Below are 288,358 nucleotides of genomic sequence, written 5' to 3'. Positions count from 1 at the left end.
TTCACTTGTATGCAGAATTTTAGAAACAAAACAGATGAACATAGAGGAAGGGAAGCAAAAATAAGATAAAAACAGAGAGGGAGACAAACAATAAGAGACTCTAAATACAGAGAACTGAGGGTTCTTGGCGGAGTGTTGGGTGGGGGCATAGGCTAAATGGGTGATGGGCATTAAGGAAGGCATTTGTTGGGATGAGCACTGGGTGTTATATGTAAGTGACGAATCACTGACTTCTATTCCTGAAATCATTATTACACTATATGGTAAATAACTTGGATTTAAATTTAAAAGAAAGAAAGAAAGAAAGAAAGAAAGAAAGAAAGAAAGAAAGAAAGAAAGAAAGAAAGAAAGAAATGATCTAGCCATTCAATGAATACCCATTAATTAACTCAATTTAATATCAATACTAAAGTTCTTGAAAATGAATCTTCCAGGGGTGCCTGGGTGGCGCAGTCGGTTAAGCGTCCGACTTCAGCCAGGTCACGATCTCGCAGTCCATGAGTTCGAGCCCCGCGTCAGGCTCTGGGCAGAGCCTGGAGCCTGTTTCCAATTCTGTGTCTCCCTCTCTCTCTGCCCCTCCCCCGTTCATGCTCTGTCTCTCTCTGTCCCAAAAAAAATAAATAAACGTTGAAAAAAAAAATTTTTTTTAAAAGAAAATGAATCTTCCAGCTGATGTATTACAAAATATAATCTCTGTTGAAATTAAATTTTCAGAATAAATCAACACAAATTTTTATTTTTCATAACTATAAGCATTAGTAGAAATAATGCGTTTATTTGATTAGTACAGTAAACCCTGTATAAATTTAAGAACATACCCAAGTAGAATAAAATCATAAACTCCTATTATGTTTACCATGGTAAATCAGGGAAGACAATTATTTGTATTAAGCCAAAAATAATAAACTCATTTCATTTCCAAAAGCTGACTTAATATATTTTAACTTGGCCTCTTAAACCACTTTTGAGTTAAATTTCCATAAGACTACTCTGTTTAACATTTTGAAAGTTATCAGTTCGATTTCCTTAATTTCTGGGATTTTTTTTAATATTCCATTGATACAGCGCTTATTTGATGTAAAGCAATCAGAAGAACTCATTTAATCTTTAGAGAAATTTCTGTTCAGCGGATCCTTCTGAGCCCCTCATCAGTCAGTCATCTCATCTGTTACATATTTTCTCTGTTTTCTTACCAGAGACATGGCAATTCTTTTCCCAGAGTTGTTTCTGTTTACAATATCTATAACTATCTTTATCAAGAGACTCCTTCCATTGGAGCTGAATGACTGAGATGGGAGCATCTAGATATTTTATCTGTAAGGCTATAAATTTATTCCAGTTTCTACTTTGTTTTCGTTCTAAACTATTTTCAAAGTCCTCCACAAGTGTTGGAGTTCTGGCAGTAGGGTTATTTCCTATTCTAGTCCATGCTTATGTATTTGCTACTCAATTTCTGGCTTAATACCAATTTATAAAAAATGAGGAAGGAGCGGGGGATCACATCTGCTTCTAGATTTTCTGCTGAATGCTGCCTAAAGGTGGAACAGACCTATCCCTGGGTTCTCCACAATCCTCATCCTTTCTCTACTTGAGACTAGATTAGCATCTGATCCACTTTCATAGGGAAGATTTGTGGGATAGACTCCAAAAGACCTTATCCAGCACGTAGAGTTTTTCTGAACCTCTCTGATTTCCTATGAAATTCAGGGTCCTTTAAATCATTATTGAGAGCTTCCAATCCTGCTTTCTCCATCCATTTCTCAGCATCTGAGACTCCCACTAACACTCATTGATATAGATAGACCAGTGAGTCCTGCATGACATATTCATAAACTTATTCTAAGTTCTTGTGCAAATTTCTCCCATCCTGGCTGGGCTCTCAGCTCAGACTTGAGATCAGGGCTTGAAATCAACAGAAAGGGATTTTGCCTGTTTTGGGGGAGGTTTAACTTCAAGAGACCATTGAAGTTTAAGAAGTTGTGGTAGGCCAGTGGGGAAGAGGAGCAAATCAGAGGGAGGCCAGAAGCTGAGAGAGATGTCAGAGTATAGAACTGGGGAAGGTTCACACTGTGATTCAAGAGGATCTGAAAGAGAGACAGCTTTCCGTTTTTCTTTTGCTTTGACCAAAAGAAAGGAAGGAAGAGATTTTGGAATCTGAATGTCTTGGAATGCTTCTTGATGCCAGTTGAGAAATGGGGGCAGTTGGAAGTTTGCTCCTCATTTGAACTAAACTTCTCAGTCCCCAGGACCAGCTTGAGGAAAGAGCTTAACTTCAGGGCCTGCACCCATCCTCTTCCTGATGGGTTTCCTCTTACTGATGCACAACAAAAATGACAAGAACAGAGAGACAGACAGATTTCCACCAAAAAAAATATATGTGCTTTTTCAAATGTTGGCACCTAAGGAGGGTTTATTAATCCTAGGAGAAGAAATAAACTCAGCATCTCAGAGTTGAATGAAAGAGATAAAAGTTTCTCACCAATGCGAGGTCTATTTGCCTACCCCGTCATCACAGTCAGAAAGTCTCCAAACAGAAGGCTCAAAGGACCTCAGAGGGACATTCTGTTTCCCATTCCAGGGCACTGGCCATGACGGTGAGATCTTGGTCCCAACTGGATCTCAGTGAGACCTCCAAATCTGTTGAAAGCTGTCTCCCCAAATATCACCAACACAACTTCTTGATATGTCAAAGTTGAGCTTGCAATTACTGCATTAAGAGGGACTGCCATGTCACAAAGTTTAGCAGTGTTGTGGAGAAGAAAATGTGATGTCAGAATTTATTGAGATTTGAAAGTTTGATTTAAGACAGATCTTTCAAAGTGTTGGTTAGGACTGAGTAAGGATCATGAAACAACAGTCCAGGATTGGTAGAAGCAGCAAGATGAGAATTTAAATGCAAGGAATTCAAAGACTCTTAGGATGGTTTTTTAAGGAAGTTCGTGCAATGAATCAAACCATTTGCTTGGGCAACAGACTCCTGGGGGAATAGATCATGCTAATGAAGGCAGGAAAATAACACAAAGTCATGTTAATGCAGACAGTGACCTGTGGCTTTGGTTTTCAGTGTCCAGTGTAATTATAAGGGTAGAAGGTCTCAGTTCTCCCATTGCTTCTGTCACTCTTATTAATTTGTGAGTTAAATAAAATCTTTTTCATGCATTATTTCATATCTACATGAGAGTCATGATTTTACCTTCTTTGAAAATCATCTTTAACAGTAGATACTCACCGATGGCAGTTGGAATTCTCATTATTTATATAAAACTCAAAGGAATGAGTGGACACAAATCACTGTGTACATTGCAGGGACAGGTCTAATCAGTGCTCCCATCATGTGATGTGTTCTTATCCTTTATCAACCTCTCAAATTGGCTGGGTATTAAAAACTTCGTTTTGTTCCACATTCCACATCTCTTTTGGCTTCCAAGTAAAATATTACATCCTCAGTCTGTCATATCTCTATAGCAAGGGTTCTTAACTGTTTTTGTGCCATGGATTCCTTCAACAACTGGTAAGGTCTATGGGTCTCTTCTCAAAATCCTGTCTTTAAATGTTTGGAAAAAAATAATAACTTTGGATAATTTCTTTAAAACAATTATATTGAAACGTCTTCATAAAGATTGTATTTAAAATTTTGCAATGGAGTAATGTAAGTGCATCTTTAGTAACCCATTAAATAACCCATTAGATAAACCATTAGATCTACTACAATCCAGTAGTATATCTGGTAATTATTTTAATATAAAGCATATAGGATATTCTGAGATATCTGCAAAACTGTGATGTGATATAAAAATACCTGAGGTTCTTGAAAATATAACTATGCTTTGTTGTCTATATTCCTAATTAAAAGATGCACTAAATTTCAATGAGAGGTGAGTGATAATCAAGATGCATTTTTTCTTCCCAGTCATGTTGACAGACCTCGTGAATTCTATCCACAGACTTTCATAAGTCCCAAACTCCAGCTGGGAACACTTGTTCAATAGTCATAGACACCCAGGGGAAATTTCGACAGAATTTTTAAAAATCAGTTTAATGTTAGTCAAATAGAAAGCAGTTGCAAAGTAGTAAATACAATGTAACATCACTGCTGTAAAAAACAAAAATACAATGTGCCATGTGTTTGCACCAGGAAGGGAAAGATGTGAGAAATACATACCAACTGGTCACCTGGCTGGTTGTGCAAAAATGAGAGAAGACAGTTGACATTTTCTTGTTATGGTTCAACATTGTTCAATGGTTTACAATATGTGTATATCCTTTTGTACTTATTGTGGACTAAAAACTGTGTCCCCCCAAATTCATATGTTGAACCCCTAAACCCCAGTGTGACTCTATTTGGAGATAGGGCCTTTAGGGAGATAACTAAGGTGAAATTAGGTTATAAATGTGAGCACCTAATCCAACAGGACTGCTGTCCTTAAAAGAAGAGGAAGAAGCCCCATAGATATCTCGCTCTCGCTCTCTCCCTTTTTCTCTCTCTCTCTGCCCAAAGAAGGAGCCATGTTAGGACACAACAAGAAAATGGTCCATCAAGCCAGGGAAATAGGTCTCACCAGACACCAACCCTGTTGGCTCTTCCATCTTGGACTTCCAGCCTCCAGAACGGTAAGAAACGAAATTTCTGTTGTTTAAGCCACCAGCCTATGGTATTTTGTTATAGCAGCCTGAGAAAACCTATACAGTAGTTTTGGGGAAGGGGGGCCTAATTTTTTAAATAGCTTATTTGAAATCCAAATCCAGAGTACTGATTTGCAATGAAAACAGTCGTGCCCTGGGGTGCCTGGGTGGCTTGGTCACTTACGCATCTGGCTCACGGTTTTCAGCTCAGGTCATGATCTCACCGTTCGTGAGTTCAAGCCTCACATTGGGCTCTGTGCTGACAGCTCAGAGCCTGCTTGGGGTTCTCTCTCTCTCACTCTCTCTCTGCCCCTCCCCTACTCACATTCTCTCCCATCTCTTTCTCTCTCAAAATAAGTAAACAAACATTAAAAACAAAACAAAGCAAAAAAAAAAAAAAAACAGTTATGCCCCGTGGTCAGGAGAGCTCCGGGATCATAAGAGGAAGCTCTCAAAAGCTAGTTTTAGGGGCGCCTGGGTGGCGCAGTCGGTTAAGCGTCTGACTTCAGCCAGGTCACGATCTCGCGGTCCGTGAGTTCGAGCCCCGCGTCGGGCTCTGGGCTGATGGCTCAGAGCCTGGAGCCTGTTTCCGATTCTGTGTCTCCCTCTCTCTGCCCCTCCCCCGTTCATGCTCTGTCTCTCTCTGTCCCAAAAATAAATAAACGTTGAAAAAAAAAATTTAAAAAAAAAAAAAAAAAAGCTAGTCTTAGAAGAGCCATTGCCGCCTAACACCCCAACCCCATACCTCATGTCAAAATCAGAATCTTACAAAGCTGTGTGACACCCCCCAACAACTGAGGTTCCCAGCAGGCTTCTGATGTATTTTCCAGCTCATTTTCCCATCAAGAGCTCGTGAGCCTTACTGACGGCATCCTAGTCATTTCAAAAACAGTAGCTTATTTTTCCCACCAAAGAGAAAAGTGCAAAAACTATTCCCAGCAAAGGGAAGAGTTGGGGGGGGGGGAGTGGGGGGAGAGAGATTTGCCAAAGAATTTCAAAAAGCCAAGAATCTATTGTGTGGTATCATCTAATCTTTTTGGGTGGTCTCCCCCTCCCCACCAAACTCCTGGCTTTCTGGTCCTAAATACTCCTGGCTTAAGATATCTTGAAGATCACCAGAAACAGAGCCCTGTAGATCATGCATGAAGCCTTATCTTTGCTGGTTATGCTTTTATTTCAGAGGTCACCCATCCACAGCACTCTAAGAGGCTCCTGGCATTAATGAATCCCTTGCTGAATTTACAGTAGCAGCTCTCAGCCCACACATTAGTGCCACTTAGACAGAGATCAGATTTCCTTTTTAAGCAAAAGCTTCAACAGCTCACAGATCAGCCAGCTGAACTCGCTCTCTTTCTCTCTCTCTCTCTTACAATATGAACAGTGGGGGGGGGGTGGTCCTTATGGGGCAAAAAATAAAAGCCAAATTCCACCACAACACTTTTTGCATTTTAAATCTTCCCTAAGCTCATCTGCAAAATCATTTCTGTTTGCTTTATGAAGAAATGGAAAGTCATTGCTCTAGGTTAAACAGAAAATGCTTCTTGGGATAGTTGCAAAAGTGTTCGATCAGTTATTTGCCATTAAATTGTCACTTTACTAGCGAAGAGATCTGAAGAGTCCGTTCCTCTGAACATCAGTTTTTCATCTATAAAAAGAGAATGAAAGTACATGGTCTGGCCACCTCCCAGGATTGTTATAAGGATCAAATGAGATCATAATCTATGTGAAAGTACTGTTGGTGCCGGTGATGTTATTTAACACTCAGCTGGACTATTTTGTTGGTAAGTGCAGTAACAGTTTTAATACATTGGGGTAATTTGGAGAATTATGTCAAGTTAGTAATGGTTGAATATGAACTCAAAACACCTAACTGCATTTCTAATAAGACTAGAATTGGGATTCTTTGAAAACCAGATCTTTGTGGTGGTGAATGGACACAATCATGTAGCTGGAGAAATGAACCCAGTCAGACTTTCTTTCCATAAAGAGAGGATTGGAAAATAGCCCCTAAGAAGATAAGTGGGCCCAAAGTTTCCTGGATCTTTGTGCAATTCAGGGACAGGCATATTTCATATTCCCAGCAAGCTGGAGGGGGCCTGATTCGAAAGCAAGTTGAGGGAGGTGGACAGGAATGCCATCTTGAGAGAGATGTTTTGCAATCATGTGTGTTTTGACTATACTATTGTTGAGAATCCACATTGGTCCTTGGGAAGGGTGTGTGCGCGCGCGCGCGCGCGCGCGCGTGTGTGTGTGTGTGTGTGTGTGTGTGTTTGGATCTGTATATAGTGTTTGGAGGCAGAAGGAGGTCCCAACAATTAGTAGCTGGCCAGTCAGCGGGAGGAAAGACTCAAGGCTACAACTCACTTCCAACAATACTTCCCTTCAGGTGCCCAGGGTTCATCAAGGACTTCACCATGAAGCTTAGCGTGTTCAGACTCAGCCAACCTTACAACCCCACTCTTACCCAGACTGTACCAAAAACACAATAGCAAAGGACAACTGTGGATTGACCACAGCAGCAACACTTCAGGACAATTTATCTCAAGAAGTCAGACTTAGGAAATGACTCAGTTGGAGAGGACAGATCAATTCCATGGGTAGAAAGAGGTTTTCTGAAAGTCGAACAGAGAGCACACAGCAGAGGAAGAAGGTACTCACAGAGAGGCCCTGACCTGGGACAAAGGATTGATGTTAGGAAATAGGGATGCCCACAAGAGATCAGCAGCATGTAAAGAGTTTGAACTCCCTGGGGGACTTTTCCTTAGGACAGGAACATTAAAATCAGCACATAATTTCAAGAATTTTCTTCTTAGTTTCCCCTCAGTCCTGCACTGCAGTCTGATGCTCAGATAGAGCTGTGAATGGTCAGGCTTCTATAAAATAAAGCAGAAGACAGGGATAGGATACATGGCCTGCCCACTTTCACCCTCCAGCTGCCATTGCAAGAACACAGCAGCATCCTCGCTAGGGCTCTGGACCCTCTGCTGGAATCAGCAGAAGAATACAGTTACTAGTAGACAATTCCAGAGCAGATAAGGGACAGCCTAGCCCAATTTCACCCTCTCTTCTTTCCCCAAAACCTTAACGGAGATGATCCTTCCAGGCAGAGAGAAAACTAAAACTTGGTTTTCCAGTTATGTGGAAAATATTTAAGAAGTTTAACGCGTTTGGTGTTAAATTCTTCAGTTTCTTCATGAAAGGTTATCTACACAGTCATAGGGTAAAAGGACTGTGTGAACTGCAACTCAGTTAGACTCCAAGCCTGAGTCCTGAGACAGGTGCATCTCTCCCTTGCTAATGCACATGCATGCATGCACACATACATCTCACACACACATGTACACACAAACACACACCAGACAGCAGATCCAGGATCTATATTTTCTGTCTTTAGCTTTATGCCTGGAGAGCTCAACTGAGGGACTCATTGCAAGGATCCTCACCTTTTGCGAGGTCAAATGCTCAGTTGATCAGGCTGTGTGATTTAATAACTAAACTCCCTGAAATGGGTTTGCTGGAAGCAGTTGGTATTTAGCTTGGGATCTGGGTTAGGGTTACACCTATGTATTGGGTAAGTGGTATTGGTAGGTAAGTTGCTAGCATCCATATCCATGACAGGCATACAATTATATTTGTTGACAATGTTGTTAATGCTGGAGACCTTGATCACAATAGTTCTGATCTTTGAGTTTAACCCCAAGATATATACATAGGATAAGCCAAAAGCCCACCAGCATCACCAGGCAGCCAGAATATGGGTCTGGGGAAGCCTCCATGCACCAATTCTTAGGACTACACAGACAAACTAATTTGAAATTTGGCTTTAATATTTGGAAACTGAATACTTTCAAAATAATTTATTGCTTAACTAAATTAAGCCAAATGGTTTTAAACCACTCTGTGCATAGAGGCACAGCATTTTATCCCCACTTAGAGGACGATGATAATTTGGTAATTTCTAACTTGAGCCAAGGAATTCACCAGGTAAACATAGATCATAATGTTGATAAAGCCAATGGTCACAAAATGGTGGCACCGAATGGGTATTTTTACAATGGATGAACAAATTTCTGAGACTCCCAGTAGCAAAAGGAAACAAATGCCTTTGCTGGGCCAGAAGGAAATGATTTTGTAATTTCCTGTAATTATTGCCCTAGTGTAGACTTGAGTAGGCCTCTTTCTTCCCATCCAAGTGGACTCTTCTTTCAGCCCTTACATTCTCCAGCCCTCATCACCAGATTCAATTTTATTCCATTTTTTACTGAGGTTATGCTAAGTATGGTATTCATACCTGAGGCTACAAGGATAATGATGATACTAATAAACGTCATCTTATCATATTCATTTTACAGATGAGGAGGCTGAAATTCAGGGAGGCGACCTCAGCTGCAGCAAAGAAATAAACGGCAGAAGTGGGATTTACAGAAGGGCCGTGTGACGCTCAGAGTCCATGGTCATGCCAGCGCTGCGACACAGGCCTAGCCCTGGAGGACGAGCAGTCCTCTTCTCGATCTACACAAGACATTACTACAGCGTCTTCATGCACCCCAAGCCATGAACACCACCACCCCCAAAGTTAGGTCTGTCCTGTGCCATAACTTTGCCCTGCCTCCTCTTCTTTGCCTTATTCTCTTGGACAGCAGGAGGGCTGGCCCCAACCCCAATCTGAGCTTGCTTGATCCTGGCCGGCTTCCTGCCAAGAGCTCAGCCCCCTGCTCCCCCAGAGCTCGGGTCTCTCCTGCCTGACTTGGAGGCAGCATGGAGCAGTACAGAAGGGCTTATACACAGGCTCTCTTCTATGTGGCCCAGTTTCCTTATCTATGAAATGGAGGTAATACTATCTCCTCCTAAGGTTGAATGAAATCATCTATGTCAAGTGCTCAGCACAGGGCATGTCTCCTGAGGTGGGGGAGGGGGAAGCTCCCATCTGCCTGTATCCCTCAAGACTGCACTTAGACCACCCTCCCTGCAGAGCCTTGGAGAGTCACTTGGATTTGTAAGCTCCTTGGATGCTGTACACTGCCAGGTCCAGGGCCACGTCTGAAACCAAGCCAGTTTCTTCAGTCCACATCCTATCAGCCAAGGGGGCAGGGTTCTACTTTCCCTCCTGACAACCTTGGCTGAGATCCCAGCATGCCCACTCCTGTTGCCACACTTCAGAGCAGGACCACTCAACAGAATTTTCTGGGGTGATGGAACTGTTCTAGATCTGTGCCGCCCAAAATGGAAGCCAGTGGCCACGAGTGGCTATTGAGAAGTTGAAATGTGGTAAGTATGACTAAGGAATAGAAATTTATAACCATTTTTTCATTGTTTCTTTCTTTATTTTGACAGAGAGAGAGCATGAGCAGGGGTAGGGCAGAGAGAGAAGGAGAGAGAAAATCCCAAGCAGGCTCCCTGCCATCAGTGCAGAGCTCAACGCAGGGCTAGAACCCATGAACCATGAGATCATGACCTGAGCTGAAACCAAGAGTTGGACGCTTAACTGACTGAGCCACCCAGGCGCCCATAACTATTTTTAATTAGTTTTAATTTAAATCGCCACATGTGGCTGTGGCTAATGACTATCATATTGGACGGTGCAGGTGTAATGCACGTACAACCAGGCGCTCTCCCTGTGTCTCTGCTGCCAGACAGCACTTCACCTCATGTAGCGTTGCTTAGCCACTCACGGTCAAGTCCAGCCCCACAAGTAACTCACCACACACCCACTGGTTCCTATAGATGAGCCTGTATTTGCGTCTAGTGCATCTGCCTCTGCCTGGAGAAACCCACCTCCCAGGTACAACCCTTTCAGGGGTCACTGGAAGGTGAAGAGGAAACAGACAAGCAATCCAGCAGTGGGACTGCAGCAGCCAGAGCTGGGAAGGGGTGTATATAATTACATAGCCCAGAGCTGGAGAGGATTAGAAGTGCTACAGAAGTGAATGTCAGGCAACATGATATTCCACAGGTGTGAAAGTAGCATTTCTATAGGGTTGGCCAACACTCTCTAAATCAAAAATATCTGCTGCTGAAGGAAAAAAAATAATAAAGGTGAAGTGAATCATAAACTAGAATAAAATGGGATAGGAAAGATCATATAGGGTAGTCAAGCCAGTAGACCATGCCTACAAACCTGACTGCCCATACACTGCCCTAAAAGTTAGATCCATTATCAAAGAAACATGTGATTTAAGTCAAAAAGACACTGGAAAAAAGCAAAGTAGATTTTACAGATGAGGAAACTGAGGCTTCAAAAGTTTATTTACTCAAGTGCAGGCAGTTTGTAAGACTTTAAACCAAATAATGATACCAGGCAGTTGTGTATCACTTCATCTTCAGTGACCCGGGATTCACAAGAGGGGTGAGCAAGCACATAGCAGAAGAGGTTGTTTTAATGACCCGACATCAAGCAAACACAGAAAGGAACAAAAATCAAAGCAGTTTCAGTACCTACCTAATGCACGTATGGGATCCAAGAGCAGAAATGGGAATGGGGATCTGATTTAAGAATCAAGAAGATGGGTTGAGTTTTGATGTGTTAACTGTATGCTGCAGTGAGATAACCAAGTGAAAATGATCAAAAGTCAACTGGAGGGAGGCCTGGGTGGCTCAGTCACTTAAGGATCCCAATCTTGATTTGATCTCACCGTTTATGAGTTCAAGCCCCACATCAGGCTCTGTGCTGATGATACCCAGCTCGCTTGGGATCGTCTCTCTCTTTCTCTCTCTCTCAGCCCCTCCCCTGCTCATACGTGTGTGCTCTCTCTCTCTCAAAGTAAATAAATAAATTTTTATAAAAAGTCAACTAGAGATACAGGATTAAAACTGTGGAGAGTTTAAGGCTGGGGATAAAAATATAAATTGGGGGATTGTTGCAAAGTGAACAAAATCTCAAAAGAATAGAACATTAAGAGAAAGCAGCAATACCCAAAGTATCACCAGACAGAAGACATGGACAGAATACAGACATTAATTGTACAGCAGGTGTCCCTTTGCCAGGAGTTGCGCCAGTCATCATTACACCTCACCACCCACACAACAAACTTGTTGGAGAAGAGATATGAGCGCAAACCTTTGTCGTTTGCCTCCCAACATCTATTTTCTCTTTCTCTAACAACACCCAACAGCTCCACTATGGGGTGTGCTCCTCCCACGTTCAGTCGAAGGCATCCAGGGCAGCTCCGTTTCCGCAAGTGTGGATCATGTGATCTAGCCTAAGCCAATCAGCGCCTCTCACTCCCTTACGGTTAGTGATTGGTTCAGGCACAGGCGCAAGACCCAATCAGCTTCAGGGAGACCCAGTGAGGCTGCGGGGAATGCTGGGACAGAGGCGGACAGGCTTTCCTTGGGAGGACAAACCGGAGATGTGTAAGGTATGGACCACCTACAGGCAGCTCGCTACCACCTGAAGTCTGAGGATGGAGTCAAAACTGGAGAATCAAAAGGGGGCAAAAGAAATCGGGTCCTGGGATGGCCTTTTAGTCACTAATAGAAATATGCCTAAAAGGGGAATCTGCAGCCTTTCCACTTACTGTGGGCCACTAAATTCTGTTTGGGATGAATTCCCTCACCTTTGCAACAGGATTCCGACCTGATGCAGAAATGATCCCTATTTTCTAGCTGAGGTAAACAAGGCTCCAAAAGATCAGCTAAGTTGTACAAGTTTACAGGTTTATTAATAACCAACCCAAGATCTGAAGTCACTTCTTCACTTCAGCTTGCTAAAAGGAGCTGCTGGGGGAACACAAACTGGGTTTGTAACTGACTACAACGTGACAAACGTGAAAAGACAAAGACACACCAGAAAGACAGGCATGAAGCAAAAGAGTGGAGAACACTGGAAATGGCTCAAGATTCAGTGTAACAGATTCAGTGATTTACATACATTAACTCATTTCATGGTCACAACCACCCATGATTTAGGTACAATTTATAGTCCCATTTACCCTGGAGAAACCAGATCGTAAGAGGTTAAGTGACTTGCCAAATTCACATAAATTTTGTGAGGTAGAATTAAGATTCGAATGCAATATCTGGCACTTGACCACCAGGCTTTACTTCCACTCAAGTCCATCCGTGTTTGACTTAGAACCTACCTGTCTTATGTGGGCTATAATAAAAAACGTGTTAGAGACAGGAATGTAAATAGGTATGGCCTTTGGAGGCAACTCAGCAGTATCTGTCAAAATTTTAAACACTCGCCCCCTGTAATCTGGCAATTCCATTTTTTGGCATCCATCCTAGCGGAGAACTTGCAGATATGGACGACAAGACACACACAGAACACTCGAGCAGCACTGCTTTTGAAAGAGGGAAACTGAAAAGAGTCTAAATGTCCATCGACACTAGACTTCTTAAAATAATTCTGGCATATCCACGCAATGGATTACCGTCAAGTCATTATAAAGAACAAGGTCAATTTCTACGTGTGGTATGGGAAATTCTCTAAGGTACAGGGTTACGCAAAAAAGGGCAAATTGCAGAATGCTATGTACAGAATGAGGCAGGTATTTAAACATTTAGGTTTCAAACAACATAAAACAAAACAGTACTTTTGTACATGAAGCAAGCCTCCATGGCAATTAGCTGTGGGGATTTCTGGGTTTAATGATGGTTAATGATGGTCCCAAGAGACTCCTAAGAGGTCAGGTAGTAGATGTTACAATTAGTCACCAGGAGCAAAGAGAGTCACTGGCATGCTTGGAGCATAGGAAAATGCCCCCCTGTATCCAAGATGCTAGAGATACTAGAAGAATGTCCTGCAAGATAACATGGAGGCAAATCAAGAAGGACTTCTGGAGAGGTGGCATGGAATACAAAATAATGATAACCCCCACCCTGGCCTTTTCTCCTGACTATTCAAAAGGTTGTCCTCATCCTACGGAGAGCTGCCCCAATGGTCATTTAAAGTCACCCAGCCAGTTAGGAACTGAGGTGGCCCCAGACACCGGATGGATGTCCTGGGTTAAGTCCAGAGATGTTCCATTCTCAATGTGGTCAACTCTGGATCGTTGATCTTTCAGTTGCTTTCCAAGTGTTTTCAAAGAGTGTCTTGATCTCCAGGCACAAACTGTACAAACAAACTAGGGACAGGTCACCAGACTCCAGAGCTCCCCCAAGACAGGCCCAAAGAGAGCACATGTGTTGTTCTGCATGCTCACCTAAAGTTCTTCATGGGCTTTTTATTTAAATTCTGGGTCTTTTTCTCCATTCTGTCTCATTGCACCTGCCCACCTATAAATATACGCATTTTTTTAATTCTGCCCTTTCTCCCACGCCATCGCGTCACTCTCATACATTCTGTCATTTGGTCAGTCTGCTGCGCTTTGTATACCTTACTTTTGCCTGCCCTAAAGTTGAATGGCCCAAGGACCTTAGCCCAGAGGAGAGCCTGATTACTGCGGGGATGCTGCCCTCTGCAGGCCACTGCCATGCATGGCCCTTTAAGAGGGAAGCCTGACCAGAATTCAGGCAGGTAACAACAGCTACTATGTTTTGACTCTTACATGGATTATCTCATTTAATTCTCACAACAGCCCCATGAGATTAAGAACTACTATGACTTCTGTTTATCAGAGGAGAACACTGAATTCCAAAGAACGGTAACTTGTCCAAGACCACACAGCTAACAAGCAGCAGAAATGAGATTCGAACCCAAGTGCCCTGTGCCCGGGATCTGTCCTGCTTGCCCCTATTTTATACTGACTCCAAAAAAGGGATGTTAACTCACTTTTTAAGGAACTGAACCATGGCAGCCATCTTATATCCGTTACCTCATTTAATCCAGCTGTCAGCCAGAGGTAACTGAAGTAATCCAAAAAACCTCATTTAGTTACCTGTGGTCATGTGACCAGTCAGTCGGATCTTTCTGGATCCAAAGCACTGGCTTCTCGGTGCCATGCATGCAGGTGGGCTGTTCCCCTTTCCCTTCAGGAGACCGTTGCCGGAGGGCACAGGTGCCCGACAGCCTTCGGCTGCTACATCTTCAGGATCGGGCAGCATTTGCACAGAGGCTACAACTCTCTCCCGGGAGGGTGAAGGCAGTCAGGTGTGGGGACCGGCAATGCACGAAAGTGCAAGGCCCTGTTGGGTGAGAACAAGAGAATCAGAGAAAGGAAGCCAGTGAGAGGAATGTGTGGAGACAGGAGAGGCACCTCCAATATCTCAGGCCTTGGGCAGCCTGAGAGGGAGTTTATAGCCACACTGGGAAACAAGGCACATAGCACAGGCACAAGCCACATAACATCCGTGACACTGCGAAAAGGGAGAGGGAGCCACAGTGTGGCTACCAGAGCTCCAAAATCACTTGCCAGGGGAAGGAGAAGCAGATTCCGTTACACAAGAGAGAGAAGGGAGGGCGACGCAGACAGAGCCAGCCAAAGGCCGGGAGGCAGGCACAGTCACACCAGACAGCTCTTTAGATTTGTACCACGCTTTCCAACAGACATTCACAGACATCTGCCTGACCCCCATGCCCTGAGGTGGGACTGGAAAGATGGCGGCTGGCCCCAGCCCACCCCTTCCCTGCCAGCCTGGGTGGGGCCAGTGTGGGCCGTGCAGCTGGGATGGAATTTAAGAGTAACACATTCCGAGACACTGGTGTTCCTACTTGGGAGCTATGGGGAAGGGCTGTTTCATGCTGAGCCCACGGTCAGCATTTTGTAGCACCTCCCTGCCCAGCTCCACATTCCTGACGATGCCACGTACAAACGCCCAGAACCACTTCACGCCCTGTGTGGTGGGTCCCGGTAACTCGCTCCCTAGGGAACAAATTTTGCACTTGGGATGTATTCACGTTCAGGGTAAATGAAAAAAATAAGCCAGTGAAGAAGTAAATGAAAAGCATCACTACTTCTAGTCGATCAGTTAAGTTATAGGCAGACGCTGTGCTCCAGTGTCCTGGGTTTCTAAGAGGGACACAGTACAAAGTAAAGGACTAAAAAGCCCCTCGTGTTTTAGCTGTGCGGCCACGGTCAGGACACACAACAAAGTAGGGCTAATAATGTCTACCTCACAAGCCTTCAGGACTAACATAGAAACCCTGTCTGAGTTTCAAGCATGCCAGCCTGCCCTACAGACTTTGAATTTGCCAAGCTCCGTGATCACGTGAACACATTCTTTAAAATAAATCTCTTAGTGTATAATACACTCATTCTATTGCTTCTGTTTCTCTGGAGGACCCTGTCTGATACACAGGGCAATTGTGAGCATTTCAGGTATGAGGGAGAGGAGTGGCAGGTCTCAGATAAAGCTGTAAAGCCTAGAAGACCATGCTCACACACAGGTGCCCTTGGGAGGTAAGCTGGGGCTGGAATGAGCCCCATTTTACAGATGAGGAAACTGGCACTTGTGAGCAGTCTGTCCCAATCTCACGTCTTATGAATGGTAGAGCAGAAACCTCGAGTTAGGTCCACGCTGTCCTTCCAGAGTGTGCCTTCGAGCCTCACTCGAAGTCACTTTCGTGTTAGAGAGTCAGCCTTGAAAACATCCCACATATCTGCCCTTTTCGTTCCTTCCCACCAAGGTCACTCGTGCTCCTGCCCTCTGTCCTTCTGATCTGTGGGCTGGGCACCGAAAACAGATTTTGAGAACAACTGAGTTCCCGTAGGATGAAAGAAACTCTAGGTGATTTTTTTTTTTTTTACCAAGATCTTGGACTCCTTGGATACTTTCAAATTCCTTTGCTCCAACAATTCTCGCTTGTATTATCTCAGCCACCAAAATCACCCATCTACATGTTCAAGACACTAAGTGAGCGTGACAAAGCATTTCTAAACAAGGGCCGTATCTCACTCCCTAGGGAGCGTTTAGGATTTGGAGGGGCATTTTTGGCTATCATGTTGGGGAGAACTTTGCTACTGGAAATTGCTAGGTGAGGCAAAGAATAGTTCTGTACAATAAAACCATCCCCATCCCATACGACTTCTAAATGTCCTACTGGAAAGGCATGTAGATGAAAAAGCCTTTTTATAATTTTCTGATTATAATTTTGTTTCACATATACACACCAAGGCACTGTTTGCACATTTTTAATATACATTCAATATATATTGTACACAAAGAATGTAACAAGTCAATTGCAGGTGGCAGTGGTTTTCACTTGTTCATTGTTTCTGAAAAACCACTAACCGCAATGCACTCCAGGAATGGCACGGGCTGCATCACACCTGTACACTGGTCTGCATTTATGGCAGATGGGCACTCATGCAGATGTGCAATTGCTGTGTTGTGTCTCTATGCACCCCAGCCCAGCGAGGACACGCTGAAACACTAATGCTATTTAAGTACATCTTTCTTTCCTCTTTTTGTCCTTCATAAAACAGTTATGCCGGTGGGAATGTAAAATGGTGCATCCGCTATGGAAAACAGTATGGCGGCACCTGGGTGTCTAGGTCGGTTGGGCGTCTGACTCTTGATCTCGGCTCAGGTCATGATCTCACAGTTCGTGAATTCAAGCCCCATGTCAGGCTCCGCGCTGACAGTGTGGAGCCTGCTTGGGATTCTGTCTCTCCTTCTCTCTGCCCCTCCCCTTCTCGCTTTCTGTCTTTCTCTCTCTCTCTCTCAAAAAATGAATGAATAAACTTAAAAAAAAAAACAGTATGGAGGTTCCTCAGAAAATCAAACATAGAATTACCAATTCCACTCTGGGTATATACCCAAAAGAGTTGCAAGTGGGGACCCAAACAGATATGTGTACATCCAAGTTCATAGCAGCGTTATTCACAATAGCTAAAAAGTGGAACCACCCAAGTGTCCATCAACAGATGAATGGATAAACAAAACATGGTATATACATTCACTGGAATATTATTTAGCCTTAAAGAGGAAGGAAATTTTGACACCTGCTACATGATAGATGAACCTTGAAGACTTATGCTAAGAGAAATAAGCCAGTCCCAAAAGGACAAATACTATATGATGCCACTTGTGTATGGGACCTAGTAGTCAAATTCACAAAGCAGGTACAAAGGGACAAAGTAGAATGGTGAGTTCCCGGGGCTGGGCAAGAAAGGAGTGGGGAGTTAGTGTTATTAATGAGTGCAGAGTTTCAGTTTGGGGACATGGAAAAGTTCTAGAAATGGACAGTGGCTGTGGTTGCACCACAATGTACTTAATGTCACTGAACTGTATTTTAAAACGGTTAAAACAGTAAATTTTATGTTATGTATATTTTACTACAATTTTTTTAAAAAGTTGTGTGTTTTACTGGTTTTTATGTGTGTATCAGCAGGATAGTAAAGAGGGCATTTCCAAATATTTGTTTTTAAAAGGAAACATTACATGGAGAACAAGGTGTCTAGAGTTTTATGCTCTTAGTGTTTTACAGCACATTTTATTTTGTCTGGAGACTTTCTGGCACCCTTTGAAATATGTGGAGACACCTAGGCATCACTAATGAAGGGCTGGGGGTGGTGAGGGCACAGAATGGAAGACCCTGAGGGACTAAGAAAATATATATTTGAGGTTGTGGGAATCGGGACCAAGGGAAGAGCTACCCAGGGTCAATTTAACTTGGATCTGAGCTAGCACATCTGGGACTACAAACATTTTATATTTATGGAGCTTCTCACACTTTATGATGCAAAAGTACTCTGCATGCATAGTCTGTTATGCCGAGCGGAAGGAGAACAAATTGGGAGTCAGATCTGACTTGGCCCCTAAAAAACTATCTGTGAGATTCGGCGCAAGTGTCTCAACCTCTTTGCACATGCTATTTGCCCCAGCCCATAATACACCGATAATATTTACCCACCTTATTAGGAGTACCTCCTATTTACCAGATACCTACGATGGGCCAGGCATTTGGCAGACATTCAATTGTTTTATCATTAATCATTTCATTTTCCCAGCTGCCCTGTGAGATAGGCAACATCTCCATCATACAAATTAGGACAACAAAGCATATGCCATGGGTCTCCAAGCCATCTCTTGGCTCATTAGAAGGCATCTAAATGGCTTCTTGTATGTCTCTGGCTGCTTGAGTCTTCTCTATCTACAAACAGGCAGCCTGGAAGGGAGGTAGAGCCCGAGGAGTGACTCTCGGGCACTGAAGGATGTGAGTTGGAGGATAAACACCCCAGCACCCGCCCTCTGCAGTAGAATAATCCAAGGATGTGTATCCTACACACGCTCCCAGAATCCCCTGTGGGACCAAGACCCCCCTATGGGCTTTCCTCCCTTCCCTGCCTCACCCCTCATTCCCCTATATTGTTTCCTGGAATCAGTTCCCAAATAAAGTACTTGAACTCAAACACTTGTCTCAGGATCTGTTTTGGGGGGTGGGAGAACCCACCATAAAAGAGCAGCCAAGACCCAGAGAGTTTGGTCACCTGCCTGTAATGTCACAGTTAGAAAGCTCAGTCAAGCCGCCTTTGACAACCCACCCCTGAACCCAGCTTCCCTCTGCCTTTGGAAGGTTGGAAATAATGCAGATGAAAAGAGGAGGACGCTACAAAGTAAATGATCACAGTGCTTCATTTGACCATCACGATAGTCCTGTAAGATGGATAAACAGGTTCATTTAATGCCTACTTAATAGGAAACTGAAGCTCAGAGCCCGGCACAAAATGACTGGCGAATAAGTGACAAATGACAAGATAATTCTCTGCTCCTCCAGGTCCATTCTCCATGTTTCTCTGCCCGTCTCTGCACCTAGAAGACACCACTACTGGACTTCATCACTCAGGCCCCTCATGCTGTGGCTTTGGTTGCAGTCAGTCAATGGAAGGCATGGGAAGGAAGACAGAAAAGTGGTATTAGGCCCCTACTCTCTCTCTCTCTCTCTCTCTCTCTCTCTCTCTCTGGTGGATCTACTGTTAGCAGTGGCTGCATTCTTCCAGCTAAGCCATGGCCCCTATCCAAGCACAGAAAGAAAGAAAGAAAGAAAGAAAGAAAGAAAGAAAGAAAGAAAGAAAGAAAGAAAGAAAGAAAGAAAAGGGGAGGAAGGGAAGGGGAGAGAGGGAGGGAGGGAGTAAAAGAGAGAAAAGGAAGGGAAGGAGGAAAGAAGGGAGGAGGGAGGAAACACTTGGTTTGTCTAGGTTTTATTAGAAATCTAAAATCCTGGGAAATAGGGGTGGATATGATCTAAGTTTGCAAGACCCCAGACCACTTTCCAAGCTTCAGTCTTCCCTGACCCTGTCCCATGGCTTCCGCTCTCACCAGGCAGGGATGGCCCAGACTCTTGCCTTGCTCTTCAGTGTGTGCTGTGGTTTCTGGCTCTAGCGTCCCAGGGTGTTTCTCATTCCCTACCCACACCTCCATAAATCTATACATAACCCCTTCCTTATACTTTCTTCAATTAATCCCTTCAAGGTGCCATTCTCTTTCTTGCTGACTGAAGAGCTTAGCAACCAATACAAGGGAGAGAAAATAAAAGACTTAGGAGCAAATATCATTTTCCACTGTGCAAAGCCCTCTGCATTCACGATCCTCGCAATAATGTGATAAGGTGAGGATAATTCTGTTTCCCATTTCACAGACAAACAAACTGAGGCTCAGTACGGTACCTGGACCAACACACAGGTCAGTTAGAATCAACAGTTCATGTTCTATCCTCTTTGCCACAAAGACCACACTGTTCTCCAGCCTGACTCGCCATTACCGGAAATAACTATTGGGGCCTGAGCCCTCCAACTTTGCCCTGGGCACGTCAGGAAACCCAGAACACCCTGACTGTGGCCAGGGTGTAGCATCTTTGTGGCGAAGGAGCATTCCATGAATGGAAACTGCCAGCCTTTCCTTCTGTGAGGAGAGGCAGGATTTCATGTGAACGTGTGATGCCTGGCAGGGAGCCAAGAATAAGAGCAGGAAACGGGAGCCCAAGGGAGATAACTGCCATGAACATGGAGGGGAGGGGGCAGGATAAACAGAGGACTTTCAATTTAGCAAAGCATTCGAGAGCCCGCTGGATTAAGGACAGCCCTCAGGGAGAGCCAGGGATATTAGGACAAGGGGGAGACAGCCGTGGCAGGCGGGGAGACTAAGTGCTGGTGGAGCGATTAAAGGGCGGAGCAAATGAGTAGGAAACCACAGAATCATACAAAACCCAAAAGCAGGCATCTGAAATGTTCAAAAAAAAAAAGAAAGAAAGAAAGAAAGAAATTATAAGGCAAAACATAGGCGACCAGAGTTTATGCTTAGTAGCTGAAAGTATTTGAAACAACATTTTGGAATGAGAAACATATGAAATAAAAGGCAGCTGTCATTTGACTTAGCAGCTTGAGAAATGTGACTTGTCCCCAGGGGGATTTGGAGGAAGGAATAGTCAGAAAGAACAAGTTCAGAATTCTAAATGAAGATGAGGAGCTGAATGGGCCCAGAAGGGCTTTCCCCCATGTTTAACAGTTATGAACAAAATCAGAAATACCAGATTTCATAAGGCCCATTAGAATATACAAATTGTATTCTCCCTGCTCTACGCCCATCTACGCCCATTATAAATAAATTCCAGCCATTTGGTACCCACACTCCAGGAACTTCACATCTATTACCCCAGATTCTCCCAACAACCCTGCAAGTACTATTACTATTATTGTCCCATTCTACAGGTTAGGAAAGTGAGGCAGAAAGTTTGCATAACTTACCCAAGGTCCCACACACAGCTGGCAAAAGGCCAAGTAAGGGAGTAAACCCAAATCGCTCTTTCTCCAGGCAAATTCTACTACCCTGTGGAGAATCCCAAACAGAGGCTTTCTAGATGGTCCGATCCTGTTTTCAGAAGGGGAAGGGGAGCAAAGAAGAGGGGCTCAACATACATCGGAAGTGATGGAATTTGAGTGGAGTTCTATGGGGCCTGGGAAGAGAAATCTTTAAGATGACTCTATCCAGATCCTCCATTTTAATGTCAGAGGATCCTTCCAATCTTGAGGCTTGGGCAGCAAGGTAGCACATTTTTCTAGCACAGTAGCATATATTGCTACCATTTGTGTACTCATTTGCTCACTCAACAAACATCTTTCAAGGGCCAAGAACTGTGTACTATGAAAATATTTTTCCAATAAGCAACCGGAAGGTGCTTGATTTGCATTTCCTTTTGATTTGACCTTTCTTGTTCATTTTAGTGCATTTCCACTTAATTCACTGAATCAGGTCCTCAAATGCTCCTTCAAAACCTCAGTGCAACTAATAATCAGCATACAGCTACCTTTAGAACATTTATGATCAAATAACAGTCCTTGGCTTTTTCCAGTTGTAATTGTGTTTTCTGTTCAGTAACACGGGAAGGTCTGGAAGCATGTATTTTCTTTAGCAAATATGAATAGTGAAGGCCTCTTAGATTCCTGTTTCTGAGCTGAGGAGAGTAATTGAAAGGCTGCTTTGTAAAGGCTCTTTTTCCGAGCATGAGTTCGACTTGAGTTTTATTAGAAATCTAGAAACCTGGGCAGGGGTAGTGGGGAGGCAAGGAAGAGAATAAAACCATATACGTTTGCCAAATCCTAAAACATTATCCCCCATTTGGTCAGACTAAGCGCCAGGTTCATGCTGGTCTACTCATCAATAAACTTTTGCTGTGTAACAAATGACCCGAAAACATAGTGGCTGAAAATAATAAATACATCATTTCCCACAATCCTGATCCTGTGTCTGCTGGGTGGTTGTATGGGCCTCTTTGGCCAGGCCTGCCTTGTCTAGGATGCCACCCACGTTCATATGTCTGGGACTCACCTATGCTGAATGGGGCCTGTCTCCTCTCAGGGGACAGCTGGGCCTCATCACATACATATGAAGGGTTCTCAATAGCAAGGGAGGGCCAGTCCCAAAGGACAAGCACTTTTCAAGACTCTTCTTTCACTCTACTGTCCTGTTGCCCAAAGCCAAGTCAAATCCAAGGGGTGCAAAAATAGACTCTACTTCTTCTTTCTTTTTTTTTAACCTTTTATTTATTTTTGAGACAGGGAGAGACAGAGCATGAACAGGGGAGGGGCAGAGAGAGAGGGAGACACAGAATCTGAAACAGGCTCCAGGCTCCGAGCTGTCAGCACAGCGCCCGATGCGGGGCTCGAACTCATGGACCGCGAGATCGTGACCTGAGCCGAAGTCGGAAGCTCAACCGACTGAGCCACCCAGGCGCCCCTAGACTCTACTTCTTAATGGGTGGGTCTACAAAATATTGCCACCATTTTTTTTTTCTTATTCCCTCGGATGCTGGGAGCTTTGCAGGCTGAGGACCCTCAACTGTCAGCCTTCCCCAGAAATTGTTCCTTTTTCCCCAAAGAAAGCCACCTCTCTCAAGGACATTCCCCTTTCTTCCCAGAAGCAGTCTGCAGTGGTAACTGGTCAATACAGAGACATAACAGCGTAGCTCCTTGCCCAAAGATGAGACGAGTCTGAGGAGTCAGGTCAGCCTCGGAGCTCCCCAACAGTTTGGCTTTTGTTGAACCCAAATTGCAACCTAACTCCATTTTCTGCCCAATCCTGCTTCCCTCCCCTTCCACCACAGGTGTCCGGCCTGAGCACACTCCCCAGTAGACCTATTGCCATCTAATCTCTGTCCCAGCAGCTGCAAAGAGGGAAATCTAGGGTTGTGTCACCTGCTGGTTGACAGGTGATGAGAACCCTCTTTCTGTTGACATGAGCAGTGTGTTTCGCCCCTGACGCAAGTTGGCAGTGGAACTGGTAAAATTGCCACGGGTGGTGATCCTGGTGGAGGAAAAGGCACTAATGGGTGCCACTTAACAGGCTTTTGAAAAATACGGAGGAAACTGTCATTATAAAGTTAATGGAAATAAAGGACTATTGCTGGAGAACAATGTATGCTTTGAAAGAAGACAACGAATGTCTGAGAGTAAGTAAAAGTGAACTAAAATCTATGCACAAAAGCACAAGGACCTCTTTAGCACCATAGAAAGAAATGCTCATCTACTGCAGCCAAAGATTGGAACCCAAAACCGGAAGGAGTTTGGGCTCCTAATGCCTCTGTGAAGCAGAGCCACGATGTCAGCTTAGACTTTTTCCATGAGAAAAGAAATAAATGTCTACCTAATTTAACGTATCATTATTTGGGTTCTATTTCATGTCTAGTCCAAGTCATACCCTGCTTAGACTGAATGTCTGTGTTTCCCCAAATTCACGTGTTAAACCCTAATCCCCAGTGTGATGGTGTCAGAAGGTGGGACTTTGGAGGGGTGCTTAGCTACTAAGGATGGGACCCTCAGGAATGGAAGCAGTGTCTTTATAAAAGAGAGCCAAAGAGCTCCCCTACTCCTTCCATCATGCAGGGACACAGGGAAGGTGGCAGTCTGGAACCCAGAAGAGGGCCCTCACCAGAGCTCAACCATGACCTTGATCTTGGTCAGCCAGGTTCCAGAACTATCAAAAATAAATTTCTGCTGTTGACAAGCCACCCAGTTTATGGTATTTTGTTAGAGAAGCCCAAACGGACTAAGTCATACTCTAACCATCAGAACTGAGCTTACTTCAAATCAACCGAAAAGGAACAGAACTGGGACTTCCAGTATGGCAGGGATGTGGCACCAGCAACCTCAGCCTCCATGTGCACACCCAATGCACCCACAGGCAGGGCTGACCGGAAAGCTCTATAGAAGCTGCACAAAGTCTTCTGTACCCCAAATGTCTAAAAGGTTTACAAATGGAAAGTCTCTCTCTGCTCCTTACTAAAACACTTGCCTTAGCCACACCTGTTTAAGAAATGTGCCAGATGACGTGTTTATTCAGCTTACTATATACAGCCAATCTTCCAGGTGACATCTGCACTTTTACAAAAGCCTTCTGTGTTACCTTGGGCAAAGTTTGCCAGGAGGAGGGACAGGACCCCACCAGCCATTGGCTGGTGGAGAAAGGAAGGCAGTGGGTGGCATTTCCAAGGTGCTGATTTAGCACACTCCTTTTTTCTTTGGATGACAAGCCATTTGAGAAGTAGAAAGGAGAGTCTGATAAGGACCAATGTTATCGGCTTTCTGGCTGCTGTAGCTGGATTAGAGACCAGCAGAGGCATGAAGCCAAAAGCAATACTTTACTCCTTCCCTCCTGAATTCAGTTTACACACCCAGTCTCAGGTATAACTGTGAATTTCCTTGCACCCCCCTGCCTCAACACCACCAGATGCAGGCAACCCCTCCCAGATGCCAGACCTATCCTGAGCTGCTCACTCAAGGAGAAGGCAGGTGCAAACAGAACACACACACATTTTGGACAAAGCCCACCTCTGAGAAAGAGAGTTCAGGAAGGGCTATATTGTACATGTTCACTTTCCCTGGTCTCAGTCTCACCAGTGAGATATGTCCCTTCTCCCCCTGGGGGAGGGATTAGTAAAAAAAAAAAAAAAAAAAAAAAAAAAAAAAAAGAAGATCTGGGACATAGATGTATCAAAAGAGACAGAAATAGAGCTCCCTTCTCTTCCGGAAGTTAGGGATGGGTGAAGCAGGTATTCAAGAAACCCAGTCATAGTACTGGTCCTGGATGGGGAGATTAAGATAACGTTCATATCTACCATTTGTTGACCACTCACTATGTGCCAGACATTGTGCTAAACAAACAAATAGCCTGAAAAACTTGGGCTCAACCTGGGCTCCTGTCAACATGCCAAGGGGATAGAGGATGTTAAATGGACCCAGGAGCCAATTCGAAGAGGCTTCCTCTGCCCAAAGATGGAACTGTTTGAGCATAAATAAATACAATAACTGAAATGGATTGAAACCTATATTTAATCTGTGAGTTTCAGTGATACTTCTCAGAAAACCCTAATTGCTCACTGTTGGAGGATGCCAACGAACAAACTCCATGTTCATAAAGCTGGTAAATAAAGAAAAAGTATCAAGCATTTATTCTAATTTTTCTATATGGACTATGCCACTGGGGAACCAAATAGTAGATGAGGCAAAAACTCTTTTTTAAAAAAGTATCCCACCTAATAAGTGAAGAAGGGATTATAGGATTCAAAACCTCATCATTTTGCAAGCCCTGAAATTATATAAACTTCCTCATGAAGCCTCAACAGCTGCTACAGCCACAAAAAAAAGACAACCAGACATATACCTCTGGTAGAAGAACACAACACTACCTATGAAGAAGTCTTGACAAGAGAGATCAAATCTAACATGATCAAGAAATTTTATCCAAAAACTACTTCATACAGGAATATCCCATTAGGGAGGCCCAACTGGGAAACTCAACAGGACAAAGAAACCAATTTCTTTAAGAAATAAGTTCCAGGGAGAAGAAATAAAGATGGAGACGAAATTCTAGAGATTTCATCAACAAATCACAATATGTGGACTTTATTTGGATTCAGACACAAACGAACAGTTAATGAAAAAAACCTGTAAAACATTTATGAGACAAATTGAAACATAAACATTGGCTGTATTATTTGATGATATTAAGGAATCATTGTCAACATATTTAGGTGTGATAGTAGGATTGTGATTGTGTAAACTATCTGTTAACTGTGTTAAGTGTTTTTTAAAAAACAAACAGTTCTAATATTTTAGAGATGGACACTGAAATATTTACAGATGTAAGGATATGATCTGGAATTTGCTTCGAAATAATATCGGGGGAGATTAAGTAGAAGTATAGACAAAACCAGCTTGGCCATAACTTGATCATCGTTGAAGCCAGGTGATGGTATCTGAAGATTTATTATATGAATCTGAGTATTTTTGCGAATGTTTATAAATTTCCACAATAAAAGTTAAAAGAAAAATATTGAAAGGGAACTGATTTGGTGGGTGGGTAAGCTGTGGCAAGAAAGAGTTTGTGCTTCACAGCCTTATATTTGGATTGGGGCAGGACCTCAGCTAGTGGTTGGAACTCCAGGAAGTGGGAAGGAAGCACTAGGTAAATGGTCAGGCTCACTGAGGGGCTCTAACAACAACATTAAAACTGGAGTACAGTCCCAAGCACCAGGCAGGAACATCATCAGAAAGACCTAGAGAGAGGTGGGGGGAGATCAGCATGGTAGACACATAGACACTTGCTGCTTATGGCTGCCAGACTAATTTCCAGACCCCACCCGCTGGCAGACACAGGGCACTCAATGTACTGCCAACACTGTGTAGATTGATTCCAGAACTGGGCGGGACTGAGCTTGCCAGCAAAGGTCCCCCATGCCTACAGTTGAGCTTGGCAGGAAAAAGGCAGACGGTAGTACCTGCTGTGCCTCAACCCACTGAGACAATTTTAGGATTGAATGGGGAAGTACATAACAGAAAGATTTGGTTGCCTACCTTCTCTTTCTGGGAAAAGTTCTCAGCCTCTATGTGGTTGAGACCGCCATGTTGGAACCACATGACCCCACCCCTCTGGCCACAGCTGACTGTTCCAAGAATGCACACCTAACCCAAAGGGGAAAAAATTCATGGACTGAGTTTAGTCCACCACATTCCTACTCAAGTATTGGAACAAGTAAACTAAGAAACCAAGATTAATAACTGCGAACCACACCATCACACAATAGAGGCATCGAACTTATAAGGTCATTGCAATGGACTGAATTTTTCTGTCCCCTGAAAACTCATGCTCAAACCAAATCCCCAACATGACAGTGTTTAAAGGTCAGCATTTAGGACATAATTAGGTCATTCATGAAGGCGGAGCCCTCATGAATGGAATTTGAGCCTTTAAAAGAGACCCCAGAGAGTTCCCTCACCTCTTTCTGCCATGTGAGGGCACAAAGAGGAGTTGACAGTCTGCAGCCTGGAAGGGAGTCCTCACCAGAACCTGACCGTGCCGGCACCGTGATCACGGACTTCTAGCCTCCAGAAACTTCTGTTGTTTATAAGCTTCTCTGTCTGTGGTATTCTATTAAAGCAGCCTGAACAGACTCAGACAGTATGTATGTAGGTTTGGCTCCAGTTTACCTGTGTGACTTTGGTGTCCTTGAACCCCTGTTCTCCTATTGATAATGTGGGAGTAATAAAGGTAACTATTTCAATGTGCATTTCACAAGGATAGAGTGCAAATGTTTATAAAAATACTTCTATAGTAAAAGTTCAATAACTATGAGCTATCATGAATATTACTAGCAGGGTTAATACTACCCTTGGCTATGACCATGCTTGGCCACATGAGAGCAAAGGAAGCGAGTCACAAGAGACAACAATTCTAGCACAGGTTGAACACTTCCCAGCACCAGGCATTGTGCACTCTGCTTGACAAGAAGCAACTGACTAAAACCTCACGACAACCCCTGAGTCTGGCAGGACTTCACCAATGAGGAAACTGAGGCATAAACTGATTTGCCAAAGGTTTAGGAAGTGGCGACAGCAGGAATGAAGATTAGCATTGTGCTTCAGAGCCTACATCCTTCACCATTCTGTGACTACTTCATTAGGCAGGTAAGCAAACTGAGGCCCAGGGAAGATCCTGCAGCTCCAAGAAATTGGGTAGGGGGACATGGGGAAGGGGCCCAAAAGCCAGAGAGTGTGACTTGTGACCCTGATGTCCAACTCCAGGCCCTGGGAGGCCCAAGTGAAATAACCTGGTGAAGTCCTTGAATGATCCCCCTTCATCTGAGTGAAGTTTTCTGTTCTGAGTTCTGACTAAAACAACGAGAATTCTGATGAGCTTCAGTCACCCACATTAGATCCAGTGCACCAAACCTCTGCCTAAGGGCTCTGGTGCCAGGAAAAACATCATGACATGAGTATTACAGCTCAAATGTCTGGTTATTCTAGTGGAAGCTCATCCCATCTAGTGGAAGCCCCATCTAACTGCTGCTTCTATATGGCAAATCCCCGTTAACCAGAATAAACCCTCCATTCCCCTGCACAAAGAAGGCCTTGTCCGAGAGAATGGTCAGCACGTGACCAGAACAAGATGTAGTGTGGATAATTCTCTTTTGAGAAAACATCCCTTCAGGCACAAGTCACAAAATAAACAGAGACAGGGCAAAACCACTAACAAGAGAGAAATTGGAAAGCCAAAATGTTAAGGACAGAGCAAAAAGAGCTTTTTAAATGAGACCAGACTAAAAAATAAAGACCTTCTCCTTCCCCTTGCCTGTTTTTCCACCCATCACCTCCAGCCCTCAATTTTTTTTTCAAAAGCCATTTAAAAAAAACTATAAATTTTTCCATCTGAGACAAAAGTTGTTAAATGAAAAGAGAAAATGGAGCAAAGAATACCAATTGTCAACTCTCTGAAGCTAACTGGTAGACCTTAACCATCTCCAGTTTTATCCTGAGAAACCCGCAGCCCTACACCCATACCCAAGAATCAACAACTAGGAAACTATATAATGGCACATAGAACTTGAAAAGCCAACATGGGTTTAAAAAGATAAAAGAGGATGATCCTCTTTAAATAAGGCAACAGCTAAGTGTAACAAAGGCATTCCATTTGAGTTTACAGAGAGAAGCACCATAACTCCAAAATCATGTAGCTCTGGGACCACATCTTGGCTCTGCCAGTCAGCAGCTAATGACCTTGAGCAAGTTGCTTAGCTTTTCTGGGCTTCAGTTTCTTCATCTATATAAAGAGGGTGATTAAAAATAGCACCTACCTCAGAGGATTGCTGTGAAGATTCCTCCACAGCGGCAAACTGGACACACTCCACACTCACTATCATTTTTATAATGTAATTATCTAATTATTTTGTGATTATTATGACATGATTATAAAAGTAAGGAAAACCAAAGTTGTATCAAGAGCTTAAGCAGCATATGTGACTGTGGGTTCTATGGGAACCTTCAAAACAAAATGGAAGCACACACACAGCTAACACACCTCAAGAGGATGGAGCGCATCAGGCCTCCTTTATAGGGACTTCCCTGAAGAAAAGTAGTATTTGTGGAATGACCTGTGTTGTTGTTGTCAATGGAGCCGTGCTTGCAGTGATTGGTGTCTACGTTCTCCAAGGTGGAAAAGCAATGCTTGGTGTTGGGTGGCCTGCTAAAACAGGAGCTCCAGAAACCCTTGGTGGAGGGTTGAGCCAACAGGTAGCCTCTGTTCCATCACTCTCAACTTTCCAGAAGGGCTCCTGGCATAGCAGGAGTGGCCTCCTAGTGTTGTGGTTAAACAAATCAGCAGTGGAATCCCACCGGCCTGGGGTCAATTCTCTCTAATGCACTGGCTAGATGCACAGCCTTAGACATATCGCTTCACATGTCAGAGCCTGAGCTGCTCCATCTACATCATGGCAGTAGGGAACCTCACTGCATAGGTTTGTGGAGAATTCAATGAGATAATATACCACTTGGCATGGGGCCTGACCCAGAATAGCCACCACATAAAGGGTGGCTCTTATTTTCATTGGAAGACACAAGAGCATTCTAGCACAGGAAACTATCAAGCTCATCACAGCCCAAGAAATAAGAACATCAAAAGCAGAGATTTCAAGATGAGTTGGAGATTGGAACCTGCACTGTCCTCACATAAAAAACATCCAGATGTTGAGACTAGGGTGGACCGAAATGCTGATTGTAAAGAAAATAATATTCCCAATCATCAAAAGTGAACAACTTAGGCAAACATTTCTGGGTGTTCATTAGAACTCAACACGGTACTGCTGAAATTCCAGGAGGAAGGACACAAGTTCATCAGAGTGTCCACTAGTCTGCCAAATGCCTTTTCCAACAGCCTGACTCTCAACCACACATCTTCAGTTGAAAGAACTCCATTTAAAAAGCCATCTGAGGGGGCGCCTGGGTGGCTCAGTCGGTTGAGCGTCCGACTTCGGCTCAGGTCATGATCTCGCGGTTTGTGAGTTCGAGCCCCACATCGGGCTCTGTGCTGACAGCTCAGAGCCTGGAGCCTGCTTCGGATTCTGTGTCTCGCTCTTTCTCTGCCCCTCCCCTGCTCACGCTCTGTCTCTCTCTGTCTCGAAAAAAAAAAAAAAAAAAAAAAAAACATTAAAAAAAATAATAATTTAAAAAGCCATCTGAGAAGGCCCTGGCCAAGAAAGGAAAGTCACTTTCCATGGATCAACAAAGAAGAATCTCCTCTCTGCAGCCAAAGCCTCCCACTACTCCTTTCACCAATCAGTGAAAATACAACCTTGGTCTCAAAGCCAAAATCAACAGCTTCACTTCATGTGACTTTCACCGATGATTGAGCAAAACCAACACCTGAGTCCCCTTCAGGTGTACTCCCCAGGGATGGGCTCCAAGACTACATTTAGTACTGCAAATTAAAGTCCCGATACTGCATCTTGGAAAAATGAACCAGTATTAAAGAAGGATCTTTCCATACTGAATCTTCCTCTGAAACAGAGAATGGCAAAAACAAGGCAAAGGCTCAATATATGCACAGCCTAGGAGCCATGGAGAGGACTCGGTTACACAGAAGCACAACTGAGAGCCATTTGAAGGAGAAAGGGGAAAGAATTCAAGAATTCAAACGAGGAAACAGTACAGTATATTCATAGCCATTGCAGATAACCCCCAAAATTTAGCAGCTTAAAAGAGTATCAAATACTTATTATCTCAATCAGTTCCTATGGGTCCAGAACTCTGGAGCACCCTAGCTAGCTAATTCTAACTTACCTGAGCCTATCGCTCTTTGCCCCAGGCTATAGCCATCTCATCCCCCAACCACCCCAGCCCCAACATATAGTTCAAAACAGGGGTCTGTCTCCCAAGAGCAGAACTTGGTTGCCTCTATGTTTGGTTGGTTAGTTGCTATTGGTTTGTTTGGGGTTTCATTTTGTATTTCTTATATTCCATGCTTTCCTCTATAATTTGTCTAGAATTGATTGAAGCTTGGTTTTCACAAGAAGAGACTGAAGCCTGTGCTAATTCACCATCTTGGAAGGATCTGGAGATCTCTTATAAAACTTTATATATACAATAGAGACCCTATTGCCTAAATGATTCCAGAGACTGTCAATCAGAAAAGATGGTTAGGGGCGCTGGGTGGCTCAGTCAGTTAAGTGTCCAACTTCAGCTCAGGTCATGGTCTCGCGGTGCGTGAGTTCGAGCCCCGCCTTGGGCTCTGTGCTGACAGCTCAGAGTCTGGGGCCTGTTTCGGATTCTGTGTCTCCCTCTCTCTCTGACCCTCCCCTGTTCATGCTCTGTCTGTCTCTGTCTCAAAAATAAATAAACGTTAAAAAATTAAAAAAAAAAAAGATGGTTAAAGTAGGGAGTCATTTTTTTAAAATGATGCATACATACCTTGAGTATTTTAACTTAAAAAACAAAAAACACACAAAAATTCCTGAGACAATCTGCTATTGCTACTCAAAGGAAAACAGTTCATTTCTTTTTCTTGTTAAAAAAGGAGAAGGAAAGAAAACTAACCCAATGTTGCCATGTTTGAGCCAAGGGTTTTTCCTTGAATATTGATCTGCTGGTCAAAGTTCCATTTTTTCTTTCTGGCAAAAATCATAGCCATTTAACATTATCTAAACTATCCTATTTCTGTTTCTTTAAAATGGAATAAGAAGTCAAAGATGCTTGTAAGAAATCTGATTGCAGAATTTTGAAGTTTTTCTATACCACAACTATTTTAATGCAGTTATTTTTAAGCATCTCATTACTCTTTTTTTTTTTGAAACATTCATCCTCATTTTCATAAAAACAACCCCTCACCTGCAGTCCTGTTTCATCACTTTTTAACATTTGTGAAAATATTTATTGGTAATCAAGTGCATTAAGTATAATCAGCTGGATAGGTTTGGAAACAAACATTATTCCCTCTTGGTAAAAATACAATGACGGGAGAAAAAGAATCTCATTCTATAAAGGAGGCAATAGCCATGATTATTTAGTGTACCTGCAGGGCTAACTAGAGAAAAAAAGAGTGCAGATATAGACACATCATCCAGCCCTTCTGGAAAAACTGTTAAATGGACATCAGGTAGGAGAAGGTCTACATTACCTCTACTAAGATATGATTTGGTAATCAGCTAATAAGATATCTCAACTCAAGACAGCCACTCCTCCAATTTAAATACTTGTCTCCAACGATTCAAGTACTTTGGGGGGAAATGATATATTAGGTGACTGTCTTCCAGAAACAACTTAAGTCAACCATCAGAGTCTACCCATGCATGAGTATTGAAAGCCAACTTCTCCTTCACAATGATGCCAGTCTAGTCTTTCCCCTCCAGTCCTACAGGTTCTCATCAACTGGTGCAAGATTCTCACCCTGGTTACTCAAATAACACAACATTGCTGCTAAGCTACACTGGGCACATTGCTTCCCTGCCTAAAGCAGGCATCACACAGGAAGCCTGGAAAGCAGGCTTCCCTCCTGAGAGGCAAAGTGATAAGAACACAGGTCCCAACACAGGCCACATGGCTTGCTAGATGTGCAATCTTCAGCAAAATACTTAACCTCTCTGAGCTTTAATTTGTCCATATTGAATGAGGATTCATTTATTCAGAAAATGTTTTTGAAGTGCCTGCTACATGTCAGGCATTGTGTTAGGTCTGGGCATCCATAATTAATGGGCAGAGGTCCTGACATTGTTAAGTTGACATTCCCATGGGGGAGACACAGAATTCCAAACTGAGGTATGTGCTCTGAGGGAAAATTACAGAGCATTATACGAGGGTATGGGAGAGACTAATTTAGCCTGGAGAGGTCATGGATAATAATCATCTTTACCTCATAGATTCTTCTGAGGAATAAATGAGACTGGGAGCCTGAATATTGCCTGGCACATGGCTAGAGCTCTGTAAATGGTCATTACTTCTGTTATTCAGCACAGTCAGATGTCAGCCTTGGGGGGGTTGACAAGTGTACAAATGCCACGTTTCCTGCTCAACATGCCATTCCTGCCTGCATTTCTGTGGCTCATTCTACCTCAGAGCTAACTGGCAGTGGGAAACCAAGTCTTCTTGGAGAAAGAGCAAATGGAAGGGACAGCAAAAAGGTCTCCTGGCATTTAAATGGAGCCAAAAAGGTTTCAGAAATATCTCGCTATTGCTAATGAGAGGAAGCCAGTTCCTTTCTCTTTATCGTTTAAAAAAAGAAAGAAAAGAAAACTAGTAGTGAATGAATGAACATGACTGTCCTTAACCAAAGAACTCTTGGTGAGAAGGGTTCTTTGAGCAACTTGGGTAAGAAATAATACAAATAGTAGGATCTCAATCATCTCCATTTAGCCTTTCAAGAGTTATTCTGGCCATTTTCCCTGAGGGATCCATCCCTGCCTTGGGTTCCAATGAATCCATGCATTCTCCTGAATGGCACTCTTCCCTGGCTTCACAGCCCAGCAGAGGGCCAACACAGTCTGGTTAATCAAGAATGAATGAATGAATGAATGAATGAGACTAACTTTTCCTTCTCCGTGATATTTTTCCTAATCTTTCTTCCATTCAACCTGGAGAAGTATATTCGAATCTCAAAATGTCAAGCCTAGTGAGCTGTGAGAGCTCGTCCAACACAGTCATTTTCAAATAAGTGTTGACACAGGACACTTTTGTCAGATGAAACTTTTACCCAAAACCCTACTGCAGAAAATGAGGAAACAAAGCAGTATTTTCCATGTGATGAATTCAAGTTATTTGTCAATGATTTTGATTGAGGTTCTCTGACGGATCCAACAAGTTATACTGTGGAATTCTGCATAATACAGATAGTTCCGTCCTATACTAACTTCAGCATCTAATTTTTTTCTTTGTATTTTTGTTGTTGTTGTTGTTGTTGTTGTTGTTGTTGTTAGTGCTGCACAGGTGCCAGATCCTGATTTCCACAATCAGGCAATTACAATTTGTCAGTAATCTTTATGTGGTAAATGAGAAAAACTCCATTCAACTTAGATCAAAGGGGATAAAAGTGGAGGGGAGCATTTCTTTCAGCTCACATAAAGAAGAGTCAAGGGCTTTAGGTGATTCAGCCGTGAGAGTCTCTTCACCTCTCAGCCCTGCTCTGCCTCGGGTAGACTTTATCATCAGAGAACTCTCTGAGCTGGAGGGAAACATGGTCCCAGTAGCTCTAGGTTTACACTATAGTTAAAGCTCATGATCCTAGAAGAAAACAGAATGTTTTTCCCCCTAAAGTTCTGGAGAAAATTCAAGGACAGGCCCTGATCAGGCAGTCTTGGGTCACATGCCCTTTTCAGAAGGGATAACTACAGGTCAGGGAAATGGGGAACTCTTATTGGCCAGGTTAGGGCCATGTTGCCATGTTGGTGGTGAGCTAGGATATGAGGTCAGCCCCTCCCATGCATGAAGAATGGGTTTCCCACAGGGAAGAGGGTTTCTGTTAGCAGAACAAGAAGTGAAAGGGAAATGTGCTAGGTAGGCAAAACCCATAGCTACCAGAGCTCACTTAACATGCATAAATAGTTGCATACATAAGAGTTTTGATAGCTCACCTTCCTATCTCAGTGTAATGGAACAGACTCAGAGCTTGAGGGATAGCAGGAGTTTTTGGTCTGACAATGAATCACAAACAGTTATTCAGATTCCTTAATCACGAAGTGTTACCTTAGGAGGGATTTGATGAACACTATCTTCAGCCAATTTAAATCTTCCTTGTTTTGCAAAACCAGAATACTTTTCAAATATACCTTGAAACGTTCAACAACATTTTTTAATAATTAGAAATCTCAGTTCCTGTTCTGGAGGCTATTCACAAGATACTTCAAAACTATCTATTTTGTACTGAATGTTCAGTACAAATGTAACCTTTCTATTGCTTTAATGAAACTTTAGCTGTTGCTGGAGGCACAGCCATATTGTGAGCCCTACATTGCCATATTGAAGCCATTCTGCTTACTAAAGTCAGAACTGTAACAAAAACTTAAATATGGAAATGATCTATGACATTATATAGTCACACTCAGCATGTTCTATGTTCTGCTGTTCTACCCAGCTGATCTATTAAGCTAAGACTACGCCTCACCCAATCTGTACTTGACAATGGCCTACACATGTGTTATAAGAATGTATTCACTCGCACAATTTTAGACAAGTAGATGAGTGCTGGCTTAAATTGTTTCTAAATATTAGTGTAACATCCCAGCCCTGCAAATCAGTGAGACTTCCACAAGAATTTTAAATATATGCAGAGCTCTGGTCCACAGTCTGCATAAACCATACAATATACGTTAAAAAGCACAATGGTGGTGGTTTTCATTTGCTACATTGTGATATATAATACATTCTGGTGTATGTTGTCTACAGTCCTTTTTAATCAACTTTATTGAGGAACAATCAGCATGCAATAAAATGAACCCCTTTCAAGAGTATATTTCAATGAGTTTTCTAAACAATTAAAATTAATTTTTAAAATGATATTCTAGGGATGCCTGGACGGCTCCCTTGGTTAGGCGTCTGACTCTTGATCTCAGCTCAGGTCATGATCTCACAGTTTATGGAATCGAGCCCCACATCGGGCTCTGCACTGACAGCATGGAAGCTGCCTGGGATTCTCTCTCTCTCCCTCTCTCTCTGCCCCTCCCCTGCTCTCTCTCTCTCTCTCTCTCTCACTCTTTCTCTCTCAAAATAAATAAACTTAAAAAAAATAAAATAAAATGATATTCTAGATTATAATCTTCAGCATTTACATTGGATCTAATCGTTCCCATCTTAAAAGTACCCTCCCAGGGAGATGGTTTTTGAAGCTGTCCCTGAATTCACAGCTGAGAGAACACGGCAACCCAGAAAACCAGGAGTGGAGATTGATCCTGCGAGAGAAAGGGGTTCATCATGGTGGATGACCTGAAGCAATTCCTGTAGAAAAAATTACCAAGTATTGAAGGGTTCCATGCTATCATTGTGTCAGATAGAGATGGAGAGCCTATTATTAAAGTGGCCAATGATAATACTCCAGAACATGCCTTGAGACCTGGTTTCTTATCTACTTTTGCCCTGGCAACAGACCAAGGAAGCAAACTTGGACTTTCAAAAAATAAAAGTATTATTATCTGTTACTATAACACCTACCAGATGGTTCAATTCAATCGTTTGCCTTTGGTGGTGAGTTTCATAGCCAGCAGCAACACCAATACAGGACTCATCGTCAGCCTAGAAAAGGAACTTGCTCCATTAGTCAAAGAATTGAGACACATTGTGGAAGTTTCTTAATCTGGCAGTGGTTTTGATGTACACCTTATTTTCATTATAACAGACACAATATCAATCCAACAATCTTTAGACACAGCAATGCTTGTATCCATATGCTCAAGAAAGGGCTCCTTCCCCACCTTCCACTAAAGAAAGAGCTCATAGATATCATTTCTGGACAGATGGTTATCTTTTCTTGTGTAGGGTCTTTTCTTAATTTAGTGAGATCTGGGGATACCACAGAAATGGTTCAGTACATCACAGCTCCCATGGAGTTAGTCCAGTCACCAGATATGCATGAGTTTCTATTCAGAGGGTCAGAATCAAAATGGTACTTAGATCCACTTGAGCCGTTAAGTGCTCCCCGTTATGTAAAATGCCCAGACCTGCAGAATTTTTTATTGTGGATAATCATGAGGATGTATTTTTCTTTATATTGCTTTATTTCTTTGCGTTGAGTGTGAGGAAGGTAAAATGGCTTAGTAAAAGTAATAAAATCAGTACAACCACTACCTTTTCTATATTATTTTGCAATATAGATGAATATTGCTAATTGATTTGATTCTTCTCGGAGAGTGCTGCTCTTTAATGAAAATGAAAATGATAGCTAGTGCTTTTTTCTCCACTCTGCTTTCTATAACCAATCAGTGTTTTAATGTTTGTGTGTTCTTTATAAAATTTAAAAGTGATTCATTATTGAATTCTGCTTCCAATATTGGTGTGTATGTAAACATGATAGTATGGCCAATTTTTTTCATACATGAGTATAACTAAAATAGTACCTTTTTAAGTTAAAAAAATATATATCCTCCCAGGGATTAACAAGACTAGGTACTTTTTAAATATTATAAAGCTATAATAATTAAACAGTTGGGTACTAGAGTATTATATTGGATATTCGTTTGCTAGGGCTGCCATAACAACATACCACGAACTGGGAAAAATGTATTGTCTCCAGTCCTGGAGACTATTAGTCTAAAATCAAAGCGTGGGCAGGGCCATGCTCCTTTGAACACTGTTGGGAAAAGGATCCTTCCTTGCCTTTTCCTGACTTCTGGTGATTTGCAGGCAATCTTTGTCACCCTGGCTTAGAAATGCTCATTCCAGTCCTCCTTTTTCATACAGCTATCTTCCCGCACATTTGTGTGCAGATATCTTCGTGCACATTTGTCCTGTGTCCAAATGTCTCCTTTTAAATGGACACCAGTTATATTGGATTAGGGGCCCCTCATGACCGAATTTTAATTTGATTTCCTCTGTAAAGACCCTATCTTCTTTTTTTTTAAGTTATTTATTTATTTTTAAGAGAGAGAGAGAGAGAGAGGGAGAGAGAGAATCCCAAGCAGGCTCCGCACCGTCAGCACAGAGCCCGACTCGGGGCGCAAACTCACAAACTGTGAAATCATGACCCGAGCCAAAATCAAGAATTGGACGCTTAACCGATTGAGCCACCCAGGAGCCCAAGACCCTATTTTCAAATAAAGTCACATTCTGAGTACTGGCGGTAAGGACTTTAACGTGTCTCTTTTGTGGGACACAATTCAACCCGTAACAATCATGAATAGCAAATGGAGTAGAATTTTACCAGAAACTGACCCAAACACACACTGAAAATTTATCACATTCTACTGTGCTAAATGCGGCAATTCAAACCCGCTGAGAAAAGATAGATTACTCTATACTTGATGTTTGAACAACCAGGTAACCATCTGTTATGTCAACAGCTAAATTGTATCAATACTTCACACCTGGCACCTGATCACTTCCCAGTTCCCAGTTCTAGTCTGCAGGGAGGTCCTGCTGCCCCTCGGTTCTAGGGAATACTTCAATAGCCTTCCAAAGAAATTCACCTTTTTGCAAGGACTGGTTTGAGTTGGTTTATGTAGCATGCAATCATTTCAGAGCTTGATGGCCTCCCAGTTGGGCACTCCTTTACACAAGGAGAAGTTTATACATTCTTCATTAAAAAAAAAAAAAATCTTTTAATTCCTGTCTGTCATCCTGACTCCTTCCCAATTCCATCTGGTGTCTTGCCTCTACCCGGAAGTAGACTATTTGAAGTCAATTGGTTCCTTCTGCATCTTCCATCATTCTGGGCCGCCAAGAAGAAGTGATCAGTCAAAGCAAAAGCTGTCCTTTGAGGGCCACTAGGAAGTCTGCAAAGCCAGCTAAGATCGCAGCTATTTTAAAACCCAGACATCTAAGTATTTGGCTAGGATCCAGAGTTTCCTGCCTCCCTGCAATCTCCTTCCAGAGGAGAATCAAACTGTGAGGAGGCGGGAAACCACCTTAATTGGACCTCTAATTCCCAAAACGATTGGACTCCTTACTACAGAGAGGGGGTTCCTTGGAAGCTGGCTTATTAAAATATTTTTTCTGAAACTTGGTGTGATGGAGGGCAGCGCTAAAACCAGACCAAGCTTACTTGGTTAGAGGCTCTTTCTCTTCCAGGATTCCTCTTACAGCTTTTTTCAAATAGTAACAATAACACCTAACTATTGGGCACTTACATGCCTTGCATGTATATGAAAAGACTCCCATGATTACATTATAGGATTCTCACAACAGCCCAATAAGGTAGGTTCTATTATTATTTCCATTTTACAAGTGGGGGAAACTGAGGCTCGGGGAGGTTAAGCAAATTGCCCGAGACCACACATTTAGGAAGTGACTGAGCTCGAATCTGAACCCAGGACTTGTCTGACTTCAGAGTCTCTGCTCTTAACCACCACTCTGGGAATCTTAAACTAAAATGTCAACAGGCATCAGGGAGGCACAGAAAGGAGTAGTGCAGACCAGGGGGAAGACGTGGGGTGTGAGGAGCAGAATGGTGAGGTAGAAAGCCTGCACCCCATCTGGAGAGGATGCCCGATTGCAGCAACAGCCAGTCAGAGCCTTCAGGGAATGTGGTCCAGTGTGGCCACAGTTTCCAATTTCAAAGAGCTTGTAATCTTGGACTTTATACTAAATGTCTCAACTTTTAAATGTTGGGCACTGATTCAAACTCTTTTTGAAATACATTGTGCAGGCCGAAAAACTGGCATCTGCGGTCCCCCATTAGGCCGGAACTCTGATTCTGCACTATTGTGTTTCCCATGTGAGGAACTTTAGCCAGACCACCCCCAACCTCCCGCCCATTTCCTCTGATTGGTGAGCTTTGGCACAGGAAGTGGGCATGCCCAGGAATCTCCATCCTGGGAGCCAGCGTGGCTTCCGGGGAGTGCACAGCCTGTGCCCTTCAGGCTGGGTGGGAAAGCCCAACTATTCAAGGATGGGGCGCCCACAAACCCACTTCCTTGAGAACAGAAAACCAAGTTCTCCAAACTGCTTTATCAGAGCATGAGCTTCCTGTGACTGCAATACCAAAGTGCCACCAAATGGGTAGTTTAAAACGACAGATACCCTCTCACAAATCCGGAAGCCGGAAATCCAAAATCAAGGGGTCAGCAGGACCGTACTTCCTCCTAAGGTTTTTGGGTAGAATCTTTCCTTACCTCCTCCAGCTTCTGGTGCCTCCCCGCCATCCTTGGCGTTCCCCAGCTTGCAACTCATCACTCCAGCGTCCCCCTCTTCTTCACTTGCCCTTCTCCTTGTGCGTCTCTGTGTCTGTTTTCTCTTTTTATAAGAACACCAGTCATGTTGGATGAGGGCCCACTTCATCCAGTATGGCCTCATCCTAACTAATTACATCTGCAAAGATGCTTTTTCCAAATAAGGTCACATTCTGAGTGGACATGAATTTGGGGGACGGCAGGGAGGAAAGGAACACTCTTCAACACAACAGAATAGGTTCTTTTTTGAAAAGAGTTACATGTTAATCTCCACCTGATTCCGGCATCTGTCTCCAAAAAGGTTCCATTTGAGAGAGAAAACAAGGGCTACTGTTTCTTTTTATTCTCCCCCCAGAAGTTTTTTGTTTTTTGTTTTTTAATTTAAATCCAAGTTAGTTAACATATAGTGTAGGGTTGGTTTCAGGAGTAGAACCCAGTGATTCATCACTTACATACAACACCCAGTGTTCATCCCAACAAGTGCCCTCTTTAATGCTCATCGCCCACTTAGCCCATCACCCCCACCCATGACCTCTCCAGCAAATCAAATATTGTTTCTTTATCTCAAACTCCAACAGCCATATTCAACATTCATGGATGTTAGCAGTGTGCAACCTTTTTTTTTAGAGAGAGAGAGAGAGAGAGAGAGAGACCATGTGTGCACAGCAGGGAGAGGGGCAAAGAGAGGGAGACAGAGGATCCAAAGCAGGATCTCCACTGACAGCGGCGAGCCCGATGTGGGGCTCGAACTCACAAACCGCGAGATTATGAGATGAGCCAAAGTTGGACGCCCAATCAACTGAGTCACCCAGGTGCCTTGTCCATGAGCAATCTTTAAACTGCACCATAATTAGGTGCATTTCTCCCCTCCATCTTTTTCTCTTCTTCCCTGCCATTTCCTTTTATCATTTCTCTATCTCGTGCTCCTTAACCACTCTTGTGTTGGTTAGGTCTCTGACAGATGTTGCCATGCTGTAGTGGAAAGGCTTTAGGGTTGTACAAACCTGGATTCCCATCCCACCCTGCCACCTACCAGCCCTTAGGACCTGACTCTTCATGAGTGTTCAGTAAATATGTGGACTGAATCTGCTGCTAGATGAGAGGCCTTGAGATGGGTGCATTGCTCTCCTGTATCTCAGTTTCCTCATCAGAAATGTGGAAGTAATAATAAACATCACAGGTGGAACACCCCTATGCTTGATGAAAGAGACAAGTCAACATGAAATAACAGTTCCATAAGGGCAAGACCAAGGAAGCAGGAATGTCACTTGGTGAATGGTTCTAGAAATAAAGAGAACCCACAATAGCGTTACCATAATAAACAGGGCAGCCCTAAAGACCTTTCAGGCTAGGCACAACACCAGGAGCTACTCCTGTAGCAGGCTCATGCTATCTCTTGCCCTCTCCCTCTCCTCTCTCTCTCTCTTCCCCCTCTCCTTTTCCATTGCCTGAGTGCCTGTTTCACAACACCCTCTACACTCCCACACACAGGCCCTAGCCTCCTGCTTTTCCGACCATGAAGTTTCTAGGTGCTATTGTCTTGAGCACTTGGAGCACTCCTGAGAAACACTTTGACTCTTCACCAAAGCCGCTGACGTAGGAATTGGTTGGTATGTGTTGCTCCCAAATGAAGTTGTGTATTATTTTTTAAAGTGATCCTTCTCCATTAAGGCATAAGCAAGAAGAAAATGGATGTAATTGCAACATCAGAGCCTGAGAGAAGAGCAAAGCAACAGTGTGAGGGAGAACCTGGGGAAGCTTCCACAGGAGGAGCACCGTGTCTGTAGAGACCCATCATGATGATGAATGCCACATAAACACGTAAACACAGCTTCCAGGGAAGGCGGGAAGGTGGGGTGGGGGACAATATGCGTCTAGGCCTTTGTGAGGGCAGGGAAGCCTTCCCAGAAGAGGTGATAATGGACACTGAAGGCCACCTCAGGGTAACGCAGATGAAGGAGCAGTGATGAGGTGAGCCAAGCATCTCAGGCATCGGGAGAAGCTGGTTTGAGAACTTGGTGACAAGGAAACCCATGACGGGCAGCACAGGCAGGGTCTGGGGTGTCCAGCCACAATCAACACCAGTGTCTGTGCTGAGCAGCAGGAGCATGGTGGGATCTTCACTGGGGCAGCCCCTGTGAGACGGTGTGGGTGTTCCCTCCGGCCAAAATGGCCTCCGAGCCCGACACTCTCTGCCTTCCTTCTCCTCCCAGAGTCGTGCGCTCTTAACATCCTCTAGTAAATGCACTTGCTGCTAAAATTAGTTAAAGCCAATTCTGTTTCCACAGGAGCCCTGCCTGTTACAGTGATTAGTATCAGGATGGTCCCAGGCAGCAGACACTCAAGGACGCGGGACTCAAGAATGGATTCTCTGGCCTGGTTCAGTCTGAAGTCAAGAGAAAATAGCTGAAATTGGAGGATGGGACTCTGGCAACACAGGCATTTCATGGGTAAATCCAGCAATTAAATTATTACCTGTTATCTCTTAAAATAAAATGTCCTTGTAAAGTAAAGCTGGGGGAGGCGGGGCACATGGCCACGGTCTTGAACAGCGTAATGGACCATGAATTGAAGGACTATGGATGAGAGAATGGATCCTGGTCTCCACTTCATTCCTACCTACCTAAAAGGATTAAGCATTCTCACAGCAATTAAGAAAAAAAATAAATAAAAAGGATTACACATCCACCATTTGTAAGTGCCTAGTGCCTTCCAGTAGGGTAAGCAGCTCAATCACTGGCACCTCATTGATGGGTTGGCCTAAAGGAAAGTTCCAGAAGACAAAGAGTGTAGGCACCTCTGAAGAGTTTCCTATAAAGAGGAATGGCGAAGCAGCACCAGCTGGAGGCGTGGTTCTCAAGCCTGCTGCAGTTCGGAACCCTTGAGATCAATTGAACTCTACTTAACCTCCTGATATTCCTTCCATGTGGGAGGCGTCCACTAGTGTGACATTCCCAGCCTTTCTCTAGCCTCCTCACTTTCCTGGTTGCTGAGGAAGAGGAGACACCTCGGATTGGAAAAACTGGGGAGCAGGCAGTGGTGTGCTGGTAAATGTTTAACAACTGGCTCTGTGGGGCCGAAGCCCTGGTGTGTCGCATTTGACGATCCCCATGGCGTAAAGATTCCCATCTCGCCTTGGCCGGTTCCGAGCCACCAGCATGAAGTCAGGAAGAGATGTACACAAGCCCAGCCGGCCAACTCCGGGACACCGTGAGAGCAGGAACACCGACCCTTGTGCCCCTTTCTTGTTGGGATGTGACTGCCCACCGGAAATCTACCTTCTGGTCCCCTTTCCACACTGGAGGGTCTGCGGGGGCCTGCGTGAGTGGAGGCCCCTCGTGGCCCGGCACTGCCTGTGGCCGGGTGAGTGAGCATCTCTAATTCTAGGTGAGGTTCAGAATTAAGAAAACTACGAGCGCCGAGATACAAGCCACAATCCCTAAAGTCAGCTTTGTCACTAACAGGGGTGACAGCTTACTCTTCCTCACCCTTTGCCTAGAAGGCTTACCGTGCTGCGTTATGACAACCTCTACAACTTTGGTAAGTCCATGGCTTCAAGGATTAAATGAGATAGTACGTGGAAGGATCTAACACAGGCCTGACCCACAGAGTAAGTGCTCAGTAGAGGTTTGCTGGACTTTCATCACACTCTTGCATGAAAGGACCCACTGTTCTTTTTCAAGTTGTGGAGGAGAAATTAAGCAGCAGTTCCCTATCTTTTCCAGTTGACATTTCGTGGTGTAGTGCCCCTGAACAAGCTGGCGATCCTACGCGTTTGGGCATTGCTCTCAAGACACTATGGAAACACAAATGGTATCTGGAACTTAGGTTCTGAAATGCTCAGGTAAATGAAATGAGCAAGGATGAAATTATAGTCTGTGCTGGGGAGAATGCTGGATGGCAACGACTTGCCCCCTACTGCACGCAGTGTGCACGTTCACAGCATCATCGGCGAAGACTGGTGCTCTCAGGTAAAAGGCACCGTGGGACAGCTGCCGGTGCCACCCGCACACCACTAATCTTGGCACTGAAATTGGCACCACGCCCATCTTTCCACGGAACACCCTGTGTCCTGGCCATTCCCTGGAGCCCATCATCTAATACTTTCTCAGCTTTCCATGCCGTGTTTTGTGTTTTAGATACATTTTCTTTTTTTTAGATCTAGTGCTCGATTTTTTTTAGATCGATTTCCAAACTGGACTCCCTCCCACCCCCAATAATCTGCCCCCATCAATATTGGACTTGATTGTTCAAATTTAATTCATTAGAAGTTCAATAATTTTGCACGATTAACCCTCTGATCAAGAATCAAATTTCTTACCAGACCTTGAGAATTCAAACTGTTCACACTATTGAATCACTTGACACAATACCTGTTTTTTTCTTTCTGAAATGCCATGGAAAAAAATCTATGAGAAAATCCATATATGATCTGTATTCCCAACTTAATCTGATTCTTTTATTTCTGTTGGAGCCACAAGCATGATGTCAAAAGGCAGAAGTGAGAGAGAGGCTGGTGCTTAGAACAGTGTAGAACTCTGTAGAACACACAGAGGCTCGGTACGTGTTTTTTGAGTAGATGAAGAAGTGGACACCCTAAGGAGCTACGTGAATAGCTTTGGGCACCCTCTTTTTCCTCTCATCCCCACTCCCCTGGGGAAATATGTGTGGATCCACTTACTTCCAGACAACTGCAAACTAGTAAATACTAAATCTGCCCCTTTCTTCTTATTTCCCTTCTCCAGTGATTCTTCTGTGCAGTCAAGAGTGAAACAGGGGCACCTGGGTGGCTCAGTTGGTTAAACGTCCTACTTTAGCTCAGGTCATGATCTCATGGTTTGTGGATTCGAGCCCCACATCAGGCTCTGTGCTGACAGCTCACAGCCTGGAGCCTGCTTCGGATTCTGTGTCTCCCTCTCTCTCTGTCCCTCCCCCGCTCATGCTGCCTCTCTCAAAAATGAATAAACATTAAAAAGTGTTTTTAAAGTTGCTAAAAAAAAAGAATGAAATAGACTGATTTCATATCAGAAATGGAGAAATGAGAAGGAATTATGTCTTGGCTTAAGAAAAATATCTAGAGGGGCACCTGGGTGGCTCAGTCAGTTAAGCCTCTGACTTGGGCTCAGGTCAAGATCTCACAGTTTGTGAGTTTGAGCTCCATGTCGGGCTCTGGGCTGACAGTGCAGAGCCTGGAGCCTGCTTCTGATTCTGTGTCTCCTGCTCTCTCTGCCCCTCCCCCACTCGTGCTCCACCTCTCAGTCTCTCAAAAATAAATAAATGTTAAAAAAAAGTTTAAAAAAGAAAAAAAATGTCTAGAAAAATATGTATAAATAACATAGCTTGCCATGTGATATAGTATATGTTTCATTACGCAAGTAATTGCCATGCATTATGAGAGCAACCCAAATGCAAATAAGGGTCCGTGTAGTCAACAGCAGTGTCCTTGTCACAGACAGAATCTTGTGATACTAATGATGATGTGACTGAGCTCTTACTCCACCTTCAACCCTCTTATAATCACTTTACATGTATTAACTACTTTAATTTTCACATCTCTCTGAGAGGTACGAACTATTTCTCTCTGGGCTCTTGGTTTCCTTGTTTGTAAAGTGGAAATAACATTTGTTCCTGTGGATGGAGCTAGAGTGTATTATGCTAAGGGAAATAAGTCAGAGAAAGACAAATACCACATGATTTCACTCATATGTGGAGTTAACAAAACAGATGAACACAGGGAAAGGGGCAGGGGAGACAGGGAGAGAGGAAAACCACAAGAGATTCTTACCTATAGAGAACAAACTGAGGGTTGCTGGAGGGGAGGTGGGCAGGAGGATGGTCTAGATGGGTGATAGGTATTAGGAAGGGCACTTGTTATGATTAGCACGGGGTGTTTGCATGTAAGTGATGAATCACTAAATTCCACTCCCGAAACCAAGTTTACCAAATGTTAACTAACTAGAATTTAAATAAAATTTGAAATAAAATATGGTTCCTATTTACTATGATTGTTGCAGAAATTCAATGTGTTATGCCTGGCACATTGTAAGCACTCAGTGCTTATTAGTTTTTAATGACTTACCATTGTCACTGGCTCCATTTTATAAAGTAGGAAACTGAGACACAGAGAAGTTAAGTAAATTACCCAAGCTACACAGCTAATAGGTGGCAAAGCCAGGATATAAACTCCCTGCTGTTATGAAGAAACTGCTGTATTCTGGAATCCATGAATATACTAAGGAAAGATACCGGTTACTTCCGCCGGCAATAGAGAATTAAACGGCTATTATAAGCTAGGTCCACTAGGCGGCAGTAGACGCGTGCATTACACAGACATGACGCTAGCCCGAGGGATTTTGTGGGGTTTTTTAAGACCTTAAACATTGAAAGTGTTATCACAGATATTTATGCAGATTGTTAAGGAAGAAACTGATTCAAATTATTTCCCTATTAAAGCGTAGAATACTTCTGTGAGGATTAAAAATAATATGTCTGGTAAACTGTCAAGCAAATGAAAGGACTCCTTCCATCAACATTCAATAAACCATTGTTACTCACTCTGATGAGCCTGGCACTGCCCTGCTGCTGGGGGTCAGCGTGTCCCAGGCGTGACGTTCACTGACCAAGGAGAGACAAGGACCGGCCACGCCACTGTACCACTCTCCACCCACCCCTGTCCTGAGTGAAAAGAGCATGGCAGTGGTCCAGACACATGATAGCGGTGCTTTGGTCGGCAGTGGTGGCCCAGAGAAGGCAGTCCATGGGCTCGGCATATATTTGGGGCAACTGGACAAAACTGAACTTGGAAAACGCTGTGGTAGGTGCTGTGTTGGAGCCCAAATGCCAACAGGAACGCAGGAGAGGGAGTGGCTAGTTTTGCCTGGTGATGACATTGGAATTCAGTATTAAGATCAAAAAGAGCTTGCAAGTTAGATGGAGGGAAATGGAGAAGCATTCCAAGAAGAAATACTCTGAATAAAGGTTGCAGAGCATGGAGGGTGCTTGTGCCTTTAGAGGGTGCTCAGCAAGCCCTGTGTGATGAGCTGGAGGGAAAGGAGGAGAGATATCCATCCCACTGCCCCCAACTCAGAATATTACATACCCAAGACAGGTGGAAGGATAATATTCTACCTTGAAAAATAAAGTTCATGTATTTCTGATCACAAAAGCCTCACACACATTTTTGGGAAATGTATTAAGAATGTATATTTCATCACTCACAAAAAAGCAGGATTTCCTTGTCTCACTTATAGACATATTATTATATTTATGCAGGTGTCCCCTGCCTTTTGAAAGCTTACGTTATGCCACTTCATTTTTACAGAAGATCTACATTAGTACCTGTTTTTGCTAACCAAAAGAAATGCAAAGAAAATGTTTCCTCTTAGGAAAAGAGGCAGAGAGCCACCTGGGTAGTCAGTCAGTTAAGCGTCCGACCTTAGTTCAGGTCATTATCTCACAGTTCATGAGTTCTAGCCCTGAGTTGGGCTCTGCACTGACAGCATGGAGCCTGCTTTGAATTCTGTATCTCTCTCTCTCTCTCTCTGCCCCTACCCTGCTCACACTCTCTCTCTCAAAAATAAATAAACATTTTTTTAAAAAGGGGAGAAAGAAGAGGCGGAAAGAGAAAATAGCATTAATCATTTGTTTTGCGGCGAGCTGAGCCAGTACGAGGCAACACGTGCCCTGAGCAGTGAGGGTGGCCAACAGGCTCCTTCTCCTGGGAACCATACTCAGCACTCAGCATCTAGATCAGCATCAAGCCACCATAGCTGTGAGCTATATCTTTGAGCGTCTGTGCTTTATCTCAATTTATTTTGTGCATCCATCAGCAAGGTGTGTCCTAAGGTATCAGAAGAGTCTAAGAGAGGTGACTTTTTGGGTTTGGGAACACTGATTTTTTCCATATAAATTGATGGTAATTGCTTCTTTGTTTTATGCTATTTCAGTTTACAAAAGTTTTCATAAGAACGCTCTACTTTTGGATAGGCAGGGAAACTGTGTGTGTGTGTGTGTGTGTGTGTGTGTGTGTGTGTGTGTAATATATGGGATAATTCTGTATATAATTTTGTGTCTTTGCTTTCTGAAATACACTGTGCACATATTCCCATTAAATTACATATTCTTCAAATGTATTTTATGACTATGCAATATTCCTGTATAGCTGATTCATAATGTTTAAGCATTCCCTTATTTTTAAATATCATATTGCTTCCAATTTCTCTTTACTATAAAAACTGATGTACATCCTTTTCATGTAAGTCTGTACATCCCTTATTATTTCCTTAAAATAAATCCCTGAAATTGAACGTCTGAGTCCAGGATGTGACCATTTTTTTTAAGTTTATTTACTTTGAAAGACAGAGAAAGCATAGGTGTGCACCTGCATGAGTGGGGGAGGGCCAGAGAGGGAGGAAAAGAGAGAATCCCAAGTAGGCTCCACACTGTCAGCTCAGAGCCCAACCCAGGACTTGAACTCACAAACCATGAGATCATGACCTGAGCAGAAATCGAGAGCTGGACACTTAACTGACAGAGCCACCCAGGTGCCCCAGATATGGGCATTTTTAAATGCTCTTGATTCAAGCTGCCAAACTGGCCTCAGAAAGTTTTATTACTTGAAGCTCCCAAGCAAAGATGAGAGCGTGCACTTCACCATACTCATGCCAAGGCTGAGCGTTCTTGCATTTGATATCTTTGTCACTCAAATAAGTATTTATTAGGCATCTACTATGTGCCAGGTGCTAGGTGCCACGATAAAGCAGTGAGCAAGAAGGACAAAGATCCCTGTTCCTGGAGCTTCCATCCCAGTGAAGGAGGCCACACCCAGGAAGGAAAATACGTAAAGTGTAGAATGTGTTTCTTATAAATGCTAGGGAGAAAAGTTAGAAATAAAAAAAAAAAAATACAAACCCAGAAGTGGGACTAGAAGCATGGGTACAAAGGAGGTGGGTTTTCGACGAGGTGGGCAAGGAAAGCCTTAATGGGGGGCATTTGAGTCAAACCCTGAAGGAGAGAGGAAGCTGGGTGCAGGCATGGGTGTGCCAGCAAGTATGAAAATGGAAGACGATGGGGTGCCTGGGTGGCTCAGTCAATTAAGCATCCGACTTTGGCTCAGGTCATTATCTCACGGTGCATGGGTTCAAGCCCCACGTCAGGCTCTGCTGGAGTCTGCTTCAGATTCTGTGTCTCCCTCTCTCTCTCTGCCCCTCCCCTGCTTGCTGTCTCTCTCTCTCTCTCTCAAAAATAAATAGTAAAAAAATTAAAAAAAAAAAAAAAAAAGAAAATGAAAGACAAGAGCCTGGTTGGCAAGTTCAAATGCAGAATCAGTGTAGCTAGAGCAAAAAGGGAGAAGTCAGAAGGGTTACTGGAATTAGGAGTGGTGTAAGACACCTGTTGTGCAGGACTGTATGGACTTCAGCTCTTTCACTGAAATTGAAGAGGACGCACTGGACGGTTTTGACTTGACGTTTAACCAGAACCGTCTGAATGTTGTGCTCACAACAGGCTGGAGTAGGTTAAGGAAGGAAGCACGAGATGTGTCAGGACTCAGGAGGCTATTACGGTAATCCAGGAGGGAGATGATGGTATAGACTGAGATAGCAGTAATGACAATGGAGAGAAGAAACAGAAATGTAGGCACATCACAAAGGTGGTTCCTATGCCTACCAGATTTGCTGATACAGCAGGTGGAAGAGAGAGGAGAAAAAGAAGCATTAAGGATGACGCCCAGCTTTTTGAAGAATGAAGTTGCCCTTTACCGAGTTGGAGAATTCCACAACAGGAGAAAAACTGGGAAGGAAGACAAAGAACACAGATTTGGGAGAGGAGGAGCCAAGATGGCAGAACAGCATGGAAGGTTTTTTTGTATGTCGTGTCCATGAAATACAGCCAGACCAACACTGAACCATCCTGCACACCTAGAAAACTGATTGGAGGATTAACACAACAATCTGCACAACCTGAACCACAGAACTCAGCAGGTATGCGTGGGGAGAGAGAAGCCCCAGAGGGCAGGGAGCTGTTTTGCTTACGGAGAGAGGATGGAGACGGGGGGTGGGGGAAGAATACGGGAAAAGCACCCACCCAAAAGCAGCTGGAGAGAAAGTGGAAAAGTGGAAACAGCCACAGGGACTGAACTAAAAAAGGGAGAAAGGAGAAAGGAGAGGGTTTAAATTCCATTAAGACTCTATAAACAGGGGGAATGCAGACTCTGAAACTCCGCAGCTCTATACCTGGCCGTGCTCTGGTGGGAAGGGTGAATCCCCAGGAGCAGAGTGGAGTCTGGGGTTCTTTGGGCCACACGGGAGAGGCAGTTCCCCTGCTGGGAGGACATCGGGTAGAGGCCGTGTGCCCCCGCTTGACAGGCAAAGGCTCCAGTGGACCTGGGAGAACAGCCACATTCGCTGGTGCTGGAACAAGGTCGCTGGGGTGAAGCCTGGTGTCAGATGCGCTTTGTGATTTTCCATAATCCCTGAAATGCTGCCGTTACACAATCGTGTGATCCTTCTCTGGGGCGGGCTGGCACCCAGCCGCAGTCTCTGAGCATCGGCAGCAGCACAGTCCCGAGAACGTTCCTGGGTGCGGCCGGCACCCAACCATTGCTCAGTGAGACCGTCCCCCAGAGGATCTGAGCGGGTCAGAGCCGCAGTCCCTCAGAAGTAAGGGGCCAGGAAACACAGACACATCTGAGATAAAACTCAGGAGGGAGGTGCCGTCTGACAGCATGGTCACAGACAGTGTAAAAGAGGGGAGCGGACGGAAGCCGAAGACAAAGGACTGGTGCGTGGTTGCTGAGCAGGGAGAACAGAGTTCCGATACTAGAGACTGGGCAGCTGGGTGGCGCCATTTTCACTGCTCCCGCGCATGAGCATATGCACCTACGAGCGCCGCAACAATCCACACCAGTAGGCTAGCATCGCCATCTAGTGGAGAGCGCAGCCGTTAATCTGACCCCTGCCCAACTGGGCCAACCTCGCTCTTCAGGAACACAAGTCTCTGCCTGCTTAGTTTATGGACCATAAAGCACTTCATAGTTTGACTTCTAGGGGAAAACGAAGTAATTTCAATCGTATTTCTGTCTGTTTGCTGGTCCATGTATTCAATTTTCTTTTTTTTTTCTCTTTTTTGTTTCTTTTCTTTTTCTTGAATACAGAAAGAAAAAATTTATTTTTATTTTCCATTTTTATTAAAAATATTTTTCTTTAATTTTTTTCTACTACATTTTTTACTTTTGTGTAAATTTTTTCAAATTCCATTTTACTTCCATCATTTCATTTTATTCTATTTCACTGTATTCATTTTTTCAAATTTTCAAACTATTTCTTTTTTTTCTTTCCTCTTTTTTCTCTAATCTATCAAGCCCCTTTCAACACCCAGACCAAAACACACCTAGGATCTAGCATCATTTATTTGTGTGTGTGTGTCTGTGTGTGTGTGTGTGTGTGTGTGTGTTGTTTTTAATTTCCTAATTTTATTTTAATTTTTTTTATTTTTAAAATAAAGGCAACTGACCAAATGGGAGAAGATATTTGCAAATGACATATCAGATAAAGGGTTAGTATCCAAAATCTATAAAGAACTTAATCAAACTCAACATCCAAAAAACAAATAATCCAGTTAAGAAATGGGCAAAAGACATGAATAGACACTTCTCCAAAGAAGACATCCAGATGGCCAACTGACATATGAAATAATGCTCAACATCACTCATCATCAGGGAAATACAAATCAAAACCACAATGAGATACCATCTCACACCAGTTAGCATGGCTAAAATTAACAGCTCAGGCAATGACAGAGGTTGGCGAGGATGTGGAGAAAGAGGATCTCTTTGGCACTGCTGGTGGGAATGCAAACTGGTGCAGCCACTCTGGAAAAGAGTATGGAGGTTCCTCAAAAAATTAAAAATAGAACTACCCTATGACCCAGCAATTGCACTACTAGATATTTATCCAAGGAATATAGGTATGCTGTTTTAAAACATACCTCACATACACCCCCATGTTTATAGCAGCACTATCAACAATAGCCAAAGTATGGAAAGAACCCAAATGTCCATCAATGGATGAATGGATAAAGAAGATGTGGTGTGTGTGTACACACACAATGGAGTATTACTCGGCAATCAAAAAGAATGAAATCTTGCCATTTGCAACTACATGGATGGAACTGGAGGGTATTATGCTAAACGAAATTAGTCAATCAGAGAAAGACAAATATCATAGGACTTCACTCATATGAGGGCTTTAAGACACAGAACAGATGAACACAAGAGAAGGGAAGCAAAAATAATATAAAAACATGGAGGGGGACAAAACATAAGAGAGTCTTAAATATGGAGAACAAACAGAGGGTTCCTGGAGGGGTTGTGGAGGGGGACGGGCTAACTGGGTAAGGGGCATTAAGGAATCCACTCCTGAAATCACTGTTGCACTATATGCTAACTAACTTGGATGTAAATTTTAAAAATAAGAAAATTAAAAAAAAAAAAGAACAAAGATTTGGACTTGTTAAGTCTGAGATATGGTTTAAGACATCCAAATGGAGATACAGACCAGACAATTGCATAGAGAACTCAAGTTTCAAGAGAGGTCGAGACTGAGGACAAACACTTAAGAATTGACAGTGCATACATGAAAAAATTCTCAATATCACTCATCATCCGGGAAATACAAATCAAAACCACATTGAGATATCACCTCAAACCTGTCAGAATGGCTAACATTAATAACTCAGGCAACAACAGATGTTGGCGAGGATGCAGAGAAAGAGGATCTCCTTTGCACTGCTGGTGGGAATGCAAACTGGTGCAGACGCTCTGGAAAACAGTATGGAGGTTCCTCAAAAAACTAAAAATAGAACTACCCTATGACCCAGCAATTGCACTACTAGGTATTTATCTAAGGGATACAAGGGTGCTGTTTCAAAGGGACACATGCACCCCCATGTTTATAGCAGCACTATCAACAAAAGCCAAAGTATGGAAAGAGCCCAAATGTCCATCGATGGATGAATGGATAAAGAAGATGAGGTATATATATACGATGGAATATTACTTGGCAGTCAAAAAGAATGAAATCTTGCCATTTGCAACTACGTGGATGGAACTAGAGAGTATTATGCTAAGCGAAGTTAGTCAGAGAAAGACAAATAGCATATAACTTCACTTATATGAGGACTTTAAGACACAGAACAGATGGACACAAGGGAAGGGAAACAAAAATGATATAAAAACATGGAGGGGGACAAAACATGAGAGACTCTTAAATAGAGAAAAAACAGGGTTGCTGGAGGGGTTGTGGGAGGAGGGATGGGCTAAATGGGTAAGAGGCTTAAGCAATCCACTTCTGAAATCATTGTTGCACCATACACTAACTAACTTGGATGTAAATTGTAAAAAAAAAAAAACAAAACAAAACATAAATTATAGAAAAAGAGACAGAAAGAAAAAATAAAAATAAATAATAAAAAAAAAGAACTGGCAGTGCATAGAATAAATAGAAAAGAAGAACAGTCCAAAGACCAAGCTGGTGGACACACCTAGGTATAGAGGTTTGGATCATCAGAGGGAATCAGCAAAGGATACTGAGAATCAGCAGCTAGAGAGGCGGGAAGACAATCGAGAGAACCTGGTGACCTAGAGGCCAAGTGCAGAAGTGTTTCAGGGAGGCTGGAAACATCAAGACCAAGATGAAGACCAAAAACTGACCATGAGATTTAGCAACAAGGAGGTCATTGGTGACCCTGAGAACAACGGTTGTAGTGGAAAGAGGAGTGAAAACCTGAATGGAGTAGGTTCAAGAAGAGGAAGAGAGAAATTGGCGACAGTGAGTATAGACCAGTAAATATTGTAAGGAGGTTCGCTGCAAAGGAAGGAAAGAAAGGGGTATTAGGTCAATAGAGAGGGTCTTTTTAAGGTAGGAGAAATAAAAGCACATTTTTATGATGATGGAAATTATACTGTAAAGGGTGGGGAATTGATTTGGGAATTGTTGGAGAACTGGAGAGACTTATAGGAGCAAAGCCCCTCGTTGGGTCAAAGAGGACAGGATGCAATGCTCTCCAGTTGCAGTATTTGGAGTTTGCAAGGAAAGGAAAAATGGGATACCCAAGGTTGGGGGAGCTTGATTGTTCCTATGTTTTTATTTCTGTTTGGTGAAATAGGAAGCAATGGTGTCAGCTTAGAGTGAGGATGGGAGGGGATGTGGTAGATGTTTGAGAAGTGAGAAAATATGACATAGCCATCTAAGAGAATGGAAGTATGAATGGACTAAGAAAATAGAAGGTAATGGCCAGGCAGCACTGTGGACCCACTGGAAGTCTCTGTTAGCTGATTGTCTATTTCTATGCAGTTCTATTCAGCTGCATATGTGCAGGCAGGGGAATGGCTCCATCCAGGGTCATTTAGTTAGTCGAGTGATTGCAGCAGAAAACAGGAGCAAGCGAGTTGATGATGTGTGCAATGGAGTGATGATATTGATTGACCTTAGTGTTTGAACTGGGTAAGGAAGGACATGAGGGCACAAGACGGATTAGCAGTGAAAGCAGCAATGAGTGGTCCCACTGGGGTTGAAAGACTGTTGGAGTCAGGAGATGGAAAGAGAGGGGATAGTGAGTGACAGTGTGGAATGTTAGAAAGTGTCACTGTAAAAAGTTATAGTTACGTAAATAACAAGAGCTGGGGCGCCAGGGTGGCTCAGCGGGTTAAGCGGTCGACTAGACTTGGGCTCAGGTCATGATCTCACGGTCATGTGCTGACAGCGCAGAGCCTGCTTGGGATTCTCTCTCCCTCTCTCTGTCTCTGTCTCTCTCTCTCAAAATAAACATTTAAAAAATGTGTAAATAACAAGAGCTGGGGCATGCAGTGGGAGTGAGTGTCAGAGGCTGGGTAGAGAACAAGTTAATTGGGGAAGATAAGGTCAAGGAGTTTTGAGGCCAGGGAATTGAAAGGTTCCCACTCATGGATGTTGAAAGCAAAGAGTAATAATACTGGAGTCCCATGACCAAGAGGGGCCCTCCTAATAGAGCAGCAGATGCAGGGATGAGCAGTGTCTGAAAAGTGAAAACTGTGATTTTTCTTTGCAACATTTGACTTTAATGAGGTTGAACTTTTCCCACAATGATTCACTGGCCATTTGTATCCCTTTTATGAATTGCCTTTTTGGTTCCTTTGTCCATAATTCTCTTAGGCCGTTCATCTAAGAGCACTTTGCAAAGCACTTTAACCTTCTATCACAAATGTTGTTTGTTTCTTCCGTTATTTGCTTTTTAAATGTTTCCAGGCTTGTTTTTCTTTTTCTTACATAGGCTTTCATTTTTTACATAGTCCAATCTAACAATACTTTTCTTTATGGATTCAGCATTATGTGTCATTCACATAAATCTCTTTTCCGATCCAGGTCAGATAGTCAACAATGTTTTCCTTTTCTATGGTTTTATCATTTATATTATGCTCACATCCACTCAAATACATTGATAGGTTATTTGGTGACTCTTGCCATTTGTCTACCCAATCAGCAGATTATTTTCAGCATCATTTAAAAAAGATAAATTTTTAAAAAAGGACAAATCATCCTTTACATTCTAATTTATGACATCATCATATGCAAAAATAGATATTTATATATTTTCTCTTCTGTTCCATCAATCTATCTATTCCTGTACCAGCCCTATTGTGGCTAGTGTGGCTTTATTAGTGCTCCGAGATCTGGGGAGAGATGTTCCTGTTCTACTCATCACTTTCCCAGTTTACATGTTTTTATGACTGTAACTGCTCTAAAGCTGCAAGCAATTATAGAAAGACAATAACTTGTCCGTAGAAGACACAACTTCCTTTGAGCATTCCCTCTCAATATACCACCCTCGTGTAGAGAATTAGGAAATCCAGAGCTACAGATTCCATGCATTAGCTCCAAACAGAACCAAATCAGTCAAAAATATACCTAGGCCAATAATTATAATTATATAAAGAAAATCCAAACAGAAATTTCTCAAAAGAAGACATACAAATAGCCAACAGATATCTGAACAGATAAATGAAGAGATGCTCAATATCATCAAAGAATTGTAAATCAAAAACACAATGAAATACCACCTCACACCTATTAGAATGGCTATTATCAGAAAGACAAAAGATAACGAGTGTTGGTGAGGATGTGGAGAAAAGAAAGCATTTTTACACTGTTGATGGGAATGTAAATTATCATAGACATTATGGGAAAATATGGAGATCCCTCAAAAATTAAATACAGAACTACCAGTAATTCCTGCTTCCAGGTATATATCCAAAGGAAATGGAATCAGTATCTCAATGAGATGCTCATTGCAGCATTATTTACAGTAGCCAAGACATAGAAACAATCCAAGTGTCCATCAACAGATGAGAACATAAAGATGAAAGAAGATATATAATAATATATATAGTTTATATAATATTCCATTATAGATACATATTATGCTGTTATATTTTTATATTATTGTATTATATATAATGGAATATTATTCAGCCATGAAAAAGGAAATCCTGCCATTGATACCTACATGGATTAATCTAGAAGACATTTCGCTAAGTAAAGTAATACAGACAGAGAAAGATATATACTATATGATCTCACTTATGGTGTAATCTAAAAAAAAATAAAGATTGTACTCATAAAAGCAGAGAGTAGAATGATGGCTGCCAGGGGCTGGGAGAATGGAGGAAATGAGGAGATGTTAGTCAAGAGTATAAAGTTAGTTATGTAGGATGAGTAAGTCTAGAGATCTAATGTACAGCATAATGACTATACTGGAAATAGGTCAAGAGAGATCTTGAGTGATCTCACCACACACAAAGAAGGAACTATATGAAGGAGGTAATGTGTTAATTAGCTTGACTGTATTTATATCAAATTGTGTTGTATATCTTAAATATATACAATTTTTATTCTAAAATGTATGAATAACTTACAAAGCCATTGGTCAACAACAGACCTAATGTTCCTCCAAAATCTCTTCCCTAGCAGCCCTCTAGCCTCCCCTATTTCTCTCCCATTTGCGATTTTTGCCCAGCCACACTGAATTCTTTGCCCTTTTCAAACACTGAAGACACATGCCTGCATGAGGTATTTTAACTTGTCCCTCTCTTCTCTTTAAAATGCTCTTCCTCTGGATACCACATGGGTAGTAGCTACTTCTCCAGGTCTTTGATTCAAGCATCATATTTACAGTGAAAAATCCCCTGATCATTCTATTTAAGATTAAAGTTACAGGTACCATGAGGTACCTGAGTGGTGGCTCAGTCAGTTGAGTGTTCAACTCTGGCTCAGGTCACGATCTCATGGTTTATGAGTTCGAGCCCCACATCGAGTTTGCTGCTGTCAATGCAGAGCCTGCTTCCAATCCTCTGTCGCTCTTTCTCTCTCTCTCTCTCTCTCTCTCTCTCTCTCTGCCCTCCTCCGCTCATTCTCTTTCTCTCCCTCTCTCAAAAGAAAACATTAAAGTTATAATTCCCACCTTCCCAACTAACTCTTTATTCCCTCTTCTCTGGTTTAGTCTTCCCCATAGAACTTATTACTCTCACAAACTATAATGCGTGTGTGTGTGTGTGTGTGTGTGTGTGTGTGTGTGTGTGTGTATATATATATATATATATATATATATATATTTAGTGTGTGTCTCCTTTGTAAAACATAAGCCATGTCATAGGATTTGTTCACTGCTGCATCTCCAATGCCTGAAACAATGACAGGCAGAGTAGACACTCAGGAGATGATTGTTGGATAAATGAATCAATCAATGAATTCTGCTAACAATCTTAGAAGAGAACTAGAATAGATTTTGTACCATTCACTGCAATTTGCCAAGGTGCAAGAAAACCCAAATGACTTGCCAAAGACCTTAAAATTGTCTCAAAGGTATGACTACTGTAGAAAAGACACCATAGTTGCTTCTTGTGTGGGAGAGAGCCACAAATTATTTTGCTTTCCCTACCAACATAAGGCCATTTCTTCATAGTGGGTCTAGGGGACCCAATTCTAAGAATGGAAAAGAATATACAATTGTATACAAATATACACGAATATACCTGCCTTCTAAGAAGTCTGAGTACTTCAATATTACATTATGTAGAGAATAAGCAAAATACGCAGTCGAGTGCTAAGTTATCTAAGTGTAAAGTCTCCACTGGACAAAGAAGCTTGTCTTCATTTAATAGAATGGTTTTGTGGAAAAAGATATGGAAGAAATAAATATGGAAGAAATAAAAGAAACAACAGGATGATTTCAACATTCTCAAACACCTAATTACTAAGTACCTGGTCATACTTGGTGCTGGGAGAGGGGCATGACCCTGCCTTAATGCAATGTTTCTGATATTCTTGATGGAACCTTTCACTTGGAACACATTCCTACGTTTCTTCATTTTCCTTGATTCTCGTGTTGGTTTCTATGCATTAGATAAACAGTCATCTCTCCCAGTCTTGAAGGTATGATCTCGTGTAAGGCGTGAACCTTATCAAACTCTTGGTTGCCTCAAACCTTTCCACAAATTGCACTGTATCTGAAAACTCCAAGTGTTTTGTATGACAGATTAAATAGGAAAGCCCCACCTTCACCATCTAGACCTAATAATCTCATTCATGCCTCCCACAGAGAGACCACAAACCCGGAGCTGGGATAGACAGCAGGACGAAACCTTCCGACGGCCCCCACACAACAGGTAAATGGAAGGACCCAGAACACAAGCTCCACCACTGCTTCTCTCCCTCAGTGCCTTCCCACAGCTTTTAGAAGTTCTAGTGTGGCTTATGAAGTGCCTCACAAGCTCACCTTATCGCTCCTCTCACCCCATTACCATCAGCTCCCATCCAACCAAGATGAACTCCTAGCAGTTCCCAGGATATGCCAAGGACCCTCGGTGCCTTCTTTGTACCTGAGGTTCTGCGCCTGAAGCCTCTTTCTTCTCCCACCTCTGGCTGGCCAGCTCACCCTCTCTCATGTGGTTCTGCAGAGGACTGCCCTCTGGGGAATCTTTTCTAATCTTTTCTGACTTAGCTGCCCCTGTTCTGTGCTCCCAGAGTAATCCATGCCAGCACTGGGCATGGCTCTGTGTACATTGCAGGTTACCGGGTATATCCTCACTAGTCTAAAGAGCCTAGCATGCAGGGACTTTCAACCATACTGTTAACAACTAATACCCACCTGGGGCACAGCGAGAACTTGACTGATGTCGGCTGATGAGCAACTGAAAATCAGAACTGGGTACTAGAACACAATCTATGGAAAAGCACATCACTTTGTACTGCTTGAAGTTATCGCATGCATTATGTAAAAATAAGCAAATAAGCAAATGTCTTCCCGGGAATGAGTCTCTTACAGAACTTTTCACCCCTGAAATTCCTCACAACCTTGGACATTGATACCATAGGACTACACAAAGCTCTCATTTGCAAAACTGAACCTTTTCGCTTCTTCTTCAAGCTCTTACCAATTCAAACAGGCAGAGACAGCTTGCCCGTCATGCTAACTTAGCATCTTCTATCATTCTGCCTCTCTCCCCCCAAGCCTCACTCCAGGTCACTTTTGAGAACTCAATTTATCAGGCCAGCCATTCTTCAGTAACACCTCAGAAGTTAGTTGTACCTGCCAAAACCAGACTTCTACATCCCAGATTCAGTTTCTTCCAAAACTAAACTCTAGTCGTCTTTCTTAACTAAGTCTAGGAGTAAATGCGCCCTAGCTCAGAAAGTTTCTTAAGAAAGCCTTCTCTAATCTATTAATCAGAAAATTTCTGAAACTCATCCTTCTGTTAATATTTTTAAATAATAATCTTGCAAACAACCAGGATATATTGTTTGAAAAGATGTTACCTCTTAGCTTTCAGGCATTTTTAAGGCTTCACTAATCTCTCACTTTTCTTTTGAAAGATCTTAATGTTAATAGATCTCCTCCTTTAAGTCTTTCACTCAAGATTCTTGCAGTCCTTAATAAATATTATAATCATTCGCCTTAAGACAGAGGTAAGTGGGTGGCAAGTATTATTAGCATGTGAGAATCACAAGGTTCTAAATTTAAGTAATGTCTAGTTGAAGGAAAATGTTAAGACTTGTCATAATATGGAAAACACTATTCATTTATAATAAAATTGATGAAGTTTTAGGAGTATGCTTTAACTTTTGACTTGGATTTTTATTTTGTAGGCCAGCTTGCTACCAAAAGTCAACCTAAGGCAGGGGGCTGGGGGGGAAATAAGCCATGTCAAGAACCAATCTGGGGGTGCCTGGGTGGCTCAGCCCTGTGTTGGAATCTGCCCTGACAGTGAAGAGCCTGCTTGGGATTCTCTCTCTCTCCCTCTCTCTCTGCCCCTACCCCTTTCTCAAAATAAATAAACGTTAAAAAAAAAAAAAAAAAGAACCAACTTGAAGAACTACCAATGGTCAAAGCTCAAAGAATTTGAGCAATAAAATAGTGACAGTATCAGATTATAATCTAAAGAACAAAATAAATATCCATCAATACTGATATAAATAAGTGATTAACCAAATAAGTAAATAGGGGAGAACAGACAAATATTCCTTAGAGAAGAATTCCAAATAATACATCTGACAGAATGAGGAAAGTAGAAAACCAGCACTGAAACACCATAGTAATAAATGCTACAGGCAACATCTGAGAGTGAATGCTACAATTAGTGGGCAAACCTTTAAGAAGAAACAGGACATTTTCAGAGTCTCCAAGTATCTCCCCCAAAATACTTACTACTGTAGTGCTTGTTAACAAATGTCTAAAAATTCCTTGATACTCCTTCCTCCAGTAGGTAGAGCTTTATTCTCCTTTCCTTTGAGTATGTTCTAAACATGGTAACTCATTTTATAAGGACCAGAGTTTGGAAAAGAAAAATTAGAAAGCTTACAGTGGAAAAACCTGACAGATGCCCCCTAACCAACCAAGTGATCATGGTCATTATCACCAGCAACAAGCTGTGGTGAAATCATGAGATACGATGTGTGATTGGGGGGGGGGGGGGCATCGCCTCTGTGGTATTCTACCCCAAAATCTAAAACCGCAGTCTAACCATAAGAACACAGACAAATCCAAATTGCGAGACATGCTACAAAATATCTATCAGGAGGCCCCAAAAGTGTAAAGGTCATGAAGAAACAAGGCAAGGCTGAGAAAACTGCCAGAATGGGGAGACTAAGGAGCCAGGAGGACCTAATATAATGGAATGCAACGGAACCTCGGACTGGATCCTGGAACAAGAGGAAGGACCTTTATGCCCAAACTAACAGAATCCCACTAAAGTCTGTAGATTGCACCAATATTTAATTTCTTAGTTTTGACAAATCTGTGTAAGACGTTAGCATTAGGGGAAGCATATGGGAATTGTCTGTGCCAACTTGACACTCCTCTATAAAGCTAAAATTATGTCAAAATCAAAACGTTTTCACAAAGTTAATCTGTTATCCTTAATGGGATAAACTGCTGCTGTTCCACCGAAATGCCATTAGGGGACAGGGGGATGGATATTAAGACCATGTCTTACTCTTACCTTCAATGTTCTTTTGTCATGTTAAAAGTTCAACGGGCTTTCATACAATTCTAGGTTCGTGTGAGACGAGACCAGGGTGGTAAGCAGTGTAAATGGAAACGTGAGAATGTGTCTTGGCATCCAGGGACAGACAGCAACCTAAGCCAAAGCGAAGGGGAGAACCGGTAACAGGGCCACGAATTTGTTTCACAGAAGCCAACTCACACTCCCCGTGGCACAATGGCCCCAGGACTATCATGTCCTTAGGAAGTTAGACAGTTCTCTGTGTTTGCTTTGGAGTCTCCCTGCCTCTCATTCAGGCTTCTTTCCACACAACAGCTTATTCTCACATACAAATGTTAAATTGGTGTATCATATTGACTAATCTGTGGATGTTGATCATCCTTGCATCTCTGGGATAGACCAACCTTGATCATGGTGTGTGATGCTTTTAATGTATTGTTGAATTTGGTTTGCTAGTATTTGTTTCGTTGAGGACTTTTGCATCTATGTTCATCAGGATTATTGTGCTGGCCTGTAACGTTCTACGCTGTGGGGTCCTTGTCTGAGAAGAATAGGTATTACATCTTTGAATGTTTAATAGAATTCATCAGTGAAGCCATTTGGTCCTTTTGTTTGTTGGGAGGTTTTGGTTACTGATTCAATCTCTTTACTGGCCATTGGCTTATTCAGATTTTTCTGTTTTCTCAAGATTCAGTCTTGGAAGATTGTATATTTCTAGGAAACTTATCCACTTCTTCCAGATTGTCCAGTTTGCTGGCATATAGTAGTATGTTTGTAGTATACTAAACTACTATATAGAAGTAGTTCGTTTGTAGTAGTCTATTATGATCCTTGTATTTCCATAGTATCAGTTGTAACTCCTCTTTCATTTTTGATTTTAGGTATGTTAGCCTATATGTTAGCTTATCTACAGTTTCAAAGAACCAACTCTTCACTTCACTGATCTTTTCTACTATCCTTTTAGTCTCTATTTCGTTTATCTCCACCTTATTATTTCCTTCCTTTGGGCTTCATTTGTTCTTTTCCTAGTTCTTTTACGTAAGAGTAAGCCATCTAGATCCACAGGGAGCACCTTTCAAGGTATATCACATATACAGTCTTGTGGGTCTGCAATCCTAAACCCTGCAGACTTTCCAGACCAGGAAATCTGGAGGCGTCCCCAGGGGTACAACTGCAAAACTCATGGCTTTCTGGGAGGTTATCAGCCAGCTGTTAGGAGGCCAAGGGAGAGCTCCAATATGGTTATCTTCCTGCCCATCTTCCCTGGGGGCACCTCTGTAGCCTAAGAATATGTGGCAAACCAGAAGCCTAAAAGCCTGCCTCTCGGATTGAGGCTCCAGGACAAGAAAATCTCCTTTTTCACATGAACCCTGGAGGTAGGTTTCAGTCCTCTGCTTGTGCAGTGCCCTAGGGGGTGGTAACCCATCAAGGACTGATTGTCCAACGGGTCTAGAAACACAATCGCCCGTTCCCACCAAAGCCAGGTGCTCCAAGGTGACCCTTGTGTGGGCCTCACATGCCCTGTGGCTGGCACAGTGGGCCATGGGGGCAGGGCACTCAGCTGGAGCTGGGTGGGCTTTGGCTGCCGTACCTGCAGGCAGGACACTTCCACCAGAGCTAGCAGCCTTGGGGGGTGGGGTACAAAAATGGCGACCGTCAGCACCAGTCCCAACAAGGCAGAAGTAGAATGCAAAAATGGTGTCTGCCAGCACGTCTGTCCCCAGAGACTCCCAACAGGTTCCCGTCTCTCTGGCAGATGCTGCAAGATTAACAAATGAGTCCCCTACGCATATGATCTAAGCATCTTTTACACTTACTTTTGTGCTGGGTCCTGGGATGAGTGGGTCTGTGTGTAAGCCCTTTAAGAGGGTATTTTTCATTCCCTAAAGCCCTCTGGTTCTCCTGGAAGTCAGCCCTGTTGGTTTTCAAGGCCAGGTGCTTTGAGGGTTCATCTCTCTGACGCAGTTCCCAAGGGCTGGGTTACCTGATGTGGAGCAAAACCCCTCCCTCCTCAGGGACAAGCTCTGTATCAGTGAGACCCTTCCCAGTTGCTGGTCTCTGTGCCTAGGGGGGAGCTGCTTGCAAGAGCATGACTGTGCCCCTCCTCCCCATTCCGTGTGGCGCTTCTATCCTTTGTTGTGGAGGCGCGGTTCAGCTAGCTTTCAGGTCCTTTGCAGAGGGAGCTGCTTCACGTGGAGATGTAGTCTGCTGTGCACGTGGGAGGAGATGAGTTTAGGATCTTTCTATGTTGCCATCTTGAACCTCCTCCCAATAAACTGTCCTGATAAAATATTCACAACAGCTATTAGGACCACGCAGATCTCCCAGGTCTGATTTACTCTTTCGTCAGAGCTAGGTCCCATGGCTCATGACACCCCAGATGCAGCCAGCAACCACTCGAAGCAAGATCCAAGACTCCGCTCTGGCCACCTGCTCAGAAAAGCACTTTCGATATATATTTATCAATTTGACATCCCAGCGGTTGTCACATAGACCAGATATGTAAGACAATGTCTTCCTTCTTATGAAAAATTTTGATTCTTCATGGCAATCGGGTTATATACATTGTTAGCTTTATACACTGATACAGTATCTATATATCACAATGCCATGTGTGACTTCTTTGAAAGTGATCTTTTAAAAAACAATTAAGAAATCCAGGTGAAGAGGGATTAAAAATGTTTTAATTGTTGAAATACATCGGTAAACTGAGTAATCTACATTGCAGTACTAAGTGGCCACACATCCTCAAATAAAGAACTTTCCATACACCCCACGAACCATCAGTCACAAATCCTCGAAGAGAGTATAGAATTAACATGAGAACGGGAGAATCGATGGATACGAAGGATCCAGGGTGACATGAGCCTTCGGCTAAAGAAAACAGAAAGTTAATCAAAACGCGCGTGGGGCATGCAAATTTCAGTGGCTTATTTTTAAATATTGCAACATAAGACACACCGTTCCTAACTGAAGAAATTCTCTGACGCTTAAATAAAGCTGAAAACAAAAGGTAAAAAGGGAAAGAGGTAACAGTAAGAATCAACTAACCATTATTACAGCTAAAAATTAACGTGGACCTAGGAAAATAGTGAAGGTAACACACAAATATATTACTTTAGGGAGTTCCACGTATAGTGCCTTAGTATCTGAAGTCATAACTAGAATAAGGATTTTGTTATATAAAAGCTATCAAAAAAGTATCAGTGAAAAGACATGATCTTCATGAGCTTGTGTCGGGTGGCCAAGGTGACGATGCTGCCAGGCATAGCAGGCTGTCTCCAGGCACCAGCTTGTGTCAGCTTGTCTTCCGCAGGTGGACCCCAGAAAGTCCCATCCTGCCCATGTACTGTTCACCCACTTCCTGTCTAGCACCACGACGTTCAACATGTCCCACGTTTCAACTACAGACTTAGGAATCTGGGTGGGGAGGGGAGGCGAAGCAGGTGACTATTTAGAATTTCCTTGGGAATTTCTGTGCACATTATGATGTCCCATGGGGTGCAATTCCTTCCAAATCTTAATGAGCAAGCTGTGAAGACAACAAACGTCAAAGGGGGAAAGAGTTAGCGAGCTTAAAAAAGTACAACTCAGGGAAAACAAATATCAGCTTTAAGCTGGTTTTTTTTAGCTGATAATTTCAGCTAAATTACTTACTTATTCTTCCTTTCAGTAAAACACACATTCAAGATTCACTCAATACTTATTTAAGCTAAACATGTGGCCAGCACAGCGCGAAGCACTGATGACACATACATAAAGAGACAAAGAGCAGTGGGGAAAGAGACTTACGGGCTTAGAATTAAAATATGACATGATAAGCGGCGCCTGGGTGGCTCAGTAGTTTAAGTGTCTGACTTCGACTCAGGTCATGATCTCTCGGTTCGTGAGTTCGAGCCCCATGTCGGGCTCGGTGCTGACAGCTTGGAGCCTGGAACCTGCTTCAGATTCTGTCTCCCTCTCTCTCTGCCCACTCCCCTGCTCTCACTCAGTGTCTCTCAAAATAAACATTAAAAAAATACACACACACACACACACACCACACACTATATATATATATGATATGATAATGCCCAGACCAGCTGCACATCAACATCACCCAAATTAGAAGACAGCAGACCACTCAGCCATAACATCGTTTCTTTCCTACTTGGCCAGACCCTGCTGGCAGAGGTGTAGCCAACCGCACTATCTCCAGCTCTCCCAGGGGAATCTGCTTCAGCCAGGCCCTCCATGGGCATCTGAGAGCATCACTCAAGCTTGTCTGGGTGGGAGTACTCCACACATCTAGATGGGCACAACTTTCACCCAAGAGTCATCTGTAGAAGAAACTATACTTTTGTAGCAAGACAGAAGTCTTGCAGGAGATTCTGAAATCATTCCGCAGTTGTTTTCAAAAAGTAACCAAATTAACTTTGAGCTCTGGTCACCGATGTGCATTATTTCGAGAGATTCTGTACATGCTAGGTCTAAAAGTCTCGATCCTTTCCATGAAGTATTTTCTCTGCAAAGGACAGTCTTCTCGGGGTTTCTGAACAATAACTTAAGCCAGAGAGCCATAGCTCAGGACATATCACAGGGAAGTGATGCTTGCAACTACGGAAAAAGGAGAGCCTTTCAACTTAGAAAACTTCTCAGCGATTCAAAGAGAGTGCGATGGCAATAAAATAATATGTGTTTATAGTCATGAGCAGTAAAGAGGTATTTTAGAAGTTGTGGGCTGGTTTACCAGCAAGATTGTTAAATTGTTATCAGGGAATTTCATATACACAAAGTTGAACTACCATCTATCTTGTCCAGCTGTCCCATGAGAAAACAGATATTGAGAAAACCTGAGAGAAGGTAAGGGCTTCCTCTAAGGTCGTGCGTTAGTAACAGAGCTCCTGAGTCTCCTGATACCCATCTCAAGACACCTCTTTCCACTCTATTCCTGTACTTTTTGAAATACAACCCATTTTGAGGAGAATAACATATGCTTGCTTGCAATTAGATTCTTTTCTACTCGAAGCAAATAACAAAAGCATTTCTGCACAGGGGAAAACTAGCAGGGAATCTAGAGGGTTAGAACTCTAATTAGAAATTCTAGAAACAGAGGCGCCTGGGTGGCTCAGTTGGTTATGCATCTGACTTCAGCTGAGGTCATGATCTCGTGGTTCGTGAGTTCAAGCCCTGCATTGGGCTCTGGGCTGACAGCTCAGAGCCTGGAGCCTGCTTCGGATTCTGTGTCTCCCTCTCTCTCTGGCCCTCCCCTGCTCGTGCTCGCTCTATCTCTCTCTCCCTCAAAAATAAATAAATATTAAAAAATACTAGAAATAGAAAATCTCCAGCCAATTCCCAAAAAGAAACTCAACACTCTATGACGTGGTCATGGGCACTAGGGAATAAAGCTCCATGATGCTTTTGCCTTGAGGAGAAAGTCTTAGAAGAAGTGTCTACTCAAGATTGTTGTATATCTTGTCAGGGAGAAAACTGATTACGGTTTCTGTCTCCCTGTCCCCCAGTGGGAAAGCTTATTTGTCTGCACCTGTAAGCTTATTCTGTGATCCCTCCCCATCTCAAACACCAACTCCAGTAACTGGCCATGAGCAAGAAGTTGGTTCAGTCTCAAATCAGTTTTGCTTTGGGTCTGCCAAAGGCTGGATTCTGGTTACAAAAAATAGTATGATGGAGGATGATGATGATCATGATCATGATGACAATGATTGCAGAAACTACCATTTATTTCTTACTGAATCCTAACAACACGCTTCAAGCTAAGCATTAGTGCCATTTTACAGATTATAAAACGGAGGCTACGAGGGGAAAGTAACTTGCCCAGCTAATAAGTGAAAGAGCCTGAATTTAAATCCAAGGTTGTCTTACTCCCAAAGAGAATGGGCTGTCTCAGGAGAGAGGGCATTCCTGATCACAGGACGTTCAAGAGGCTGGATGGCATTCAGCAAGACTGAGAGGCAGCGGGGATCTAAGCATCATATGTGTCATTGGACAGGTGGAGTGAGACTTTCTGCCTCTATGGAAATGCTACTGGGATCTTTTAGAGACCGGCACACATAGTGAATAAAGGAAAACTTTTTTCCTGTCCTTGTTCTTGCTTGTCTTATGATAACTCTAACTCTAAGCTCTCCGCCAGGACAGCAGGTCCACAATGCCTCATCTTTTACACAGTGGTTGCTTCTGTGCATACTGGACGTGTTTTGTAATACCAACCTGTAAACTTGGTTTATGGTTTTACTCTTCCCACCTGCATAAGGGCATCTCTGTATACTGAAGACTGCCCATCTCTACATCTCTGCTCTGTATGAACCCTGGCTACTGCCGAACACTTAATATTGATCCTGATCTAATTCCCAGTCCCAGCCTCTCTGGTCTCTCCCTATCTGTCATTTCCAAAGTCTCAGCCCCTCAGTTTTTGGTAACGAAAAGTGACACCTCTGTGTTTTAGGTAAACACTTAGCTTGTTCTTACTAAATGAATTAAGTTGCATTTGAAACAAAAAGAAATGAAAAATAAAATTAACTGCAAAGAAAACTGATCTAATTATCAAAGACCCCTCTACAATATCACATGCTCCATTTCATAGAGTTAACCCCAAGATGTGACCCCGCCTACCTAATCTTGAAGTTCAAGATTTCTTAGAAATACATAGCAATAATATCTATTCATCCGTATATACATAGCAATATCACTCATCATCAAGGCTAAATATGTACAATTACTTAGAAAACATACAGTACCTCTTGATCATTGAGTCATGATATTTTCTTCTAATCTTAAAGAGAAAATTAAGAAAAGTTAAACGACCAGATTATAAAGAACATATTCTAGTTTCCTATAAAATGATGAATACTAGTGACATATATGTATGTGCTAGTCCAGATCATAAAGCAGAGAAATAACAATGAGAAACAAACAACTATAGTATGTTACAAATAAGGTAACATAGCCTGTGTGCAAATTATACATATTAACAATCCTTTCAAACTACGCCCCAGACAACTGTACGGTGGCCGATAATGAGCACTCTTCACCACGAGCCACACATGTAACAAGCTAGCTGTGAGGCTGCTGTTATGCACGCTATCATGAAAAAGACATCATTAGCCCCACCATTACTACTTATTAAAACAGAAAAAGGGACCTCGCTTCATTTACTTATACAATAGCAGTTGTTTTCTCATCCGATCATCAGACTGCCATCAGCATATAAAAGGAATATATTACAAGAACTTACCTTTATGTTCTAGAAGAACTCCGTAAACTTACTGAATCATTTGCTATCACTGTCACACCAATCGTCACTGAGGTTAACAATAAATTTAAACTATCCGTGGGAAAAAAAAAAAATTTAACCCATGGAGCATAACCACAAATAGACGCTAAATTTTGCCCTGGAATTACTCTCACGATGTGGGTGCCGATTTCAACCAATGATTACAATGAACAGATAATGGCTTTTCTACATGGTTAACTGCAACTAAGTAATATGTAGGTTGAGCTGGGCAAGCTGAAACATAAATTTCATATCTTCCCCCACAAAACGAACAGATATTTAGAGAAAGTAAATATCACAATTTTACTTACTTTTTCGTACAGTCTTTGTTTGATTGGATACCATATTGACAGCTTCAGATGGGAGACCAACATATACCCCTCCATAGTTTCTTCGTGAAAAGAAGTAGATACAGAAAAATCAGACCAATATTCAATATTAAGGGAGCTCAATATTTGCAGAAAGTGATAGAAGCTTGGGATACTGCCAACAATTAGAGAATTATTAAAATAACTCGTGACTTTTCAAAAGTAGAATTTAGAATATAACTGCCCCCCTGGGGCGCCTGGGTGGCTCAGTCAGTTGAGCGTCCGACTTCAGCCCGGGTCACGATCTCGCGGTCTGTGAGTTCGAGCCCCGCGTCAGGCTCTGGGCTGATGGCTCAGAGCCTGGAGCCTGTTTCTGATTCTGTGTCTCCCTCTCTCTCTGCCCCTCCCCCGTTCATGCTCTGTCTCTCTCTGTCTCAAGAATAAATAAACGTTAAAAAAAAAATTAAAAAAAAAAAAAAGAATATAACTGCCCTTGGAAATACAATGTTTTCTATGTTAAAAAGAAGCTCTACATGAGAAAAGAAAGCTATGTCAATGGAATTTTTTGATATTTAACTTGGAATGGAAAAGAAAAAAAGAAGTTGGGATTTTTGTAATTTAGTACAGTAATAAATATCCATAGAGTGACATGGTAGTTAATGAGTCAACAGTCATCAAGAATTTGGAGTGGTCAATGTGGTAGTTGCTATGGACACACAGAAATAATTCCCTGTAGGTACATATAAACATAAAAGGAGGGGAGAGAGAGCTAACGAGAAATGAGAGTAGAGTGCAGCCAACCAGAGGAGGAGAGGGAGGGTGGAGGTGAACACCTCCTTCATTGCTGCGACAATGAAGGAAGTCATCAGTTAGGGAGAAATAGCACATCCAAAGGCCACAGGATGGAAACCAGCTATGACAGGCCATGTGTAAAAGACAAAAATCGAGCATGCTTGAAAGCAAGGCCCGTGGGGCACCTGGGTGGCTCGGTTGGTTAGGTGTCCAACTTTGGCTCAGGTCATGATCTTGCTGTTTGTGAGATCGAGCCCCACATCGGGCTCTGTGCTGACGGCTCGGAGCCTGGAGCCTGCTTCAGATTCTGTGTCTCCCACTCTATCTGCCCCTCCCCACTTACACACTCTCTCTCTCAAAAATAAACATTAAAAAAGAAATTAAAAAAAAAAAAAGAAAACAAGGCTTATGAACTCTGGGCAAGTTCTTTTTCAGATCACATGCTCCTACCTGTATTCTCTGTGCCAGAAGTTTTCTGGGTGTAACCAATGCTATTGGCAATGCACTAGTGTTAAATTACATCCGTGAGTTAAATTAATCCATGAAAGACAGCCAGAATTATTCACTAATTAAAGCCAGATTCAATATCAAACATACCTCCTCTTGTCATCTTCCGTTATCGATTCTTCTGTTCTGAAAGGTCAAAAATATCTGCTATGAGCCATTTGGTCACATTGCCACAGACTTTATTTTTTGGTTATAAAAAGAAGAGGGCTACTGACTTAAAGTCAATTTTGCTTATTCAAGTTCTCCCATCAAGTATTTCTATAACACTCTTGTTTCCACCTCAATCATTCATGCACTAAAAAAAAATGTCATTTTCTACTTAACAAAATGTGCAAATCCAGCAAGTGCCAAAAAGTCCAACCGCTAACAAAAGGACAAATGGGCGGCAACCAAGATTGGAAAGAGCACAGTAACACAGCCTCAGGAAGCCTGGCCTGTTGTCATGGGTGTGCCACCAGCACAGACGGGCTGTGGGCAAGTTGCCAGCCTGCATCTCATCTGTAAATTAAGTGGCCGACCAGATGCCCAAGGTGCCCACCCTCCAGTCTTGGGTACTGTGATTTTGTGATTCTCATGCCACTCGGTGGTACAATTCTCCCTAGGTATGAGAGATTTCTTTAGTGCAGAAGAGTTAACGTTAGTTTGACTTCCTTCTATATAAACGGGCCATTTTACATATGATCTACTGCACAGAGAAGGAAGAAATGTTTAAAAGGTGACTTTTAGAGGGGATCACAATTTTAAAATGTACAGCATCTTTCCTTGCATGAGAGGAATCCATATTCTACTGATACTCCTTGGCATATTTCTAAGAGGATAGGGAAGCTTTCCCTCAAGCACTAGTTAGCATACATAAGTTACTTTTCTTAAAGGCAAAAAACCAAGATTCAAATGTATCTGGCTGAATCCAGCATGTAATCCTAAAGGGCTTTAGGATTTCAACAAGAAAGAATGAATCACTGAATCTTCTAATTTTAGGGATTGTCTGATCGTGGTTTCATCCATTTAAAAGTTGGGAATGCTTCAAATGAATATGTACAAGAGATTTTGCTTCATTGCAACCTCCAGTAAGTCTCAAACCTCTGCAGAAGGGAGGTGTAGATTTGGAAATCATCCGTTGAACACTGGCCATGCCCACAGCTACTACTCCGATGGAGTGCAAAATCCATCTTGAGATCTAATTTATCCAGATTGAGCACATAACCTAAATTTGCCAGATAACCGTCAATTTCATTCATTTCTTGCTAAAGCTGGATCGTTTTTTAATTCAAAGGTGTCAAAGTCATACCGTATTAGAAATGGTGTTAAGCTTTAGTGAAGTGGTATACAAGGTGTTGTTCACCACTTTTAATTAAAATGGATTTATAGGGGCGCCTGGGTGGCTTGGTCGGTTAAGCGTCCGACTTCAGCTCAGGTCACTATCTCGCGGTCGGTGGGTTCGAGCCCCGCGTTGGGCTCTGTGCTGACAGCTCAGAGCCTGGAGCCTGTTTCAGATTCTGTGTCTCCCTCTCTCTGTGACCCTCCCCCATTCATGCTCTGTCTCTCTCTGTCTCAAAAATAAATAAACGTTAAAAAAAAAATTTTAAATGGATTTATAACCCGTTAGTATAGATAATAGGGCAATGATGGTGACTGACTGGTTCGAGATTATTAGAACTGTTTACCTTGGTCCCAAATGGCTAATCCCATCATGATGTTGTTTCTGAAGCTACTGGTAGGTTTGGACAAATACAATGTCTCATTTTCTGGCACAGATATTTTTTTTTTTTCATATCCAACTCTGGATAATTCTTTCTTAATTCTTTCTCCCCTTGCCTGATTCTGCTTAAGGATACACTAAAAGTTTTAAAATATATTTTAGCTCCCCCAAATATAAGAAAATAGTAAATTATTTTTAATCTACTGTCTCTTATAAAGTATTCAACATCCTGAAACCCACTCTGTGCTCTCCATTATAAAATTAATCAACAACCTTGTACATCTAACTTGCAGGAAATGATAATGCAGCTGCCACAGATACTGGGTGATAAATTAAGCTTCAGACAAATTACTAAGTCATTAAAAATACCATTTATATTAGATACCCACTCTTTTAAGCCTTCAAATACGTTACAATGCCTGCCTCTGTATATATGCCCCCACGTACGAGGCCGCTCCTTCATCTGTTCCTTCCACACACAATTATTCTACAATACAAAGACCACATGGGTAAAAATGGCGGCATCGCTGAGTCTCTCCTGTGTGTCAGACACGGGGCAGGGCACTTCACAGGCATCTCACAGGGCACCTCACAACAGCTCTGCGAGTTTGGACCTGGGGAAGCAGGTTCACAGAGCCGTGTCATTAATAAATATGTGAGCCAATTAATAAATATGCGAGATAGGGGCGCCTGGGTGGCGCAGTCGGTTAAGCGTCCGACTTCAGCCAGGTCACGATCTCGCGGTCCGTGAGTTCGAGCCCCGCGTCAGGCTCTGGGCTGATGGCTCGGAGCCTGGAGCCTGTTTCCGATTCTGTGTCTCCCTCTCTCTCTGCCCCCCCCTTCATGCTCTGTCTCTCTCTGTCCCAAAAATAAATAAACGTTGAAAAAAAAAAAATTTAAAAATAAATATGCGAGACCAACAAGCAAGACTGACATTTAGACCCCGCCTGACACCAAAAACCATGCTCCGTGTTCTAATTCATCACTTGTCTCTCAAATAGGAAGATGGAAAAGTCAGAACGCTGCCAGTGACAAAACAGCAGGTGGCCACTCCCGACCTGGGACCTGCCTCCACACCGCTCTTGCAAAAGCTTTTGAGCATCACCTGGCTCTCATAGCCTCCTTTGGAACTGTGCAGGGATTCTGCTCGTGCTATTACATGGCTTCCTCATCACAAGGTGGCTTTTAGCCACGTTTTCAACACGAAAACCTGAGGCTCTGAAAGGCTGAGTGAGTAGCATGACCAAGGTTACAGAGCCAGGCAACAGAGCCAGAATTCAAATCTCAGTTTGTGTGATTCCGACTCCTGTTTCAGAAACTGTGAGCCCATACGCGGGTATATCAGAGAAACACCCCCATCCACCAAGCTGGATCTCTCCAATTTTTATCACTCCGTTTAAGGGAAGAGGAAAAAGTAAGACAGTAAAAGAGTCTTAGTCAACATTTTGTTGGCCTTCGGAGAAACTTCTAACTGCTCCAGGGGCAATCAATCCTCACAGAACTTGCTGAATTGCTATACAACTCATTTTTATACAAGTTTAAAAATTGTCCTGATGGACAGTTATGTTAGAATCTATTCATCTGAACAACCAGATCCAGACTGAGGTTAAATCAGAAAATGGTGGTTGGTCTAAGTCCAATCTCCTTGTGAACTGACAGGTCCAAGCCAGTGTGGTCAGATGCCTGGGAACCAAATGCTGCCCTGCCCGTGGCCAAGTGGACAGCATCCTACCAGCTGGCATAATGTGGTCCTGACCCAACTGCATTAGAAGAAGAAATGGTCCATCAAGCAGCAGCAGAGATTCCTGAAAGGTCATTTCTTACTGAAGAGAAGTGGGCATTATCTTGGAGCAGTCCAAAACTTGGGGTTGAACTTACTATATACTGCTAAGCACTTACCAAGCCTTCAGAATTCTAATCCTTGGGGAAATTCTTAAGTTTTGAAGAATGCCCTTGCTGCTTAAATATCTGGGCTGCCCCACATGTACACCATTTTAAGGAATCATTGGGTTTTTTCTCCTTATAAAACAAAATTTGGAAAGATTTTGTTATCAACCCGCCTTAATAATTCATTGGCAGATATTTTCTCAGACGTACAGGTGCCCAAAAGAGCTTCTGATGAGCACGGGATGACCCAAGGGGAGCCTGTGTCTCTGACTCAAAGGCAAATCAGTTTTACATTTTGGTAAGCCTGTGCCATCTCCTTTCGGACACATGCAGATTTCTGTTTGGTTTCCGAAGTCATGAAAATAGTCTGTGGTCGTCTGTCAGTCCCACTGATCCAGAACACCAGGCTGGGAACCGTGCTCAGGCCAGAGCGTCCCCCACCCCCACCCCCACCCCCACCATGGAGGAACTTCTATTTTCCACTGAGGACTTGATTATTTTTCTTTTCTGGTCACTACAGTTTAAGTGGGAGGGCAGTAGCTACTGTGAGGCCTGCAGCTGTGAATGTGGCTCGAGTACTAAATCTGACCCCCCAACCGGTGAAGGAAGTGGAGGGAGCCACACCTCCCCCAGCTTTGCGTGAACAGCAAGCCATGGACAGATGGTCTAGAAGGTCCTCAGCACTACCCTATACGCTGCCGGCACTAAAGCAGAGAGGTAAGGGCGCAGAATGAGACGGCTCCAGCCTCGAACCTTAGAGAGAAGAGCCTGAAGCCTGAATTGTTCCCTGCTAGAAAACATCAACAGAGTGAAACCTAGGCCAATTCATGGCAGACAAACTGGAAAAGAGGATAAACTGCTTTGCTGCACTTAAGCCCCGCCCTCCTCAGGTGCTAACTGGTCCCAATATCTCTACAAACTCAGCCTACCCATAATCTTGTTCCCTTAGAAAAGGAGCAAGGACACATACATCAACCAGGCTAAATCCCCCATCATGGTAATCCACTCCCAAAGAATAGTTCTGAAACACAGTTCAAGAGTCAACGCCCAGACAGCTACAAGCAGAGGCACTGAAAACTGGGAAATGTACCAGAAACAGGGAAGAATCCTTGAGGATGAGGTTTCTACTAGGAGACCCAAACACGGAGTTATAAGAGGTAAGGGACCAGCTACCATAACCAAATCACCTACAAACAAAAAGTGAAAGGTAATTTTTACTGACTCCTTTCCCCTCCATGGAGCCACAGGCTGGGGTCAAGGAGAGGGAGGGAAAACCAGCACAGATTACCAAGAGGTCAAGAGTGATCTGGAGACAACTATATGGCATTTCAAGACAAATTCTGCTCCTGCTCGGGCACCTGTGCAGGACTCTGTCTCCTGTCAGCTGTGACCTCTCGCTTCCAAATCCTGCCCCTCCCCACACCCTGGGCTGTGGGGCTGGGACTCTGACAAAATGCTCTCCTCCACCGCCAGTCTCCCTATTAGGTTCCACCAAAGGGAATGCTAGAGGGACATAAAAAAGAGACATAAATGCAAAGGAGGGAAAAAGGGCTGCTCTTTCCAGCTGTGCTCTATCCCTGTCTGCATCAGCCCAGCAGCTGGCTCCAGTCTCCAGAACAGGCCCCGGATTACAACATTCAGATGTGACAGCACCGACCTGGCAGTGCGCACCCCCCCCCCACCCCCACCGCCTCAGAATCCTGGGTCCCAACCCACAAACTCCTCCTCCTCCAACCCAGATTATGACGGCCCCAACCTCCTTCCTTCGTCACTCTAGCCTGAGAAGTGGTAGCCACTTCCTGCTATTCCCACCCCTGATCAGTCAGTCAGCCTTCCCTATCCTCCAAGACCCGCTTAACCAACTCCTCCTAGTGAATTCTTTCTGTTAATATAGTTAATGTGGTTTCCTTTCCTCTGTGTGGATGCTAACCCATACATTACTTGGAAGCAAGAGGGGTTTATCTCCCACCTCCTGAATTGAAATGTCTCACTGAAGCATCAAAAGCATTTGTGACTTGCTGTTTATCCAGGTCAATGCACGGGACCATTAGGATGTGCTGAAGGATACCAGTAAGATCAGGATATTGCAGAACAGAGGATGAGGGGAAGCAGGGGGATCTACGGAACAGAGGCAAGACTGTGATGTATACTGTTGGCCTTGCCAGGTAAAAGCAAACTGCTTCTGTACTCCTTGCAAACTGGTGCAGAGAGAAGGGATTTGCCACACCAAAGGCTGCATAACAGGGGCTAGAGGCTACGCTGGCTATTTTCCATAAGGACACCATACCTTGAATGGCAGCTGAAATTGCCCCTTCACGAAGTTTGCAATAATCAAAGTCACTCTCTAAAATAAACCTCCCTCCTGGACAGACCAAACAGGCAAGTTAAATGGGGATGTGAGAAGTATCTCCGTGCCATCATTTTATCAAGTCTTTGGTGCTGGCACTAATTTCTGCAGTTCCCCCTAGAGATGCTGTATCCCTTTTTGTTTATTATTCTAGTAGGGAAGGAAAATTCCATGGGCTTCCACTTGGCCCTTCCTGCCATGACAGTCATTATTTTGCAGGTCAAGGAGCCAATGGGTGGCTTCTCCCAGTTGCCAAATATGCCTCCTCTGATTATGAATTCAAGAACTAAGGAAAAAACCAGAGCATGGGTCTCCAGGCTACTGGGCACACTATAATTTGAACATTAGCCAAGTTTCCTATCATAAGCCCACACGTGGACTTCTGGGCTACAGTGGCATTTTTGGGTCCTCAGGAATTAACATCAATTTAGAGTCAGTATCTAGAAAGCTCTAAAAGGTCCAGGTACTTCCTTTTGCTCTGGACACAGCTACTCTAGTAAACAGACAAAGGTCCCTTGAGAAGGTGTGGAGAAATACCTACAGTATATACAGGTGGCAGTGACAAAAGTTCCCTCAAGAGAACACGGCCTCAATCACTGGGAGTCTGACTTGGGTTGGGAAACTGGGTTAAATGGCTATGCCTTTCCACTGTAATGACTCAAATTAGGTTTCTGGCTCATAGACCAGAAGTTTTCCTCTTATAAAAAATACACAGAGGGAGAAAATGACCCTTTAGAAGGCTATCCTTCTAATTTATCCCTAGACAGGCTGTAATCCACCAGCTATCATCAGAGTTCCCTCCAGGATGAGCCCCTGTGCCCCGTCATCCCAACCCTGCTATCTATTATGGTAAGTGTGTCCACCTTGTGGTTAAGTTCCACCACCACTTGGTAGACATGTGATCCTGTCCTCTGGGATTCTGTCATACCACATGAGATAAAGAGCCCATCTCAGGGGCACAGCCACCTTGCAGAGGACCACCCCCTTAGTGCTTATTGGGTACACCCTCTCACTATGCATTCCCCAATTTACTCAAAGCTTAGTGGGGATGGGGGGGGCGGTGTCCTCTGCAGTGGGGAGCAGGTCATACTTGAGAAATTCACACCAATATCCCAATTTCCTTAAGCCTTTGGATTCCTTCCTCTCCAGACCCCAGGGAAGTTGTGACCTACTCTGCCCCTGAATAGAGTAAGCTCAATGATGCAGAGTCTCGCCAACCAGGTTAATAAACTGTTAGAGTCCCCGCCATGCACCTAAATTATTCAATACAAAATCTGTTAAATACAATACCAGCCCCGTATATATTCCTTCCACCTTGGTCTCACACCCTTAGATCCATTTCCACACACATTCCTTCAGTTCCTGGTAATATAAACTACACAATCCTGCAATTACTTTGTAGTATAAGTTCTTTCCTATAAGACACAAAGTCAGGTCAGACTTTGTGTCTGTCCCTTGGGAGCACATGGAGCTCTGACTCTATCTGTGTGTCTAGAGGAAAAGAAGGGGTGGACGGAGTAGGTCTTGAGGACAAGCAGCACCTAACCAAACCACCTCCCCAGATGAGGGGACCCTATTCCACACCTCCCCACATAGCCAGGCTATTCTTTCCCAAAGGCACTGCCAGGAAAACCAGAAGTTTCTGTCTGGCAAAGATGGGGAAAGAAAAGTCAGCTTTGTTTCACGTCAATTCTAATGTAGGCCAATCTAGTGCTCTAACCAGAGAAGAAACAGAGGAGGCTCAAACAGCTGTCTCTATTAGAACTGGAAACTGAAAAGCTATGAAGTACTCCTTCAACGTGGAACTGAATCTAAAACAGTAACAGAAAAAGCCCTTCCATCTGACACCGTTTCAATGGCCTAACACAACACGGCAAGAAAGTCACGGCCCTCTTCATTTCTTGTTTCCCCAACTCAATAAAGAGTAGAGGGGGAAGGAAAAGTGTGAAGAGGCAGGCAGACTGTCTTTTTTTTAATGTTTGTTTGTTTGTTTAGAGAGCTTGGGGAGAGGGGCAGAGACAGAGGGAGAGAGAATGTCAAGCAGGCTCCATGCTCAGCGTGGAGCCCAACGTGGGGCTCAATCCCACAACCAGGAGATCATGACCTGAGCTGAAATCAAGAGTCAGACATTCAACCAACTGAGCCACCCAGGCGCTACCCCCCCCACCCCTGCCATTTGCCCTAATGCACAAGGCAAGAAAGTCAGGGCCCTCGGGGCACCTGAGTGGCTCAGTCAGTTGAGCGTCCGACCTCGGCTCAGGTCATGATCTCGAGGTCCATGAGTTCGAGCCCCACCTTGGGCTCTGGGCTGACAGCTCAGAGCCTGGAGCCTGTTTCGGATTCTGTGTCTCCCTCTCTCTCTGCCCCTCCCCCACTCGTGCTCACGCTCTCTCTCTCTCTCTCTCTCTCTCTCTCTGTCAAAAATAAACATTTTTAAAAAATTAAAAAACAAAAAGTCAGGGCCCTCTTGATTCCTGGTTTCCCCAACTCAATCAAGAGTAAAGGGAGGGAAGGAAATGTGTAGAGAGGCACATAGGCTGGCTTTTTTTACTTAGTGGTGTAAGCAAACACGTATTTGAATATGTTTAAGGGTCTGGAAAGGCCAAGATTTAAACGCAGTTTAATTTACGGCTAAAGTTACAACTTCAAGTCCTCTGTTAGCAGGGACGTGTGCCCCACTCAGTGTCAGTGAAGGGAGAGGCACAGGAGAGAGATTCAAGGAACAGAACCTGCAGGAAGGGGTTCGGGTACAAACATGGTCCATTTTGCAGTCATGCCTAGGACGGCCTTAGAAGGAAGACTTACTTCCGTCGTCCAAAGAGCAAAGGAACAAAATAGTACTAACAGCCTTCCATTAATTTTAACAAGAAGGCACTCCATTTTCTGCTTACGTGTGAGCCACTACTATGCAGAGTGCACTTGCGGGATATGCTTGTTTTCTCCAGAGGGGGCATGACTGAAAGCCTGCTGCTAAATGGCTTCCTCTAGTATCAGGACAATGCTTTATTTCTAATCATAGACAGCATTTGAAAATGTGTGGAAAGTGACGTCATATTTGAAGAAATGTAATAATGAAATCATTTTTAATCACAAGCTCACACCCCATTTTAGGAGGAAAACCTTTTAAACCACAAGAACATTTCTTACAAACATATGGAACATAACAATTTTGGACCAGGTTTAAGAAATACATTGGACATTTAATTAAAAATGGGTCTCCGTCTGTTAACAAAAAGTTCAGCTTCCTTTATCAAAGAATAGATAGATGTTCGCAGGCAAAGAATGTGTCGAGGGTAAAGCCACCCCTTGGAACTCAGGCTCACAGGCTCTGACTCAGATTCTCGGTCACAGCATCAACCACCATGTTTGCAAAGACCAGGGTTACTGAGGGTGGACCACAGGTGAACAAATTTGTCCCACTTTGGGGATTGTTGAAAAGATAACTCCTCCGTTAGTTTAAAAATGACACACCCTTGCAGACTAGTAGACTGGTTACTGATTTCTATCTCACCAAAACTGACCCAGCCCAAGACCCTCCCACAGGCGTGGCAGAAAAAGAAGAAGAAGAAGAAGAAGGAAAAAAAAAAACCCAACCGACCAACGGCAACCACCACAACTGAGCTCACAGTTTCAAAACTGCTTTCTTCTATCTCAGCATTTCCATCATATACTTCTAGCCTACTTCCTGTGAACCTGCTAAAGCCAGCACAGGGTCCCTCCTACCCTTCTCAGATTCAGTGTCTATATGGATCCACGTTCTCTAGGTAATGGCACACCCCATCTGCTTCATACTAGCTTTGAGGACCTTTCCTAAATAAACCGGAGAGACTGGATTTCCCCCTAAACAATAATACTCTGACTTTTTTAAAGTCAAGATTCCAGAAAATGAGCTGCCTCAAAACCAGCTACGTGTCTGTGGTCACTGTTTGGGGCAGGCTGGCTCCCTTCTGCCTGTCCTTTTTTGCATGAACATATTTGCGGCCGCCTATTTAAAACCAACTATCTGCATAGAACACTTCAATCTTTTAGTTTATTCTACTGTGATTTCAACCCGATCAATAACTATCACTTTAATGAAGAGAAACCTTATTCAGAGTCACTCTATCAAATAAAACCACTACTTTTTCATCCTCAGTAATACCTGGTAGTCAAAATATTTTCGTCACTATTATTTGCTTGGTTTCTGGGTTGTGTAGAATAGCTATCCCAAGTGACCTAAAAAAAAAAAAAAAAAAAAAAAAAAAAAGGTTCCGAAGATAAAATAAATGGAACCATGGCATGGATACATGATGTTCACTTTCAAGAACAAATACAGATGATAAATATTAGCCAGCAAGCGAGCCACTCCAATTATCATCTACTGTTTCAGCCTCGCCACAGCTTGCCTTAAAATTCACAAAGTTCTCATTTCCCTAGCCTTCCAGAACGAACACAGTTGTGTGGCAAGGAAATGATTTATATTTTTACTTATCAAGAAAAATGTTCTAAATATAGAGCTTCTTATTAGCGATAATCTAACAAGTAGAAAAAACAGCCTGCAGTCTCTTCTTTTTCCATATTTGCAGTGTTGCTAAAGAGGCCAAACTTATTTTGATTTGTAAACAGTAAGATTTAATATGGAAACCTCTGGAGACCATGTGCGTAGCTCTAATTGTCTATTTTTAGTTGCCATTCATGATAATATTCTGGAATAGGTTTGTTAATTGACAATGTTGACTTCCCGCTGACACTACAGCTCCCTGGATAAAGTAGAATCATTTAATTTTCTTTATAATACGTTCTTTTGATGACTCCTGCTTTTTAAGTGTGATTCCAATCAATTCTACCAAACACTTAATTATGTATTTTGGAATATATGTAATCTCATTCATTTCTTCAAGGTTTCAAAACTTCTTTGAAGAGTTATCTTTAAATCTCTCTTCTTGTATGACCCCCTTGGCCAATATTGGTCCTGTTCTTTCTTCCAGAATGTATTACTGGAAAACATGAATAACATTCATTCTTTGTATAAGGGCAATGGATTGAGAGCCAAATTGCAATTCCCCTCCCCTCCTTCTGCTCTCCTTCTAAGAAACACACAGTGCTTGGGATCATTTTGGCAATGGCTGTAGAAGCATCATTTGTTAAAGACAGGAATGCTCCCTCCACCTCCTTATCTTAAGAAAACTTGCTTTTCCCTGATGGTATCACTTTTCTCAAAATCTCCCAGTGTCTCCAAACAGGAGATGAAGCCAGCAGGCTCCCAACCTCCCCGCAGAGCTCTTTCAGATAGGGCCAATGTCACCTTCATTCAAACACTCTCCTCTGGACACTGGAACCCTGCTACGGCAGCCCCAAATACACTAAAGATTTTGGCCCTGACCCAGAGGTTTTCTTCTGAACCATCATTATCTTGGAGTATTTTAAATTCCATGAAAATCACCCAGTCGACCTTTGCTTCACATTTTGCTGACTTCCCCTATTCCAACAACTTTTGTTGCTACTCTAATAACTCCCTCCATGACTGCTCTGAAGAGCTTAGTTCCTGGAATTACTTCACCTCTGACATTTTACAGTAGACAATGTCACTCCCTAGAGGGGGGAAAAAATCATTATTCCGATCTTCCCCTCTCCCCGCATCCCCAAGAAGCCTCCAGTCCAGCCATCCGCCCACTCTCCCCATTCATCAGCCCCTTAGGCTCCCCCTCTCCAGCATGTGCCTTGCAGCCAAGCATTTCATCAACCCTTGCAGGTCACACCAATCTCTGTGTCCCGGGATGAACCCACCCATCTGCTTTCGGTCTTCCTGTTCCTACTGCACTGCCCTACCTAGGGAGAATCGAACCGTGTACCGACAGGCAGACAGCGGGACTGCGTGGTTCTGAACTGCAGCTCTGCGCTGGGTCTTCTACTGCCAAGTGTTTGTGACAGAGCCTCTGCTTTTCAGTGACACTTAAAACATCAAACACTTCTAACTCCCATGTATAGGCAGCAGCAAAGCATAATGCCAAGTATCATCCTGGGATACTAAATATACTGTACCAATAACCATCACAACCCTTGAGCAGTTACTTAACCTCTCTGGGCCCCATATCCTCATTTGTAAAATGAGGCAGCATTACTGTCTCCATCAGATCATCACGGGTACAGAATGGGATAACATAGATGCTGGAAATCACTATATGGCATACAGTCCTCAATAAAGATAAGCTCTAGGAACTGAGAACAATGATGACGATAATGATGAAGATGGTTGCCCTGTATACTTACCATCATCCCAATTTTACGGCTAAGATTACGGAGGACACCCCACCACGGGTAGCTCAGTCAGTTAAGCGTCCAACTCTTGATTTCGGCCAAGATCATGATCTCACATCATTCGTGGGATCAAGCCCTACTTCAGGCTCTGCACTGAGAGAGCAGAGCCTGGTTGGGATTCTCTCTCTCAAAATAAATAAAGTTAAAAATAAAAAATAAAAATAAATAAACACGGGTCTCTCTGCCTCCAAAATGCATGCTTTTTCATTGTCACTTCCACACCATGCACCTCAACCTCCTGCTTCTTCACCAATACACTCAGGTTTGTAACTAGGAGTAGAGAGTGTTCAGCTGACACAGGTGCATTAGACATGAGAAATTCATAAAGGATTCCAAGGACACTCGAGATGAAAGAGTCATAATCTCATTTTAATTTAAAAAGCAGCGCTTCAATGTATTTTCTGTTAACTCATTCTGAGATATTCTCCTCTGTAGCTGCTACCTTCCAGAGCAATGAAATTGCTTTGTCAAGAACGGAATCCTCATGAAAGGTCACCATACAGGTTCTAAGCAAAAAAAAGTATTTGAAATACCTCATTTAAGCTGAGTGCCTATGATCTTTTATTTTCAGTAGCAAACATTAAATTAGTGTCATCTTCTTTAATACTGTTTCTTACTAAAATGTTTGTAATATTCTTATAAATATCGCTTAAAATTTGAATAAAGAGATGGAAATTGACCTAGTGCAGAATGTACTTGCGTATGTTTGCCCCATTTGGGTAACAGCATCCCAATTTGTCTGTAGTGTGAGGACCACCACTCTCCCACTCTTTGACCATATATGGTCAGGTGGAGCTAATGATGCTGATTGGCTCCAGTGGTAGACACATGACCCAGGCCTGGCCAATGAGAAGCCCATTTCCCTGGCTCAAGGTTGATTCTGAGAGAGGAACATGACCCCATGCACTGGCAGGGAGAGTCCTAGCCCTAGGATTTTAACCATACTACTGGGAAAGAAAAGCTCTTTTTCCACAGGAATAATACTATTATTATTATTATTATTATTATTAAGTATCTCACTACCCAGCACAGAACCCAACACAGAGCTTGAACTCATGACCCTGAGATCATGCCTTGAGCTGAGATCAGTAGTCAGACGTTCAACCAACTGAGGCACCCAGGCACCCCTCCACAGGAATTATTAATCTGATAAGATAAAAAGTTGGCCATCTCCATCACTACTTGGGAAAGCTTCCAAAAAGAAAAAAAAAAAATAGAATGGAGCCTAAAACAGGAAAGCAGAGATGAGTTTCTTCCTGTCATTTGATCACCTGGATCCAGCTGTGACTAGGGCCAAACCCCTGGAGCTTTTCCATTACACATGCCAATAAATTCCTTCTTGTTTGTTTGTTTAGGCCAGTTTAAGCTGGGCTTCTGCCATTTCCAACCAAAAATCCCAACACAACCTATTTGTGCCAAATAGCTAAGAAAATTCACTGAAATAAGGCAAAAAGCATGGTTGATTTTTGCAGGTTTGTGAAAGCAGCCAACTGTCATCACATGGAACCCACATCTATTTTGTTTTGCATGTTACAGCACTGTGATTTTTTAAGAGACAGAGGGAGAAGAAAAAGAAAGCCTCACTCACTGATACGCATGCATCTGTGCTATGGTGATTACATTTCTCTACAAGCATATTTCAGAGATATTGCAGGCTAGGTTCCAGACCGGCCATAAAACAAGTATCACAATAAAGCAGGTCAATGAATGTTTTGGTTTCCCAGTGCATATAAAAGTTATGTTTGCACTATATTGTAGTTTATTAAGTGTACAATAACATTATGTCTACAAAAACAATGTACAGACTTTAATCAAAAAGTACATTATTGTTAGCCATAATCACAGATCCCAGATCACCATAACAAATATGACATTGAAAAGGCTGAAATATTGAGAATTACCAAATGTGACACAGACACGAAGTTGCAAATGCTGTTGCAAAAAAAAAAAAAAAAAAAAAGGCTCCCACAGATTTGCTTGACTCGGGGATGACACAAACCTTCGATTTGTAAAAAATGCAGTATCTGCAAAGCACAGTAAAGCAAAAATGCAATAAAAGGAGGGTATGCCTGTATATCCTCACCCAGGCTTCCCTCCACATCTCAAGTTACTAAGGTTAACTTTCTCTCTAAGTTGTTTAGCCCTTCCACCTCTTCTGGGATTCACTTCCATCAGATGGTCCCTCTTATCAGAGATGACGCCCTCCCCAAACCACCCTCAGCACATCTCACTCCGCTGGTTTCCACCCTTCCGTCCATGGGCACTTAGAAAATAAACAAAAAGCAAAACAAACTTCCATCCACACATACAACCGAGCAGAAATAGAAAAATGAAGAAATGGAAGAAAATTGTGTAAAGTGTTCATGATGGCTGTTTCTGGTGGTAGGATAATAGCTAATTATTTTCTTTTTAAAAAAAATATTTTTCTGCACTTTCCAAATTTTCTAGGTATTCCTTTTATAACAGAAATACACTTTTGGGGCGCCTGGGTAGCTCAGTCAGTTAAACCGACTTCAGCTCAGTTCATGATCTCGCAGTTTGTGAGTTCGAGCCCCCGTCGGGCTCTGTGCTAACAGCTCGGAGCCTAGAGCCTGTTTCAGATTCTGTGTCTCCCTCTCTCTCTCTGCCCCTCCCTGCTCATGCTCTGTGAGCTAAAAAAAAATTTTTAATGGAAACACTTTTTAAAAATATGCTTCCTCTTTTTTTTTTTTTTTTTTTTACCTTTTTTAAAGTTTTTATTTAAATTCCAGTTAGCTAACATTCAGTGTATATTAGCTTCAGGTGCACAATACAGTAATTCAACGCTTCCATTCATCACCCTCTCTTAACCTAACACCAGCCTTCCCTCCCTTACTGGCAAACATTTTAAAATGAAACCACACACCATTTCCCCGCTCCTCGCCCATTTCCACCTTGACCCAATTACTACTCAGTGGAAACTACAGTCCCCCAGGTGACCCGTGTGGCCACCACGCCACATCCAATGGCTTCCCTTCCCCCTTTAGCCCATCTACCTATTTGGATTGTTAGCCATCCCTTCCCTTGGCTCAAGTTTGAAACCACAACGTGATCCTCAGATTTGCCCTTCCTTTCCTTCTCCATTCTGTCAGTCAACAAACCTTAATCCTATTCCAAGAGTACTTTGAACTCAGAGCAGCTCTTCTCTTTCCCAGGGCTACTGCTTGCAGTCTGCCCCTCCGTCTGCCTCCCTCTTAACGCCCTCACCCCCTTAACTCCCCATGCATCCACTCTTCCCCCAGCTCACAAACTGCCCTGTCTTGGGAGTTATCACCCTAAAAGCTCAAACACAATTTTTGAATTCCCCACCTTAAAATTCTAATGGCTCCTGAATGCATATAACATCAAATGCAATTACTGGCCTGGCACCAAAGGCCATTCACAAGCCAGCTCAGGCCATCGGCCTCGTCTTGCATCTCTGCTGAGCATGCCCTCCAGGCTCCAGAACAAACTGACGGGCTCCTCACAGAAGAGCTGAGGCTCTCTTGCACCCATGTGCTTCTTGTCATGCTCCTCTGCTTGGACTGCCATTCTTCTCTTCTCCACACGAACTCCTATTCATCCCTCAAGACCCAGACCAGCATTAAATTCTGACTATTTTAATAATTAGCACCTATCACTCTATTTTGGTCCCCAATAGACAATAACCTACTAAAAGGCAGAAGTATCATTTTATTTGTTACTATATCCTGGCTTCTTGTCTACAGAAAAGAGGCAAATGGGAAAGAAAAGGAAAACCTTCCCTAGAGAATGGTTTTTTTTTGTTATACTAAGAGAGTGATTATAGTATTTCTCACTTCTAAAACTAAACCATAATCCCCCCAAAAGACTTTTATGTTCTCTGCATACTAATATGATGGTTGCCCTACATGAAGTTCTGTACTCTTAGCACCCATTATATAATTTTGGCCACTTCTTTTGGTTTGGGATCAGTCTCTCTAGATTAAAAAATTAAATCTTCATGGGTCGCCTGGGTGGCTCAGTCAATTAAGCATCCGGCTCTTGATTTCAGCTCAGGTCACGAACTCATGGTTCATGAGTTCAAGCCCCACATCAGGCTCTACACTGACATTGTGGAGCCTGCTTGGGATTCTCTCTCTCCCTCTCCCTCTCTCTGCCCCTCCCCTACTCATGTTCTCAATCTCAAAGTAAAAAAATAAACCTAAAAAAATTAAATCTTTGGGGCGCCTAGGTGCCTCAGCCGACTTCAGCTCAGGTCATGATATCACGGTTCATAAATTCGAGCCCTGTGTCAGGCTCTTTGCTGACAGCTCAGAGCCTGGAGCCTGCTTCAGAATCTGTGTCTCCCTCCCTCTCTCCCTGTCCTCTCCTGTTTGCTCTCTCTCTCTCTCTCAAAAATAAATATTAAATTTTTTTAATTAAATCTTCATATTAAAAAGTTTAAATTGTTGGGTGGCTCAGTCGGTTAGGAGTCTGATTCTTAATCTCAGTTCAGGTCTTGATCTCAGGGTCGTGAGTTCAAGCCCCATGCTTTTAAAAAAAAAAAAAAAGTTTTAAGTGTTTTTATTTCGTAGCTCCTTGTTCATTCATAGTCAAGATTTATAAATATTTACCTTCTAGTTAAAAAAAACAAAAGAACACTTTTTTTTAAATTTTTTTTTTAACGTTTATTTATTTTTCAGACAGAGAGAGACAGCATGAACGGGGGAGGGGCAGAGAGAGAGGGAGACACAGAATCGGAAGCAGGCTCCAGGCTCTGAGCCATCAGCCCAGAGCCTGACGTGGGGCTCGAACTCGCGGACCACGAGATCGTGACCTGAGCTGAAGTCGGACGCTTAACCGACTGAGCCACCCAGGCACCCCAAAAGAACACTTTTAAATATACCTTTTGTGCAAGAAAAAGTAATACTATAATAATCGTTAACTTTTTTCCAGTTTGCTACATTAATTTCTAAAAGAGTCAATCATTAACTAAAATTACATCTTTCTAGGACATACAATGAAGTATATATATAGTCACAGAAATTTTAGATCTGGAGAAGTTAGGGTTTCAAAAAGTAATTAAATTACCCATCTCATATCCTAGAATAGTTAATTCTGTTGACAAAAACATCACTAAATTTTATTAGAAATTTCCATGCCTCTTAAAGAAAGAAAAAGTCAAGCTGTCAATCTCTCTCCTGGAACAGAAATGACGGCATTCATTCGGCAACTGTTCATTGAACACCACCTTCAAAACACAATACTAATAACTATGGGAGACGTTCCAGATGGGTAAGACATTTCACTTCCCTCACTGCCCGAGGAGGACAAGATAAATGGCTACAATATAAGCCCAATTCGATGTGTCATTAGAAAGGTCCAAAATGCTATAACATTTGAGAAGAAAAAGACACTCTATCCAGTTGAGAGATCCAAGAAATTCTTCCCACAAACAAGACATAAGCCCTGAAGAAGAGATAGCATTTTTTTATATCAGAATTGAGAAAAATGCCATTCCAGGCAGAGGGAACAGCAAAACACAAGGATCAGAGGCAGAACACAGCAGGTCAGGGGGCCCCTGACAGAGGCCTCACAGAGCAGGACTCAGCTCACTTCCCATCCTTGGCCTTGCTCACCCCAACTGCAGTGATTCCTTCCACCTCATGCAGAGTCTGTCAAATAAAGGCTAAAACATAAATGGCCTTCCTGTTCCCAAAGGATTCTGGGCTCAATCCAGCAGGCAATGGAGAATAATTGCAAATTTTTGAGCGGAGGTCCTACAAGGGCAGGGGAGTGCCTGAGGAAATGAATCTGGCAACAATGTATAGAAACGGAAGGGAGGGGCTGAGGGAGACCAAGATACCGCAATGACAGGAATAAGGTCAGGATGCGGAAGCTGTTGTTGCTAAAAGTTGTGGGAATAAACTCAAACGCTGCAATCAGGAGTTTGAACCAATGTAGACTCCTTCTCGGGTACCTGAAGTCCCACATAAGATACATATTTAACTCTTGAAACACCTCTTGAAAAACAATCCCATTCGAATCTTCTCTGTATCTTCCCTATAATTAAACAATAAAAAGTCTGACTCTATTTTTGATGTCTGACCACTGACAGCTTTCAAGTCTGACCACTCCCCATTTCGCCTCACACCAGTGCGAGTGGATGAGAAAGCAGGGACATTACTTCCTTAGTGCCAGTGAGGACAACAAAATCAGGCAGGCCTCTCCCCCTGCACACAAGCCCCTCAACCAGCCCCACTCCCAACCCCAATAAAAACCAAAGCCACTCACCTCCACCCTCTTCCTTCACTCAAGCTGATGGGCCAGGTGGGTGCCTACTCTCCTCCCCCAGAAAGCCTCATTATGTGTGTAGAGGAAGAAATCTTCCTATCCTCCTTGGTGTGTGTGTGGTTCCATCAGTATTACCATCCAAACTGGCTGGGGGGTGGGGTCCATCCCACTCTCCATGGAGTAACCACAAACACTCACTACGGCAATGTCCCTTCTGTCCTAGATGAGAGGTATTAAGACGCAGAGAAGGGCATGTGGTGGAAACACTGGAAGGGTTCCTGAACTCCAGAAACCTCTCCCAGGGAGATACACGCCCCTTTATCAATGTCCTGTGGTGTAAAGGATCAACTCAATATTGACTATGTTGAATGGTCACGTACATTCGCTCCAATATCTAATTATCAGAGGCACCCGGTGGCTCAGTCCGTTAAGCACCTGGCTCTTGATTTCAGCTCAAGTCATGATCTCACAGTTCGTGAGTTTGAGCCCGCATCAGGCTCTGGGCTGATGGTGCAGAGCCTGCTTGGGATTCTCTCTCCCTCTCTCTCTCTGCCCCTCTCCCTGCTCATTCTCTCTCTCTCTCAAATGAATAAACTTAGGGGCGCCTGGGTGGCGCAGTCGGTTAAGCGTCCGACTTCCAGCCAGGGTCACGATCTCGCGGTCCGTGAGTTCGAGCCCCGCGTCAGGCTCTGGGCTGATGGCTCGGAGCCTGGAGCCTGTTTCCGATTCTGTGTCTCCCTCTCTCTCTGCCCCTCCCCCGTTCATGCTCTGTCTCTCTCTGTCCCAAAAATAAATAAAAAACGTTGAAAAAAAAATTAAAAAAAAAAATGAATAAACTTAAAGAAAATTTTCAATTTTAGTTTTAAAATTCAGTGTTGCATTTGATAAATGCTCGCTCCAGCCTCTCCCCACTGGCTAACTCTACAGCATAGTCATAGGAGCTACGTGCTAAATTAATTCGCCCATAACCACTTGCTTTCAATTAGAAGAAATTTTGGCATAAGTTGGGAAGGAAGCACAATTAAATGTTTCCCTTCCTGAAAGTTCTGAGTTACAGTGCTAGGGTAACTGAAAGGCTAAAACGGAATAATTAATAACACAGTATCATTCTTCAAATACCACTTTAGTTATACACCAGATGAAACTCTTCATTTTTACACAATACAGCCAGTATTCCCAGTCTTTTCAGGCATACCTACATATATTGAAAGGCCATGATCATGAAAAACAGTGTCTTCCTCAAAAGAGTTTAGAAAATCATAATATTAACTACTTACACATCTTTAGCTGCTCCCGCAGGGCCTAGGGGGGAAAAAAAAGGTTTTGCATTACTGTGATAGAATTGCTACAAAAATATTAATCCCGATACCCATCCAAAATGATGTTCTAGAAGAGACAAGTTGAAAATATGTTTTAAAAGATCACTTCAAAAGAAAAAGAGAGCAAGAAATCATTATATTCAATATTAAAATTTGAATTTCTTCTGCCCACTTTTTAACAATTCTATAAACTCTAAGGTGTCAGTTCTAGACAGGATTTTACAGATCACCTAATCCGATCCTTCATTTTCCAGATAAGCTGACAGATTGAGAAATAATTTCATTTCTAAGTCACACATGTTCTAAGCTGGTGTCCCACATGGCCTTGTTTTAAGTCACAAAGTAAAGCACCAAGACAAATTGGAGGGACATCCTCAGTAAACTATGAGTCTTAAGGACAACCAGCCTAGCTCCCAAGGGTGTTACATGCATTTCTAACCCTGCTCCTATTGCTACTGAACCCTGTCCCATCTTGGCTTCCCACCCCACATGCCAAAAACAACCCCTCTCTTCTAGACCCCATTCCTATCATTCAGCACAGATTCTCTCCCCAACATGGCCAGCCCATCTACACACTGCCTCCTCCCAGGATCCTCATCTGAGCAACACAGAACTTGGTTCCAACTATACTAGGTAGTGTTTTTAATCTCTTAAAACCTCACTTCCCTCCCTTGTGTCAAATGAGGGTAATATGAATATCTTTCTCAAAAGTTAATGTAGAACAGAGAATTAAAATGGAATAACCACAGCTAAGAGCATATGGTTCCATTTAAACTGGAACAGGGTGGGGGGCACCTGGGTGGCTCAGTCAGCTGAGCGGGCATCTGACTCTTGATTTGGGTCAGGTCGTGATCTCACTTTCATGAGATGGAGCCACGTGTCGGGCTCCGAGCTGACAGTGTGGAGCTTGCTTGGGATTCTCTGTCTCTCTGTCTGTCTCTCTCTCTCTCTCTCTCTTCTCTCCTCTCTCAAATAAAGAACTAAACTTAAAAAAAAAAAAATGGATCAGGGAGGACAGTGAGGAGGCAGGCCCAGCTCATGCACATATTCTGTTCCAAATTCTCAGAATCCTTTTGCTGAACTCAGCTGAAAGCTAAGGCATCTACTTATGTTATAATGGACCAAAACAGGCTTTCTCACCACTAGCGACCAATCACACATAGATTACTTTAACTGTACTTAAGCCAGCACCAAAACCTTTTCTTCAAAACAATTTATGAACACCTTCTCTTTCCTCTAAAAACTTAACCTCCTTTGTCTTTTCAGAGTATGTTTTCAACTTTGGTCAAATTCCTGTCTCCCAGATTGCAATCCCTAAGACCCCAAATAGATGCCCATATTTTATTTTGCAGCTTCAGTTTCATCTTTCATTATCTGATGCTACTGTGGAGATTTTTTTAATATTTTAAATGTTTATTTATTTTTGAGATTGAGACAGAGAGACAGAGTGCAAGCAGGGAGGAGCAGAGAGAGAGAAGGAGACACAGAATCTGAAGCAGGCTCCAGGCTCTGAGCTGTCAGAACAGAGCCTGATGCGGGGCTCGAATTCGTGAACTGCGAATTCGTGAACTGCGAGATCATGACCTGAGCCGAAGTCGGCGACTTAACTGACTGCGCCACCCAGGCACCCCAATTTTTTTTTTAAAGATGCATGTCAACACCTAGAATAAAGTCTGCTACATAAAAATAGCTAAGGTGTTATTATTAGCAGTCAATTTCATTAGAAATTAATACCTGAATTTCCATACCTATGAAATGGGAATTAAAATAATTTCTGCCCAAGTCATAGAGATTTGAAAATAAAAAATGTGCTACAAAGTAAGCAATAAACCTGCAGGAAAAGTTATTGCCAAAACTGCACGAACTGTACCCCGGTGATATTAATTTAAGATCTGTAATCCTACACATTCAAAGCAGAGCATAAAGATAATCAAGACTGTGTCTCAAATTCTTTTAAGGTTCTGACCAAACCCTAATTTTGTAACAAATTTCATTCCTTTCTTTAGAGAAGAGTAAAATTTTTATGTCACAACTATCATTAAAATTATAGAAATGGAAGTTGGTTTGGAATCTGAAGTCATAAAACCAAAAAAATTCCTAAAATTAAAAAAAAAAAATCTTAACCTAAGAACATTGGATGTTTTGATAGAAAAAATAAGCAAGGATTAGTGCCACCAAAAACCTGTGTAAATGAATGTTTTATTTCAGAGTCAAAACGAGGCATAAGAATGTTGGAAGAAAGTCTAGAGAGAAAATAATATCTTGATTTTCGTATTTTCATTTTCATGGAAAAGCACAGGGAATGTTTTGAGGGTTTATTGTGGTCAGGAGAGCCAGAGGGGTGGGAAACTTTGATTCTGCAAAGTCTTCCAGAGAGAAGAAAGCAGGGATCATAGTGTGGACCATGAGTCCTCAGCAGAGAGATGAAGGGCCGTCTGATAAATCCACACAGAGAGCAGAGGGGACAGAAGCCACCTCACTCCATCTCGGGGATGGCCCCAGGGTGGCAGGGAAAGAACAGTGTGGAATGGGAAGGCAGAGACCCACGCAAAGTCCTTGCTCTGATCATTCCGTCCAAGGTCACTAAATCACTGCTTCAATTGCTAATACTGGGCAGATTAAAAGCAGCTGAGAAGACAAAGCACAATGTGTGTGTAACTAGTTTCAAAACAGCAACATGGTGTCTAATGAGTACTTAATCAGCCATTGGAAGCCAATGGAAGGTGAAGGGAACCTTCCATTCACTTCACCTGATGGCTGCAGGCCCCATCCAGGTGCCTGGTATTCCCAAAGGAAGTCAGCCCACCATTTTTCCTGTTTGCAAATGTCCCTCATTTAAAGGGCACCATCTGTTTAATACGTGCAGTGGCGGGGTGGGCAAAGAAGTCAGAAACACTACAGGTATCCACGTGATCATAATATGTGCTCCATTTTTTGTTTTAAGGGAAGAAAATGTGCATCTTAGAAACAAGGGAACATGGTAGTAATGATTTTATAGAACCAGAACAGGTATAACATGACTCCCCAACACACAAGTTCTCAGAGTAAAAAAATAAAAATAAAAAATGTGTTATTGTTGCAAACCTTGGCAAACTATCAGAATATGCAGGTACATAAAATGTAAAATATCTTTGTTCTGCAAAAGTATAAAACTGTTAAAACTAAATAGAAGAAAAATCATTACCCTCACCACAACACTGTAATCACACTTCACCTATATATTGATTTTAATTAACCAGAGGGAGATCTCTAGAGAATTTATGCCACAAAAAAAAAAAAAAAAAAAAAAAAAAAAATTACCTAGAACAATTCAGATAGTGGCAAAATCCCATTTGCTTTAAATTGTGTTTATGGTCCATGTGATTTATCATTTGCTAAACAAATATTTATAATGGTATCTAATTCTTTCCTGGCCCCTGGGATACAACATTGATTCCTGTTAGCACCACCTCATTTCCTGCCAAAATGACTCTTTACCGTTTAAACATAGCCTTGACGCATTAATATAATGGCCTCAGAAGAAACAGAGATGGAGGAAAGGTAACAATGCTTCTTGTGGCATGAAATCATCACAAAATATATACACTAGAGATCTGATGACTATTTTCCTTATTTTTTTTTTTTAACGTTTATTTATTTTGAGACAGAGACAGAGCATGAACAGGGAAGGGGCAGAGAGAGAGGGGGAGACACAGAATCTGAAACAGGCTCCAGGCTCTGAGTTGTCAGCACAGAGCCCGATGCGGGGCTCGAACTCACGACCATGAGATCATGACCTGAGCCGAAGTCGGACGCTTAACCAACCGAGCCACCCAGGCGCCCCCTGATGACTATTTTCCAAAACTGTATAAAGGATGATAATTTTAAGTACCTTCCTAAAAAAGAGAAAGGGTCTAAGGTTTGCTCTCAGACAAGTACTATATGCAATTTCAGTGACAAAAAGTTATTATAAATGGTTTGGGTCTATAGGGAAGAACATTTCCCTACAGACAAAAAAGTAGGAAACAGTTAATTAAACATTGTTGGTTGTTTCAAACATCACTTCGCTTCACCAAGACTGTGTATACCTTTACACACTTCAAAAGACTAATATTTTATTCATGAGTCTCAAAGTCAAAAGCCTCAGTCACTTGAAAATGCATAGCAAACCCAATTTATTCAAACACTTAAAAAATTTAATCTGATATTGTGGGGTCATAGAAAAATATTTGGGCTTTGTCCCCTGTTCCTGGCACAAAACTTCTAAAACCTTTGGAATTTCCTGAGTGATAAGGGTAATAGGAGCCTCTTTCATACTAATGAAGGGACTCCTGGCAGGACCCAAGATAGATTCGAGATGGGGACTGGTCGCCAGGAAAGCCAAGCCTTGTTAGAAGCTTGGAACTTTTGGTCTCATCCCTGTTCCCCAGGGAGGGGAGAGGAGCTGGAGATTGAGTTAATCACCAATAGCCAATGATTCCATCGATCAGGCCTATGTAATGAACCCTCTCTAAAAACCCCTAAACAACAAGGTTCCAAGAGCTTCTGACTTGGCGACCACATCCATGTGCTAGGGGGGTGGCACAATCCAACTCTATGGAGGCAGAGATTCCTATACTCGGGACCCTTCCAGACATGACTCTATGTACCTCTCCATCTGGCTGTTCGTTTGTGTCCTTTATAATAAACTGGTAAATTTAAACCCGTGAGTAAAGTGCCTTCCTGGATTCTAAGCCATTCTAGCAAATTATCAAATCTGAGGAGGAGAGCTGTGGGAACACCCAAATTTGCTGCCAAGTTGGATAGAAGTGGGAGTAATGGGGACCCAGTACTTGCGACTGGTGTCAGAAGTGAGTACATCTTGGGGGTGCCTGGGTGGCTCAGTCAGTTAAGCGTCTGACTCTTGATTTGGGCTCTGGTCACAATCCCACAGTTCACAGGATCGAGCCTGGCATTAGGCTCTTCGCTGAGCCTGCTTGGGACTCTCTGCCCCTCCCCAATGTGCCCTTGCACACGTGCATGCACAATAAATAAATAAAGTTTAAAAAAAAAAAGAATTGAGAACATCTTACAGCACCTTGCCGTTTAAATCTATGGTGATGGGACACAGACTCCAGGTGGTCAGTGTCAGAAGTGAACTGCATCTGAGGGCTCCCACTTGGTGTCAGAGAACTGGGAAACTGGACTGCATCAGGAGGGAAAAGGTATGGTTTGTAAACTGTATTTCCTTCTTTTCTAGTTATATCCCATTCCCGAATACCTGCAGAAAAACTTCTGTATTAGTTTTGTATGGCTGTTAACAAATCACCAAAGACAGGCTGGCATAAACAACAGAAATACTGCTCTTGGAGTTCTGGAGTCCAGATGCATAAAATTAAGGCATCAACAGGTCCAAACTTCCATGTTCCTCTTAGCATCTGGTGGCAGTGAGCATTCCTTGGCATTCTTTGGTCTGTGACCTCATAGCGTGTGCACTCTACTCCACCCATGTCCCCACATCACTGTGTCTCTTTTATAAGGACACTTATCACTGGATTTAGGGCCCAGCCAGACCATCTAGGATGATCTCCTCATCTCACAATCCTTACCGTAATTACATTTGCGAAGACCCTTTTTCCAAGTAAGATAATTCACACATTCCAGGGATTAGGATACAGCCATATCTTTTTAGAGGCCACCATTCCTCCCACTACACCTCTCACCCCTGTCCTCCACCTTCCCTCTAAAACCCAAAATTCTCTTTTGAAAAGAAATATATAGGGGCGCCTGGGTGGCTTGGTCAGTTAAGCGTCTGACTTCAGCTCAGGTCATGATCTCACGGTCCGTGAGTTCGAGCCCCGCATCGGGCTCTGTGCTGACAGCTCAGAGCCTGGAGCCTGTTTCAGATTCTGTGTCTCCCCCTCTCTCTCTGCCCCTCCTCTGTTCATGCTCTGTCTCTCTCTGTCTCAAAAATAAATAAACATTAAAAAAAAATTTTTTTTTAAAGAAAAGAAATATATAGCAAAATTAAGGTTTGCAGGGAGAGGGATTAAATTAATGTTACAGTCATACATTCTAGAAACACAGACACAATCTTACTCCTCGTGAATGATAAAGCAAGCCAGCTACAAGACACAACATGGGTTCAGCAGTTTTAGGGAGACGGATGGTCACACCTTGGTTCCTATAGACAGACGTTCCTTCGCAATCTAAACAGCCTTACAAATGAAGAGTGAGCTGTACAGTCGGGTACGTTCTCAACATTGTTCAGATTCATACAGTTATTGTCACAAGCTTCCTCCCATGTGCTAAATGCTAATATAAAGAAAAGATCGATCTTTTTTAAAGAAAGGCTACATACATTTTTACATTTCAAAAACTGGCCTATTTAATTAATTAATTTTTAGAGAAAGGTTCTACTTTCTTTTTTCTTTCATGTGCATCTATTTTGAGAGAGAGAGAGATAGTGTGAGCGGGGGAGGGGCAGAGAGAGAGAGGAGAGAGAGAGAGAGAAGAGAATCCCAAGCAGGCTCCATGCTGTCAGCGCAGAGCCCCACACAATCCAGGAGCCGGATCTCACGAACTGGGAGATCACGACCTGAGCTGAGATCAAGAGTCGGATGCTTAACCGACTAACCCAGACACCAGGACAAACTAGCCTATCAATGCTTTTTTTCATCACCATTTTATTGCACCGTATAGAATTCATGTTATAAATATGTTCTATGTATAGAATGTTACAGTCAAAATATGCACAAGTAAATAAATTGCTAAATTACATATTAAATCATACTTCCTTCTTCCAACTGAGTGGTGATCATTTAAACACACGCGCCAAAAAAAAAAATTGTGTATATGAAGTATTTCTAAAAAAGCACTAAAGATTTACAAATCACTCTTCTTTCAGCATAAGTGACCAGAAACATAAAATGACTATGGTTCTTATGGGAAATAATAAAAAATAGGCAGGAATGTCTTACTCTTATTTGTTTTATAAAAGGAAAGAAAAGGCCCTCTGAGAACTGTATAAACATAACTACAGAAAAACTAAACAAACTTCTCTTTAATTTTGACAGCTTGTGATGTCTCTTCTGACCCATAATAGTTCTAAAACGATGTCATAGTCTCAGTTTGGCCAAAGAAGTTGAAAAACAGCTCATAGTTCATCCAAAGCAATGTTATTTTTTCAAGAAGCCAATAAAAGAACTAGATTCGTAAGTCATCTCTTCAATAAGGGAGAAAAAATCCAGGTCAATGTGTCCTAGAAATATAAAATACGTGCATGAATATGGAGGCTCTTACAAAACCTCTCTGTTGCAGGTTGTCCTTGTTGAGCACTCCACGTTAGGCAGCTAAAATTAATAAATAAAGGCTGCCACATAAGTATAGACATAAGGTAAGGGATTGGCATCTCGCTCCTAGATCATAATTTAACCATGTCCATATCGAGCGCTAAGTGGCTTCTGGCAGAACTGAGTAACTCGCTGAGGTCACCTTTGCAAACCCTGCACGCAACAGCAACATCAGTTCCAGGGAGTCGGGACGCGGGAACGTCCTGATGCTGTCCAGATTCTGTCGCACGAGTGGTTAAATGCCTGGACAGAAGTACTTCTACATCTCTCCTCATTCACCATCACTTCTCACTACAACCTCCAGGAGAATACCAGTCACCCGCACCTTCCTACCTTCCCTTTAGAGGCGAGAGAATCTTCCAGTGACCCAGGCATTTCTTTGGGTTCATTTTTATTTCTCCGTCCCATGCAGCCCATCCTCAGCCTGGCTGTCCCAGGGGTCTCTGACATCAATGCCTCCAACACTCCAGGCCCTTCTCACTCCCCTGACTCCAGGCAGCAGCTTTAAAGTATGCCCCTGCTGTATGCCCGCTCTTTCCTTCTACACCAGTTACCAAAGTCTTTCCCTATATTAATAATAAACAGCGCAGGGAGTGCTTACGATATACGAGACGCTGTTCTAAGGACTTTGCTTACATTAACTCATTTTACCCTGAGTAAGTTCTATTACTACTCCCTCATTTTATAGTTGAGAAAACTAAGGTGCAGTTTAAGTGAGTTGCCCAAGGTCACCCAGCTGATAAATGACAAAAGCAGGATTTGAACTGGGGCCCTGTGGCACCAGAGGCCCCCCTCAACTCTGAGGCTTTCCTGCCTTCCTTCCCATTCTTCCTTCCTTCCCAACACCCTATAACCAACGTGAACTACTAAAGCCAGCCAGGCCCGCGGCACCTGGGTGGCTCACTCGGTTTAGCGTCCGACCTCATCTCAGGTCATGATCTCACGGCTTGTGGGCTCAAGCCCCGCGTCAGGCTCTGTGCTGACAGCTCAGAGCCTGGAGCCTGCTTCAGATTCTGTGCCTCCGTCTCTCTCTGCCCCTCCCCTGCTTGCACTCTGTCTCACATAAATAAACATTAAAAGAAAACGCCACTTATGACATAAGTGACTTCCTGGGTGCTATCAACAAAATTTTATGTTATTCCCCCATACGGCCTGCACTAACGCTAAGCACAGTGGCAACATTTCAGTACTACCGAACCACTGATACACGTACACTAAAGCTGGACCACACAGCTACATCAAAAGAAGAGAATGCAATTATCTGGCTAATTGAGGATGAGGAAAAAACTAATCTAAATAACTGGACTCAAAAGGATTGTATTAACTCCCTGGGTACACTGATAAAAATAGAGCAAATAATTATTAAACTCCTCCTCTTCAGACTGTGTTATATAAAGAGCAGAAGAACCATTACAGAAACTTTCTGATACTAAGCTGCCACGAAGTTATGATCAGACACTTACCAATTACATATATCTGGTAGAAAAACTACAACTAAAAATTTCAATCAACTACCATGAGCAGAAAACATCTGAAATAAGTCCTCTGCTGCAAAGAATTTCCACAGCCTTAGCCTGCACTGAAGTAGGCTATTGTAGATATTTGGAACCATCCAAATATTTAAGGATTTTCTGGTTTACCTAAAAAGAGACGGTCTGGCTTACATTACAGACTCGCTTAGCCATCTATATGTATGATTATATAAAAGGGAATGGCTGACCTGTTTAGATCATTAGCCTAAATGCAGGGCTACTCTTTTCTCCACTTAAGTTTAAAAATATATATATGCTCAAAGAAAAACAAGGGGACAGAGAATCTGATTGCTGAGAGAGAGAGGTGGGGTGGGGAGCAAAGAGAAACAATCAGAGCTCCCTGCTTTATAGTAAATGCAGCACTTTTAAAATGGATTGTTTAATCCAAATGTTGCTCTATCATTTAGGGTCTAGACTCTAGACTACGCAAGAAACCTAACACAGTTCTAGGTTGGGGAAAATCAAACTCCTACATTGAGACAGTGATCTTACTAGAACATTACGATGGAGAGAGCTCTTGTGCAATCGCAACGGTTTCTCATGACCCCATTTTGGACCAGCAGCGCAACTCTCCCCGAAGCCCTCCTCTGATTAAACTGTATTATTCAACATCTCCTGGGCACTTGGATGTTCAACGTGCATTCTATCATACTTTGCTTTGCAAAGGTTCTCAGATGGTTCATCTTCCTACCTAGACTATCAACTTCTCAAGGGCGTGAGTTTGATTTCATTCAATCACCCTTCGCTGGTTGCTCAGCCTTTGCCTTAAAGCTCCTAGTAAAGTCCACGTTCTGCACGTACAGGTGGACTGTGCAGAAGTTTATGGTTAGAAATCTCCTTAGGAGAAATTACCTAGGGCCTGAGTGACCTAAGGGCTGATTCCTTACGGCTGTTTGATCATTTTACTGCATATCAGTTTCTCCATATACTGGACATACAGAATCAAATTTACACAAGTACACTACTAAATATCAATTTGTCACATTAACCAATTTCTCCAGGCAAAAGCCAAGAAAGGCAGTTGTTCAGATAGATCAGGGAGAGGAGAAACAATTACCGTGTTTTACCTGAATTACTTAGAGAGTAAAACAGGGCTTATAATAAAGATTTTAGGTTTAAGGGTATTATTATTAGGTGTTAATGTACCCTTTGGAAGTAGATTTGCCACATTCTTGTAGAAAAATGCTCAGGGAAAGCCATTTTACCTTCAACATGGTAATATTCCACTACTCTATAATAAATGACAGCTTACATAGTGCTTTCACTCTGTAACTCAGAAAAGTGAAATGAAATACCCATAGCAACGCAACCAGCACAGAACCAAAGTCAAGCTTGAGCCCTAGTCCCCAGTCTCCAAGTTCATCACCCTTCTCACCTTCTCTCTGTACTTTTATATTATGTATATATGGATGGATGGATGGATGGATGGATGGATGGATGGATGGATTGCTGAAAATCTCAAGGATAGCTATTGACCTGTATGACCCCGGGATATTTCAGAAGTTGTGCATGGTAAGTACCTAGAGGGCAGGGACAACATCTACTTAATGCATTTCATGCCACTTGGGTTCAGGACCACAACTCTGCAACTTGGCCAATAGCGTTTTGGATGCTGATGTCAAAGTTCACAACTGAAAGATATCCGAATACCTTTGCACTGTGGTTTTATTTTTCTTAACCTTACATAGTTCATCCTGATGCATTTCCTTTCTGAAACTCAAGTCCTGCCACCAGCTGACAGAAAATTTCAAAATAACAATGACCAAATGCGAAAGCTGGCCAGCTGGACTCTAGCAAGGAAATGTTTGGGGGAGGACCTTGTGAAAGACGGGGCAGATCCATCAAAGAAGTGATACAGTAAGTCCTTACTCATCATGTCTTCTCTGTCATGTTTTACGGTCTGCACTCGCTATCTTGTTCTTCCCTGAACGAAAAGTAATTTTTAGCAAAGAGCAAGCCAGAGGAGAGAACAGCATGCTCTTATGTGAACTCTTCTTCATAAACAAAAGAGAGGCTACCCAACCAGAAGACATGCACTTTGCATGTACTGTTCAATAGAACTATACCTCCTTTTATGTAATAAGGGATGTGCACCCAGGGAAAAAAAAAGAAAAGGTCAACCAAGTATCTGTAAAAAGAATCATGTTTTCCCATTTTCTTACATTACCATTTCCAAATTACCTTATGGTTATTCTGATGTAGCAACGGTACTCCTCCCTCCTGGCCCCAAATCTGACAAGCAGTTCATTAATAAATAAAAACGCAAATGAACTAACCGACCATATAGCTCTACTTTAAAGAAAATGTTACAAATCCTTCCTATGATTTTTTTAACGTGGATAATTGTTGACCTTTTTTTAATTTTTATTTAGTTTTTAAGGTTACTTACTTATTTTGAGAAAGAGAAAGTGCATGCTCCAGTGGGGGAGGGGCAGAGAGAGAGGAGGGCAGAGAGAGAGGAAGACAGAGAGAATCCCAAGCAGGCTCTGCACTGATAGAAGCGGGGCTCACACTCCAGAACCGTGAGATCATGACCAGAGCCGAAATCAGGAGTCGGACGCTCAACCAACAGGGCCACCCAGATGCCCTGTTCTTAACCTTGCAGTGGCCTGCATGGGGTCCCGGTGCACGTCAGATTGAGAGACACAACGCATCGTGCAGGATGTGGCCTTGACACTGTTCCAGGTTTCCAACCAGAACATTCTGGCCACTCTCAGGTACATCCTGTTTGTCCTCGTTAGCACAAGGTGCTTCCTAAGGTGCTTACTAACCCGTCTCACTGTTACATGGATGGAAAAGATTTGGTACCTGGTGGCTCTCTGCATATCCCAAGAACAAGAATTTAATTCAAGATGATAAAGATCACCTGTAACAGATCAACTTTTCAGTGAATCCTTCACCTGGGTTAATTCACAGCTCTGAAACTAGAAGCCCACATATTTTAGCGCCTTCTCGGAAAACGGAATATTCCATGTGAGATTACCCACAAACAGGAGAAAACAAACTTGGCCAGTTAACAGGGCAGCTTTCCACATCTGATCCCACTAAGCAAAACGCCAAAATAAACTTTAAAATAAATAAACAAACAGGGCTCGAATTTTAAACTCCATCTTCCACGGAGGTCTGGGTTAAGGGAAGTGACAGGCCCAAGGTCACCAAGTTATTGACAGGGCGCCCACACCAGCGTGCTAGGAAACACTGCCGCATCAGACTGCTGCTCGCACTTGCCGGTGGGGATAGGATGTGGCATCTGACTGATCTCAACTGGAGGAGACTAGAAGCTCTTTAACCAGAAGAATTACCAAAACAGGCCAGCAGACATTACTCCAAACAGATCCTGACTCTTTAACTGGGAGACGCTAGCTGGGCTAAATGCGAAGAGTTGAGCTTTAGAATAAGTCACTCGACAAGAAAGCCTGGCTGACAGGGGGGAAATCTCGGGAGCTGTCGCCTGCCTGCCAATCCACAAAATGAAGCGGAGTAAAAGAAGTTTCAATAGATTTTCCAGTGAAAACTACATGAAGCGATCACTGCGAATATGCAAGCTTTGTCACACTTTGTCTTAAAGCATCCTTGAAACTGCAGCCTCTCGGAGACATCCTTCGGGCAGCCCGGCCGGGTTTAGGCGTCAGGACAGACTCGGATGAATTTTCGGAGCCCCTTCTGCGGCTCTGCCCGACCCACTCGCACCCCGCCGCCACCAGCACCACCGAGAAAGTCCTGAATTGCTCTGCCGCGCTTGCCTGTCGCAGCGCCAGGGGTCCGAGGGGCTGGGGGCGAGGACCGCGAGGCGGCGGGGCGCGGAGGGAGCGGCTGCGGACCGCGCGCAGGAGCCCTCTGCCCCCGGAGGGCGCCGGGCTACCCGCTGCAGGGGAGCCCCGCCGCGCGTCCTCGCCGCGCGTCCTCCCCGCGCACCCTCCGCAGGACCGCCCCGCAGGCTCTCCGCGTCCCGCCGAGACCGCCCCCGCGCGGGGTAGGGAAATGCCCTGCCTTGGGTCCCTCCGAGAGCGGGCGGCCTGCGCCCCCCGGCCCGAAAATGGGGACGGGGAGAGAGGGGGGGCTGAGCGCCCTGCCTCGCGGGGTCCCCGCCCCGCCGCCTCTCCCCCCACCCCTACCCCGGCCTCTCCCGCACGGGCGGCCCGCCCCGCAGACCTCCCCGCCGCCCCCGTGTCCCCGGCCCGCGCCCCCGCTCACCTCGGCCGGCGCCCGCGCTCGTGGCGGTGGAGTTCCCGCAGCCCATCGCGCCGCTGGCCGGGGAAGCCGCGCTCGGGAGCGGGCGGCCGCGGGTCCTGGGGGCGGAGACGGAGGCGGAGGGTGGTGCGCCCCGAGCCGGAGGCCGGCGGGGGGCGCGCGGGGCGCGCCGGGCCGGGGGGAGGGGGGCAGAGCCGGGTCGCCCCCTCCCGCAGCCGAGCGGTACGGGCTGGGACGCGGGGGGGAGGGGGCGCGCGAGAGGAGCCGGCGCAGCCCGGGGGCGGAAGCCGCCCCGCACCCCTCGCCCCCGCCGCGGTCGGGGTCCCCGCCGGACCCACCCGTCACCTCGGCAACCGCCGCGCCGGCCAATCCTCGGTCTCCTTCGGGCTCCCCGGCCGGGCATTGGTCGTCGTTAAGAGGGGGCGGGAGTTTAAAGTGGGTTTGGGGGGCTAGGGCGAGGCTGGGGGCGTGGCCGGCGCCGGCAGTGGGGTGAGGCTGGAGGCGCCCGGAGATGCCCACCTGCCGACCTCCACGCCCTCTTTGCCTTTTCTTCCCCACTTCCCCTCCTTGCTTCAGGATGTGGGTAGGAAAGGAAGTGGCAGAAACAGCTATTTGCATACAGTGGGCGCCCAATAAATGTTACTGACTGAATGATACTCAGATCTGAAGCCAACACCGAAATCCATTTCTGCTGAAACAGAGAGCTAATGCAGCTCTTTGGTAAAGAGCATAAAGTCTTCCCTAGCTTGGTGCTACTAACCTACTCCACTTTAACTGCATTTGCTGCAATGTTGATAGCCTGAAGGACCTCCACTCATTTAATAACAGAATTGAATTTACTTGGCACCTTTCAGCCTAACATTTGGGCAAGCGTGACAGGAGTCAGACTGTCTGATTTACAATCCCTGCTCTGCCCCCTTAATAATTGTGTGGCCTCATCAAAGTTACTTAACCCATTAGTGTATCAGCTGTTCTAAGATGGCAGTAATCACTCGGGCGCGTAACCCGGTGCCCGATCCTAAATAAAGGCCAGCTCTTCTTGTTCTTAAGTCTATTAGAATCGAATACTAATTCCCTGAAGGTAAGGACTATCAGTTTTATCACAGTGTCCTCCTGGCTCGTAGTACAGACACAATAAATGTTTTGTGAGATGAATTCAAGCCAGGAATTAAATCTCCATTTTAAATCCATTTAATATTTATAGAGAACGTAGCCTGTGCCAAGTCCTTAGTTAAAATTAAGTTCCAGTGATACAAACATGTAGGAGACAGTCTAACCAGGCAGACAGATTATAAACAGATTAATTACAGTATAAGCAGGGATGTTAGCAAAGGAATAGAGAGGGTGCTATGGGAGCCCAGAGGATGCTGGGATCCTGGTTAAAACACTTTTCTAAAACAATACAGTTGTATTTAGAGAAAACCTTGAACTAGAACCAAGACCCTGGTGGACTATTAACATGACCTTTGAGGCAATGGTAAACATGGGGTAATCTCATTCAGGATACACCATCCCTCATTTGAAAATTAAATAGATTTGGGCACCTTCTGAGGTGGTAACTAATTCTTCGGCAAATAAAGGTGTTTCTGAGTTGTCTGACTTCTAGAAGCACTGTTTCTCTACCTTGGCCTCCGCCATCTTTGTTCAGTGGCTACCCCCATACAAACCCAAAATTGGTGGGGAGAGGAGGAGGGGAGGACTATCAAACAGCCAAAGGAAACAGTCTTGTTTATTTCTGTGCCGACACTGGACTCCAGCCCTAGGACACTTGCAAGAAAGAGAAAAACAGATCCTGACATCTAGTTACACAGAACACCAATATCAGACCAGGACACTCTATAACTCTGAGGAAGTGAGACCAGCGCCCGAAGAGGGCTCGATCCCACGAACCGTGAAATCATGACCTGAGCTGAGATCAAGAGTCAGATGCTCAACCGACTGAGCCACCTGGGTGCCCCAAAAAGTCCTGCTTTCTCAAATCCCAACCATAATCATTTAACTTGAACCCAAGTCCTAGGGATTCTTTCCTAACATTCTGTTAGTGAGATGGTTGCCTATGGTGTGGCTTCTCTTTCACTGCAATAGCAGTAAACCCAACTTGCCTAACTACCAGCATGTTCCTGGTGGTCTCAGGTTGGAGGACATTGACCCTTGTGAATGATTTGTACTCTGCCTTATAAGGTTACAGAGTGTGTTATCTATTCATTCTTTCAACAAACACCATTGAGTATTTCCTTTGTGCTAACCACTTTTCTAAATGCTTGAGATGAAACAGTGAACAAGGCACAGAAGAAAAAGCCAGTGGGAGGAGACAGATTAGAATCAAACAAAAGATAATTTTAGATACTATAAGTGTGATGGAAACAAAATAAAGCAGGGCACTGAAATAGGTGACTAGGGGTAGAAGGAGAGGTACTATTTTAGGTAGGATCATCAAGGAAGACCTCTCCAAAGAAGGGGTATTTTAGCTGAGGTGTGATTGAAGAGAAGAAATCAAACCTGTAAAGACCAAGGAAAGAGCATCCCAGGCAGAGGAAATGGCCAGTGCAAGAGTCCTGAGACAGGAACATGCTGAATATGGTTCACAAATAGAACAAAAGGCCAGCATGACAGGTCTAGAGCAGAGATAGAGAGGGGTAGTTGGGGAGGTAAGCCAGATCACACTGGGTATGATGGGCTTTGTAAGGAGTTAAAATTGTGTTCAAAGGGCGATGCGAAGTCGTTTGATGAGACAATACAGGCAAAGTTCCTAATAAAGTGTCAGGCACATAGTAAGTGCCCCATAAATGTCAATCCTCTCCCTAGTGTGGAGTGAAAGAATAAGTCTAGTGTCTCCTTTTTCCTTTTTAGGAATTTATTTTATTTTTTATAAATAACAGTTAATTGCATCTGGATGTTTTCAAAAACAACAAGTCAAAAGAAAATCATTAATACATGTCTCATTTCCTGACTGATCAGTTTTGGCTTCATTCTCTGTGCCAGTTAAATCACACCATTGAGCTGTTGTTTTCATTCTTCAGACAAGAACCGATGTGGTGTGAGGAGGAGAGAAGATGTGCATGGCTGAAATTGATCTGGCCAGGGAAAGAAAGCAAGACACAGGAGAATGTGGAGCTAAATGGTCTGTTTTCATGGTTTTTCTTCCATAAAGGGTTCCCCACCAAGAAGTTTGGCAACCCGAATTTTATTTTTGTTTCTCTCCTTTTCCCTGTGGACACGCTGCAAGATAGCTGCCTCAGCTCTGGGTAGCTCAGCCACTGGACACAACAGAACTCAGCAACAAAAGGGGGATTTTGTTTTCCCCCTTTGGGTCCAAGCTGAGAGGCACTGGGAACGCTTCCTCTCCCACTTCTTTGGCCACGATTTGGATCACATGACTCTTCCTGATCCAACCACTGGGAAGGTGAATAGGATGGCAGTAATTGGCTCTGGTTAAGTTACAATTTATCCCTGAGTCATGACAGGGAGTGCAGGATAGACACCTGAGCAAAATTGGGGCTCTGCCGGCATGGAGGGGGGTAAGAGTGTAGCTGCTTAACCAGTAGTAGTCATAGATGGAACATATGTGTCCCTTTGTACTATCTCTCTCTTCTAGATTAGTTCTCTTCTAGATTAGGCTCCCTACCCCCTTGGAGATGGGCACGGACATATGACTAGCTTTGGCCAATAAAGTGTGAACAGAAGTGAAATATGAGTCAGAGGCTCTGTGACTTCTGGTCTGTTGGGAGTTAGTAGACAGGTGTAGAAGAGATTTGTTATGGGTACTACCTGAAATATCCAGGGGGCAGGATCAGAAGTAGGCAGGGAAAGCCTTCAGGCTGCATTGGAGGTCTAACACCCATGGGGGAAATAAGAAGAGGGATATGTATATGGGGCGCTTGGACGGCTCAGTTGGTTAAGTGTCCGACTTTGGCTCAGATCATGATCTCGAGATTCATGAGTTCGAGCCCCGCGTCAGGCTGCGCAATGACAATTGGGAGGCTGCTTGGGATTCTCTCTCTCTCTCTCTCTCTCTCTCTCTCTCTCTCTGCCCTTGTCCCATGTTCTCTCCCTCAAAATAAATAAACTTAAAAAAAAAAAAAAAGAGGGATAACTAAAGAGGACTAGGTAGGAAGAACCCCACACTGCGATGCAGCTCTGAGATAGTCTTGACCAAGGCCAGGGAGAACTTCCAATGCAGATTGTTTGTGGGGGACCCCCTTGTTGGGCAGAGATGGCCAGGCCCTAGGGACCTGGCTGGGCTGTGAGCTGCCCAGAGAGAGCTTGGCCTCGGCTGGGGCACAGCAGCAGATCCGAAGGTGCCAAAAGCTGGGGGCAGTGAGCCAACCCCACTCCTCACAACAAGTTCTCTCTTGAAGGGCGATCTGAACAGCGCATCTCCAAGCCGTCCACACAGGAAGACACTCTTGACTGAGAGTTCTAGATTCTCCAGTTTCAAGGACCCTGGCAGCACGTGTGAAAGGGTTGCATCCTGCATCAGTCTGGACCCCTAAGTCACTACATCAAACAGATCCCCACCCACACTCGTGCTGGACCTAAAGAATGAGCAAGAAAGAAGTTTTTATTGTGGTTAAGCCATTGAGATGTTAGGGTTGTGTTATCATGACAAACCATTAACATATAAAAACAGAGCACAGGGTTCGTAACGGATCATAACGCAGATGAGGTAGCACCTGTGTCTGCTCCTTAGACACTTTTAAATGCCATGAAGCTGATCACGAAATTGATTGGTTATTTACCCACGGTGATTTTTTTGTCTCTTTTATGTGTGTGGTTGTGCCCCCTTCTGCCTTCCTATAGTGTTCCTTGCACTTTTTCTTTCTTGACTAGTTTAGCTGTACATTTGTCCATTTATTGGAGTTTTCAGAGTCCACTTTAGTTTTTTTGGCCATCTCTTTTTGTTTTGTTTTCCATTTATTTCCAGCCCTTATCTTATTATTCTCTTTTTTTCTAAATTCTTTGAGAATACTCTTATTTTATAACTTCTTTTTTTAATGTTTATTTATTTTTGAGAGAGAGGAAGGAAGGAAGGAAGGAAGGAAGGAAGGAAGGAAGGAAGGAAGAGCGAATGAGCAGGGGAGGGGGCACAGCTAGAGGGGGACAGAGGATACAAAAGGGGTTCTGTGCTGACAGCAGTGAACCCAATGTGAGGCTCGAACTCACAAACTGAGATCATGACCTGAGCCTAAATTGGACACTCAACCAACTGAGCCACCCAGGTGCCCCTATTTTTATAACTTCTTAAGTTAAACACCAAACTCATTTAAGTCTTTCCTTCTTTCTTTCTTTCTTTCTTTCTTTCTTTCTTTCTTTCTTTCTTTCTTTCTTTCTCTTTCTTTCTTTCTCTTTCTTTCTTTCTTCCTTTCTTTTCTTCCCTCCTTCCTTCCTGCCTTCCTTCCTTCCTTCCTTTCCTCAATATGGTTTATGTTGCATCCAAAAGTTTTCATATTTCATTAATTTCACTGTTGTTCAGTTATAAATACTTTGTAACTTCCATTATCTATTAATGCGTGAGTCATTGAGAACTCTTTTGTTACCAAATGAATTTCGTTTTAAAATGTACCCATGGTCTTGGAGAGAGTTACTGGCTGTGGAAAAGTGATGGTCTGAAATATAGGGACTTCCCCCGCCATTCTCCATGCTTAACATTTGAACATGTTTTAACACATTTTCTTCTGGCACAGGCTATCGTTCAGCCCACAAATGATGTGTTTTAGCAGACAAAGCTGAATGTAGGTAAGTTGTATCTCTCTAATTAAACCGTTAGCTCCTTGAGGACAGGGATGGTGTCCTCCACAGTGTGTTTCCTTACTGCACAATGAAAGCAGGTAAAAATGTTTTTGTGTGGGTGTAAACGGAGAGAAGTGAGAGACAGAATCATAAAAACATTTTTTTGTCCAACAGCCATTATTAATCCTAGGGCTGGTTTTTCAAGACAATTTGCATCATCTTTCTGAAAACAATAATAATGAACATTTTGAGCTCTTCCCATGAGTCAGGCACAATGCTGACTACTTTGATGAATTATCTCATTTAATCCTCGTAAAAACTCTCGGGCGTTGGTTCTGTTGCATGGTTCCCAGACTTAATACGAAGGCTGGGAAACAGTCAGGAAGCTTGGATTCTGGGCACTGGGGACAATATAGCCTCAGTGCACGGTGCCTGTCCATCAGCACCACTGCAGCTGCCACTGCCTCGATCCACCACGGCTGCTGTCACAAACCCAACCCCACCCTCACTGAGCTACGGGCCATGGCCAAATGCCATGTAGGGTCAGAGATAGAAAGAAGCTGTCCTGCCTCCAGCTGAGAAAGAAGTGGGGAATCTCTGCTTCCCATCGTGACTAACACAGCAGGTGATTTCGCCAAACTTGAGAGAGTTCATTTCCTGAGTAGTTTTTAAAATTTTTTTTTAAACATATATTTATTTTTGAGAGAGAGAGAGAGAGAGAGAGAGACAGAGCACGAGCGGGGGAGGGGCAGAGAGGGAGACACAGAATTCGAAGCAGGGTCCAGGTTCTGAGCTGTCAGTGCAGGGCCCGACGCGGGGCTCGAACTCAAGAACCGTGAGATCATGACCTGAGCTGAAGTCGGACACTCAACCAACTGAGCCACCCAGGCGCCCCTCCTGAGTAGTTTTTAAAGGCAGTAATCTACTATACCATGCTTACCATTTGATTTAAGAACGTTGAATCCAATGCTAGCAGAGAGGTCTAGCCCACCATTGCACTATTAACTAATAGTTAAGAGTAAGAACTTGAACCCATGCCTTCTTGTTTCCTGCTCTACTCTCTCAGTGATACTCGTTCTGCCCCGCTTATCCTGAAAGGCCCACTGAGCTGATGGCATCTCGCTACCTTCCTCCCTTGCCGCTATTAGTCTTCCTTTGGGAGAATGAGAGATTGAGGGAGGCTAACCTTTGGGTCTCAAATAACCATCAGATTTGGGATGTGGCTTTGGCTCTGAAAACCTAGAGAATTGGCTGAGAAGCCCAGTGAGTTACTGGCTGGGGAGGCAGCGCTGGGAGGTACTTAGCAGGGACCTCCCCAGCGTGGGTAGGAGAGAAGGATTTCCCTGGGGCCTGGCCACAGGCTCATTGGCCTCAGTGGCTGCCACACCCCTCCTGCACCCCACAGCTTCCAGGCTTTTCTGGCCTCTCTTGTTCCCTGGTTCCCTCCCTTCCCCCTTTCCATCAGCGCCCAAGTTTCCTGAAGGAACTTTACTAGGATCCCTACAGACAACAGTACCCTTTCCAGCATAGGGAAGGGTAATGTTCCTCAAACTTTCCTAACTAGATTAGATTATCAGACACCCAAAAATGCATCTTCCCAGGCCATGGGGCCATTTCTCTCCCGCCCACCGCTCTGATGCCCCTTCTGCTCAGCAGGACTAGTTGAAATAGGAGTCCCTGTCTCTCCCACAGTCCTAAAGCAGCAGATGGGCATGCCCCCAGGGAGACGGCTTCCGTGCTCCCCAACTGCCGTCAGCCCTCTCACGCTTTGGGTGAACTGTGACAAAAGCAAAACGGGAGACATTGGCTTCTGGAAGTGAAAAGTACATAAGCAAGGACATGTTCGACTGAGCTTTGACAAGAGACCGAAAGCCAGCAGGACTCAGCTTCGCACCCCCCCCCCCGCAGCTGGGCCCCATCCTCAGGTCCCATTTGGTGGCCTTGGTAGCATCAGACTCTTCACATCGTGGTGGAAAAGACAGCTATAGCAGCTCTTCGTGTGTGCTTCGGTTCAAGGCCAAAAAGAATGCACGTGGTAATTCTTACTGAATTCCCCGTAGTCACTCTGACCAAGCCAGCTTTCCATCCCATGCTCACCCATGAACCAGTCACGGGGGACAAGAGGGTATAGAAATTTGATTGGCCAGGCCTGCTCCGCCCCCGCCTCTCTGTTCGAACTGCAGGGCTAAGTAAGGAAGGGCAGGCCAGACCTTAGTCAGGCATCAAGGCTGGCTTCTCCGCCCTCTCCATTCCTTGCACCAGAATCCTTTACAGAATGTAAGTCTAATCAAGTCAACCCCTCCCATCTTCCTGAGAATCTTCAAGAACTTGCCACTGCTCTCACGATAAAAACAAAAGTCCTAAAGCTGGCCTACAGGGCCTCACCTGGTCTGACCTCTAACCACTTTCCTGCTTCTGTCCTCTTTTCACGACCTTCTTTGTTTTCTCGTTCTTCTCCTGTCCCTGCCACCACAGGGCCTTTGCACTAGCTGTTCTTGCTGCCTGGAATAGTCTCTCTCCTCCTTGCCTGATTAATTAATCTTGGCCTTCAAGCTTGACTCAAGAATTACTTCTTCAGAGAAGCCTGCCTCACCTCCCCGATGAGGTTAAATGTCCCTGTTACAGAGACTCTGGGTCCTCTGAGCAGTTGTGACAATTGCAACGTTAGCTTTCCATGTGATTCTTGGCTTAATGTCTGTCACTCTCACTAGATTGTTGTCTGTTAGCACAGAGACCAGGCCTGGTTTGGCTTCACTGTTGCTTCTCTAGCACCTCCTTCAGTGTTTGGACCAAAGTTGGCCCAGGAATATATGTGAGCATTCACTCATGCCACCGAGGAGCTGACCTTCTAGAGAAGAAGACAGAACTAAAAAAAAAAAAAAAAAAAAAAAAAAATCCCCAAATCAAAAAGATGCCCCAAAGCACATTTGGGGTAAATGCAAAGAAGATATTCATCCACACAACAGGTTAAGACTAAAAACACAGGTAGAGAAGCTACTTAGGTGGTCATGGTTATGATTAAGGTGACACCTGAGGAAAGGAAGGATCTGGGCTTAAGCTTCTTGGCTTCGTGCTTCACTCAGACATGGCCACCTCAGGGCACCAAGACCCTGGGCTTGGAATCAAAGAGCCTGCAGTGCCCGAGAGTGGAGAGAAGTTGTGCTCAGCAAATTTCCTAGGATTTCAGAGCCAGAAGGGGTCCCAGGAAATGTGGTCCAGTGCCCTCCTGCTGGACCCCATAGTAGGGCTCACACAAAGCATCTGCTTTCCTTTCTCTAGGCTGACACCTAATGAGTTTGCTGTTTTTAAAGGGAGGGGGTGGGACAGAAGTCAAAAGTAGGCGTGTGACTTCAGTCTCCTTGTCAAGCACCCTTTTCCCTCACCACTCACCATTACTGGCCCTCACAACTGGATGTGGCTACAATTTTTAAAACTTGACGTCAAATTCTTGTAACATAAATAAACCGTTTTAAACTGTTCAATTAAGTGGCATTTAGTATTCCCATCACCACGATCTAGTTCCAAGCCGTTTTCATCACCCCAGAAGGAAACGTTGTACATGTGAGCGGTCACTCCTCGGTCCTCCCTCCCCCTGTTTCCCAACCCCTGGCAACCTCTAATCTGCTTCCTGCCTCTATGAATTTGCCTATTCTGGTTACTCCTCACAAATAGAGATGTTATGGGGCTCCTGGGTGGCTCAGTCGGTTGAGCGTCAGACTTCGGCTCAGGTCATGATCTCGCAGTCCGTGAGTTCGAGCCCCGCGTCAGGCTCTGTGCTGACAGCTCAGAGCCTGGAGCCTGCTTCAGATTCTATGTCTCCTCCTCTCTCTGCCCCTCCCCTGCTCATGCTCTGTCTCTCTCTGTCTCTCAATAATAGATAAACGTTAAGAAAAATTTTTTTTACAAATGGAGATGCTACTGCATTTTAAATAGTATTCTTACATTATAAAAGCTTGTACATTGCTTTGTGTCCCTCCCCCACCATAAACTTATAGACTAATTAGCTCTAACTGAGATTCTAGGATAAAAGGTTTTATTCAGAAGTCAGTGGTTATTTACAATAATTGAGAAGGAACCAGGTAGAGATTTACAGCAGGCAAGTGACAGCCTATTGCTTGGTGCATAATCAGCATCATGATGAAAGTCTAATGCACATGTAAAATAAATACTGCCGTGTCATTTTCTCTGAAGCAAACTATTAAGAAAATATCCTCATTTCCGGGGGACAACTGTGAGCGTTTTCCCTGGATCTCTGAACACTCACAATGTGAAAGACATTTGTTAGCCTGTGTGGAGCGGATGACGAAAGGAAGAGAGGTCAATCGGGAATTCAAACCATGAGCAGGAAGTGATTTGCCTGAAATTTTCTTTGGTTATGTATTTTATAGCATATTATTTTTGAAGACTTGAGACAGAGTAATATTTGATACCTTGAAGGACTCTTTCCTTCAAGGAATGTTATATATTCGTTTACAAGTTTAATGTTAAACTTGTAAATGCTCTTTCACTTGAATTACACTTAATATCATATATTTTAAATTATAAAATACAATCGAGTCTTAGGGAAACCTGTGAGTGACAGTTAAGATGCTTATATATGAAGTCTTCATTACAATGGACTGTCATTTTACAAATTCGATTTTAAAAATGGGGTTTTTAGGCGCCTGGGTGGCGCAGTCGGTTAAGCGTCCGACTTCAGCCAGGTCACGATCTCGCGGTCCGTGAGTTCGAGCCCCGCGTCGGGCTCTGGGCTGATGGCTCAGAGCCTGGAGCCTGTTTCCGATTCTGTGTCTCCCTCTCTCTCTGCCCCTCCCCCGTTCATGCTCTGTCTCTCTCTGTCCCAAAAATAAATAAACGTTGAAAAAAAAAATTAAAAAAAAAAAATGGGGTTTTTAGCAATTACATGTTTGTTTCTCTAAACAGGAAAATAAAAGGGAGCTTGGTATTGAAATTCTGAAATCTACATTTCCCTTGGAAAGTTCTTGGGGCACCTGGGTGTCTCAGTCAGTTGAGTGTCTGACTTTGGCTCAGGTCATGATCGGTGCGGGGTCTGAGCCCCGCGTGGGGCTCTGTGCTGACAGTGTGGAGCCTGGAGCCTGCTTCGGATTCTGTGTACGTGTCTCTCTCTGCCCCTCCCCTGTTTGTGCTCTGTTTCTGTCTCAAAAATAAACATTAAAAAAAATTTTTTTAATTTAAAAAAGAAAAAGAGAAGTTCATTTCCTCAAAAGGAATTTCTCTCCCTTCTGGATTATTTTTTTCATAAAAATAATCTGCTTTTACTGAAACCAGATGAGCTACATGTTCACCCCCGTGATTGCCTTATACGTATATCTGAAAGCCAAAATGATGCATTCTAACACACCAAGGAAACTTCTTTAGTTACAACACCATAATTTCCAAGTTTATTGTCCATTCATGGAGGTCAGTCAAACCCTTATGCTAGGATCTCAAAACTGTGGCTATCACAGCTGGACCATCAATATGGAGTCTAAGTTCAGTTGTTAATTGGTCAATCAAATGGCCTCGTTGCCATGACTAACTAAACAATATACATGAATGATTAAGATTAAATTGCTTGGAAAAGAGGGAGGGAACGTGGAAGGTGAAAAGGAGGCATTTAATCATTAGCTAAAGCACATGGAATTTGGACTCCTGTGTCTAGACTCAAAGGGATTTCTAAAAGGAAGTGATTTCCAAATTCAAGCCCTTTTAGTAGAGAAACTCTGCCAGGATTCAGAGAAATAATGAGGACATCACTTTCCGATTTTAAACCGTTCAACCACAAATGACAAAAACATTGTTTTGATTAAACTAATACAGTGGTTCCCAGCTTGAAGGTCTTAAACGGTGATTTCAGATCACCAGTGCCTCATGCTGGAAACTTCCTGGACTGAAGTTGCATTCTGAATCCCAGTTTCTTACTGACTCTCCATCCACCCACCTTGAGTTTGTCCAGCCGCCCCCACAACTGGCGGCTTCTCACCCAACCATGAATCAGACTTCTCCTTACACCGCTTTGTTTAATTTTGCGGACCTTCAGTTTCCCGAATGTCTCGATGATAACCCCAGTGAACACTCACACTGTGTTTACAGTGGAACAGGGCAGGGAATTGAAGCCTTAGGACTCTGAGTCAGACAGATATGGGGCCACTTCCTGACATTTATAACAGAATAACCTAAAGCCCCCTAACCTCTTTAAACCTATGGTATATACCCAATCTAAACAACAGAGAGCACCCAGACTCTGGAGCCAGATTGCCTGGGTCCAAATCTAATTCATCACTTACTAGCCAGTTACTTACTCTCTGTCTCAGTTTCCTTATTTAGAAAGAAAGAAAGAAAGAAAGAGAATGGTACTTGCATCAGAAGGTTGTTCTGAGAATGAAATAAGTTAATATACGTAAATCACATCAGTATTTGGCACATGGCAAGGGCCATAGGAGATTTCAGTAGTGGTAGCAGAAACGTCACTGTCGCTGTCACTGACTAATTGTATGGGAACTGAATGAGATCACAAACCGCCTCACAAGGAGTAAGTATTCAATCAATAGTGCTTATTATTACTGCTTCAGAAGACATAAAGGCAGGGATGCTCATTCTCCTTCATTTGACAATAGACATTTCTAGCGACCAACTGTGCCGGGCACTGACCACACAGAGAAGCAGAGACCAGAGGCCAGCTCCCAGCAGCACTCACGCAGGCAGGGAATCAAGTGTGCGATACAGTGTCTCGGGTGCTATGCTACATGTTTATGTAGGATTCCATGGCATCCCAGAGCAGGCAGATCAGGGAGGGCTCCTTACGGAAGAGGACACCGAGCTGAATCTATTAAATATGTACAGTGCCAGCCAGATGGAGAAGTCAACAGGCGTTCCAGGAGAGGAAGCAGCCACACCCCACACTTGCTGCCAGGGGGTGCTTTCTGGCCTGACGTACCTCATCTTATCACTCTCTCTTTTGCATCCCATCTGGACCTCTCACTGCCAAGAAAACAAAGGCTAGTAGGCATTCAAACAAAGGCACTTTTTGAGAGAGAGAGAGAGAGAGAGAGAGCAGGGGAGGGGCAGAGAGAGATGGAGAGAGAGAATCTTAAGCAAGCTTCATGGCCAGCGTAGAGCCCGACCTGGTGCTTGATCTCACAACCATGAGATCATTCATGACCTGAGCTGACATCAAGAATTGGATGCTTAACTGACTGAGGCACCCAGGTGTCCCAAAACAAAGCCTTTTTATCATCTGGCCCTACCTGCTTTGTAAACCCATCTACAGCCACTCTTCTTCGTGAGCACTATGTTGTGTGCATTCCATTTGGGCTTCTCACCTTGGTTCACACAGGTGCCTCTGTGTGACATCCTTCCTCCCTCTCCTCCGTCCCCCACCCTGCACCTTCACACTCCACCTTCAAGCACCATCGAATGTCACCTCCTTGGCAAGTTTTCTCCTGTCTTCCTGGGAAGAAATAATTCCTCCACCATCTACACCTTAGGCACACTCTTTACCACATTGTATCATTACATCTCGTTTCTCTCTCTCCCCCTGTGCCCCCACTAACACACAAATTCCACAAGGTCAAGGTTTTATTGGACTTTAGGTTCCCAGAGCTTAGCCAAACACATGATACGCTCTTGATAAGCTTGAGCTATTATTTCTCTGATGGTTGCTAAGCAAATACTCACTGAGTCACGAAGTTAGTATAAGCAATGTTTGCTGGGGAAGGAGTCAATCTACCAGCTCATGGATTGTTGACAGCAGTTTTGTGCAGGGAAATCAAGCACCATTTCCTGACCTTCTCTCTCCTTAGCCTCCTGAGCACTTGCTTTTGAAATGTACAGCCAATAAGAAAAAAAGAAATGGAATAAATTACACCTTGGGAGTCCCACGTACCCATGATGCACACAGTCCTGATATCTGACCTCCTCTTGACATCCAGTGAGCTCCCACCAGCTGTTAGAAATCATGGCCTAGATTTCCCTGCACAATAAACTGGAAGCAATTTCCACCCATGGGCACAGAAATTCTTATCCTCCACAGCTTGCCAGGGACATAGATGAGATCGATTCAGACTCTCCAGTTAGAAGCAGGGAGCTGGCCCCCAGGTCACATACAACATGGTGCTGAGAAGTGCTTCACCAACGTCACTGGGAATGAACAACACCTAACAAAAGAACACCTATGGTAGCAAAAGCAGAAAAAGGGCACCTAAAACCAGCAACCTTTTTTTTCTCTCTCATTCACCACATCACCAGGGGTGGGCAGCTGGGGCCATCCCATAATGTGGCCACGCTCCTGAAAAATTGAAATGGGCATTGTCAGCACAGAGTCCAATGCGGGGTTCGAACTCATGGACTATGAGATCATGACCTGAGCCAAAGTCTGACGTTTAACCGACTGAGCCCACCCAGGTGCCCCAGGACTTCTCATTTTTACCACTTTCAAGTCCCCCACAAGGAATATCAGTTCTTACCTCTTCTCTGGCTCTAAGAATAGGAAGATCTCTCCCATTTATAGAAATAAATTCTACTTTTTGATTCTCTCCCCACTGCTCCTTCTAGCTCTTCTCACTTCCCCAGTTCGTGGCCTGCTTCCTATCTTTCCACAGTCTCCCTGCCTACTTGTCATGAGTATTTGTTGAGGATCTTCTGGGTCCATCGACCTCTGGACTTGGAAAGTGGTGAGACATGTAACACCTGTCGCGGTCCTAATCTACGGGTCATGATACTGTCAGATGTTGCTACTTGCCACTGAACTCATCCCAATTGGTACACTGAGTGACAGGGGTGGTTTTCGTTTGTTTAGCATTTCTTCCCCTTCTTCTCATCACAAGCACCTGACTCTCCTTTGGGTAACCCTTTGTTTCCTATTTCATGGGGTCCTGATGGGGTTACGAGCCAGGAGAATTCATCAAGCACAAGGATTGGATGACAGGTGGACTGTGGTCCAAGCTGGACCAATCCAGCTCTCCCCCGGGACTCTGCTCGTGAGCTGAGTGACACCAGGGTAGAAAGCAGTTGGAGCCGTCACCCTGATGGCAATGCCCAAAACAGCCTGTTCATGGAATCTCCAAAGCTTCCACGGTTATTGTTTTCCTAAGGCCTGCTGTTAACTAAAACAGTTAAAGCAATTCACGAGGACCCAAGTTTGAAGTAAAGATGATTTTGATAGAAGGGAATACTTTTGGCTTACAAAATTTTTTATTTAATTTTAATTACTTTGTCATTATTTATCTATTCATAGGACAAACTCCTCCCTTGATTCTGTAGAACCATGCCATTTCCTTTCAACATATCCTATTTTTCTTAGGTTAACCTGACTTGGTAACTGTAACCACAGGAATGTAACTGACATAGTGACTAATAAATACATTAATTAATAAGTGCTCCTTCAGAAATCAACTTAGAAGTACAAACTAAAAATGCAGTTCTTCCAAAGGTAGCAAAGTTAGATCAAAGTTAGAATATGCATTCAAATGCAGCTTGATTTCTGAAGGTGGTAATTTCCCAAATGGGATAGTCCCATGGCTGATAAAACCCAAATTGGAATCTCTGAGAATGTTCTTTGAAAGCATTCCGGGGGCGCCTGGTCATGATCTCTAGTTCAGGTCATGATATCACGGTTTGTGAGTTCGAGCCCCACACCGGGTTTTGCACTAGCAGCACAGAGCCTGCTTCAGATTCTGTCTCTCCCTCTCTCTGCCCCTCCTCTGCTCTCTCTCACTCTCTCTCTCAAAATAAATAAATAAACTAAAAAAAAAAAAAGTGTTCGGCTTCTATTCCAGTTGTTCCTATATATGCATGACAAAAAAAATGCTTAAAAGATCTTACGAGTTTTGTTTGATTATGTTTCTCATTGGGAAAACATGTAGTTAAAATAAAGCTTAGTCTGCATGCTTGGGGCGCCCATCATTTCTGATACTTGTCACAAGCTGGGAGATGTTCAGGTTGGAGGGACAGGTCCCTTCTTCCAAGCTAAGGAATTGAATGGACCATAATCTCAAGTCCCCTCCCCCACACCATTTGTAATCTTTCCTAAGGGATAAAATAGACTCTAGTTTATATTACTTTAATTAGTGTTGTTGGCAAGTCTTAATCTGACAGGCCAAGATTCACCCTACAGAAAAACAGTTCACTGCTGGAGGTGACAAGCTGCTAATGTTGAAAAGCCCTAACGAAGCTCCTTGGCAGGTTTGCTGACTTGTAATTGTTTCTAGAAGACTGTCTGAAACCTCCACCATGGCTTTGGATAGCATTTTTCCAAAACTGAAGTCTTATCTTTGGGCAAGAAAAAAATGGTCAAGACAGTTCACCAGGACTCAATTTCAAGGTAAAGATGATTTTGACAGAAGTTAAAGACTTCTGGCTTAAAAGGGAAGGGGCTGTTTAATTTGAACAGCTTTGCCTTGATTCATCTATTTATCTATGAACATCAGGTGTTTGTTCCAAGACTCTATGCATAGACCTGTAAGTACCGTGTTTAGCTCACTTCTTTCTGACACTCTCCCGTTACAAATGTTTCCTTATTCTTATGATAAATGCCACCTATTATCTTCCATACTTGCCACTAGTTGCCAAGGAAACTTCCTTGCCTTGTGTGTATAGAATTTTATCACCTTTATAAAAAAAAAAAAAAAATCTTTGTAGGCAATTGTTTATTTCTTATTCTTATCAGGCAGTGGGAAGGAAAACACAGTTTCTAATCCCAATGAAGAAAAGTTTCAGCCAAACATGGGAATGGTATTTCTTAAAACATGTTTTGCCACATGAGCTAAGACAGTGGTTTCTGAATGCTAGCTCATGGACTAGCTTACCTCCAGAATAGTAGAAGAGCTTCTTTTAAAAACACAGACCCAGGGAGTGAATGAATCAATTGTTTCAACAGAACACATGTCCATTTGAAAGACTGAAGTGTAACCAAACGGACTAGGTACAAAGGTGTCCAAGAGGCAAGGGCTTGGAAAAGCATGGTACAGAACAGTAGCTGCGGAAATGATCAAATTTGTGAAAAAAAGATATAAACATGCCCATGATTATACTATGTACAAAAGTATTTGGAAGACAATACAGAAAAATACGTTGACGGTGGGGTTATTCTAGGAAGCGCAAAATGGAGGAGAAGGGGTTTACCGTCCACTTTTACCCTTTGGCACTTTTCTGAATTATTTTAACTGATAGCATGGAACAGCCTTTACGACTGAAATTAATTAATCAACAGTGACAGTACATTAAAAGCTTTCCAGGGCATTCTGATCATCAACAATTTCAGGGACCATCGCACCAAGCAAATGAGATAAAAGTCTATTAGTTTAATTTCTCAATTAAAGGAACCGGGTTTCCTTCAAGATGCAGGTTCTTCCAATTATCCTGTGAGTGCCAGGCCTCCAAGCAACGCTGACACCTGCTAGCATTTAGCTGCAGAGAAAGTAAAAAAAAGAGAATAAATAATGCGGGGGAATAAATAGCTCACATTGAAATTGAAGTGGGAACATTATAGCTCAGGAAGAAATGAGTCTTAAAACTACTTTTACAGAGATGGCCAACTGAGAAGCTAAATTCCTACCCACTATCTTATATGTCTGATGCACAGAATACTTTGTCTCATTTAGTGAAAAGATCCATGAGGCAAGCTAAAATTTTTATTGTTTTGGTTCCTTCCTGAAAAGTTGGGTGGTCAGTGGCCAACATATGGAGTGCTATTGTTAAGAATTGTAATCATTTTGGGGTGTCTGGGTGGCTCAGTCAGTTAAGCGTCCGACTTCGGCTCAGGTCATGATCTCACAGTTTGTGAGTTCGAGCCCCGCGTCAGGCCCTGTGCTGGCAGCTCAGAGCCTGGAGCCTGTTTCGGATTCTGTGTCTCCCTCTCTCGCTCTGCCCCTCCCCCACTCATGCTCTGTCTCTCTCCATCTCTCAAAAATGAACAAATGTTTAAAAAAAATTTTTTTTAAAGAATTGTAACCATTTTGATATAGGTAGGCTGAGTCAGCCCCAGATGTAATGTTCTTTAGCATCCTTCAATAGTAATATTCCACTGCCATGAGCCAAAGAGCAAGAATCTTCTACTCTTTAGGTGACAGCTTTGGGATACTAGCTTTTACACACTTTTGCTCTTTTTCATCTTCCTCCATCCACACCAGTGGCCCAATGCCCGCCCTGCCATTAGCCCTTTAGAGATCAAAGCAACTTAAAAGGCACGTAAAACAAATCTCAAGACAGAAATTCCTGCAGGTAGGAATTTAGGAAGACACAGATGGCTCTCAGCCAGGTCAACATTCAGATCCCTAGCACCCATCTGAAATGTGGATTCAATAAGTTGGGTACTGGACCCAGGAATTTGAATTTTAGCCAGTCCCCCACATGATTTTGCTGTTCCTTATATGAAAAACAATGGAGAGAACACAGTTTTGAACTGAGAATTAAAAGTACTTAGATTTTATAGGCTGAAGTCTGGTGCTACCTTGGTTATTTGGGGCAAGTCACATTGTCTTAATCTGCCTTCAGTTTCTCCCTATTGAATGAAGGATTACATTACAATCATCTCTGAGGTCTTTTCTACCTCAAAAATTTTGTGGTACTATAAATTAACACGGGGATCAGGCCTTTATGGAAACTCTCCATGTTGCTTCCTAGTTATCCAGCTGTTTCTGTCATTATTTAATGAAAGAACATTATTTTTTTAAGTTTTAAAGGCTCACATGTTTATTTATAATTACTTTTTACAATACTTCAACAGAGCAGCCCTTTGCTGGTTCTAATTCTTAGCCATTAAGTCCTACAAAAAATAAACCCAAGCTTTTACAGCAACTGAATCAATACAGAACTAAAACCTTTATAGCTATTTAAAGGGAGTTAGTTACCAAGGTGCTTATGTTCAACACAATATCCTGTCCATCAAAGGGGCACATGCTTATACTAAAGGTCTGACTCATTTACTCATGCAACAAATGTATATTCCCCGCCCTCCCTCCACCCACCTATAAAACAAAAACACAGAGCTATTTACAATTGAGAAGAAATATTCTCTGTCAACCAACCCCATGCAAGAACATTCTTTATGGGCTTTCCTGGAAACGGAAGCATCAAGGTCCTTTGCTTTGGGTGTCTCTAAGTGTTATTTTCTGGGCCAGACCAGGCAAGACCACAGCATTGCCCCGAAGGGCTGATCAGTAATTCTCAGTGGGCCTCTCAGCCATGGAAGTCTCCCTGAACTGGTACCTCTCTTCCAGCCTCGGCTGGTCACTTGGATACATTCCAGTTATCAGCTTCTCCAACCAGGTTGCTCTAATCATCTAATCATGCTTTGGCAGATGGAAGTTGCTTCCTCGACTTCCACCCTCACCCTTGTCCTTACTAGGAGAAGCTCAGTTTTGTTCAAGGCAACCGAAAACATGCGAGTTCGCAGTTTACTTTGGAGCCAGGGTGGTCATATGACACAGTTCTGTCCAATGAGGTACAGGCAAAAGTCCCCAGGGAACACATCCCTTCCTCAATAAAAAGGCAAATGCCCCTGCCCCTTTGTTCTTCACTGCCCACCACCTACCCATTCCTTTTCTGGCTTAGAATTTGGAGGTGAGGCCTGGTGATGCAGCAATCATGTTACAACCCAAGATGAGATGTAGGAGGATAAAGGCTTATATGGAAGGAGAATGGAATGATGGAAAACACTGGGACCCTGATGGTGTTACTGAGCCACCACACCAGTCCTGCACTGGCCCCCCCACACACGAGACAAATAAACATCTGTGTTTAAGCTACCCAATGGAGTTTTCTATTATTTTTTTAATGTTTATTTATTTTTGAGAGAGAGAGAGAGAAAAACAGAGGTGGGGGGCATGACCTGGGGAAGGGCAGAGAGAGAGGGAGACACAGAATCCGAAGCAGGCTCCAGGCTCTGAGCTGTCAGCACAGAGCCCGATGCAGGGCTCGAACTCACGAACCGTGAGATCATGACCTGAACCAAAGTCAGATGCTTAACCGACTGAGCCCCCTAGAGACTGGCTCTTCCTCCACCAGGTCATACTTCTATCATAAAATGATTTGGCTTGTCCCTGAAAAATTAAATCAATAAAAATGTCAATGTCAGAGGTGTCATTGACAGCTTCTTGTCTTGCACATGTGCCGAAAATAAACACCCTTGAGAGCAGAAAGGAAGGGATGTTGTATAGATTTGTTTAAGGTAGCCCTTGGACATTCCAGAGCATTCTAACATCAAAGATTCTGTACCGTGTCTCTGTATATATCCTTGGATGCAAACCAAGCATCTCTGTAATGAGTATCTATTGGCTCAGTCGGTTAAGCCCCTGGAGTTTTCTATTATCTGTAGAGCTAAAAGGCACAGGTTAGCAGGCCAATGTGGCCCCCTGTGCTCATTTAAGTGTCATGCCATCTGGTCACCCATTTCTCTAAAATCTCTCTTTTCTTTTTTTCCACCCTTGTTCCCAAAGACTCCTCACATTTTCACATTTTGAACTTGGGAGGCCAACTCTCCCCTAATCCAAGAAGTTTGTCTTGCCTCTTTCTGTCATTAGTATTTTCAAAATGTAGGGGTGCCTGGGTGGCTCAGTCAGTTAAGCACCCGACTCTTGGTTTCGGCTCAGGTCATGATCTCACAGCTTGTGAGTTCCAGTCCCATTACAAGCTCTGTGCTGACAGCATGGAGCCTGCTTGGGATTCTATGTCTCCTTCTCTCTCTGCCCCACCCCTGCTCTCTCTCTCTCTCTCTCTCAAAAATAAAAATAAACACTTGAAAAATATATTTTCAAGATATAAATATGCCTAAATATGAGATGCCTCCTTACAGATTTCTTTATTATAAAGCAAATTATAATTTAATTCACAGTGCATTAAAAGTATTGGTAGATAAACTCACTACTGTCACTCTTTTAGCAGTCATTAATTCATCCATTTACTCATTCATGTGGCAAATGCTTGTTGCATATGTATTATCTGCCGGGTGATATACTAAGTGCTGAAGAATATTCAAAGAGAAGAAAATCCACCTTCTCCCCTAGAGGTGGGGAATAAAAGATATACAAGCCTGAAACAGCTATGTAACAATGCAAAGACAGCAGGTGACCAAGCAGGAGAAAAGAGGTTTGCCAAAAATTTATCATCATTTAGAGAGGATAGAAATTGGCTTGAACAATATTCTAGACAATGTTTTTTCTGAATAGAATGTTTTCTTCTGCAAATCAAGGTTTCCTGACATTTTTTCCCCAAGGAAAACTTGTCTATTTTGGAAGAAGGGGGGTTATTTATAAAAAAAAAAAAAAGAGAGAGAGAGAGTGAGAAAGTATTTGTAGAAGAAAGAAAATGTTTCCAAGTCCAACCCTCAGTTCTAAATATCTCCTTTTAAATTTTCCCAAGAGACCCATTAAGTCCTCAAATAAATATGAAACCGATTCCAAATCATTCCTGTGAACTAGAATTCCACAACGGTGATGCAGATGATTTCCTTAAGTACCCTGTTTGTGTACTGACAAGGAACCCGCTCCAAGGAGACTATAATCAGCCCGCGTGAAGAGACTGGTGCTCCCTTCACCAGGTCCCCGGTAATGGGGTGCAATGCCTCCTCAAACCTGATGTGGGAGAAAACCTTTTGAATCAAGTTACGAAGAGATCATGTATGTGAAGCCATGTTAAAGGCAGAGAAATTCATGTAGAGATACATTGTGCAATCATTGTCCAATAAGTATAGACATAGAACTCAATGACATTTTTCACACTGTGAGTCACTCCACACTCACATATTGCCTTCAGTGTGTCTTTGCAAACCAAACCTAGAAACCACAGGTTTAGAGGACTGGAGCTGGGAAGTAATCAGGTATCAAAGAGCCATACTTGACAAAAGGTCACTGTCCTTGAGTAGTGGAAAGCGTATTGTGTACTGTCAAATAAACGAACAACCATGGATTTTTAAAAACCTGTTAGCTTTCTCAGACGTATTATATCATTAATCAGCCATACTTCTATCATAAAATGATTTGGCTTGTCCCTGAAAAATTAAATCAACAAAAATGTCAATGTCAGAGGTGTCATTGACAGCTTCTTGTCTTGCACATGTGCCAAAAATAAACACGCTTGAGAGCAGAAAGGAAGGGATGTTGTATAGATTTGTTTAAGGTAGCCCTTGGACATTCCAGAGCATTCTAACATCAAAGATTCTGTACCGTGTCTCTGTATATATGCTTGGAGGCAAACCAAGCATCTCTGTAATGAGTATCTATTGTGTTTTCTACTGCCCTCTCCAGCCTTGCAAGAACTCCTCCCTCTTCTACGTCAACCAGGTGGCTTTGCCGGTGGCTCCCAATTAGAATATCAGGGATAGACACATGACCCTTAAAAACATCTAAGATTATTATGTCCTCTTGATTAATTGGCCCCTTTATCATGACAAAATGACCTTTATCCTTCTTGATGCCTGGTAATATAATCTTTGCTCAGAAATCTAGTTAGTAGGCTGTTCATAACAATAAACTTATATGGAGGGTTGCACATCAGAGCTTCTCTGACTTAACGATTTCCGGATTTTGGTGGAGAGTAATGTTAAGGAACAAATTCTAGATTTTTTTGCCTTCTCTAGCCTAAAACTATGATCAATATCCAACAGCGTTTTTATGAAAAATGACCAGGGATATTTTCACTGGCTCCCTTTTGCCCTCATTGAGAAATATAAGGCTTGAAATTTTCAGATGATCATGATTTTTCAGGGACTGCCCATACATGCTTATTAAACACTTAGAAAACTTTTTATCTGGATCTTGGCTACGTTCCAGCAGTAAATTAAGTTCTGCCTCCTGAAATGCCAAAAAAATCTCTTTCCCTTTCCCTTTTTTTTTAAAGTGCAATAAAATACACATAACATACAATTTACCATCTCCACCATTATTAAGTGTACAATTCAATAGTGTTAAATATATTCACAGTGCTGTCCAACCCATGTTCAAAACATCATCTTGCAAAACTCTATACGCATTAAATGATTCCCCACTTCCCCCTCCTGGCCCCTAGCAACTACCATTCTACTTTCTGTCTTTATGAAGTTATGTGCCTTTTACTTTTTAAACCACATTTTACCTCATCAGTATCAGAGTACTAAATTTTTTGCAAAAAAAAAAAAAAAAAAAAAAGACAATTTGGAAATGTACACAAGTCGAAAATTAGATTCTTCCCCTTCCCAATCCTATAGGCCAGAGGTAACAACTATTTTTTAAATTTTTTTAATGTTTACATATTTTTGAGAGAGACAGACAGAGTGCGAGTGGGGGAGGGGCAAAGAGAGAGGGAGACACAGAATCCGAAACAGGCTACAGGCTCCGAGCTGTCCGCACAGAGCCCAACGCAGGGCTTGAACTCATGGACCGTGAGATCATGACCTGAGCCGAAGTCGGACGCTCAACCGACTGAGCCACCCAGGCGCCCCATCATTGTTAGTGTGGAGTCCGATATGGGGCTTAAACTCACAAACCGAAGGTCATGACCTGAAATGAAATAAGAAGTCAGATACTTAACCAACTGAGTCACCCAGGCACCCCATATTCATCCTTTAAAAAAAAAACTGTAGGATACCACTGCATGGAATATCAATTTAACCAGATTCCTATTAGTAGGCTTTCAGGTTGGGTGTTCTCAGTCTTTTGCAATTATCAACAATTTTATAATGAATAATTCTCTGCATAAGTGATTTTGAACATATATGAGTACATCTGTAGAAAGAATCCTTAGAAGTAGGATGACTAAATCAAAGGCTATGTGGATTTGTAATTTTGAAATTGCCAGATTAGCCTCCAGAATTATTATCAGCTATTTTAAATGTTTTATGCGCCCCTTTATTAAGGTTTCTACTTTCTCTGATTTAATACTGAGAAGGGAAGTAAATGGTAAAGTCCCAATTGGAAACTCCATGTTTATATGCACTTGCTGATCCCTATGAGGAAGTGGACTGTGGACACGGCAATCACCTGTGGTTGGGAGAGGTGGGGGAGCGTAGGGGTGGGGGTGGTTGGAGTCCCTGAATTAGGATCTGTGAACGGCACAAAGTGAGCATGGAACCACAGCGAGTAAAGATCAGCTGGAGGACCATGAAATTTAGAGGTGTGGTGATCAGGGGATCCCTCAGGAGGGGCTCCCACATCCCTTCCTAAAAACCACAGCTTCATCTGCACAGAACTATTAATAGTTGTCACCTCAGGGCACCTCGGTGGCTCAGTTGGTTAAGCTTCCAACTTGGGCTCAGGTCATGATATCACGGCTGGTAGGTTCGAGCCTGCATCGGGCTCTGTGCTGACAGCTCAGAGACTGGAGTCTGCTTTGGATTCTGTGTCTCCATCTCTCTCTGTCCTCCCCCACTCCCACTCTGTCTCCCTCTGTCTCAAAAATAAATAAACATTAAAAAAAAAAAAAATGAGGAGCCTGCTTGGGATTCTCTCTCTGCCCCTACCCTGCTCTCTCTCTCAAAATAAACATGTAAACTTAAAAAAAATTAAAAATGAAGAGCTTTATGTATTGATATGAGATGATTTCCAAGTTTTCTTGCTAAATGTAGAAAAGTGAGATGCTGAACAGAATCAATAACACACTACTATCCTAATACAATATGCTATATTATTATAGCATAACACATTGTTATATGAAAATAGAATGGATGAAAACAAATGGATGGAATAACGTCTGCATTTGAGTCAGCAGCATTATACCAATGATGCTAATGTCACATTCCTCGGTGTTAACTGCGTGCTGTGCTTTTATAAGGTGTTATCATCAGGGAAGCCGAGTGAAGTGTGCCCAGGAATTCTCTGTACCATTTTTGCAACTTCTTGTGATTCATAAACGAGTTTGAAATATAATGTTGTTGAAAACAAGCTTTGGGGCGCCTAGGTGGCTCAGTCGGTTAAGCGTCCGACTTCAGCTCAGGTCACGATCTCGCGGTCCGTGAGTTCGAGCCCCACATCAGGCTCTGGGCTGACCGCTCGGCGCCTGGAGCCTGCTTCCGATTCTATGTCTCCCTCTCTCTCTGCCCCTCCCCCGTTCATGCTCTGTCTCTCTCTGTCTCAAAAATAAATAAACGTTAAAAAAAATTTAAAAAAAAAGAACAAAATATAATGTTGTTTTTCAAAAGGCATGGACGTACGTAAGCATGCATATGTGTTTGCGTGAGAATGCATAAAATATCTGGAAGGAGGGGTCAACTAAAAACATTGGTTGACGCTAGGAAGGGTAATTACGTGGCTAGGGAGCTAGGGGAAGATATTTCTTTGTTTACCCTTTTGTTCTTTATGAGTTAAAAAATCTTGTTTAAAAGAATAAAAGTTGTATTCTTTTGATTTTGAGCAGTGAAGGGACATGATGAAAATGAAGGAAGAAAGACAGAAATCACAAATGAACGTTAGGTTACCCTGGATTTCTCAGAATGTGATCACCAGCAGTGAGAATAATGTTCCCCTTTAGACTTCAGAAAAGAAACACCTACTTTCTCTAGTGTTTGCTTTGCTTTCTTTAAAATCGATTTGCTGAAATGAGCATTTTTACTACAATTTAGCATAAAGAAGGAGTACCTAGAATCAGAATAAATGTGAGAGAAATTTGCAGTCAATCATCAGGAGCATCTAAAAATAAATTTTCTTCCTTTCCAAGAATACTGATTTTTTTTACATTTTTCTTTAAATTTTGTCACATTAGTGCATTGAGGATTGTTTTGAAATTGTTTTCTAGCTTTTTAAACAAAGTAAATTCACATTCATTTCCTTTATTATACAGACTAACATGTTTCAAAAGCAAGGAATCTGTATTACTCAGCAGCAGGAGACACTCTTGAAATGAGCAGAGTAATCTCAAGAATTTAGTGGGAATTTAGTGGCTCAGTCAGTTAAACATCTGACTTTGACTCAGGTCATGATCTCACAGTTCATGAGTTCAAGTCCTGTGTCGGGCTCTGTGCTGACCGCTCAGAGCCTGGAGCCCGCTTCTGATTCTGTGTCTCCCTCTCTCTCTGCCCCTCTCCTGCTCACACTGTGCCTCTCTCTGTCTCTCAAAAATAAATAAACATTAAAAATAATAATAAAAATAAAAAAAGAATTTAGGGGGGAGGTATTCTTCATATGTAAGCATTTTGGAAATTAAAAACTGTCACAGAGGCTGATTTTTTCCTTTTTCTGGCTGAACCTTAAAAAATCAACCTTTCTTTCATGCCTTAACTATCTTTAATAACTTATTTAAAGTAAATAATCCTGGAAGAATTCCCACAACTGAGTCTATAAGGTAAGGCCAATTTGTCTGAACAATTGAAAGCAGCATATACTGATGGCTATTTTCTAAAGAAAATGAATATTTTCTACCTGCTGGTAGTAGAGAATATTTCTTAATAAGTAAGAAATGGGGGTTCAAGAAGCGAGATGTGGTACAGCACAGCAGATTTGAAAGCTGATGTTTGCCTTTTCAGATTTGAAAGATCACGCCCCATTGACAACCTGTGTGTAAATTATTGGGCACTCACATGAGTTTCTTGTGAAATTAATGCTTGCTCATTAATCACCAAGCACTTCAGCCCACCCCCAAGGAAAGATTTCTTCAGTTTACACTAAGTCCAAGCAGTACCATTAAGAAACAAGTTATCACTCAGGTTGAGTTTGACCTGTGTGTTAAGCACTTTGCCTAGTGCTTCATAGGAGTTACCCCTGTTTGTTTGTTTGTTTGTTTATTTATTTATTTATTTATATTTTTTATGAGAGAGAGGGAAAGAGCACACGAGTGGGGAAGAGGGGCAGAGGGAAAGAGAGAGAATCTTAAGCAGGCTCCATGCTCAGCGCAAAGCCTGACCCAGGGCCCCCTCCCATGACCCTGGGATCGTGACCTGAGCCGAAATCAAGAGTTGGATGTTCAACCAACTGAGCCACCCAGGTGCCCCTGTAGTAACTTTTGAAATGAGGAAGTGTGACAACTCCAACTTTGTTCTTCTTTTTAAAGATTGCCTCGGTGGGGCCCCTGGGTGGCTCAGTCGGTTAAGCATCCAACTTCCACTCAGGTCATGATCTCGTGGTTCAAGAGTTCAAGCCCTGCGTCGGGCTCTGTGCTGACAGCTCAGAGCCTGGAGCCTGCTTTGGATTCTGCAACTCCCTCCCTCTCTCTCTCTGCCCACCCCCCACTCATATTCTGTCGGTCTCTCTCTCTCTCTGTCAAAAATAAATCAACATTAAAAAATTTTTTTTAAAGATTGCTTTGGCTATTTGGGATCCCTTGAGAGTCCATATGAATCTTAGGATGGATTTTTCTGCTTCTGCAAAAAAAGTCACGGGTTCGGATTGCACTGAATCTGTAGAGTACTTGAGGTCATATTGACATCTTTACAATATTAAGTCTTCCGATCCATGAGCACACGATATCTTTCCATTTATTTAGGACTTCTTTTTTCTTTCAGGAACGTTTTATAGTTGTCTCCAAGTCTTTCACCTCCTTGGTTAAGTGTACGTCTAAGGATTTTATTCTTTTTGGTGCTATTGTAAATGGAATCATTTTCTTAAGTTCTTTTTCAAGTTGTTCATTGTTAGTGCAAAGAAACACAACTCATTTCTGTGTGTTGACTTTACATCCTGCAACTTTGTCGAATTTGTTTATTAATTCTAACAGGGTTTCTTGGTGGACTCTTTAGGGTTTTCTACATCTAAGACCGTGTTATGTGAAAACAGATAATTTTCTTTCATTTCAGTTGGTACTATTTTTATTCTTGCTTTATAGAAGCTGAGTATATCAGATAGGAATGCATTCAGCTGAAAGTAACAAAATTTAGTGGGGCTTGACAAATGAATTGTTTCTTTTTCTCACTGGATAAGAAGTCCGAGTTCACAGCCGAAGCAGAAGCTCCACAACACAATTAACTACGAAGCTCTTTCCATTTCCACTGCTTCCTTCTTACCGTGTTGTCCTTCCTTCTCAAGCCATAAGATAGTTGCTACATCTCCCATATTATGTCAGCATACAGGCAGGAAGAATGAGGAAGAGTTTCTCCTTTCAAGGATTTGTCCCGTCTTTGGGATGGATTCTCCCCCCACCACACCCATCAGCCGATTAGCCTACACATCTCTCTCACCATGACAAGCCTGCCTTTGGACTAATTCCTGGCCAAAAGGGCAGAGATTTCGATGACTATTTTTGACCAGTCATAATTCATGCCCTGCGGCTGGAATAAGAGATAGGGCCACCTGAGGTCAGGTGAGGTAGTGACAGTACCTGAACAGATGCATGTTCTGTTAGCAGGGAGGAAGGAAGAGATGGCTGTTGACAGCCAATGGAATTAGTGGAACTGAGGCACAGCAGGGCCAGCAGCCAAAAAGCCAGACTGAGTTAGTGTTTGTGTAGGCATTGTTCTTTTAGGATACAGATGGAAGTAAGAATGTAAAGAGCAGAGGTAGGGGCACCAGAATTTCCTGAAGGGCTTTTTCTGAGCTACAGCTCTGCCCATACATCCTGCTGTGACCTCCAAGGACTCGTGACCCACGGCCAAGGCCAACCTGCATTGGAATCCGTGTGTTTGTGAGACGCTGTTCCCAATGGCTTCGTTGAATTAGGGGGAAAGGTTAAGAACCACCGTGATAAGGAATATCCAAACTGTACATACATTCAGTTTTATGCCTTTTAATGGATTTTGAGGGACTTGCTTTTGTTTTTTCACTTCATGTTCCAATGATATTGCCTTTACAGAATTCTGAGTCCTTGTTGAATTAAGTGAGAAGGGGATTTGTTCCTACTGAGGCCGAGGTACTGAGAAAGATACTTTAAAAAAGCAAATGTCTGGGGGCGCCTGGGTGGCGCAGTCGGTTAAGCGTCCGACTTCAGCCAGGTCACGATCTCGCGGTCCGTGAGTTCGAGCCCCGCGTCGGGCTCTGGGCTGATGGCTCGGAGCCTGGAGCCTGTTTCCGGTTCTGTGTCTCCCTCTCTCTCTGCCCCCTCCCCCATTCATGCTCTGTCTCTCTCTGTCCCAAAAATAAATAAACATTGAAAAAAAATTAAAAAAAAAAAAAAGCAAATGTCTGAATATTAACCACTTTAAGTTACTTTGTGGGAAAAGACAAACAATAAGACAATAAATCTGATTTTGTACTTCAGATGAAGTTGTGATTTAGCCCATGTAATTCAATTCTATAAATATTTACTATGGGCTGCATCTGAGACACTATACTGTGTACAGAAATGAGTAGTTCCACAAAAAAAAATTTCATGGAAGTCTGAAAACCCCCAAAATTTTTGCAAAACTTCAAGATACTTTCTTAAGTGAGTCATATATTTATAAACAGATCTTTTAAACCTTCAGTAGATTCTCAAGCGTATCCATGTGTGTTCGTGACACGAAACAATGACTCACTGATCAGAGTGGCCCATGCCCACGGGTAGGGGGTGGCCACAGTGGTTTTTAGGCAATGCATCTCAAGGTGGTGGCATTATTTTGCTTCCAGGAGGAACTTCATCAGGGGTGAAGGGAGATTCCAGCCAATGGACAGGAAAGAGAAGATGGTTCAGCCCTCACCCCCTCCCCCTGGGGAAAGATTGGCAAGAGTTATGGTCACCCAAGTCACGAGTTAGCTCTGCCAGTCAAAACAGACACACAGGGTGGGTGAAAAAGGAAAGCTAGCTAGAGCTGGTGGCTCCTGAGGTAGCAGAGCCAATAAATACCCATCCTGGGAAGAACTAAAATTCCAATTCCTACTTGCCACGCAAGTGGGGGCATTATATGTGTTGGTGAGCACTGGCTTAAAATCTGAGCCTATAGGTTGTAAATCTGGCCGAGTGTACCCTTGGCATTCATGTCTTTGGGGGTCGGTTAGCTTGCAGCATGGGGAGATAGGCACACAGAAAATCAAATTACTATATTACAAAGAATGGCTCTTTCTCCCTGATGAAAGGAGAGAAGAGATCATAAGCATGCAGAGAAATTTGAGGCAGAAGGCACAGGTCTTGGTGAACTTAGCTTTGTGAGTGAAGTGAGGACTTCTTGTAGGCACTGAACGAAGCCGATTTAGGAAACTATTCAATAACCAGAGGCAGCTCTGAAGGACAGAGAGGAGCAGCAGGAGAGTACTGCTCTCACCGGCAGGTACTCTGGAGCAAGACCGCCTAGGTTCCAGTCCTGACTCTGCCACCTACTGGCAGTTTGACCTTAGGCAAGTTATTCAAGGGCTCTGAACGTCTCCGTTCCTCGCTTGTAAAATGAGGGTATAATAGGATTTAGCTCACAGAATTGTTGTGATAGTTAAATGGGTTAATCATTGAAAAGAGCTGAGAAACGTGTCCAAAAGTTGAAAACCATCACTGAGTCAGGGATGAGAGCCACCGGAAGGTCAAGGAGGTGAGCAGGTTTGGAGATCTGGGGAATTAATTGATGGGTCATACGGCTCAAGGGAGACGGGGGAGGAAATAGAGTAAAGCCATGAGGGGGGAGACAGGCTTGAAGGATAGGGAGGGGCAAAGAGGGGAAGATAAAAGGAGTATAAGGAAGAGGTGGGCTGATATGTTGCTGGGGTAAGAAAGAAATTTCAGAATTTTAATTTCTAGAGATGAAACAGCAGGTCCCAAGGTGTGATGGGGGCTGTGGGGACAAGTAGAGGTGGCCAAAAGGGTTGGAGAGAAATGTTATTGGAGCAGAATTTCTGGGGGTCCAGACTCTGGGAGGACGGGGACGGTAGGTGGCTGATGTAAGGGATGGTGAAGGTCCCAGAGACAGTAAAGGCAGGAAACAAAAAGTCAGAGGCCAAGGTTCTGTGGTCCAGCTTGCGTTCCCCCACCACCCCTCCCCCCCACACACGCCCTCTGTCCTTCCCTCAGTTCTCAGACCCCTGAGCATCATGTGTTGTGTGTTCCCAGGGTGGGACTTTGGAGTCAGGCTCCGTCACTCCTGACTCTGCCTGCCATTTCCTTGCTGCTAACGTTAAATTCTTCACATCCCTATTTTCTCACTTGAGAAATGGGACGCAGAATATATGCCTCACAGAATAATGAAAGGAATTAAATGAAATGCTGTGTGGGAAGCACTTAGCGCCTACTTCGTACTGAGAAAGCAGCCTGTAGCATCCGGGCACTGGTCTCTCGGCCAGACCACATGGTTCTCCTATGGAACACAATCTCACAGCACGCTGACCTAGACAAGGTCACTCGAAGACCATGATAAAGACAAAACAAGGTTTCTGTGCAGCCCACAAAGTGCCCAACATCCCCCTCTCTCTGCTAAAGCGAGTGACCACAACTCCTTTACCAGTTACAGCTTTTCCCCAACTCTAGTCTGCCCTCCCTAGAGGTAAGATTTCTTGAGATGCCCAATCTTGGAATTGCTCTGGCTTTCTGATGGTACCCAGTCTAGAGTGAGTCTTTGCTTCATCAGACCCTCCCCCAAATTACCCAACCAACGCACCAATCCTATAAGTTTTTTCTAACACTTCTTACTGAGATGCTGCACGCTTCCCTGTGGTATGTGATCTCCGTGGCTGCAGTGAGTAATAAACCCAGGCTGCTCAACCACAGGGTGTGTTCCTGGGGTCTGAACAAGTTCCTTTGGCTGGAGGACACTGACAGTGCTCAGTTAATGATGGTTATTACTTGGGAAGTTAGAGTCTTTTTCTCTGTTGATGTTGGAACACGTTCACAAAATATAAACATTGTATTTTTCATTGGTGTTAAGTTGGAAAATCTAAGATAATCCTAGCTCTGTGGTTCTGAAAGCCTGTGATTTTATTTATGTATTTTAAGTTTATTTATGTTGAGAGGGAGCGAGAACACGGGCAGAGAAGGGACAGAGAGACAGAGGGAAAAAGAGAATCCCAAGAGGCTCTGTGCCAACAGCGAGGAGCCAACCCGGGGCTCAGTCTCTCAAACCGTGAGATCATGACCTGAGCCAAAATCAAGAGTCGGACTCCTAACAAACTGAGCCACCCAGGTACCCCTGTAAGTCTATGATTTTAAGTTTGGCACTCCCCAAACGAATGGGACTGATTAACTTATCCTATATTATTTCATTTACAAGTATAAAAAGAACAAACAACTCATTGATATGCTCATGCACAGCACCGTTTTTATATTTTTCTGTAATAAAAATAAGTTTCAGAAGAATGGCCAAAGCCATGTGTTCTCCATTAAACTCATGACATTGTGGATTCGTTTCGCGAAAAGAAGTTTTGGTGGTATTTTTAATCTCTTCTGGGATCAGTGAGTGCTAGCTAACAAGGAATCTCGAAGTATTACAGAATATTTTTCTCTTTATCTAGAATTCCTGCACAGCAAGGGCCAGGTTATTATTTGGCCCATAATCACTCAGCCTTTGTTAGTTCAGGGTGTCCCAGATTTGAAACGATACAAAGTTTTACCCTTGTTTATTGTAAAGGCCCATTCTCGATCCAAGTACAGTGAGGCCCCATAGGAGTGTAGGGACACATTGTCCCTTGGAGCAATGAGGGAACCAGTGACCTTGGCATTATGAAGGGACATCAGAAATGACTGTTGGCTATCACTCCCACTTTATTTCTCCTCTCATCATATCCACCAGGAGATGGTTATGGTTCCTTTTAATTATAAAATTCCAGCAGCCTAATATTATAGTTTAAGAGCCTTCCTCTAACTGGCTGCCATTTTATTTTTCTTCACCCCACAGTAGGAAATAAATTCAGCCTACATTTTCATGAGCACCTACTATTTGCAAGGCACAGTTTTAGGCACTGTGGGGACTATAAAGATGAAAAAGACAGGTCTTCAGTCCAAAAGAGTCAAAGAGTGGGCGGCAGGGTTGGGTGATCTGAGGTACAAATGAACACATTCCCGCAGAACATGAAAAATGCTTCTGTGAACTTCTTTAAGGGGGTCCCTGGTTAGAAGTTACTTGAGGGAGAGAAGCCGCCCTTTAAGAGTTGCCAGATCCTTTTAAAAATGGAAAGAGCATATCATCTTGGTGCAGAGTTTCTCTGTTCTGGGAAGAAATGCGTAGGCGGCTTCTCTTGGTGGTATAAACGGGAGGAGGGTTGGTTGGTACCTATTGTCCTGGGGGAGGTTGTAACAGGACTCTGCTGTTGGAGGATCAAAAATATTAAAAGCTGTTAAAGAATGCTTTTTTAAATTTTTTTTTCAACGTTTATTTATTTTTGGGACAGAGAGAGAGCATGAACGGGGGAGGGGCAGAGAGAGAGGGAGACACAGAATCCGAAGCAGGCTCCAGGCTCTGAGCGGTCAGCACACAGCCCGACGCCGGGCTTGAACTCACAGACCGCGAGATCATGACCTGAGCCGCAGTCGGATGCTCAACCGACTGAGCCACCCAGGTGCCCCGAAATTATCATCTTTACAATGACCTATGGGGAACGTACTCATCAGCTCCATTTTATTTATTTTTTTTTAAATTTTTTTTTTCAACATTTATTTATTTTTGGGACAGAGAGAGACAGAGCATGAACGGGGGAGGGGCAGAGAGAGAGAGAGAGAGAGAGACACAGAATCGGAAACAGGCTCCAGGCTCCGAGCCATCAGCCCAGAGCCCCACGCGGGGCTCGAACTCACGGACCGTGAGATCGTGACCTGGCTGAAGTCGGACGCTTAACCGACTGCGCCACCCAGGCGCCCCAAAGAATGCTTTTTTAAAGAAGGTAAAATCGCGACTCTCATCTAAATGTAAAATGGACGCTGGTTAAAAACTTCTATTTAGCTCATTAATTAATTAGGGAGCCAGAAGAGGCTGCAGTCTGCTCGAAACCATTCAAAGTGCCACACTTGCCAAGATCGGATGTAAGTACTAAAACGAATTTACAAAGAAATGCGAAACTGGCTTCTCCTGGTGAAGAGAGGGGGACGCTTGTCTTTACAACAGACGATTTACACACATTGCTAGCAGTTGTTGACCCATTACAGTTATAAAATCCCTCGAAGACAATGAAAGGCACAGAGCTCGCACAGAATCAGATAATCCAGAAAAAAAAAAAAAAAACCCAGCTAGATAGCACTTTGTTTCTTCATTAAAGACACTCAGGAATCTTTTGCTTCATTTTGAAGTCTTTGACCATTTTTCCTACAAACCTCTCCGGACACAGATTGTTCTAAGCACGTTCAGCTGAGAGAGAAAGGCAGCAGAAGGGCTTGGAGGAATCCTTCAGAAGGACGGGTAGGTCCAGGCTCAACACCAGGGTCCCGGGGCGGGGCTCATGCCAGCATGCGGCTAAGGCAGTCCCATGGCTCCGGAGACCCTGCCAAGGCGCACCTGTTGCAGGCGCCGTGACAGAGTATTGGAGGGTAAATCCAGGACTAGGAATGTTGGCGGTCATGATAGAGACCTATGCCTGTATTTGGGCCAACAAGGGCGTGCTGCAGAAGAGGACAAAGATCCAGGGACCGTACCAGGTGAGTCGTCGGTGGATGCATTGGTAGCACTGAAAAGTGGACCCCTACCTAATAGACTTCTTCTAGTTCTTTCATTTGGAAGTAATCCCCTGTGGTCTGAATATTTCAGCGGGGGCAGAATTCTGAGACGCCTCGATGTTTAAAGAGCAAATAGAGAACTGAGGTTGGCCATTTCTTAGATACAAGTTTCAGGAGAGTGACGGTTATAGATGCCGGATTGTAAACAGCTGAGAGGTAGATGGGAGACTAAAACGTGATGGTAATGAGTATAGGTACTGTAGGTATAGGAAGTATAGGAAGGTTTTAATAATCCGCAGATGCCATTTTCTATTAGCGAAATTGAGATTGGTTATTGTGCACTTAATTTTAAAAAACTAGCTAGAGCATGGATTCATAAAAAAATCATAAATACCTCAGGCATTATTTGAATTTAAAATTTAAAACATATACCGGGGCACCTGGGTGGCTCAGTCAGTTAAGCATCCAACTCTTGATCTCAGCTCAGGTCTTGATCTCAGGGTTGTGAGTTCAAGCCCCTCCTTGGGCTCCATGCTGGGTGGAGCCTACTTAAAAATAAAATAAAATTTGAAACATATAATTTTATATGCAATCACCAATCAATTGATACACTACAGCCAAAATTTTACTTGAGTGTAGGTCTGTGATTAGAGTTCCGTATCATGTTTCTTGAATAAATCACACTCGTAAACCATTTTGCAGGTAGGATCCTTCTGGAGCTGTACGATTTCCCCCAATGTTTTACAACACAGCCATGCTCGTATCTTGCTTTGTAGCTATTCTTTTTAGCAATTCCCTTTTAACCAAGTCTTTCCAAAACATCCACAAAGCATCCAACAGAGGTTTCAGGGAAACAATTCTCTGTTCACATTTACATGACCTTGGTTTCATATAATTAATATGTAATCATAACAGGCACAACTGGAATAAACAGGTCTTGGACCAATTGGAACTCAGAAGGTGAGAACAGAAGTGCCCAGATATTTAGCATACCATGGACGCGTTGTGGGTGTCTGTCTGTATGTTTTAAGAGAGAATGAAGCATGGCCTCCAGGGGCACGTGAGTGGCTCAGTCGGTTGAGTGTCTGACTCTCGATCTCAGCTCAGGTCATGACCCAACAGTTTCGCAGGTTCGATCCCCACATCGGGCTCTGCGCTGACAGTGCAGAGCCTGCTTGGGATTCTCCCTCTCCCTCTCTCTCTGCCTCTCCCCCACTTGCATGTGTACCCATGCACACCCTCTCTCTCTCTTTCAAGAATAAATAAATAAACTTAGAAAAGAACAGACATTTATCAGATGGATGGGTTAAGTAGACAATAGTTAACAAAGTTTCTGTGAGATATAACATTGATTATATTCTGACTAGATCCAAGCATCCAAGTGTTACTTTAGCCTCGTCTCATTTACTCTTCTCGGCAACCGATGAAATGAATGCCACTATTATCTTTATTTTAGAAAAGAGAACATTGAAACACAATGAGGTTAAGTCATTTGTCCCAGGACTCACCAAGTGGCAGTAACAGAATTTAAACACAGAATGTCTTATTTCAAAGCTAGTGTTTTTGACGGCTTCTTTACAATATTCACTTTTAAGAATTTTTGGAGTGGGGGTGCCTGGGTGGCTCAGTCGGTTAAGTGTCCGACTTCGGCTCAGGTCATGATCTCGTGGTCTGTGAGTTCAAGCCCTGTGTCGGGCTCTGTGCTGACGGCTCAGAGCCTGGAACCTGTTTCAGATTCTGTGTCTCCCTCTCTCTCTGACCCTCCCCCGTTCATGCTCTGTCTCTCTCTGTCTCAAAAATAAATGTTAAAAAAAATTTTTTTTTAAATAAAAAAAAAGAATTTTTGGAGTGAACCAGAGGAGAAAGGAGAGGGTAACCTTGGGGCTGTAATAGATATCAATTGTTTTCCTCTTTGAGAATAGCACCCTGATTTTCCTTTGGGGTAACACCTCTTTTTTGCACTCACATTCACGAATGTCAGGTGGGATTTGCTTTCTCACTCTAGCTCCACGAATGAACATGTGACCCAGAAATGTCTAATGAGAGTGCTTTGTCCTGTTAACCACAGTGATTGGTTGAGGGATGGGCACAGGACTCAAGTCAGGTTAACGAGAGTCAAGCCTAGAACTGTTCTGTGTAATATTGGAAGAGTATTTTTCTTTTCTTTTTTTTTTTTTAATGTTTATTTATTTTCGAGAGGAGGAGGGGCAAAGAGAGAGGGAGACACAGAATCCAAAGCAGGCTCCAGATTCCGAGCTGTTAGCACAGAACCCCACGCGGGGCTCAAACTCCTGAGTCGTGAGATCATGACTTGAGCCAAAGCTGGACACTTAACCGACTGAGCCACCCAGGTGCCCCTGGAAGAGTATTTTTCCAGCCCTTAATCCTCTACCCCCGGGATCACTGAAGAAGGACTGTGGAAGCAGCAGGCACCACTGATGTTGGCAAAATCCTATCTGAACATGAAGTCAAAGGAAGCAGGACCTAGAGGTGGAAGAAAGGGAGGAGCAACTAATCAGTCTTTGAGTTTCTGGATTCAGCCACACCTGCATGCTACCAGATAAGTTCCTAAGGATGTTCAAAACCCAGTTTCCCATCCTCAAGGAGCTAGCTGGTGGTTGACTCAGATTTCATGGATGTGTTAAACCTCCATCAACAAAACATGTTTAAAACTGTACCTCCTTGCTCAAGTGCATATTGTCTGTCTTTATCTCCCTCACTTTTTCCCTTATGCTTCTCATCATTCCTCCCTTACATTTCTGACCCACTACAACCGGCTAATTAGAATTGTTTTTCCCTGTTTGTAAAATATATATCTTGTGTAAGCCCATGGGAAGACATGCATATATAAAAGTGTAAACATTTTAGCTGTGGAACCTCTTTTCAAGTGAAATCTTATCTGTAATTGCAGGATATAAAATTATAGCTATTTTTAAAAATGTTTTATTTTAGTTTTGAGAGAGAGAGAGAAAGCACAAGCAGGGGAGGGGCAGAGAGAGAGGGGGACAGAGGATCTGAAACGGGCTCTGCGCTGACAGCAGTGAGCCTGATGTGGGGCTCAAACTCGCGAACTGCAAGATCACGACCTGAGCTGAAATCAGATGCTCAACCGAGTCACCCAGGCGTCCCTAAAATTGTAGCTATTAAGGTTGAAGGTGGCACGGGGGCCCGAGGAGCACTGACTGCCACCCCCTGCTGTGATAACACTTTTATCTGACGAGTCCTATGTTTGTAGTGGAAGATGGCAGGTCTGGACAAAGTACAGGGTAGGCTTTTGACAAACCTAACAGTTTTTGAAAACTTGATCAAATCTTGTCATATGCTAGGAGGACCCATCAAAATGACAATCTGCACACTCTGTCGGCATCATCATTTCTTAAAAAAACAAAAAACCCACAGAAAACTCATTACATTAAATGAAAAAAGAAAATGTAGAAAGATACTGTCTAATATCCTCTCTTTCCCTTGCTCTCTGCTTTAACAATTATGTGCATTATAAAATAGAAGGTAGATATGGAAACAACACTGTAATTTAACTGGGCAACAGTTTCAAAAAGAAAATAGAGAAGGGAATACCTTTGGAGAGCTCAGGTCTATACTTTAAGCCCCTGTGGCTATAGTAGCAGCAGTAACTCAAAGCCAAAAATGAGTAGCTGTGATATTTAAGGGCAGACAGCTAAGCAGTAAATTAGCAAAATCACCACCATCATCACCATCATCATCATCACCACCATCTCCATCATCACCATTACTATCACCATGATCATCACCATCACACTATCATTACCATCATCATCACCACCACCATCACCACCATCACCATCATAATCATTACCACCATCATTGTCATCACCATTACTGTCACCACTATTATTACCACTATCACCACTGTCACCATTATCACCATCACCACTATCATCATCACCCCCATCACCACCATCTCCATCATCACCATTATCATCACCACCATCACCATCACCATCACCATCACCATCACCATCACACTATCATTACCATCATCATCACCACCACCATCATCACCATCATCACCATTACCATTACCATCACCACCATCACCATCATAATCATTACCACCATCATTGTCATCACCGTTACTGTCACCACTATTATTACCACTATCACCACCATCACCATTATCATCACCATTGTCATCACCACCATCACCATCATCACCATCACCACCATCATCATCACCACCATCACCATCATCACCAGTATCATCACCAACATCATAACCACCATCACTACCATCACCACCATCGTTACTATCATCACCACCATCATCATCACCACCATCACCATCATCACCATCATCGTCACCACCATCACCATCATCACCAGTATCATCACCAACATCATCATCACCACCATCACCATCATCACCAGTATCATCACCAACATCATCACCACCATCACTACCATCACCACCATCATTACTATCATCATCAGCATCACCATCATCACCATCATCACTGTCACCACCATCATCATCACCACCATCATCATCTCTAATGTTTTGAGTGCTGAACCTGTGTCAAACACTGTCTTAAGTGTGCCGTGTACAACATCTCATTTCATCCTCACCGTGTCCCTCTGAGGGAAATACTGCTATTACCCATGAGCAATGAACTGACTTGCTCAAGGTCACATAGCTGGTAAGTGGCAGAGCTGGGACCAACTCTTGAATCAATCCATCTCCAAAGTTCTTCAATGCTACTGAAGCTTGTGAGTAAGTGTGGAATGTGAGAAACCCAATCATCCCAGCACAGATCCACGTGGCTGCAGTGCCCTCTCTCACTTGTGCTCTTACCTGCTTACTCGCCAAAGAAGAATGAGTGTATATGTAAAGTTGCCCACATCTGAGGTTCGTGACATCTTACGTGTGGCATTGTTTAGTTCAAAGACCTTGAGCAAAGACTCTTTCCTTATTTTCTCAGTAGTCTTGTGGGTTAAAGTGAGGCAGGTTTTTGAACTCATAGAAATAGCAGAATCGGGGCGCCTGGGTGGCTCAGTCGGTTAAGTGGCCGACTTCGGCTCAGGTCATGATCTCGCGGTCCGTGAGTTCGAGCCCCGCGTCGGGCTCTGTGCTGACAGCTCAGAGCCTGGAGCCTGTTTCGGATTCTGTGTCTCCCTCTCTCTGACCCTCCCCCATTCATGCTCTCTCTCTGTCTCAAAAATAAATAAGCGTTAAAAAAAAAATGAAAAAAAAAAAGAAATAGCAGAATGGTGGATGTCAGGGGATGGGGGTAGGGGAACTGGGGACAGGTTGGTGAAAGACTGCAAACTTCCTTTTCTTTAAGTTTGTTTTTTGTTTGTTTTAAGTAATCTTTACACCCAATGTGAGGCTCGAACTCACTACCCCCCAGATCAAGAGTCACATGCTCTTCTGACTGAGCCAGCAGGGTGCCCCTACAAACTTTCAATTATAAGATGAATAAGTTCTGAGAATCTAATGTGCAGCATGGTGGCTATGGTTAACAACGCTGTATTTTATCCTTGAAAGTTGTTGAGAGAGTAGACCTTAAGTGTTATTACCACTAAAAGAGTGGTAATTATGTGAGGTGATGGACGGGTCAGCTAACTTTATTGTAGTAATCATTTCTCAGTATGTACATGTGTCAAATCATGACAATGTATACATCAAACTTATACAATCTTACATGTATCCATGTATAGCACTATGAAGGTGGAGGAAAAAAGAAGAGAGAGGCAGGTATTATTATGACACCTCTCCTAAAGAAGAAAAAAGAGACACAAAAGACTGAAATTTTCCAGGGTCATACAAGGAATCCTTACTAGTGCAAATCTCTCTGTAATAAATCACTGGGTATCTCTTAGAAAGGACTTTTGGTCTGAGCCCTGATCTTTCTAGTTCCAACTTGTGTAGTTCAGGGTCTAAAGGTGACCTTAGGAACATGATCCTGATAGTATTTGTTGAGCTTTTACTATGTGCTTCATATACATTGTATCATTCATACCCCATAGCAGCCCTCTGCAGTAGCTAACTCGTATTTCCCCCAAGATATAAAAGAGGAAATAGAGGTTCAGAATTCAGAAACTTGCTTAAAATGGCACAGCTAACTGGAAGCAGAGCCAGGATGTGAATTCAGTTTATCTTACTTTCAATCCATTCCATTAACCTGGTACAAATCAGCCATGTCCAAAGTACAAAAGCATTTTGTGTTCCAATTGGTTTTTTTGTTTGTTTGGTTGATTGGTTGGTTGCTTTGGTTTGGTTTTGTTTTTTTAGAACTGGAACATCTTTTCTCATAAAAGCAATTTCTAAGGGGTAGGGTTCCTGGATCAGCCCTCAAAAGCCTATTTATGCCTTGATTTTGCTCAAATTCTACCTACTTGTGGGGAAAATGGTAGGAACGAGATGTTTCAATGGCAGTAATGAAAGTAAATATAAAAGCAAATACAATGAGTAAGGAATGCTTTTTTTTTTTCATCTTAAATACCTGTGCTGGGGAACAACTCCAAAATGACTAGAAAAGGTAAATGAAAGAAATAAAAATTTTTGTTAAGATAATGAAAATACTTCCCGATTTCAAGCGCTTCAGAGGTGATTACTGCTGGCTGTTTGTTATGAATTTCCTATCTCTTGGTCCTGATATATCAGCAATACTGATCATATAATCATACACTTATCAAAAAAGATAAAGATTTTGGGGGTACCTGGGTGACTCAGTAGGTTCAGTGTCTGAGTCTTGGTTTCCGCCCAGGTCATGATGTCACGGCTTCGTGGGTTCGAGTCCCACATCAGGCCCTGCGCTGGCAGCATGGAGCCTACTTAGGATTCTCTCTCTCTCTGTGTGTCTCTCTCTCTGACCCCCTCACCTCGTGCTGTCTCTGTCTCTCTCAAAATAAATAAATAAACTTAAAAAAAATTAAAAACCCATTTTAAAAAAAGATAAAGGTTTTCTTTTTTTTTTTTTTTTTAGTTTTGCACTCAACCAGAGAGGTGTGTGATATTAAAGAAAATGCATGAACTCTGGAACCAAACAGACAGGAAGTAAAAATCAAAGCTCTGCCAAATGGAGAAGCAAATAGGAAATCTCGGTCCCAAATGAGGGCTTATGTGAGTTTGTAAGTAAAAAGAACTTTATTTTGGGTTTTCTGGTCATTTCTTTGAACAGAATAGGGTGTGAAACCTTGGGTATTACACGCACTAGATAGTTAGAGTAACTGGGTAAGTAAAAAGGCTGAAATCAAGAAGAGTTAAAATGTATCATGAGACACAGCCTATGAAACCTAAGTTAGGAGAAATCAGCAGGTAAAAAAACAAAAGTAACAACTCGTTGACAAGGCTTGAATGAAATCTGTCTATGAACAAAAGGGTAATACTAAAGAATGTCAGAAGGAGACCCATCAAACTAGTGACTTTCCATGATGTTCTTTAGGAAGAGTATGTGAAAAGTGAACCAGTGACATTTGCTGGTTGCGGCTCAGGCTGCTCTTACCTCAAACCAGAAAGCAAATCTTGACCTGTTGCTTTAAAATACCCAGAAGATGCTGCAAAGCACTTCTCAGCAGCAATAGCTAGAAAGTGACACTCTTTTCCAAACTCAGTAATTTTCTATGTTTATTGAACAGTTTGTATCTTTTAGCTTGTACTCTTGCAGAGTAGTCACCAACAATGTTGCTTGGGACATTGATAGCCTTTAAAATCCAAATCAGATTCTCACTCTGATATTCTTTCTTTTTTAATTAAAAAAAATTTTTTTTAAATATTTGTTTTTGAGAGACACAGAGAGACAGACCATGAGTGGGGGAGGGGCAGAGAGAAAGGGAGACAGAATCTGAAGCAGGTTCCAGGCTCCAAGCGGTCAGCCCAGAGCCGGAAGCGGGGCTCAAACTCACAAACTGTGAGATCATGACCTGAGCCAAAATGGGACGTTCAACTGACTGAGCCACCCAGGCACCCCTAATTTTTTTTTAATGTTTATTTATTTTTGAGAGAGAGACAGAATGTGAGCAGGGAAGGGGCAGAGAGAGAGGGAGACACAGGATCCGAAGCAGGCTCCAGGCTTTGAACTCTCAACACAGAATCCAATGCGGGGCTCAAACTCCCAAACCATAAGCTCATGACCTGAGCCAAAGTCGGATGCTTAACCACCTGAGCCACCCAGGCGCCCCTCACTCTGATATCCTTGAACCATCCAAATGTAGCTATTTCCAGTCCCTTTTTTAATACAAAAAGAATTTTGAAGGTAACAGGACTTTCCTCGGCCTCTCAATAGTATAGCAAAAAAAAAAAAAAAAAAAAAAAAAAAAAACCACAAAAAACAAGATAAACCTGTAACGTCAATATGTTTTGTATGACAAGCAGTTTTTTAAAAGATATTTCTTCTTCCACTTGAAAAATAGGCACACAGGTAAATCAACAATTTATATCTGGTTCCTTTAGAGGTTTTGTAAACAAAGGTTTTCTCTTTGATAGCATTCTTCTTTCAGTGAAAGAACTATTGTCCAGGCAGATTTCATGGTTTAGGAATGGAATGACCCACGGCCACAAACTAAAAAGCACATGGAGGTCTTTCAGGTGTCCTGAGGGAAACGGTTCCCTTGGAAAACTGCAAGCACCCTCCCCACCCCCACACCCAGTTTCCCCACGTCTGCTGCCCAGGGAGGAGGGTCACACATCCGGTACCTGGAAGGCTTGAACTGGGACTTGGGTAGGGGACTAAACCACAGACTGAGGACAGAGAGGGCCAGGAAGCCATCTGCCAGGCCACGTGATTTCTCTTGCGTTACTTTTTCAAAAGTTGCAGAAAGCTCTGGAATCACAATCTAGATCCTGTTTGTGTTGTATATACTCAATAGGGTGATGGTCTGACATACAAATGGGCCTTTCCGCTCCCGATGTGGTTGGTAGTAGGCAGCACCCCTCGACCAAAATAAGCCTTATTAAAGCTACCTTTCAACAAGAAGGCAGTTTGCCTGGTCTCGCTACCCCCAGAACTTAAATATATATATACATGGTGTAGAGAAAGAGAGAGAAAGAAAGAGAATATATATATATATTGTGTGTGTATATATAGCATATATATATATTATATGTTATATATTATATATATGTGTGTGTGTGTGTGTGTATATATATATATATACATATATATATAATGTATTGAGCACTTGCTATGTGCCAGGGTTTACTTGACGTACATTTCCCTTTTTTTTAATAGATTTTTTTTTAGGTTTACTTATCTTGAGAGAGAAAGAGCTGAGAGAGAGAGAGAGAGAGAGAGAGAGAGCAAAAACGCGTGAACAGGGGAAGGACAAAGAGAGAACCTCAAGCAGGCTCCGCACTGTCAGCACAGAGTCCGATGCAGGGCTTGAACCCATGAACTGTGAGACAGTGACCTGAGCTGAAATCAAGAGTCAGACCCTCAGCAGAGCGAGCCATCCAGACGCCACCTTGACATGCATATTCTTTTCTTTTCTTTTCTTTTTTTTCTTTTTTTTTTTTTTTTTTTTTTCTTTTTTTTTTTTTTCTTTTTTTTTTTTTTTTTTTTTTCTTTTTTTTCTTTTTTTTTTTTTCTTTTCTTTTCTTTTTTTTCTTTTTAATGTTTATTTATTTTTGAGAGAGAGAGAGAGAGAGAGAGAGAGAGAGAGAGAGAAAGACAAATCCCAAGCAGGGAAGAAGCAGAGAGAGAGGGAGACACAGAATCTGAAGCAGGCTCCAGGCTCTGAGCTGTCAGCACAGAGCCCGACGTGGGGCTTGAACCCACGGACCACCGCGAGATCATGACCTGAGCCGAAGTCGGACGCTTAACCGACCAAGCCACCCAGGTGCCCCTCTTTTCTTCTTTTTAATGTTTATTTATTTTTGAGAGAGAGAGAGAGCCAATTCAATTATGGTTGCGTGGACAAATCCCAAGCAGGGAAGGCAGAGAGGAGGAAACAGAATCTGAAGCAGGCTCCTCTCTAGCTGTCGACACAAGGTCTCAGGGGTAGTCGGTTCTCTCATTCACCACAGAGTCAGATCCTGAGTGTAAATTCTTTGTCTGGCCACTTCAGGAGACCTTTAATGATTTACACTTTTGTTTTCAAGTTTGAAAAGATTCGAGGTGTCCTTCTAATAACTACCCTTGTCTTCCAAAGTGTTTTCTTCGTAAGAGAAAAAGGAATGGAATGAAAGTTAAACCCAAGGCACTTAGAAATTTCTTTAGCCCATGGGAGTGTCATAGGGAGAGTTCGGGAATTGGGGTAGCCTCCAGTCTTCCTAGGCAATGCTTGGCATTTGGGAAAGCTGACCAGAGGTGGGGGCAGAAGGTGGGCACGCAAGAAGAGGCTTGAAGTTTACCAAACATCTGCTCAATAATAATAATTTAGTATGGGCTAGTCACTATCCTAAGAGCTTTGTTTGTGTTCATTGAACACTCAAAACAACAACAGGTAATTTTGTCATCATGCCCATTTTGCAGAGAGTTTAAAGAACTTACCAGAGGTCATATAGCAGCAGAGCTGGGAACTGAACTCGGCAAGTCTGACTCCTGATTCTGTAGGTTCACTACACCCCATCACTTTGATGCTGAGACCATTCATGGACTTTCTCTGTATAAATCCTTCATTCCCCAAACCACTTCTTCTGTTAATAGGATGAAATTAGAATGGAAAGGAAGCAAGTTTCTCTACTACTGCCCTCATTCATCTATTTATTTGTTCATTTATTTGATAACTTTTATATTGAGCACCAACTGTGTGCTAGGTACTGTCCTAAAATTTGAGAATACAGCAGGGAATGAGACAGACAAGATCCCTCCCACTCTCTTGGGATCCCATCCTTTGGGTTCAGAATTAACAATAAACATATAAAGAAAGAAGAAAAGTGTGACAATGACAAGTGCCAGGAATAAAATAACTGTAAACAACAGAGAGTGAATGGGGCTCCTTTAGATTCAGAGGGCAAGAGCCCTGGACTGAGACCTGAATGGCAGGAAGAGGTTCCATGAGAAGGTCTGGAATAAGGGAACTCCAAGCAGAAGAGACAGGCATCAGCTTCATGAGGTTGAGGCCAGACAATAGGGCTGCGTTGTTGGAGTGAAGGGAGTCGGGGGCAGGGGTGGAGCGAGGCAGGGGCCAGATAAGGTAGAACCTTCAGGCTATGGGAAAGACTGGATTTTACAGTGCGCGTAATGGGGGAACCGTAGTTTGAACCGGTAAGAGGATCTATTTCACATTTTGAAAAGATTTTCATTCCCTGATTTCTCTGCCTATAGCAGGAATCCCCAAGTGGTCGATAGAGACCTTTCCACCGGTGTTGGTGTTTTATCCAGCTGACCTTCAAACAGGTAGAGGCCACCCGGTTCTTATCACAAATGATTCCTGGAATTCCCAGTTAGAGGGAATCTTAGTGGTACAACTCCCCAATCTGTGACTTGTTTTTAAGGGCCCAGAGAGCCCACGAATGGGCCACAAAATTGTCAGTCAGTCCCTAAGGTTATGCCTTTGTGTGCATCAGTGTGTGGAGAGACCTCCCCCAACATCCATCAGTTTCCCAGAGAGATCCCTAAGCCATGGGAACATAAAATTCACTGTTCCTCTGCATGAGGAAATGTGATGTGAGCCACCTAACAAACAACTCCACTTGACAAAGTAGTACCTGGGATGAACCTGGGCAATACAGAAGATTTAAAGCCACCACATAGATTTTGGAGATGAATATTAAGTGCTCAAGAAATATTTGTTAAATGAGTAATGAAAAATTATATAACTATAACTTGAAATGTTACATGAATGCAGCATAGGAAATAACCCTATGTCCACATTCAAAAGAGGCTTAGTAACTGGGGGAACCAAACACTGCCAAGAATGAGGGGGTGCCTGGTTGAGCATCTGACTTTTGATTTTGGCTTAGGTCATGATCCCTTAGGTCCCTCCATCCTGAGTATGGAGGTTGCTTAAAAAATTTTTTTTCTCTTTCTCTCTGCCCCTCTCCCCTGCTTGTGCTCTCTCTCTCAAAAAACAAAAACAAACAAACAAAAAAAAAAACAACAACATTGCCAAGAATGAGAAAGTTGGAGTTTTTTCCACAATAATGCCCCATGATTTGGGAAAGCTATTTAACATTACCACTCCATTTCTCCATTCGTAATAATAAAGTAGGTGAGATTGCTTTTATTAACATCATTACACACGCATGCACATTTTGGGCATCAATTTTTTCCCAGACCTCTGACACTCTTTCAATGAGATTATTTTCTATTATTTTAGAAGAAACTTTATATCATGCATACATCTGCTATTTCTACAGCACGATACTCTTGATCTGTCTCTTAGAAGGGGCTCTCTTCCCCATTCACATTATACTGTATTTGTTCTTCAGCATGAAAAGTATCCAATATTTCAGGGGAAAGAATTTGGACTAAGGCAGTAAGTGATCTAGCCAAGTTTCATCATTGAAAAAAAAAAAAAATCATTGTATTCCATTCTTTCCTGCTGGCCCCTTAGGGCGCACAGAATGGGGAGGGAGAGGGTTTTTCCATTTCTCCCTAACTCTTTGCTTGAATTCACTTAGTTGAGCCAAGAATCTCTTGCCTACATCTGAGAAAGCTCCCAGCCACTGATTTTTGGCTTGTATCTGCTCATTTCTAGAAGGGTTCTCTTTATCTGCCAACATCCCAAACAAAAGCCGTTTTCTTTGAAGCATCCTCAGACCCTCCCCTATGACCTCCAGAAGCTTTAATAATTTCTTCCTCCTTGTCTAGTAACACTCTGTTACCCCCACTGGTACAGCACGTGAAACATTGTACTAATTTCATCTGGGGAGAAACTTTTTCTTCTTTATCCTTGTACCGCAGTGCCTAGATTTATTGCCTGTGTATTGATGCAAGTATAATGCCCTATTTATTGAATGTATCACAAAGAATACAGTGAAATTTGGGGGAGTTCGCTCAAAGTCGCTAAGTATATGAATATTACGAGGAGACACGGATGGGGTTTTGTGGCAAAGATTGTTTTCGGTATTTATCTTCCCTTTTCCTCCATTGCAACAGAAGTCCTGACTTTGGGAGGGGCACACGGCAATGCGGAATAAAGACTGGATTTCTCAGCCTCCTTTGCAGTTGGTGAGGCCATGTGACTCAATTCTGGCTGTAAGGATGTAAGCTGAAGTGTCCCATGGCAGCTTTCAGGAATCTTCCTTAAAAGAGAACTGGCATGGGGGCACCTGGCTGGCTCAGCTGTGGGGAGTGTGTGACTCTTAATCTCAGGGCTGTGAGTTGGAGCCCGACATTGGATATACAGATTACTTAAATAAATAATTTTTTTAAAAAATTTTAATGTTTATTTTTGAGAGAGAGACCGAGAGAGAGCATGAGTGGAGGAAGGGCAGAGACAGAGGGAGACACAGAATCTGAAGCAGGCTCCAGGCTCTGAGCTGTCAGCACGGAGCCCGATGCAGGGCTTGAACCCATGAACCATAAGATCATGACCTGAGCTAAAGTCAGATGCTTAACCAACTGAGCCGCCCAGGTGCCCCATAAATAAAAAGAGAGAGAACTGGCATGTAACACTTACTTTTTCTTCTTTGCCCCTTTTTTACTTCCTACCACCTGGAACTTAGATTTGATGGCTCAAGCCGAGTAGGCTTCTTATATATTTCACATAAAAAAGAATGAAATCCTGCCATTTATAACCACATAGATGAACCTGGAGGAGAGTATGCTAAATTAAGTAAGACAAAGACAGATATGACAGACAAAGACAAATATGGTATACTCCACTCGTATGTGGTATCTTTTTTTAATGTTTATTTACTTATTTTTGAGAGAGAGAGAGAGAGAGAGAGAGATCGCAAGTGGGGGAGGGGCAAAGAGAGAGGGAGAGAGAGAATCCCAAGCAGGCTCCAAGCTGTCAGCACGGAGCCTGACTCGGGGCTTGAACCCACAAACCATGAGATTACAACCTGAGCCAAAATCAAGAGTCGGACACTTAATTGACAGAGCCACCCAGGCACCTCTCCTATGTGGAATCTTTAAAAAAAACAAAACAAAACAAAACAAAAGGTCGAACTCATAGGAAAAAGAGAATAGAATGCTGATTGCCTGGGAGGTGGAGGAAATGGAGAAATGTTGGTCCAAGAATACAAACTTACAGTTACAAGATGAATTAGTTCTGAGGATCTAGTGGAAATATGGTGAGTATAGTTAATAATATATGCTTTAAATTTGCTAAGAGAGTAGATCTCAAGGATTCTACCCCCCACCCCAAAAAAGTAACTATAAGATGATGGATCCATTAATTAATTTGATTGTGGTTGTCATTTCACAATGTATCAATCATCAAGTTGTATACTTTAAATACATATAATTTTTTTTTGTCGATTATACCCTCAATCGATCCCTATCAAAATAACACCAGCATTCTTCACAGAGCTAGAACAAACAATCCTAGAATTTGTATCAAACCAGAAAAGACTTCCGAATAGCCAAAGCAATCTTGAAAAAGAAAACCAAAGCAGGAGGCATCACAATCGCAGACTTCAAGCTATACTACAAAGCTGTAATCATCAAGACAGTATGATACTGGCACAAAAACAGACACTCAGCTCAATGGAACAGAATAGAGAACCCAGAAATGGACCCACAAACATATGGCCAACTAATCTTTGACAAAGCAGGAAAGAACATCCAATGGAATAAAGACAGTCTCTTCAGCAAGTAGAGCTGGGAAAACTGGACAGCGACATGCAGAAGAATGAACCTGGACCACTTTCTTACACCAGACACAAAAATAAACTCAAAATGGATGAAAGACCTAAATGTAAGACAGGGAGCCATCAAAATCCTCGAGGGGAAAGCAGGCAAAAACCTCTTTGATCTTGGCCACAGCAACTTCTTACTCGACATGTCTCTAGAGGCAAGGGAAACAAAAGCAAAAACGAACTATTGGGACCTCATCAAAATAAAAAGCTTCTGCACAGCAAGGGAAACAATCAGCAAAAGTAAAAGGCAACCAACAGAATGGGAGAAGATATTTGCAAATGACATATCATATGAAGCGTTAGTATGCAAAATCTATAAAGAACTTGTCAAACTCAATACCCCCAAAAAAATAATCCAGTAAAGAAATAGGCAAAAGACATGAATAGACACTTCTCCAAAGAAGACACCCAGATGGCCAATTGACACATGAAAAAATGTTCAACATCACTCATCATCAGGGAAATACAAATCAAAACCACAATGAGATACCACCTTACACCTATCAGAGTGACTAACATTAACAACTCAGGAAATGACAGAGGTTGGCGAGGATGTGGAGAAAGAGGATCTCTTTGGCACTGCTGGTGGGAATGCAAACTGGTGCAGCCACTCTGGAAAACAGTATGGAGGTTCCTCAAAAAACTAAAAATAGAACTACCCTACGACCCAGCAATTGCACTACTAGGTATTTATCTAAGGGATACAGGTGTACTGTTTCGAAGGGGCACATGCACCCCAATGTTTATAGCCGCAACTATCAACAATGGCCAAAGTATGGAAAGAACCCAAATGTCCATCGACGGATGAATGGATAAAGAAGATGTGGTGTGTATATATATACACAATAGAGTATCAAAAAGAATGAAATCTTGCCATTTGCAACAACGTGGATGGAACTAGAGGGTATTATGCTAAGCGAAATCAGTCAGAGAAAGACAAATATCATGACTTCACTCATATGAGGACTTTAAGATACAAAACAGATGAACATAAGGGAAGGGAAGCAAAAATAATATAAAAACAGGCAGGGGGACAAAACATAAGAGACTCTTAAATATAGAGAACAAACTGAGGGTTACTGGAGGGGTTTTGGGAGGGGGGGATGGGCTAAATGGGTAAGGGGGATTAAGGAATCTACTCCTGAAATCATTATTGCACTATATGCTGACTAACTTGGATATAAATTTAAAAAGTAAATAAATTATTTTTTTAAAAAAAACTGGGGAGAAAAAAAGCTTACAGAGAGCCTGGATCTCTAAGAACGTCATAGAATAAAGCCACCATACCAGCTCGAGACTGCCAATTTTAGGCTTTTATGTGAAACACAAGCTTCTGTGTTGTTTAAACCATGGTTAATTGAAGTTGCTGTTACAGCTGAACTTAATCCTGATCTTGAATTGCGTTTTCTTGCTTCTTAGTTGGCGTGTTTTGTAATGTCTCATATTAAGAAAACCTTGCCCGAGAGGTTTAGATGAGTCATATCCGGAATCTCTAGACTGGAAAATTAAATTTCTTAAAATCATCAATTACACACACATGCATGCGCATTTTGGGTATCTATTAGTAGCTTGTTATTGAGCGCTTACTGTATGCCAATAAGTAACTTACTGTATGCCAGGAAGCAAGGAGTAACTATACATGTGTTATTTTACTGAATCCTCATAAATATCTTGTGATGTAGAGACTTCTATTATCTTCACCTTATCATTGAGATAGCCGCAGATTAGAGAAGCTACGCAACCAGGCAGGCCCCAGGGCAGGGTGGTTTTTCCCTCCAAGCCCACTCCTGGACACTTGCTGCAGGAGGGGTTCGGGAGAAACCTTCCTCTGCCCACCGGTGTGCTTGCTTCACCTTGCAAATCCACTCAGTCCCAAGTCATTCAGGAGTGGAGCTCCACTCTCAGCAAGGACACACCTCAGGAAGAAATCCAGAGAGCACTGAAAAGTCAGAACCTCCTGCACTGACTTCTCTATAGCGAGCCAGAGGCCAGGGAACCTCACTTCTTCATGTGTAGATTGGGGGTGGGGTGTGTGAATATGGGAATAGGGATTGGGCGGGGTCTCACAGCACAGGCAGAGCTGCAGAATGGAAGCTGAAGGCACACCTAATGACACAGGTGCATGGAAGCCATCAAATCTGACTCACGTGTAGAGAGACCAGAGGGGTCAAACTTCGGTAATTCCAATTTAACGAGAAAAGCATTCGGAACAAAAATAACGTACCAGTAAAGCCTTGGATTGCGAGTAACTCGTTCTGCAAGTGTTCCACAAGAGGAGCAAACATTTCTAATAAATTTCAACTTGATGAAGGAGTGATGTTTTGCAATAGGTGTAGTACGTGACACCAAATATCACGTGATCACAACCGAGCCGATGGCTCTTGAAATTCGCTTTGATATACAAGTGCTTTGGATTGCAAAGAATGAATTACGCTCACAAACCAAGGTTTTATTGTATCCATGTTCCTACTCTGATCTCAATGATATCAGCTCACACATAATTAGTTTCCTTTCATCATCCAAGACATGAATGCTCATTCAGTTGAGAAACACATATTGATAGGGGCGCCGGGGTGGCTCAGTCAGTTAAGCGTCCAATTTCGCCTCAAATCATGATCTCACGGTTTGTGAGTTTGAGCCCCGTGTCAGGCTCTGTGCTGACAGCTCAGAGCCTGGAGCCTGTTTCAGATTCTATGTCTCTGTCTCTCTCTGCACCTCCCCTGCTCTCTCTCTCTCTCTCTCTCTCTCTCAAAAATAAACATTAAAAAAATAAAACTACTAAAAAAAAGAAAGGCACACGTATTGAGGAACTGCTAAAGGCAAGGCCTGTGTTAACCAGGGACTGTGACACACAATGGAACAAATGGATGGTGCAGCCAGGTGGGAAAACCCACCTGTAAACAGATCTTTACAGCACAGGGTGCCACGTGCCTTAATAGAGTTATGTACAGGGCTGTGTGGACCTTAAATGAGAAGGATCCCACCTTAGGGAAGGTTTCCAAGATGATGCAGCATGGTTTTAAGGGATGACTAGGATATAACCAAGAGAATAGTAGGGAGGAGGAGAGAGTGTGTTTCTAAGAAAGGAGTGGAAAGACTCAGGAGAACCTGTCACCTTCCAGGAAGTGTGTAAGGCTAGAGCCCCCAGGTAAGGAAAGACCCAGCAAGAAGAGAGCGGTTCTTAAAGTGATCAGTTCAATGATAAGCTGTATCAAATGCATATGGTCAGCCAGCATTCAAAAGTCCTTCTCTCTACCTTCGTGGCCATTGAAAAAGGTATATGGTATTGGTTTTAAACTCCACTCCTGCAAAGGGCAATGCAGTAAACCATTGGCCACTACTGGCACCCCCTTCCTTCCCAACAGAACATGCCCTGGGTCTTCAAACATGTCCAGTCCTACCCCACCTGACTCTGGAGACACTGATTCATCTCTAGGCTCAGGGGTGGATCCTTGTTAGTATGGACCAGAGGTCAGCCCGTGGCCCTATTACTTGTTTTTGAAAATGATGTTTGTTTGAAAACAACCACACCCATTATTTCCATCTGGCTGCTTTTGTGATACAAGGGCAGAGTTGAGTAGTGTGGCAGAGATTGTGGGGCTCCCAAAACCTAAGTAAACATTTCCTGCCTGGTCCTCTTTAGAAAACATTTGCTGACTTTTAGCCTAGGCCAATCAGAGCACTGAATTCCCCCAGCAGATGTCATTGGTCCAGAGGTGGGCTTGTTACTTAAACTGGCCAATCAGATTAAAGAGAAGAACTTACATTTCATGTTTGTAGCAATGATTCTTTCACTTCTGTCAGATGAGGCCTCCATTGCTGCTAACAGCCATCTTATAACCACGAGCCCTTCTAGAGATGGAAACTAGGAGATAGAAAGATCTGGGTCTCTGATAACACCGTGGAGTCATTAAATCAAGCAACCCTGAAGCCTGCCCTATCTGGACTGAATGTCATATGAGATAACACATTTCCTTATTGTTTAAGCCAGTTTGGGTAAGGCTGTCTCTTCCTTGGAAGTAAAAGCATCTATCATTGCCATATAAGTAATGACATCTTGTCCAAAGACCAGACTTGCAGCAGGCTGAAATACCTAAAACATGGGCACAAATCTAGAAAAAAAAAACAAAGAAGATAGTGGCAAGAATGAGCACCTTCATAAGCCTGCATACTTTGCCTCCAGCAAGAATATGGAGGCAACGGTACACCCTTCCTCCCTGTGATTAAAGTTCTTTGAAAAACAAAGCTCCCGATTCAATAAACTCAAGATGGTTTTTGAAGAATAGCAGATTAGATATAGTAAATTGGGAACTGGGGAAGTGGAGAAATACTACCAGAAGAAATCCCTTTGACATCAGGAAAAGTGACGGCTGACTGCGTAAAAGGAGGCATAAAGACAGAAGCAACAGAAACAAAGCAAAACAAGGTGACCCGTGCCGGCTAACAGAGGCAAAATCTCCCTATAAGCAGCCCACAATAGCTGCAGGGATGACGCTATTTATGTTAGACAATCACAACTCACGCTTATAAAAAATAGCCTTGACACACCAAGAATAGAATTCATTACATCCAGTCTACTCTCTTTAATAAGGAGAAAAAAAGGGGGGGGTGGGCACCTGGGTGGCTCATTCGGTTAAGCATCCAACTTCAGCTCAGGTCATCAGATCGAGGTTTGTGAGTTCGTGCCCGTATCAGGCTCTGTGCTGAGAGCTCAGAGCCTGGCGCCTGCTTCGGATTCTGTGTCTCCCTCTCTCTCTGCCCCTCCCCTGCTCAGGCTCTGTCTCTCTCTGTCTTAAAAATAAATTAAAAAACATTTTAAAAAGTGAAGAAAACATCTGTTCTCTTTCCCCAAGATTTTCTAACTCTCCTCAAAAACACTTTCTCTTAATGACAAACTGGCAATTTGATGATGTGGGGCACACACCTTGTTCCTGAGATGCTGAATCACAGGAATCCTTGCAAGAGGAGTCCTACTTCAGGACACATTTTCATTGTTCTCTGGACCAGCAGAATTGTGTGTTGCTAACTCCAATTGTTAATTGTATAGTATCCCAGAAAGCAGGATCCGGGTATAGAAACATATTTTGGATGCAGGGGGGCAGTGCAGTGTGTGAGCAAAGCATGTGCGTTGGAATCAGATAGATCTGAATCCAAATCTCAAACCCACCTCCAAGCTCGCTAGGTAGGCCTCTGTTTCCTAACACACAAGACAGAAATAATGGCATGTATCTTGGATGGCTGTTGAGATAGATAGATGATAGATAGATAGATAGATAGATAGATGATAGATAGATATCTAGCACAACATCTGGCATGTATTAGACCTCCATTTGTGTAAGGTATCACTGCCTATTATTATTATTGCTATTATTATCATCATTCTATGCCAAGCAAAGTGTTGTATTTGATAGGTAAATGTGCTAGAGAGCGATTTCGAGCTAGAGACGAATCATCCCTTCGCCTTGTTTAAATCTTCAGTGACCTTGGTCCTCAAACTGGCCCCATACATGGAGGGCAGAGAGAGATGGAAGAAAGAGGCAAGCCACTCCAGATTGGTAGGTGGCAGGTTTAATAAGCAAGGGAAGTTACTCATGAGGCTTATTTGGGCGGCCATGAGAGAGTCAATCCCTGCCCACCAGCATCTTCATATTTATATATAGGCCTTAACTTGGTTTGGTCACGTACACCATCCAGGTGGTCTCAACAGCATCGTACTGTCCCAAGGCTACGTCCCTGGAACAGCTCCCACTGTGGGAACAGTGAGCAGAATATACATTCCACGGACAGGGGAGAGGGTGAGGAGCCTCTGATTGCCTGAGTCCAGCTTGCTGGTCGACTGCTGGTCATGTCCTCCCAATTACCTCCTCCAACACTTTCTGGGGGAGCAGAGTGAGCCAAAATGCTGTGACTAAGAGCTGAGTTCTCCATAACAATGCTTTCTTTAGGAACAAGAATTCTATGAAAACCTATCCATGTATTGGGAATGATTTCAAGCAGTCACTGGATCCAGCAATCCATTGTCACTTTCAATGCGTCAGAGCTCAGCTGGAGTCAGTCATTTAAAAAAAAAAAAAATTTTTTTAATGTTTATTTATTTTTGAAAGGGACAGAGTGTGAGCGGGGGAGGGGCAGAGAGAGAGGGAGACACAGAAACCGAAGCAGGCTCCAGGCTCTGAGCTGTCAGCACAAGAGCCTGACATGGGTCTTGAACCCACAAACTGTGAGATCATGACTTGAGCCCAAGCTGGACGCTCAACTGACTGAGCCACCCTAGTCATCATTTAAATCAATAAGGTGCAGTGAGTGGCTACAATGGTTGATGTGGTCAGTCTAGCCTCTGACATGCCCTGGAGGGACTCAAACTATTCAGCAGTCACCAGCACTTAACCGAAGTGTGTACAAATTAATTACGACCTCTGGAGGCTGAGAAGTCCAAGATCAAAGTGCTGGCCATTTCAGTTCCTGGTCCGAACCTTCTTCCTGGCTTATAGATGGCCACCTTCTCACTGTCTCCTCACATGGGGGAAGGGAGAATCTCTCTCTCTCTTCCTCTCCTCGTAAAGGCACTAATTTCATCATGAGAGGCCCACCCTCAAGACCCACCTAACCCTAATTGCCTCCCAAAGGACCCATCTCCAAATATCATCACATTGGGGTCAGGGCTTCAATATATGATTTGGGGCAGGGGAGACACAATTCTGTCCATAGTATAACCTTTCCACAACTTCTTCACCTAAAAGATTTCTACAGTTGAATTCTGTAAGTCATAAATAGTCTCTGAAGTAAGTTTGCTCAGACTTTCCAAAATATTTCCCCTCTTAGCCATGATTAAGGATGAAACATTTCATCTCAGCTGAGAGAACACTGGGTAACATAAGCTCCGTATGAGTAAGGGTACTTGTATAAAGAAGACTTTCATAACATTCTTCTCCGCTGAAAACACTTCTACAGGGAGGGTCAGGGAGAAGAGAAGGGAGAAGGGAAAATGGCCTATGTCAGCGAGAACTCCAGCACCCAGGCAACAGTTCTGTCCTCTCTCCGGTTAGCCTGAGCTGAGCTCTGGAGCCAGCCGCACTCCCAGTGAGACACACACAGTTTTCATGACCAGATATGGTATGTGTTACAAGAACACAAACCTCAAATGTGTGAGAGAAGTGATTAGGTGAGAGGAAGGGAATGAAAACAGTGGTCAGCAGTTAGTGACTTTGTTGAGCCTCAGGGGAATAACCTCCAGAATAATCTAGTGAGATGACCCAGGCTGGCGCAGGGGTTACGGAGCTGGCTTCATGTCCATTCCACGTTAACCTCTGTAGTGGTTGAAAACAAAAAAGAAAACCTAACAGCTCTGGCATGATCAAGCATTCATCTTTTGGTAGCCGAGAATGTTGCAGAGAAAGGGAATCCAGAGCAGAAGGTGGAAGCAGAGAAAGTCTTAAAATATGTATGACTGATTTGGTTACCTCTTGGGAGGGGCAGGGAAAGGGGGAGGAGGTGAAATGACATTTACCGAGAGCCAACTAGAGTGTAAGGTCTTAGAAGGAAGAGGCCTCTGCCTGCCTTGCTCACCCTGTGTTCCCAGCTCCTAACGTTAAGTCCTGACACGCTGTAGACACTATTTGTTGAAGGAAGGACAGATATGGCGCAGACCCCATTATTTCATAGGCTTTCAGTAGATATTTTTGAAAGAATGGCTTCGTGAATGAATGCCTACTGCCAGGCATTGTTTCATTCTTTCTTTCCATTTATAACTATTCCATTGTGTGACCTCCCCTCATTTGCCAGACACCCTGCTGGACACTGAGAACTCAAATCAGAAAAGAGACCATTCCTGTCCCCCAAAGAGCTTACAGTCTTAGCAATGGTGATGCAATGCATGATGACCACAGGCTGTCTCAGAGTGCAGGGAAATGCAGAAGAACTCAGCCTTCTTGGGGGCGTGAAGACAGTCTTTACAGAGAAGGGGGCCTTTGCATTGAGACTTAAGATGAGCAGAGGGTCTGAGACATCTCAGGCAATGAGAATGGTGTGAGAGAAAATACTAAGATGTTCATCCTTGCAGGAGAAAAAATTCTGTGGGACAGAGAAAGTAGGTGACAGGATAAAGGAAAAAGATGAGGCTCAGGTTTTATCGTGAAGGGTCCGGTATTTCCTCTGAAGCGGTTTGAACCCACCCTATGGAAAATAGGAAGCAGAACTAGCTTCTCGGGCTGATGTGACTCTGTACATTCCCCCGGGATTCCATGATAAGATGGGCCCCTTGCTTGGTTTACTGTTCTGCTGTCGGCCATCTTGAAATTCTTAATAATTTTTTCTTTCTACTTGTGCCCTGTAAGTGAAGTCCAGTGGGACATTGGAGCAGGCATGTGAGCAGTGGAAATATGTGCAGTATTTGTGGCTGCATTGTCTTGCTGTTTCATTCACATGTAGTATTCCTCATGCTCTGGGAGCACAGAATTCCAGCGGACCTACTATGCCTGGGGGTTTAGCAGCTCAAAACAAGGCCAAGGGAAGCATATTATGGAAGTCACCATCTCGCACTGTGTGTCCATATTAAGAAGTGAGACAGAGGTACTTGGGTGGCTCAGTCGGTTAAGCATCCAACTCTTGATTTCAACTCAGGTCATGATCTCACAGTTCGTGAGATAGAGCCCTGCAGCCGACTCTGCGCTGACAGTGAGGAGCCTGCTTGAGATCCTCTCTTGCCCCCTCTCTATGCCCCTCCCCCCCCCAAAATAAATGAAGCTTAAAAAGTGAGATAAAAACAGTTGGATTACTTTGTGCAATGGGTCACAAAATATCAATTGTATCCTTTCAGAGATTCCACATATGAGTTAAATGCTCTTATATTTGCATTTAAAGCTGGCATTGCACAATATAAACATGAACAGTAAAAGTCATGCTAAGAACTTATAATTCAAGTATTTCTTTACTTAGAACATTAAATGGCCAATAAAAACACCATGACAAATTGAGACACAGACAAGGAAGAAAGAAAGAAAGAAAGAAAGAAAGAAAGAAAGAAAGAAAGAAAGAAAGCAAAAAGGAAAAATCTTCATATTTTAGGACATTCAATGGCACTTTTCCCTTGCTTTCTGAATATTTTGCCAAGCCCCAGAAATTATGTAGCTGGCCTTAATGGGGAGCCATTAAAAAAATATTGAGCAGCGAAGAGACACAGAAAATGTCTCTTAATCACTTGTATCATTTGGGAAAAAATAACTGTTACCAGAGTGTGGAAGTTAGAATAGAGGGAGGTACAACAAGGGGAAAGAACACCCATTATCATTGCATCACAGGCAAAGATTGAAATTCTACACTAGAGCAGGTGCAGGGAGGGGAGTGGGGGATGGAGAAAGGAATAGATGTGTGAGGAGTTCATGGGCACCGTATGAGGGCTGGGTGATTCATTCCAACAGGAATTAAGCAAGCAAGAGGGCGGAATACAGCTTGACTTCTGCATTTCCGGTTCCAGCCACTGGCTGATGCCATCCCCTGAGATGTGGAGGAGGAGGAAGAGAGAGTGTGGATGGGTGAGGGAGGCAGGATGGGGTGAAGGTGAAGCTTGGTCTGGGACATGGGGTAGATTTCTCATGCCTGGATCTGTGCAGTACTTCCCCCTCCACCTTCTTCTGGTCACAGACCCCACCTCTTCTGGACACCATCCTTGGACTTAGTAGCATGCCCACCTGTGCACACACGGCCACAGCTAGTGGTCCAAGGAGTAGGCAGGTAGGTGTCTGTCCTCAGCCAGGATAGTGAGTCCTTAACTAGGATCTTCAAACTAAAGCCGGGAATCAACCTGTTCCTTTCTAGTGCCAGAAGGGAGTCTGCAACTGTCAGTAGACATGGGTCTAGCACCTTGGAGACTCAGATCTGAGAAAGTGAAGCCAACAGAGAGATGAGCAGGGAGAGAAAGCCCTGAGAGCTTTGAGCTCCCAGCTGGGGAGGTTTCCGCTCACCTTTGCCCTTCCTAGTTACACAGTCTAAGAAATCCAGTCTTCCCTTGCTCTGCGGTAATCTCTCCAGCCTTTCATGTTTTCCTTAAGCTAGTTGGACTTAGGTTTCTGTCCTTTGCGACTGAAAGAGTCCTGACGAATACAGGACACGTGGCTAGGTGCCCATGGAAACAGCTTGTGATAGACGTCACTGCCATATCACAGAGAAGCGAACTGAGGCTCAGGAAGGTTAGATAGAATCTCATGGCTGGCCAACCACGATGCCAGCACTCAGATGCAGGCCTAGCTCTAAAGTCGGGATCTTTCTGTGATATCATCCTTTCTTTCAAATCTGTTCATTAGTCTTAGCATTCTTTTCTATAAATTTCTATAAATTTGAAGCTCTGTTTCAAATTTTGGGACATTCATGCTACCGAACTTCCACGTTTCTTGATTAATGACCAAAGGCCTCATAGGCCAATGATTTCTCGGCAGTGATTCCCAGGCTCTAACTATTCCCACTTTAAAAGTCACTGGTTGCAGAGGGCCTTAGTTGCTAATTTTGTGGAAGTCTAAAGTCAGTGACCTTATGAGTGAAACATTTTTCTAAACTTTGTCTTCTTTTATGAGTTCAAATGGAGAGTCAAGTCTTAATTCCCAGTGAGAGTCACAAGGATGTGACAACACACTGAGCCCAAGGCTTTGGAACTTGAGAACATTTCTCTGTGACCATTTCTTGAGCCTGATTCTCTGTTTGCCACACTCTCTTCTTTACCGAACCTTCTTTTCCTCCTATTCCATTAATCAAAATGTAGTCTAAAGAGAATCTTCTCTGATTCACTGATTCTAGGGAATTATGGCAGAGACCATTGTCCCAAGTTGTTATTCTCCCTCTCTTCTTTCAATAGTAGAATCCCAGTTTTAAAAAAAATATATTTTAAATTCAGATATAATTCACATATCATAAAATTCATCATTTTGAAGTATACCATTCAATGTTTTTTTTTAAATTTTTTTTTTCAACGTTTATTTATTTTTGGGACAGCGAGAGACAGAGCATGAACGGGGGAGGGGCAGAGAGAGAGGGAGACACAGAATCGGAAACAGGCTCCAGGCTCTGAGCCATCAGCCCAGAGCCTGACGCGGGGCTCGAACTCACGGACCGCGAGATCGTGACCTGGCTGAAGTCGGACGCTTAACCGACTGCGCCACCCAGGCGCCCCCAATGTTTTTTTTTTAATGCATTCACAAGGTTGTATGATCGTCACTACTAACTCCAGATTATTTCATCACCCCAGAATAAACCCCACACCTAGCAGTTCCTCCCCATTCCCTCCTCCCCGCTGCCTCCCTGGCTACCGTTCACCTACTTCCAGTCTCTGCTGATTTCTCTATTATGGACATTCCATGTAGTTGGAGTCGTATGACACGTGGCTTTTTGTGTCTGGTTTCTCTTATTTAGCATATTGTTTTCAAGATTTAACCACATTGCACTTCACTCTTTTTTTTATTGCCAGATAATAATAATAGTGTTCCATTGCATGGCTATACCATAATACCATATTTTATTTACCCATCTGTAGTTGACGGACATTTGGGTTGTTTCCCACTGTTTGGCTGTTACGAATAATGCTGCTACAAACCTCCATGTACAAGTTTTTCCGCAGACAGATGTTTTTAGTCTCTTGGGTGGACACTAGGAGGGCCTTGCTGGGTCATGTGATGACTTTATGTTTCACAATTTGAAGAGCTGCTCAACTATTTTCCGCACTGATTGCTCCATTGTACGTTCCCATCAGCAGAATATGAGGAGAAACCTTGGTTTTTAACTGGGCATACGGAGCCTAGAAAAAGGTCGACTTTCCAGCTTCCCTTGCAGTTAGGTACGGCCATACCACAATTAAGTCCTGGCTTGTGGGATGCTATGTGAGCAGAAGTGGTATGTGGGTGGAAACATGTCCTCTGTTGCTCTGTCCAACCTGCTAATTGGAAAGCTGACTTAGTGACAGGAGAGCCAGCAGCCATCCTAGATCATGGGATGGGACCGTGGGATGACTTTGGGAAGGGAAGCTGGAACAAGATTAGGAGGAATCTGGAGGCCGTACTAGGCCTGGACTGACCACCTGTGGACTTCTTAAATACGGAAGAGAGAACTTCCATTGTGTTTAACACACTATTATTTTTTTTTTCTGATTAGTTACAGGCAAATCGAACCTTAACTGATGCCATTACTGAATTCCTTCAGTCACTGAGCAAATTATCACTGAAAGCCAATTGAATGTCAGGTTCTGAGCTTGGAGTTAAAGAAATAAAGATGCATGAAGTGAACTTGTAATTTAGGGTCTCACAGTTAAGTGGAGAGAGAGGCAGGTAAATAAATAAGATGATGGGACAAGTGCTACTAAAAGTGTGTACCAAGTCTCATGGGCAGACGGAGGAAAGACAGGCAGAATCGGCATAAGGCAACTCAGAGAAGGTCTTTGCTTAGCCTACAGGCCCACATTGGCGTTTCCAAATTCCAGAAATCAGAATTCCTGGGAAATCTCAGAAATTCCTAATATCATAAGCTATTCCTAACATATTCCCGGTATTATAGGCTCTTTCCTCACTATTATGGCTACCCACAATTGTTCAACACATAAGAAAAATTAAGTCGGGTGGTATTTATGAAGAACCATTGCCTCTAGTCATCATACAAACACTGGGAGCCAGCAGGGAACGTTCCTGGGTGATACTTGAGTAACGTATCACTGACCTCCTCTAACAAGGCTAACAGCACTCCACTGCAGCTTGTGTCAACATTGTCAATTCTAGGATGCACTTCCTCTTCCAGGATTTGTTATTTCTTGGAACGCTGCTCAAAAGATTCATATACAGTATACTATATGTATAAACTTACTAATATTTATTTTCCTTCCAAGGATGACGCAGCAGCAGCAGCAGTGGACAGAGAGGCAGACAGACATGGCACCAGCTCCGAGCAAGATGGACTGAAGAGTGGCAGTCACTCTTCTGGCCCGTGCTCCTCTCCCGATTCCCAGAAATGTCAACGGTAGCCTTCTACCACGTGCTCCCTTGTGGCCCGTGTCTCTCCTAACAGCATGCTCGTCTCTCTCTCTCTCTTTTTATTTTAATGTTTATTTTTGAGAGAGAGAGAGAAAGAGAGCAAGCAGGGGAGGGGCAAAGAGAGAGAGACACACACAGAATCCGAAGCAGGCTCCAGGCTCCGAGCTGTCAGCACAGAGTCCAACATAGGGCTCAAACTGACCGACCACAAGATCATGAGCTGAGCCAAAGTCAAACACCTATCCGACCGAGCCACCCAGGCGCCCCAACCCTCGCAATAGTTTAATAGGGACAGAAACTTTTACATGAGACATTTAAAATTGTTCTCACGTTTGCATAAAAATTCCTCTTACATAGTTTTTCAAGGATTATCTGTTGAAAAGGAGGATACTTGGCTTCAGAATTTAAATGAGAGGCATAATAACGACAGTAAAATAAGTGGGAGACACAGTGTTTAATATTGAGCCGTCTATATTTAATGAATGATTAGTTGAACTAATGAAAATGAATTAACACTTTGCAAATGTGTTGTATTCCCAGAGTTTGTTTTGTAACTCAGTCGTTTTGAATTTGGGATGCATTCTCCCATAGAAACAATATTATAAATGATACTTAAGGGCCAAGAAATCCCACTAGGGCTGTTTACCCATAATGTAGCAATAAAATGTAAGAAAGTAATGGCATTGTGTAAGAATGCTTAAACATTTTTGAATACAGGTGTTTGAGGAAAAGTGACTTTAATTAGGAGAGAGAGGAGATGGCACATGAAAAATAGCGTAGTGATTCCCAAAGGGATTTCTGAGCCCTTTCAAGGATCATGGAGGGCATTGTGACTTTTTTAACATCTATTTTCATACTAAAATATATGCATTTCTGGGGCGCCTGGGTGGCTCAGTCAGTTAAGCTTCCAACTTCGGCTCAGGTCATGATCTCACAGCTTGTGGGTTCAAACCCCTCATTAGGCTCTGTGCTGACAGCTTAGAGCCTGTAGCCGCCTTCAGATTCTGCGCCTCCCTCTCTCTCTGCCCCTCCCCCACTCACGCTATGTCTCTGTCTCTCAAAAATAAACAAACATTAAAAAATTAAAATGTATGCATTTCTTTCTCCTGGTACAATCTTATACTATTCTTATCATCAGCAGGATCATAATCGTTTGCCTGGTAGGCAATTGATAACTGTTTTGTTTTCAATTGGCTGGAAGGGTAGAAACAATACAAGATGGAAGGCTGGGGGAAATTTCTCTTAAGTAACTGGAGGGGGGCCTGGGTGGCTCAGTCGGTTAAGCGGCCAACTTCGGCTCAGGTCATGATCTCGAGGTCCGTGAGTTCGAGCCCCGCGTCAGCCTCTGTGCTGACAGCTCAAAGCCTGGAGCCTGTTTCAGATTCTGAGTCTCCCTCTCTCTGACCCTCCCCCGTTTATGCTCTGTCTCTGTCTCAAAAATAAATAAACGTTAAAAAAAAAAAAGTAATTGGAAAAGAGTTGTAAGAGATGAACATGTCATAAACAGCAAACAAGTATTTATCACATGTATCAGTATTCAGATAAAAAAAAAGATGATGTGCTATGCTCTTGAGAGGTTTTCTATTTACACAGGGAGATCTACACGGAGAAAGAAAAAGCACCACCTGGTAAGACGCCTTCGGTGTCAATGAAGGAGAGGGCTGTTCAGAGTAGGGAGTGATCTTTGGGGCCAGGGAGGAGGAAAGAAGAGCTTGAATCTGGCCTTTGGAAGAGGATTTCAGTCAGGAGAGGGCTGGGAGAGCGCACGAGGTGAAATTAACTGAATGGTACTTGACAGAAAATATAGGGAAAGAAAGAGACATGGTTTGAACATGATACCTAAGGAGAAAGAATACGGTGGGGAAACGGATGCTGGATGATTTCCCCCATGGAAGCTGTACAACGGCTCAGGAAAAGTTGGTGCTGGCTAGAGCCAACTAGGAATAATGGCCTTAAAGTCTCCAAGGGACCAGGCACGCCATCAGAATTTCACAGGTGTTTGCAACTCAGGTTGTGCCTTAATATACCTAGGTGTTCCTATAGCATTTGTATAATTTTATCATGCCCTGCCTGTTGTTTCTGGTAATGTGTTCTATTAGACAAACCCCACTGATAAAGAACTTCTGAAACCCTTGCCTTTGGGATAAGAAGACACCAAGTTCCGTTTGCCAGTACTCCCCATTGCTCCCCACTGCTTCTGTCTCTTCTTCCAATACCTTTCATTGTTGGACCCTGACCAAATCACTCATTCCCTGGGGCCCGCTTTCTTACCTCCAAATGAGAATCGAACTATATTACCTATTCCTTCCAAGTCTAAAAACTAGATTATGAAATTTTCCAAAATGACAAATGGCTACTTCTGAAAAATACAGATGATTCCGTTATCCATTTTCTTCTCTAGAATTAGGTGAGTCTGCGCTCAGAGCTGCTACGGGGCCAATGGGATTTATCTAGAAAAAAGTGGCGTGGCAAGCGTAGGTTTTTTCCCTCCAGTAAAAAAGCGGCGAGAGTCGCCGCGGCAAAAATCTGTTCGCTCCTATCTCCTTCGATTCAAAAGTCTTCTGGGCAACCACAAGTAGATAAAACCCTATCGTTCCGCTCTCGAGGTGTCGTTTGGGGCTCTAACGACACGGACCAGCGTTTAGCATCCGGCTCCCTAACCGCAGACCTTAACAACCGCGGCCAGCACTGTGCAGCCGGACCCGCGCGAGGCTCTGCGGCTTCCCGTGAGGCGCGGTGCGGCGGAAGCGGGGCAGCCACACTTCCGGTGGCTCACCCATGCGCTCGCCACACTTCCTGTTGATTCAGCCCCGCCGAGGGTTGGGTTGGGCTGGGAGGAGGGCCGGCGGGTGGGCGGGAGGCTGCGGGGGTGGCGGCCTGTGGCCTGGCGTGGGCGCGCGCGGGGCCGCGGCGGGCACCGAGCGTCAGCCTCGTCGATTCAGTCCCGAGCACCCTCGGCGGCCGCGCCTCCCGCCCTGCGTCCTCCGGTCCGGCTCCGCGCCACCATGCCCGCGGTGGACAAGCTCCTGCTGGAGGAGGCGTTGCAGGACAGCCCCCAGGTACCTCCCGCCGCTCCGGTCACCTCGCCCGGGGGCCGGAGGCCGGGGAGGCCCCTCAAGCCCCGGGATGAAGGCCTGGAGCACGCGGGGTGGGCCGGCCGGCCGGGAGGGGGCACCCCTCAGGCGGGGCTGGAGAACCGGGGAGAGCATCCCACGGCCGGAGTCTTTGTGGCGCGCGCGACCCCTTCCCAAAGTCAGCTGAAACTGACGCTGCCCGGCCTAAACTCCGGCTCCCCCGCTTCGCTGAGCGCCTCGGGCAGATAATTTAACCTTTTTGTGCTGCAGTTTTGTCATCTGTAACCCAGGGGTAATAATTGTATCCGCCTGGTAGAGTTGTCAGAATTAAGTAAGGGAAAGCCTGCCAGGTTGTTAGCGGGCAACGTCTGGTAGAAAAGAAGTAGTCAATCTTAGTTATTATTATCCCCGCTACTACCACTGATGGGATAGGTCCTGGTGGATTTAGGGCCAAGATGGGGAGGCAGAGAGCCCAGATCTCTTTCTCAGCGGTACCCTTCGGCACAGTTTCCCCATTTGTCAAGAGAAAATGACAGCACCTGCCCTATTTGTGGCACGGGGGAACTTCATTAGCACGCTCGAGATGGAAGTTAAGTCCTCTGAGCTCTGCAGATGAAAGGGGCTGCGTAAATATGGCAGATGAGTGCAGAATGACATTAGTTTATAATCCAATGGGCTTCTCTTCAGGGAACTTTTGTTCTCCATTAGCATTTCCCTAGCTTCATATCCGCTCTCCTGGTTCTCAGTTGTTTAAAGAAGTCTCTTTATGCCCAGGTGTCTCAACTCTTGAAAAATTCTTATGATATTAACCTGTTTTCCTTCTCTTTTCGGTTCCTTTCCTTTTTCTTCTTAGCGGATTGAACTCCTGGTTCAATGACCTTTTGATGGACTTAGCTACACCCACTCTGCGTCTTGCCAGTTCAGAATAAGTAGTAAAAGGGCTACGTGCTTAGTTTTCTTCTGCCCCCCCCTTTTTTTTTTTTTTTTGATCTTTAGGTAGGCAAGTGAGAAACTTGATCAAGCTGTGACTTTTTTTTTTTTTAATTGGCATCCGCTGGTCTGATTGACTTTTCAAAGGGCTCTTTGAAGGCTTCAGACTGGTGGCATTTTAATGGGACCAAAGCTCTTTGGAGAAGTCATTTTGTGCATCCTCACACATAATGTGAGATGTGAAGATAATAAGGTAGAATTTAGGATTTCCATTTGCTTTGTAGTTGGAGAAACTGAGTGCAAAGATCTCTTGCTTTCCTAACTGATCATGGTGATGGGCTGAGCCAGGTCAGAGAGGTTGTACTAACTGACTCTCCATGTTGCTGGTAAGTCACATGCTGCATTTTTGCCTCTCGCATAAGTGAACAGGCACAATTTCTGAGTCGTTTACAGGGTTTGCTCAGCAGTGAGGCAAGCAAGTCAGGAAACCTGGGTCCTGATTCTTGCTCTCCCACTGACTCGTCGTGTGACTGGGGCATGTCAGCCATCTCCACCCTGTGACTGAGTCCGTTTTCTCATCTGCAGAATGAGGGACCTGGAGCAGATGACCTCTAAGGGGCTTTCGAAGCTTAAAATTCTATCATAGTGCATGGTTTATAACTTTGAGCTTGTTATGTGAAAGAGGAGGTTGTGTGGCATTGCCCTTCCTACGTGATGTTCCTCTTCACGTGGGGAAGTTGCTACTGCCTTTGGGAGTTGGGTGTAACCCTGCTGGGGTCCTTCACGAGGTTGTTCAGTGGAAGCTAACTTTCAAGAAGGTCTTTGATACTCATCAGAATATATTTATTTAGCAGTCTTATAGGGGGCATGTGCCTAAAGCGGCCTTTCTTCCAAGGAGGCTCATAGATTTGGAACTGGAGAGAAGCTAATCAGAGTCCTTCATTTTATGTGTGCAGAGGAAAAACAGTAACAAATCCCTATATGACGCATGCATTTTGTGTGCTAGGCACCATTCTAAATCCTTCACCTGTATTAATTCACTTCATGTTCCCGACAGTCTTTTGAAGTAGTAGGCTTCCTATTAAAAGTACCAAGGAGCAGAGAAGTTAAATAACTTGCCCCAGATTATACACGCTGCAGCGGCCGAGCCAGGATTGGAACCAGGGAGTCTGAGTATATTGTTCAAGTTGACCCAGCTACCTGGCACCTGGATTTTCTGTCATCGGTGACCTAAAATGTTTTTCCGCTGAAAGGAGAAGGTCCTGAGAAACCATCTATCGTTTGTTTGTTCTAGTTTTCTGAAGAGTAGTTATGAGGGTTGCCACAGCAGCCTGTGCAGGATTGATTAGTGAACACAAAAGCTTTTGTATTTGAACTCAGTGACCCAAGAAGAGCTGAATAGCAGTTGACCTCCCTTAGACACATCTATTCATTTCCTCCTTTTTAGTTCTGCGGGGTGTATTGTAAGACCCTGTCTGTGCACACACACGTTATTTCTGGTTACATCTGATATGTGAGATGCACAGTGTTTTAGGGACTAACATACTTGTCTCCACGGCCGATTACGAGCCTCTGCTCCTTGCCAGGCTCTGCTAGATGCCGGGAATATAGTGACATGGTGAGAATGCCTGCCCACCACTGGTGCACAGTCTGTTCCGGGAGACAGATAAGGACTGAGGCGGGCAGCTGCAGCCCCCAGGGGCTTACTGTCTTTTGCGTGATAGCGCGCTTTTGAGATAAGGTGCAGACAAAGGCGCTATTGCTCGCTGTTTTCTTGATTTTTGTTTGTTTGTTTCCTTTGCCCTTGGCATAACTGAAGCCCAGAGAAATTAAAGACTCAGTTCTGAGCTTATGCAGTGAGTGGCCCAACTGGGAACGGCCGTCCTTGACCAAGCCAGGCTTTTCTTTCCTCAAGCAAGATGCCTCAAAACAGCCTGTGGTTATGTCTTCATTGTGAAGAGCAATGCATGTATTTTACAATCAGAGTTATTAAGGCTGTGCGGTTATATAATCAGATACTATTCTGGAGAGTCAAACATGTCTGGGACTCTTTTATTAGGGAACAGCCAGTTTCTTTAAGATGGAGGGGTGATGTGGAGCTGAGGCTGTATCCTTGGGGTGTCTGGTTTGGTTTTTCTGGCTGGACATACTCTTAAGAGTGCAGAGTAGTAGAGAAAGGATGGGATGGAAATCCTGATTCTGCCACTGTTACGTTATGCAGGTTACTCAACCTCTCTGAGCTTGTGTTTTGACATGTGTAAAATTAGAATAAAAGTAATTACTTAATGGGATTCTTATGAAGAATAAATAACGTGCTAAAGTTATTTATGCCTGCTTGTCATAGTCACGCCATAAATGATTGCTGTTATCTTTATAAGTGACATGCACCATCGTCTTTCAGACTTTTAAGTAGAGTCTTTGATGTCTGATGTACCTGTGCCTGGTGCTTGGTCTCATTCCTTATGACTAAGAACAGTCCTGTTGTTCCAAATATAAATTTAAGCAGATATGGAGCTGATAATGTGGATATCAAAACAGTGCCTAAGATAGCTGGGTGTATTTTTCAGCTGTGACCATGACCTAGTTAAATTAGAAAGACTGGATTTTTCTTGCCAGTGCTAATGGGGGTCATGGTAAACATGTCCAGAGTGTAAGGAAACAAAAACAAAACTCTTCTGATACAAGTCTTTAGCAGTTATTATAGGTGAGAGCGTGGCAGTAGGATGACCAAAGGGAAGCCAGCTCCAGGCAGGAAGGACTTGGGCTGTGGACCACAGAGCATGCCCACTGGTAAAGCTCAGCCTGCTGGGTGACAGGTACATCCTCCTGCGGTGGAGGAAGCATGGCCATCGGTGCCAGACAAACCTGGATTTACATCCCAGCCCTGCTGCTTCCCCACCACGGGAGGTTGAGCAAGTTTCTTAACCTTGATGAGCCTTAGTTTTATCGTCTGTGAAAGGGGTTACGTATCCATGGTATCTGTCTCCTAAAGTTGTTGGAAGGATTCAGTGAAATAACAAATATTTAATGCCCACCACAGTGTCTCACACCTAGGAGGTACAGAGTAAAGGAGTTTTCGTTTTTTTTCCTGTGCTCTTTGTGGAGGACATTTACACAAGCCTTCTCTTTTCATCTTACCTATCATTTTCCACTCACTTTTATTCCTAAGAGTTTTGAAAACAAGGAGTAGGACTTGACTAAATGGATATTTGTAGTATTTTAAAAAATTAAATATCCTCAATCCAGTTGTATCATTCTTCTCAATATCCTAGACATGGCAGGTACAGCGAAGAAAGATACCAGGATCATAATAGACATGGGTGAGTTCCTACAGCATTGACTCCATGACTACAAAAAGATGAAAAGGTCCTTCACTCTTAGATAACATTTATAGATAACCATTGCTGTGGTGTTAAAGTGAAATCACACACAGACCTGTGCTCCTTTCCTTTCCGAGTCTCCCAGAGGCTTCGTCTGTAGCTGCTCTCGGTATCTTCAGCAAACTCTGCTCTCAGTTAACAAAATGAAATCCTATGTGTAAAGCCTTTATTGTCTTTAGTAAGTAATCAGCGCTCATTATCGTCATAATCAGTGTCATCTGCTATCACTATAGGTCACACAGTAGTAGGCACTTTATGTATATTCATGATCTCAGTAACCCTGCAAATTAGTGTCAGAGCTTGAATTTGGACTCAGCACTGACATGGTCCCCCAGGGTGCTCCCAGGTCCTTTGAGAGGTGCAGTGGGCTATAAGCTCCTGGAGAACATAGAGTCGATTCTAATCACCTTTGAATCCCAGTTCCCAGCACAATGTTTTGTCAGATATTAGATGAAGGCAGAGACGCATGCATCAATGAATGAATGCAGTCTTTTTTTATTTTCCAAAATAAAAATTATATTTATTTAATTTTAAGTTTTATTTATTTATTTTGAGAGAGAGAGCATGAGCAGGGGAGGGGGAGAGAGAGAGAGAGAGAGAGAGAGAAAGAGAGAATCTCAAGCAGGCTCTGTGCTGTCAGCGTGGAGCCTGATGTGGGGCTTGAACTCACCAACCTTGAGATCATGACCTGAGCTGAAACCAAGAGTTGGATGCTTAACTGACTGAGCCACCCAGGCGCCCCTGAAAAAAAGTATATTTTAAGAAGACAGAATGAAGAGTTCTAACCCAGTGTTTTTCACCTACTGGTTGACATCCATGAGTCAATTATGAGATCCAGTGAGTCACAATCATGATTTTTGTTTACAAATGGAATAGAATAGAAGAAATCAGCGCATATGCGTACTAATGACGAACATTGGTAAAATGTGTTGCGCACCATCGTTTTTCATTTTAAAAAGTTTGATGGACTCTGCTTTAGCACGCGAATTACACACTGTAGGAACTCTGATATTTTGCTGTCATTGAGAGCTTTTTAAAAACCTATCCGACATCTTCCTTATTGCCTCTGGTCCCTCTGTTAAAAAGGACTGATAGTAAAGAGAGTATACTGGTCTCAGAGCAGGTATTTTTAGCCTTAAAGGCCTCAGGCAAAGCCAGGACAAGTGTGTGTTACTGTGAAGTGTACCAGAGTTTGTGGAACAAGATCAAGGGTAGACTGAACCACCCAAACGCCCAGATAATTGAGGGTGCTTGGAGGCCGGTTATTGCTCTCTTACCTGAGCTGAGAAAAAGAAGGAATTGAAATTCATTTTGCAGGGAAATAATGAGCCTTAAGAGGGTATTCTTTGTAACGTGCTTTGATACCATCTTATTAAAAGCATTTCTGTAACTCACTGTTCGTTCTGTGCCTCATGGGTTATTCTCAGAGATTCCATTATCCCTGGCATAATATTTTAAATTCCCACTGCGCTGGACACAGTAAGTAAAGTCCCCTGAGTAGATATAGTCACTTATGTGACACCTTGATACTTCTTTAGATGCCATCAATATGTAAATATTTCTTCAGAGTTCGCCATGTGTCGGGCTCTGTGCATAAGAACGATAGGAAATACCTTTCATCTGGTGACATTGTTCGGCTGCTCCAGGGCACTGAGTGGTTTAGTCTTCGTAAAGGGAACTGAGTTCACGTTCTTGTTAAGTTGCTGTCTCGGTGTTGTGCCCAGATCTGCTGGTGGACCCAGGGTAGATCTGGAAATTTCCTGGCTATGAGTTTTAAATTGGTTGAATAAAAGACGACAAAAGACATGAAAATTGACCATAGTGTCTGAAGAGGAAAGAATGACACACTCCTGAAAGATGTCCAAGACTGCAGAAAACCAGACAGATGGCTAGCTGTTGGGGTGGTATACTGCTGGGCGTCCACACCCCAGGTAAACACGCAGGCCTGACGTTGTGTTCAGTTTATGGGCTGGAAAGGAGAGGCTGCCTTTTTACCTCTTTTTTTTTTTTTAATTTTTTTTTTTTATTTAATTGCATAGACTCTCCTGATGCTTGGGTAGGGGCTAAGTTGAAACAGTAATAGTGCTGGAGTCCTAACTCTTTAAAAATTGGCTTTCCTTCTCTGGCCTCGACACTCAAATTCTATTGTTTGTCCCTGCGTTGTAGTCTGAAGGATTAGAAAAGCAGTTCTAATGCCTTTTTTTTTTAAACATTTATTTATTTTTGAGAGAGCATGAGAGGGGGAAGAGCAGAGAGAGGGGACACAGAACCTGAAGCAGGCTCCAGGCTCTGAGCTGTCAGCACAGGGGCTTGAGCCTTCGAACCTCGTGATCATGACCTGAGCTGAAGTCAGAGGCTTAACCAACTGAGCCACCCAAGCACCCCTAGAAAAGCAGTTCTAAATTAAAGCTCCAGAAATCAGCTCTTCCTACTATTATCAGTAAAAGAATGAAGCCAGAGAATAGGCCCCTTCTCTCTCCACATTTCAGAGGTGTGTGTTTTCTACCTCCTTTGTAACTTTTCTACTTAGAAATAAAGTCGACTTCGTTTCTTCTTTTCTTGTAGACTCGCTCTTTACTGAGTGTTTTTGAAGAAGATGCTGGCACCCTCACGGATTATACCAACCAGCTGCTCCAGGCGATGCAGCGCGTCTACGGAGCCCAGGTATCCACAGCTGCGCCCTCACCTGGGCCAGGGGAGTAGGAGCCCTCTACCTCATCTTGAACTTCTCTCAGGAGGTTGAGGAATTTGAGTCAGAACAACACCGTTTAAAATTTGGAAATAAAATCAGAATTGCTTCCGTTCACTTTCAAAAACCGAGGACAATCTGTTTTCATTGCTTAAGAAAGAGGGTAATTTTCCTGTGACTAGTAAAACCAGTAGAGAAGGACCATGTCACTGGTTTTAGTTTTGTTTTTTGTTTGTTTGTTTTTTTTTAATTCAGCCCCACAGGGAAACATTTGAATCTCCTCTTCCTACTTGTGAATGCGGGAGGTCAGTATTCTGAGACATGCTCTTTGTCTTTCTCCTAAATGGGAGTCTTAGATGTCAGTGCAGGCGGCTAGAGAGGCTCTTTTCAAGTGCTTCCTCTGAAAAGACTTGAGTCACACTTGTGAAACTGTTGGGCGGCTTCTTTGTTTTGAGGAACAGATCTCTCTGACTTGCAAAACAACGCAAAATAAATTGCTGAGTAGCAAAAGTGAATCTTTTCAAGATCAAGAAGTGTCCATGTATGTTACTTTCTCAGGGAAGGCTTGCGAATTGCTTAAAATGTTCAGTGTCACACATCAAAATATGGCAGCTGATGCTTTTGATTATTGATTCCTTGCCGACTTAAATCTGTGTGTGTTAATGTTTCTTTTTCTCACTAATGACCTCTAAAGAAATGCCACATTCAGTATATAATATGTATACATTAATAATAGCGTATAGTCAGTTATTATTATTATATAGCTCTTAACATTCATATATGATGATTTGTTATTGTCATTGTTTTATTAGTGCTTGCCATCAAGTTGCTTACATTTGGGGTGGAGGACAGAGAAAACAATTAAGAGTGTTTGCACCACTAGGAAAGGAGGTCACCTAACCCTGAGGAATTGTGCTCAGCACCCAAAGAGAGGATGATGGTGGTCATTGACATTGACTGAACATTTCAGGACTTTTACATGGATATTTCATTTAAATTCCCCAGCAACTCTGTGAGATGGGCATTGTTGTCATTGTCCTCATTTTATAGTTTAGGAGACTGAAGGATTCCAACGACCAGGACCATGACCAAGTGCACCCTGTTCATACGTGGCAGAGCAAGTCCGCCTGAAGCCAGAGCCCAAACTCTCAGCCACTGAGCATGGGGTGGCCTGAACTAGAAAGTGGCAGTAGAAGTGGAAAGAAGTGGATGAAATTCAGAGGTGTTTAGGAGGCGGGTTGGTGATTGATTGGATGTGAAGGGGTCAGATGTGTAAAGGATGAGTCAGGAATGATGTCCAGGTCTTTGACTTGAACAACAGGGTGGATGGTTGGGAGCACAGAGGAAGAGATGGAAGGGGTGTGTGTGTGTGTGTGTGTCAGGAATGACAGGGATGCCGGTCATAATTCTTTCTTGAAAGGCTGATTTGGGATGTCCAAAGTGGAGAAAGAGCTTGTTGAAAGTTCAGATCTAGAGTTCAGGCTGGAGATACAGAGTTGCAAACTAGACTGTATTATACACGTGCAACTTAATTGGAACTAATTATGAAACCCAAACAAATCATGTGCTTTTGTGTGATTTTACTTATTTGGCTAAGACATTCAGAAACTGGGGACATATTATTTTGATTTTTTTAAACCCTACTTATTTATATTGTATGTTTTTATATTTTTCTCTACATAGTCAAAATTTAAGAAAATAGGATTTTTTTTTAAGTTTATTTCTGAGAGAGAGAGAGCGAGCATGAGCGAGGGAGGAGCAGAGAGAGGGAGACACAGAATCCAAAGCAGGCTCCAGGCTCTAGGCTCTGAGCTGTCAGCACAGAGCCCGATGTGGGGCTCGAACTAGTGAACTGCGAGATCATGACCTGAGCTAAAGTCGGACGCTTAACTGACTGAGCCACCCAGGCACCCCCAAAAATAGGATTTTTTTTTTTAACTGGATTTAACACCTGAACTTGCTGTTCAGTAATTTGAATATCGTCATTAAATGATTTACCTCTTGTAAAGGTTCAGGATCCCAAAGACTTAGGGACTATGTCTCTGTCACTTCAAGAGTCTCTGTTCTGCCTTTCCACGTCTGTCAGAGTCATTTACTTGGAGATGTCCAAATGCTTTCTTTACGTGTTTTTTCTTTTGAGCCAGAAAACTACATTTTGCCAAAATTAAGTGGGTCGTACATTCCAAGAGTCTGTACACTGGCTTTTAATTCACACCACATGATCAGCACACGGGTCCTCTACTGGCCAGAAACCCTTCCTCCTGCCTCGGCATTTCCTGCAGCAGAGGCTCGCGGGAACGGCCGGTCAGTGGTGCCAAACTCAGCGACAGAGCCTAGCAGCGGCCGTCAACATCCAGATCGTTTGGGTCAGCGTCAGTTGGTTTCCAGGTCTATTTGAACTCTTAGGTGTTTTGTTTTGTTTCTTTTTAATTAAAAAAAAGAACTTTTCTGACCCTTTGATCGGTTTGTGTGTGTGTGTGTGTATACACATGTGGATGATGTGTGTGTGTATAGTAATAACCTGTTTTCATTTAACTTTTTCCCCGAGTTGTGTTTTGTTTATTTAACATTATTCCTTACATATTTTATACCTAGACCTGGCGGATTAAATTAATAGGGTTTTATAATCTTTTTAACAACACAGGCACTTAGCAAGATGTTTTTTTATTATATTTTAAAAAACCAGATTTATGCAGCTGATAAAAGATAATTGTTTATGAGAGATACTTTGAATCAGACCAGTTGGTAAATTTCTGTATTCTGCTAGGAGGAATGCCCTTGGACCTCAGTTTCAGAAAGAGGAAGAGTGAGAAAAACTAGAGGAAAGTTATGTGAACAGTTTTGCTGATTGTAGCTGCTTTGGGGGAAATGTTGAATTTTGACTTAAGCGGTAGAATGAAGCCATGGTCTCTGAGCTGTTCTCAGCAGTTTACACGAGTCCCTGAAGTCACGTCTGGTCTCTTAACTGTCAGACGTGCCTTTGCACATTGTGAGAACTAAGGACCTCATTGTGAGTCATTTGAGTGAAGGAAGCAGCACTAACACAGCAGAGATGGGTTACTTAAAAACATGTGCTGTCCTGCAAATTGTTGGCTAACTACATTGAAAGTCTCCATAATGTCTGAATACATGCTCATGTACACGTACTCGGTCAATCTCAAATTTTGCATTTAATACATTTGGTATACAGAATAACATATACAATCAAATAGATCTGCCATAATTTTGTCTCTTTCTTGGAGAGGTTAAAAATTTTTAAATCTTTGGGGTGCCAGGGTGGCTCAGTCGTTGTTTGACTCTTGATTTCAGCTCAGGTCAGGATCCCACGGTTCGTGAGATCGAGCCCCGAGTTGGACTCTGCACTGACAATACGGACCCTGCTTGGGATTCTCCCTCCCTCTCTCTTTGCCTCCCCCCACAAAAATACAAAACAAAATAGTAGGCTATTCAGTTTTGGGGGAATTAAAAGATTTTGGGCTGCATGGTGCAGGGTCGGTCCCTCTAACCCCTCCGTTGTTCAAGGGTCCAGAGTATAGAGATATCAAGTTAAGCAACCTAATGTACCTACTGGGAAACAAAATGAGAGGAGTGGACTTCCAGGAGTGTGAGCTTGTAATAGGGATGGGGATGGATTTGGAAGGCAGGTAGGGTCAGAGCTGCGTATTTTAGTAATAGAAATAAATAGTAGTCTCCATTCGTTGGGCACATAAACATACCACACACTAGGCTCAGCATTTCCTTTGTAGAGTCTCATTTAGCTTTCACAAGAAAGGAGCTACTCTAGCATGTGTTTGCAGATCAGATCAGTTTATGTGGCTTGCCTAATGTCACAGTGGCACAACTGGAATTTGCACTCGGGTCTTTGACTCCAAAACCTGCACTCTCACTCTGAACCACTGCACTGGACTCTTTGGACGTACCGGTCTCCGGAAGTGGCGGCAGAGGCTAAGGAAGTAGGAGCGTTCAGAGGTTGTTCTTGTCACTGTAGAATAACCCCCACTCTAGAGCAGCCGAACCGCTTTGTAGCACGGTGGTCCCCCTTCAGCTGCGGGCTCACTTTCTGAACAGTTTACCTGCGGTCATCGGCAGTCTGGAAGCAAGCGCTCCTCCTCCCGACACTTCACCACAAGGTCACTGGTAGCCTAGTGCTACATCGTTCGCCTCACTTCGTCTCCCCTCGTAGGCATCTTACCATCTCACACCACCACAAGGAGGGTGAGTACAGCACGAGGTATTTTGAGAGAGAGAGAGAGACCACATTCACGTAGCTTTTATTACAGTATACAGTTGACCCTTGAACAATGCAGGGGCTGGGGTGCTGACCCCCACACCGTTGAAAATCCTCATGTAACTTTTGACTCCTCCCAGATTTAACTAATAGCCTTCTGTTGACCAGAAGCCTTTCAGTAACATAAAGAGTCGACTAACACATATTTTGTATGTTGTATGTATCGGATATTGTATGCTTACAATAAAATAATCTAGAGAAAAGAAGATGTTAAGAAAATCACGAGGAGAAAATACATTTACAGCTCTGTATATATTGAAAAAAATCCATGTAAGTTGACCTGCATAGTTCAAACCCATGTTTTTCAAGGGTCAGCTGTATTGTAATTTTTCCATTTTGCTATTAGGTATTGTTAATTTCTCACTGTGCCTAATTTATATATTAAAGCTTTATTGTAAGTACGTACATGTAGGAAAAAGTATGGCATATGTAGAGTTCATTGCTAGCCACTATTTCAGGCATCCACCGGGGGTCTGGAAGTGTGTCCCCCATGGAAAGGGGGGCCCCCTGTAAGTTAGAAGTGGGAGCCAATTCTTTGTTGGATTGGTCTTTATGCATAATTGTTTTTAGTCAGTGCATAGCCCTGAAAAAGTCAAGTTGACGTGGATACGACAGGGACCAAGAAAAAATATGTATGTAGCTTAAGGTGTAAGGAAACAGAGAGCCTGAGTGGTCTCCGAAAACAGCTTTGGAGACCTGGAATCCTGCACTTGATTTGCATGGAGGGCCTACAGCTTTCCCTCATGATGGCTTTGAAGGCTTTCTGATTGGGGTCAAAGATGATTCTGAGTGAGAGTCATTCACTTAGGTACAGGGGTTAAGTGTTTGGCCTTGGACTCAGCAGATCTGAGCTCCAGTGTTGGCCACTTATTTGCCTGAATTTCCTTATCAGTTGACAGAGGCCATAATAATGGCTGCCTCATCAAGTTGTTGTAGAGTTTACCTGTGAAGTTAAGATCAGTTCCTGGCACGAAGGCCTCTGGGTGTTAATCATCTTATTTATTTATTTATTTATTTATTTTATTTTTATTTGTGAGAGAGAGAGAGAGTGAGAGAGCATGTGGGGGTTTGGGGGGTGGATCTCAAGCAAGTACCATGCTCAGCTCAGTACAGAGCCCAGTGTGGGGCTCCATCCCATGACTGAGAGATCCTGACCTGAGCTGAAATCAAGAGTCAGACACTTAACCGACTGAGCCACCCAGGCGCCCCTGGGTGTTCATCATCTTTTAAGTCTTATAATAATAGTACTTGAGATGGCACATTACTCTGGGACTCTTATTTGTGTTAAATAGGAGCCTGGCCCTCTGATCCTGACTTTCTTAAAGGAGCAGTTTATACTTGCTTTCTTCCCTGTGTCACTTGATGCTTGATACTCACTCTTCAAGCCACCTGGGTCTGGCCTCCCTCTTCACCTTACAGTGGGGGCTGCTTAATGCCTTAATCATACCCTCTCCACCCTCGGGCCCTGGGTAGCACCTGATTCTTTAACAACACCCCTCTTAAAGCAGTCTTTCTTTGGTTCCTGTGACAAGGCCCCCTCGGGTCCCCTCCTAGTTCTCTGCCTGTCCTTCTAGGTCTTTCTCCTTTCCTGGCACCCTGTTGCTGCCTACCCTTAAGTCTTGGTGTTCTCCAAAATCCCATTGGAACCCTTCTCTGCTTAGTCTCTATTTGGTTCCAGGGCTAAGATCACTTCAGCAAGCCTGGCCATCTCAGAATCTGTTTGTAGTCCTTGTCTCTGGGTCTTTATTGCAAAAACATTTGCCTATTGGTGCCGTAGGAGTGAGTGCTCAGCTCTTTCCTGATCCATCTTCCTGCGTGTAGGGAGGTGTCTTCCCCCCTTCAGTCCCTCCTCTACCCTACAGCTAAATGAATCACTTCCAAACCTCCCTTCCCTCCCTGTCTTCAGATGTTTCCGTGGCTTCCTGTAACTGCAAGGTGGAGATTAAACTCCTCAGCAAGGTATGTGCAAAGCGCTTCATACTTCATGAACTGAGTATCAGCCTACTCTTCTAGGCTCATGTTTGGTTGTTCCAGATTATGCCAGACCCTCTACATGTCTTGAGACTTTGCTCTGCCGTTCCTGCTGCCAGGAATCCCCATCAAACCCTTGCCCTGACAAATAGCCTTTCTGGCTTTAGGACCTCACGTTCGAGGTCTCTGGCACCTTTCCTTCCTTCCTTCCTTCCCTCCCTTCCTGGCCAAAGCACAGCAGCATGCCCGGATGCCCCATACGCTTGTTGGTCAGATTGCTTACGCTGTAGCGAGTGTGAAGCTTCCTTGACCCTCTGGACCGTGAGATCCCAGAGAGCAGATTCTACAGATTAACGTCCACATCCTCAGCAGGCACCCCTCACGGCCTGCCCCCCAACACAGCTTCCTGCCTCTGTTCCCCACGCTTCTCACTACTTCTGTGTGCGGCCCAGCTCGAGGGCTCCTGGACCCTGGCTTTGTGGTGAGCACCATGGTGACAGAGACTTCCCCCTACCGGCTTGCCAGCAGCATTGCTGAGATTGAAGCAAGTGCCTCCGTTGTGACTTTGACCCCAGTGGATTTCCTCTGCCCCTGCTCCCAGCCTGTCCCTTGCTAGTCACCGTGGGTGTGCCACCAGCAGAGGCCTTTGGGTGGCTTGGGATGACAGTTACAGTTCTGTAAGCACTCTGGGCCACTATGAGATAAACATTCCTTTGCTAAAAGCTTGGTTTTCCTTTCCTTTCAGGTTTGCTCACCACTGCTATTTTCTGCCTTGGCAGGAGCCATGGAAGTCCTATTTAATATAGGAGATGCTGTCAGTCATCAGTTTGTCAGGTTATCTTTTTTAAGGATTCTCATGGGGCATCAGATACCATAGATAATAGCCAGAGAGCGGTTCCAGAATGTCACAGAAATCTTACTCGTGGAACTCCATTTAGAGTCTAAATTCTAGGCCACCTCTGTTGCCGAACCACAGCTGGTCAAGTGTGGGATTAATGTCCCTATCCAGAGGCCCAACAGGGCTTGGAAATAGCATAGCGTTAAAAACTTGGGCTGTAGATTGCAGGTCTGCCAGACCTGAGTGGAATCTTTGCCTTGCCATTACTAGTTGTGATTTTAGAAAGTAATCCCCCTTTTTGAGCCTCTGTCTCCTCATTTGTAAAACAATAAGGATAATAGTTCTTACCTCCCAGGTGCATTATAAGGATTAAATGTGATACTGTTTGAAAAACGTTCAACAGCCCTCTCAAGGACCCAGAAAAGACTGAATGTTAGCAGCTGCCTCTATTATCGTCATTACTAATATTTACTCTGCACCCAAGCTCCAGTTTTGCAAGCCTTCTGCAGAGATAATGGTGTGGGTTTACCTTACAGGGTGTGGATTAATTGGCCGATGTTGACCAAGCATTTCATAAAACCTTTGTGTACGATAGATTAAGTGTGAGTAAGGTTAAAGTTGGTCTAGTTCAAAAGATTTTTCATGTGATGTGCTCTGTACAGAAGTTCACTTCTTTTCGGGGCAGGTGACAGCCCATTTTGCACCTGTGCTTTGTTCCCGGTGAGATCGTACTGGCAGAACCACACACATCTGAAAATACATGGCATTTTCGTAAGATATTTCTAGGAGAGGCTCGGCAGAGCTCAGTTGTACACGGGAGTTCCAGAAAGCAGCGGCTGAGTGCTGTGCGTTGTGCCCCGTCTCCCTGCTGTGTGGGTGGCCCACGGGTGCTCCCTGCCAGCCTGGGCAGTCTGACACTGGCATCATTCAGGCAGGTTTTCCCACTACACTCGGAGCATTTGCCACCGAGCTGTAGAGAGAGGAATTCAAGTAGTCCGTGGTTCCTGCTTGTTTGGAAGGCATGGAGGGTAGTTATCATGTGTGTTGACCAGTGTCTAAAGGATACAGGTATGGGGGAGTAATATTTTAGACTTAGTTAAAATAAAGAAAAGAATGACTTGAAGGAGTAGAAGATGTTCCTTGAATTGGAAATATTGTAGCTTAATGGAGAGTCTCCTGAAGGGTAGGTCTTTGGAGACATTTAACATCTAAAGCAGCATCAGCAATTTATACCCTTGGGCTGGCCTCCTATTTCTGTAAATAACTGTTTAAATTTTTTTTTAATGTGTCTTTTTTAGAGAGAGAAACAGAGTGTGAGTGGGGAAGGGGCAGAGAGAGAGGGAGGCACAGAATCTGAAGCAGGCTCCAGGCTCTGAGCTGTCGGCACAGAGCCTGACGTGGGGCTTGAATTCATGAACTGTGGGATCATGACCTGAGCCGAAGTTGGAGGCTTAACCCACTGAGCCACCCAGGCACCTCTGTAAATAACTGCTTAACTGAGGGAAGCCACACTCATTCATTTATGTCTTATTTATGGCTGTTAGGATTACAACAGCAGAGTTGAGTAGTCACAGCAGAGACCATATCTCACAAGCCAAAAATCATGTCTATCTGGCCCTTTATAGGAAGTTTGTCAACTCTAGGCTAAAGCATAGGCCTCAGCTCTTAGCAGGACTTGGGATCTTAGAGAGTGGTGTTTAAGAGTGTTGATTTTTTTTTTTTAATTTTTTTTTTCAACGTTTATTTATTTTTGGGACAGAGAGAGACAGAGCATGAACGGGGGAGGGGCAGAGAGAGAGGGAGACACAGAATCGGAAACAGGCTCCAGGCTCTGAGCCATCAGCCCAGAGCCCGACGCGGGGCTCGAACTCACGGACCGCGAGATCGTGACCTGGCTGAAGTCGGACGCTTAACCGACTGCGCCACCCAGGCGCCCCAAGAGTGTTGATTTTAGAATGGGACAGACCTGGGTTCACATCCCAGCCCTGCTGCTAACTAGCTGTGTGACCCTGGGCAAGTGTCTTAACCTTTCCGTTCCTCAGTTTCTTCATCTGTAAATTTGAGTTAATAATCAGAACCTACCTTATAGGGTTGTCAGAATTAAATGAGGTAATGCGTGGAATCCACTTAGCGTGGCATCTGTCACGGATTAAATGCGGTCAGTGTTAGTTGCTGTTGTTAGGATGATTCTGTGAATCTGCAAATCCCAGTGCACATGATGCTATCCCTAGGCAGATGCCAAAGTAGCTTGAGCAAATCGACCTTAAAGCCTCAGCTACTAACTCCAAGAGGAAGAGCAAGGGATTTTCTGATCTAAGAGGCTCTCAGCCCACAGAGTGGGCCAAGACCCGAGTTCCTGTGCACACTGACCTTCCAAACAGCACTGCTGAAGATGCTCAACAGGCAGTGTTTCATGGCTGATTGTTTCATGCCTGTCCAGTCTGTATTTTATTGCCCCCTCCCCGTTTATGATGTTTCCTTGTAGGCTTAGGAAGTATTTTCCCGACTCCCTGATTCCAAGTATTGCTTTAAGCTGGCGACTTAGAGGAGTCTTCTAACCTTGATTGTTCATTCATTCATTCATCACGCTTTCGTTGGGAGCCTGCCTTGTGCTGGGAGCTGTTGCGTGCCCCTCCCTAAGTGCAGGGCTTGGTGCTCGTGCAGGCGCTCACTTGCCTTGCTCTTGGCCACCAGCTCTGGATAGTTTTGAAAGGGATGGCATGCTGGTAGACTGCCAAAGCTGAGAACTTTTATTATATTTGTTTGATCTTATTCTGGGGAAGAAGAGAAGAGAGCCATGTTGCAGGGTCTGTTAATAACTGTTCCTTGAGGCCGATGAAGGAAGTCAAGGAACAGGTTGGCTAGTTGTCAGCAAAGGGGGCTGAAACAAGTAGGATTAGGGCTCTGATGGGGCTTGCAAAGGAGAACCACGGTAAAGAAAACAAGCTCCTACAGAGTTCAGGCCTTGCCTCTAAAGGCAGAGTAAGCCCAGGGGAATTAGAAAGTAAGTGAAGGCTAAGGCCGAGGCTGGCCAGTGCCCTCCCCTCATTCTCTCCAGGTCGGACCCTGTGGCTCTGCCCCTCTGTTAGGAGTGAGTCCTGAATCTGAAGACAAGCTTTCACTGAGTTTTAGAAACGTTAAGACACGCTTTCTGGGCTGAGTGCATCGATGGTGGGAGGCTAGTGGTGGAAAACTGCCCTGTTGCCAGAGGTTACAGCGATAAATCGGAGAAGAGGAAGATGAACAGTAGGGGCCAGTGAAAAATGGCACAAAACAGGCCTCCTGGGATGTCACAGCTGTGCTTCCATGTTACCATCCGGCACTAGTGACCTAGTAGTCTTAAGTTTGCTGGATCTGATCATGTCACGGTGCTGTTGAAATTCCCATTGCACATAGAGTCGAGGCTAGCTCTGGACCGTAGGCCTGCGTGCCCTCACGCTGCCTGCACCCCAGCCTTGTCTTGCTCCCACTCCTGCACCCCTTGCTCCAGCTACTCTGCTCCATAGCTCTTCAGACTGTGCATCTTCTCCCCATCCCGCTCCCTTCTGGAAAGCTGATTCCCATCGCTAGCTCCTAGTCTGTCTTCAGTGTCTGCTTAGAACCTCTCTTCCTCGGAGACCATCTGGGTCCTCTTGTTAGAGCCTCCTAACATGTCCGTGATTTCCTTTGCAGTTCTCATCATGCTTGTAACAATTTTTTGATGTGTGCTTCCTCAGTGAGAAGACCACGTCTTTGTTGGATATTGGGCACAATATAATTGTTTTTATACTGACTGACCAGAAGGAGCAGTAGCTTGCAAATGGTTGGCGGGCAGGGGGAATGCAGGCTGTTTTAACCTTTTAATTTGCTTTGGTCTTGTTTTCCAAATAATTTCTGAACACGCTATTATTTTACAGACACAAACATACATTCTTTAAGGGATTGTCTGAGGTGACCTCTTTTTTTGGTCATCACTGAAATACATGTATTGGACAAATCTTACCTGCTTTTCTCTTCTCCCTGCAGAATGAGATGTGCCTGGCCACTCAACAGCTTTCTAAGCAGCTGCTGGCATATGAAAAACAGGTAACTTGGTGTTTATGTGGCATGTGATGTGGCGCTCAGGACTGTCATAAGTGGGGTTCTTTTAAGGAATTCTCCAAAGGCGTCCTAGAGAGACCTTGATTTCCTGCTTTCTTTTTGTCCATAGTCCAGTCTTATTTATTTATTTTTTGTCTTGCCTTTTCCTTTCCACTGATAAATTCTAACTGGTGATCATCCCAAAGTATGATATTTTCTAATTAGCACAGAAGTAACCCACTGCCTTGAGAGTTTATAGTCTGAGGGGCTGCAAATGAATCAAATTCCAGGAAATAACCCAATACCAGGAAATAAACTCAAAGATGCCGTTACATCCAGACAGGAGAAGGGTGGTGACCAACAAAGCAGCAGTCAGGGAGGGGCGATTAAGTGCATCGCTGAGGTAGGACAAGGCGAGTGCACCGCTTTTCTGCATGTGGATGCTTTGACGTGCACTTGGGAGGAGAGTGGGAGCTGGCGTGGGGGGCGGCGCAACGTGGGTGACGCGGGCGTTGCCCCGAGCGTTAACACCTGGATCTTTTATTCTCTGGTCTTAGAATTTTGCTCTTGGCAAAGGCGACGAAGAAGTAATTTCTACACTCCACTATTTTTCCAAAGTGGTAGATGAGGTAAGATCACAACATGGCAAAATTGTATTCTTTCTTGAATTTTCTTTCATGTTTTGGCCCACTTTCCATTTTTAGATACTTGCTTAAATATCTGAGAAGGTCGCTCAACTTGTTGCTCTTCCTAGGTCCGTTTCGTAAGACTGGTTGTATGTGATTAGTTTGTTTCTGGTGTGAGGGGAAGGGCTTTGGTATGCGTGAATGATGGACCAAATGAAAGATTTCTAAGAATTCAGTTTCCTAAGGAGAGTGTATTTAGTTTCTCGGGATGCTAGTAATAAATTACAAGTCGGTGGCTTAAAACCGTAGAAATTTATTCTTTCACAGTTCTGGAGGCCAGAAGTATGAAATCAAGTTGTTGGCAGGGCCGTGCTCCCTCCAGAGACCCCAGGGGGAATCCTTCTTGACTTCTTCGGGCTTCTGGTGACCCTGCGTGTCCCTTGGCAGATGGTTGCATGTGTCCAGTCTCTCCCTCTGACTTCCATGGCCTTCTCCCCACACTGCACTTCACCCCTTCCATCTGTGTCTTCTCTTCTTATAAGGACATTTGTCATTGGAGTCAGGGCCAACCAGGATAACCCAGGATGATCTCACTGGGAGATCCTTCGTTACATCTGCGAAGACCTTGTTTCCAAATATTCATGTTCTGGATGGACGTTTTTAGGGGGAGGAGGAGAGTGGGCACAATTCACCCCACTACAAAGGGTTTCACATAACTGCTCTTATAGCTGTATTGTATAATACATATATTGTATAATACATGAATATTTTTGGAAAACAGGTATTGTTATGAGAAAAGTACATAAACTCTCATCGTAATAAACATTCCAGCTCAAATGCTACTGGTGCTGGGCAGAACCTTCTGCAAAACTGGGTTGGTATGAACTTGGTATTTCATCTTGCAAGGAGTTTGCAATACTTACATAGTAGAAAATCATGATAAAAAATGCAGATGCCATTTAACTGATATAAAGTAGATACTGTCTTCAGTTTATAAAATGAGAAACTAGGGCACTGTGGTGGCTCAGTCAGTTAAGCGTTCGACTTCAGCTCAGGTCATGATCTCACAGTTTCTGAGATCGAGCCCCATGTCAGGCTCCACACTGACAGCAAAGAGCCTGCTTGGGATCCTCTTTCTCTCTCTGTGCCCCTTCCCCACCCCTCATGTGTGTTTTCTCTCTCTCTCACTCAAAGTAAATAAACTTTAAAAATAAAGAAAATGAGGGGCGCCTGGGTGGCTCAGTTGAGCGTCTGACTTCGGCTCAGGTCATGGTCTCACGGTTCATGAGCTCCAGTCTCAAATCAGGCTCTGTGTTGACAGCTCAGACCTGGAGCCTGCTTTGGATTCTGTGTCTCCCTGTCTCTCTGCCCCTTCCCTGCTCAGTGCTCTGTTTCTCTCTTTCTCAAAATACATAAACATGAAAAAAAATGAGAAACTAACATGACATTGTACTGATTGCATTTTTGTTCATTCAACAAATCAGACCAACAAGGTGTTATTCGTTCAGCAAACATGTACTGAGCACCACTGTTTAGTAGATGCTGTTCTGGGCACTGGCGATACAATAGAGAACATGACATCCGGTTCTTTGTAAGCTTCATCCTCTCTCCCATGACCTTGACTGTCTTCAAAGTGTATGTTAAAATGGATGGGTATCTTTTCCAGAAGAGGAGAATAAATGGAAAAAATAATTAGAGGGGAGCAAAAAGTAGTTTTTTTGGAAGGTGGGGAGATGAATGTTTCCTAATTAACTATGAATAAATAACCCAGGAGGGGAAGGAGCAGACTCCACCCACTGAAATCATGTGTTTTCCCGAGCAGAAGACAGTTGCTAAGGAAATGTGGTTAGTCGTCAAAACCCCAGAACCAAGATTTCCAGTTTAGGATATTTACTTACAACCAGATTTTCATGGGCAGGGATGATGATTCTTTTGGTAGGGAGTGAATCATTCCCAAAAGCTGGAAGGCTGGAAATGTGATTTTATAGGTAGTATCATGTCGTCGTCCCCCTGGCCCCGCCCAAGCTTGGCAGTGTAAGGGGCTTTCAAACAAACCTCGTGGTGTAGAGACCTACATGTGTGAAAGCTGTTAGCTCAGGTGGGAAGCTTTTGAGTAGCTTTTCAGGTGGTTTTGTCTGTCTGGGCCTATACCAGGTTGAAAGTTTTCAAGACAAGTCATTTGACTCAGAAATTAAAAACCCAACTAAAAGTAGAGAATCATGTGGCTTACATTTTTAATAGAATGCCTTGGAATCAGACATTCCATGTTGTAGGCATGCAGAGATTTTGTCCTTATTGATTTTCCCACAGGCAGGGTTTCTAGGTCGCTTCCATGGAGTGCACCTAAGACAGGAAGTCGTCATCATTCTAGATTACATTAACGAGTATGTGTTAGCCAAACTCTCTACTCTGAGTGTTTTCTCTTCTGGTTACTGTTTTGTCCTCACAGTAGCCATGCAAGGAAGATGGTGTTATCCTTATTTTTGGGATGATGATACTGGAGTGCCAAGAGGTGGTCTCTTGCCACTCTCCTGAGTGAAGGCGCCATGTTTAGAAGCCATCGTCCCATAACTTTCAAAAGCCCCATGGCCAAAAGTTGATGACAATCCCCTTGATCCTTAAGAAGAAACGAGGAAGAAAATGAGTAGCTAGGAAGTTTGTCGTTCCTGAAGTGCATGATCATTGGAAAGCCACTTAATCTCCCTGAGTTTTGGTTTCTTCATCTGTAAATGGCAGCAGCAAGCGAGAAAGCCCATTTAATTGGGCTTTTGTAAAGGTTAAATTAGATAATGTCTATCAGAGCATTGAGCACATAGCCAGACACATAGTAGGTACATTTGGTGACTTTCATGCACTTAACTGTTAGTAAAAAAAACAGTACATTTTTTACTGAAGGTATTCTGTCCCGGTGGCATTTATTGGCATGGTGTCTTCATGTGTTCTCAGCAGAACAAAGCCGCCAGCTTTGGCTTAACTGAAAGCTACAACATTAACTGTTTGGCCCATAGCTCCCCTGCCTGGCAAGCGATTGTCCGTAAGCTTCTCAAAGCAGCCTCTGGAGGCACAATCCTAAAGGTCCAGATCTGTTGGAGGGAGAGCTCTGGGCACGCGGGGGCTTCGTATGTAACTGCCATCACCGCTGAAAGAAACTTTGCCAAATGTGTATGGCAAAAAAGATTGCTGGGTGGTTTCTCTTTGTTCACCCGGCAGGAATCCCAGAGCATCCTCAGTAACGTCTACATTTATTGCTAATGTCTAGACTACCAAACATTTGAAGTTTCGGCAACTTTGCGAGCACGTAAGACAGGCTCTGTATCCAACACGGTGTAGTAGGAAAAGTCTGGAGCTCAGATTCCAATAGCCCAGGATGAAAATCCCAGCTATGCCACCTCTTTGCTGTCTGGTTTTGGAGAATTTGCCTGTTAAGTGATTATAATAAAAGCGAGCTCCCAGAGTGGCTGAGAACCAAATGATACAAAGCATGTAACTCTGGCACACAGGAAGTATTCAAAAGTGGTAGTGCTGAGGTGGATGACTTTATTTCTCCTACGCCATTTATGACAGGATTTAGAAAGGCCCTGACAAGCCGGAAGGAAAGAAAGAATCAGGGGCCGTTAAAATTATCTGGTGAGGAAGATCACATTTGAACAGTTATCTTGTTCTCGAAAGATCCTTTTCTGAAGAACAGAGGCCTGGGATCTGAGGTTTCAGTGGGGAGCCTTCTTTCTCCAGAACAATTTCCAGGCCCGTAGCTGCTGTGGTTTTAGGGTTAGTAGGCTCCCAGCAGGCTGGTCTTTCAGGCATGACCTTGGCCCCGTCTGAGAGGGAGAGAGCTCACGGTGGCCTGGTAAAGTGTGACCAGAGCTGAGCGCTTGTGGTGACCTATGTTTGCTGCAAGTACACGAAAGCGTTCTCCTCCAGCCGGTGTGGCTCCGACTGGGAACATAGAACCAGGGTCGGCACAGTAAACAGACCACAACGTGGGCTCAGCTCAGAAACTCCTTTAGCAAACCTAACTGATGCCAGGTCAGTTACAACCTTGCATTTAGTTTTAGTACCTCTAGACCTGGATCATTTGCGGCTTAAATGAAGGGTGTTTATTTGCTAAGGAAGTGTACCTGAATTCTAGCCACGTGGAAGTGTTCAATGTGATCCTGTGCGGAGATCAGATAGCTGCCATAATAGTGGGTATAATTTTTTTTCAGCAAGATTTCTTTTTTTTTTTTTTTTTCAGCTTAATGTTCTTCATACAGAGCTGGCTAAACAGTTGGCAGACACAATGGTTCTACCTATTATACAGTTTCGAGAAAAGGATCTCACAGGTATGTTCCTGAGTTCATTCAGTGCCAGTTACCTTCAAAATATCAGTTCATTTCATGATACTTCTGACTGTACTAATTTCTTTAAATACGTGCATCATTGAGAAATGCCCTCCTTTTATTCAGCACTTCAGTTTAGCTAACTTTTATTGAATTCCCACTATGTTCTTAGCTCCCCTAAAGGAGGTTACGGGCTAATGAGAGAACAGACTTGGAAACAGTCATAACATCATGTGAGTAGGGCAGCAGGACAGAGAGGTACAAAGAATAAATATACACAGAAAGGTGTGATTACCCTTTTGATTTTTGGGTGCCAGAGAGGGCTTCCTGGAGAAGGTGATCTGTGTGCTGGGTTTTGAGAGATTACCAAAGAGACAGAGATGGCAAGGCTAATATTACTGGTTGGGAGCATTTGTAAAGGCATGCTGTTCCTGGGGAGCCATGAGTGCTTTGGAATGGAAAGAGGGTGGCTTAGGGAAGGAGGGCAGGGACCATGCTTTACCTGTGCTGGACTCTGTGAACAAGGCAGACCAGCTCCCTGTTCTGGAGCTCACATTTTAGTGGGTGGGTGTATCTGAGACAGGTTCAGAGAGCCTGGTTGCCCTTTTTGACTAGTTTTGGTTCTTCAACTAAAAACCTTAGAATAATTTTATATCTCTTGGAAATCAAGTTAGTCAAAATATGGATATAAAACAATAATCTTGAAAAAATATAGTCGGATGTTACAAAAAGGAATCCAAACTTTGTAGTCTTTTTGCTCTTTATATCCTTGAAAACAGTCATTGCTTCGAGATTAAAGAATTATATTTTCTAGAACACTAGTACAAAAGTCAGTGGCCAAAAAAGTCTAAACCTGAGTACTAAGAGATCTGTTCAGTATCGTACTTCGTCTTTAAAAATATAACACCTTAAAGTGTAAAATCTGTTTAGGCAGAAAAGATGCAGTATAGCTTAGAGACGATGTTCTTTTCGCCCCTCACTTGGAGATTCCCTGTGATCATGTCATATGAGGCTATAGGGGACAAGGGGAGGACTGGCATCAACTTTGCCCCAGGGCAGCTTGACAGCACTGAGACTTGACAGAAGAACAGTAAATGGCATGTCAGTTACCTTGTGTCAAGAGAAACCTTGCTTGAGAAAGACTTTTAGTGTTTTTGGTGTTGCTCATCTATAATTGCATGAAATTCCAAATCTAAATGTGGTTGCGTGCTGATCATCCAATACGAACTGAAAGCCTTATTGAGTGCCTTGTTTCATAAAGATTTCCTCTAAACACAATCAGTAGAAATGTGTGGAGATACCATTTAAGAACCAAACTCCAAGTCTTTTAGATAGAAAATAATCACCCTGGAGACCTGTGTTGTCAGATTTGTGTCTTTCAGCTTTGTGCCTGGGAAGTGAGCCCCCAGCTGGGGGTGCCCAGCAGCAGCAATGACCGGGGCCTTCCTTAATCCTGAATGGCTCAGGTGTGGATTAGTAGTATTTGCCTGGGATGGCGTTTGTTTTCTTTTGTTTTTTAAGACAATAAAACTATCTAGTGGTAGTAAACCGAGAAGCTATGAAAACAGAGTTATCTGTTTTAGAGAGTATCTTAGAGTATCTAAGTATCAAAGTAACCTTTTCTGATGACACCAACACGTAGGTTTGAAGTGTTTGGCCTGGGTCATACTTGAGTCAGCCTGAGAAACAGATTAGAATTCGGCCTCCTCTCTGCTTAGTGGTTTTTATCTTAGGTTTTTGTTTTTGTTTTTGTTAATGTTTATTTATTATTGAAAGTCAGAGTCAGAGCGTGAGCAGGGGAGTGGCAGAGGGAGAGGGAGACACAGAATCCAAAGCAGGCCCCCTCCTCTAAGCTGTCACCACAGAGCCCGACGCGGGGCTCGAACTCGTGAACCCTGAGATCATGACCTGAGCCGAAGTTGGCCGCCTAGCTGACTGAGTCACCCAGGCGCCCCATTTTTATCTTAGGTTTTAATGCCTTTTTCATTTACGCACCAATCTGAATGAAGAAATCACTAAAGATCTTAACGAAGTTATTTAACCCCGTAAGGGAAAACCCCAACACAGCTCCAGTAGGAAGTAAAAGGGGAGACAGAGAGAAAGGGAGATGAAACCCAACAAAGGCAGAAAGCATTCTGATTCCAGAAAGGGTAAGAATAACATGAAGAGAGATTTAAAAGCTGTGAGGGAATTTTGAGGCAAACTGAAAAGCGGCATAAAAGATGTGATGTGAAAACGATTTCCTTTGATGAAGCAAAACTGGATTGTTCTGGAGTTGTACAAAGTATTGCTTTCTTGTAGATGTCTCTGTGTTTTTAAGTTTGTAACCTTGGACAGCATCACCCTCATCTATCTCTTCGTGTTTTTGGTCTTGGACTTTGTTAGGCCTGTCTGTGCATGATGATGGCTGTGGCACCCACGTGGGGTAATAGTGATGTCTGTTGGCTTGTCACAGGTACCATATACTAGATTGCTCCAGAGTTTTTCGTTGAAACAAGTACCTCGTATTCCTTTATTAATGGTGGCCTTGCCAGACGTTACAGTGGCAGCAACAGGACATTTCTAGGTTCTGGGTACTGTCAGGATATTCTGAGGAAAGCTGTATTAAAACGCTCTTTTTAGGGGCTGGAGAATATGAGCTTAGGCGTATACTCCAGGTCTCATGAATAGTACCTGGCCACCACACATTCCAGCCCACGTCCCCACAGTGCCCCCTGCTTCACAGATCCCTGGATGCTGTCTTAAGACGAGTGGCCCTAGGAGCAGTCAGGGTCACCAGGTATGGGAGGCAGCCGAAGCCACCAGCTCCAGTCAGACCGGGATTCCGAGCCCACAGGGCGGTGCCTCGTGAGGGCGGAGGCCCTGAGGAGGTGCCCACAGAGCCTGCCTCCTACCGTGCATGTACTTCTATTTTCTTGGGGAAGAGCAGAGCTCTGGGTGGGTGCGTTTTATTTTTCTTTGCTCTAAGATGTTTTGTTTTGTTTTGTTTTTCTCATTCAGAAGTAAGCACTTTAAAGGATCTTTTTGGACTCGCCAGTAATGGTAGGTAGGCATCCTCTCTGTTCTTGGTGCGTGGGTTTAGTGTGGGTGTGGCATGCGTGTGGGCAGAGGTGCTGACCAAATGCTCTTGCCTTTCAACTTATCTGTGTGCTAAACTGCCTTTATTTTGGGGCGCTTGGGTGGCTCGGTCGGTTGAGGCGTCCGACTTCAGCTCAGGTCACGATCTCGTGGTCTGTGAATTCAAGGCCCGTGTCGGGCTCTGTGCTGACAGCTCGGAGCCTGGAGCCTGCTTCGGATTCTGTGTCTCCCTGTCTGACTGCCCCTCCCGTGCTCATGCTCTGTCTCTCCCTGTCTCTCAATAATAAATAAACATTAAAAAAAATTTTTTAAACGCCTTTGTTTTTAGAGCATGACCTCTCGATGGCAAAATATAGCAGGCTTCCAAAAAAAAAGGAGAATGAAAAGGTAAGAGTACCTACCTTACATTTTGTTTTTCACATCATTTGCTTAAGCTCCTTTTCTAGTTTCCTGTTGTGAATTTGTGGCAGTGAGAGCATCTTGACGAATCCTTTCTCTTCTTTCATATACATAAATTTTTAAATTATTTATTCTGAATCTTATAAGTAGACTTCTGCCTCCCTGTTCTAGCTTTTCAAACTGGTTTATTAAACACCAGCTTGAAACCTTTGTAAAATTTCAGTGATTTCCACATATGGTTCCTCATATGTATTCAGGTCACTTCAATTTCTTGCCCTGGGTGTTGACTCTGAATCTTTTTTTTTTTTTTTTTAATGTTTACTTTATCTTTGAGAAAGAGAGTGTGAGGCGAGGGAAGGGCAGGGAGAGAGGGGGATAGAGGAACCAAAGTAGGCTCTGTGCTGACAGCAGTGAGCTGATGTGGGGCTTGAACTCACAAACCGTGAAATCATGACCTGAGCTGAAGTCAGACGCTTAACCAACTGAACCACCCAGGTGCCCCCACTCTGATTCTTTAGCTCAAGTTTTTTGGTATTATAGATGATATGGAACTTTTTTTTTAACACATGTGACTTTTTACTTCCATTACATAATTTCCTTGAGCTAAATTATTTCCTTGGAATACAATCTTATGAGTGAACTAAAATGTTGGTGGCTTTCAGTGCATGCCGCCATATTGTTTTCCCAAAGAACCACAGCACTTTGTAGTCCTGCCAGCAGACAAGAGTTGGCTTCACCCCAGTGCAGCCTCGCAAGCACAAAGATGCTAGGACTTTGGTATTTTTAATTTAGAGTTTTAGAACGTGAGGCAGGGGTGAGCCTGGGTGGCTCAGTCAGCTAAGCATTCAGTTCTTGATTTCGGCTCAGGTCATGGTTTTAGGTTGTGAGATCGAGCCCCTCGTGGGGCTCCGTGCTGAGTGCAGAGCCTGCTTGGGATTCTCTTTCTCTCCCCGCCCCCTCAAAAAAAATTACATTAAAAAAATAAATAAAGCATAAGGTGGAACCTTATCTGGGTTTTACTGTATTTGTCACAGAAATGGGTTTTGTGAATAAAGGGACATTTTCGAAGCTTCGTGCTCTTCTAGAATTGCCATGTCCGTTAGACGAGCCGACATTTCCCTCCCACCTCTCCTCAGGTGAAGATCGATGTTGTGAAGGAGGTGGCGGCTGCACGGCGGAAACAGCACCTTTCTTCCCTTCAGTACTACTGTGCCCTCAACGCGCTGCAGTACAGAAAGCGCGTGGCCATGATGGAGCCCATGATAGGCTTCGCCCACGGACAGGTAGGCCGTTCCCTTCCCCTGAGGGCTAAGACCTGAGCCGGCTGGGGAGGGCAGCTTCGCGTTCCTGCTGAGGTAGTGTTTAGGAGAAACCAAAGAAACACGAATGCACCACCTCCCTGGAGCCTCCCGTAGGTTCAGCACATGGAAAGCTTCCAGGTGGGCTGGCTCATCGTTAGCGGGACTCGTTAGGCTGTACGCCCGGGGAAGTGATGGCCTTGATCCCAGGCCTCCCGTGGCGGGGGGGAGGCTGGCATGGCCCTTTGTCTCTGAGCCAAGTGAAAGCCAGGCACAGTCTGCTGTTCTGAGAAGCAGCTGACCGCTCAGGTCGGTGGAGGTGGGCCTCCGGCTCGAGACCCCGCACATCCCTCTGCTGCTGTGTGTGGTGGGGGGGGTCACGCTCGCTTGGGCCGTTCTCATTGCTGAGGTTATTGCCGGCACCCTTGGCATCTGGGTCGTGGTGAAATGTCGCCACTGCTTGCTGAGGTCTCTGTTGAGGGTATATTGACTTCTCTCCGCCCAGTTAGTGGTCCACTGAACCTTTGCGTGCCGGGAGTCTAAGGTGGCGGGAGGGGCGGGGTTCTAGCCTGGTGGGGACGGGAGTGGGTATGTGTGTGAGGCCAGGGGCACCGCCCCTCTCCCTCCCTGCCCTGCTTCGGCCCCACTTACGTGGGCTCCAGCACCTCCCTCCGGCATGTGGGAAACACACCCGCGAATCTTCTTTCCGCTGACAGTCTAGGAACGGAAGGGGATGTCGGGAAGCAGAATGTCGGGAAAAAAAAAGTCGGCAACTTTTTATAACTCCACACGTGTGTTGGGGCGCCTGGGTGGCTCAGTCAGTTAAGCGTCCGACTTCGCCTCAGGACATGATGTCGCGGTTTGTGAGTTTGAGCCCCGCATCAGGCTCTGTGCTGTCAGCTCAGAGCCTGGAGCCTGCTTCGGATTCTGTCTCCTCCTCTTTCTGCCCCTCCCCGACTTGTGCTCTGTCTCTGTCTCTCAAAAATAAATAAATGTAAAAAAAAAAGATTTTAAATTCCTCACACGTGAGCATTTTTTGTTTTTTAATACATTTAAAAAATGGATCTGTTTTTAAAAACACAGTATCAGTAGTATTCAGGGGAGAGGAGAACAAGAGAGGATCTTTAAGCATTCAGGCTCAATTATCTGTCTTTTATTAAAAAAAACTTTTTTTTAACGTTTTATTTTTTTAAGAGGCAGGGCCAGAGCGCGAGCAGGGGAGGGGCAGAGAGAGAGGGGGAGACACAGAATCTGAAGCAGGCTCCAGGCTCTGAGCTCTCAGCACAGAGTCCGACGCGGGGCTCAAACCCATGAAAGTGAGACCGTGACCTGAGCCCAAGTCAGACGCTCAACCGACTGAGCCACCCAGGCGCCCCTCAAGTATCTGTCTTCTTAATGTGGTTGTTACGTTGTTGAATGGCGAGGTAACTAAAGTCAGCTTCTGCCTTTGGAGGTGGTGCTTAAATAGAGCACTCTAACCTTTCCGTGACATCTGGGTGAAGCTGGGTTGAACCAAAGACCAGCCCTGTCCATTCGTGGGCTGTGGGCTCCAGCCCTCAGCAGACCCTCTGCAGCCGTCCAGCTTCCTCATGATGTGTTGTCGTCCGTTCTCCTGTGCCCTCCTCTCTCCTTCAAGTTTTACACCTCTGCCCTAGAGGACGTCCCGGCTTTGTGAGGGAACATCGGTACTGCCTTTGCTCTAATTAACGCCTCCTGTCACGTCTGTCCTTCCTGGATTGACGGTCCTTGCCTGTGGACTTAGCGGCCCAGGGTCAGACAGGGTCCTGGCCCGAGAGCCTCAGACAGCTGAATGGCTGCGGGCCTGATCAGTTAGTGTTTACAGGGCCTGGTCGGTTAGGGGAGGGGCCTCGCAAGGCCTGAAGGGTGGACTTGTTCCCGGCTGGGTTCCCGTGTGTCACCTTGAGGACCACGCCGCTTTTCCCGGCCCGCGCTAAGCGAATGCTGCTGCAGGGCCGAGGGGGCCTGGCTGTGGAGCAGAGCACACGTCACTGGGTGGCCACAGCAGCAGTTTTGAGGATTGAGGATGGCACGGTTTCGTTTTTCACGTGGAAAGTATCCAGATTTCGGGACAGAAGACCGGACAGCCCCTCCCCTTGCAGACCTCAAATCTTGCTGCAGACTTGGCTGTCTCGCATAGACCAGTTGTCGTCTAACCCCGTGAACCTTTTGGGCAATTCCAAGGCATTCCTTCTGCCTCATCGGCCCCTTTAAAGCCACGTATGTCTACGCAGCATCTACCTCCGTTAGCTGCCGGTCATGTGGCCGCTTGTACTTCCTGTCGTTCACACAGGCACACCAGGTCTTTGGATGACGTTGGGCTGAATCCAGCTTCTCAGCACCACCCCTGTCAGTGCAAGTGGTTTGGCTTTACTTCTGTCTTCCCTGGCCCTTGTTCAGTAGGTTTGCACTGAAATCATGATTAGTCGTCATGCCTGGAAACAAACTGAGGTTTTGTAAGCTGCATCCAAGTTTATGAGAACACCAAATGAACTCTAGTATTTACAGGGTAGGTGCTAGGAAAGGTGACTGTAGACGCCAGTATCTTCTCCTTCCTTTTCATTCATTCATTTAATCAGATCGTTTTAGGGGCTGCCTGAGTCCCTGCCCTAGGAGCTTACAGAGTATCAGGGGAGCTAAGACATGGAATTAATTCCAAGAGTTCAGAGAGGGGAAGGAGAGGAAAGCCACTGTGCTGCTGTGTCCTTAGAAATGTGGAAAGCTCATTTAACAGACTGATGTTTCCGAGATCCAGAATGGCATTTACCGTGTTGATCTCTGTATGATTAAAAGATCATGGGCCAGAGCAGCTTCCTGCGTTATCACCTTGCGTCAGGATAATGGCGATCATCCTCTGTTTTTGTACTGTGAAAACTAAGGACGTGGGGTCGCGTACCTCCCCAGGGTGTAAACATGTCAGAACTGTCCCGACAGTGCCTGCCAGCCTCACTGGGATGTGAGGTCGAGTTCTCTGCCCACCTTCCAGGGCAGAGGCAGCTTCCAGATCAGACACATGAGCTGGGACAAAGTGTGAGAAAATACCCTCATGCAAACTGCATGTCTTTTTTTTCATGACGTGGCTTTGCAACTGTTACCTCTCTCTGACCAGGCATGTAAAATGGAGTTCATACCCAGTATTGAGAGTTTTTTAAAGCCCTGGCCATAGAAAGAAGTGGAAACTAGCTCTGGGGCAGGATGGTTACACGTGTCAGCAGTGCACTGGACGGTCCCGTCTTCCCCCTACCCCTGCCCTTCAAGGTTTGACAGGCAACCCGGACTTTCTGGGCAGTGAATACCTGGGACTCACGGAAAGTAGGCATTCCTTCTTTTGGTTCCCCGAAAGCCAGCACTTGTAGTTTTATTTTCAAAGGAGACTGAGGTCTCCTGGGGCCACTCTCCCCTGGGCTGAGAGAGCGTCCATCCAGCACATGGGGAGCAGGAAGGGACCCTGCTTGTGTCAAGCGCCTGTTCGGGGCCAGAGCTCGGCTGCATCTTTTGGGTTGACCTCAAGGCTGGAAGGGCCTTTTTAAAATTTATTTTATTTTTTAACGTTTATTTATTTTTGAGAGACAGAGTGTGAACAGGGGAGGGGCAGAGACAGAGGAAGACACAGAATCTGATGCAGGCTCCAGGCTCCGAGCTGGCAGCACAGAGCCCGATGTGAGGCTTGAACTCACAAACCTCGAGATCATGACCTGAGCCGAAGTCGGACGCTTAACCGACTGAGCCATCCAGGCGCCCCGAGGCTGGAAGGGCCTTTTAAGGGTCGTCAGTCCAGTTTCCCCTTCTCGGTGTCTCAGCCCGATTATCTGTCAGCTTGCGTTCTGAGCTGCACATGGCTCGGTGAACGGGGTCAGCTGGTGGCCCTGAGGTGCGCTCCTCTTCCCGGAGAACCTCCTGCCGTGCCGCGTCAAGTGCTCGTCGGCCTCTTGCTGGTGCTGTGCACATCATTTGTCACACACCAGCGTAGGTCCTGGAGACGCAGAGGTGGAGACCTACCTCTTGCCCCCAAGAAACTCTCTGTCTAGAATTCACAGAGGAAAGCAGCCAATGGCGAGAGCATCAAGACTACTTGTCAGTAGCAACTGCTGATGCACCCACGTGTGGTCTGTGCCAAGCAGCGACTTACATTGTCCCCGATGTTGACAGTCTCTCGGCGAGAGAGCCGGGTCCCACCGCCCCCATTCTGCAGCGCACTTGGGGCTTCGGGAGGAACCCTGCTGGCCCGCTGAGCTCAGCGGAGGCGCATGAGGCACCACGGGCACGCGGGGGTGTGGAGGGGGGCAGGGTCGCCGCCCCCGGTGCTGCCAGTCCCGCACCGAGTGAGCTCATCCGTCTCCTTTCCTAGAGGACTTTCACGGCGTCACACTTCTGTCTTTCAGATTAACTTTTTCAAGAAGGGAGCAGAGATGTTTTCCCAAAGCATGGACAGCTTTTTATCCTCCGTAGCAGACATGGTTCAAAGGTAAGGCTGCACTCCACTTTGGGTCTTGTGGGCCTTTGCCTCTCCTGCTGAACACGTCCCTCCGGGGGGTCCCCTCTCCCGGGGGGTCCCATGGAGCCCCACCACGCTGGGATCCCTGGGCAGCGGGCCCCCTTCTTAGCCGCCGGTATTTGGGTTGTGGTTGAAAAGTAATGCGTTTTGCAGTTCCCACCATGGGGAGCCCAGAGGCGTGCCCACCCGTGAACAGACTCTGTATATGAATAAAAGATGAAGTGTCTGCGGGGAGACTTTTCCCGTTAGGTCCTGGTGCGCGTGCTGAGGGCCTCTTGTCTGTTGGCCCAGCCTTCGCATGTTAAAGCCGTCAGTCCGGTGTAGACTCGCTGTGGTCTTGGAAGCACGCTTTGCTTCCCCTTTGGAGCCGAGAGGTATGTGGCCAGCAGTGCTGCGGCTCTTCTGGAGACTAACCGTCCCGTCAGTTCGTGATCAATAAACGAGGCTTTAAGCCTCTTTTGAATCAATTTAACAAATTGCATTTCGGCCTCATGAATGTTTATATTTTAAGAAGACAGCGTCCTCTCTTCAGACCGTCTTGCCCACGTTTAGTTGATGCCGTGGCTGCTCCGAATCCCTTCACTTCCCGCTGCCGGTGTCCGTGAGCCCCAGGGAGCCTCGTCTCATGAACACTGCAGATGTGACTTCTGGAGGATGGCACAGAGAGAGAGTAGTTGATCAGCAGGTACACAGAATGGAAGTAGGAGTGCAGAATTTATCTTGTTTGGAAAAGTGGAGCAAGGGCGCTCAGTTTCTTGAGGGTGTTGCTTTTCAAACACCTCGCGGCCAAGCAGTGGACCCGTTCAGGCAGAAGTGTACCTCAAGTGCTGACAGTAGAGAATGAAGCCGAAAGGCCAGAGCTGAGCTCCGTGCGGCATGCGGGAGGGTCGCGGTTTGAAGTCGTCTGCGCCTGCCTGGAAGTCACCGGCTGCTCGTCCCCGGCCGCCGGCGGTGTGGGCCGCGTTCGTGATGAGGCTAGAAGGCACTTTGAAATCCCATTTCCGTTTCCTGCCTAATTTGACTGTGAGCCGCTGGGAGCGTTAGGAGAGGGGAAAGGAAGGTGCCTGCTGTCACTTCATCCCTCCCTCCACCCCTACCCCTGCCCTCTCCCGACTGCCTCTCTCTTAGCCTCCGTTAGCTCCCGGAATTCCCTGGCTTTCTGGTCCTGAGAGAACCGTCTGGGCTTCAAAGTTGGTTCACGCACTAGATTTTTTTATTGATGGATAGTGGGACGTTTGCGCTTGAGACGTGGTGACGTACTTCTCTGCAAACCTCAGAGCCTCTGTGTCCTCCGTCATCAGCATCTGTGTGAGCTGGCACAGGCCGTCCAGAGTGCACCTCAGCCGCTCGGGCATTTCCATGTGACCTGCATCAAAGCCCCGGCTCCACGGCCTTCGGGGCTGTGGCTCATCCCTCCCTCTGCTGCCTGATGAGGCCTAGTTCATTACAAGGGCAGCAGCTGCAGACAGCATTCCCAGCCGAAGCTGGAAGCGCTTGAACCTCCTGGTTCGAACGGCTAAAGCACTCAGATCCAGGTTCTAATTTTCTTACCACTTGGCTTTTCCGTTGGCAAGTAGATAAACACGGCCACGCCTCTCAGGCCACGAGGTGACGGCTGCACTGCTGGCCCAGAGGGGCCGAGGACAGTGTGCTGGCTCCGGATGCTGCCCTCCTCTCCCTGGGAGGTGAGTGCCCGAGCTCTGCTGTGTGAGCTGTGCGGGGAGTCTAAACCTAGCCTAAACCAGACATGGTGGCTTTTCGAATCACCCAGAGGGCCAGGAGCTTTTCTTTTCTTTTTTTAAAGTTTATTCATTTATTGAGAGAGAATGCACACAAGAGTGGGGGAGGGCCAGAGAGAGAGCGAGAATCCCAAGCAGGCTCTGCACAGTCAGCAGCACAGAGCCTGACTCGGGGCTCGAACTCATGAACTGTGAGATCATGACCTGAGCCAAAATCAAGAGTCAGATGCTTAACTGACTGAGACACCTGGGCACCCCAGGTGCTTTTCTTTTTAGTTCTAAGCCCGCAGGGATACACTTCTGCTTTTTTTCTTGGTTCCTACTGATCGATCGATCGATCAATATGATGGTCAGTTAAATAAACTTCTTGTTCTTTAGTCTTGGAAGAAAGCCTATTGGAAAGTACTTTTCTACCCTGTCCTGGAGTGCTGGGAGCCCTTCGCGAGGTGACTGAAGTGGAGTCTGTGTGGGTCCGAGAGCGGAGGGAGGGGCAGTTACTAACTGCTCCCTGAAGCTGTGTGCCAGGTGTCCTGCTGGTGCACAGGAGTATTTTTCTGGGGGAGGCGATCCTTACCTTCCACTGGGTCCTCAAGGAGCCTTGCCACCCCTAAAAGCTTAAGAACCTAAGTGGTTTTGTGTATTTTGGCTCTCGCCTTCCACTTCCTGAGCTGCTTAACTTTCTTCCCCATTTCACTCGCCCCGTCTTGGCAGTGATAAGCAGGTAAGCCAATGAGGCTTGTTCTCCAGCTCGCCCGTCTTCAGGCTGCCAGTGGTGGAGTCCAGCCACTCTATTCAAATGTCAGAAGAGCCAAAATTAACTTAGATCGCCTGCCTGCCTGCCTGTGTTGAGCTGCATTAAGGCGTAGGCAACATGCACTGTGAGTCTCCAAGAGGAGAGTGTGGACCAAGCCCAAACTTAACCCTTTGAGAGAAACTCCTAAGGAACTCACTTTGGGAAACAGTGGCCCAGCTGGCCCCCAAAGTTCCTTCTGATTTTAACATTTGTAATTCAGTCCTTCTTTAACACAGTGGAAAAGTGGAACAACGCGTCTGTGGTTTGCTTTCTCGCGTGGATGGGCCGGGCCGTGTTGGGCAGCTTGTGTTTGGCACTTTATATCCGAGATTGTCAGCGCTGGGTGGGGAGCTGTGGAGGCATCGCTTTGTGGGAAGTAAGGGCAGCTGCCTCTTCGAAGCTAAAGCTTCCAGGTTGTCCACAGCTCGGCACACAAGTGCACACGAGCCAGAGCTCAGACCTTGGCCCTCTTCCCCTGTGCCGTGTAGCACGGGCAGCCCTGGGCCCGGCCCCGCAGTCTCGGGCAGCTGTATGGCTTCTAGAAGAGGAAAAGCATTGCCTTTGTCTTTGTCCATGTGCCCTCGTCCTACCTCCTGGTTGTTTTCCATCCTCCAATGGCCACTTCCAGAACTAGGGGGAGCAGAGGGGCAGGAATGACTGCTGTTTCCTTCCTTTCCAGCACTTTCGCAGGTGGTCTGCACCTGAAGCCCTGAGAATGGGCTTATTAAAGCTTTTCTCCTAAAATCTGCATCCACAGGTCTGAGCCCGGATACCACTTTGTCAGCAGAGAGATTGTTTCGCTGGGTTGGGGCGCTGGCCAGTGGCCAACCTGTTCTGTTTTCAAACAGCAGTCCTGTAAACATTTTTAGCAACGTGGAAATCGATCTCCAGCGTCTGGGGTCTGAGCTCCCTTCGTGGGGCAGGAAGCCGCGGGGACAGCTCCGCCATCTGTGGCTCGGCAGCACTCGGTTGGCCATGAGGAGCCGCTGACCTGACGCCTTCTGTCTTAAGCATTCAGGTGGAACTAGAAGCCGAAGCGGAAAAGATGCGGGTGTCGCAGCAAGAACTGCTTTCTGTCGAGGAGTCTGTTTACGCCCCAGACTTTGATGTGGCTGCACCACAGATCAACAGGAACCTCATCCAGAAGGCTGGTTACCTGAATCTTAGAAAGTGAGAATGCCGTTGCTGGCCTCTTTTTCCAAAATCGGTTTTCCCTCAGAGGGGAAGGGAGGGCTGGGGCAGGGGAGGGTGGGGAAGGACTCCTGCACAGTGCCCCCCCACCTGCCACGCAGGAAGCCTCTGAGGCTCAGGGCCCAAAGAGCCGAGAGAGGGGCTTGAAACAGCCTTGTAAGAGGCCTGTTTGTGGACTCTGAGGGGCGGGTCACCCCGTCCCTGGTGACCATGGCCATGTGCAGATAGCCTGCTCTTAACCGTCATCAGCCTGGACCGTTGAGAGCTCCTATCCCACCCCGCCCTTAGCCCAGGCCGCTGACGTGTGAGAGCAGTGTGCTCGGGGCCCGCAGCTGAGACTGGCGTCGGGGCCCATAGGCCTTCCGGGTCATCCGGGTCCATGTAGGCTGAATCACACCATGTCACTTGGGGCCATTTGAGTTAAAGAGAGGATGATCGGGCTTCCTTGTGTCCAAGAGCACACGGAGGCTGTCCGGTGTGGTGAACACTCTGGCTTTGGTTCAGTCAGACCCCATGGCCGGGTCTCAGTCGTGTCACCCGTGAAACAGCTGGCAATGAGTCCCACTAAATGAAGTCGTTCCAAGGATTGAATGAGGTCATTCCTAGCAGGGAACAGGCACTCACACGTTAGCTAGTTCCAGTTTTGTGAAATAATTGCAACCATGGAGGCAGGAAACCTAGTGCCTTGCACATAGTTGCAACTCGAGAAACATTGAATCAGGTGAGTGCACCTGATACCTCGCAGATAGAAGGGCTACAGAGAGGAATTGCCGGCTGTTTTCTTACCAACGGGGAGCTCCTCAGGGCTCTCCCCACTTGTTGAGATCCCAAGTTAAGTATCTCCTTTATACGGATGGAAAATCCTACAAGATTCTGGTGTTACTTGCCAGTTACTGGATATTCCTCTTGCAAGCAGCCCACAGAACCAGAGTAACATCCAGTTGGAGCAAAACTCAGCCTAGTTAATGTCCCCGGAATTCTGGGTGCTGTGAGCCAGGGTGACCCTGGTGACTCTCACTAGATTTAGATAGTTCGGTCTGTGTCCTAGTGGACCGTCTCGGTTCACAGCTCCCGTTTCCAGGTCTCGGGGAGAAGCCAGCGTCTGGCTGCTGTAGGGTGGGCACGTGCCGGAGCGAGCCCTGGGTAGGCATCCCCCGAGTGGGCAGAGCCCGTGACTTCCAGGTCACTCCAGCTGCAGTTTGCCTCTTCTGCTGCTCTGCATTTGCAGTTTTGCTTTAATGTGGAGAAGCATTTTTTCTAAAATGCCACCAACACTGGTAAAGAGGCAGCAAGACCTTGAGGTTCTGCGCGGGCTTCCGAGCACTGACGGGCTCTCTAAAGTCACGATTCTTGCAGTAAAACAGGGTTGGTCACCACCACCTGGGAGCGGCTTTACTTCTTCACGCAAGGCGGGAACCTCATGTGTCAACCCCGGGGAGCTGTTGCCGGGGGCCTGATCCAGGACCTGGACAACTGCTCGGTGATGGCAGTGGATTGTGAAGACCGACGATACTGCTTCCAGATCACCACTCCCAATGGAAAATCGTACGCCACACGGGTCTTATTTGGGAGGAGAGCAAGGGTAGTGACCCCACCCCTGCCCGGGGCCTCCTGGCGCGTCCCTCCATGCCAGCCCTCCATGGGAGAGGCCCTCTCCATGGGAGAGGCCCCCTCCGGGGATCGTTGGTCTTTGGGGAGGTTGTTTTATGCTCTCTTTAAGCAAGCACACAGCACCCCTGTGGGATCCAGTCTGCCTCGTGTGAGGAGTCCCAGTGCGGCTTTGTCCGCGGCCCTGGAGGAGACCGGGCCTCTGTGTCTCTGTGTGGGAGGCAGCCATTGGAGAGTCGTTTGTCAGCAAAGATCTGTAGAGAAGGCCGTGGCCACCCCTGCCTGTTCCCAGACCAGCTCTGTGTACTGTGCTGGGGCGGAGGGCGGGCAGACCTGCCTGGGGAGCCTGCTGTTCCGGCTGAAACTGGAGACAAACTGGGCGGTGTGCTCAGCCACAGCACTCCCTGCTGTGAGCGTGCTGTCCCCACAGACCCCCGTGTGCCTCAGGGGCCCAGAAGAGGTCACTTGGAGTCATTCACAGATCCCACTGCAATGGGGTCCCCTCTGGAGCAGGAGCTTCAAACTGAGCCCCCAGGAGTGGGGCCGGCCATCCTTCCATGGGAGCCGGCTCTGCTCGCGTTTGCTTCCGGGTGGGGTTCTGAGCTGAGATTCTGTCTGGACGGTAGCGTGTTCTGGCAAGCTGGCACAGTGCTGACCGGCTCCCCTCCCAGGTTCTCAGAGCAACTTCAGACCTCACCCTTCCTCCTGGGCGGCAGGAGAGGCCTGGGATCCCAGTCGTGGTGCCGGGCAGTTAACTCCTTGGTTTTCTCACATGTAAAGTAGGGCTGAGGTCCATGCTCCCACCTCCCATAGCTGTGGGGTCCCTGGGAAGGGTTAAGCCCTCACCAAAGGCAGGGCAGTGTTATTTTTGTCCTATTCCCCTCGGTGGGAAAGCGGAGTGTCTGGCTTCTCTGGGCGTGGCTGGGAGGAGGGGATGCCCTGGTCATCTAAGGGGCCAACAAGAAGTCTGTGCTTGTGGACCCACAGACTTGAGCTAGTAGACCTGAGCCCAGCTGCTCACTTTATCGATGAGAAAGCACAGGCCCAGGGGAAGGAAGTGTCCGTCCAGGATCACACAGTGGATGAGCAGCAAGCCAGAGCCCCATTTTTTCTTTCCGGTCATGCTGCCTTTTGTGGTCCTTCTCTCTGGGACCCAGCTGACTTCAGTGAATGTGGAGTAAGCTTCAGTCTCCGAGATCTGGGGAGCACTGACTTGAATGCACTTTATTTCAGGGGAATAATCCTCCAGGCAGAAAGCAGAAAGGAAAACGAAGAGGTAAAGCTTTTGTTCCTTCATTTTTGTCCTGGTCTAGCCGGTGACTGGGATCCAGCAGGTTTCTAACGCCCTCTCTCCACAGTGGATCTGCGCCATAAACAACATCTCCAGACAGATCTACCTGACTGACAACCCAGAGGTAACTCGCACGGCCTTACCTGCGTCCCCGCCCCTCGCTCGGTCCGAAGGGTCAGCGCCCCTGCCGGACTGAGCGTGTCCTCCTGTGCACTTGTAGGCAGTCGCCATCAAGTTGAATCAGACGGCTCTCCAAGCAGTGACCCCCATTACGAGTTTTGGGAAAAAACCAGAAAGCTCGTGCCCCAGGTAACTAAAGGACCGTGGAAAAGTGGCTTTTCTGTATTGAGGTGTTGGGAATCGGCAGGAGTCCTTCTGTCCTCACCCGGCACGGAGGGATGGTGTCGGGTCTGTTCTACAGAAGCAGTAAGGACTGCCGGGGGAGGGGAGGGGCAGAGCCAGGAGCCACTGGCTGCGTGAGTCCAGCGCGTCTTCCTGCTGGAGCACTTGGCCGGCCGCAGTCCCAGCACGTAGGACTTGCACGGAGGGGCTGCTGCCCAGGGAGTCGCACATTTCCTGTCCACATCAACAGAGTTCCGGAACCAAAACGAGAACTTTTTTAAGGTCCGGAACAGTGGTCTGTGTTACTGCCCAGGCCTTACCCGCATGCGTACTGATACTTTCACGTGTGTGTTAATCTTGCTTTTTCACGTGTATTTTTCATATTTTTATACTTCTCGTAATTGTTCCTTACGATAACTACACACTGTCTTCCTTGATTTATTAGCAGTTGAATGTTTAGGTAGTCTCTCTTTCCTGAGTTTGCTATTATCGTTTACGGTGAATATTTTCCTGCCTCTGCCTTCATTCTTGTTTTGAATATGGCTTTGGGGTTTATTCTCAGAATCCCACCTTCTTTCTTAATGGGAGGCTCCATTTGGTTAAATAGTAAGAAGGTTGTAATCATAGAGGGCTGCTAATGAAAGCACAACATCCGAGGTAAATGACAATTAGGACTGTGTTTGGTGACCATTTTTCAGAGGCACGGTAGAAGGAACCCCATTACGTAAATGATCTGCAGATATTATCGCATGTCTCTGGAGAGAAGTGATTGGAAAGCTAAGAGCGAACTTCCCAGGGTCTGGGCTCTGTGAAGGGGGAGCCAGTGTGCGCGCAGCACGGGGCACGTGGGAAGGAACCGCGATCAGGCCGGGAGAGTCGGAAGTTCGATCGCGAAAGACTTGGGTGCCCTGCTTACCGGTGCTGGGCCATGGAGCAGAACTGGGAGCTCTGAGAAAGGGGTGACCCCCGTGTAGAAAGACTGGCCTGTGGCACTGCGGGTGTAGGACACACAGGGCCGAGGCGTGGTGGGCGGAGGGCAGGGTGGGGTCACCGGACGGGGTGTCTGCTACAGCAGCAGTAGCTGAAACCGTGCACGTGGGCAAAGGTGACGAAAGTGGGCATGAGGCAGCGGGTCACGCTCAGGTGTTGGATCCCACAGTTTGTGCGGGGAGCGTGTTGCTAAGGGCCGCTCTGAGGACGGCAGTCTGAGCGCTTGTCCTTGGGCCTCGTCGTCGTGGGTGATGGCACTGTTCCTCCCTGTATGGCCTTGGGGACAGAGAAGGCGCAGGGTGCTGGCTTTGGAGTTTGGGGACTCTCTGATGGCTCTGCCTTGAACGCAGCTGGGTGGCCTGGAGCAGGTCAGCTCTCTGTGCCTGTCTCCGACTTTGACACGGGAAGAGGCGAAACTAGATGACCTCCCGGGTCACTTTCCGTTCCTGAAAACGCTATCTTGCTAGGGTACCAGTGTGTTGTTTAATTAGTGTTACTAAAGAGGTGGTTGGTTTTCTGAAAAAGAGTCTGTGGCTCAGATTTAATTAATTCAAGAGCTGATTTTTCTCTCTGTTGGGGAATAAGTCCGTCACGCGGCAGAATCCTCTAGCCAGTCGGCTGAACTGAGCCTGGAAGGGTGACAGATGTGGCCGCCAGATGGCCCAGAGCTGTGGGGGGAGGTGGGAGAGGGCGGATCTCTCTTTAGGGTCAGCTCATTCAGAATGAAGAAATGTTTTGCTGACAGAGGGGGAAGGAGCAGGGAAACTGTGTTCTTGGGAACAAGCTGCCGTTCAGTCCCAAGCAGGCCTCACACGTGGCCTTCCCCTCCTCCCCAGGTAGCGTATCTCTAATGCGCACTCGTTTATCCAGCTAGTCAAGAGTCGGTTTGTGGGGTGTCTTCTCTGTGCCCAGGCACTGGGCTGGGGCGTAAAGCGGAGTCTTGTCGGTAAAGCCAGGCGGAGGGTAAATAAATACTTAGTTAAAATGGGGAAAAGCCGCGCTGGTGTTAAAGACAAAGGTGCTGTCCTAAAGAGGCCTGGCCGTGGAGACGGTATTCAGACTGAGAAGTGAAGGATGAGGAGTGGCCACTCTCGCAAAGAGCCAGGTGGCCTGCGTTCCCCGAGCAGCTGAGGAGGCTGGCGGGCAGAGCACTTGGTGTGTCGGGAGAACTGGAGGGAGGCCAGTCTCACTGGGGGAGCAGGACCGGCTGGGGAGGGTGGGGCCAGGAACAGCTCCCGAAGGAAGGTAGGCAGGCAGGCAGCCATGGTCGGGAACGGGGGGAGCCGTCCAAGGGTTCAGGGAGGTAGATGTGTGCGTGGCAGAGAGGAGAGGTGACTCACTTGACGTCGTCCGGGGGCAGCTCTGGCTGCTGTGCAGGACACGGAACTGAGCTGGGCAAGCTGGGCAAGCCCGTGACTGAGCACAGTCAGGAGGCCATGGCATCTCAAACCAGGATTGTGGCAGAGGAGGCGAAAGTAGATGTCATGGGGGGCTTATTTTGGAGGCAAAATCTGAAGGACTTGTGCTAGAAGGAGATACGAGTGGAGGGAAAGGGACAGAGCAAGAGGGCGACCGCAATCTGGCTCGAGCACCCGGACAGGTGGTGGCGTATTGCGATGAAAAGGAGTGGGTATCGGGGGTTCGCTCATTTCTGGACAGAAGATTGAGGGGCCCGCGGCACGAGCCGGTGGTCACATTCCTGATATGAGTCTGCAGCACAGAGGAAATCCCAGGGCCGAGCACATGAATCAGGAACTCAAAGGCACGGACTCAGCAGGGCGAGAGAGATCATCTTGGGAGCGAGCGTAGAAGGACAAGAGAGGAGCCTAGGACCGAATCCTGAAGAACGCCAACATTTGGAATAGAAGGGAAGGAACCTGTAAAAGCCACCAAGAAACACCAGGGAAAGTGGAATCAGCAGGAACCGAGAAAGAAGAGTTTTAAGGAGGGAGAGCTCAACTATGTTACGTGCTTTGACGTGGGGTGTGTGAAGTAGGACAGTGGTCGCCAAGTGTCCATTGGAGTTGGTGATGTGGCGATCACGGGGTGCTCCGTCATGTCCCTCCCGGGTGCAGAGTGTTCAGTGGCTCCCGGGAACGTAGAGTCAAGTGCAGACCTCACCCGACGGTGTCACAGCCCTCCACGACCCCGGCCCGCTCCTCTTCCTGCTGTTCTCCTCCCTGAGTCTCTCCGGGGAGCCAGCATCTCGGACGCACCCTCTTCCCTCCGAACTTCTCCTGCCTTCCTCCCGTGCTCACCACTTACAAATTCGTGCCCCTCTCGTAAAGACCGGATGTCGTTGTGCCACTTTGGCCCGAAGCGGTGTGACACGGTGGGAAAATGACAACCAGCTGTGGGGAGACTTCGGTTCCCAGTCTGGCTCCCCTACCTGGCAACCCAGCGCCCTCAGAATTACTCCGGGGCTCCAGAGACCGCACGCTCTCTCCTCTCCTGTCACAGGGAGCTGAAGCGGAGCGGTCTCTCCTCGCGGTGACTGGCTACAAGCCTGTGTCGCGTTTCCGTCCACTCTCCGGTCTGTGCGCTCACCTGCCGATCGGCTTAGAGTAGTTTGCATACGGTGCATTCAGTTACCGACAGACTTGAGAACGAGGAACAGAAGGTATCGGAGAGACGTCTTGGGCTCCAGATAACGGAAGAAATGAAAATATTTTGACATTCTTTGTCCCTCAAAGGGGTTTACACTCCAGCTGGGGAGAGAAGATTATAAAGACATGAGACCTGCTCTTACAGCATCCTGTCACTGAAAGAGAAGACACGTGGTGGCACGTGACTGGTCACCGTACTGGCAGCTCTCTCCTGTCACGGGCCACCATCTCACCTGCAGCTTGTGTGGACACGGTGCCAAGCTCAGGGCGTTCACAGACACACGAGACTGTCCCGGGGCTCACTGGGAAGAAACACTGGAGTGCAGAGGACAGAGGGTCGGGCTGGCTTGACGTGCTTAGTGGATGGAGAGGAATTTGTTCTGGCGGGAAAGAGGATTGGGATGGAGACTGAAAGAAGGAAAAGCTCGCGGTGTGTTGGCGTAGCTCCCTCTGGTGGAGGGTGCGTTACAGGAGCGGCAGGGGGCTCTCGGGAAGCGAAAGCCAGGTTGTGATTGAATGCAGGCCAAGGTGTATTTATCCGTTCAGTTAACGGTTTTGAGTGCCGCCTTTATACCAAGTAACAAATAGGATTTAGCTGTAGCCCCCGCCCTCAAAAACCTGTCTCACAGGGAGAAAGATCCAGAAAGTCAGTAGACCGTGTGTTAAGTGATGTGACAACGCAGAATGCTGGGCAGCAGAGCTCACTGTGGGGGGATCTGAAGGGGTTAAACCAAGGACACGAATGACGTTTTGTGAAGATTTGTTTGTAGAAGGAGTTGAAGGATTGACTGAAATCTTCACCCTTATCTATTTGTAAAAGTCACATCAGCGCTCAGCATGTGTTCTTTTGATCATAAAGGCATAGGTTAAAAGGGATTTATTTCCCCCCTATTTTATACTCCAGTCAGAACCTGAGAAATGCAGAGACAGAAGATGACAAGATTGTGTCCCAAGCAGCCGTCCGTGCCGACGACGCCGATGAGCTCATCGCACCGGGAACACCTATCCAGTTTGATATCGTCCTTCCTGCCACAGAATTCCTGGACCAGAACCGGGGGAGCAGGTGCGGGCTCAGGGAGGTTACCTCGGGGAGAAATGAAAGTGACCTTGGGTGTCTCTTGTGTCCACCCCCATCTCCAGACACTGTTGCCATTCTGACTGAGTGCCCTCTTGGCCAGAAATGTCCTGATTGTGTGCCTCTGGCCGTTTCCCTAGGCGCATCAACCCTTTTGGTGAAACTGAGGATGAGACCTTTCCAGAAGCAGAAGGTGAGCGGGTGGTCTGTGTGCTTGCTCTTTCCCCTTCACAGAATGGCGAGGGCCATTGAAACGAGGAGCGGAATCATGTTGCGGAGAGCTGGGCCTTGAAGGTATGAATTGAAATTATGACCCACGGGTCTGTCGTTCTCTGAAAACTCATTAGGATGTGTACAGGGAAGGCAGGTCTTAAATGAAACCCGCAGGGATGTGGACAGATTCTCCACTTGTGTCACAGTGTCGGCCCATCCTTACCCTTTCTGTAGCTCCTGCGTACAGAGTGGCCAAACCTAAATCAGAGACCAGATTACTACAAAACAGATTCAAAGAGGATAAAGCGGTCACAATAGAATGCAATCTGGGTGAGACATGAATATGCTGTTTCATTTCAGAATGCCGAAAACACACATAACAGCTCATTCTTGTGTTTGAAGATGACGTGGCTCGGTGGTATTTAATTTGTTCAAGTTCATATTTTTGACGTTTGATTACATTCTTCTAGTACCTAAGAGCACACCCAGCAGAGCTGACCGTAACCTAGCACTCCGCAGAGCGGAGGCAGTTGAGGGCCTCACGCCTGGAGCCTGAGAGCAGCGTTAGAATGAGATGCCGCTTCCTCAGACTTAAAAGCAGGACTTGAGAGGCGGCACCTCGTACGGAATCGGGCAGAAAGGGGGCCGGTGGAAGGAAGGAGGCTAACAGGCTGTGCCTCAGGTCTGCCGCCCCGTCTCTAGCTGACCTTCCATAGAGGCCACCCCGTCAAATCTCTACAAAAAAAACTTCCGAACTTGTAAAAACTGTCTTCATGTGGGAGTCACTTCTTATAATATTACATTAATTATATTTTTCTCCTCTTTTAACCCTTAAGTTATTTTTAGGGGCAAAGACACTAATAGATCGAGGAAGGAAAAAGTAGCCATCTTAGTTTAAAATGGTGGAGAAGTGAATTATTCTTACAGAAAAAAAAAAAACAACCTTTAAACCTCTGTGATCTTCCAGTTACGGTTGCAGTTACCCAGTCTTGTCAGTTATGTGCCATTATCGGGGGGCCAGTGCTGGCAGTTTACTAGAATCTGGTAAGCAGGGTAGTTGGAGATGTGCCATTAGCTCCTGGGAGATCGTCACTGCCCTTCAGTAATGCACGATATGTGTGAACTGGATGAGCCCCCAATCAGGTCTTCTGTTCTTCAGATGGATTTTCTTCTTCAAGAGGACTTTATCAGTGGGCCCGAGGAATGAATTTTCTGTCATCTAGCGGAGAAGCTCTTATTTTCAGAGAAAAGACGTATATACCGCCACCTAGAGTTTTAGCGTTAGAAGGATGGTCGTGTGGTACTGACTTTTCATCTTACGGATGCACAAAGAGGTGCTTTTCTAGTCTAATGAAGTCGTTCCAAAGAGCCAAAATGTAGACAGTAGGCGATTCAGGGCTTCGGCACCGTGTTGAGGAATTTGCCGGGGAGCCCTCCGCAGGAGGCAGACCAGACCTGAGGTCTTCCGCCTGTTCTCAGACCGGCAGCAGGCAGGAAGCGAATGTGATCCTGAGCAGAAAACGCTCTCTTGCAGATTCCCTTTTGCAGCAGATGTTTGTAGTTCGGTTTTTGGGCTCGATGGCAGTCAAAACAGACAACACTACTGAAGTGATTTACGAAGCAATGAGACAAGTATTGGCTGCTCGGGCAATTCACAACATCTTCCGTACGACAGAGTCCCATCTGATGGTCACCAGTCAGACTCTAAGGTATGTTTCGTTTCAGACCCTTACAGCTTTACCTGATTCCCCATTTAAGGCACATTTACTCACTTAGAATGTTCACACTAGAATATTTGATCAGATTAAGTGAAGATGCTACTCTTGTCTTTGCCCTGTTCCTTTGTACGTTCTGCTTTTACAAGATACAGTGGATAGAAGCTGTTCCCCTAAGGAGTGGGTACCCTCAGAGACTTAGTGGTGAATGAGTCCTCTCGTTCGTGATGATGCCATCACTGAAGAATTGCTCAGTATATCTCAGAGCTTGAAAAAGAAAGGGTTTTTTTTTTTCTTTTTTAAATGTTTGTTTACTTTGTGAGAGCGCACGAGCGGGGGAGGAGCAGAGAGAGAGCGAGACGGAGAATCCCAAGCAGGCTCTGCACTGTCAACACGAAGCCTGATGTGGGGCTCAGTCCCACAATCGTGAGATCACGACCTGAGCCGAAATCAAGAGTCGGACGTTTAAGTGACTGAGCCACCCAGGTGCCCCGGGATTTTCATTTCTGAATGCAGTACTACTTATAAAAATTAACAACAGTGAAAAAAGAACATGAGCCTACCTGAGATCATTAGACCACCACAAGTAAAATCTGATTAATATTTGTTGGGATGAAAATAAGCCAAGTGATGTTAACTACGTGATTTGGAGTTTTAGATAATAAGATCTGTATGAGTGACGGCAAAGGACCGTCAAGCCATGGTTAGCACAAGCTTTATGAAGTTTCACCATCCAATATTGGACTCACATGTAGCACTTGAAACGGAATGACAGTCTGAGTTAAAATGTTCTAAGTGTAAAATACATATAGCAAGCTTCTTCTAGGGTCTCATACTAACCCCCCAAAAAGAATGCAAAATATGCCATTAATTTTTATATTAATAACATATCCTGGTAGTATTTTAGATCTGTTAGGTGACATTAACTTGATATACTTTATTTAATCTATTTCACTCTTTTTGATGTGACTGCTAGAAAATTTTAGATCATGTATATGAGGTTTACATTTTATTCCTGTGAGATCACAGGCACTGCTTTAGAGGCAGAATGTCTACGTTTATCCCTGGCTTTGGCCTTCATTAGTTATATGACCTGGGCGAGTTTAACCTCTGTGCATCAGCTTCTTGGGCTATGAGATGAAAATAACTGTATCCACACTGCATAGGGCTGACACAAAGACTACATGAGTTAATGCACATCAAACATGTATACAACCACAACTGGCATAAGTGCTCAGTAAATGTTAGCTTCAAAAAGTTAAATAGGACTTTGTTAAAGTCAGAATATAGTTTCTTCCATTCATTAAAACCAGTCTTTTTCGTTTCATTGTAAACCTTCTACTGAGAGTAAGTTTCTTATGAATAAAACTTTATTTAAAGCTTTTCTCCAAGCATGCCCTGCACCTTTTATAGGCATTGGCTCATCGTTCCTGTAATCTCCACCAATAAGAACAGAGTAAATATACGTAAAAGCATTGTGAAAAATCACAGTACATCAAATGAACACTATCAAAGTACAAAGCCCACAGAACGGGAGAAAATATTTGCAAATCATGTATCTAATAAAGCTATATGTTCAGAATATATAAAGAACTCTTATAAGAATCAACAAAAAGGCCAAAAACCAAAAAAATGGACCAAGGACCTGAGTAGACATTTCTCCAGGGGAGATCTACAAATGGCCAACAAGCACATGTGAAAAGATGCCCAGTGTCACTCGTTATTAGAGAAATGCACATCAAGTCCACAGTGAGGTATCGCTTCAGCTCACTTAGATGGCTGTAATAAAAAGGAAAATACCAAGTGTTAGGGTGAGAAAAAATTGGAATCCGTTGCCGGTGGGAACAGTTAAAACCGTTCAGCCACTGTGGGACATGGTTCGGCAGCTTCTCTGGGAGTTAAACGTAGATTGCCAGCCCTGGTAGACACCCGGAAGAATTGAAAACTGTTCAGATAACCAAGTTTACACAAATGTTCGTGGTTCACGGTAGCCAAAGAGTGGAAACGATCCCAACTCCATCAACAAATTGATAGACAAGATGGGGTATTTAACACAGCAGAGTAGGAGCCAGCCTTAAAGAGAAATGATGTCCTGATGTGTGCTACAACATTGTTGAGCCCTGAAAACATGCTCGGTGGAAGATGTCAGCCATTTTGTTTGATCCTGTATCTGAAGTGTCCAGGATGGAAAGCAGGTTAGTGGTTGCCAGAAGCTGAGAGGAGAAAGAATGGAAGTGACGGTCTGATGGGTGTGTAGCTTCCTTTTGAGGTGATGAAGATGTTTGGAACCAGGCAGCGGTAATGGTTGTACAGTGTGGTAAATGTACTAAATATTAGCCCATTAGTCTGCAATAGTCCATTTTAGGTATATTTCACCAGTTTCCACACACAGATCCCTGCACTGGAATTCATGTTTTGAGACAAATGAGAAGTCCCACAGAAAATCAGATCTTTTTTTTAATGTTTATTTTTGAGAGAGAGAGAGGGAGGGAGAGAGGGGCAGAGAGGGAAACACAGAATCCAAAACAGCCTCCCGTCTCTGAGATGTCAGCACAGAGCCCCGTGCAGGGCTCGAACTCATGAACCATGAGATCATGACCTGAGCTGAAGTTGGACGCTCGACTGAGCCACCCAGGCGCTCTGAAAATCAGATCTTAGGCAAATCCGTATTACCTGTTTAAGATAGCAACCTTTTAAGTTACTCACAAAATATGCATGTTTTAAGTTCACATTTATGGAAAAGTTTTACAAAATACCTAAGAAACTTTACTTGAGGGAGACCGTTTATGAGGTATATTTTTTAAATCTTTAAATTCATACAAATTAAGAGGGACATGAAGAAAACATGTATTTAGCTTGTAAATGTGTAAAATTCCATACACATTTTCTTACTGTCTTAACCACCTCTTTGAAGTGGGGTCCTTTTCCCACTTTTACAGACGAGTCTGGAAGAGTCAGGGTGACTTACACAAGGGCACAGTCGAGCAGCCAGCCCAGAGCCCTCTGACTGCGGTGAGGCCCATACTTGAACCGCACGTATTTCCAACCGCAGCCTTTCTGGGGGGATGACCGCTTTCCTGAGATCTAACTTCCCATACAGCTCGCCCATCTGAAGTGTTTTCAGTATATTCAGAGTTGTGCGACCATTAGTTACCACAGTTTTCGAGTATTTTCATCATCCCCAGAGAAAAACCCACACCCGTGAGCCCTCATTCCCTTTTCTTAAAACCCACCCCCCCCCCCCCATGCAGCCACGAAACACTAATATTCTGTGTGTATGTATTTGCCTGTTTGGGACATCTCATATAAATGGAATTCTAACCATTTTTTTAAGACCGAGAATAGATTTTTTGCTTTCGCCCACAGAATTTATAGCAAATCAATAAATAATACCATGTTTAGAAAGTAGAAATTTAGGGGCACCTGGGTGGCGCAGTCGGTTGGGCATCCGACTTCAGCTCAGGTCACGATCTCGCGGTCCGTGAGTTCGAGCCCCGCGTCGGGCTCTGGGCTGATGGCTCAGAGCCTGGAGCCTGTTTCTGATTCTGTGTCTCCCTCTCTCTCTGGCCCTCCCCCGTTCATGCTCTGTCTCTCTCTGTCCCAAAAATAAATAAACGTTGAAAAAAAAATTTAAAAAGTAGAAATTTATATGTATGTATGACAGCAATAGATTCTCTAAAGCAGTGTATTTTCCAGATACATCAGCCTGGTTATTAGATGATGCTTAAAGTTTTGTTAAAGAATACATCTAGAATACCTTCTTTTTTAATTAAAATTTTTTATTTTTGAGAATGAGCAGGAAAGAGGGGAAGGGGAGAAAGAATATGTGCTATTCCTTCTATAAATAGGACAGAAGTTTTCCTTTTTTGTCTTGTTTTGTTTTGCTTTTTGAGAGAGCAAGCAGGCGTGTGAGTGGGGAGGGGCAGAGAGAGGGAGAGAGCATCTCAGGCAGGCTCCAGGCCCAGCTTGGAGCCCAATGCGGGGTTCAATCCCATGACTCTGGCATCATGACCTGAGCTAGTGTTGAAGAGCCTGACAACCAACTGAGCCACCCAGGCACCCCTAGAATATACCTTCTTAAAAGACCGTGCTCCCCCACCCCCAAACTGACACAGAATAGTTTTGCTACAATCTGCTCACTGTTTTCTCACCCCACCCCATATTTAGGGGAAAAAAATTAGACTTCAAGGAAAAGACCATAGTCAATAAATGTCTTCTGAGAAGCAGGCTGTACAGAATACAATCTGTCTATATTCTACACCAGAACTGTGAAGAATTCTAATGCTGCCCCTTTGGATAAGCACTGAAATGTGAAAGTCTCCAGTTGTTACAATCTTCCATAAAGCTGTTCCCGGAGCTTCAACTACATGGGGTTCAGCACAGGCAGACCCATGGCGCATGCTCCCTTTGGACAGTCCCATGGAGCCATCTCGCCTTGCTGCGGCCGGGCCTTAGAAGGGCGTTTGTGTGATTTCATTCTGAACTTCTAGACTCTTCTAAGAATACAGGTTTCTCCAACATGTGTAATATAATGCGTGTCTTAAAATTTCAGGTTGATAGATCCTCAGACTCAAGTAACAAGGGCCAATGTAAGTACCTCCATGCACGCTAATTTTAGTAGTTATTCCTTAATTCAAAGTAGGCACTTTATAGATTTTGCCAAATTTAACAGCTGTCACTCATAGTGCACTTTTTTCGTGACGCTGTCCATGGAGAATGACTTGTCTGTTTTTAATTCCAGTTATGTGATGTTGTCTATTCCTGTTATTTCCAGTTTGAGCTCACCAGCATCACCCAGTTTGCTGCCCATCAAGAAAACAAGAGACTAGTCGGCTTTGTGGTCCGCACGCCCGAATCCACAGGTGGACAGTCGCTGAGTACATACGTTTTTGAAAGCAACTCAGAAGGCGAAAAGGTCTGTTTTTTTTCATCTTAAGATTCCATATCTCTGTCCAAAGATACTTAAAGGGGTTTTGCACCACCCGTGGGCGTTTAGTTGACTATTCTTTGTGCCCCCATTGAGGAGTTTAGAGAATACCTCTAGGAAGGCCCCACTGAAAGAAAACGACTGGAATAAATTTTCCCTTGGAAATGTGTGTCATTCTAAACAGTGATGAGGAAGAATGTTAATGGTGAGATGAAATGTGAAAAGCAGTTGCCTTCAAGTTTCTTTTTTAAAAATGAAAGAAGTTACGATGGAGAAAATCTAGTCTCAGAGCAAACGAAGCAGACAGCAGGAAACTGTTCTCATATAGTATGAAAATTTTTGTGACCGTATTTGCTACTTGGAATTAATCAAAGTTAATCAACTCTTTCAGCAAGTATCTTTTTGCCACTGCGTGCGAACACGCAGTGGCAGAATGTGATTGAGAGAGAAAGGAGGAAAGTACTCCGTTAAGAATGTTAAGCACTGGGATAATTTCAGTTGCCACTTACCCTGGATATCGTTGCTCTGCACAGATTGGCAACCGGAGACCAGGACAGGTGGACTCTACTGTTCAGAGCCCCGTGTGATGAACTTCTTAACAGCCAGGTCCTCTGTCCCCACACCGACATGAGCAGTGACCTCGTTGTACTTCCATAACCACATTTTTTCCTAAAATCCCTTATCGCTTTCTGCCTTTGCCCAACACTGCTTTTCTTGTCTTACAGATATGTTATGCTATTAATTTGGGAAAAGAAATCATTGCGGTTCAGAAGGTAAGGTACATTTTAGTGCTGGTTTTCACAACTACTCAAAAGATCTATAGACATACTAAGATCTCTCTCAAAAAGAGGAATGGTGTTCGCTGGACATTGTGGCCAAACTTGAGATTTCCTTTGAAGTGTTCTAACTACCAGACTGGCTAGGGCCACAGTCACCGGTTAACACATGTGGAGTTCTTCATAAATATCACTGCTTCCTGCGTTATCACTTTTTTGCTTGCTGTTGTTGGCTAGATATCCTGTCTTTCAAATTAAGATGGTAGAAACTTTAAGTATCTACCATGTACTCGAAGGCCTTGCTCCTCTGAGCGGTCACAGACAGACATCAACCTGGAAATGTACTAGACGTGAAGATTCCCAGACCTCCCTGTATTTCAGCGGCTTACAATCTTTCACTCACCCCACAAACTTCTGAGAGCCAAGTTTGTACAAGAAAAATCTTAGAATTCTACCAGTGAGCAAGACAGATACAGTTCCTGCCCCAGGAGGCTTCTCGTTCAGTAGAACTTCTGCAATAATGGAAATGACCTGTGTCTGTACTGTTCAATAGGCAGCTTGAATGTAGCTAACTTGATGATGATCTGGATTTTTAAACAGTAACATATAGCTACTGAGCACCGTATTAGCTTTCCTAATGTTGGGGGAGGGCAGGAGGACTAAGACCAGTATACAAGAAATGGTAGCAAGCAGTGCAAGTTAGTATTTTATGGTATTGATCAGGGATCAACTTCTGTAAAGAGCAAGACAGGAAACCTCTTAGGCTTACATTTGTCGCAACTACTCAACTCATCTATTGTTCCAGCAGCCATATATACTATATAAATGAATGGCTGTGTTCCAGTGAAACTTCATTTATAAAAACAGTGAGCCAGATGGCCGTAGTTTGCCAACTCTTGGTTTACAGGGAAAGAGGAAGGAGGTAGTGATCTAGAAGACAAAGGTATTCTAAAGGAAGTTCTTCTCTGGACTCTTTGTGGGAAGATGATTATGATTTGGCTAAGTGAATGACATTTTGGCTAAGAGCAAAACCTGGGCCTAGAGTCTAGAAGTAAAATGCAATTGAGCTTTTTCAGAGAAGCAAGGAGACTCACCTGAAGGCACACATAGATCCCGGAAGGAAAGAAGCTAGATTACAGAATACTGAAAGCCATGCCATAGGGGTTTTAAGTGCATTTTAAGCGTTTTCTTTTCTCCTTCTTAAACTCTCATAACTTCAGGATCCAGAAGCATTGGCTCAATTAATGCTGTCCATACCACTAACCAATGATGGAAAATATGTACTGTTAAACGATCAACCAGATGACAATGATGGAAGTCCAAATGAAAACAGAGGCGCAGAATCTGAAGCATAACTCTCTTGGGCCTTTGGGGAAAGAGCACCCAGGAAGGAGAGCTACCTCCTTAAGGGTTTTCAACTTCTCTGACATACAGGCCCACGACCTGGTTTCAGAACGCTGACAATCGCTTGTGGAATGTACTCTTGATGCCTTGATACTGAGACTTGGGAGGGAAACAGTGAGAAATGGTTGACAACATTCCTACCCATCTACAAATGTTACTTTAGGTGCTTTGTGGTAAGTCGTCTTCTTAGATTGTACTGTTCAGCGCTCAGAATGAAGGTTACTGAAAAAATGCATTGTTCACTTTATTCAAATGTCATCTCTTCAGTCTCCAAGTACCCTTTTTAAAAAACGATAAAAGCCTAGATTTATAATTTGATAAACACTAAATATTTCCTATTAATATATTTTTATATTTTCCTTAATGAGCTTTAAGTGCCTGTCATTCTGAAAGTTGTGTATTTATAATCAGGCTTGTCTCACAGTCGGACCTACCAGCATCAGTTTGTGCAGTTAGGTGGCGAGCCCCGCTTGGAGGGCCTGAGCGTTAGCAAAAATGCAGGTCTAGTTGTGATCATTTTTCTCAGACATCATGCAATAAAAAGACTAGCAGACGAGCACCACGCAAGATGCTCAGTTTTACATGGAAACCTTGATGAAACAGCATTCAGAAGTTTACGGTCTTTCAGGTATGGTTTTAGTGGTGGATCACTACAGACCGTGTGAAGCTCTACCAGTTCCTGATTCTTCTGAGCCAGACCCTCCTCAAGGAAGGGACCAATTAATTTTAAAACTCACTTGAATGAAAGCATGGCTGGTTGCGGGGCTTGGTATAAAAATCCTATTCCACCCCTACCTACGAAGTATGATGATCCTGAATTGGCACCATGTGTTTAATTATAACCAGTTTCAACAGAATACCGTTGTCTTTGTAATAAATTAACCTAGCAACAAATGCTAGCAAATAAAAACTACCATTCTGTTTCTTTCTTTTGCTTGTTGTGGTTATTTTCTAGAACATCCCTGGAAGAAAACTAAAGTTAGTTCTGTGGCTTCAGCTGTTCATTTCCAAAACCTCAGTACATTCCCCCCCTCTGCTGTGATTTCATTATGCCCTATCAAATACCACTATTCAACACTGGTTGAACAATGTGATCTCAGTACCAAGTTGTTTTGGTTTTTTTTTTTTTTTTTTTTTTTTTTTTTTGAGGGAGAGAGTATGGGGAAGGAGGGGGGGGCGGAGAGAGAGAATCCTAAGCAGGCCCTGCACTCAGTGTGGCTCAATCTCATGACCATGAGACAATGACCTAAGCCGAAATCAAGAGGTGGGATGCTCAACTGACTGAGCCACCACAGCTCCCAAAATGGTGGATTAATAAAACAACTTTTGTAATCCAAACTTAATGTTACAGGGGTATCAGAGTCCACTTCTATAATGTGAGCCTCAGGGACTAAGCCAGCATGAGATATACCATGAAATTATTAGTATGGTGTTAGCGAATGCCTTACAAAAATTTGTGTATCATAACTGTATTAAACTGGTAAGTCCTCCGATAGGCTGCAAGAGCCACAGTCCCCTGAATTTCCTTTTCTTGCTTCGAATTGTTCAGGGTGGGAGGGAAGAAACTAGTCGTACACAATATTGTTGGAAACTAAAATCAATTTCTTTCATTTCCTAATTTTTTCGTATTTCAAAAATATGTGGCCTGACTAAGCCACAAAGTATGCAAATCATAGGAAAAAAAGACTGAAGCCCATTAAAACTAACTTCATTGAAAAAAACCACAGAATGAAAACACAAAATGAACTGCACATATTAGGCACAGATGACCCACAAAATATTAGTATCCAGAATATGTAAAATATTCCTGCAATTAGAAAAAATTGAAAATAAAGTCATAAAGGAATTTCACAGAATAAAAAATAAAGGGTTCTTAAATAGAAATATACAAAATTGATATAATAAATACAAATTAAACCCACTGGGATATTACACACCAGACTGTAGAAACATAGCTGCTGGGATGGGCACGAGGCTCCTCCGCTGCTGGGACGGGACAAGTCTGGCGTTGTATCCGTTGCACTTGTAGATGGCCTAGCAGATTCACTTGCGAGTAGAACTCTGGAGAAACTCTGAACACAGGTACACAGAGATGCGTGCAGCCAGTAGCCCTGTTCGTACTATCCCAAATTTGGAAGTGACCCACATGTCATCAAAACAGATCTGTGTATTTGTGTAACAATACTAAAGAAGGAAAACTAAATGGACTACATGTATGTGCATCATCATGAATGAATTTCAAAAGAGACAAGTCATATACAGTAAGAATCCATTTATATTAATTTTTTAAAAACCTGCAAACCACCACCGTGTTATTTAGAAAACTACAGATAGGTTGTAACACTAGAGAAAAGCAAGGCATAGTTACCCCAAAATTCTGCGTTGTGGTTTCCTCCGGAGTGGAAAAGGGAGCGGCGATCCGAGGAAGAACAATGGAACATCTCAGGCAGGAGCAACAGGCTCTTAACCTCCACGGTACGGTGGCTACCCAAATGTCCTGTTTTATTCTTGATTCAGTACACACATATCATGTACTCTTGTGCATGGGTCATAGATTTTAAAATAATATTAAACTTTAGAAGGTTGCCCTTTAAATTCCCCAAATGAAAGCACTATGAAAAATTATCAAGTGCCATGTAAATGAAAGGTGGGAGGGGAGAAAATGGGACCCTTTATTAGCCAGCTATTCTCACCGGTTTTCATTTCCCAGCACTGCCTCTGGTTGTTTAGCTGTCAGACTGGGGAAGTGCAGGACTTCTCTCCCGTTGTCTGCACTTAGCTGGGCCATGTAAACAGGCATAATTTTTATGAGACCCACTCAGAGTCACATACTGTTTATCTTCCAACTTTTCCACCTAAGAGAGTAATAGTAAAGCTAACAACTATATGCCAAGTGCATTTCTGCCTATCAATAATCATAATAGCTAGTGTTCACAGTAGTTACTGTTTCCTAATATATAAAGTGCTTTACACAAAAGTCAGTCCTCAATCTACAAGCTCTGTATCATTAGGCCATTTTGTGCCTGAGAAAATGAAGCACAGAGAGGTTAAGTAAGCTGCTGGCAGGCTTCAAATCACAGTCTGGCTCCAAAGTCTATGCTTCTAACTGCTCTGTGACATACACAGCACAGAGAAACCACACAGCAATCACCAAATGCTTCTCTCATTAGGTACATAAACCTTTGAAAATTATTCTGATATGCAGTAATTATACCACCTTAAAGTACATCTCTAATGCCCTGTTGCATTTTGTGCAGATTCTAAAATGATTAAATGCTGTAATACTAATACAGATAGGTGCTTCTTGATATAAAGTATTAACTTTCCCCCTCACTTTAACGATAATGAGGGCATTACTAAAGAATGTGTCACTACACAAAGATCTTGCATACATTACAGAATGCATAGTCTTTAAATTTTTTTTATGGCAATTTTTGAAAGAGAGAACATGAGCAGGGGAGAGGCCAAGAGAGAGGGAGACACAGAATGTGAAGCAGGCTCCAGGCTCTGCGCTGTCAGCACAGAGCCAAATGCAGGGCTCAAACTCACAAACCGTAAGATCATGACCTGAAGTCGGACGCTTAATCGACTGAGCCACCCAGGCGCCCCTACAGTGCATAGTCTTTAAAGATGATCCCAGAATTATGACATCATCTCTACACTGATCAGGAGATGAATTCCTCTCCTTTGCAGAATCTAACTCCACTAATGGGAACTGGATTATCTGATAAATCAGGTTTTACACTAAGAGAGGCCAACAAGTATCCATATATTTTCCTAAACTGAGTTCTTATACACTATATATAAGAACTTTTTGTATCAAAGTGAGCCCTAACTTTGCCATCACCATCTCTGAGTTCACTGCATGATATTCACTTTAAAGATTTCCACATATTCCAGATTCTTTTTAGCGGAAATCTCTAATAACGTGTTAAATTCTTCCTAACATCTAAAAAACCTCTGTTAAAATTGTAGCATTGAAACTTTCTTAAAAAGAATACCATCAGTATGAAACTTTCGCAGACTTTAGCTGGAAAAAAAACCCATATAATTATTAAAATTAGTTAAAATCTTTTTCCATTTAGCCAACCCAGCATCAACAAGTAACATGATGATGTATGTGATGGTGCTACCCCATCTTTCCCACAATCTTCCCACTACTGCCTCTGGAAAGAAAAGGAGCAGTAATCAGATTTTACCAAGGAAAGTTTCTCCAGTGTAGTACAGCCTATCCTTGAACAACACAGAGGTGAGGGGCACCAACTCCTGGCACAATCAAAACTCTGCATGTAACTTTTGACTCCCCAAAAACTTAAACTAAGAGCCTGCCGCTGACTGGAAACCTTATAATGAACGCATATTATAGATGTTACTTGGATAATATAGCGTATTCTTACAATAAACTAAGCTAACAGGGGCGCCTGGGTGGCCCAGTCAGTTAAGCGTCTGATTTTTTTTTTTTAATATAATTTATTGTCAAATTGGCTTCCATACAACATCCAGTGCTCATCCCAACAAGTGCCCTCCTCAATGCCCATCACCCATTTTCCTCTCCCCCACCCCCGTCGTCCACCCTCAGATTGTTCTCTGTATTTAAGAGTGAGTCCCTTGTGGTTTGCCTCCCTCCAACTATTTTTCCCCTTCCCCTCCCCCATGGTCTTCTAAGTTTCTCAAGATCCACATATGAATGAAAACATATGATATCTGTCCTTCTCTGACTTATTTCACTCAGCGTAGTACCTTCCAGTTCCATCCACATTGTTGCAAATGGCAGGATTTCATTCTTTCTCATCGCCAAGTACTATTCCATCATAGATATAAACCGCATCTTCTTTACCCATTCATCAGTTGATGGACATTTAGGCTCTTTCCATAATTTGGCTATTGTTGAAAGTGCTGCTATAAACATTGGGGTACATGTGCCCCTATGCATTAGCACTCCGGTATCCCTTGGGGAAATTCCTAGAATTATTGCTGGGTCTTAGGGTAGTTCTATTTTTAATTTTTTGAGGAACCTCCACACTGTAGCATCTGATTCTTGATCTCTGCTCAGGTCATGATCTCACGGTTCATGAGATCGAGCCCCACGTTGGGCTCTATGCTGGCAGTGCAGAACCTGCTTGGGATTCTCTCTCTGCCTTTGCCCCACTCTCTCTCTAAATAAACATTAAAAAAAAACTAAGCTAGAGAAAAAAATGCTATTAAAATCATAAGGAAACTACATTTACAGAACTATATTGGATTTCTTTTTAAAAGTCACATATAAGTGGACCCGCACAGTTTATTTTTATTTTTGAGAAAGGGAGCATGAGTGGGGAAGAGGCATAAAGAGAGGGAGAGAAAGAATCTTAAGCAGGCTCCACACCCAGCACAGAGCCTGAGGCGGGGCTCAATCTCACGACCCTGGGATCATGATCTGAGCCAAATCAGGAGTCAGACACATAACTGACTGAGCCACCCAGGCACACTCTTCCCACCCCCCCACCACACAGTTTAAACACCATGCCGTTCAAGGGTCAGCTGTATTTAAAAGGCATGTGTCTCCTGTCTCCAGTGTAATTAATATTTAAAAGGCTCTCATTTATTATTACTGTTTCAGTAAACTCATGTTTGCAAATGGCACTAGAGTTATTTCTAACATTAAACACTGTAAACCAAGGATCCCTTCCCAGGATTAGGATTTAAAAGTAAACATTCACATGGGTTCTTTTTATTTGAAAACAACAAGGATTAGATCAAGAACGTACAAAGAGAAAAAGAAAAGTTCTTCACCTGGGTTGCGTGGAAAGGAGCCAATACCAATTTTATACTTGAAATGTTTTGCCTATGTGCATGCAAGTATTTTTTTAAAGACAGATTCCCTATATTCTATTAAAGGGGATTCCAAAAAGGTTAATGTTAAGAAGTACTGGTTTAAGACATTCAATTTTGAACATAAACATCCAGGGGAAATAAACTTTTGAAATTATATTTATTAATGTTTTATTATACATATTATATTCTCTTAGAATTAGGGTAGGGGGAAGCCCCACTCAAGTGAGGTAACAAACTTGCCATCTTTTACAAAACTTAATTAGAACTGACAAAGTTATGGTTAGTCCTTAATTCCTGAGAATTTGAACATTATTGAGTTTGTGAATTTACAACAAATGCTCACACTAATTTTAAACTACAGTATGTCCAAAAAAAAAATATTTAACATTAATATGTTAAGCAAAGAAAACATCATCCAAATGCATATATTAACTTAGGTGTGAAACACTCAAGCCCTATTGCTCTGCACTTTAATGGCATTTAAATATGCTTAATCTTTTCAGAGATTTTATTTCAAATATGTGTAATTTATCCAGATTACAGTGACATTATTTTGAGCTAATGGCAAAATAATAATCACTTTCTTCTCAACTGTAGGTATCCATGGTGTCAGCATATAAACTCTATAGAATATTCACAAGATCGATAATAACTGATATATGTGGGGATAATGAACAGAGACCTCAGATTCTCTTCCAATTACAATTTCTACCCCTATTAAAAATGGAGATTGTTTTAGGGAAGTCAGAGAGAAAAAAAAAAATATTGTTGCTATGAAATGGTGACGAATTTGATACAATCAAAAGATCATTAATATAAACATTTACAATAATGAAAATATAAATTACTAATTATGCAGCATGCTTTAGGGCCATTTCTACAGTTAGTATGAATTACAGATATTAAATGCCTTTAATCCACCCACTGTTCATAATTCTGAAAGTCATGTTTACATAATAAACAAAAAACATTTCCTACCTATTTTGTTTCTTCTGACTTTGAACAGTGGAAGTGTTTATCTTGGGCTGGGAAAGTTACCCTGCCAGTAATCAATGCATACAGATAGGGCATTGTACACGTGTTCCAAAAGCTGGAAATCAAACATTAGAATTACTTGCAGGATATACCCAAAGAAATGCTTAATAGGCAAGTGCAATGGAAAAATCAAGTGTTTACCAAATGATGTTATTACGTGTACAGTTTTAAACTTTGTTTTCGTTGTAAAAGTATCACTGTATTATATTCAAAGATTATATAGGCCATGATTAACCATTTAATTATCAACTGATGTAATCTTTACAAAAATAAAGCTTGTAGCCTGCCAGGAACTAAATTTACTCAAAATCTTACTGTACTTTTCAAATCAGTAAATGATTTATTAGAACTTTATTCTCACAGTGGTAATTTTTAAAAAGCCTGCACAGTGCTTAATCTGATGTCTTAGATTATACTTGGTTTAAAGAAAAAGTCTGCCCAAACCATCACCAAGACTTTAATTCAACCTAATGTAGAAGAAACCTGAGTTTGGATGTAGAAATAAAAATCCATACAACTTTCTCTGATACACGTAGTGCCTTCAATCAAAAGTGAAGTTTCAAGCAGGACTCTATGGCTTTCTCTGAATTTTCTTTCATCTTGAGTATTAAGTAAATCTTAAATTTAAAGCAGTTGTTGGAGGTTACATGTTCCCAAAGCAATGTAAACTAGTTATAAAATGTCTTATCAAAGACCTGAACAGCTCTTGTGAGTCACATGAAATTAACAATGAACCAGTTTTATACTGTACATAAAAGGTACATAGCACACTTGTGCCTCACCTCTATCAAAGCCATCTTTCTGTATGTCTGTTATAACAATGTCGATATGTATGCCTCATAAATTTCAGACTTAATTCACTTTGTTTAAACATGTATTTGCTGGCTGTACAGAGGATATGCACTGAGTTTCCAATGACTGAAGCAAATATGGATCAAATATGCAAACACAAGTTTTAAACCCTCATGTAGATTGTTAGAGATCTGAGGCGGCAGTTTAGGAATTTGGTTTGGCCCTTCTACAGCTTCACTTCAAACAACACTCCCCAGGCACATCTGCTAGCCTCAAGTCCAGGCAAAAACCCAACTGAAAATCTCATTCTCAACCTTTAGAAAGAAGATTGAGCCTTCAGAAGAAGAATGGACTCAGCAGCACCGCCTTAAAGAGTTGCAACATCTACCTGTTACCAGAGATGTGGCCCAGGAAACACTTCACCATTAGCTTGCTAACATCCATTTCACTGGCAACAGTACTGACAAAATTCTGATGACTTCTGAGGGGCAACGCATACCATCGGTATCATTTGACAACAGGATCTGCAGACACAGTGCTGTCGGACAGGTCTCCATTGCTTGTTTTGGTCTCTTCTGGAAGCGTGGGTGAAAATAACAATGGACAGATGTATATTCATTTTTAAAAAATGAATTAAGTAAAAATTGAGAAGAGCTACCTGCTAAATTTCAAATTAAGAAAATGTGCATCTACCAAATAGCTCTCTAATATTACAATGTATATGTAGTTTAGTTACCTTAATTTTTTAGAAATCTGAGCTAAATTTTGCAAAGGTAACGTTCTGACTGGTACTTTTTTTTTTTTTTTTTAATTTTTTTTTTCAACGTTTATTTATTTTTGGGACAGAGAGAGACAGAGCATGAATGGGGGAGGGGCAGAGAGAGAGGGAGACAGAATCGGAAACAGGCTCCAGGCTCTGAGCCATCAGCCCAGAGCCTGACGCGGGGCTCGAACTCACGGACGGCGAGATCGTGACCTGGCTGAAGTCGGACGCTTAACCGACTGCGCCACCCAGGCGCCCCCTGACTGGTACTTAATAGGGGTGTAGACTTGTGAGAGTTCAGAACTGCATGTGGGCCACGTGGAGTTTCACCTGGCGCATTTGAAGGCATGCTGCCCCTCAGCCGGTTCCCCCAGCCAGGCCAAGAAATCACTATTATAGTGCACTGCTGTTATTGCCAGAGACATTGCTGCAAATTCACATATAAAATTGTCCAGAATAAGTAGCCTTCCATCTGTGTTTGTAATTCATTTTTTAAAGCAGCTTTTTATTATGACTGTGATAAAATGAATTCCTCTTTTTTTGTGTATGAAATACCACATGCACACATTTCATTAACAGAGGAAAACTATCTCATGTACCCTGCAACTCTGACTACATATCTGAGCAACCTTTAGCTAAGACAGAGTTTTGCAACAGAAGAACCACCTCGGTGGTTGATGTGGCTGAGACGCGTCAACCAGAATCATAGTGAGTTCCTTAAGAACAATCCAGAGCAAGGACTTCCACTGAGACCAAAAGGTTTGTTCTGCCTTAATGTTTTAGGCCTTAAAGTAAGTATAAGCTTGGCTGGAGACAAGGTTCTCGCATGAAATGCCTGAGCAGAACCTAAGCAATAACTGAGTTTCTTCACAATTTAGATCAAATTCACTCAAAGTCTTCCAATTTACTTTAGCCTTGGAAAGGGACCCAAACAGAATATATACATATTTTCATGTAATAAATACTGAGTATCTTCCAGGTAACAGCCTGAAATCACTTTCAAGCACACAATTATTAGATTCCAAAAAAGCTTCTGTATGCTAATTATTAACATATTTAATTTATGCAACAGTATCAGGGAATAGGTTACTTGATATAAGTGGTCTACCCAAATTCAGTGTAAAATATATATGTATTTTAAAATTTAACAAAGTAAGATTAATAAAAACATCTTATTTTATAAAATGTAAATTTTATGCCTTGATTTGTGAAATACAAGTAAGGATATAGGAAAAACATGAAAACTCAACTCAGCTGCTGTACCAAGCTTTAAGCTACCGAGCAGAGGAAAACCTAAATTACATAATTTCTATAACAGAAAAAAGGAAACAACCATTCTTCAGGGAAGAAATTATTCCTAAATTTTAAACTGGGGAGAAATGTATCATGTGCAGCCTTAACTATGCAATAATAAGCAATTTATATCATCCTACAAAGAATACAATAGACAAGACGATCTGGACAAGACGATCGGTTCTCGTGGCTGCACTGTAAACTCTGATTCTCCAAGGCCTGGTTGCGGAGGAGGGCGGGAGGCCGCTCACCATGATACGAAATGGGGTCCCTACAATCTGCCACCTCCTCAGCCATCTGCCCCATCTCACTCAGTCAGTGTCTAGTTAGCAGCTCTACTACATTCTAGTGTTCCTCCTAATTTGTTCCTTCTTGTCTGACACAAGTTGAAGGGTGAAAGAAAAACTAAACTTGTTAAATTTTATTTAAATTATGATGAAACTCAACAAAAAGTTACTCCAGAATGAAATGTAAAAACTATGTAAATTTCTATTCAGATTCACAAATGATGCATGTAGGCTGTACTTCAAAAAAAAAAAAAAAAAAAGGGCATTTCTAGGTCTAAATTATTTTCCAAAAGGAAAAGGAAGCTGGAATTCTGACTAGATAAAATGGGACATTAGTGTCTGTTAAAGAAAGATTTACTGGTCTTTCCAAATTTAAGCCACTCACTGACCTTTTTCTTTCTTTTCTTGGTTTTCTTCAGCTGCAGTCTTGTCTGCTCTGAAGAAAATTCTTGCACTGCTCAGTGAGAAATAGAGCAATTCAAATTCCTAAGTAAATAAAAACATGTAAAGTAAAAGCTGAAAATATTCATAAATAACTGTGGAAATCATAAATACAGAAACTGCATTTAGTAATCCATCCATTTTTAATATCTGAATCAAATGGCTTCCAAATGCCATTCCTTTTAAAATATACCTATTACCACTATTCATCCTGTTTAAATGGAGGTTTCTATAGGATTTGTTTTCAGATATCAAGAATGGGTATCATAAATATCAAAGCAGATTTGACTACTACTATCCTCTACCTGTAGATACACATCCAGTCGCTTCTGAGTGAGATTCATGGTTTGTAGCAGCTTTTCATCTTGACTAGTTGACTGCACATTCTGTTGCTTAGCAACTGCTCTTATCTCCTTCAGGTACTTCTCTCTAACAGACTGGAACCAATGAAGTGAGTCAAATTCCTGGTACTGATCCAAAAGCTTCAAAATGTAAGCCACACCTGCAGTCATTAGCAAAACCAAAGCCAAATTACAATGAGTACAGAAGTTGTATTCTACTCCTTTAAAAAAAAAAAAAAACAAAGTGAAAGTATACAGAACTAAAAATAAGACAATCAAGAAAAAAAGAAACAACATGGCCATGAAAATCACTTACAGGTAACACGCTGAGGGGTGGGGAAAAACTTCCGCTGCTATTTGACAGCAACTGAGGAAGCTACAGGGGAACTCAACACAAAATGCTAAAAGCTCTTAAAGCCACCACCCCAACAAAGTCTAAACATTACATCTAATGAAACTAAGTGATTAGCAATACCAGGTGGGTGTGAATGATAGTTACACTTGATGGAAGATAAGTATTATTAATCAGATGACCCAGTTAAAAAATAAAGAGTAAACACTGCTCCCGAAAAACAAATCTACCAAGAGCACACAGATCTATTAAGCAAATGTTTCTTAAAATCCATGGTAATAATGAACATAAAATTAATGGAAAAACAATTGCATTAAGCTTACCCATGGCAAAGCCATCATCAGTAAAAGCAGCTCCAATTTTGTTTTTTTTATTCAATTTCTCCTTGCAGCTAATGGAATGCTCTACAAAGTTGAGGGTCTAAAAAGATGTAACATATTAGAGAAACAACTGGGCTAAAATATCTTCAGAATTTAGTTCATAAAGGAGACATTTCAAAAATTATAAATAGGAACCCTTCTAGATTCCTGTCCTTTTGATTTGAGACATCTTCCTCCTATAAATAGTCCCCTGGTGAGATCACAATCTGTACAAGTATCTTCTAACGGCTCTTCTTTCCAAGTCCTCTAACTACAAGCCCTCCCTCGATCACCACTTACCCTAACCACAGTGCCTTGTATATGGTTCATTATAAAATATTATGAACATTTTGCAGATGAGAACACTGAAGCCTAGAGGCTGAGTAACTTGTCCAAAGTCACACTCTAAGTGAAAGCTGGAATCAGAAAAGTAGGCCTGCTTTATTTACTTCAAAGCATAAGTGCTCTTATGTGTGGTAGTCCTTGCTTCTGCCCAATTCATTCTAAAATACTATTTCTTATCAGATTCTGGGTTAAAGAATGAGTCATCTGGAGAAATGAATTCCCCCCAAAAAGGCTTTTCTAAAAATTCAGCTCTTACAAAATACCTTGTCATTTATTCAATAAAGATTTACTGAAACTTCTATCAGGTATTAAGTAACTACGATAAAAAAATGAATACCATCAAAAAGTCCACACTCTAGAGCAGCACTCTCAGCAATGACAGAAATATCGTATATCTGTACTATCCAATACAGTAAGCCACTAGCCACATATGGCCACTGAGAACTTGAAATGTGGCTCACAAAACTGAGGAACTAGATTTTTTATCATATAAAATTTTAATTAACTTAAATTTAAGCAGCCACTTGTGGCTATATACGGATAGCACAGTTGTAGAAGGGTAGAGACCTGTAAAAATAATTGTGATACATGTGAAAAGTACTATAACAGCCTATTTTGTTGGAAACAATATCAACTTTCACTTTTATGCGTGTAAAACTCACTTGGCAATCAATCACATATTTGTGAAATCTTTACAAATGGTTAAATCTTTTTTTGATATCTCATTTATGTTTGTCTTCTTTCTAGAATTCAATGATAAACTCAAGCACAAGCAGAGTGTCCTACACTTCGTGTCCTTCTGTCCTAGAATTCTGACAGTTGCCCTGCACAACTCCACTCTTCCTTAAACTCCCGGACCGCTGTTCACCATGTCTGCAGTATGCTGTCCTTCAAGTTCAAGACACATGGTAAGAAGTCACCCTAAGTTAACTACACTGTTACAGAGTATAAGACAAATCTGCCTCCAGTTTGACACTGTCTTAAGATGAAAAGATAGTATTTATCAGATGAATATGGACACTTCTGCTACATCACAGTTATGACATGTAATTATGATAGCGCATTAACAATAAACATATTAAAAAAACAGTGTAAGAGAACATTTACAAAGAAAAGGTGGCTACAAACCATCTGCTGCTTTCAAAGGATAATAATAGTAATATGTAAGAGGATATGTGTTAACAAGTCAGGCAGCAATATGAAAATTTATTACTCTCCAAGTTAAGATGTAACCAAAAGGTTACATTTGTTTAGTGATATTTAGATTTTAGACTTACCCATTTACAATTTTAAAAAAAGTTTTATTATAGAAATCTTTAGGGAAACGTAACTCTTATTGCTAGTATAAGCCTCTCTAATCTCTTAACTCCATTTTCTGCACTGCAACCACTGTTTGTATAATGTGATCTTGGATAACTTGAGCTACTTTTTGGTTGCAACTATACAGAATTAGAGCAGTGGACACTCTGTATACTATGAGGAAGCACTAAAAATTTAGTCTAGATGTTAGTATTTACTACTGAATACAGAAGTTGTCCTTAAACAGTAATACTTTCAAGAGATGTGTTAGAAATAACTTCATATTGTAACAGTTAAAGTTGGTCTACATTAATCACTTACAATATTATGGTGTAATTCAGCCCGAAGATTATATGATACATATATAATGATGTACACTCAATTTAAAGTTTATTTTGAGAGAGAGAGAGCACGAGTTGGGGAGGCGTAGAGAGGGAGGATCCCAAGCAGCCGCCATGCTATCAGCACAGAGCCTGACATGGGGCTTGAACTCACAAACCATGAGATCATGACCTAAGCCGAAATCAAGAGTTGGACACTTAACCGACTGAGCCACCCAGGTGCCTGATGTACACTCACTTTAAATCATACTAGGATTTTTCTAGCAGTTACAAACAAATAAAAATCTATCTTAAGTCTCATTCTGCATAACTAGTTAAGTAAAATTCCTAGGCCATATTCACGGAGATTACATTTAAGTTTTACCTATAACCAGGAAGTAATATAGTCTATGTGCATTTCCTGCTGTAAAGAAAATGGACATATTAACTTAAAAAAAAATCATTTTGGGTATAAAATACTCACCAGAGGGGGAACAATGATATAGAAATTTCGAAGATGTATATTCTTTGGCCTTCGAAATTCTGGAGCAAAAACATCTACAAGCATTTTGAAATACTCTGTGCCTTCGGCAGAATTTCGTGTGTGATCACTGAGGACTGAATCCAAATGCCTAAAATACAAAAAAATATTTACCTGGTTCCTTTCTTAAAAGAAGGTGTGGCTTTTTCTTTCTTTCTTTTTTTTTTTTTTAATCTGAGAGCAAGCAGGGAAGGGACAGAGGGAAGGGGAGAGAGAGAATCCTAGGCAGGCTCTGCACTGCCAGCACAGACCCCGACGTGGGGCTCAAACCCTCGAACCAGGAGATCATGACCTGAGCCAAAACCAAGAGTAGGACGGTTAACCGACTGAGCCATCCAGATGACCCACGAAGGTCCGGCTTTTTAAATCCAACTCTCATCAGTTTCAATGGGAGTACTCAAAAGTATAAAACGTTAGAAGACGTTTCTAATTTCTAAGTCAATTTCCTTGGAGTTCAGAATAAACTTATTTTCTTATGGACAAAAGCTGATCCCAATTGTTTAATGAACTTACTCCCTAAAATAAAATATGCAGGGCATCTTCAACCTTAAAATAACAGTTTTATATTTCTTCTTCCCACAATAAGCCCTGTAGAATTCCATTTCATTGTAAATAAACTCCTCTTTTAAACTCTCTTCACTAATGCTTCTTCTATACCTCCCTACCTCAACTGGAACCTGGCTCCTCCTCAAGAACTTAGCTTCCCACTCAACATTTGGAAACATTAGCTGCTTTTTCTCCTTCATCCCTCATTTACATCTACCACCACATTTTTTGTTAACTTTTTAAAATGTTTTATTTATTTTTGAGAGAGAGAGAGAGAGAGAGAGAGAGAGAGAGAGACCGAGTGCAAGTGAGGAAGGGACAGAGAGAGAAGGAGACACAGAATCCAAAGCAGGCTCCAGGCTCTGAGCTGTAAGCAGAGCCCGACATGGGACTTGAACCCAGGAACCGCGAGATCATGACTTGAGCTGAAATCGGACGCTTAACTGACTGAGACACCCAGGCGCCCCACAACTACCATCACTTTCAAATTATTATTCCCCCACCACTAAAAGGTAGAAACCTCTCCTTTGAGACTTTCATGATCCCACTATATCCAACTACCCAGCTACTCCTTCCTGATATCAGGCATCTACTAACCTTTTAACCCATTGCCCTACCTTTATTATCTTAGGACTATGATACATGTTTTAGTTCTCCATCATCCTGGAAGACTCCGTTGCCCATTTAGATAACTGATTCATTATCACAATCCCACAACTCCTTGACTTCACCTGCCATGAACTTTCCTTCACTTGATGTCAGTCATCCACTCCTTTGCATAAATTTGAACTTGCTATTAGCAGACAGCTTTACCCTAGAGATCTTAAAAGATAATATCCCACCTCTCTGACCTTAAACTGCTTCAAAAATATTTTTAAAAGATCATCAATATTTAAATGGATGGTATCACTTAATAAGAGACAACAGTCTGATTTTCTTCTTTGACATACAAGCCAAAATTTAGTAATTTCAGGGCAAATGACTTTAAATATATTATTAACTGTACATGGTTCCTTTAATTTGGCAAAGAACTAAGCTATCCTATAATAGACTAAGCAAATAATAGATTATAGCTATCCTATAATAGACACAAGCAAATCTTGTGTTGGGGCCTTATTCTCATAAATATGCACACATTTTTTTTTCATTAAAAAAAATTCAAGCCTGTTGAAAAGTTAAAACGTAGTATAATGAACACCTATTTACTCTTCACCATGTAACATTTGCCACATTTGTTTTTTCTGGAAACATTTAAAGTTACAGATTTCTTGTCACTCGGCCCACAAGTGCTTTAATATGAATCTATTAAGAGCCAAGAAATTTTCCTACAAAGCCACAATATATCATTACACCCCAAAATAAAATACAGTATTATCTAATATACACATGTTCTAATTTCCCTAATTATCCCCCAAATGTCCTGTATAGCCCCCCTTTTCCCTTATCTAGGATATGATTAAGGAATACCCACTGCATTTGGTTGTCAGGTCTCTTTAGTTTCCTAATCTAGAAGAGTCTCGTTGCCTTTTTTGTCCTTCATGCCATTTTTTAAGAGCCCAGGCCAGGTGTTTCACGGAATGCCTCAAACTTTGAATGTCTCAGATAATGTCTCAGAATCTCCCTTAAAATAAATCCAGAGTAAACCTTTCTGGCAAGAATACAACATAGGTACTTGCTGTTACATTGCATGAGAAGATCCCATAATGTCAGTGTGTCCTGTGAACTGGTGATGCTATGTTTGATCACTGAGTTAAGGTGGAATACATCAACCTCTCCCTCATAGAGATAGTTTTCTCCTTTGTAGTTATTGAGCAATTTGTGGGATAATCTTCTGATAGTAAATGAATACTCTGCTCTCCAAAACCATTTTTATTGATGATTTTTGTCTGATTTCAAGCATTTACTGTGGTGATTGCAAAACAGTGATTTCTCCCTACATTTTCTCATCTATATCTATCAGCTGGCATTCTTCTGTAAAAAGGAACCTTCCCTCTACTCCTCCAATCTTTCTTATCATCAGTAGGATTCATGGTTTCTTTTTTTACTTAATATATCTTAATGTTCTTAGTGTATCTTAATGTTCTTTTTTCACTTAACTGATTTCTACCATGATTCTTTTTGAGACTCAAATTGTGTCCACTTTGTCCAGGGGTGCCCCTTCATGTCTGAGTCAATAAACTGTTATAATTAGATAATAATTATTATATAATAATAAAGATTTTATTAATAAAATCTGTAGTTTTCTAAAGAATTTCTTAATAATTCTGCATGCCTCTCTCAAGTTTTCAATTATGTTCAAAAATCACCACTTACTCAAGTCTGTACATCTGCACTGTCCAATAACATAGCCATCAGCTATCTTATTTGCCTAATTTAAATAAAATAAAAATTTAAGTTCAGTTCCTCGGCCCATTAGCCCTATTTCAAGTGTTCAACAGCTTCATGTGGCAGTGGCGACTGTACTGGACAATGCTGGCCTAGATTACACGAAATAAAGGACAGGTGTTCTAGAATAGTGCTGGCAAACAAATATAAAAACAGTTAAAAGAGAGGTGAAGTGAATTTTACCAATGAGATATTTGGCATTTTTTAGACTAAATCCTCAAAGTTACTTATATACTTTGTACTTCAGCACATTTCAATTTGGACTAGTCACATTTCATATGCTCAACAGCCGCAAGTGGCTAGGGGCTACTATATTAGATAGCGTGTTCTAGAAGATAACTTTTTAGTGAAGTTGGAAAAATCTCAGAATACTGCAGTCTTAAAAAAACTGAATCTCATAAACTGAGACCATAACTTATATAATAAAAACACAAAAACATAAGTTTATATATTACCTTCTAATCTCCCCCTTTAAAATGTTTTTATATAAACATATACTTTTTAAAATCTCCAAATTTAGATTATTCCGAAATTAGATTTTAACCTTGTTTTTTAATGTTTATCAATTTATTTGAGAAAGAGAGAGGAGAGAAAGAGAGAGAGAGAATCCCAAGCAGGCTCTGCACTGCCAGTGCGGAGCCCAATCCGAGACTGAATCCCATGAACCGTGAGATCATGACCTGAGCCGAGGTCAAGAGTCGGACATTTAACCGACTGAGCCACCCAGGTGCCCTACCTTGCTGCTCTCAACGTTTCTTCTGCAAGACCTTCTTCTTTTACTAGTTCTTCAAAGTTTACAATATCTTCAAGATCAGGTACAAATCTAAGAATTTGGAAAATAATTTTATTAAGTTAAATAGGAGTAATTGACAGAGATATGGAGGGCTACTATAAGACTCCAAATTTTTCAACTATATCATCTGGAAAGAATTTTTTCTGTTATATTACTAATATAACCAATTTAGTTCTAAAACTGACCTTTAGATCTGAATAATCAAATTTAATCCTTAAAATCATGTAATCTTTAGAACCATTCACAAAGTGTACTGATAACTATATCTTCAAGAGAAAAAAAATTTTCAAAGGTCTGCTATAATCTTAAAATTCAAGAAGAAAAAAATATAACCAGAACTAATGGTCTTCTTCCACATTTATCTCAAAATATATCAGTAAGAAAAAAAAACTTCTCTACAATACCACCTACAATAAATTTAAATGACATAAAATTTTTAAATAGCATAAGACAAAAATGTTTGCATTCATACCTAATGGCATTGCTGCTGCAATGAAGGCCACCAGATCTTATCATTCGTATATAGCCCATAGCATTACCTTAAAAATGACACACAGACACAAATCAGATATTTATTCAAGTAAGTCTAAACTCTAACAATCAGGAATACAGTCACATATAGCAATTACAGGGTTTCTATTCCTAAGTACTAAAAGATTCTTCTCTCTTTTACTTTCTTACTCCATAAAAGTGAAACTTACATATTTGTGCACTTAAAATATAAATATACCTACTTATACACAGCTATATTAAATATCTTAAAAATAAATGTGACTGGCATTTGATAAACTAAATTCACTAAATGCTGACTACATGTTTATTTTTTTTATTTTTTTTTTAAATTTTTTTTTTCAATGTTTATTTATTTTTGGGACAGAGAGAGAAAGAGCATGAACGGAGGAGGGGCAGAGAGAGAGGGAGACACAGAATCGGAAACAGGCTCCAGGCTCTGAGCCATCAGCCCAGAGCCTGACGCGGGGCTCGAACTCACGGACCGCGAGATCGTGACCTGGCTGAAGTCGGAAGCTTAACCGACTGCGCCACCCAGGCGCCCCGCTGACTACATGTTTAAAAACAAACATTTTAAAGTTCTTCATTCTCACACTGAGTGCTTGCCAGACCAACCCCTCCCCACCAATACAGCTGGAAGTGATACCAAGAGGTCTTTACTTGATGCCCCCAAATCACATCTCCAACCTGGACTACTCCTTCAGGCTTTTTTAGTCAATGCCTACACCTACAAGACTAAGAATTTTTAATTTAATGTTTAAGTCAAACTCAAGATCTTCACCCTATTATATTTCCTATCTCAGAAACTGACATTTCCATCCTTCTAACTGCTCAGGCAAAATGTCCTGAAGTCATCCCCGACTCCTTTCTTTCTTCCATACTTCATATCTAATCAATGGGCAAATTATAATGGCCCCACCTTCAGAATGTAGCCACAATCCCACCACTTTTCACGTTCACAGCTATGATCCTCTTCCAAACCACCACATCTCTTGCCTACACCTCTGCAATATGCAAAGACCTCCTGCTCCCCAATCTTCCACCGTCAGCATCCTGCTCCCCGATCTTTTATCTACATAGCAGCAGTGCTGGTGGTTCTTTTCAAAGTAGGTGGGTACATATCCTTCCTTTTCTGGAAACCCTACAATGGCTTTCCATCTCAATAAAACCCAAATCTCTTATGTGGTCAACAAAGCCCTGTGTGATCGTGCCCTTGCTGCTGTTCTGATATCCTGCCCTACCACTCAGGACTCTACTAACTCCTCCATTCCAGCCCCTAGGTCCCCAAAATGCCAGACAGACCCAGGGCTTTGGCACTTCCAGTGGCCTCGCTCTGGTATGCTCCTTCCCTGAATACACACATGACTTATTCCCCAGTATCATTTAGGTCCCTGCTCCTTAGAGTTTTCCCTGACCATCACTGAATACCATTGGCCAGAACCATTACACCTTCTTAGCCAGCACTTAACAGTGACATATTCTGTGTCTTTGTGTCTCCCCCAACTGGCATGCAAGATCCATGGCACAGCTTCTGTTCTCACTGCTCCACCCCTACACATAGTAGGAATTCAATAATACACTTGACCCTTGAACATGGAGCTAGGGGTGCCGGACCCCCCAAGACCCCCACAGTTGAAAATCTGTGTATAACTTTTAACTACTTACAGCCTACAGTTAATCAGAGGCCTTAACCAGTGACAAAGTCCATTAACACACTTTTTGTATGTTATGTGTATTGTATATTGCATTCTTACAATATATAGTAAGCTAGAGAAAAGAAAATGTTATTAAGAAAAGATAAAAACAGAGAGGGAGGCAAACCATAAGAGACTCTTAAATACAGAGAACAAACTGAGGGTTGCTGGGAGGGCATGGGTTATATGTGTGATGGGCATTAAGGAGGGCAGTTTTAGGGATGAACACTGGGTGTCATATGTAGGAGATGAATCACCGTGTTCCACTCCTGAAGCCAAGACTACACTGCATGTTAACTAACATAAATTTAAATTTAAAAAAATCATAAGGAAGAGAAAACACAATTATAGTACTACAATAGTATGAAAACATATACATATAAGCAGACTTGCACAATTCAAACACGTATTGTTCACGAGTCATCTATGTATTGCTAAACTGAATTGAAATGAGTTGGGAGAAAGGACAAAAAGGTAAAGTTAGTATTTCACAATCATTACAATACATTCTTTACATAAACTATCTCATCTGATGTTTTTAAAAACTCTCAAAATAGGTATCACTGAATCTATTTTTAGGGCTATCCCAAGATGAGAGATGATGTTAAAATGTTTCCCTAATATGTGTCTTACAAATATAAAATATCTAGTTTCATTGTTTTCCTACAATTAGCAGACCAACATCCAGCAGATCAAAATGTGCTATTGAGAGGCAAGTATAGAGCAACAGTTAAGAGGAACTCTCTGAAGCCAGATTTCTTGGGTTCAATGGACTCTGCCACTTTTTAGCTAGAAGATCTAGGTCAAGTTATAAACTTTGTATTTCTGTCTCCTCATCTGTTAAATTAAGCTCTACAGGGTAAAGATTTTGTTTAGTGCCCTATATATCATCAGCACCTAGAAACATTTGTTGCCCTCAGTAAATACCTGCAGAATTAATAAACAGCAATACTCATAACATTGTGAGTTTTATAGGAGTTAGAACACACAAAGCACTCAGCAAAGCCTTGGCACACAGATGTTCAATAAATGTTAGTGGTGGTACTGATTATTTCAGTATTAGACAAAAGGACTTTTCCTTTTGCTCCCAACTCTGAGATTTCTTACTCCTTTTCCCAATATATTTAACAGACTCAAAAACACATTACTATGTTTATATGGAGATAAAGAATTTGTATTTTCTAAGAAGAGAGTAAAGAATAAAATTTTGTTACAAAGTAAAAAGGATAATATTCATCAAATGCTGAATGCCTCCTGGTGGCAAGTGACGTGACATGATTTTATGTGTTAGGGGGAGAATGTGTATGGGGGAAGATGACTAGCAGCACAGTCATCTTCAATAATTTAAGGACTATTTCATAGGACAAAATTATACTTTAAAAAATATTAAAACATTAAATAAATAATAGTGCAAGCAGTATTCACATGTGGGGAAGAGGAACTCTGATACATAATCAGTATGAATAAATGAAGTTGCAAATAAATGAAGTTTTAGGCAGTGCTGCTTTAGAAAAACAGCTCTAAGTCTGAGGTCCCTGGACTCTGACCTTAAGCACCTTAACTCTGGTATAACAACATGTGGAACTGTATGTGTAGTATATGGGCACTATTCTGGGGAAAAACCAATTCAGAGTTTTCATCATATTCTCAAAAAGGGCTAAGATCTACTGCTCCAGAAGCTTACGGTCTAATGACATCAAATGTCTCTATGAGGAAACTACTTGTGGGACAAATCTCCTTATTAAATTGCTTAAAATAAGAAAAAAAATGACAAATTTAAAATTCTAAGTTCTTATAGAAATGTCTAATATGCAGGGGCGCCTGGGTGGCTCGGTCAGTTAAGCATCCGACTTCGGCTAAGGTCATGACCTTGAGGTCCGTGAGTTCAAACCCCACGTCGGGCTCTGTGCTGACAGCTCAGGGCCTGGAGCCTGCTTCAGATTCTGTGTCTCCCTCTCTCTCTCTCTCTCTCCCCTCCCCTGCTCGTGTTCTCTCTCAAAAAAAAAATAAACATAACTAATTTATAAAACTTAAGCTAGTGTTCAGTGACTTTACTCCAGAACTAAATCCTTGTAACACCTTTCCCACTAGTAAATTTAAAGCCCCTTGAGAACAAAGGCTATTTGTATTCTCAGCATCTAGAAGAGTATTTGGTATAACAGATTCTTAGTAAATGTTTCATAAATGAATGAACGAATCTCAGGAAGCATAAGTTTACCAAAGTGTAGTCAATAAGAATTTACTGTTTAGTGTCTACAATTGTGAAGAATACAGAATACCTCTGGACTTCAGCCAAAAAACCAGTTTAAGTCCTAGCAATACTATTTATTTGTCTGAGTTTTTCTTTTTTCATCTTTAAAATGATGATTACCTGCCTCCTGCACAGGCATTTTGTGGAAAGCTTAAATAAGTACACAGTTTTGTTAATCTACAATTATTTTTAAATGTAGTTCTTGCTTTTAAATATAATGTAACACGTTTTGGGAAACTAGTTCTACCTATAAGGCAGGACAACTCAAGAAATTATATACAAATGTGAAATAACAGAAAATTGTAACATTTAATATTTCAACCTTAACCAAACTTATTTGTAAGTAATGTAACTTATTTACTTATGTTACTAATTAACTTTTCACATAAATTATTTTATGCCTCTGCATTGAGGCTATAACTTCAGGGAGCCCATTTTAAAAGCCCAGAACAGTGCCATGAACAGAGTAAGTACCTAATAAATAGTTACAATCTAATATGAGCATATTTGAGACGAGGTAAATATATTTTTAATTGAATTGAAGAGGTTTTATTGAATTTCTTTTAGTCCACAGTCCCACAGTCTATCAATTATTTCTGCACCAACAGTGTAATCATACTTGAAAATCTTTTGGTAAGAAAATGACTCAGTGGAATAAAGCTGATCTCAGGCACTCACATATTAAATTGTTTATTTATATGAGATATTCAAGGAGATGGCTACTTGGAATTTGTACTTTATTTCCCAACTCTTTTATAATAACTTACCAATCTGGCTGATGAGTTGCCTGAACTGATCAAGGTAGCTTTGTCCTTCTGGGGTAATTCCAAGTTTTCTGATGCCTCGATTAAATTTTTCTGCTCTTTCAAAAGGATACTAAAGAGATAATTTAAAGACTACCTTTATTAACAAAACCCCTAAAGCATAAAATGCCTACAAAATCAACCACGCTAATACCATTTTCCTTTCTAATTTTGTATTTCCACTGTGCTTAAAAAAAAAAAATCACTTAAATCTAATGACAAAATTTATAGCACGAAAGCTACCAATGTTTAAGGTCAATACAAATTAAATTTCTTTTTGTCACTAGCTAAGGAAAATAATTATTAAAGCCACCAAACTTCAGTTTTCCATCACCATTATTAGTCTCCCAACATCCAACTACTCTATCAATAGATAAAAGGAACCAATTCCTCCTAGAAACACTTCTTCAGTGTCGTGCAGCCAAGTTCCTGTGGCAAAATAGGTATTGCATATATAAACACACTCCTTCCCAAATAACATACATCAGCTGAGCCAAAATTTCTAATTGCCATCACTAATAAAAAATGGTTTTTCAAGTCTTAGCTAATTAAAAGAGAAAATTACTCATTTTATATTAACAAATGGAAATAATTCTCATAAACAATAGAATGATCACTTCTCTGAATACTAGTAATTTGTTCCAATAAAAAGGAGCTGATATAATTCTCTACTTATAATTGTAATCTATAATTTTATTCAGTTATTTTACTAGGAAATAGTATTTTACTGCTGTGACATTGATGAAAACCACCACCTAGAATACTAGACGGTTGAAATTAGGTGATGCTAAAGAGCAATTAAAATAGTTCTATATGTGGCAAATCAAATATAAAACCCATCTAAAATACAAAACCCATATAAAAACCATGCTAGCCACATGGCTACAAGCCTCTTACATTTTTCTTTATTATTGGAAAACTCAGTGCAGGGGTGAAGGGAAAACAGTATTCTTATAATACAAGGAATAACAGTTGGTGTGGTATTTTTAGAACTTGTGGCAACATATATCAGAACTTTAAATATTCATATTCTGTGCCCTAGAAATTTCTCTTCAAGCAATTCATCTTTCAGAAATAATGTCCCAATACACAGAAATAAATGTGTAAGGATGTTCCCTGTAGCACTGTACATAACACTAAAAAAATCAGAAAAATCTAAATATCTGTCAGTAGGAGAAGGTTAAATAAGTTATGGTATATACATCTTTACTGTCAACTGTTAAAAAGAATGAGGTAGATCTATTATATGTACAGACTTGTGATAAGCATACTGTAAAATAATCTCTGTAGTATTACTCCCTTTTTGTTAGGGAAAAAAAAGCAATACGTGTATATGCAAACAAATATGTTTATCACACAGACATCTAAAAGCATCATATCACAACGTTAACAGCAACTGCCTCCAGAGAATGAAACTGGGAGGAAAGAGAAATGAGTGAGGTCATTTAGTTTATGCACTCTATATTGTTTAAATATTTCAAAATAAGCATGTTTCTCTTCTGCATTATTTTAAAATAAATAAAGAAAAGTAACACCTGGCCACATGGATCCTTACACTTTAGCCTACGAGTAAGAAACTATAAGGGAAAATACAAGAAACTTGGAGGCCAGATCTAGAAGACACTATTGTGAAAAATAACAAAAAAACTAAAATCCCATTACAGAGCTTCATAATGAACTTCAGCATAAACATCTCCTATACACTCAACAGCCAAATCAAACTACCTTGAAAAGAATATAAAAATAAAAAATACCTTATGATCATTTTGGTCCTTGACTTCCCTGAAAAACCGAATATCTTTTATCAATCTGGATTTGATATGTTCATCATACATAAACTGGCTGAATATGTAGAACTTCTTTTTCAAAAACTGGTAGGTGAAATTAACCTATAAAATTAAAATACAAAAAATTGGGAGAAGTTAATATAAAAATTAATGTCAAATCAATGTGACTGAATAACAATCAACTATAAGCTCTAAGTGAGATTTCATAAAGTCTAATATTTACAAAGCCTAATTCACACTGAAAATATTTAAATAAATGAAGCTTTTTTATTGCCCAAGTTTACAGAACTTTCTATAAGCTCCCCTTAAATACTTTAACTACCTATAAGAGGGGGAAAAAAAAGAAATACAAGAAAAATAACCTCATAACAGAACTAAGAGTTATAGTGAGAATAAAAAATACAAGTTCAACACTCTAGCTTTTATGGCATAAACCACAATCAGAAGTTCCTGTTCCTTACTTATTACTAATCTACATGCCTAGAATGATACTAAAGTAAGAAACAGTGCTCTTTGAACTTTCCTGAAGGAAGACATTCAATGATGTACCCAGGAATATTCTGAGCACCTCCTTTGCACAAGGCAGGGTGTATCTGCTCTCATGCTAGACATGGTGCTTGTTATCATGAAGTCTATATTCTAGCAGGAGTAACAGACATTTAAACAAGTATATGTGAAATAAATTATTAAATCTCATCTGCAATAATTCATACAATGAGAAGTGCCAGTGCTTTGAGAATAAGTAATAATAAAAGGCCCTGATCAAGACTCAGAAAACCCCAAAAAAGTTGGATCTGAGCTGAGATTAAGGCCAAAATAACATGACATTATTTCTGACCTAAGCTGGAAGACTTGTACTAATTTCCATCTCCTCCACCCTCAAAAACTTCATTTTTTGACAGTCGTCATTCATCCAGTGTTAGAAATGGGTGCTTCCTCATAATTTTTCCTGTGGCTTAAACACTGTTTTCTTCTTGATCTTACTAGTAGTTGTCCTGGTAGAAATAGTCCCTTCTTTATCCTTCCCACTCTTTTTTTTTTTTTTTTTTTTTTTAATTTTTACTTATTTTTGAGAGAGACAGACAGACACACACACACAGAGCCTGAGTGGGGGAGGGGCAGAGAGGAAGACACAGAATCTCTGAGCTGTCAGCACCAAGCCCGATGTGGGGCTCAAACCCACAAACCATGAGATCATGACCTGAACCAAAGTCAGATGCTTAACTGACTGAACTATCCAGGCACCCCTAACCTTCCCACTCTTTTTTTTTTTTTTTAATTTTTTTTTTTAACGTTTATTTTTGAGACAGGGAGAGACAGCATGAACGGGGGAGGGGCAGAGAGAGAGAGGGAGGGAGACACAGAATCCGAAACAGGCTACAGCCTCCGAGCTGTCAGCACAGAGCCCGACGCGGGGCTCGAACTCACAGACCACGAGATCATGACCTGAGCCGAAGTCGGATGCTTAACCGACTGAGCCACCCAGGCGCCCCCTTCCCACTCTTAATAATGGGTAACTGCCAGTCTCTGATCTTATTTCTCTCTCTCTCTTTTTTTTAAGTGTCCTGGGGGGATCATCCAGGCTTTTTTTTTTTTTTTTAATGTTTATGTATTTTTGAGAGAGACAGAGCACGAGTTGGGGAGGGGCAGAGAGAGAGGGAGACCCAGAATCTGGAGCAGGCTCCAGGCTCTGAGCTGTCAGCACAGACCCTGACACGGGGCTCGAACCCACGAATCATGAGATCATGCATGACCTGAGCCAAAGTCAGAAGCTTAACTGACTGAGCCACCCAGGCACCCCTCATCTTATTTCTTCTATATTCACTTTGTCATCATCAAACATCAGGAATGTACATTCATTAGTGTGATCAACTGATTCATGACTATATCCCCTGCTAGAGTGTAATCACCATGAGAGCAGAAACTGTTTTTCTCACCAAAGCACCTAGCACAGTGTCTCAGACATGTAAAATACACACATAATTATATCTGTTACATGAATGAGATTTCTGACAGATTCGAGGTCAAAAAAGAGTTTTATCCTTAAAAGTTCAGACATGATCTCCACACGAATGACTCCTTAAATTAGAAACTCTATGTCATTTCTATACTGGTAACTGCTAAAACAGAACTCCAATCACATCTCCTATCAGCTCTATCACTTTAATGGCTCCGCACCAAATATTAAAATGGTCCTTATGTAATTTCCAGTTATGTAACTCCTCCCTATTTCTTTACTTTCAAACATGCTTAATAAGATTTTACTATTTAAGCATTCATATTTTTCTTTCCTCAAGGATGAATTAAGTGTACCCTGAAAACCAGGTAAAGTCAAAAACAGCTCTTTTCCACAGAAGAAAAAATAGGATACAAATTCAAGTGATTCCCTCAAATGATAGTATGCTCATTTCTAAGATTCAAAATATTTTGAGTAAATTTCTACTTTTATGGATATTAAATAATTAGTAAGCTCTCCCCACAAAAAAGCATGACTAATGTTAAATAAACTGCTATCAATGGCTCGCGTGCAAAAGCAACAAATGATATTAGACAATCCACATAGATACATACATCTATGCCAGTGTCCCCAAATCTCTGATAGCACTTAATAATGATGTCCCTGAGATGGTAAGACATTTGAAAATGCCTTTTGTATCACAGAGCTTCCATGACAACCAACACAACTGTAGTGCCATTTTTTTTGAGATTTTTTTTTTTTAATTTTTTTTTTCAACGTTTATTTATTTTTGGGACAGAGAGAGACAGAGCATGAACAGGGGAGGGGCAGAGAGAGAGGAAGACACAGAATCGGAAACAGGCTCCAGGCTCTGAGCCATCAGCCCAGAGCCTGACGCAGGGCTCGAACTCACAGACCGCGAGATCGTGACCTGGCTGAAGTCGGACGCTTAACCGACTGCGCCACCCAGGCGCCCCTGAGATTTATTTTTAAGTAATCTCTACACCCAACATGGGGCTCAAACTCAGAACCCCAAGATCAAGAGTCACATGCTCTACCAACTAAGCCGGCCAGGCAGCCCCTCCCCAGACATTATAATTATACCAACCAAAAGAATGGAAATTCAGGTATATGATAAACAAGCAGTAGTGTATATTTACCAGAATGTTCTATGAGAAAACTATTTTCCAAACTACCAAATTAAACAGGAGTCTATTACCCACCCAATCCCCAAAAAAGACTCTTACTGTTGTATTCATGATTCCTGTGCCATGTGTTCGAATTGAATTAGCAATATGCCGAATATTAATAGTGTTCAAATGTTTGTTATTGCTTGTTCGTTCAATAAAAATCTGCAATGAAACAAATTTACACTAAATAACAACACAATCCATAGCAAATGCTGGTCAGTTACACAAAGAAAATTTTAGAATCTATTTCATTAAAAGATAATTTCATTGCAAAGTCATTCAATAATATAATCAAAGAAATAAAAAGATCTCTAAACAATTATTTTCTGCTTTATTTCATTGGTTTTCACTAATGAGAATCAATTTTTGCCCCTCAGCCTTCCTACTATACATCCACCCACATCAAAAAAAAATTCTAAAACCCACTCACCTGATTGTTGAGATTATAGAGGTATCGAGACACAAATATGTGAATATTTCTCATAATTTCCAAAACATCCAGGCCCTAAAACAACCCACACAGTTCTATTATTATTATAGTCAGACTTGTATCAATATAGTGACTTACTACCAATATTTAAAATTACTTTAAAAAAACAACTATATAAAGAGTACAACCAAAGGTTAAGCAGCCTTCTAACTGCTACAATCAGGACTGTCTCCCTGGGAAACCTGGCTGCTTGTTATCTTACCCCTTTTGTAAGGACAGGAACAGTTGTATTTAAAATTTCAGACATCCATGACTCAATCATTTCCCCACCATTCTTAAGACTACTGGTCTTCCCAAAAATCTTCTGTATATATTTTACTAAATAAACTAATGGCCAGATTCTAAAAGGTAGTCAGGATATGTGGTGATATTTATAAAATACATACTATTTTTCAGGCACTGTGCAAGCAAGGTTCTTTTTATGTAATTCTCAAAAAATGAGGTATTAGTCTTCTAAATTCCACAGCTGAAGAAAATGAAGCTAAGGGAGTTCTCCAAGGTCAAACAGCTAGGAAGAGGCAGAACCCAGGGATTTTTAGAAAGTCTAATTCCAAATCCTTAGGCTTCTTTTAATTACCCTAGACTTCCCTTAATATACAAGTTACCTATTAAGAATCCATAACTCTTCAGTTACTACTCTAACACCTAATGGCATCAGATGCATTGTCCCACAGCTTTTCTAACTGGGGCCAAAGTAGCATCACAATACCCCTTTAAGTTTTCATTATAGTTTTTCTCATGTTTCAATCTAAAAATTGTTAACTCTTTCTTCCCCTTGGTTATAAGTACATGAGCAGAAACTGTTCCTATTTATTTTTGTATCCCAAAACATAGTTTGGTGCCTAGCATTTTTTCAGTAAATACTAAATGCATAAATGAATGAAAGGAAATACAAACTGATCCCAGAAATGGTACCTACACACAGTAGGCTGGAGGAAAAATTATCCTCAAATTTCAGAACTGAGTAAATGTTTTTTGATAAATATTATTTTTGGATTTTCTTAGGAAAAATACATGCAAATTAACTGAAAACATAACTTTTGCACTCATGAGATACTGTCATATTGTAAATTAGCTTACTGAATTAGCAAAAGTAAATGCTTCTGTGCACTCATTTTAAGAAGATATTTATAGTCATATACATTTGACCATTTCTTAAGATGTTAAAATGTATACGTTTTATCTAGGTTTAAAATCCTTAACTGTGATCTTGACTAAACTTTTTACAACTCGGCAGAAGTCACCACCTCAGTATCCCACGGTTTCTGAAACAGTGTATCTAAATCTATGTACATTTCAGATGTTCAACAAAAGCTGGAGTGTAAACAGAAAGCCTGTGGTAAATTATTCCTAAAGCAAATCAGCACCATTATTCTTGTCAAGTATGTAGTTTTATACAGCAAATATTTTCTTCAATTATAAACATGTGCTAAATTAAGAAGAAAAAAGAGACTTTTTAGAGAACACTGCTATGCTACAAACACACTATGCTAGAAACATTTCATACTATACCTGTTCCAAAGTCTGACTAGGAAGATGAGCCTCCGTCATAACCAATCCATAACGCTGGGTAGCTAAATTTCTCATTTCACTGTACGTGGCCCAGTCATGAAGAGCTACTGTTGTGAGATTATAGAAGGTCTTGTCTAGGTAGTGAGTTACATAAGCTACCAAAAATAAATAAATAAATCAGTAAATATATGAACGAATTTTTGATTCATGAAAAAATAGAAAAGGAAGAAAGATGAAGCTTTTGGAAATGACTTGTCTTTGAACATCAGACTTCTTCCTTTAAAATAAGGTACTAGGAAAATAAAAACGAAACAAAAAAGAATTAAAGAATAAATGAATAACACAAAAATACCCTCAAAGTTTTTTTGTTGCTCGTTAACACTTACGGGCAAACTGATATAGAATATTAGTTTAAGAAGGAAAGCAAAACACTCACCTCGAATGTCAATGAAACGATTGAAAAATCGAATTGGATTCAAAGAGAAAAAAAGGGCCAGGTCTTTCATGCCAACTTTGAAAGGGTTTCGGTCATCCAGCTTTAAATGAGTGTGCACAGAAAGCCGCAGATCCTTCTCTATTTCCTTGCATAACTTGTCCAGTAAATGCTATTCACAAAGGAATTGATACCTTAATTTTTCAAAATGATATTCCTATTGCCTTGCTCCTCTAAGGCATCTATGCATTGACCACTAGAGTTTTATAATGAGTTCAATGATGAAAGGATTTGTCAAACTGGTTTAAGAGTCTAAATAAGCTATGGTAAAATATTATTTTTATCAGGAAAATGAAAGTTACTTTGTTTTCCATTTTATTTTTATACTTTTTTAAAAAGATTTTTAAATAGGGGTGCATGGGTGGCTCAGTTGGTTAGGAGCCCGACTTCGGCTCAGGTCATGATCTCATGGTTCGTGGGTTCAAGACCCACATTGGGCTCTGTGCTGACAGCTCAGAGCCTGGAGACTGCTTCGTATTCTGTGTCTCCTTCTCTCTCTGCCCCTCCCCTGTCCGTACTCTTTCTCTCTTTCAAAACTAAATAAACATTTAAAAAAATTTTTTTTAAATACTCTACACCAAATGTGAGACTTGAACCCAAAACCCCGATATCAAGAGTTGCATGTTCCACAACTGAGTCAGCCAGGTGCCCCTGCTCTCCATTTTAAACCAACAATTTTTTTGACCACAAAGCAGTTAGATAAATCTGAAGTTTTTTATTTTCGTTAATACTCTAAAATTCTTAAAAAGAATTTCAAAAAGCTAATGTCTCATGGCTTCATTATAAAAAATGGGAAAATACAATATAAAGTATAACATTTAGGGGTGCCTAATATTAAAAAATATTAAAATATTAAAAAATACCTAAAAAAATAAAGTATAAACACTTATGGAAACCAGTAACAAAGAAGGAAATGTCCTGAGAACAAGCAACGGAAGAAATTTTTAAAAAGCTTCCTTATGATAATCATTAAAAAAAGAAAAAAAAAAATCACAAAATTCATTGCTCTAAAGGTAATGAAATCAATCTTTTCTGGTCTACCATGAAGTTCTAAATACTGGCCAGACATGTATCTTATTTTTAAATAAGAGTAGTTAATATAAGAAATTATATAAAATTTTTCATAATTTTATCAAACCTGCATATGGTTTACATTGTGAACTTTACTCATTTTTCTCTCTCCCTCCATGTAATACTGCTAGATGAAAATTTAAAATGTTAGTGTTTATAATATGGATTCCAGTAAAACAAGAAGGGATATACTACACTGCATATCTGAATTATTTCTGTTACACAAATACATCTTTAAATACAGAATATTTGGTCATAGCTCTCCAAATAACTCAATAAAATATCACTAGTTAAGCTGCCAGAAGTGTGCTACCATTAGCAGCATTCAATATTCAAACCCACTCTGTATCTGCATTCTTCTAATAAACAGAACTTTACACTCAAAATCTGCTATTCACTAAAGTCAAGTATTTTTCCCAAATCCCTAGTCTGAATTTCTATATAAAACTTAGGAATTAAAGACCAATTTAGCATAACAGTGATACTGAAAAGTTCCTTCATTCTAGACAATGATTCATAAATAATAATTTATATTACTACTTACACATAACATGAACGTATAATATAAATGAAAGCCTGCTTCAATCCAGAAAGTTTTTCCAAACACTGAAAAACTTAAAAACATGTATTTGGAATGCAATCTCAAATATGATGTTACCTCATTTAAGATTTCCATAATTTCTTTGTCATAGCAATCCAGAAGTATTTCGTGGGACTCTAAATGTCTTGCATGCATCATAGCAGGTACACAGTCACGTAAAGCACTGAACATGTACTAAGAAGAAAATCAGAATGTTCACGAATGTAGAAACACCAGAGCTCTAATTAAAAAATAGCACAAAGGAAAAAATATATATATATCACAAAAGTTAATTATCTATCTTTGAAGACAAAACCTCAGTCTGAAGGTTAATTTTTTTCACACATGCCTGTCTTACTTTCCTAAATAAGAAGAGCCAGATTTTATTCTCTAAAGCATATATATTAAATCAACAAAAAATTCACATTCACTTATCCTTTCTTGCCTTGAACATTCAAATATTTATTTCCAAAAGAAATAGAAAGATCTGAGTAACATATTCCTTGCTGACAAGTAAATGTCAGCCTATTGTGACATAAACTAATATCAAAGTGAAATGAGAATGATTAGGAATATGAGTAAAAGAGTTAAATATATTGATATTCATTAGCATTTATATCAAATTTAACTACAGACTGTATAAATGCTCATTAAATATGGATAATATTGTAAAAACATTAGCAGTCAATTTTTAAATGATCTATTAAGTCAAATGATTGTATTCAAAACTAGAATGGTTTGTACACTGACTAAAATGATGGATTATTTTTATATTATTCTTCACTTACGTGTAATCTGGCTGCATCAACGGCATTTTCATATACATCATCTAAATAAATTGGAAAGACAGCTCGATGCCAGTATAAAAAACAACAGTCACATTGTGTTTGGACTCTACAATGTAAAGTAGTAATTAGTGGTAGCAAAATCAAAGCACTCCCCCACCAAAATAATGAAAGGAACAACATTACACATCACAATGGTAAGAGCTCAGTCTTACCCATTTTTGTATCTCCTATATCACTTAACCCAAAATTAGTAGAGAAAAGCCACAAAATACTTTCTAAATTGAACATGGTTAACAAAACTCCCCTATATCAGACACTGTCAGAATTCTGCACGTAGGCTAAAGCATACTTGAAAAACGATACACATAACTCTTAAGATAGAGTTTAATTTTTCAATACTATTTGATAGGACTGAACTTATAATATTTGCATCACATATGTACCATTTTACCTGTCTCAAAGTTGAAAAGCAGAACCTTTTAAAAAATTGTGACCAAAAAAAACAAAACAAAAAAATAGTTACACTTAACCTGCCTATAATCCCTGCCAAGTGACTATTTCACACCATTTTGGGGCAACAAAATGTTACACCAAGTATCTTATAATGAAGAAGGAGAAGAAAGTTAAATGCTAGTACCTACACTTAAAGTCTCAGCTTCTTGAAACAACATAATATTGTTATAAATATGAGCTTTAAATGAAAAACTGTGCTACAACCTTAATTCACCTGGGAATCAAAATTCAGAAGACCCATTTTCCCTTCAAGAAACATATTGCTTCCTCAATAAAAACAATAAAGTCACAAATGGCTACAAAAATAAGCCCAAAACTAAGTCATTTTAGTGAATTAATTCCAATTCATGTCAAAACAAAACTACAGAAAACTATGTGACATGAATCTCTAAGAGATGAAACTTTGTTATGAAGCAGCAATTTTAAAAGTCCACTAGGAGACTCATCACAGCAATCACAATATGCATCGGGGTCTAGCAGGTGCTCCATGGGTGATATCATGCTTCCTCTGGGAGTTCTTCCAGAAGCTATTTCCTTACTATAGAAGCAAAGTTAAAGAAATACGATCCCCGGTCACAGACTCACTTTGGTCACGCTAAAGGAGTGACAAGAGGAACTAATGGTTCACCTGGGTTATATTTCTTCTCTTGCTATGCTAAAAAGAAAACTGATGTTTCTATCAGCCTTATCTTTTGAGTATCGTTACATATCCCTACTTACCTTTCTCTAAGTTCACTGATAAGATCCAGCTTTTTCATGACTACTTGCAGTGGAAAGAGTTCTTCATCTTTAAATGTTTTCTATCAGGGAGGGGACAGAATGATAGAGAAGTTGCAGTCAAAGTAAGAACAGGTTTCTTGGGTAAGAAGGAAAATGTGAAATCTCCAATTTCAGTTTCCTTCCATAACAGCAATAATTTACCATTTGTGTGCCAACACTTAGTGCCAAGGAAACAATAAGTCGTCGTTGCTTTGTGCTTGGCCCATTTAGAGTGTTTTCAGCCAAAACTAGAGCAGAGAGTACATCAAGACGCTGTTCGCTGTATTTTTTGTCAGAAATTACTCTTTTCTAAAGACAAAAGAAGAGAAAGCAAGAAATAACAGTTTTAGTTCTGAAGCAATAACAAAGACTCACAAGAAAAACCTCGTGGTAATCTTTTCCATGATTCAATTTAAGAGAGCTTAGACAAATGCTTTCCTTGATCAGCTTTTTCTGACATTATGTGCTTTATTTGTGTAACATTACCATTAACGCTGACAGGGACAGCAAATGTATTAAGCATATTTTTATTTTTATTTATTTTTTTTTCAACATTTATTTATTTTTTGGGACAGAGAGAGACAGAGCATGAACGGGGGAGGGGCAGAGAGAGAGGGAGACACAGAATCGGAAACAGGCTCCAGGCTCTGAGCCATCAGCCCAGAGCCCGACGCGGGGCTCGAACTCCCGGACCGCGAGATCGTGACCTGGCTGAAGTCGGACGCTTAACTGACTGCGCCACCCAGGCGCCCCTTAAGCATATTTTTAAATTTCTATATTAGGCTTTTTGAAAGGCAGTTCAAGATGGCAACATAGGCCAGAGTCTAAAATCTCCATATTAATTTAATAAATTATTCTTTAAAAAAGAGGCATATTTTAAAACTACACAATGTCATTTTTTAAAATGTTTATTTTGAGAGAGAGAGCACAAGCGGAGGGGGGGAGGGGGAGGGGGAGGGGGAGGGGGAGGGGAGAGGGAGAGGGAGAGGGAGAGGGAGAGGGAGAGGGAGAGGGAGAGGGAGAGGGAGAGGGAGAGGGAGAGGGAGAGGGAAGAGAAGGAATCTCAAGCAGACTCCACACACTGCCTGTGCACAGCTTGAAGCAGGGCTCAATCTCACAAACCATGAGATCATGACCTGAGCCAAAATCAAGAGTCAGATGCTTAACCAACTGAGCCACCCAGCCGTTCCCACAATGTCATTTTTTAATAGAGGAGTGTTCTTTTAATAGAGGAGTGAACTTCCATGCTGCAAGTTCAGAGTTAACCCTGATTGCTCTAAGTAACAATCATAAAATACCATGGAGAAAAAGGACCAAGAAATATTATGTTTGAAGGAATGGAGTAAACAGACTAAACTAAAAAAACAGATATAAGGGCACCTGGGTGGCTCAGTCCATTAAGTGTCCAACTCTGGATTTCGGCTCAGGTCATGATCTCATGGTTCGTGAGTTCAAGCCCTGTATTGGGCTCTGCGCTGACAGTGTGGAGTCTACTTGGGATTCTCTCTCTCCCTCTGTCTCTCTGCCTCTCCCCCACTCATGCTCACTGTCTCAAAAAGAAATAAACTTAAAAAATATATATGCTTAAAAATAAAAAACACACATAAAACAACAGGAGAGCAAACTAAAAAGATAATTATGCTGAATATACAATAACCTTCATACCTTGGCTACAGAAATAGAATTAAGAGCCTGATGTTGAAGGTGCTGTGTTATATGTGAAACCGAATCAGCCACAACCATGCTTCTTCTGTAGAACATATGCTCTATAGCCTAAAAAGAACCACAAGTAATGCTGTGAAAATCAACTTAAAACTTTTAGGCAAAATCACAGAATATCTTTAAGACCTTGGGCTAGGTAAGGAATTTGTAAATGGGATCCAAAAGAATTATTATATAAGATCGGTAAATTCAATTATATTAAGAATTTCTGTTCATCAAAAGCCACTATTAAAAAAATAAAAAGGCAAGCCAACATATGAGAAAATATCTGCCATGCACGAAGGTTTACTACTCAGAATGCATGAAACATTTTTAACAAATAATCTTTTAAAAGAGGCAAATAATTCAATAGAAAACTGAACAAAAGAAATGAACTGATTTTTCACACAATAAACACTTGGAAAAGACACCCTCATCAACAATCAGGGAAATAAACATTAAAAATAAAATCATTTACCTCTCACCAAAAAAAAAAAAAAAAAAAGAAAAAGCCAGATAATACCAATGTTGGCCAGTTGGGGAACAAAGGGAAGTTTAATCTTGCAGAGGTATATAAACTGCTCTCACTACTTTAAAAAACAATTTGGCGGGGCACCTGGGTGGCTTAGTTGGTTAAGTGTCCGACTTCAGCTCAGGTTATGATCTCACGGTTTGTGGGTTTGAGCCCTGCATCAGGCTCTGTGCTGACAGCTCAGAGCCTGGAACCTGCTTCGCATTCTATGTGTGTGTCTCCCTCTGACCCTCCCCACTCACACTCTGTCTCTCTCTCTCAAGAATAAACATTAAAAAAAAAAAAAAAAATCTGGCATCATCTTGAAAAGCTGAACATGGAAGTAACACACAACCCAGCAATCCACTGGTAGATACAAAACTCAGCAAACCTCTGGCACAACTACACCAAGAAACAGATACAAGAACAGTAACACTGTATATAGTAGCAACAACTGGAAATCACCCAAAGTCCATCTACAGGAAAGCTACACAGCAATGAAAATGAAGGAACCATAGCTACTCATCCCAGCATGGAAAAGTTCAAATACAAAATTCTGGGGGCACCTGGGTGGCTCAGTCAGTTGAGCCTCTGACTTCGGATCAGGTCATGATCTCACAGTCTGTGAGTTCGAGCCCCACGTTGGGCTCTGTGTTGACAGCTCAGGGCCTGGAGCCTGCTTCAGACTCTATTTCTATGTCTCCCTCTCTCTCTGACCCTCCCCCATTCATGCTCTGTCTCTGTCTCAAAAATAAATAAACATTAAAAAAAAAAAAACTAGGGGCGCCTGGGTGGCGCAGTCGGTTAGGCGTCCGACTTCGGCCAGGTCACGATCTCGCGGTCCGTGAGTTCGAGCCCCGCGTCGGGCTCTGGGCTGATGGCTCGGAGCCTGGAGCCTGTTTCCGATTCTGTGTCTCCCTCTCTCTCTGCCCCTCCCCCGTTCATGCTCTGTCTCTCTCTGTCCCAAAAATAAATAAACGTTGAAAAAAAAAATTAAAAAAAAAAAAAAAAAAACTAAAAACCACCTTGATAAATTCCAATATTAATTCTAGTATTAAAAAAAAAATTCTGAGTTTAAAAAAGTAAAGAAGTACATAAAGTATTACTTCATTAATATAAACTTCAAGAGCATATATGACTAAATGATGAATGGTTTATAGATTCATCTATATACGGTAAACTAAAAAGAAAACCAACGGAATGAGAAGCATAAAATGCGGGACTGGTTTCCTCTGAGGGAGCAGGGTAAGATGTAATCACAGAGCACAACACAGGGGGCTTCTGAAAATATCAATATTTCTTAAATGGGATGGTGGGTTTTTGTCTATTATTTCTTAAAATTATGTTTATGAAATATATGCATATACACACATTTCTGTATTTACAGTTCATTAAAAAATATAATATCTTTAAAAAAGGCTGAAAGTTTCCAAAAGATTTTATTTCCTAAGCAAATCTAAAGGCATTAGCAGAAATTTACTAGAAAATTTTAATTTTAATTTTTATAAAAGGTTAAGTGGGCTCTCCTGCCTACAAAGGGTTTTTATTGTTTTTACTTACATAGAGTATGCTAAAAACATTATCGTATTTCCAGAAGTATTCAAATCACAAGATTACAGCACTTTCCCTAAACTGCAAAATAATTAGCCTCATGTTGACTAGCCTCATGTGCATCTGAACACTACAAAATGGATGTCTTTGTTTTTTTTTTAGTACAGTTGATACACAATGTTACATTAGTATCAGGTGTACAACTAGTGATTTGACAAATTGATACATTATGCTCTCTTCACTACAGGTGTAGCTATCAACCGTCCCATTACATTGCTATTGCAGCATCACTGACTGTATTCTTTATGCTGTGCCTTTATTCCTGTGACTTATTCATTCCATAACTGGAAGCCTGTACCACTCTCTCCTCTTCATCCATTTTACCCAATCCCCCAAACCCCTCCTCTGGCAATCATCAGTTTGTTCCTTGTATTATTTATAGGTCTGATTCTGCTTTCTATTTATTTTTTTAAAATTCCACTTATGAGTAGAATTATATGGTAGTTATCTGTTTGACTTATTTCACATTAATACCCTCTAGGTCTATTCATACTGTCTCAAATGGCACAATCTCATCCTTTTTATGGCTGTATAATATTCCATTACATGTATACCACATCCTCTTTAACCATTTGTCTATTGATGGACATTTAGGTTGTTTCCACACATTGGCTATTATAAATAATGCTGCAATAAACACAGGAGGCATGTTCTTTTCAAATTAGTCTTTTCACTTTCTTTGGGCAAATACACAGTACTGAAATTACTGGATCATATGGTATTTCTATTTTTAACTTTTTGAGGAACCTCCATACTGTCTTCCACAGTGGCTGTACCAATTTACATTCCCACCAACAATGCATGAGGGTTCCTTTCTCTTCACATCCTCGCCGACACTTGTTACGTCTAGTCATTTTGATATCAGCCATTCTAACTGGTGGGTATCTCATCGCGGTTTTGATTTGCAGTTTCCTGATGATGAGTGATGCTGAGGATCTTTTCAAGTGCCTACTGGCCATCTGTATGTCTTCTTTGGAGAAATGTCTACTCAGGTTCTCTGCCCATGTTTTAACTGGATTATGTTTTTGGTGTTGAGTTGTATAAGTTCTTTATATATATTGTGGCTATTAACCCCTTATTGGATATATGATTAGCAAATATCTTCACCCACTCAATCAGTTGTCTATTTTGTTGATGGTTTCCTCTGTTGTGCAAAAGCTTTTTATTTTGATGTATGATGTAGTCCCAATAGTTCATTTTTGCTTTTGTTTCCCTTGCCTTAGAGGACATACCTACGAAATACTGTTATGGCTGATGTCAGAGAAATTACTTGTCTGTGCTCTCTTCAGAATTTTTATGGTTTCAGGTCTCACACTTAGGTCTTTTAAAATTTTTTTTTTTCAACGTTTATTTATTTTGGGGACAGAGAGAGACAGAACATGAACGGGGGAGGGGAGGGGCAGAGAGAGAGGGAGACACAGAATCGGAAACAGGCTCCAGGCTCTGAGCCATCAGCCCAGAGCCCGAGGCGGGGCTCGAACTCATGGACCGCGAGATCGTGACCTGGCTGAAGTCGGACGCTTAACTGACTAAGCCACCCAGGCGCCCCTCACACTTAGGTCTTTAACCCATTTTGATTTTGTTTTTGTGTATAGCATTAGAAAGTGGTCCAGTTTCATTCTTTATATGTAGCTGTCCAGTTTTCCCGGCACCCTTTATTAGAGTATGTTCCCCACTATATATTCTTGCCTCCTTCGTCAAAACTAACCATATATTTGTGGGTTTATTTCTGGGGTCCCTATTTGTTCCACTGATCTATGCACCAATTTCTGTACCACGTCACAGTCTTTTATAATTCAGGCAACATGCTTAAAACTTCCATGAGTAAAACTTTACTAATACGTAAGTTAACCTTCTCATTCCCTTCTTCTCTCAATACATGCTAATTTTAATAAAGTTTAAATATATTGGCCATTCATAAAGTTATTCAGAAATTACTTTCAATGGCTAGTTTCCTTAGCCACGTGAGAGATAAGTACACTTTCCCACAATTATTTATTCTGATAATCAAGAAGTCAAATATTACAAGATCACCATAATTTAAGCACAGGTTAATTCTCAATTATAATGGCAAGGTAAAATAATCTTAAACCTACCTTGAGAAGTTCAACAAGCCTGCATAATGCCTTAACTGAGGTTTTGGTCATTGGCTTTTGCATTGACATGTAGAGATTCATTGTGGTTTTAATAATGGTACTAATACTGTATGCATATAAGAAGCCCTATAAAAAAATAAAACAATGATTATAATCACAAGGAAAAGTTTCATTTCTTCAACATTTCATTCTCTATGTAACAATTATTCCCCAACTTGCCAATAACTATTTTAAAGTCTGCTCTTAAGATTTTGAAATATTCTTCCTCACACAATGTTACACAATGGTGAAGCTTCAAAGCAACCCTTAAAGGTGTATTTAACCTATTACATACCATAAGTTTAGTACTGCTGAAATTAAAGTATAAAATCACAGTTAAAGAATCTTCCCATTAAAAAAGCAAACAAACCCTTCAGAGAAATGATCTGAATGTCCAGAAGCTATCTATTCATCCTTATCTTACCTGCCAGACAAGAGTTTAAAGACTCCTATCTACTACAGACAAATGCTAAGGACCCTAATGAACCAGGAACTGAAAAATGAGTATGAGAGCTGCTGTCTGGCCAATACAGATACTGAAAGGTATTTCTCAGTTCCAAGCCAATTCCCCCTTTCCTTTTCACCCGGACCAATCCCCACTGCTCATCTGCTACCATGTCCCCTGCCTGTGTTGGTCCTAATCAGACCTTCTCTCCTTCCAGCCCAATAAGAACATATTCTCTCCTACTTTTCTATTCACGAAGGAAGAACAAAGGTCTTGTGAGGTTTAAAAAAGATTTTTAGTGCTAGTAAACCCAGGGAAATGGGATGGAATAAGAAAACAGGAAAAGGATATTACCTTATATATTTTCATTTAGATCCAAAAAAACCACATAGAAACATCATAATAAAGATTCTCTGGGTTTACAAAAGGACAAAAAAAGATACATGTACAGTTTTAGGATGAACCTAAATTATACTATTATGGATATATTCAAGGAAATGGGGCAGAAGCCATATGCTAGTGATTCTCAACTTTTTTTCTAGTCCTCTATCATATGTGAGAGATAAAGTACTCTCCCATCAGTGTAACAGTGGCTCAGTAAAGAAGTGACACTTAGTGTGGGTGGGAGAGGGGATTTTCTCTGAACCAATTATATCTCTGTGATAAAGAGATGTGCAAAGTTAACAGAATAAGAAATGAGAGAGAAGGCAGCATCCTAAGAAAGGTGACAAAGCTTGGGGAATACACACAGGAAAGAGCTAGAAGTCTTAACCTGTCAGCTACAGAACTATCACACCAGATTCTGCCCTAGTGCAGCACCACGAAAAGTTTAAAAGCAGAAACAAAGAACAGCAAAAGTGTAACTCTAAGCCAGGCATAAAAAGGGGAGTTTCTTTTTTGAGGGGGAACAGGAGAGAAAGAATTCATGGGTCCCCAGATGGTCATTAACTCGTGAAACATATATATAAAGGACGTATTTTAAAAATCTAAATGGGGAGAGGAGAGGTTTAGGGTCTGTTTTTGTTAATGGAAGAATAAATAATCTGGACTAACTTTTGTACAAAGAACAAGCAAATCTGGGCAAAACATTTTTTTAATCTCTCAGGAGGCATCAAAGAGCTATTAAGAAGATAAGGAAATATAAAGCCAAATCTGGGAGAAGAAAGAAACCCAGAGAAGTGAGCCTGGCATTTGAGGCTGCTTTCCCTTAAGAAGCATCTGCCAGTTCCAAAAGAGAATAGAGACAGAAGCCAAATGTTACCTTTCAGCATCTCCCAGAAAGGAGAGGGGAATAAAAACAGGAGTTCGTGGCCCATCAAAGAGGAAAGGAGGTCCTATAAACCTAGGTTCTGGATTGGGATCCTGAAAAACTACCCCCTAAAAAGTAAGGGTAAACTCAAAAAAATAGCCATCATAGGATTTAGGTCCCATTTCAAATCATCTCAATCCATGACTAGGTTGAGGTGATCTGGGTTGTTAGTTGTCCCAGACTAGCTGTTTATCAAAAGTAAAAATTATCAAGTCCTCTCTGGAAAAAGAAAAACAATATCCAGATCTTCAAATTATATCCACCATTTTTCATATACAATGTGCACATTATTAAAAATAACCAGGCAAAGAGATAATAAGACATATCCAAAAACAAGAGAAACATAGATAACAGAAACATCCAGATAATGAAATTACTAGACACAGGCTTAAAAATAATTCTGCTACGTTGAAGGAAAAGAAACAAAATTTTTTCAGAAAAAGAAATGGAAACTATAAAAAAAGCTAAAAAGTAAAATAAGTAAAATTAAGAGTTCAGTAGATAGGCTTAACAAATTAGACATAAGTAAAGAGAAAAGAAGAGAGAGAGAGAATAAAACAGAAATAGTACTTGAAGAGTTAGTGGCTGAGAATTTTCCACAAATTCCAGAAGCTCTACAAATCCCAAGCAGCACTGACACAAAGAAAACTACACCTAGGTACATTAAAGCAATATTACTAACAACCAAAAAGTAGATCTTACAAGCAATTAAAGACTCACATTCAGAAACCAAGAAAACTGACAGCTAACTTCTCAACAAAAATAAAAGCCAGAAGACAATAAGTGGGGGAGGGAGGTGAGGGATCCTGCTAACCCAGAATTCTCTACATAGCAAAAATGCTTTTGAAAACAAAGTTGAGGGGTGCCTGGATGGCTCAGTGGGTTAAGCAGCCAACTCTGGATTTCGGCTCAGATCATGATTTCAGTTTGTGAGTTCAAGCACCACATCGCTCTCTGTGCTCACAGTGCAGAGACTGCTTCAGATCCTGTCTCCCTCTCTTTGCCTCTCCCCTGCACCCACTCTCTCTCCCAAAAATAAATAAATGTTAAAAAACAAAAATGAAGTTGAAATAAAGACATATTCAGACAAAAAAAATAGTGATAATTCATCAACAGAAGGACATTTTAAATGAAATACTAACAGCTATTCCACAAACAGAAGAATGAAGAGGGGCACCTGGATGGCTCAGTCGGTTAAGCGTCCGACTTTGGCTCAGGTCATGGTCTGACAATCCGTGAGTTCAAGCCCTGTGTTGGGCTCTGTGCTGACAGCTTGGAGTCTGGAGCCTGCTTAGGATTCTACGTCTCCCTCCTCTCTGCCCCATCCCAGCTCATGCTCTACTTCTCTGTCTCACTCTCAAAAATAAATAAACAATAAAATATATATATATATATATACACAAATACATATATATATATACACATACATATATATATATACATATATACATACACATATATACACATATATATGTAGATGTATATATACGTGTATGTATATATATATATATATATGAAGAATGAAGAGACGCAGAACAGAAAGCAACAGAACAGGTAAACATATGGATAAATCTAAATGGACCAGGACTATAAAGACAACAGCAGCAATAATAATGCCTCGAGAAGTTTAATATATAAAATGAATCAAAATAAACAACAACTCAGAAGTGAGACGGTAGATAAAGAGAATTACGGTGGTTTAAGATCCTCACGCTGTCTAGAAAGAGATAAAACTACTCATTTATTTTGGAGTTGAAGGTTAAATGATGCACTTAAAATCTCTAGAGTAACCACTAAAAAAACCCAGTAAAAGGATACAGAATTAACAATAAAGGAGAAATAAAATGATGAATTAATTCAAAAGAGAGCAAGAAAGGAAAGTAAAAGGGACACAGAACAAGTGAGATAAATAGAAAGCAACTAGTCAGATGCTAGTTTTAAATCCAAATACATCAGCAATGACATAGAGAAAATAATAAAAAAAGACAACTAGACTGAGGAAAAATTTATGCTGCTTACACACTGCTTACACACAGGAGACACACATTAAATATAAGGAATCAAACAGGTTGCAACTCAAATGATGAAAAAAAGACATACTATGTAGACCTTAACTAAAAGAGAACTGGTATAGCTATATTACTATTATACACACAAGACTTAAGACAGAGCATTACTAGAAATGAAAGAGATATTTCATAACAACAGGTTCAATTCATCAGGAATAAATAATAATTCTTAAATGTTATGCACTCACTTGGTTTTAAAACATATAAAACAAAAACAAAGGGTAAACAGACAAATCCACCATGCTAGTGGGAGATTCTAACCCAATTCTGTCAGTAACTGACACAATATGTAAACAAAATCATTAACAAACATAACCTACTTGACATATACAGAACACTACAACCAATAAATGCAAGTTACATATTCTTTTCAAGTGTACATGAAATGTTTACCAAAGTTGACCATAGGCTGGGCCATAATGCAAATCTCAACAAATTTAAAAATAGCAAAATTATTTTAGTACTTCTAGAAATCAATAATAAAAGATAACTAGGAAATCCTCTTATCTTTACAAATTAAAACATATCTTCAAAATAACCCACAGATCAAAAAAGAAATCACAATAAAATTTCTTATATATTTTGAACTAAATAATGGAAATGCAACATATCAAAACTTATGGGATACAGCAAAAAAAGTCATGCTTTGAAGAGAATACAGAGATTTAAATGCATGTATTAGAAAATCTAAATTAGTCACACAGATCTAAACATAATCAAATCAATTTCAGTTTTTAAAAACAAAAACATATCCTACCCCTTCCAGTTTTTTCAAAGTGTAAGTTCTATACATTGAATTAACAAAGAAATGACCCCCAAAATATTCTAAGTAAGAAGATGCAACTACCTGTATAAAAACATTACATCTATTGGTGAGGTCTTCAGCAAATTTATCCATTCTCTGCTCTTTAGATAAAATAGATTCCATTTTCATCATCCATGAGCTCACAAAGACGTAGTAAGACTGTACATCTCTAACAAAGGAAAATATTGGGGTTACTCAGCACAGGAAATAAAATTTACTTCCATTTCTTTGAACTGGTTGGGATAAAATATTTCCTTGCAGGAGCCACCTTTCTGGTTTTCAAATTACAGACATCCTACATACATATATTATTTTCTCATTCAACAAATGTTCATGCCTATATAGGCCAGACACTGTTTCTCAGTACTAAAAATAAAAGTTAGCAGTAAACAAAATAGATAAAAATCCCTACCACAATAAAGTTTACATTCTTTGAAGAAAGGAGAGTTGTGTAACAAAGAAATCAATAATTAAGATCTGTAAGATGTTAGATATGTGCTATGGAAAAAATGCAGCAGAGAGAAAAAAAGAGAGACTTGGAGGGCAGGTACAATTTTAATTACAGTGATCAAGGCAGGCTCATTGAAATTATGATTTTGAGCCAAGATTTGAAGAAGATGAATGAGTAATCTATGTAAATATATGAGAAGAGAATTCTAGGAAAGTAAATAACAAATGCAAACGTCTGGCATGTTCAAGTAATAAAAAGAAGTCAGTATGGCTGGAGCTCAGAGAACAGGGATGAGAACATAAAAGGAAATCAGAGAAGTACAGAGGTGGGGGTTGGGGGGGGCAGGAAGGGTGGGGAGTAGAACAGGATTTGTGTATGACCTTGTAGAGAGGGCTTCAATGGAAAGCCACCAAAGCATTTGAGCAGAGTGACTTTATCTAACTTTGCAGAGGACCAAAATCACCTTGGCTGAGATGCTGAAAATAAACTGTAAAGGGGACAAGTGGGGTAACAGAAAAACGACTCAGGCAGCTACCATGATAATGCAGAAGGGGATGACAACTTGAACCAGAAGGGAAGGCTGGAAGTGGTCAGAATCTGGATATAAAAGCTACACTGATTGAACGCTTCCTATATGCCAGCCACTGTTCTAATCACTGTACGCAAAGTAACTCATTTAATCCTCACATAACCTTATGATCTATAAGAGGAAACTGATACACAGAGAAGTTAAGTAACATGCCCAAGATCATAACTGGTAAAAAGCCAACCCAAGATAAAAGCCCAAATCTAGGAAGCTTTCCTATCCAGGAAAGACTAAATCTACTGATTTAATTCTCCGCTGCAAGCCAATTACAAACACTGAATCACTCTATCAATGTATCTCAAATGGCTTAAAATGGAAACTTTTAGCCCAGAAGGTATTTAATATACACTTCTTTTTTATTTTAAAGGTTTAGTGTGGAAAAACAAACAATTCCCCTTTGTGGGATCTGATGTTACCAACTCTTTAGAGACTTCCTCCAGTCAGAGAAACATCCCATTACTGCCAGTCAGAATGAACTAGAGGATAGCACTCCAGGCAAGGGACTGCAGAGACTCACCTGACCGAAATCTGAACCCCACAGTGAGGTCACTGGTCAGCCATACTGCCAAAGAGTCTGACAATGTCAAGAACTCAGTCTGAAGAGGGATTACACCAAAATTTTTCATAACTGTCTTTTAAAGAGGTAAAACCCTAGCATCAAATCTAAGAAAAATTTCTTGCTGAGCCAGGATTCCATTAAACAAATGACACCAACAGCTGTACTTTTGGCTTTGCCTCAAATGGTGCTAACATTATTTGACTTGTGGATTATTTGACTTAAAAATGTGAAACACGGAGAATGAGCAGGGTCCTAGAGCAATGCCTCCTTTTGAGGAAGCTGTGATCAGTATTCAGCACGGATACAAGTATAGGAGGGAACAGAAAGGTCATAAGCCAAGACAGAAGGAAGAGGCCTAGATTATAGGGCCCTCCTTGACAGTAATCAAACCAGTAACCTTATGAAGAAGGCTAATAACACAGTCAAGGGCACTCACTCAGTTTTAGATCAGACTATGCAGGATAAAGCAGAGATTATCCATTATTCCACCCATCACTCCTACATTCAAACACTAGATGATATTCCTCTCTTATAAATACATGAAAATGAAGCTGTTTCAAGTTTTAAAAAACAAGTTTTTGACAAATGGAGTCCAAAAATAGCCAAGGGTCCTGTCAGATGGTCAGCTTCATTTCAAAGTACAAACAGGAAAAACACTAAGGAAAAAAAAAAAATCTGTCCCAATATAAATCACCAAATGGCAGTAACACTTGCATGTCAACAGAGGTTTGAAATGAAGGTTCAGAGCTCTATCCTCTGAAGTCAGTATTTCCAGTGTCAAAATGGTTTTGAATGAAAAGCAAAATGCAGCAACCTACAAACCTTGGACCCCAGGCAGGAATGTGGCTGGGACACTTGGCCAGCTGAAGTCTAGTGCATATTGGGCAGGGGGCAGGGAAACTGTCCCCCACTGTTTCCTCATTATCTAATGAACTCTGGAACCTAACTGGGACAGCTCTTGTTCACTCCCTCAATTTTTCCTAAAACACTGGATAAAACTCATGCTGGTCACACTGTCTCACCTCTCCTGGGTTTCATTTTAGTGAATTTTAGGTTTGTTTGGGAGAACTGCAAGGAGAATGAAAAAGACACTATCCCCTTCAGCTCCCTGGAGCTCTATGGTAACTGTGTATCTTTGGAATCAAAGAATTTAGAAACATAAAATGTTATCATGGGGGGGAGGGAGTCTTTGAAAGTCAATTTATTCAATCTTCTACCTGATAAGCCTCACTTCCTACAGCATCTTGGACTGAGGTCATCTATACTTTACCTACACAGCGCCAGTAAAGAGTGCATTACCTCTCAGAACAGCCTCCAGGACTTGGTAGCAGAGGCTCTTCAGCAGGACTGGTATGGGTTTGCACACTAGCACACCTAGCTCTCTGACCTGGCAAAGTTCATTTCTCTAAGCCTCATTCTCCTTATCTAAAAATGGGATAAAAATAGTACTGTCGAGTAGCAGTTAACAGCTTATGCTCTAGAGTTGGGACTGCCCAGCTCTGCCACCTACTAGCTGTTTAAATTTGGGCAAGTTTAATCTCTCTGTATTTCAATGTTCTCACCTACAAAATGGCCATAATTACAGTATCTACCTCATAGGATTCTCTCATGATTAAAGGAGATGATAAATGTGAAGTTCCTGGAACAGTTTAGTTATTGGCTTACAGAAAGCACTGGGTTAATATTAGTTGTTACCTTTATTTTTTCCCACATAAGAAGACTATTACAGGGTTTGCATAAAACAAAGTGTCTAAAGCCTTTAGCATAATGCCTGCTACTAAGAGCTCAATCATGTTGGCGATTTTGGATTTCTGGAGCCACAGAGATCAAATCTGTTCCCTCTTCAACCTGAATGCCCCTCAAATATTTAAGGAGCTCACCACATCATTTCTCAGATTTCTCTTTTAAAGGTCAAACTATGTAGAGATTCTTCAAAAGGCATGGTTGTCAGGTCTTCTGACATACCCTGATCAGCTGCATTTAGGGTTGCTGCATTTTGTGTCCCTCTTAAAAATGTGACACCACTGGACACCAACTATGATCTAACCAATAAAAATTCAATGAAACTACCAATTCACATGGCCTAGATATTATAAGTACCATTTCCCATAATCTGGATATAGTTATTAACATAATCCAAGTATGTATTGGCATTTTTAGCAACTGCATCACACTATTAAAGAATATTAAGATGGGAATGCAAGCTGGTGCAGCCACTCTGGAAAACAGAATGGAGGCTCCTCAAAAAACTAAACAGAGAACTATCCTACGACCCAGCAATTGTACTACTGGGTATTTATCCAAGGGATGCAGGTGTGCAGTTTCAAAGGGACACATGCACCCCCATGTTTATACCAGCACTATCAACAATAGCCAAAGTATCGAAAGAGCCCAAATGTCCATCGATGGATGAATGGATAAAGAAGATGTGGTCTATATATACAATGGAGTATTACTCGGCAATCAAAAAGAATGAAATCTTGCCATTTGCAACTACATGACTGGAACTGGAAGGTATTACGCGAAGTGAAATCAGTCAAAGACAAATATCATATGACTTCACTCATATGAGGACTTTAAGAGACAAAACAGATGAACACAAGGGAAGGGAAACAAAAATAATATAAAAACAGGGAGGGGGACAAAACAGAAGAGACTCATAAATATGGAGAACAAACTGAGGGTTACTGGAGGGGTTGTGGGGGGGGGGAATGGGCTAAATGGGTAAGGGGCACTAAGGTATCTACTCCTGAAATCATTGTTGCACTATATGCTAATTTGGATGTAAATTAAAAAAATATATATATATATATGCTTCTGATAATTAAGATATCCACACACCTTAATTAATACTATTAACCTGATCCCTGTGTCTCCATCTTATTGAATTCACAGCTTTAACTCCAAACTATGTCTTTTTCCCTCCTCAGTTCTGTTTTAGAAGATAGGAGGAAGCTCCGAAATTTCCGTTATGTGTAGTCCTGCCTGAATTGAGTAATTGTCATTTTCCATGGACTTGAACCACCAGACTTGAGAGTACTAAGAGATGCTTTAGGGGACTCCTATATTCCTGATGTACTCCTTCTTCCCCCATTCTGCAGTAGTGGTCCAATTTCCCCTTGACAGTCAAGATCGAAAGAAAATGAATAAATATCCCTATTATCTTCTAATCATATCACAAATAAAAACTGTGTCCAGCACAGAGCCAGTGGCACAGTCCTGCATCACTTCACTAAAATCTTCATCCAGGTCAGTGTGTGATTTTAGCAATGCACTCAAGAAACAATGTGCAAGTAAATTAAGTGTTGAGGCTAGGTGATGAGAACACGGGAACTCATCTATTTTCTCTCTTTTGTGTGTATTTGAAAATTTGCATAGTAAGACTTCAACAAAATAGGATGTAAATATCAGAAGAATATCTGATTGTTGTTACATTATGTAACAACATAAGGATGTAAATATCAGAAGAAACTAAAGTTAAAAGTATTCTGTTAGGGAACAGGACTCAGGTACAGGGGGAAACTGAACAGAGGACAGTCGTTTTTCCCTTTCAACTTTTAGTACTTTTGGACTTAAGTATGTACATATGTTACTTTCATAAAAACACAAATTAAAAAAAGGAGTGCATCAAATTAAAGTCAACGCCTCCAAAAATTATCACTGAGTCATGGACACCCAATGTTTTTAATGTCATCAAATGACATCTACTGCGGGAACTTCACTCTACACAAAATATTTAATGCGTCTGATAAAAAGTATGTGTATATGTCTGCAAATACATGTGTACATATGTATGTGTGCCTATATATACACACACATCTCCATAAAGTACAATTTTCCTGCATCTTTAAGTTTAAACCTAAAACATTTAAAACAAAACCAAAAAAACTCCTAAAAATTAAGCCTCCTAGAGATTGTCTAACCTCTTCTCTGGTAATGAGTAAGTACATTTGATCTTATAACCAAATATTTTCCATATATTTAGAGTCAGTGTAAGATCCAAGAATATAAAGTATCTAAACACTTTCATTACGGGTACTTATAAACTCACTTGGTAAGCGATTGAGCTTTCTGCTGTAGGAAAGTATCTCTGTGTATTTTAATGGCTTGAAGACTTTTTCTGTCTAGAAGTTTGGCAGCTGCTGGTATTTTCTGGATCAAAAAATTATCAGGAAACCAAATAATATTAGCAGTTAGAGTGATGGCTGGTACCTGAAATAGTAAATGTAAGAGAGGGAAATCAATAAATTCAGGCTAACAGTAAGCTGTTTAATAGTCCTACAATACACAACGGGAAGACAACTTACAATCATTTATACATATGACACAAATAATCTTACTGTGGCACAATTAAGGCATTCTAATATCTGATATGGGGCATGAGAAAGTTTTATTCTGCCTAAATATTAAACACTTACACACTCTCATGGATATTCAGATAAAAATATGCAAAAAGCAAACAGAAACTTCAATCTTCACCACTTTTACTTTTATTCTATATTAGTGAAAAAATAAAAGACCCAAGATGGCTGGATTCTCATGGTCACATATCACTTGATTTTACACACAAAGTTTTCAATTTTGAAATCAGGTGTGTCACATCATGGAAATAGCAAAGATGTAAAAAAAAAAAAAAAAAATTTAATTTTTTTCCACTTCAATAATGAGAAGGAATGGCAAGAAGAGGAGAAGAACCAAAGAAAAAGAAAACAGCAGTGACAGTAATAGGAAGTTAATTTATAGGAAAAAATCTGGAAGAACTTCCACGAATAGGTATTTATATGATGTGGAATTATGCAGTACTTCCATTTACTATGTTACTTATTTCTGGACTGCTTGGTTTTTGGGTTTTAAAAAATGCTTATTTTCAGAGAGAGAGGGAGCACGAGGGATGGGCAGAGAGGAGAGAGAATCTCAAGCAGGCTCCACACTGTGGGCACAGAGCCCAAAGTAGAGCCCAATGCAGGGCTCAAACTCACAAACCATGAGATGATGGCCTGAGCCAAAATCAAGAGTTGGACGCTCAACCCACCCAGGTGCCCTGGGAATGCTTGTTTTTTAAAAATTCTTATGGTATTATTTTTATAATTATTACAAAGTACTGTAAAAATTACTATTTTTATAATCAGGAATAAAATACATTTTAGAATATCCAATTTTATCCAAAATCTTTTTCACCTACTCAAGTTGAAAAAAAAAGTTCCAAGTTCTTACCTTCTTACAAATGTCCAATAAAGATTTATAAAACTTTTTATCAACAGTCCGAAAAATTTGAAAATGCAGTACAAAGAGTCCACAAATTCCAACGTACTTGTCTCTCTGGTCAATTTCAGAAGGTTCTCCTTATAAAACAACAGCATGTGAGAAAAATATACTTAATTCTACATTCAAGGAAATGCAAACTTTATCAACAAAAATTTTAAAAATGCCTTTTACATTACCAAGTTTGGCTTCTACATTTGCAAAAATTGAGCGAATACTATGTGCAAATTCTTCAGCAAAAGTGCTATTTTTTGACACAGATACTCCTCCATTGAGAGAATCAAACTGCTGTTCTATACAGGCCTAAATAGGAAACATTTAAAGGGAAATTTAAACTTTCAATAAGTTATTAAACAGACTTAAATATACACCGTGTGACAAACTTCTACATTCATCATTTCAACCTCAGTAACACTGAGGCTCAAGTTTTTACCTTAATGTCATCTAATAACTAAATCCTTTTGAGTGAAAAATATGTACTTATGTACTTAAGTACCTAGTTAGTGAAATACAACTGAACCACAAATCCAAAATTCTACATGAAGAGATACACACAGTGATGCTCAGTGACGTATGGAAGATGTATCTGATGAAGCACGGAAAACGTTTTATTATTTTACCACGCACTTTTAAGAGAAGAGTGTATTTTTTCTGATGATTACTTTCCTAGCACTTTATTACAGCATGTATCAGAATGTCTCCTGGAAAAAGACTCAATGACAAAAAATTATCTTCTGAATCAAATATATTAGCTGTTAATTAGTATAAACAATAGTTGGGATCAATCTGTAAAATGTGTGATCCTCAGAATAGCATAATGTATAGATGTCAAATCACTATGTTGTATGCCTGAAACTAACATTATGTGTCAACTATATATCAACTTTTTTATTGTCATTATGTAAAAATATGTTAAAAATAACCTTGAAGCAGATTTTAAATATAAATATATTGCAATTTCTAATAAATACTACCCAAAGCAATGCTATCCAATAGAACTTTCTGTGATCATAGAAATGTTCTACATTTCTATGCTGACAGGATAGCTAGTCACAGACTAATTGTGGCTATTTTTCCCTCAGCTTTATTAAGATATTATTGATATATAACATGTAAGTTTGAAGTGTCTGCCGCAATGATTAGATTATGTATATGCAGCTATTAAGCACGTGAAAGTGGTGGAGAAAGTGAAATTTTATTTCATTTTAATTAATTTAAACTTAAAATAGCTACTAAATAGTAGGAAGCTACCTGGACTACACAGACCCAAATTATATTCCCTGAGCCTAGGAAGAATTAAACATTCATTCATTCATTTATGGGAGAGAGAGTACAAGCAAGGGAGGGGCACAAAGAAAGGGAGACACAGCATCTAAAGCAGGCTCCAGGCTCTGAACTGTCAGCTCAAAGCCCAACACAGGGCTTGAACCCATGAAGGCAGGATCATGACCTGTGCCGAAGTCGGACGCCTAACCTACTGAGCCATCCAGGCGTCCCTAAACACACCCAAATCTAGAGTTTAACAACAAACACTAAAGCAACTGCTTAGATCTTAATCCTTGAATAGTTTTATCCTTCTACATAATTAAAAAAAAAAAACAAAACCCTCACCCCAAATACAACTAGTACCATTAATTTTGTTTGCTGCTAGGTACTAAAATAATTACATTTAGTACACTGACTATGTTTTAAGCCAAACACTTCTAAAGAAAACATATTTCAATGGTATGCTATCAAAGTGTCATACAGAGTTCTGAGCTGGATCAACTAATACAAGCCCATTTAGTATAGCCTGATAGAGCTGTCATACCTGAAATATCATTCCATCAAGTAACTGCCCTTCTAGCTTCAGCAAAAACTTTTCAAACGGCTTTAGCTTTTCTTCCTGAATTCCAAATTTTGAAGGATTGTGATGGACAGATTTCAGTAACCTTGTGGAAGATTAGGAGAAAGACCTTCAATTTTACTAATAATTCTTCAATTGAAAAATTTCCAAGAAATCAAAATTTTACATTTGTATTGATTGCTTGTTTGGCTCTACACATTTGAAAACCTGAACAAAACCAATGCTAATATATTTAATTTTCTAATCATGCCTTTTTTATATCATCCTAAATTCAGGTGTCTGGTACTCTCTAGATACCAGATGAACTAAATAAAATCCCTGGACTTAAAGAAGTCTTAAGAATATACAACGAAATAAAACCAAGTCCAGGAAAACAACTGTCACTTGAACAGAACCCAAGAAAAAAATAACTCTGAGTTCTAAGGTAGTCAAATTAACATTCTAATATACTTTAAGTATTAGGATGCTTTATGTAAGTATACCATACTCTCAAACAAGCCCATCTGAAATTTAAAAATGGTTACTGTATGTCAGAATGGCTAACATTAACAACTCAGGCAACAACAGATGTCGGCGAGGATGTGGAGAAAGAGGATCTCTTTTGCATTGTTGGTGGGAATGCAAGCTGGTGCAACCACTCTGGAAAATAGTATGGAGGTTTCTCAAAAAAATTAAAAATAGAACTACCCTACGACCAGCAATTGCACTACTAGATATCTATCCAAAGGATACAGGTATGCAGTTTCGAAAGGGCACATGCACCCCAATGTTTATAGCAGCACTATCAACAATAGCCAAAGTCTGGAAAGAGCCCAAATGTCCTTCCACAGATGAATGGATAAAGATGTGGATAAAGCAGATGTATATATATACGTACATATATACGTATATATATATATATATATATATATATGTATACACATATACACGTATATATATGTGTGTGTATATACATGTGTGTGTGTATATATATGTATACACACACACACACACACACACACACACACACACACAATGGAGTATTACTCAGCAATCAAAAAGAATGAAATCTTGCCATTTGCAACTACATGGATGGAACTAGAGGGTATTATGCTAAGCAAAATTAGTCAAAGACAAATAGCATATGACTTCACTCATATGAGGACTTTAAGAGACAAAACAGATGAACATAAGGGAAGGGAAACAAAAATAATATAAAAACGGGAGACAAAACAGAAGAGACTCATAAATATGGAGAACAAACTGAGGGTTACTAGAGGGGTTATGGGAGGGGGGATAGGCTAAACGGGTAAGGGGAATTAAGGAATCTACTCCTGAAATCATTGTTGCACCATATGCTAACTTGGATGTAAATTAAAAAGTAAATAAATTATTAATTAAAAAAATGGTTACTGTATTCATAGAAACACGTGACAGGAGATCCTTCTAAATATAGGTCTCCAGGTCTTTTAAAAGAGCTGCATCATTTACATTTGTTTCTTTTTTACTAACACGTTAATTATATAAAGAGAATATTTCAAACATTTAATTGGCTCACCTTTTGTACATAGTCCAGTGCTCTTTCAATGTGACATGATTATCAATAATTTCATCCAAGGTAAGCAAAACTGTTAGCAGCTCTCCCAAGTGCTCATACATAGTCTGTCAAAAAACCTTTAATGATTACTATTTAATCACTAGTTAGAAGTTAAGCTTCCTATGGATTTTTAAAGTTAAACACACTGGGCGAATTACTAAATTAAAGCAGTGGGTAAATCAGTTTATTAACGTACAGATGAAACTATTAATCCTCAGATGGAACAGTAAACCTTAGAGAAACGCTTTGCCCACTATTTCATCCTTAACTGGGATATTGCAGAATTATTTCACTCTCCAAAGAGACCACTTAGAGAATTTGCATCGGGCCACTACTGGGAAAAACTAAGAATTATACTGCTAGTGGGTCAATAATGCCTCATCAACTTCACAAATTAAAAAGAAGCAAAAAAAAATTTTTTTTCTGAAGAGTCTTGCTATAATTGTTGTACTCCCCCATCACACAAACTCCACAGTAAAATATAGTAAAAATTACAGTTTTACAGATCAAGTTAAATGACTTTTACCTGAAAATGAACTCCAGTTGTCTCTATAATTTTGGGTGCAATCCTGTAATAAAATAGCATCCAATTAAAAAAAAAAACTTTTTTGTTTTTAAGAAAAACACATAGCAGAAGCTCTTGGACTTTTAACATGTATTTAGCTTTATTTCAGCTATAGTCACTATAACTTATGGGGCCACACTCCACTTTTCTAAGAAGAGAACGAACATGTATACAGAGTCAGGGTTATCCTTGTCTATACCTAAACTCAACGGGTAGGGAAATGACCATATGTGACCCATGAATAACCCTAGCCTTTAAACCTGAAGGACCAAGTTTGGGATGGAGATGGAGAAATAGTGAAACTGATATTCATTTCTTTCTAAACTATTAGAATTTTTCAATTCCCAACCAGAATCTTCGTTATCTTACCCAAACTGGCATTTGGAAACTAGTCAGGTTTATTTCTGAGTTCTCATTCCTACTGAAAAACAATGCATACAAACAACATGCCAAAGTCAAAAGCCCCAGGATAATTCAAATTTTACTTCCTAGACATTTCCTACTCAACAGTAAATAATTTAAGACGGTATTTATACATCAAAGCACATATAGATATTCCACAGGATAGAATATTTTAAAAATTAAATTCAGAATACAAATAAATTTCATCTCTTTTGGACAGGGGCATGGTGGTGGGGAGTTCTCTTTGAATTACACATCAGATACTGCAGATGTGTAGTCATGCTCTCATGCTCTCATTCCCCCCTGCCCTGAGGACAGCTTCAGTGAAAGAACATAACATAAAGTGAACACCTAACTGTAGAGAAAAACATGAGAATGAGAAACAGTTAACACAGTCTTCCAGTTCACAGCAACAGTTAAGATGCATTCTGGTATACTAAGAACAACAATGAATGGACCTGGTGATCAAAAGAACAGCATCTAAATTGCTATGGAATCTTATAGAATTCCTCTGGGTCTCAGTTACTTCTCATAATTGAGAACCCTTTGTCATATACCTAAACAAAGTTCCTGTAAGATTATAATTAAATAGCAAATGGGAAAGTTTTTAAGTATAAAGAATTAATCAAATGTGAGATATTACTCTGTAGTACTAAGAACAGTAAGGGCTCTATGAAAATTTGATTATTCTTCTTGATTTAGAACAGTGGTTCTCAAACTTGCAAGATCAACTGAGTAAAACCAAAATCTTTTTCAGTGTAGATTCCCTGGCACCACTCCGCCAGATTCTGCAGTTGTAGAAACGTCCCATGTGATTCTAATAAGCCAGGAAACAATGTAAAGGAGAAATAATGGGAGAGAATTTGGTACGAGTTCTAATTCCATATTAGCCTTTTCTATATAATCAAATTTAAGTTTATTCTGTCAACATTCTTATTCAGAGAGATAACATCATTTACCATGGTAGAAATTCTTATTAACCTATGTATTATACACATCAAGTACTGTTCGAAACATCATGCATCTTCAAAAGATGCTGAATAAATGAATGAGAGAATAAGTAAACAAATGAAAAATTATTTCGGGTAACTGGCTAGTTTTAGAAAAACATTCCCTGCATCTCTATTATAAATGCACAAATATTTACAAAATCCATTACTTGTTACTGATATAGAGGGCAGCCAACTGATGGACTACATTCATCACCACTTCATAGCACCTCGTCACAAAACAAGATAGTTCCTGAAATGACAAGTTGAGTATATGTTACATAGTTGCTTTTTAAATGTCACCATTTCTCTATTTTATGGTAACAATGGTAAACAAAAACAAAACAGTTTTCCAGTAAAATTTCCAGTTAACCTGCAGACAGACAATTCCAAACATCCTTCAAGTAAGCAGTCCTTAACCCTTCTCCTGCCTCCCAAAGTCATTTCTACTGCTTTGCCCCCACAGCATTTCATTCATACTTTTATTCTAAATATTATACTTTAGTTACTCATGTAATTCTTAAATGACAGAGACTATCTTATTCCTTAAGTATCCACTGTCCAGCATGGTGACTAACCCTCATGTGCTTCTCAATAAAGTTCTGTCCCGTGAAGTGAATAAAAAAATGAACACCTGAACGAAGAAGCTCAAGAGCTGGCAATTTAGGAAGTAGGACAATGAGGGAAAGGCTCTCCAGGAGTCACTCTGAAATAACTTCAAATGCTTATGACCCTTAACCTCACCTATAAACAGATTTGGTACACAGAAAGGGAAATACTACTGACTGCAGGCATATGTTTGTCATGAAAAAATTAATTTGCATCTACCACGTCCCATACCTTCTGAAAATTTCTTTTCAGAAGCTCTCGATGCTTAAACCTAAAAAAACAACTGGTATGCAAAAGTATTTAAAGCCTGATTAAATCTGTGGCTAAATTTTAAGTTCTACAAGGGCAGGAATTTCTGTTGGTTTTGTGCAATGCTGTATCCCCAGCACCAAGAACAGTTCCTAACATATGCTAGGGCTTATGAAACGCTTGTTGAAGGTTTAAAATTTTAATTTTATGCAGCTGTCAATGAGATCCAAAAACAATTTTAAATGTTTGAAAACAAAAATAAATAATGCATTTCAATTTTACTTAAATAGCTCTAGTTTTAGGGGCGCCTATGTGGCTCAGTTAAGCGTCCAACATTGGCTCAGGTCATGATCTCATGGTTCATGAGTTCGAGCCACATGTCGGGCTCTGTGCTGACAGCTCAGAGCCTGGAGCCTGCTTCACATTCTGTGTCTCCCTCTCTGCCCCTCCCCCACTTGCACTCTGTATCTCTCTCTCTCTCTCTCAAAAATAAACATTAAAAAAAATTTTTTTAAATAGCTCTAGTTTTACCTTTCTTATTAAACTTCTAAAAGTTCAATAAAAGCAAAGAACATAAAATTCAGACAAATAGCACAAAATAAAAAAGGAAGAAACAAGTTTATTTAAATAATAGACTATTTAAATAAAATAGAATTAGCCAATTAAAAGACAGAGATCTTCAGATTTTCAGATCATGTAATAAAGCAAAATCCAGATACATGTGACTTTAAAGAATCACAACTTAAACATAACGATACTGAAAGGTTGAGAGAATATAAAAAAATAAATCAAGAAAATGTTAACTAAAACAGAGCTGGGACAGTGATAATATCAGACAAAATAGAGTTTGTTAGTATATCAGAGCTATAGTTTATAACACATACTTATACAATCATATATTACATATGTAATTATTATAGTTAAACAGGGTTACCACATAACAGATTCAACTTACAAAGAATGATTAACAATTTTTTTTTTTAATTTTTTTTTTTTTTCAACGTTTATTTATTTTTGGGACAGAGAGAGACAGAGCATGAACGGGGGAGGGGCAGAGAGAGAGGGAGACACAGAATTGGAAACAGGCTCCAGGCTCCGAGCCATCAGCCCAGAGCCTGACGCGGGGCTCGAACTCCCGGACTGCGAGATCGTGACCTGGCTGAAGTCGGACGCTTAACCGACTGCGCCACCCAGGCGCCCCAACAATTTTAAACTTGTATGCACCAACAGAATATCCTGAAAATAAGAAATGTGCAATTTGATAAAACTAGACAGAGAAACTGACACATTCACTGGGGACCCTGCAAATTACATTTCTTAGACTCCTGCCAGCAGGTTTCCCATTAGGTTCTGTCAACAGGTGGCACTAAAAGGACACTGGAGGGCAGGAAAAGGACATTCTTTCTATTTCTTGCTTTTTCTTTTTTTAAGTTATTTATTTTGAGAGAGAGCATGAGAGAGAATCCCAAGTAGGCTCCATGCTGAGCCCAACGAGAGACTCAATCTCACCACAATGAGATCGTGACCTGAGCCAAAATCAAGAGCTGGATGCTTAACCAACTGAGCCATCCAGGCGCCCCTACTTCTTGCTGATTTTATCAATAAAACCCAGACAAGAGCAGTCCACCCCATCAATGGCAGTTTGCTCCAGCCTTCAGCTTCTTTCAGCACTACAGAACCAACCCCATGTTGCTGTCTCAGAGGTACCAGCCCACCAGGCAGCGCTGGTTCCTTCAGAGATATGAGCACTAACTCCACAGGGCTCCTGCTCCAAACTCCCAGATTCTGGCAACCCCAACCCTTTCCCCTTTTTCCCTTGATGCAGAGGTGGTATCTGCTTTCTCTGGATGACCTATCTTCTTTTCACTTTTTTAAATGCACTTTCAAGTTACTCAACATACAGGGTAGTGCTGGCTTCAGGAGCAGAACCCATCATCTCTTACATGACACCCTGTGCTCATCCCAACAAGTGCCCTCCTTAATGCCCATCACCCACTTAACTCCTCACCCCCAGCAACCCTCGGTATGTTCTCCGTATTTAAGAGTCCCTTATGGTTTGCCTCCCTCTCTGTTTTTATCTTATTTTTCTTTCCCTTCCTCTATGTTCATCTGTTGTGTTTCTTAAATTCCACATGAGTGAAATCATATATCTGTCTTTCTTATTTTGCTTAGCATAATACACTCTACTTCCATCCACATTGCTACAAATGGCAAGATGTCATTCTTTCTCACCTTCTTTTCTTTCAGCCCTCCAACTTTTATTTATTTTTAATGTTTATTATTTTTGAGAGAGACAGAGAGAGCAAGCAGGGGAGGGGCAGAGAGAGAGGGAGACACAGAATCTGAAGCAGGCTCCAGGCTCTGAGCTGTCAGCACAGAGCCCAATGCGGGGCTCGAACTCACAAACCACGAGATCATGACCTGAGCCGAAGTCAGACGCTCAACCGACTGAGACACCCAAGCACCCCAAAGTTTAAATTATTTTAAAAGGCATGGTGACAAATTGTCCACAAATGAAAATATGAAAGGAAGAAAGAAACAAACTTACTTTGATACCTGATTTCCATAAAATGCTATGAAAATCTTTCAGGAATTATGACCTCTTAACTATAATTCAATGCCAACTAAGTGTCTTACTCTCACAGTACACGCTTTTAGCATTTGAACTCTTTTTTGAGTGTAATCTACCCAAACTTTAAGAAAAAAAGAAAAAAACAGCAAAAAGTCAAAACTAGTTACCTGTAAAAATGAAATAAATCTTCCCATTTGAATTTGGCAATCACCTTCCACCATGCTGGAATCTGTAGCTTTAAAGGGCAACATAAAGAGTCATATTTCAATTTTTTAGTTTAAACTTAGTCAAGACCCAAAAAGAAAAATAAATACAACTTTTATTAGTATATCTTCTAAACTGCATACTATTGAAAAACAGAATGTTTATACTGAAAAGAAAAATGAGACAATCATTAATGATTCAGTTAAAACAATCATCTGTTTCACTATTTAGTGAATTCAAGGAAAATCCTTATCTAGCCACGGTGCTTTGTAAGTTATAAAAATATCACAAATAGATTTTAGAGAATTTGCTGCTGCTTCATCACTCAGGGTTTTTCCATCTGCTTATGAAAACAAATAAACCAACAAAAAATCTGAATATTTTTCTCACATTAATACATCATATAATCATGGTAGTCCTAGAATTGCCAACTTTTTGTTCATTTCAACGTCAAAAAGGCATTATGGCATTACGATGTAAAATTTTAAAACTTACCTCCTTCTCCATAAAACAAGAGACCATTATAAAATTTAGTTTCAGCCTGTTTAAAAAAAAATAAAATAATTTTAAAGGTTGCTATTTTGTTTTTAAATTCCTAGGCTCTCTTAGTTATCCATATTTAATAATAATCAGAGGACTACATCACATACAAATTCACTTAAATTCAAAAACTGCTTACAAAACAGGTAAATTCAATTTATCTTTAGACTACCAAAGATATCATTAATACTCAAAGTTATCTCTTAATTTCTTTACCCTTGCCTTTGTCTTTTCTAACCATTCTAATTGTCCCACATCCTCCCACTAGTTCATGAGAAGAGAAAGCAACCGCATGGTATCAAAAGGGTACAGAAAAAAAGAGGAAGTTTACCAACTTCTACCAGAGTTTTAATGACCCATGGGTAAGGTAATACAAAGCATATTAAAAATCCAAAGCTTTTTTTTTTTTTTTTTCTTAAATCGGTTATATCTTGGGATGCCTGGCTGGATCAGTCAGTAGAGCATGCAACTCTTAATCTCAGGGTGGTGACTTCAAGCCCCATGCTGGGCATGGAGCTCACTTTAAAAAAAAAAAAAAAAAAAGGCTAAAAAGTCAATTATATCTAGAAAGCTAGTATATGTGGCAGATAACACAGACTCTGAAGGTATGCAGACCCAGACTCAAACAGTTACCACTAGTAAAATGTTAGGCAAGTGACATCCTCTTTAAGCTCATCTGTTTCCTCATCTATTCCTCATACTATCTGCCTTTCATTCTACATATAAACAGGATTCCTATGGTGTCTGGTACACAGAAAGCACACTCAGTGAATGGTAATCACTATTAGTATTACTTTAAATAAACAATTCAACATGCAATAAATCTTTATATACACTGTATATGTAAGCACATATTTGCTTTTATATCATGTTTTTAACATCTTAAGAGTACAAATAATTACCTCATACTTTAATTTCTTGATTTCACAACAAAGTGCAGCATAAACAGTAATGACTTTGTTCAAGACCTAGTTTCATGTGTAAAAACATAAAAAATATAAGTTATAGCAGATAACTAAAGCATTTCAAAAAAATAAGATTTTTAGGTTTAGAAATCTGTACCTTGTTTTCAGTCTTTATGAGTTCCAAAAGGGAAGACTGTTCATAAGGCAAAAGCTATAGTAACAGAGGGAAAGAACATTTCTTTTTAATTTGAAAAAAATAATTGAAATGTTGAATACACAAATTGAGTCTAGCCCTATCTATTCTATTCAAACTTGCGTTGAACCCTGTACTTAGCACTAACACCACACTAGATCAGGAGTGACTGCTAAGGGACATAGGATTTCTTTTGAGGGTGTTGAAAATGCTCTAAAATTGAGTCTAGTGATACCTGCATGATTTTGTGAATACACTAAAAAAACAAAGAATTATACGATATGTGAATTCCAAAAATTGTGAGATGTGTGAATTTCAAGAAAACTGTTACCGAAAAAGTCAATATGTAACTGAGGGCAGTGTCTAGTACATAATAAATGCTCAGTAAATGTTAATTATTAAGTGGTAACCGATTACAGTTTCAAAGATAAAACAAGACAGAATGATCTGAAAATGGTACAGAGCAGGAATGCCTTATTTTGTGCATTAAGAAATTACTCCCAAATTAAATTCTACTAAAACTAGTATTACACTATATGTTAACTAACTGGAATTTAAATAAAAAATTTAAAAAATAAACCAAAAATGCCAGTACTCCCACATTAAGATCCTCTAAATAGCATAAGGGGAAATGATGAAAATCTTCTATATTTTCATTAGAATATGAGTTACATGGATATGGATGTTTGACAAAATTCACCGAACAGTATATTGTAAATCTATGTATTTCACTGCACATAAAATAATCTCAATAAGGAAAAAATAAAGCTTGAATATTTTATTCCAACCCTCTTCATTTTCTTGGTGAAAAACAAAGGCTACCTCAAAGAGGTTTGTGTCATTCATTAAAAAAAAAAAAAAAAAACCAACTGCATGGCTTAGAGATGAATAAATTAACAATTTTTCCTCCAAGTTTCAGTTCTCTAGATTCCAAATAATAAAAACATACAGTTGAACTCTGAACAACACAGGTTTGAATTGTGTGAGTCCACTTACATGTGGATTCATTTTTTTATAAACACAGTACAGTACTGTCAATGTATTTTTCATCATGATTTTCTTAATAACATTTTCTTTTCTCCAGCTTATTGTAAGAATATAACACATAATTTGTGTCAAAATATGTGTCAGACAAAATATGTGTCAATGAACTGTTTATGTTATTGGTAAGGCTTCTGGTCAACAGGAGGTGAAGTTTGGTGAGTCAAAAGTTATATGCAGATTTTCAATGACATGGGAAGTCAGTGCCCTTAACCCCCACATCGTTCAAGGGCCAACTGTATATTCCATTTTTTAAAACTATGTTTTCAAGATATAGTATGTCCTGAAAATACACACATAAATTAAAAATAAAACAAAATCAAACCTTTAATGCTATTGGATCAAGATTGAAATCCCAAACATCACCAATTGAATCATCCAATGCATCCTCAATTCTTCTCAGTTGAGATGTATATTCCTCAAGAAATTTCCCGTAATTCTTAAGTTGAACTTCAGCATGAATTTCTAAATTTAAATTTTAAAATAGTATGTAAGAAGTACAAGTAATGAATTACAGGACATTTACTTCAAATAATCTCAAAAGTCACAGCAAAGTACTTACTAAGCATTTTTAAATGTATTACTTTGGAATGTCTGGACGTCTTGAAAATAAAGTTTCAAAATTAAACAATAATTCAGCTTTTCATCTTTTCCAAATAGTAATTTTAAAAGCTGTGCATGTTATACAGTAATACCACATTTAAACTACAACTTTAAAGTACTATGAAAAATTTATTGTCCTATTTACCCCATAAATAATGTGAATAATGCCTTCAATAGCTCAACATCTTGATCCTATGTTTTAGTCATAAATAACTTTTTTGCAAAAAAAATAAATAAAGACCTGTATCAGGCGCAAAAATCTGTTGTCACAGAAGCAAAATTTAAAAAGGTAATTTTTAATTCTCTATACTGTAAACTACTGTCTAAAAATACATCCAGGGGTGCCTAGGTGGCTCAGTCGGTTAAGCATTCAACTTCGGCTCAGGTCACAATCTCACAGTTCGTGTGCTGGAGCCCCACAAGGGGCTCTGTGCTGACAGCTCAGAGCCTGAAGCCTGCTTCAGATTCTGTGTCTTCATCTCTCCGCCCCTTCCCCACTCACACTCTGTCTCTCTCAAAAATAAACATGAAAAAAAAATTTTTAAATACATCTAAATATTGTTTTTAAAAACGGTTTTAGACCTGCTCTATCATGTTATTTCTGTAACGCCCAAAATTCACCAAGATATTTTAATGACTTCACTATCATAAGAGTTGGAAAAGCCAAATGAAGAACACTGAGTATAGAATATAGTGGTAATATTTACACAATTTACACAATAGATGACTCTAAGGGGTCAGTGGAATAAACTGGACAATAAAAGTATGTCTAGTCATCAAAATTAATACTAAAAGGAGATATTCTATCTTATACATAAGAATTAATTACTTATTCCAAAGACAGCAAATCCAATTCAGTTTCTTTTATTGATGTGAATAACTATTCAATCGTTGTCTCCTAAAAAAAAACTAAAATTTTTCTCTCAAATTAGCCTTGCAAAGTAACTCTAAGATAAATTATATTCTAAGGATAAAGACCTAGCTTCCCAATCTCCCTTATTTTGCAACTAATGCTCAGAGCCTGAGATCTATTCCTATCTCACTGCAGGAGTAACCTAGGCAATTTTAGAAGACAATCTAGATATGACTCATAAATTTAAAAACTGTGAGAGATTCTTGAAATCCCAAATACATGCCTAATTCTCAATTACATGCATTTAACCAGCAAATGAGTTCTTCATGACAATGCCAGAAAAGCATGGTGGCAGTTAGTCTGGGAATTCACAAAGCAATGGGCAACTGATAACCTGCAATAACATTAAAGTTCCTTGCTGATAAAATAATCAATAGTTGTAAAATTAGTACAAAGTTATGACAAAAAGATTTGAAGAAATCCAGGGCGATTCCTCAAGAGTCAAATCCAAAAATGTATTTACATGCTCATCTCAACATTCTTTGTGTAATCTCTGTAGCTCTAATACTTTACACAGTTCCTAGGATGCAGAAAATGTCTGTTGACTGAATCCGATCATCCTACTCTCAGTTGAACCATTTTCAAACCTAGCAATATATTTTCATTACAGTTTTTTGAAGATACTAGAGTAAGAGACCTCTGTCCATAAAACCTCATACATGACAAGGCGCAGTTCACTTTATAACAGTAAATACAAAATCCTCGCCACAAAAAAAGTTGAAGGACGTCATTACCACCACGATTTTTTTTTATGCTGCATAAGAGCTACTAACTTATGGAATGTTTTATGAAAAACTGCAAACCATTTATGAATTGAGCTCATGCTTCTTACTTAATTACATGTAAGTTGGTACACATGATTTTTTTCTTTGTAAAGTTAGGCAGGGTTCACGTGTAATTTTTAAAAATTACATTCACCTTTTGGGAAAACTGTATTAAGAAACAAATTAACAAGCGGGAGGTCTCAATCTCTCATATCACTTAAACAGAATAACAGCACTACAGATAAGAAGCATTACCAATTTGAATTAATCTTAAGTAGAGTTTCACTAAAATAATTATTTGGTCTCTACCTTTAGTTTTGGGGGTTGGACTTTCAAGTTAAAAACGAAACGACTCGATTTTATGAAGTATAAGTTGCTTAATTTTTGCAACCTTTCTAGGTGCAACGGAAGCTACAGAACATCTCTGAAAAACGCTACTTGTAAATAAAAGGCACGGAAGGGGGTAAACTGGCACTCGCTCGTTTATTTTTTCCGCGGGAAGAGTGCTTTTCCGCTGTCTTTTACGCTGTAAGAACATGCAGAAAAAATCCTCAAACTTCCAAAAGTTGATTGGAAGAAAAGTAGAAAAACAGGAAAGCGAAAACAGGAACCCGGACCTCACTCAGCCCGTTCTAGAACTGCACACTCCGCACATGTGGCGAAAGCCCCGAGAGGCCAGAGGCAGGGCCAGCCTCGGCTCCCCGGGCTGCTGGGCCTCCCTGGACGCACCCCGCCCGGCCCTGGGTAGCGGAGAGGGGACGCCGCTGCCCCGGGCACCACGGGCTCCTCGGGAGAGCCACCGCCCCGGACGCTGAGCCCTGACCCGGCCGGCCTGACCCACCGCCGCTGGAGCCCCAACCCCGAAAGTAACGCCCGAGGGCGCGTCCCTCTCACACTTCAAGGGGCAGCAAGTGTCCCGAACTGGACGGCTGCGCGGCGACCACGACGCAGAGCCCTCCCGCAGGAGCGCCGCCGGTGGGGGGCTGAGGCGGGCCGGCGAGCATCCACCCGCAGCCCTTGCCCTGCCGCTCCCTTACTCTGTGAGCCGTCGTCAACGCGGTCGAACTCCCAGTCTGGGGACAGAGTCTCCACCGCCATCACCCCGGCGCCTCCCACAGTCACAGCCCCAACCAGACTGGGCGACCGAGGCAGCCTCACCCGGGCGGCTGTCGAGGCACGTGACTTCCGGCCCCGGCCCCGCCCCCGCTCGCGAGGGCAGGCCCGGCTCAAGGCCCTATGGGCCGCGGGGGCTGCTGGGAAAGCGAGTCGTCCGCGGCGGCCGGAGGCGGCCGCTGCGGCGGCGGTGCTCGAGGCGTCCTGCGGTCGGGACTAGGTCCTCACCGCCGTTCGCTTCACATCTGAAGACACATCGGTGCCTTTGACTTCTCCCTGGTGTCTCCAGGTCATTTTTAATACCTGGGGAGTTGCTCCATCAGTCTAGCCTAAGAAGGGCAAAATTGACGCACTAGTGGCTTAACAGGAGGGCGTGGTCCTCGAGGACGTCGCTGTCCAGGTGCTTCTTACAAGAAGCACAAATTGCCAATGCCCTCCCTGTCCACCGC

General features: G+C 42.4%; 3 protein-coding genes and 1 pseudogene across 5 annotated transcripts; 2 read left to right on the top strand and 2 right to left on the bottom strand.

Moving 5' to 3' along the window:
* Positions 1-36,124: 36,124 nt before the first annotated feature.
* LOC115518383 lies at positions 36,125-36,588 on the top strand (annotated as a pseudogene).
* Positions 36,589-64,269: 27,681 nt separating this feature from the next.
* CB4H12orf75 (chromosome B4 C12orf75 homolog) lies at positions 64,270-103,939 on the bottom strand. 2 transcript variants are annotated; one of them, XM_030320431.1, is made up of 6 exons: positions 103,657-103,939; positions 90,244-90,268; positions 70,575-70,610; positions 69,189-69,268; positions 68,342-68,376; positions 64,270-65,139 (listed from the first exon to the last, which is right to left on the bottom strand). In XM_030320431.1, the coding sequence occupies exons 1-5, from the start codon at positions 103,934-103,936 to the stop codon at positions 68,372-68,374; spliced, it is 426 nt and encodes a 141-aa protein (XP_030176291.1). In that variant the 5' UTR covers positions 103,937-103,939; the 3' UTR covers positions 64,270-65,139; positions 68,342-68,371. The 2 variants fall into 2 exon arrangements, with proteins under 2 accessions (XP_030176291.1, XP_030176292.1); XM_030320432.1 differs by having other exon boundaries at positions 103,664-103,807.
* Positions 103,940-168,057: 64,118 nt separating this feature from the next.
* APPL2 (adaptor protein, phosphotyrosine interacting with PH domain and leucine zipper 2) lies at positions 168,058-222,206 on the top strand. The gene is made up of 21 exons (XM_030320430.2): positions 168,058-168,204; positions 175,095-175,193; positions 186,321-186,380; positions 186,932-187,003; positions 191,235-191,322; positions 194,320-194,361; positions 194,726-194,784; positions 195,933-196,079; positions 200,495-200,577; positions 204,151-204,309; positions 205,687-205,875; positions 207,172-207,214; positions 207,297-207,353; positions 207,450-207,538; positions 212,072-212,230; positions 212,383-212,435; positions 213,990-214,164; positions 218,723-218,759; positions 218,945-219,085; positions 219,823-219,870; positions 221,094-222,206. The coding sequence occupies exons 1-21, from the start codon at positions 168,151-168,153 to the stop codon at positions 221,226-221,228; spliced, it is 1,989 nt and encodes a 662-aa protein (XP_030176290.1). The 5' UTR covers positions 168,058-168,150; the 3' UTR covers positions 221,229-222,206.
* Positions 222,207-227,229: 5,023 nt separating this feature from the next.
* Positions 227,230-287,983, bottom strand: WASHC4 (WASH complex subunit 4). 2 transcript variants are annotated; one of them, XM_030320426.2, is made up of 33 exons: positions 287,834-287,983; positions 284,842-284,981; positions 283,440-283,493; positions 283,280-283,345; positions 282,333-282,378; positions 281,801-281,868; positions 278,374-278,456; positions 276,774-276,816; positions 276,209-276,312; positions 274,636-274,756; positions 273,005-273,128; positions 272,778-272,905; positions 271,615-271,775; positions 266,010-266,136; positions 261,301-261,426; positions 257,047-257,154; positions 255,544-255,690; positions 255,343-255,422; positions 254,110-254,215; positions 253,400-253,516; positions 251,614-251,782; positions 251,178-251,332; positions 249,606-249,680; positions 249,233-249,337; positions 245,996-246,130; positions 244,206-244,314; positions 239,456-239,522; positions 238,927-239,013; positions 235,203-235,350; positions 232,719-232,815; positions 232,008-232,204; positions 231,651-231,747; positions 227,230-229,493 (listed from the first exon to the last, which is right to left on the bottom strand). In XM_030320426.2, exons 1-33 carry the CDS (start codon positions 287,892-287,894, stop codon positions 229,426-229,428), a joined length of 3,519 nt encoding a protein of 1,172 aa, XP_030176286.1. In that variant the 5' UTR covers positions 287,895-287,983; the 3' UTR covers positions 227,230-229,425. The 2 variants fall into 2 exon arrangements, with proteins under 2 accessions (XP_030176286.1, XP_030176287.1); XM_030320427.1 differs by lacking the exon at positions 257,047-257,154 and having other exon boundaries at positions 287,834-287,948.
* Between the last annotated feature and the right edge of the window lie 375 nt (positions 287,984-288,358).

This window comes from Lynx canadensis, chromosome B4, assembly GCF_007474595.2.
Source record: "Lynx canadensis isolate LIC74 chromosome B4, mLynCan4.pri.v2, whole genome shotgun sequence".
Lineage (NCBI taxonomy): Eukaryota > Metazoa > Chordata > Mammalia > Carnivora > Felidae > Lynx > Lynx canadensis.
The sequence above is the reverse complement of the archived record's forward strand: the minus strand, read 5'-3'. Positions and strand labels throughout refer to the sequence as shown.

Coding starts and splice junctions, on each gene's coding strand:
- CB4H12orf75 (XM_030320431.1), bottom strand. CDS start 103,936: ATGCAAATAGCTGTTTCTGCCACTTCCTTTCCTACCCACATCCTGAAG. Junction 90,269..103,656: donor GGCGGTTGCCGAGGTGACGG/GTGGGTCCGGCG, acceptor TTTCCCCCCTAG/GCCCTGCGGGAGCAGCTAAA. Junction 69,269..70,574: donor ACGGAAGATGACAAGAGGAG/GTATGTTTGATA, acceptor CTTTTCACGAAG/AAACTATGGAGGGGTATATG.
- APPL2 (XM_030320430.2), top strand. CDS start 168,151: ATGCCCGCGGTGGACAAGCTCCTGCTGGAGGAGGCGTTGCAGGACAGC. Junction 175,194..186,320: donor AGCGCGTCTACGGAGCCCAG/GTATCCACAGCT, acceptor TTCTCCCTGCAG/AATGAGATGTGCCTGGCCAC. Junction 204,310..205,686: donor GGTTACCTGAATCTTAGAAA/GTGAGAATGCCG, acceptor CGATTCTTGCAG/TAAAACAGGGTTGGTCACCA.
- WASHC4 (XM_030320426.2), bottom strand. CDS start 287,894: ATGGCGGTGGAGACTCTGTCCCCAGACTGGGAGTTCGACCGCGTTGAC. Junction 271,776..272,777: donor TATTGGACATTTGTAAGAAG/GTAAGAACTTGG, acceptor TTACTATTTCAG/GTACCAGCCATCACTCTAAC. Junction 254,216..255,342: donor ATCAGTGAACTTAGAGAAAG/GTAAGTAGGGAT, acceptor TTTACATTGTAG/AGTCCAAACACAATGTGACT.